General features: G+C 39.0%; 3 protein-coding genes and 2 long non-coding RNA genes across 11 annotated transcripts; 2 read left to right on the forward strand and 3 right to left on the reverse strand.

Moving 5' to 3' along the window:
• Window positions 1-48,043: 48,043 nt before the first annotated feature.
• Window positions 48,044-135,769, forward strand: HMGCLL1 (3-hydroxy-3-methylglutaryl-CoA lyase like 1). 4 transcript variants are annotated; one of them, XM_064447890.1, is made up of 9 exons: window positions 48,044-48,139; window positions 72,852-72,929; window positions 73,900-74,007; window positions 79,032-79,127; window positions 81,115-81,263; window positions 93,470-93,533; window positions 97,987-98,175; window positions 126,067-126,192; window positions 130,421-135,769. In XM_064447890.1, exons 4-9 carry the CDS (start codon window positions 79,032-79,034, stop codon window positions 130,532-130,534), a joined length of 738 nt encoding a protein of 245 aa, XP_064303960.1. In that variant the 5' UTR covers window positions 48,044-48,139; window positions 72,852-72,929; window positions 73,900-74,007; the 3' UTR covers window positions 130,535-135,769. The 4 variants fall into 4 exon arrangements, with proteins under 4 accessions (XP_064303960.1, XP_064303959.1, XP_064303957.1 ...); XM_064447889.1 differs by lacking the exon at window positions 48,044-48,139 and adding an exon at window positions 48,323-48,570; XM_064447887.1 differs by lacking the exon at window positions 48,044-48,139 and adding an exon at window positions 48,366-48,574.
• On the reverse strand, window positions 85,588-89,959 carry LOC135312657 (uncharacterized). 2 transcript variants are annotated; one of them, XR_010372315.1, is made up of 3 exons: window positions 89,353-89,938; window positions 88,710-88,829; window positions 85,588-87,966 (listed from the first exon to the last, which is right to left on the reverse strand). It is a non-coding gene; the product is annotated as an uncharacterized LOC135312657 (long non-coding RNA). The 2 variants fall into 2 exon arrangements; XR_010372314.1 differs by lacking the exon at window positions 85,588-87,966 and having other exon boundaries at window positions 88,707-88,829; window positions 89,353-89,959.
• Window positions 135,770-137,084: 1,315 nt separating the features above from the next.
• On the reverse strand, window positions 137,085-168,901 carry GFRAL (GDNF family receptor alpha like). Its single transcript, XM_064447886.1, has 10 exons — window positions 168,761-168,901; window positions 165,334-165,468; window positions 158,407-158,565; window positions 156,460-156,903; window positions 155,268-155,324; window positions 154,225-154,552; window positions 150,881-151,140; window positions 147,674-147,769; window positions 140,299-140,380; window positions 137,085-139,321 (listed from the first exon to the last, which is right to left on the reverse strand). The coding sequence occupies exons 1-10, from the start codon at window positions 168,780-168,782 to the stop codon at window positions 139,234-139,236; spliced, it is 1,671 nt and encodes a 556-aa protein (XP_064303956.1). The 5' UTR covers window positions 168,783-168,901; the 3' UTR covers window positions 137,085-139,233.
• A 284-nt stretch (window positions 168,902-169,185) lies between these two features.
• On the forward strand, window positions 169,186-196,259 carry LOC135312658 (uncharacterized). Of its 3 annotated transcripts, none has more exons than XR_010372317.1 (7): window positions 169,186-169,259; window positions 174,331-174,623; window positions 174,966-175,136; window positions 186,107-186,305; window positions 190,142-190,350; window positions 192,345-192,440; window positions 195,111-196,259. It is a non-coding gene; the product is annotated as an uncharacterized LOC135312658 (long non-coding RNA). The 3 variants fall into 3 exon arrangements; XR_010372318.1 differs by having other exon boundaries at window positions 192,367-192,440; XR_010372316.1 differs by having other exon boundaries at window positions 190,142-192,440.
• On the reverse strand, window positions 171,013-208,067 carry HCRTR2 (hypocretin receptor 2). Its single transcript, XM_064447891.1, has 8 exons — window positions 207,697-208,067; window positions 193,390-193,568; window positions 191,666-191,909; window positions 184,255-184,370; window positions 178,657-178,877; window positions 177,159-177,280; window positions 175,856-176,056; window positions 171,013-174,027 (listed from the first exon to the last, which is right to left on the reverse strand). Exons 1-8 carry the CDS (start codon window positions 207,923-207,925, stop codon window positions 173,834-173,836), a joined length of 1,506 nt encoding a protein of 501 aa, XP_064303961.1. The 5' UTR covers window positions 207,926-208,067; the 3' UTR covers window positions 171,013-173,833.
• Window positions 208,068-288,358: the final 80,291 nt, after the last annotated feature.

Raw genomic sequence — 288,358 nt, forward strand, 5'->3', positions numbered from 1 at the left:
GAGGGAAATGTAGTCTTAATATTGTCTGCCAGGATTATTCTTCTTCCAGTAGCATACTTAAATCTTTGTGTAGGAGAGAAAATATGCTTACAATTATGAGGGTCATTACCTTAATGGCTGAAGAACTCACGTGGGAGATGTGGGCTGTAATCCCCTCAAGCTGCTCTGAACCCCAAGTTACCACATCTTGGTCTCTAACACTCAGCTTTTTAGGTAAAAGGGAAGACTGACATGGTTATCTTTTGTCACCGATACCACATTTTGTGCCTAAGACTGCAGAAACATTAGTTCACAAAGAAATTTGTGGCACGAATTCTAGCTACATGGGGCCTTCTTCTCTGGCAGATCTTCCAAAATTGCTTTGGCAGTATCTGCTTATTAGCTTAGTCAGTTCTCCATTCAGCTTCTGGACCTCAGAGACAGCAACTTCACTCTTGCTGAGCACCCTTGGGGATGGTGAGATATGTAAACTATTGGGGTTGTGGTGCTCAGCTTTTTGATGACCAGGATCCTGGCTGGAAAGGAGACATACACCTTTAAGTCCCTTAGAAGCTTTTGAAAGTATCATTGCATGCTGTATTAGCAGAAAAATATTTTCTACATAATGTGATACTCCCCTGTTGCTTCAGGATATGTAATCTGGACTCTGAACCCTGTGGTCACTGTGAAGCCTCCCATTCACAGACATGTTAAAGAGATGTAGACCAAGAAATCTTACTGCATTTCTCTGGTGAATGTAATGTGAGACCCTCATATAGTAGCTGATCTAATTTTCATCAGGCTCAGCTCACTATTTTGGGGGATCTCACCACAGAAAAAAAAGGAATTGCTGTATTTCAGCAAACAGCTTAAAAGTACAGTAGCTTTTTCTCCTTGTCTTGCGTTCTTAGCTCTAGTTCTGTTCTGCAATTGCCAGTTAAAATCATATTTTTCATGTGACTGAAGGAATTTTTTTCTGACTGTAGTGCTTGAGAATTGTCTCTAACTATAAATGCACAACAGATATGCAAATGCTCACAAAAACTGTCCATTTACTTCATCTATACATTTGAAATACATCTCATGAAGCAGGATGGCAACTTTAGTCACTCTAACTGTCTCGGCTCTAACTTAAACAAGGAGAGGGCATGGGTTTGTCTTATTTCTGTGTCCATCCTGTTGCCCATCTCCAAACAGCTGGTTAATAATATTCTCTCTGGACATAGTTTTGGCTCATGTTAGTTAGCACTCTCTCATATCTAGGCTCAGTTCAGGGACGGTATGAGCTCGGGGACTGTTCCCAACAGGCAGTATGGATGAGGTCACCTTGCACAGGGGGGCTGGAGCGGACTGTGGAGTGCTCTATGGACATGCACCATGCCAAACCATTTGTCCTTTGAGCCACAGGGTGAGCCCCGGGTCATATTATTCATTAGCATGGATGTAGTTTCTACTGACAGAAGGAGATAGACCCACCTCCAGGACTAAAAAGAGTATTCAGCAAGGATGAGATCTTTGTTTCAACCAAAGAAGATTGGTCTGTCTGGAGTTATCAAGCAGCAGAGTATATTTGACACAGCCCATTTAATTTTTTTCCCTCCAGATTGTTCTCCTGCTTGATTTCACTCTGACGTTTTAAATTAAGAGAGCTGGCAGAGGTGCCACTGTCAGGTGAAAAGGGTTGTTGTGGTGAACAAAGGAGCCATGACCCAGGACTGTCCATGCTTCCTGCAGAGACCAGGGAAGGCTGATGGCAAAGTAAATAGCTGTAAAGGAGAGGAAAAAAATCAACGTAATTAGGCAATTTTCCCCTCATTTATAGAGATGATCGACTTTTTCTGATTGAATCCTACTGATTTCTGAATTAAAAGAAAAATATATTTAAAAGATTAATTCTTCAGACTGCTTAACATCATCTTTTTCATTTTGAGTTGCACATGTCATATTGGATCAAATTCATATGATGATTGATCTCAGAGGGTTTTTTAAAATGTTCTTTAATGAGTTGTCTCATTAAATTGGCTTTGAAGGATTTTATATTCCTCCTAGGATATACATCTTTGTTTATTAACCTTAACTCTAGTAAACTGTTTATCAATAGCCATATAAATGATTGTGATAAGCTTGTGACATTGACTTTCAGAAGTTAATGTTTAAAATATTTCTTTAATCTATCTTTTTTATTTTTGTTCTCCTTTAGATTCTTTATTGTATCATTAAAAAGTATTTTAAATACACCATTTCCTTTAATCATATTGCTTAGTTAATATTCTTTTTTCTAGTGTAGCAGAAATGATACAATCTTTGATATGATTAAGAAACAAAAACGCCAATGTTTGAAAGAGACATGAAGGTAAAATTACGGAAAATCAGAATCAAACACTGAGACATATGCTTGACAGAACAATCTTCTTTAACTGAAAAAAGGAAAGCTATTAGAGGTCCTTTGTTCCACAACACAGTTAGAAAATACCAGGTTTCTGAAAAAAAAATAAAAAAATTGCATGATTCCTCTGACTAGAATGCCATAGCCTGGATGTCTTTGTACATGCTAAAGGAAGATTTTAAACATTTTTTCATTGGTCTGGCCCCAGGTTTGAAAACTGATAATACATTCCCTGAATCAACTTTTGCTGAATATGGCAATAATGTAACTTTTGAGGTGCATTTTCTGCTAATACAGCTACTTAAGTTTGCACAGCTGGGAGACTTCTATTTTTTCCTGCAGCCTTTTCTCCCCCCTCTCCCATTCTGATTTGTTATTGTTTGAAATTCTGAGAATGTTTTACACACATTTCCAGTGTACAACATTTGGACACTGATAAACGAATGACAAGTATGATATAAAGCCTCGTGAAAGACCCTGTAGGGTCTACCCAGGGAGAAGAACACATCTGTCTCCAGCTGTGCAGCTTTTTAGGAGTGAAACGACTTGTCCTGGGTTGGGCAGAGATGGTAATTATTTTTGTTGTTGATGTGAAGATCAAAGGTTATTCTGAGGAAGTAAGGACAAGGACTGTGGTATTTAGCAAGAAAGATTTATACAGGACATAATTTAGTACATGGTTTGCACATTAACCTGGTGCTAATGCATGTAGATGACAGAGAAAATGTAAACAGTCCTGATGTAAGATAAATTATAATTGGTGAAAAGCAAATTAATCTACTGGTCATGAATCTCCCACAAGTTAGCAGAATCTTGAGCAGCTGTTACATTCCACAATCACACTTTGAAAAGAAGCTGCTTGATCTGAGGATTTCTTGCTACAGTGCAAATAACTTGTTCCTCCTGTTCCAGTGTGGCTTTTTTTCCTTTTAAATAATGAAAACCCTGCTTTTAACAGCAGCATCCAGCCCTAGACTAACATAACTCAGATTTTTTCCTGTAAGAGTGAATCCTTTGGGTTTATGATTTTCAAGGTGCAAACTAAGACTACCCCCATGAAACTACATAGGTAGTAGTTTATAAATGACTTTTCATAACCGAATGTACCATGACCTCATGGTCAGTAGATGAGATGTAATGTTTGCTTCTCCACAGTTTCCTGATACCAGGCCAGAAATCCATGAAATAGCTTTCTCATGTTTCTCCTTCCTAAATGTGACTTATATATGCAAATAGTTTTTCTCTGTTAAAAGTTACTCGGTATAAAACACAAATATACAAATTGTGTGAACAAAGAGAAAAAGAGCTGAAGAAATTACTTGGATGGAAACATTGGGATCCCTTAGAGAAAACCAAGATTTAACTAAGATTTATGCACTAAGTTTTGTGACATGAAACAGCTTTCAATAATATTGAGATGTGCATAAAAGCTTTTCTGTTCAAAGCCTATGAATTTCACTGTCCATAGGACCTTACTTCCCTTTACTAAGTCAGATTCTGCTCAGATTTGTACTGTTTTAAATAAGGAAAAATGCCATGAGCTAAAATGAGCTATAATGATGTGAAAGCAAATAAATGAGCTTTGAATAAGTGTAAAATGCTCATCGCTGATTCCTATGACAAAAAAATAGCCTGTCTGGAGGAGGTTTGGCCAAAAAAGCAGAGGCAGCAAAACCATTTCATAATTGTAACTCATTCACAAATATTCACAGAAACATGTTTTGTCAAGTATATTGAAATTCAAGCATTTATTTCTTGAATAATTGCTAGCTATTGATAAAAAATGAAGAGAATGAAGCTCTTGACTTTCTCCCTTCTTTGTCTGTCTTTGTTTCCATTTCCATATGTGCAAGAAAGCACATTCAAGGGATCAAAATATATGTCCTTCTCAGATGGCTTTGCTATGATCGAGGCATCAGATGTCTGAGGAAAGCAGGTAGTGGTGGACTGCACAGAGAATTCCTAAGCAGGCTTTGACATGGTAGAGAAGCTTTCGCCACAAGCAGATTTGGTTTTCTAATTCTGTGCAGGCCCCAGTAAATCTCTCTGCATAGAATAATCTGCTATTACAGCAAGTGCAGCCAAAACCCAGAAATTCTCCAGCTAATTCCGGCTGCAAGCCAAACCTCACTCTTTCCCCACTGTACCGCCCTCCCACAGAACAAAATTTTACTGTATGCCCTTAAAATAGCAAATGAACTTTGTCTTCATTGATGGAAAATCAGCTCCAACCAATGAAAGACAGGCTACCGAGTCTTCCTATGGGTTAACCTATGGGTTACTCTTATATAATTATATACTCTATATAGAACGTTTATATAACATATATAACCTTTATATAACATATGTTTTAGCATCTTTCAAGAGCATAGATAAATGTAGTATTTCTGTGCAGTTAAACCAGTGGGGTGGTGCGGACCAATGGGTCCACAATGTAAAGTAAGCAGCAGTATGGCTTGGAAGAGGAGACTCTATCACTGCTCTTTTTCAGGTAGAGTAAGTAGAGACCAACAGGTACAGTAAGGCTCAAAGCGATGAGCTTACCAGTCATTACAGGACTGAGATAATTAAAAGCTGACCTGCCAGGAGCTTCAGCTACTGAAACTGTAGCTTCCTTATTTACCTCAGTGATATAGAGCTTCCACGTTGAAAGATTTGGGTGCCAGCAGTCCTTAGTGTCAAATTGCTAAGAAAGGAGCACAGTGAAATCAATAGCAGTTGTTCGTGGGCATGCAGAGATCGTTTCTATAGAAGAAAGCGAGGTCATGTCAGGTGGCGTAACTGCTGCAGTGTCACTAGGAGAGAAATGGTGATATGTGCTTTCTGGCTTTGCTGACAGCAGTTGTGCTACCATGCCAAAACTACTATAAAGCTAATAAACATTGGGGAAGGGTTATCTGTACTCCCGCTGATTAATAGATATAGAAAAAATGTTTGCCTACATAACTATCAATGATTAATTTAAAAAACCCCTCTAATATGTCTTGTATTGCCTGTAACTGTAAAACTTTTGTGTAGGAGGTTTAAAATCAAGCTCACATCTTTTTATGGCTCTTTTTGTTGTTGTTTTCACAATGTTTGAATTCATTTTTTAATGTATTTGCTCTGTTTTACAATTATTACTCAGGTAACACTGTTTTTAACATTTCCCCTGAGTAACAGTGAAGAAAAATTGTTTTGTATCAATGTCTATTCCACAGAGAACTATTTCTAAGGGAAAAAAAAAAGAAACCCCACACTTCCCTCCTTCAAATGTTCCATAAGTATAAAAAGACAAAACCTTCAAAAGATATTTGGAAAAAAATTACCTAATCTTTAGCTTTCAAAAGATCACAGAATGGACACTTTATGTACAAAATCATGCTAAATAAATATATGTACAATTAACCTCTCAAGTACAAGATGGACATTTGCCATGTTGTCATGTTTTCCAGCATGAATCTATTCTCTATGATTTTACCTACGTCTTGTGGTAGAAACTTGTAAAAGTCCACAAAATTGTTAGTCACTTTGTAAAGACTAATAGCATTAGTTGGCCAGAGCTGGGGAAAGCAACTGAAATGGTCCATGCTACTGACTAAGCCAGATTTCACAACAACTTTCAGCAAACCCGTACAATGTGAATAAACTCTTTAGAGGACAATTTGATCTTTAAAAAAAAAAAAGAAAAAAAAAACAGTGGCAATATACGCATCCAACAGATTTTGAAAAACTCTTTTTTTTTTTTGCAAACCTAGTAACTTCCTAGTGTCACAGACACATAGTTGTTTCATAGTGTCACTGGGGAGACGGTATTAAACACATAGTGTAAGTAAACAGAAAAATTTAGCAGCCATTGCATCATCACATTCAGTCCACCTCTCCCCTCCAAAAAAAAGGAGAAAAGAAAAACAGCCTGTGTTTCCTCCAAGCCATGCAGCTCTCACACATTTTTTTTCTTCGCAAAGACAATCACTGAAGAGTTGTTAATGAAGACTCCTATTATGTAGGAATGTTTCCAGTCATTAGCCTTCCGGCAAAGTTCATCAAAGGAATACAGACAATTACTTCAGAAATACCTGTGGCACTTAAAAAATACCTTAATGACACTTAACTCATCCACTTTTGAACTGTAAACTAGTTCTGCAGGTCACCACAGAATCTGACTGCAGAGAAAGCCATGGTGTGTGGTAGATCAGCCCTCCAAAACCATGGGTCTGCTTCTGCCTCTGTACAAAATTCCATGTAACGCTACATTCCTCACCATGTGAATCACAGCATGTTGCAGCTGCTAGATTTGGGTGGATCACCTTGTTCAGTAGAAAGATCAACTGGCTGGAAGAAAGGAGGAAAAACAGAGAGATTTCCTGGCAGCAGATGTAAAAGTGACGTATGGAAATATTTCTTCATACCAGTCATGGTTAGCTGGTGGAACTCATTGCTGCAAGAGCTCATTGAGACGGTATCCAAGGGAGGTTGGACCTCTACCAGTATATTTCTGACCCCCAAGAATTAGACTAGTAAAGCTTAAACATACAGATGAGAATGTTAGGAGACATAAAGCGTCACATATTTCAGGAAATAAGCCAGCATATTCTGATAGATGGCTTGCAGGAGAACCTTCTGACAAACTACGTATTTATTTCACCAGTAATTGTAATTGGCCGAAACACACTGACTGGACCAACCACGTTAGATGACTGACAGTGTGACAACTTGACAGCTGCTTACAATTTGGGGCATGTTTTGGACCTTACCAAAAACTTCTGCAGCAGTTTATATCGAAAGTGAGTTGGTATTGTCATGTACCTATCCCACCATTTTTGAATCCTAACTTTAGTTTTAATGCTGCGGTGTTCAGCTAGCATCTTAGCTTCCAGCTTCTGTGAACAATCAGAATTTTATTCCTTATTGTCAGAATAGACAGAGCACCTTTGATCCTGATGATAATCTGATTTTGTCTGTTCTGCCTGCCAGGAATAAGGCCACTGAATGTTAGAAATGATGGAATTAATTTTGTGAACTTATATCCTTGCTTCACACTTCATGACTTAGATCCACTTATAGTAACAACACACTATTGATGCTGCTTTCTGAAATCTACTGTTCCTTATAATGTTATTAGTTTATTGCATCCATAGCTGTTTGGTGTTGAAAGCAGATTAAGCAAATTTCTATTGCATCTAGCCTGTAGATATTTGACATGTATTACTGAACTATTACAATGAAGCAAGAGTTATATCATCAGTAGAAGTGAAATTTGAAATTAGAAAAAAGCTCAAGATTTAGCTTCAAGATACCATTCAGTCTTTGTGGCTATAACTATTCACTACACTAGAATATAACACTGGGAGTCCCCTCCTGTCCTGGTCTCGTAGTCTCATCTTTGGGAACTCTTCATAAAGGGAAAAGGCAAAAGAAGCAAGCTCTGCTCCAGAGCCGAGCCCTGCTCACCTGCATCCTTGAGCAGTGTGTGGCTTATACAGAAGCATGGTTAGAGTTCCTATGTTTCATCTTCTACTCCTTTTTTTTTCCCATATACAAAGGCCCTTTAATTTCTCATTTTTAAAGGATTCTGTCTCCACATTATCTGGGTCACAGATCTGGGTCCACAGTCTGGGTCACAGAGGTTTAAGTTAATTTTCCAAAGATTTAAGGAAAAAAAAAGTACTTTCAGCCCTACTCCAGTATAGTGCTTAAATCTTTCTTACAATATCTGAGCACGTAAGATGGGGGAAAACCTATACATAATTGAAAACACAGGATCTAGCACTAGCAAGATTTTTAGGCAGCCTTATATAAGTCAGCCTCTGCACAAGTTTATTTGCTGTAACCTCAGTGCCATTGCAGAGGTTTGTCTGGTGGTGCAGCCTTCCCCATCACATGAGTGGTACCAGCAGGGAGTTGTACAGTCTCCTTTCCTGCTGCAGTGTGTTTATCCTGACTAAGATGCTGAGCTGTGTTGTTAGGTACCATCTTTGAGTAGGCATAAATATTTATTTTCAATCTGATAATTTACTTTTTATGCTTCTTTATTTTTTGTACTTTCCCTTGAGAAACGAGACTACAGATAGTTGTTTTCACACGTTAGCTCAGTGATTGCTTGGCAAATATATCTTTGCTAGAAGGAAAGTAGAATAGCTATCCTGGGTTTACCATAAAAGTTTACACAAATGTTGCAGAACCTATGCATCTGGGCCAATCTTCAACTGGTGCTGTGCAGTGTAGTGGCATTATCTGGCCTAGCAAGAAACTGAGTGGTGGAAATTCTGTATTTCCCACTACCAGGGAGGCTGATTGTTGTATCCCAGTCTGAGAGCACATCATAAACGATATCACACAGTCTGAACTAGACAGCACAGTTCGGCTAAAACCATAGAAGAAGAAAAGAAAGCCTGACTGTTGTGCTAAGTACACAGAAAGGGAAATGAGGTGCAAAAAGTCCTTTGGAAATATTCCAAGAATAAAAGAAGCACTATAAAGCCCCTCAAATGTATCTGTTCTGTACCTAAGTGATGATGTGATTTGGTTTATATTGTATTGCAGCTCTTGCACTGCAAAAAAATGCTAGTACACAATGCTAAAAAAGTATTACTGTAGACTTAGTAAATACTCTAGAAAAAGGTTATCTGGAGAATAAGAGTTAAATATATGTATAATTCAGAGTGAAAATACACATTCACATTGGTGTAGCAGAAGAAATGGAACTTTTCAAGTCTAAAATACAGTTTCTTAAGTTGCCATTTTAGAATGATTTTCCATATATTACATGGATTCTGATTAATCTTAATTTTAAATTGGTTTGAAAGCCCTTCAGTATTAATCAACAGATTATTCCAAGTGATGCATATTTTTTCTACCTTCCTTTCTTTGAGTTCTTGAATTTAATAATGTTGGGATTTCCTCCTCCGAAGAATGATCTGCTAAATAAATTTGAATGAACTCAAACACTTAAAAAAAAAGAATGAAATCCATGAAAAACATAGTCTGATAATATGAGGAGTCTGAATCTATAATCCCTAAAACATGACAATTTGAAATTAAATCTGAATTGATGTGTTCTTCAACTGTTGTTCAGAAATGTTACCTCCTTTCTTTAAAAACAGTTTACCCAAGCCCATAACCTGAACATGAAGTTCATATAGGAAAATATTTGAGAATAAGGCTATTATTATACAAGCCCCATAACTCCCATGGAATTTCCCTTACGAAAGGGAACTCCAGACTGGCCAGTTGGCTTTCCCGTCATCTTTGCTGGTAGAGACATTCCGTGGGGTTATTATTGTGGGTAATGCCCCATATGCTTCCTGCATTAAGAAGGTGAGGGGAGATGAACACCTGCCATGATATAACTCATAATGAAATTCACTCTGCAAGGTAGAAAAGTCCTAAAAAATGAGTGGAAAGTCTCTATTTCTGAATTTGAGAGTGGAGTTGTAGTGGGCACTTCCAGCCAAAAACCAATCAGGTTTTGAAACGAATGATGGGGACAGCCTGTATCTTGCATTTGTAAGATCACAGAAAAGGTTGAAAAAGAAAAAGGAAAAGAAGAAGAAAAAGGAAAAGAAACAGGAAAAGGAAAAGGAACAGGAAAAGGAAAAGGGGTTGTCAGATTTTTAAAACAGGCTGGTGAGTTCTGGTTTGGACTGCAGCACCGACAGGCCTCGCCGTTTCCTTGGTGTTAAGCACCACGTAAAAACAAACGTTCAAGAGTAAAAGTATGTTCCTGCGTGCCCCACCACAGATGGTTTGTAGAAACAGCAGAATGAACTGACACTTAATAATATAACTGTACTTAGAAGCAGGCTTTATGATGCCAAGTACGGTATACATCTGCTAAAATGTAACTGAAAAATAAAAAGCACAAATTACAGATCTCAATTCATTTATATGACAAACATGTGGGACGATTCTATGGCAGTAGCTGGGAGGCATGGCAGGAGAGGGCAAGGGTATCCCTTTTCCCTAAGCATCTGCTGTAACTCCTGCTGCAGGCAGGTATGGAGCTGGATGGAGCTCTGGTCTGCCCTGGGCATGGCTTTTTGTATTTTCAAAAATGAGCAAACAAAAAGAACATGTGACTTGAGTACTCCTCCATTTTAATTTTAGTTGGTTTGTCCTGCATTTCAAACAGAGCTACATGAATGCTATTTTTGAAAAACAAACTATACTTTTACCTCTAAACATTTTCCAGGTTTGATCGGGTGTGTTTCACAGGGTGAAATTAAGCCAGTGTGAAAGTGCCCTAGGCGTGCAGAATGGAAAGGCTGACAGGCTTTCAGCTACAGATGTGCTAGCAACCGAACTCAAATGTATTGTCATTAATTAAGCAGATGAAACAGAAAACAGAGAAAAATTAGCTCAAGTTCAGTGGTTACTTGTTGCAAATTTGTAAATGGGCTCTCTACTGTAGAGATACGTAAAATAATGCTCCTGTTAAAAGTTATGTGGAAAATAAAGGTTCTCAGCGAGCTAACTCTACTCTGTTAACAAAGCATGGTTTCAAGCTATTCTTGTTAACCATCCACCCACTTTCTTTTCCTTCACCACCTCAGATTTGTAGATAGGAGGTACAATTACAGTCCTTTGTTTCCTCCTGAGATCTCTTTACAAAATAAAGTCTCCTTTTATCCTGCTGAAACCTATGTGCTTTCCTTCATTGTGTAAAGCTAAAGGAGCTGAGGTCTAACTAAAGTAATCCTTTGTGTTGCTTTTTTCCCCGTCCCCGCCTCTTTGTTGCATGTATAGCCTAACTGTGTGCCTTCAATTGAACTTTTCCCCTGCCAAATCACACACTTTTAGCAGGAAAAAAAGAGGCTGGGGTGAAATCCTGGCCCCACTATGCTTAATGGGCTTTAACAGGGTTAGGTTTCCACTCTAGTGGCCACTGCTCTTTGAGTTGCCGTTTTTAGACCTGCCGGGGATGCTTTTCCCCTCCTGGAATGGAAGTGCTCCGGTGCAAATTTCTCATGTAGACGATCTGCTGCAGAGAACGGAGTGCCACGGATTTGTGTGACTTAACTGGTTTTGACATTGGCACTTGACGCAGTCGTGGCGTCATGGGCTAAGGACTTAAGTAACCCAGTCTTAACATACATGCAGTTCCTAATATGAATCCAAAAGAATGAAGCTAAAGAAACCATGTATTTGTATTTATATTTGTATTTGCATTTCTTCTTCTCTGCTGGCCTTTTTTTATCTGCTAGAGCATGCCAGGCAGACTGATTTTTCCAGTGTACTTCATGGAGTGTTCTGGGTGTTTGTAGCAGAAGAGGATGCTGCAAAATATAAGCAAGGGTTGTAGAAATAAGGGAAGCCAGTCAAAAAAAAAAAAAAAAAAGAAAATTAAAAAAAGGCAAAAATTACCAAGGTAAGCCTGACAAGAGTGGCAGGGGATCTTGGCCATTGAGCTGGCCAGGGCAGAGGAAGGTGTTTGTCTGCAAGATCAATGTAGTGGCATTATAGGGACAGAAAAGTTGAGACATTAATGCTGGAGTGCTTCTCATGGTAGATTCTGCTTTTGCTTTCATGCCTGCGACACAGCTGGTCTCTGAAGGAGCCACAGGAGATGGGATTGATGGCAGGCTTTTCAAAAGAGTGTGTGCCTGAAGAGTAAACCCTTCCCCCTTCCTCTGCCAGTAGTTTCAGACTGTGCTGATTCCTGGCCATCTCCTTCATTTCCATTAAGTAATCCCACTGAGCCACACTGAGCCCTCAAGGCAGCACATGCTTTGTGTTGAATCGAATCCACAGGGAAGCAGAGATTGGAGTAGATACACTTGATCAAATAGAATGGGCAACTTCACATTTCTGTATTTTCCCCTTCCTTCCTCAGTGAGACCCAAGATGTGCACCATCACAATCCTGTGAGAAACTGCTAGTTCCTTACTCAGTATCAGCTCCTCTCTGCAACTCAGGCACTGTCTTTTGGAAATCAGCACTGTAAAAATGGTTAAACTTCTACAAGCCTTCATACATCTTCCAATAAGATATGCAGGGCAGTCTGAACTTATTCACAGAAAAGCAGCTTCATTGGCCACGGACATAGCCATAGTCTTCCTACCACCTATACTCATCTTCAGCTTAAAAGAAAAAGTAGTTCCACTGTGATCACAGTATCTTTTCTCCCTTTGTATATCTTCACATTTTTTCTTATTTTCTTATCCTTACACAATAAGGAGCTGAGTTTTTCCTTCCAAATCCATCCATGAGAGGGATACTAAGACATCTTAGACATCTCTGGTGTTTGCATTTTGCATAGGATGTTCAGAAATTGGAGAGGCTGCAACATGGTTTGAGAGCTGGAGAAAAAGTCTAAAACCCCTCAATCTGCTTAGGTTATCAAAAAGAAGACAAAGTGGTGACTTGATTATTGTGTTTAAGTACATCTGGTGAAATGCTTTGAAATTGTAAACTCATGCAGAACAAGAGTTTCATGAGGACTGAAACAACTAGCACACGTCAATGTATTCAGAGCATAGTTTCAGCCAAAAGTGGAAAATCTTTTTGTTTTGGCACTTTTAAGGCTAAAGCTTATTCCTGCATTTGAAAAGATTTTAATTTAAAAATTTAACTAAGTGAAATGAGGTTAAATAAAAGGACCTACCTAATCATTTTGTACTGACCCAACCCTTCTGTTTGTCCAGGCAAAGACTGGGCTGATTTATTATGTTGCTAATAACTGTTGTAGCAGTCATTGTGCTAATTATTCCAGCGCTAAAGAGACATCCCCTGTGGTGGGCTTTGTACTCTGAAGTTGATGTAATAAAAAAAAAAGCAACACTCTGGAACCATCTGAGCATTCTTGGATATACAAATAAGCACGGTCCTCTATCAATGGGAAAGTTAGAGAATGGTCTACCCACATTTTAGTCTGGTAGTTTGTCTCACATATGTTGAGGAGAGGGGAAATTTAACCAATTATTATTATCATAATTGTTTTTCAGCCTTAGTAAGGTTTCAAAGCTTCCTTATCAGAACCTTCTGATGTCAGCAGCGACCTTCAGATGGAGTACTCTCACACCCTCTAAATTTTATCTTTTTGATTTGAAGCTACTCAGCTTTTATTTGCTAAAATAATTATTCTGAATATCCCTGCAGAATAACCAAAATATTTTAGTTTATTTAATCTCTGACAGACAAAGTTGTAGGAAATGCAAGAAAAATAGATATCCAGGGTGAGATTGGTGAGGCCATCAGGGAAACGGACCTTTCAAGGACTAAACTTTTCTGAATGAGGAATCTCAAGCTAAGGATCTAAGTGAGAGAAGGAAAACTTGTGAAATGAAAGGACACATTTTCAAAATCCTTATGAAGCAAAGTCACTTTGTGCTTATGCAGCTCATGTACCTGCACTCTGCTTTTTGGAATAAGGGGTAGTAATTGTCTCTCACTTTACAGAATACCAAATTCAAAGCAATAAAGATTAACAATCTCCAGCAGCAGTATTTATGTCTGCTCCATAGGCCAGCCAGGAGCTCTGGACTCCTCCAAGCTGTTCTGAAAAAGAAAGCATTTGTCTAATTGGACAAAGGTGCTTGGTGGAGCTCTAAAATAATCACTACCATCCCTCATCTTTCCCAGCCCTAAATATACATTTGAACTCTATCTTTTAATCCTGTTTTTTTGGCAGAACATCTTTAATCTCCTGCCCTCCATACTAAGAAAAATTCATCTGCATGTGAGTTTAAGTAAAAGTTACTATTTATAGTAGTTTTAAGTGGTTTATATTGTCTAAATTTTTATTATACTGTCATGATAAATTTACAGGCTTTTTTTTTTTCCCAGTGTTTTGCTTTGAATAGAGACTCAGATGTGTGCTCTGCTTCCATTGTTTAACTACTGAAGTTGGATGATATTTTTTTTTCTTCCAGTAACAAATATCTTTACACCTTTCTATCCTTCTCTAAAATACAGTTTGAGGTTATTCAGAAACAGTTGCAAATTTGACTTGAATTTGCTTTAGTTGTTCCCACCAAGTGAAAAATGAAGAAAATTTTAGAACGGAGAAATTTCCAAATGCTTTAAATCCTAGGGTTCAGTTCACAGCAAGTTAAAGGTGCCCTTCATAACCCTGTTTTGTCACTGTCAGGGCAGCCATAGTTAGGACGTAATATGGTAGTTTGGATACTTGCTTAAAAGATGTCCTACTCAAGCCCTGTATGTACCTGCTTCTTTTTTTGAGTGTTTTCAGCCTTTTCCTGTAGAATATAGTGTGATTATTCTTTCTGCTACTCTATGTGAATTCCTGCTTAAACTCCTAAAATAGCTAAGAAATAATTAAATAATGTTACCTCGAATAGTGAGAGCAGAAATAAGAAGTGTATTGTATATTCTGGTTCTGTGGTCATAGAGAAAAAGCAATTATTTGTACAGCCCACTACACACATGCTAAATTTTTGTATGATGATTTCCTGGATCCATTATGTTGAGTTAATAAAGAAATTTGATGCTGTGTTTTGCATAGGGGAGGTCTAAAAATCTGGCTGGGTTAGCCACTACCCTAAGGACTGCTTACTTCTTAGTGACCATTCCATAAGATAACATGGTTTCTTAATTACTGTTTTATTTTGTTTCAATTCCATGGTTGTTGTGACAGAGTTAATTACCAGATATAGGAAAAAGCCAAAGCATCTGGGTTTGATTAATCATTAATATTCTCATGGTTTGCAGGGAGGTATGGCAGAATTGGGGAGAAGGCTCTAAGGCTGGACTGAACTCACAGTAAGGCAAGAAGTTTTCAGGAGTTTCTGAAGTATCAGGAAAGGACTATTCTAATGTGAGATTGACAGAGTGCAGGGCATGTGAAATAGTCCTTCCATTCTGATCGAGTCTTCCTGTGCCCAGTTTTGGGCATCACACTTCAGGAAAAAAATTTAGTTCAAATAAAAAAGGACAGCAGAGTGAGTAATCTGAGAACCTGAAGACATGGTTTATCTGGAAAGAATGAATGAATTGTGTTAGGCTTAAAGAAGTGTACCTGGTGGAAGGATTTGAAATAAACAAAGAGGAAGAAAAAGATCTGATTTCTTGGTCAGTGAAAGACCTGTCAAGACGTAACAGGCTGAAACCACAGAAGGTATCTACAGGAAAACTTTCCAGTGATAAGCAGCAAAGAACATGTTCCAGTATTCCTATCAGTGACGGGAGGGATATACCTCAAAACAAGCTAGGGTTGACCCTCAAGACCTATCCTATATTTCATCATATATGCTCAGGGAAGTTTAAGTTTTGATCATCTTCCTCCAGATGAATGCTTTAAACCTTAGACCAGTGGTTTCTAAATTGAAAGATAAGGTGTGAGCACAATGAAAATATGCTACCAAGCTCAAGCTAATAAGCTCTAGTCCTGCAGGATAGTATAAATACTGGTCTTGGGACTGGTCTAGGGAAGGCAGGAGGCTAAGGAGCCAGACCCAGGAAAGCAAGGGACAGGGCCAATTTACATTCATGATGCTCAGTAATATAAATACTGGGTCTAGTTAAGTTACTCCCCCAACAGGTAAATGCTTGTGTTTTGGTCCCTGATCTAGTAGGAATGCATTTACATAAAATAGTATAGCTTCAACAGACGAAGCTGAGTTTGCACTCTTGCTCCCAGAAGACTTTCTAGCTTTCAAGCCCTTATTTAAAGATGAGGGTTACAATCCTTTAACCCCGATAATTAATTAGCTACTATCTGGATTAGTACTTTAACCCCTGAGCTACTGGATAAAAAGCACAGAGGAAGGATCTTCACACCAGAAGTTTTGTGAAAAATTTAGCTTGAAGAAAACCAAATGAAACTATTGTACAAATTCAGCAGAATTTATGTATAGTTCTAGGGTGACTGAAACAGAGCTTTCTGGCAGCAGAAAAGACCTTCTTACCACTGTAAAGTGTTGCTAAGATTTTCTTCTAGTACTTTTGATTATATTAAAGTGTTAGATACATTTAGGCATACAAGGTGAAATTTATCGTTTGGACATGACCTCTGTGAATGTAACGCCTTCATTTTTTCTGGAAAGATATGACCTGACAACAGCTGTTACCCTTATGAGAACAATGTCCTAAGTATTGTTTAGATGTTTGCTGCTGTTTCAAATGGTTTCAGGAGACCTGTGGACAATGCTTCTCCATGGTTTCTTTTACAAGGAGACCAAAAAGTTAACTGTGTCATGATCCTAGAAGATAAAGAACAAAATAAAAAAAGACACCCTGTGCAAATACCTCTTTCTGACTCTGACCACTGATGTTAAAACGCAGTACCAGTTTTAACAGACCTAATTATTTATAACATGACAACCCTTTTCCTTTTTACCCATTTATCAAAGTGCCAGAGTACTAGAACAGTCTCCTGTAATATCTATGAATTATAAGAACAAGTTCAAAATAGTGTCTCCGCCCTATTTATTGCTCGGCTATTTGAAAGCAACTGTGTTCTAGTCAAATCTAAGTACTAGTAAATAGATCATTGGTTCCAGCATATAGAAACTATACATTCCTCAGACAGCTCAAACAAGTACTTATCCACTCCTTAATTTCCCACCACCCAAAGCAAAGAATGAGTGTTTTCTTAGCCATGGACTGACTATTGTCCAGATTTTTTTTTCTACTTTTTCCCTCCCATAGTAGACCTCCACTACGTAGCTACCAGTGATGATATTGAAAACCAGCATGGTGAGGAAGGTGAGCCCACCACTGTGAAAAGAAACACAATAAGCAATATAAGAGGAAACCAGAACAAAAAAAAAAAAAAAAAAAAAGTTGCAACATAGAAATAAAATAATATCTTTGGTATTTTCTCCTCCTACGTTAGCGTCTGCTGCTGTCACTCCTAATTTCAAGAAAGAAGTTTGCCCAGTTTAGCTTTCTTTTTTATATTAAAAGAAAACAAAACTGGCACTAGTAAAGAGATCTATATGCAATTTTAATGGGGAAAAAAGTTGTAAGAACCTCAAGAGCAGATGAAGGGCTGTTGAAGCCTATAGCTGTGACAATGCTTGTGGGAAAGTCTGGAACAGCAGGGAGTAAAGTGTCAGCCAAGAAACCTGAAAAATAGCCCAAACACTATCATAAAGTCCTTCTTTTAATAATGTGGTTTTAATTTTAATAATATATTACTGTTTGGTTTGTTTCTTAGGGACCTGTGTTTATTATAAAGCATTCCTTGAAGCTGTCACTCTCAGGGAGCTCCCCTAAACTCCCTCAACATGCAGCTTTAGCGGTTTTCCTCTGTTTTGAGAGGGTACATTAATAACCACAGACTAATATAGGCATTAAATAGGCCACCCAGCCTCCAAGAAGTACAGTCCACATTTCTATCCACTCTTTATGGCAGCTAGCCTAATGGGAACAATGTCAAGAGGTGCAATGAAACACTGTGCATCTCTTGACTTCTGTCTTAGAGAGGATCTTTTCATGTTTGACAGCTACTCATTCAGTCAAGGGACATTACAGAGGAGCTGATTTAGTGCTGATGAGAAAGGAAGGGTGCCACCCGCCCTACCGTTACCAGCACAACTGGTGTCCAGCCTGTGCTGTTGTTGCCCTTTGGTCATGCCTGCATACATATGACCCGTAAGCTGCTCTAATTACTCATAGCTCTCTAGTTTATCACTCACATAATCTGCATGACCACGACCTATGAGCAACGTCTGCAGCAATGGGAGCTCCATTTTCTGGCTGACTCCAGAGAGTTCATGCTTGCTCTCGTAAGTCTCTATTCCTCCTGTCTGTGTCTGGCCAGCCCTGCTGGGTCTGTCCAGGAGCAGACACATGGGCAAAAATGAGGTTTTTGAGGAAGTGCATGCCTGTGCATATGGGTATGTGCAATTTTTTATTACAAGCAGGGCTGGCAGCTCTGTTTATTTAAAGTTGCCTGACACTTTCCACTACAAAATCTTATTTTCAGTTGCTGAAATTTAACTATATGATCTGAAATGGTTCAAGTCAATAGCCCACCTTAGATGCAAAATATTGTAAGGGGCATGTGCGTATTTGAAGTTATCAGGCAAGCCTTTTCAGTGGTTTCCTGAGAGTTAAGGACACCAATACATTGCTTTACAAGCAGTACATTTCTTTTCCCACATTAAAAAACACAGTTCTCTGGTGAGAACTCATGCCTTCACAGTAGCAGGGATGACTGCCAGCTTGGCTGGCATATTGATGGCTGCTAGTCTAGAGGAATACTCCTTCAGTGATAATGTGTCCAAATCTGGCTGAGATTTAAACCAACACCTCAGAAATTGCAGCCTGCCCTGTAACTGCAACTTCGTTTGCTCTTGCTGCAGCCGCATGAAAGAACATGAACTGGTTGTAGGCTGCTCTCTAGTGTCTCTTGATTGACTGGGCTCCAGACTGTATTGCTGTCAAAACTCATGTGTCTGACACTTATCCTACAAGTCCTTGGAACATGCCTTACAAGGCATCGTGCATTCACCAGATATACCCAGTAGCTGCAGATTATGCTGGTGGCCACCTTTCAATGATCTAAAAGGGCCAGGGACCATCCTCTAGCTCTGAGACCAGGTGACTCGGCTGCATCCACACTACGTAACACTTGGCCTTGGGCCCCAAAATATGCACAATACATACGTGCACCTAATGTAAAAGGTTTTGTTTATGATATACCAATATTACTGTAATGAGCTGGCTTACTCTGATGTACTGAATTATCTTCCTGATCTGTGCACACATGGTAGCCATTTCTTTCATATTTCTCAGTGTTCAATAGCCCACTCAGAGCTACTTCTCTGACCAGAACAGCAGATGGATGGAGTATGCAAATACCTCCAGGACACAGATTCTGTGTGGAAGAAAAAAATAAGGGTATTTGTAGTGAAACTCAGATGTTTGGTAACAATATATTCAAATTGGTGAAGGGGCCAAAACCAAGGCACCTCAGAAGGACCAGAAGGGGTCTGTCACAGCAGGCAGAAAAGACCTTACTTACCAAAGGCTAGTCTTCCTCAGCCAGAACCCAACACTCATTCTTTCTATCATACCACTATCAGCAAACACTAATGCAACCTACTCCTTCTGGTGATAGTGAACAAAGAAGACCCCTCTAAGTGTGTTATCAAGTTACTTCATTTGTTCAAGTGGAAGAATTTTTGTCTGGTGTACTGGGCGATCAAAGGGCAGTTACATAAATTTTCTGTTCTCTTTTCGTTTCTGTTTTCTTTTCTTTTTAAACTTCTTCTAAAAGAAAAACCCAGACCTTCTTCACACACATAAAAGATTTGTAATCCAATAGCATATTCAGATTTTCAGAATTTAGGAAATTCTAGAATAAAAGGCATTTCCATCCTGTTAGTGTTTATATTTTAAAAGTGATTTTATAACACATAAATATAGAAAATACTCTATAGTATGCATCAGTATAAAACACAAACAGATTTTTTCTTACAGATGTCAATCACGATGTTCATTATTCTCTGTTTCATAGTATGTAATCTTTTATTACTGTGTTTGTTTACAAAATTTTCTTGAACTGGATTTTTAAAATTAGTTCTCTATTATTTGTCTAATATAATTTTCCAGTCAAGCGCTAAAAAAAAATTCCTCAGTTTGATCCTTCTTTCTAGAATTGCCATTCATGAATAATGAATGTAATCACTTTGGAATTTTCCTACTTTATCTGACATTTTCTTTATGTAACTATCCTGAATTTTAATCCAAGAAATCAAGAATTCCTTCAATAATAATTATATGAAATGCAATTGGACACAAGAAGAAAATTACGTAATACAAAGTAATACCAGACTGAAAAGCTAATCAATTGTTTCTAATAATTTTTAGTGTTGTGAAAGAAAAAAAAACCAACAGCGCATGACGTTTTCAAGCAGAGCAGCTTTTAGAGAGCTTTTATCAACAGCAGCTGTCACAGATGGGTTATGTTAGTTAAGAAGATTCCAAAACAGGAAAGAAAACCCCATGCTTCTATAAATGAGAAGAATATCAGCTTGATTATAATACCCTTTCACTAAGAGAATATATAATGTTGGGCTCATTTGTGTTTGCTTAGACATGAGTAAGAAAGTGTAGACCATGAAAATATAGTTCAGACCACTTTTCCCCATCTAAAAACCTTCCATCTATTCACATGCTCAATGATTAAACAGAACACAGTATATCATTCTGCATATTTTGAGGACTTTGTAGGGGCCTGGATGAGAGATGTGCTAAGAAGATCTTGACGCCAAACACTGAATTCTTTAGTCAAAGGATAACAGTTTATTGCCAGATTCATCTGTGAACACTATAGATATTTTTGTCTTAATATATTACAAATTGAAATAGTTATTAATTTTTATTTCAATCTTTACAGAACTTTAATTAAAGAAGACTGTTCTCCATATAATTAGTATAGACAGTCAAAAGCCAAAAGGTATTAATAATCTGAAAATGAATAGAATCTTGTCTGACATGGTCTCACATTTTCTGGTTTTAGTCACGTCAATAGAATTAACTGGAGTGTACTCAGTGATTCCTGTCTCTTCACAAAGTGAAAATGATGATCGCTGTATTTGTCAAGTTCACTGCATAGGCATGTGGAAGAACTAATTAGCTTCAGAACGCTGATTCAAGAAATATTTCTCTGGCCAAATCCATCAGAATAATCTAATAATAAACTATCCATCTCAGTCTTTGTGATCAAGATTATTTTCTTTATTTTGTCTATGTAGTATAAAGCATATAGATGGAAAACCGCAAGCGTGTTCTTTATCTTATGTACAAAGCACTCTCACAATCATAGAATGGTTTGGGTTGGAAGGAACCTTCAAAGACCATCTAGTCCAACCCCTCTGCCAAGGGCAGGGACATCTTTTACTAAATCAGGTTGCTCAAAGCCCCATCCAACCTGACCTTAAACACTACCAATGATGGGGCATCCACAACTTCTTTGGGCAACCTATTCCAGTGTCTCACCACCCTCATCGTAAGAACTAGAACTTCTTTAGGTTCCACCACTTGCATTCTTGACAGCCCAATGGTGCATCTTCAGCAGGACAGACAATAAATGGTTTTATCTTCTGGAAGAAGATAAGGATTCAAATCACCTGAGGTTAAGGTGGGACTGTGGCCACATACCCTAGACAGCAGAATGCTATGTGAGTGGTGGTACTACCATCACTCCTTATCTGAAGAACATTTGTATCCAAAGAGCAATAAGATGCTTCAGGTGGTGACAGTAGTTTCAGGATCTGAATCCATCTTACAAAGCAGGTGAAGTACATGCGATGGTCAGAAGTCTGAACACTCCCCTTTTGGCTGTGTCCCTCATTCTCATGTAGGCTGATGTTATCGTACCCTCCTAAGGAGGCTAACTTTCTCAATTAATTGTATACTGAATGCAACATCTTGACTCAATATTATGCATCCCATTTCCTAACACTGGCACCTGTAATTCAGGTGTAGTTAAGCCACATCAACGTGCCCTTCTCAGAATGTGTCCAATCAAGAGAACATCGCTCACACCAAGGACACAAAATGCTACACTGGAGTTTGAACTGTGCAAGTTGCTGGGTGCTTGACTCCCCTCTGCATGCACTTAGCCACAGCTACACTGCTTTCAAAACTAATTTTTTTTTCCTTATACCTGATATTTTGGTATCCTGAATATATTAGAAATGTTTCTTTAACTATCTGCCTGACATAACCATTGGGTTGCTTTGGGCAAGGAGGTGTTGGAGAAATAGCTGTTGACTGTAGTATGTAGAATAGAATGTGTAAACCCAAGGGATCTCAGTTTTGATAATTACCTTGTAAACTGGTGTTTCTAGAGCTGAAAATGTGGGGAAAAAAAAAAGAATGGGTTTAGATATGTCTCTGAACTACAATCCTTTAGAGAACATGGTTCCCTAAAATATGTCTTTTGGCTCTTCAAGGACTAAGAACTTAATCAGTTTCCCCGTTGCTGACATCCTCCTTTATTCAAATGGTCTGAGCAACATAATTAGTTCAGAAGAGTTGTAATCAGTCTGCGCTTAGCTTGAAGTTTTCTGCCCGCATTTCAGATCAGCCAAGTCCTGTGTTCCTAAAAATGTATCTGTTATTTCTAACACCATTGATCTAATAAATACATATAGTCCCCCTAAAACCCTTGCCCTGTGTTATTGAAAATCACAGCCTGAAGGAATCTGTAGGAGATCTATTTTTCTAAGCATGTCTGTAAGTTCTTTTTTGATATCCGCTAAGTATAGAGAGTTTTCTAAGCTCTTTTTAAGATAAGGCATGGGCAATCCTATGTGGGAACTGTCATATAACACATTGTAAAACTTTTAAAAGTTTAAAATGTTTCACTGTATCAAGAGGTCAGAAAGATAGGAGATCTGGGGAAAGGAATGTGTTAGTTTGCTTTTAATAAGGACAAAAGGAAGGGTCAGTAAGTAATGCATACTAAATCTACCAAGGGATTAAAAGGTGTGAAATCATAAATAAAATTATAATAACATTTAACAGTAATTACATCCTCAGTCCTAATGATTGTGTATATTTTATGTTCTTTACGTGCACAACAGAAATATATTTAATACTAAAAATAATGTGGTTTTGGTAAAAACTATTGCACAAAAATATAAGAATCATTCAATATTTAGAGATAATAAAAAAGATAAGTAGCAAGACAGTCTGTCCTAAATGGCTCATAAAACCAACATCTAAACAAAATAACTAACTTCAGTTCAGACTGATGGTAAAATTGGATTTGTTTGAATGTGAGGTCTTCAAGTAGCCCAATGAACCAGTAAAACTGAAACCAGCTATTGAATGTACATCAAGATGTAATCAGAAATATTTGCTAGAACTAAAAGTGGAAGAGACTCTCAGTGAATTCTGCTTAGGAGTGAATGATGTAAATAGCAAGAAATCCAAACAGAAATGTTATTTATCTTTCTTAATCAGCGTTAATCAAACATAGAGTAAGAATTTAAGATTGCTATTTCTCAAAATATATTCAGAATGAAACATTAAGGCAACCCATCCTTCTGCCTAACAATTTCTTTCTTTTTTTTTGTCTTTTTTGTTTGTACTGAGGGAGGATCTTAGCCTAGCTCTTACTAAATACTAGCCCAGACCACAATGCTCTTTTTCCTTTTTTTCTTAAGCTGCAATTCAGAAAGGTCTAACAGCAACATTTCCTGTCATGTAGCTGTAGTGGAGAAGCTAAGAAGAGCACATGCGAGAGGGAGCAAAGAGAGCAGCCTTCTTGTTCTCACTTCCATCAAGTAAATGCTGTTGTTTGGTAGGCCAGAGGCGGAAATTCAGACTGTATGTAAAATTTTCACCCAATCCCCTCTTCAAAAGCGTTAACTTAGTTAGCGGAGTTGAAGTCATTCTGCCAAAACACTGTATCTTTAGCATTCCCAGATAATCAGACACAGAATATATTCCTGTAGGTATAATTGAATTCTGAAGTAAGTACTTACTGTAGTATAAAATACACTTGGGCAGCATTTTCATTACAGCACTTAATCCAGCTGAAATCTGTATGATTGCCTCAGAATTCCCCCAAAGAGTATCGTGTTTGCAAAAATAGATTTGACAGATGTACAATAGGTCATGAAGTATTTAACAGAGATAACACCTCCAAAACATAATTACTTCCACAATGAAATGAATAAAAGAAAGGTGTAGAGGCTTCAATAAAATAAGTCTGAAATGCTACACATTTTATTGAAGTATGTAAGAGAGACCAATCTTTCCACGAAAAGAGCTGAACCTTATTACAAAGCAGAGGTACAATATCTGCACTCAGGCCGTGGCTTCCAAAATACCAATTATTTTAATGTGACTGTAGGACTTTTAAGACATAGATCGGTAGGAGAAGTATTTTAGTTGGATTTTAAAATGAATTCCTAAAGTCTATGAAAATCACTCTAATGATTTATTTTCAAAAACAGCGCACCTCATTGCAAGACATAACAGAAAAATTCTGGATAGGTTTTCAATTGCCAAATTGGTTTAAGAACTAAGATAACTCTGGAACTTTTGGAATGTCTGTCCTTCTGAGATTTCAAAATCTTGGTAAGCGGTATTTAAAGAAACATTTATTTCTATTTAATCCCTTCAGATGGTGTTTCTGTCTTCTTTGCAGAAGACATTGTAAACTATGTAAAGCACATTCAGGTACAAAAAAAATGTGCTAAAAAGGTGCCTGATAAGAGGTCTCATTAAATATATATATATAAAAATTCCTTTATGTCACAAAGAAACATTCAATAATATATGAAACAGATATTTTCAGCATGGATAAATATAGAGATTTTATACAATTACTAAAATTAAATGGTATAGTATCCATTTTCTATTTACACAATTTCAAAATGCTTCAGTGCTGGGTACCTGATCTGAACAATGACTTATAGCTGCTTCTTAACTATGCTGTTTATAAATCTGTTGGCTCCTATTGCCTAACAACAGCTGCCAGGTGGTCAGAATAGATTAATCTGCATGATTATTATATATTTCTTCAATAGCCATCAGCTGAGTAGGCAGGTTTCTACTCAGTGTGATGCCTCCTATCCTGAAGCTTTTAAGAAATGCTAAGACCCTTGCCAGTATTAAAGCTGTAATGTCTCTCCTCCTCCCATGCCTTCAACACAGGCAACCATCCCCAGTCCAAACCCACTGCGGAATTTACATAAAAGAGAAGGAAAATCTCTTTCCCCCTCAGGCCCAGCTCTGCAGCAAGTGGAGTAAATGGAAGTTTTGCCAGTGACCTCAGTAGGAGCAACACTTTCTAAACTTCCTTTCTTCTAGCAGGCCAATAAACATCTTATCTACACAACTGCCACATATTTGTACCACATATTTTTGCCTATAGTTAGACTAACTTAACACTGGGAAAAGTTACATAGCCATAAATTCTGGAAGTATTTAATAGTGCTTTTAGGCATATAAACCCTTGCAAATCAGCAGAAGTTATGCAGTTGAAACCTGATGTTCATTCTAGAAGTGCTATTGAGGTACCATTTTCTTGTACATGGTATGACTGTTAGTAGACATATGGGTTTTTATATCAGAATAATGAATGAAAAGTAGACATTGTTTATCTGTAATATATGCTATTGAGCATCTGAATTAATGAAATGGAATTTGTGGATGGATGGCATGTTCAGCGAAGTAGAAAAACATTACTGCTTATAATTGAACCTTTGATTTTTATATTTAGGAGTGGCTGAGGTGGAATTTTGACTTGTTGCTGTTTTTGTTGTCTCTTACATGTTTCAGTAATAATTTCATCTTTGGAGGATGGAGAGCAAATACCCATGTTATGTGTATAATTACAATGTAGACAAATTTAGGCAAAGCTGCTTGCCAAATACCAGCTTACCTCAGTGCAGAGAGGAAAGCGCATTGTAGACTGAGATTTCAGTTGGATGCAGTCTTTTCTGACTGGAGGAAGAAAAAAAGGAAACTGTGATGGAGTTCTGGGATGATCATATCTGCCCATTAGGGGCTGCACATCTATCTCTCTTCACACAGAGCTACCGAGCAGCCATCATTTACATTAAAACTCTCAGTCCATTACCAACAGCTGACCTTGTGACCTTAGTTTAAATGCTTTGCATCCCATTACTTCCCTCCCGCGTCATCTACTTTCCTAATATTTTACAAGAATGCACTTCAGCATTGTCACACGTTTCTGGCTGCAATTCTGGAAAATGTTTCCATTCAAGAAAACACTCCACTGTGTGCTTTATTTTACTTATCTCCTGAAATTAAAATGAAGCATGCCATTACCATTTGCTCTCCATAAAGATAGACTGAAAACACACTTATGTGCTTCTCTGTCCTGGGGTCTGAATGATGGCAGTTATTTTTTCCAGTCTGTTTCAAACAGAAGAACTAATGTAATCATAAATGCATTGAAATTAAATCCTAATAAAGGGTCTTCAGAAGAATGCATATATTCATGTTCCCACTTAAAAAAAGAAAGTTTATTATACTTGAAAAAGATATTTGAAGCATTCCAACTTTCTAAAGCATTGCCGTATACTTTTGCAATAGCTTGTTACCCATTACTGAATAGATTTAATTATACTTTCTCTGTAGTAGAATTACAGTTACAGATGTTTTTTTGCTACTGATTGGAATGTCAGTAATAATTTAATTAGATATTATGACAGTTTCCATGGCTTATACGTTAACACAGTTAAATTCTCTCTGTAAACTAATTTTGAGAACAAATGTTTCTGTTCAAAACCTTTTACAGTGGAAATGTTTCAAAGGTAGAAAAAGTTAATTATAAGGCTTTTTTCCCCTTCTAAATTCTCTGAAGGAGCAAGAACATTTTCCATGGAAATATGGTCAGTCACTGAAATGTCAAAGAGGCTCTAACTGTGGAACACTGAATGGTATATGGAAAGTATATGAAATTTAAACTACCTTACAATCTAAGTTAAGCGGTACTATTTATTTATATAACTATAGTGACCCTCAGTGTGCAGAAGATATGCTTTTTACTGTGTGGTTTTCTTGTGTGCGAGAACATTGAATGGCTGTATTATATTTAATTAAAAGCAATAGTGGGCCTACCCAGATGTTAAAAGGGCTTGATCTGAACAGTGTGTTGACATCAGATGAATAGGAGAGGCCACCTGCTAGCTCCACTTTTGGCTTTGTGGATGATTTGCATTCCTGTGGCCTGTTGCTCTGCATGATTGCTCTCAGCACTTCACAGCCCATGAACTGTTTAATATCATGGATACCTTCCAGCCATGCAGGCTATCTCATTTTGTAACATCAGTGCAAAAGAAAGAATGACCACTTGCATGATTCTGATGGGTAGAGCATGATGTTTTCACTTAGCATATACCACATCAAAGAGGAGGAAATGCTTTTCTATAAACTGGATTAAGATAAAAATTAATCCATTCTTGCCTAAGAGCGCTAACAGACCTTTTTTGTCTCTTTCTGAATGATAATGCTCATCATTTGAATCTGAGTACAATGCAGTTCAGACTGTAAGTGGTATCCTTGTCTCTTCACAAGAGCACAGAATGTTTCTAGTGTAAATATGTAAAATTTAAACATTTTATTAAATATGTACTGTCTGAATACTGAGAATCCCTTCAGTATCATAGCAGTATTCATGAACTCAAAAGCAACTATTAGACTGCCAGTGCAATCTTGATTTCTGTCATATTTCTAAAAAACTATAAATATTTTAAATTGAGAAGCAATAAAATGGAATCAAAAGGAAAAAGAAATAATTATAGCATTTTCCAGTAGGTAGTATTGAAAGACAAAAGAAAAATCAGATCCATATTTCCATATATTGTCCTCTCTTCAAATAATACTTGCCACATAAGACTCAGTGAAAGTTTCTTATATGCTTTCAACTTGAAGGTTATTGTATCATCACTCAAGGATGCCATTATCTAAAAATAGTAATAGTTATTTTCCATATTCCTTTGTATTTGAGATCTATATTAGTTTTTGCAGTGATGAGTTGACTTAATCCCAGCGAGCTCTCACTGACACTTCCTTGTAGTTTTATACTTCAGTATTAAATCATGTATTTAGCAGACATAAAAATACATCCTGTTATGGTCTGATAAAAGATACATTAATTTACTTAAGTTCTAGAAGAAAAAGCTAACAGCTACTTTAAGTTTTGATAGGTTGTTGAAAAATACGCTTGCTTTTGTGTTTGATGTATCTTTTTCATTATGCAATATGATGATTTAAGGTACAAGACAGAAAAATAAAATATTAATGCATAGCACATTTATATACAATGTGTGTGATAATGCAGTTCTAACCTGATGTTAAAAGATTTTTAAAACTTTGAACATTTTAAATCAGCTTTTTGCTACAACCAGACAATGACCTTATTGCCAACTATTTAGTTATTTAACAGCTGGGTTAACTGAGATTAAAGCAGAATTTACATACCTGAATGCCTCTTTAGAAGCCTAACTCTAAAGCACAGATTTTCTGACTCCTTACTCAGCTAATGGCAGTATATAAAAATCTTATGTATTTAAGCTTATGATTTCAAAGTTGCTCATGTATCACAAATTTTATTTCTCAGCATATCCACAGATGACTCACTCTTAATGGTTAGACAGAGCAGAGATTTAATTTTGAATTCTGGAAGTTAAAAGTGCAAATAGCACTGATGAGATACGTGGTTTCAGTTCCATCCTTTGGCTGAAATGGTCTGAACCTAACAGTGTTTCTAAACTACCAGTTTTCAGACATTTCAGGGAATAGGAGCTGTCAGTTTCTTCTTGTTAATTAAAGTTTTTCATTGCCTCATTAAATGTTTTCTAGTCAGTGGCCGTGATAAAGAAAGTCACTAACTCCATGGCCTGCTGACTGGTGTTACCACTGGAAAAATGGCAGTGATGGCTAGGGAACCTCTGCAGTTCTGCAGGACTCAGCTCTGCTCAGGCAGGATGTCGACCACTACCACTGGACTATTGGCTAAACAGAAGGTACTTGATTGTTTTGGTTTTCTTGAAAGAAAAATATTGCCCCCAGTTTTCAAGTTATGAAACACCATCAGATCTCTTTAATCTGACATTAAGCATCCAAAACTTTACAAGGGATGAAGCTCAAGATACACTCCCACTTACAGCATTTTAATCTGAGGTGCTTGGGGATGTCCAAGACGTCTGCAGCAGGTTTGACAGATGTCATAGGGCCTGCAGGAGACCTATACTCCTCTAGACTGGCAGGCAAGGGATGATGGCATCTCAAATGGCACCAGTCTTTTCTAAGCAGGCATGTTAACCTTAGGCAACTGAGCCCCAATAAGGGTGTTTAAGCTCCTGTGACAGCAGTTAATTAATCAGCACAGTCTAGAGAGTGATTTAATTCACTTTGTGCCTGGAGCTGGGGACAGCTAAGTCTTCACTGGCTGCCACTGGAGCTTATGCGTCTAGCACACATGGAGACAATTGCATGTAGACACATAAATTCAGGTGTCTTAATCATGCACTGAATCTTATAATTAATTGTGATAATTTCCTTTACTTTCACTGTAATCAGTAAATCTACAAGGATTTAGAGATCATATTGCTACAAATGCAAATGTTGAAACCACCTAATTGTAAGGTGACCATGGAAGCCATGCATTGTACACTTGCGTTTCAGCAAAAACTGCAATTATTTATGCACATCTTCTCCATAGCACCAGGGAAGTGCAGAGAGAAGAGAAGATACTGATATTATTCCCCCAGTGAGCTGGCTTGCAGCACTGGGTTTAACTAAGAGCTAATATAGATCATGTCCACCATGTTTCTTCTGCAGGGGCCCTGCAGTCCTAAAAAAGCTGAAGGGCTTGAGACTGGCAGCAAATTAAAGTTTAATATGTACTGCAATTTGTATCTTTTAGAATCCTACATCACTTCCCCATCATAACTGTGTGTTAACTGCCATTACATCCAAGTATATGAAGTAATAAATAGGTCCCAAGTGCCAAGTAAATGCTAAAAAAAATCTGAGGCATTTCTTCTCCATGTGGGAACCATCTCTAGTGAACTATACTTCTGTAAAAGGAAAGTTATTACTGTTGTTCTACAAGTGTTTTCCTTCACTAGAAAGCTGCTATGGAAAATGACAAAGAGTTTACTCTTTTGTTGAGTGTTCTGCTCTGTAAATGCTGTATGCCTTCTCCAGATACAGCTTTGCAGATGGAAATGTTTGAGGTGAGGCTGAATGCTTTACTGAATTGTGACCTGCTATAACACGAGTTTGCTTCTCAGCCTAATTCTGTCTGCTTTGCACCACTCAGGTGCTGCAAAACAGCTGTTAGACTTGCTGATCTGTGCAGATTTAAATTCTTCTGTGTGCATGAATCCCCATGTCATGGTGATGGAAAAGGACTGAAAAGCTGTGTACCAACTGACATTTAGCCATGAAAAAGAAGTGGCCTTTCCCTGAAGAGGTGATAGTCCAGAGCATTCCTGCACTCCACTGATCCCTGTATCTTTGGGTCTACTCAGATTTGTGTAATTTTGAGCAGAGCTAACTTCTACCACAGTCAAAATGGTTTCTGCTGAACCTCAAGAACACTAAAAGTGACATAAAGTCGTCTTTGCCCCCCATACATGACAGTGGCTTATGTTTAATCAGCACTAAGTAAGGAATTTAAGTAAAAGAGAACAAGATTATATAAATTTCACTTTTAAAACAAACTAGATTATCATCCCTTTGACCACATCAGGGAGACAGCTTTATGATAATATCACTAAATATATCCAAAACAAGATAAGGAATTGATAGTGGATGTTGTTGTTGTTGTTGTTATAGCAAATGGAGTGGTAAGGCATGATGATAACTACTGCGATGCATTGCTGTTGTGTATATAATGATGGGGTTGTGGGGCACCACACTCTTCAGGGCTTATCTTTGTCTATTTTTAAGCAAAGTGTTAAGTGAGTGCAAATGTGTCTGATTCTGTGATGTAAAGAACTGTTCTTTGTTGACAGTCCTTAGTCTCTTGATTGCTTGTTTGGCATTGGCCAGCTGTGGCCTTGAGTGATGAAATACCTTAAAATATGAACTGTGCTTTCTTCAAAGTATGTATTTTGCCTTCAGTATGGTGAAGCAATCAAACACTTAGACTTAGCTTACAGGAATAGAGCAACTTCGCTATAATAAGTATTGGGGGGCCTCAGTTCAAGGAAAGAGAGGATGCTGAGGAATGTTAAAAGCAGACGCTCTTATCATGTCCTTTAAGTACTGAGTTTACCTTCACCTATAGTTGCTTTGGATCCTTCCTCTCTAACCTTGAAGAAAGCGTTTCACAAGTATAGTGAGATAATTTAAGGAAGGCGTAGCACTGGAGGAGGACAGAAAAGGGAATATCCTCATCTTCTCTTTGCAGTATTTTTACAGGAAATATCTAGGTCACCTTCTGAATTACATGAACATTTTAAAAGATCTGCCTTCTTGGTAACAATTTTAAACACGACACACATCTTTCTGACTCGTGCTTTGCAGAGATTCACTGGTGTGGGCACAGTGCAAATCTCAACAGCTGGAAATTTATTTTTATGGGAGGCAGTTAAGTCTCTGAGCTGTGAAAGAAAGGCATTTTAAAAAGTTAGTAGATTATGCTTTTGAATAAAAAGTTGCTAGACAATTGCATTTTTATTTGCAGTGATCACATGAGTTGGTAAACTTTAAGTTGGATACTTTCAAGTTGAAGCCTTTCACACCCACAACACGCATTTATATGCATATATGAGGCTCTATCTTGCACCTGGTAAAATGGTATCAACAATAAAGTTAGAAAAAAAGTAGTATTTGACACTGTTTTTTTGCCTTTTTTTCAAATTTTCAGTTACATCACAAGATAGTTCAAGACATCGTTTAGGTAGTTCACTTGAGATCATCATAACAAGTTTGTTTCTGCTGTTGCTCTTGAGAACCAGTACAAAATACAATAGTTCAACAGTGGGGATAGCTTGGGTAGGCCATACACAAGTTTCTTGCAACTGGTGACTGCAAAAAGGGCAAAGAAGGAAAAGAGAAGGGGTTAGAAATGGAGCATGCTATTCCTTTTCCTTTCTAAATGAGCTCTGGATAAACAAGACTCTGTTCTCAAGACTGTGCTCTCAACCGACAGTAAAGAGCCTGGACTGCCAAAATGAGGATAATTTTCCATCTTTAATCATCCCATAATTTTTCAGTGAAACCAACACAGGAGAACACCCACTGAATAAAGCCACTAGTACTGAGTTTGAAAAATGAATTTAAAATTCTGTTATCAGAAAGAAATGTTATTCCTAAACCACTTTATTGTGGTTAATTACCCAGTAGAAATATGTTACCTTTGAGGATTTGATTTTTTTCTTCCCCTCTGCTACATATAGGCACATTAGCAGGTATCCTGAATCTGGAATATCTCTTCTTGAAGCATGATTATGGTTATCTGCAGTCCTGAAGCACTGCACTCTTCAGAGTTAAGAAGACAGAGCAAAGGTCAATGGAAGCTCAGCTTATGAGTTTTTACAATCCAGCTTTTTCTTCAGCACATAGTCTGAGGAAGTCCAAGCTGTGGTGTTTCACTCTCATGTCTTTTGGCTTTCACTTCAGCTTGTATTTAAAGCTGGATAACTGTTTTAAAGGGCACTTGAATTCGGTGTCCTTTGTAGCATTCCGTTCTGCATCTATTTAAGAGGTGTTCCATGTGCTTTTGGCAGATGATATTTCCAGCCATTCTGAAATGTTTAAAAAGGACAGTTTTCTGAACTGTCTACTGCTGTGTATGCTGTAATTTAAATTCAGTCTTTTGAAGTTACGGGTAAATTCAGTATTTTAGATTTTCTTTGTTGTGAAGATAATAATCAAAATAAAACACCCCTCCAAAACACAAATAGTGGAAGAAAAATATCAGAATATAGGTTTAATATTTTTATGGTTTCTCTTTTTATATTTGGAAGACTTTATATTTGGAAGACTGTATTTTTGACACTGCTGGGAGCCAACAAAATCAGTTCTTGCTGTAGCAATATGGGAGGCGTCAGGCCCAGAATATAGCATTGCAGAACAGCAACATCATTAATTGTTGGGTAAACAAAAACACTGGGGATGATTCTCAGAATGATGATTCTTTCATGAGTAAACAAGAACCCTGTGTGCAATTTAGGTATAGTAGATGTAGATACATCAATATTTTAAGACTGGTAGAATCATATGTGAATTCTGTGCAAGTTCATGTCTCAATATTAAGAATAAAAGATACATCTCAACGTGTGTGTGTGTGTGTGTGTGTGTGCGCGCGCGCGCGTGCATGCATGCACAGGCACAATTTTCTCCCTAGTTCTTGGAAATCCTAATCTAGTACATTTTGACATAGATAAAAAAGGAATTATTTCTTCCAACTTCACATGCATTATTGATATGCATTACTTACCATCCTTCAACTCATATGTTTATAAAATCCAGTTGGAATCAATAGGTATCCTTTCTATGTAGGAACTGCTACATTTATTTAGATTTCTAAATTTACATTAAACAAGTTACATAATGCTTTTTTAGTGTAACATAGCATTGTTCTATAGAACAAAATGGTAATAACACTGAATCTGCTCAGGCACTGGAGGTGTTGAGGGACCTACGGATTTGGGGCCTTTAAGTTTTGATAGCTTTCATATAAACTTGGCACAGAGAATATTGGGGTGTTCACTAAAGCACTGCTATTTTGGGTAATCAGACCTAATGACATAATGCAATGCCTTTCTTTTTGCCTTGTACAGCTTCTCATTTTAAAATATTACGTGTCTTAAGAGTGCTCAGCACCTCACAAAACAGAGTCCTTAAGCAGCACAGTCATACAGTTGCATTTCATTACGCTAACATTAAACATACACTTTTCAGACTTGGTATCAATTTTATATGTTCACGTGTTATGGTGGTTTGCTGTTTTCAGGTTTGTCGCTTTTGCTTCACAGTAAGAGGCCAGTTTACAATATTGCACAACCGGCTGCACCTTGGTAAAGAGAAATATATTGCAGACATGTGCTAAGCAACCATCCCGGTATTGCCTTCCCATTCCACTTTGTTTGTGATCTGCCACACCACGGTTATTACAAGCCTAAGCAAAGCCTGCCAAATGTGCTGAGCTCTGTCAAACCTGTGCGGCGAGTCTCTGAAGTACGCATGTGATGTGAGGGAGGTTTCATCCATACAGAGGCTTTCGCCTAAACAAAATGGATCAAATTGAAAGCAGTTGTAATTTGGAGCATAAATCATACAGAACTGCAGTTTGCCTGTCATTTTTCATGAGGAAAATATGCATAACTGGTATTTTGCTGAGAAATACATAAGTAGAGTTTAAATATAAAAGAGAATGCTTGCTTTAAAGGAAGACTGGTGTTTCATTTGAGAAAATATACTTTATCATTAAGATTAATATAGGTATCCAAGACAGTATGTGTCTGCAAAATTCCAGAATTATTTCAAATATATTCCATTTGGAGAGCAAGGCCCACCTCAGACTGGTTTCCACTCTAGAACTTGCGGATAAGGGTCTAAAAGGTTTACATCTTAGTGGGAAGTGTCCTTTATCTCCTCTCACAGCAGGTGAGTCTGTCAAAGGTGAAGAATGATACAAGAAGACTCCTTCCAGCCCACTTTATCTTTCAGTCTTGTTTTGCTTTATTAGATTTTTTAAATGGTTCATCAGGTTAGTCACCAAGCTTTATTCTCTCTTATTGCACTAATTTTAAAATGATACTATTTTGTCTGCAGGAATAATGAGAAAAAGTCATTGGGGATCAGCTGTGGACATATGGCCCCTCCTTTACTCATGCTCTCGTGGGGCGGATTAGTCCTGTGTTGGTTTAACACATCCCTACAGGCAATGTCTTATTGCTTAAGGTTCAGAAATATGAATAATAAAACTAGACCATAAGCTATTTAGCTTGCTAGAAATTAAATTTAACAGCTTCAGCTCATGAATCCAGCTGTAAAAGTACATACAAGGCATTAAGTTAACAGGAACACATGGAAATCTAAAGGATCATATTCCAGAGGAACCAAGTTTTGTGTCTGTCTTACCAGATAATCTGGTAAAACTAGACAAAACAGATTTTTTTTTTTCCTAACATTAAACTTTTCATTCCACTAACAAAATCCTTCTTTGAAGAAACCTTCCTGCTGCAGAACAATATTAATAACCCTGACTTGTCCTTCTTTCATAACAACACCAGATCTCTCAAATAGTCAACTTTCTTGTCCCTGTAGCAAAAAATTTATATACTCAGGAAGGATTAATGTGCCCAAGGGATTATCTGGGTTTTTTTCCCAAATATACTGACTAATCCCACTAAAGAGATTGCATCTGCCTACAAACTTTTTGTGCATATACTTAGACCATCACAGTCACAGCACTGCTTCTAGTGTTAGTATTTGAGAATATATGTATATAAACAAAAATTAATGACTAAAATCTTGCATCTCAAGAACAAACTCCAGTCCAAAAGGAGTTTATTTTTTTCCAAAGTAGAGACATTGTTGTTTTTACTAATTCTATATAGAAAGCATTCAAATGCTGCAGTAATAGGCAGCAATATAAAATCCCTGGGTATATATGGGATATCACCGTAAGACATATTTGAGCCTTCTGTGGCAGAAGTTTCATGTAGGAAATTCCTGTGTTAAATGCTATGACAGCTATTAAGACAGTGATAAGTGAGGAAGTATGGGTGACAGTGTAGCGGACTTCATAGAAAGGTGTGTTTGCACCTATTATAAATATATCAGGGAGGACTTATTGGGGTAGGCTAGGTTAAGATCAAAAGTGAACATCTGGCAACTTGTCTTCCTCCCGACTCTACACACAACACCTGCACAAAGGCCAAATACTTTGTCATTACACAGGATTTCAAGATTTCTTATTGTAGAGGAAAATAAAGTGCTTTTTCTCCCTTGGGGCAAATCCTAATTCTGCTTCTGAGGCCAAGATAACTCCTTCTGCACTGCAGTTGTGTTTTGGCAGCACGAGTCAGGACAACAGACTTTGATGGTTCATCTCTGCACAGACCAGTGCACCAGTAATGGCTAAGAATGGGAGCCAGGCCAATGACCAGCTGCCAGCCAGCTCTCTTCCTCTGCAGAGTACTGAGTGACACCAGGAATAGGATGTTCTGCTTACTTATCCCACAGCCCCTCCCAAAGGTTGAACTTCTGTCAAAGTCTTGGGTTGTATCTTGTATGAAGTCAGCTGTCCCTTGTTGCCCAGTTATTCTTTATATACTTACTGCTAGGCAGCCTTTTTAAGGAAAAGTTGGTTTCATCACAGCCACATATCCATCAGATTTTTTTTCTTCTGACATCATCCCTCATGCCCCTATACTGCTGTTGCTAGGTGACATGTTACCTACTGTGAAATCACAGCTGAGTAAGTGTTTTTCAAGTTATCACGGTTACTGTCTTTTCAATTATTGTATACTGCCTTATCTTTTGTAGTGGTAGAGTTGGAAGGGCTTAGTTATGACACTATAAAAGGGAACGATTAAGTCTTCCTCTAAAATTATTACCTGACTAGTATTCATATTGGTGCACATAATGTGTTTTGTTTACATCAGAAGTATGTATTAAAATGCCTCTTTATGTACATGTTAAGATACAACTACACCAGGCATAAGGTCTAGTTAGTAAGTAACCTGTCTCAGGATCTGCAATCCATGGTTATTTTAAGAAATCAGACAGTGGTGAGTAATGAAATCTGCTTCTAAATAAAGCTCTCGAATTCCACCTAGTATCAACTTGGTAAGTACTTGTTATATTTTATAACCTTTCTTTTATAGCTATGTTTTCATGCATATGGACACTAGTCTTTCTCAGAATCCTTCTAAGCTCTTGGCTTCCATTATCTTATGCAAAGATAATAATCCCTGCTAGTTCAGAATTGCCTAAATATTTACTGAAATAAGAATATTTTTATCAGTTTGAAATGTTCCGCCTGCCATGAAATTCATCCCTTTTTTTATGCTATAAAGGAAAAATGTGACATACTCAATTTTAACCTTGGTTAAAAAGTCATACTTTTCTGATTTGTCATGATGACATGTGTTAAGAATCAAAGGAATAATTTGCTTTCTTAATGGTATGGGAATATAATTTGCAGTTTGTTTTTAAAAGCTGAATCACTGTTTTTAGATATCATTCCTCAGGAAATATGTTTTCAATTATACACCCCTCCCCTTTTTCTCTCAGACTAGCTACACAATCTATTTAAGTATGATATATTAATTTTTTTTTCATAAAGGTATCTCTCAAATTCCTTCTTCTCCATTTTCATTGGAATTGCTTACATAACTTGTAGAATAATAGGCCACTTATTGTAATGATGCCCAGTTAATCCTGAATGTGCACCTCATTGCTTGTTGACTTCACTCACTCTCACTTTGATTTGTGCTTTGAAAAGCCCAAATCATTGGTGTTATTCATAAAGACTGTTAAGACCCATTGGCAGTAAAATTTCATATTACTCTAATGCTTTAATCAACTCTTGCATTCCATGTCTGTACATAGTACCAGCTGCACAACAATTCATGACAGTACATTCCATATAAACCACATTTTGAAAATAATACAATAATTGCCACCCTTAACAGACCATTTATGCTTCTAAAGAAGGATCCCAAATCTGCCTGGGCAGACTAGAGGATTAATAAGAATAAGGGTGGTGAATTATTCATCATGCAGTGAATCTGCTCCTTAATTTAGCTGATTACCTCACATTTTCCAGCACAAAATACACTTCAACTGTTTTTGCCTTTGCCTCTTCTGGGTGGAGCCTTCATCAGTGTTAAAATTTTATTCCTTCTGGTTAGAATTTTACCTCCATCTTTGGAGATCCCATCAATTCCTCTGCTCCTAGAGCCTGACTTTGATCTCCCTTCCATTGAAGAAAGGGTCATCTTATTCCCTTTGTACCATACCACTGTTCAAATGCCAAAGCAATGATTTGCTCAGATATGTAACCGTGACGAAGATTATTTCTTTGTTTTGTTAGAAGGTTTTCAGCAATGCATCCGCTTCTTCACAGTTAATATGTTCATTCACAAAGTCTAGTCACGACATAGGTAAGCAGAAAACAGCAAGAGATCCTACACTCTGCCTACAGCATTTTTCTAGTTGTTTCTGTCTAAAAGAAACAAGGCTGGCTATTTTGTATTATTTTTGTCAATAAAAGGCTTTTAAAAGCTGCTTATTTTCTGATTACCTTTCCCTTCTGATATTCCTGCTCCCTTTTATCATTTTGATAAATTAGGATAGGAACCATGTTTTATTCTATGTCTGGATATAGTCAAGCTCAAGACAAACATGCAAGTATCATTACATTTCTGTATGTTCATAATTAGCATCTTATATGCATTAGTTGAATGATGGCTTGCTGGAAATAATTGTTTTAGGAGAAACAAAATAGTCCACAGGTACAACTGAATTCCTTTAGAACTAGCATTCTGTGAATTAGCATTCTGCAAACTTTCTATCCATACTATAATAAACGTATGAATCAGATGTGTAATCTGAAGCGCAGCATCCTGTCTGTGATGGTAGCCAGGACCAGATGTTTTACACAAAGGTGCAAAAAACTCTTACAGTAGGCAGATGTTGGATTATTTCTCTATTAAGGAGGTCTCATCCTAAGCCCTAATACTCAGAGATTGTCTGAAGCTCTAAAGGATGAAGTTTTATTTTCATTCCAGAACTGTTCTTTAGTGTCTCACTAAGTTTAGCTCTTTGAGAGTGTTTGTTGTGGAGCAGTGGCAGGAACTGAGCTGTGTGGGCTCCAGATGTAAGTTCAGTGTTGTTTCGCATGCTGGAGCAACATGCAAGAGCAAAATCTGCTTGGAGCAACTGGAATACTAAACTGCTTAGCTGTTAGCCCCTGGCGAACATAAAGGAGCAAAACATGGCTACAAAATTAAATTTCTCAACATTTTAGAAATTAAATTGGTATTCACTAGGACAACAGAGGATATGTCCCTGACTCCAGGCTATAATGCTGCTAAACTCCAAATTCTTGCTCCAAGACATGGAGCTGTCTGTCCTTTTAGAAATAGTTGGACATACATTTGTCTTGGAAAAGCTTTGGCAACTTAAATGTAGTGGTTGCTGCTTCAGGCACAGATGTACCATGGGTAAACACCACTGTGTTTAAAATGGAAACACAAGTTCATTGTCTCACGGACATGTGTGGTGACAACACTACGGCAAGGAGCAGGAAATGGATGTTAATGAGGCTGAAGAGCCAAAGTCTCTCTGGGACCAATTGTAAAAGAAAGGTTAAGCTTCCCTTCCCGGCTGTCATGCACTGGAGCCATCCTACTGCCTTTGCGCCTAAAATGCCACCTCGCCTGTCCGTGTTGGGTCTTCTGGTGCCCCATGGTGACCTGTCCCCCTTCTCTCCTCTTCCCCAAAAGGCCCACTAAAAGAGGAGTATAATAACTCAAACTACCTCCATTAACACTACAGTACCCCACAACTTTGACAGATCTCTCCTTGAATTACAAATCTGATCTATAACAGTTGAAGCATTGGGTCAAGCTATGTTCTTTAACATGGTATGAAACACCTCAAAAATTTTAATAGAAGTTCTGTATGTGTGGAAGAGGAAAAAAGCTTTTTACAAAAATAATAAAGAATAGTTTTAAGTCCAAAAGCCTATTTACCTGTTGTCCTCAAGGGAAACTACAGATCTTCAAGGATCTCTCTGCACTGGGACCAGCAATACTTAAAGGTCAAAGTAAAGTCAGAACTGTAACACTAATGTATTACTATAGAACTTAAAGAAAAATTCTATGCATTGTTTTTAATTCCTTATTACTCAAATTCCTGGCTGTACAGTGATCCAGTGTCAACATTTGGTTTGGCATTTAGGATTCTCTCCTAGGAAATGGGAAGTGTGGGTTCAGTACTCTGAAGGCTTCTTAAACTCTGAGCCAGGAACTTCATGGCTATTTCTCTGTGCTTGATGTTTCCTCCCGGCCAGACTCCAGGGGCTACCTGTTCACCATGTGGGCACAATGCACTGCCTAGAAGAGACACCTAGCTTCCTTCATTGCAGTGGAGAAGAAAGCCTGCAGTTAAGCTGTCCCAAATAACCCCCTGAGGGTGATGTGGACACCTAGCTCTCCCCACTGACTCCGTAGAAAAATGCAGCTTAGGCAGTCTAAATCTCTCTAAAGGCCCATAAATGCTGCAATGCCTAATTTAAATGCCTAAAGTAGGAGGTTTGACTAATGCCGTCCATACCTATTTTAATTCTCTGCAGTCTCATGCAGACAGACTGTTACATCTGTTTGCTGTGGGTTAACCCTGGTAGGCAGCTCAGCCCCACCCAGCTGCTCACTCCCTCCCCTGCAGTGGGATGGGGGAGAGAATCACAAGGGTAAAAATGAGAAAACTCATGGGTTGAGATAAAGACAGTTTAATAGGTAAAGCCAAGCTGTGTGCACAAGCAAGGCAAAATAAGGAATTACCTCACTACTTCCCATTGGCAGGCAGATGTTTAGCCATTTGCAGGAAAGCAGGGCCTCGTCATGTAACCGTTGGGAAGACAAGGACCGTGACCTTGAATGTCCCCCCTTTCCTCCTTCTTCCCCCAGGTTTTACTGCTGAGCACAATGTCATATGGTGTGGGATATCCCTTTGGTCAGCTGGGGTCAGCTGTCCCCGCCATGTCCCCTCCCAGCTTCTTGCTCACCCCTAGCCTACTTGCTGGGATGACATGGTGAGAAACAGAGAAGGCCTTGATGCTGTTCAGCAATAGCTAAAGCATGGGTGTGTGTTATCAATACTGTTTTCATCACAAATCCAAAACACAGCACCATACCAGCTGCTATGAAAAAAATTAACCCCATCCCAGCCAAAATCAGTACCCTGTTGTACTAGGCCCACATTGTCACATTTCAAAGCCATTCTTTGCAATCAGGAAGATGAGAAAATTGCTAATTTTCTTAAGAAAATTGCTAAGTCTTGTGTTGTCCCATAATTCTATAAGCTCATACATAGACCTTAAAAACCTCAGATCTGCTATGTGAAACAAATCTCTTCTTGACCTGTGTTGTGGTTTAGCCGGCAGCTCAGCCCCACACAGCCGCTCGCTCACTCCACCACCGGTGGGACAGGGGAGAGAGTCAGAAGGGTAATGCTCATGGATTGAGATAAGAACAGTTTAATAATTAAAATAAAAAAAAGCCCAACATAAAAAATGCAATGGAAAGCAAAACACAAGAGGTGCGAAACCCGGGGGGGAGGGAAGATGAACCACCGAAACAAACCGCACATGATGCAGCCGCTCACCACCCACTGATGCTGCCCCTCCCCCGAGCCGCAACTGCTGCCATTAATATACTGGTCACGGTGTCACGTGGTACGGAATGAACCTGCCATTGGCCAGTCGGGGTCAGCCGCCCCCGCCATGGCCCCGCCCCCCCCCACCACGCGGCAGAGCGCGGGAAGCTGGAAAGGCAGCCGCCCCGCCACGGTGAGGAGAATTAACCCCCAATCGGCCAAAACCAGCCCATCCTGGTATACAAACACCTGCTCTGGAGGTGAATAGTGCTTTACATTGATGAAAGAAATCATTAATGGTGAAGTGGAATGGTTGATACTGCTGATTACATTCTTGTTATGAAAAAGAAGAATATTGTTCTCTTTCACAGAATTTTGCTTAGGCAACATTGTGGGTCCCTAAAAGTAACAACAATAACATGTGTTCTGCTTCACAATATGGCATCAGCATTTTAATTTAAAGGTATTACTGGGTTTCAGTCCCGCAGATGAAGCTTACAGATAGATTTTTGTTTGAGATGCTGTGGACTCAAGAAAGAGTTTATTATTGCAAGTGTAACATGAAGTAGCGCACATTAATTTTTATGTGGTTAATTCTTGTATTACTGATGAAGATAGAGAAAGTAGTTGTAAAAATCTTAGAGCTTTTCCAAGTGTTTTACTTTATCGTGGTATTGCTACCATTATGCTGAAAAGGGAATCTCTGAATGTCAATACCATTCCATTATTTCCTATGTCAGCCTTTCCTCTAGAGTTACAGTATTCATTCGCTTGGTTCACTCTTTGCTATTGAAGCCAAAAAACACAATCCTTTGTGCTAACTTATGCATGCTGCTAAAGAGGATTTTAGATCACAGGGCACAGCTGACAACTGCAATCTGACTCTGAAGTTAAATACAAACAGAAATGGAAGAAATAAACGTTGCACACATTTACTTGATGATCTCAGATTACTTTGTATTATGGTGCATGTGATATTTGTTTTTATTCCACATTACACACTATTTCAATTTAGTTTTCATTATTTAGTAGTATTTTGTCCAAAAGTTTTTGCTATGTTGATAATTTAACAACTGCATTCAGTTATTAGGGATATGCATTTTAATTATGCATTGCTTAGGCAAACTGGTATGAAGTTTACTGAAAAACATCAAAATGCCATATTAAACAAGAGCAGACTACCTTGGCAAGCACATCCTTTATGTGCAAATATAAACTTTGGTTGTCTGTTCAGTAATACCTCTGCCTTTTTTGGTGTTTGGTTGCCAAATTAGGCAAGTTTATACTGCACCAGAAGACTTCTTCTCCACTTATTTTTGGTCCTAAGCTGAGTAATGTTGGTGACAGAGGAAACAGAAAAATCATAGTGATAGGTTACTATGCTAGAAATTAAACTGTTACTGTTCCTCTGGAACAATTCAATGCCAGTGACATAGCAGTTGAGTACCCTAAGTAATTTTTAAAGGACAGCTACATTGCAAATGCTTACAAAAATTTTCAAACACTTATTCCTGGTATGCCCACAAAATACTTTTTCCACATTAACTTAGTAATTAGAAGAATAAACCAGAAAAGAATACAGAAATCTAACTTTTTGATTCATATCGCCTACGTATATTTGTGTTTTATTAGATAATGCTTAATTAATTTTCACTTGCTGGAAAAGTCTGAAATAGAGAAATTGCATATTAGATATTAGTATATTAGATATTACTATATTAGATCCTGGGTTTCTAATAAAATCACCAACAAGTAAGCTAGAAACTGATCAATCTCTATCTTGTGATTTCATTGACTAAATACACAGTTCCTTGGATTATCTGGGCTTCCTAGAAACACTCCAGCTCTACTCCATCTTTTTTCCTCCCCTTAATGCTGAAACTACATCCTCCTCTGCCGGGGGGACACACCTGCCTCAAAGCTATTACCATGTAACCTTTAACAGATACAAATCTTCTGCAGTATATAATGAGATTATATATTGATATTTGTAGATTGCATTTCATTTGTACCCTCCCTTTTGGTCCACTTCTAGATTCCTTGGTGATCCTTTCTCTGAAGCCAGCAACAAGTTTGCTGAGTATACTGGTTTAAGACTTCCCTTGTCTGCAGAAGTAGAAATCAGGTATTGAGTTGAATGAGGTCACGATGTAATGGGCTTAATAATACTAGCTGGAATGGGGCTTATTCGAGTAAATGTAGCTAATGCAGCTATCCACATTGGAGTAGGTATCCTAGGCTCTCTAGAGTTGGAGGGAAGACAAGGGCATACGTTAGAATATGGTTCATTTGATCCTAAAATACATGTTTAAAATAAATCAGAGGACTTGCTCCCTAAGAGAACGCAGAAAAGGTGCAGGTCTTTAACTCTTTTTGCCTGGTAGGAAAGTACTACCCCCAGAATGCAGTGCAGCTACACTTGCCAGGTGGTTATTTTGTGCTGTTTTGGCTACACTCTGATAAATGCTCTGTACTTAAGAAGAAATGGATAGAGCATAAAAGTTGTCCCAGCATCCTCTTATTCAGTAAATATTTCCTAAGAATGATTTATAGTTTCTCATTGTACTGAGTGATGTAAAGGGGTCGCTTGCTGGAAGAGCAAGAAAACTGGCCCCACTGACAACCAATACAGTTTTCTTGGTTCTTAAGGGAGGAAGAAAATCAGAGGTTACTGCATATTGCACCTTATAATCCACATAAGAAATCACATCAGTATTTATTGGCAGAAAAGACTGGGTGAAGAGGAGAAGAAGATGATAACTGCATTTATGTGAAAAACAGAGATGGCAATGTAGTCCGTGTAATGGTAGGCAAAATACTTGCTCTTAAAAGGAAATATTTTCTTAAATATTATAATAGCACCTTGAAAATCCATTCAGAATTGGCTCATTGTTTCTCCTGATAATGACGAGTGGTAGTTCAGGTCACTGAGACAAAAAACTTACAGTTTAAACGATGGAGTCAGACAAAGGACACATTTAGTTCATCAGCATTTCTGTCAGTTATGGAACTAACTCAAATGGAGAATGTTCACCATAAATAAGCACCTTCTGCTAGAACTCTTTGCTGTCTTTGATCTGCCTTGTAACAATTATATGTAGCTATACAGTGCTGGTACTTTGGAGATCACCCAAAGGGCTGCAGAGTACCATTCTCACCAGTATAAAAGGCAGTGCCCTTTATAAATATAAAATAACATAGCTTATGGTACATCCCTTTCTTTTATGGCTCTCTGTATAGGTGTGTAATTGCTGTGATTATGAAACTAGGTCTAAGCTCACAGAATTTCCTTCTTCTCCTATTTCCTACTGCCAAGTAGTATGAGAATAAAATTAAAATGTTTCAGGTTTTTATTTGTTTGTGTATTTTACATTGTGATCTAGTTGGCAAAAAACCCTGTCATCTGACTGAATTAGTGAAAGAATAGAAAAGAACAGGATCCAACATCTGGCAAGACGTAACTTGGACTTTCTTCTTGATTGTGTCTGTTTCAAATGCCAGGTGTCTATCACCTGGCGTGTAGTCTTACTTTGGCAAAATAAATCTATTACTAACTCTCTGAAGAATGCCATCTCTGAATGATGCCGCTGCTAATGGAACATTGATTTACTGCCACAACTGTAAAGAATATTTTTTAACATTGTGTTACACTTCCCATTTATTTAGATCAACCAGACCTGCCATATGTGAGAAGTTATCTGCACTTTTCTCCAATAAAACTGAAATGGTGAAAGCTTTGCTTTCCCTGAGGTATGATCCACTATTGGTAGCCCCACTGTTTTTTCTTTAGCCCTCATCTTCTTTGTCAGGGCTGGAGCATATTATTCCTGCAATGCTTGCCAGAATTCTATGGCTTATTTGTTGTTTGAGACTCACCATATGTGTCTTTGACCCCTGCCTAGTAGGCACCTTGGCTGCTTTCCAGTTTGGCACTTACAATTATCAGCAGTATGAATAACTCCCTTGCTTCTGATTCTGTCCTTCTCGCTGTCATCAAATCACTCCTTAAACAACTTTCTTATTTTCTTTCAGATGCTTGTAAACGATCAACCTATTTTTACCGTGCCTTTCTTGGCCAAAGTTTTGTGTCACACTGCAAGAAATCCAACATCTTGATGTTTCCACTCCTAATGATTTGACTGCCAACTACCTGTGTAATTGCATGGGAACAATAAAGAGTACAGAAACATCTCTCATGTTAATACTTGAAGTTTCTCTGCATATTACACAAATTTGCGGGTTCTCCCCCTCCGGTAGGCTTGGTGGCATCACTTTTATGAGAGATTATTTATTCTAGTGAAAAGCATTCCTTTTGATAAACGTTTAAAAACCTTTGACCAGAATACTGCGTGAGCCAATGACAATGATAGATTCAGAGCAGTATCAGAATGATAAACAGTTTTGAGACAGATGGAAAGCCAAAAGCCAGTCATGTGCAAATTGTGTTCGCTACCCTGATGTAGCGCTAAACACATCTGAGTCCTTCCATGTGTTCTAGTAAACTGAAGTTGTTCCAAAATGCCATTGTTGAACAAAAAATATGCAGAATCAAAATAAGGAACAGCACAGGGCATACAAAGGTCCAGGCCATGAGAGGCCCGTGTGCTGCTACAGAAAGATCTACAGAAGTCTCCATTATTCTTTATATGATTTTGCAAACATTTCAACCAGTAAATATGTTGGTACTACCCCTGAAAGTAGGCACAGTTAAGCAGCATATTGTACCGTATCTACCTTCATGTTAACAGAAAAAGTCGGGTGGAATAAGGTTTTTAGCCCCTGCAAGCAGAGAACAGTATCAGCATGATTGCGTCTGCTGACAAAGCGCTCTTCTTGGAGCTACTTCCACACTGTGCTGTCCCTCGTGACTCTTGTTTAGGAATAAGAGTTTGGTTTTGTTCTAAAGGTTTTAACGCACATGGGAGTTTCAGATGAACATGTTTTATTTATGTGTCTCTCGATTTTGAAGCAACTACTTACATAGAATTAGAAGCACCAGTTAAAAAATTTCACTGCTAAATTGCCAAGGGTGAAAAACAAATTCTGATTTCAGGAAGAATGAGAAGTAAAACAGAAAAAAAACAATGAGAACCCTGTTTATTTGGGATTACTTTATAATATATCACTCATGTTTTCCTTCTCTGCCCAACAACACTGGGATTTCAGGTAGAGATGCTCCTTTTCAGCGTATTTGGTGTCTTTTCAGCAGATTTGTGTCGGAAAATGTTCACAGTGGACTTAGACCTGAAGAGCACATTGATGCTTTAAGGACTACAAAAATGGCATTCAATTCTGGCATTATGTTTTTATGGTTATGTTTATAAGAACAGTGACAGACAAAGAAGCAATGCTATTAGAGGGGATTTAGTGTGGAGAAGATAGCAGTTTGATGGCTAAGGTACCTGCAGAGGGTTATAATAAACCTAATTTCAGAGGTGTTTGTAGGGAATGTGATTAACAGCAATATGAAGTTTGACTTCAGTATTGGAGTAACTTGAGAACAGGTCAGGTATGTAGGAGAGGTATACTTTATAGACAGATACACACTAACTTCCTTACGATTGCATTTTTCACCTTCTTTCCAACTCGCTATGAAATGTATAAAAAAGTGCAAATGGCAATTATTTACCTCAGTAAAGTGTTTTTCTCTTCACGTGTATCAAATCATAGATAAACCATCTCTCACTGGGAGACAAAAGAGAATGACTTGATTTTATGCCCAGTCTTTGTATATTTTATGCTTAGCTTTACAGGTAACAAGACCAAAGCAAGTATCCAGAGTCAGCATTGAACGGAAACTTAGTGGAATTTCAAACTGTGAAAATACGAGAATTCTGAATTCACAAATATTTTACTGGAAGAAGGCAGAAAAGATACTAATGCCTCAGATCAGTCAGCAGAGAAATCCCCTGGCACTTTTCTGTGGCCAGATTTGGAATTGCAGAGAGGGTCACTTACCAGTGCTATTTTAAAATAAATTTTAAAATCTTATTTTAAATATTTTATTTCTAAAAAGCTGTCATTGTCCTTGAAAAACAAAAATTTCTCAGCCAATCAGCCAGCACCCAGTTTTGGCTTACAATGGCAGTCAGAAACAGGGAGGGTTTTGGATGCCCAGAACAGCAAGCTTGAAATGCAAAAAAGCAAAAGACGGTGCTTCGAGAGCACCGTGATTATCTGTGAACGACTGAAACAGAGACTTGGCTGTGAACCTGATAATCTTTTGCAGCAGATGACTGAGGGAAAGGTTAGTGAATTTGACAAAAAATCCTCGATACCCCGGAAAAGGAACGATCCAGAAACAATTTCCAATGCATACGGTATTTCGCTTGAGAGTAGTTTGGAAAGTTGGCTGACACGCCGAATGCTGAAGGAGATGACAAAATATAACCTGCTGCTTCTAAGAGCGCTGCTAAAACCTGGAAAGTATTCCATTTGCTATGTTCTAAGTTTCTGCTACCCGAGTGAAAAGCTAAGTGCAAGCATGTGCATGAAGACACTTGTCAAACACCTGCTGCCACCTCAACGGCCGAGCGAGCAGGACAGGTTTTATTCCACACGGCTGGCACAGGCCCGTGATCCGGAACAGGGCAAGCAGTGTATCTTCACATAATACAGGTTAAAACAACGTTAAGACTCAGAGGTAACCTTTTTATTTTTCTATCCACACACAAGAAAGAGTTTTCACATGAATTGCCTTGACTATACTCCCTTGTCAAAGCAGCCCTGTTTCTTCTCCTTACTCCTCTTCCCTTTCAACCCTTGTGCCAAAAACATTTGACGCCCAGGCCGGGCGCCATGTCCCCGGGGCGTACGGAGTGAAAGGGGGATCCGGGGCAGGGTGCCTGGCTCTCCCCACGCTCGGCCTCTCCACCCCGCCCGAGCTCTGGGCCCGCCGGCTCGCCTCAGAGGTCTCTCCCCCACCCTCGCCCTCGCCCCCGCCCCGCAGTGGCAAAGCGCTGCGGCGCCGGCCAAGCCCGCACCAAGGGCACGCAGCCACCGCCGGGGCTCCGCTGTCAGGCGGCCTCAGCGCCCGGGAAGGTGAGGAGGGAGAGAAGAGGGAGAGGAGAGGGAGAGGAGACGTGGCGGCCCCGCGGCAGCCGCCGGCGAGCTGAGGCGGCGGTTGCCGCAGCAGCCGCGGCAGCCGCGGGAGGGGGCGCGGCGGGGTGCCGGCGCGGCGGGCTGCCGCGCTCCGCCAATCACAGGCGCCGCTCGGGGCCGGGCTGCAGCCGGCGCTTGCGGCGGGCCGGCGGTTGCGGCGGGCGGGCGCGGGGCCGGCGGGTCTCCCGCGGGCCGGGAGGCTGCGCCGACCTTGCGGCTGGCGGCAGCCGGCCAGCGCCCTGCCGCCGCCGCCGCGCCATGGGCACGGTGCCCTCGGCGCTGAAGCACTGCCTCAGCTACCAGCACCTCCTCAAGGAGCAGCTGTGGATCGGGGAGCCGGCCGCGCCGCCGACTGCGGCTCCGCACCCCGGGCAGGTATCACCAGGCAGGGGTGAAGGGGTGGGGACGGTGCCGGCCCTGCGAGGCGCGGCCGCCGCCAGGGGGAGGCCGGGGCCCGCCGGGCGCGGGGCGGCTCCGCCGCCCCTTCGCCTCCGCCGCCGCCCCTTCCCCTGCGCCGCCACCCCTTCTCCGCCGCCGCCTCGCCCCTCAGGCACGTCCCCTGCACCCCTGCTGCCCGCCCTCGGCCTTCGCCCCCCTCCCTGCCCGCGCCGCCGGCCGCCGCCGAGCGGAAGGGCGTGCGCCGGGGGTGGGGAGGGGGAGGGGAAGGGGTGGGAGGGAGGCCTCTAATCCTCACGCGCCGCAGACCCTTTCGTGGTCACTATTTCAGAACACGAGTGGTTTTAAACCATCTGAGTAGTAGTGCATCTCTAGTGGCGCTGGGGGCTGGCATGTGGCAGTGTTAAATCCACTCATCTGTGGTTCCCCCCCGCCTGTTACAATCCACTCTGTGAAAAGTCGTAAAATTCTAGGGTGGCACATATTTTGGCAAGGCCGCCGTATCGCCCTTGCTCCGGGGTGTTTGTGTTTCTCATGCGAGTGTGGTGGGCCCATCTGCTGCCGGGTGGGGAGTCGCTACAGGCGTAAGGGTCCGGAGGGTGCAGAGGCAGAACTGTCAACTCCTCTGGACCAGCTGTACCCTCCTTGTGGCCTGGGGTGCCTTGAGGTGCTGGGGTGCTCTGAGGACCGATGGGATTGTCATGGAGGGATGAGTGGATGTGGTTCCTTTCCCTCCTGTCTGTCCGCCATGAAGAAGTGTGGAGAGTGGCTGGAGGTAGTGGGGAGTGGGAGAGGAAGCTAGATGAGGAGGCACATGGCAGGTGGCCAAATGAAGACCATAGGCCATGACTGTCCTAATCATAGAATCGTAGAAACATTAAGGTTGGAAAAGACCTCTAAGATTGTCAAGTCCAACCATCAACGAAGGAAAGGAAAAGCTACCAGTGGCTTTAGGGAGAGGCTGCGTAAATCTGGAAGAACACTGGAGGAAATGTCAATATGAAGTACTCAAAGAAGGAAATAATTTTGAGCATGTCATTGCGTTCACTATAACAACACACATATTGTTGGGGCATATTGTGTCCGAACTGTCATTCATTCAGAGTCTAACTCCAGTAATCAGTCGGTGCTTCAAACAGTAAAAAACATAAGGCAAGCCTAGAATAAAATTGGTTTAAAAATCATGCCTTAAAAAAAATGCACTTCATGATCATTACATCTTTCTTCTGTTTTTTACACCTTTTGGATATACCGGGGGTACATCTTCCATTTTTGTCCACCACCTGGAAGTGAAATTTATTTATTTGGTAGCAATGTAACTTAAGAGTTGGGGAGAACATGAAAAATACAATGTTCTGGTTGCCATGAAAGCTAGCAGCTTTGTAGTTCTGTAATTTGTAATTTTACTTCAGATGATCTGGGCTTCATGTCTCAAAAGGTACATATATGGAATACCCAAAGCAATACTGTTGTGAGCACAGAGTTCTGCATAGCTAAGCTCCATACAGGTTCCAGCTATCACAATTCCCTGAGAATAGTGTCTATCCAGCATCAAATTTTGGGGAAAAAAAAAACCATAATTCCTTCTGTTGTTTCTGTAAAAGTGGAAAAACGTTTTCTTATTGTAGTAAGAAATGAATGAAAGGGCTTTTATTTATTAGACATGAAGCAAAGCACTATAATCCTCTTCATGTATCCTTGCTACATTTTGGTGCATCATCTTCTTTCAAAAGATGTGAACGTTTTTTAAAAATCCCTTTAAAAGACCTTGATACGCCATTTGATTGCGTCAGTCTCTGCCCTCTATCAGACAAAGCGTCTGAAAGCTGCAAGGGCTTTTGCAACAGAGGGGGTTTGAAGTCAAAGACAAGCAATAATATCTTCCCAGAAAATCACAGATAAAAAAGAAATTTCGTTATTGTAATGGATGCCTGTAACTTTTGCTTATTTTTTGCAGTGCTCTTTGATTTTCATCACCTTTTTTTACTCCAAGGATGCAGAAAGATATCTTCCTGAGTGAACAGCAAACATGAGAATTTGCTGCTTAACCTCCCTGTGCACGCTGATGTGATTGTAAGCGGCACAGTCTACTGAGCCCATTGACACTAATTGTCTGGAGTTGGTCACTGTTAATGTTTTAACATTTGCTTCTGCATTACCTCGCTGTGATTTTTATTAGATGATTTTAATAACTTTCTTTACATGAATCTGTTCAAATTTCCATTTTTCTCACGTGGATGCTTAAATAACCCAAAAAGATTTTCCTTATGCTTGAGTGCATTCTGTACCAGTCCTGTTCAAGAAAAAAACATATTCCTCTTTATGCGATCTAGAAACCATACTGGCTCAAGTGATGGTTGTAAAAAGTGTTTTTCTGTTTTGACAACTGTATGCAAGACAGTTACAGGGTCACCAGTGTAATCACATTTATGTGGGTACACCAAGAAATAAAATAGGGGAAGGGTTGTAAGGTGCAAGAACAGTTTCCGAGAAGTAATTTAGTACTTTCATGGCTGATGAAAATAAGGAGTTGATTTACTTGCTGAAATCTTTTCAGGAGTTTTTCAGGATTTTTCCTTAAATACAAAGTAAAATGTGGGTATTATTAGAGTGTTGCTACCAGGGCTCTTGTAAAGCTAAAATAATTCAATTTTGTCTAAAAAATCCTAAATATATAAAAATTTAGTTATATACTGTGCTGACTAATCTGTAAAGGTCCAGGTTTAACCACTTGGAGCTGTATCAGAGGCAAAATAATAGGTCCTAGAGTGAGTAGTGGGATGTCTTAGTCTTTGTTTTCTCTTAATTTTTCTGTTTCATTTAGCCAACAATTTTGTGATATTTTTACAACTATATTTGACTTTAAAACATAGGGTTGCTCAAGGAGCAAAGTTATTGAAAAGAAGAGGTGAAAAGCAAAAGGTAATTGGACTAATGGCTAGACAGAAAGTAAATATAATCTTCTACTATTAGTAGAATTTAGTAATGTCTATTTCACTCTTATTTAGACTAGTTTGTATTACATAAAAAAACATCAAACACCCGGCTAGTCAATGGGACACCACATTCCCGTTACAGTATCTTCATCTTATTCCATTTTCTCAATTTCTTAATCTTGTTTAGTTCAGAAATATTGTCTTATGTTTCATACAAGGGGATCCTAGGTCGGCTTCATCCTCTTTGCGTTACCCCAGTGTATACTGTTTTTATTAATAAGTCTGATTAATTTAATGATAAAGGTCCAATTAATTTTACTAAATAGGATCTGTAGCTACCAGAGAATTTGTTAAAGACGTGAATTTATGTCAGAACTGTAAAACGTGCTAGGATCTACCTAGAGAGGAGGTGGCAGTAGATGTTGCAGTATTAGGGAGATTTCCACAGTGATTGAGATTGCTACTGGTGGTGACTCGCAGCACTTGACGGAATTTGTAATGTACTTTGTGTTCTGTTCTTTAAAAAGCTCAGGCTGAGTGTCAGGAAAGCTGGCTGTTCATCCACTGCTGATGGTTGTCCTCTGGCTTAGCAGGAACCTTCTGGCTGGAAAGAGAGATGGTCTGAGAGCAACTGACATTGGTCTCATCCTACAGACTTAATGATATGTTTTCATGTAGGTTAAAATGAAATGTTAATGCATTAGGAATATGCTAAGGACACAGCAGGAAAGAGCTGGATGGCTAAAGAAGTGGTGTAGAAGACTGGGATGAAATTCAAGGGTATAGAGTGATTAGGTACTTCGAGACTAATAACCCAAACTAGAAACTGTGACATTATCAGTTAGAAACGATTGAAGAGGAGAAGAACCTTGGCATACTCACAAATCATAGGAGGACTGTAAGCTGCCAATACAGTACAGGTGTTTAAAAAAATCAAATTAAGTTCTTGGATGTATCAGATCAAGTATTTCCAGTCAAGCTGGGAAATGTTAGTGCCATTGCAAAAGACTGTATCTGAGGCCTGTTCAATTTTGGTTAGTCATGTTCAAGAAACTGAATTCCAGCAGGGACAAGTTAGGTCTTGCACCACTGGAATGGCCAGGAAAATGGAGATGAAATGTAAAATGACTTTGGTTTGTTTGATATCTAGTGTTAAGACCTGGAGGATGGGCAGGGAGGGAGGAAGAGCAGAGAGTTGCTTAAAACAAAGGAATATGTTGCTCCACGTGAACAAATGCTTGTAATCTGTCTATATATTAAATACAGAGTAGAGTTTTAAAAGCTAAGTATCAAGTGGTGACATTCATTAGTAGCTTTCTAATCAAAGTAATGAGGGTGAATAACCTGTATGATTTAAGTTTAGAAAAAGGATTATATGATGTGGTTTCCACGGTAGAGAAAATAATGGGATTCTTAAGAGGTTTTAAGGTTTTTATAATAAGGAATAGAGGGCTCTAGGTATTTAAATGATGTAAAACAGTGACAATTCTAAATCCAGTTTTTAATTACATTGCATGGCTTACAATCCTTTGGAAAAATTAGAATTAGTTGAGGTTAGAGTGTCAGCTTCAGTTTGAATATTCATCTTTTGCCACCTAAAGTTAGTGTATCCTACTGTACTAGGTAGAGGGTAGTGGCTAAACATAGGTAAGTAATAAGCATCTTTCTCTTAGATCCTTGTGTTTTAATGTACTAAGAAGTATAGTGTATTAGGATTATATTAGGAGTTACATGATTTGGTAAGAGCTGCTTACATCTACCACAAGCAAAGCAAAAATAAGTCAAAAATAAAACTCTAGTCTCTTGCTGTGCTGGATGTGGCCGTGACTCTAGCAGGTGTAAATCTATCTAAATAATGCTAATATGTGCTATGTTATCTTGTAGGATTTCTGTCACAGATTTAGGCTGTCATATGGGATATAATACCCAGAATTATTCACAGTTGTTTAGTATATTATCATTGGAAAGCACAGTGTACATTATTGTCAGTTTTATAAACTGGAGAGGTACATAAATTCTACATGCTAATTATGTATAATAATGAGCAAAAGCTTGGGTCCTCTAATTTAGACAGCTAACCTCTGTTTCAGTACCTAGGTTGCAGTGATTTATACACTACATGCCTAAATATCCTGACCTAAACCACACAGCCTAAGATTTGCTTATCTCCTCAGTGCATGACACTTGGATCAGGAGATGCACACAAGTGTCTTTTGCAGTTTTAGTTTGCTAGTTTAGATTTTCCAATATTCTGTCATGTTTTAAACATATGCTAGAAACCTCTCAAATGTATTTTTAAAGTAACTCAAGAATAACAATGAAAACCACAGTCCATATGACAATAATGTATATTTGTCTTAACCACTTCTTGTATTTGATAGCTGATTCTTGATTCAAATTACAGCATAAAAAATGAGGCATATGGTATTATGCTGTCTGGGGGGAGGCATGTCTATTTTATTTCAATCTTTTAGCTACACCTCAGAGCAACTGATTTGAGACACACTATATTTCATGTTCTTTTTATCTCCATGTAATTATATATTCCAGGAACAAATTCACATTTGCAGGCTCTCTTTAAATAACTGTTTAGGCTGTTTTCATTTTCTATTTAATTTATTTAGTTTAAGAAGTACTATAAAAATGTACTGTCAATGATATTTCAAATGTATTTATTATGACAATTACAATATGTAAGAAACAATAATTTACATTAATTTTTTATCTGCTAAAATTGCATATAAAATGTATTTTTAACAGAGAAAAAAGAAGCTAGATGTCTTAACTCTATACTGCAGAACTCTTGTTTCTTAACTTTTTAAAAGGGTGATGTTATTTAAAGATACCTAAAGAAATCGGTGTAGAAAAAGTATATTAATTGGACAGGGCAAAGATCTTGTATCCTTCCCTTTTCTCTCCTTTACCCACCATTCTTACCTCATTCTGTGTTTTCATCCTGAACTTCCAATTTTTTTAGATTTTATGTTGTCTTTCATGTAATTTAAGACTAAATAACTGATCACTAATAGACTTTGAAATTCCTGATTTCCAGCCCTTCATATTCCTCTGCATGCAGAAGCCTTGTCAATACAGAACTCAGTAGATGGATCTTTTTCTTGACAAATACATCACAAGAACGGGGCTTCTTTTGTTTTGTTGCAGATTCCCAAGCAACACTTACTTTCTTAATCTTCATAAGATGTAAAGCATATGAAGTTATTAAAAAAATAAATGGAATAATAAAGTCAAAACGATTACTTTAACCATAAATTAGAATTAAATTATAAAGTATTAAGTTTGTATCACATGCTGTATCTTTTCTTGATGACTTTGGATATGATAAATGACATTTGATACATGCTGACAGTGAAGGTAGTAAATAAAATTCACCCCACTGAATTTAACTAGAGTAGAGAGAGTTCAATGCTGAGCTTCGTCCAAAATTTTCTTTGAAGTCAAGAGCAGTTTCCCCTTTAGAAGATCCAGTCAGTAGACTCATGCCAGTTTTTTCAGCCAGGTATTCTTTGTGCTGCAGAACAAAAGCTCCATGTTTATCCACGTTGGTGGATAAAATGTTGAAGAGAGAAAGTCTGAAAAGGCTTAGTAGTTGGTTTGCTAAAGGTGCCAAACAGGATGTTAGAAGATAAGAGGCTCACAATAGTAATAATAATAATGATAATGATGTTAATACTACGACTATGACTAATATTAGGCTGATAATAATGGATTTGATGGATGGACCACTCGGTGGGTAAGGAATTGGCTGGATGGACATACTCAAAGAGTTGCAGTCAATGACTCATTTTCCAAAGTGGAGACCGGTGACTAGTGGCGTTCCTCAGGGGTCGGAATTGGGACTAGCGCTGTTTAACATCTTTGTCAGCAACATGGACAGTGGGACTGAGTGCACCCTCAGTGAGTTTGCCGACAGCATCAAGCTGTCTGGTGCGGTCAACACGCTGGAGGGAAGGGATGCCATCCAGAAGGACCTTGACAGGCTTGAGAGGTGGGCCCATGCAAAACTCATGAAATTCAGCAAGGCCAGGTGCAAGGTCCTGCACCTGGGTTGGGGCAATCCCAAGCACAAATACAGGCTGGTTGGAGAATGGATTAAGAGGAACCCTGAGGACAAGGACTTGGGGGTGTTGGTTAATGAGAAGCTCAGCGTGACGCAGCAATGTGTACTTGTAGCTCAGAAGGCCAACAATATCCTGGGCTGCATCAAAAGAAGCGTGGCCAGCAGGTCAAGGGAGGCGATTCTTCCCCTCTACTCCACTCTGGTGAGAACCCAGGTGGAGTACTGCGTCCAGCTCTGGGACCCACAACATAAGAAAGACATGGACGTGTTGGCACCAGTCCAGAGAAGGGCCACAAAGACAATCAGAGGGCTGGAGAACCACGCTTATGAAGACAGGCTGAGTGAGCTGGGGTTGTTCAGCCTGGAGAAGAGAAGGCTGTGGGGAGACCTTGTAGCAGCCTTCCAGTACCTGGAGGGGGCCTAGGAGAGAGCTGGCGAGGGACTTTTTACAAAGGCATGTAGCGATAGGACAAGGGGCAATGGCTTCAAACTGAAAGAGAGTAGATTTAGATTAGATATGAGGAAGGAATTCTTCACTATGAGGGTGGTGAGGCACTGGAGCAGGTTGCCCAGAGCAGCTGTGGATGCGCCATCCCTGGAAGTGTTCAAGGCCAGGTTGGATGGGGATTTGAGCTACCTGGTCTAGTGGAAGGTGTCCCTGCTCATGGCAGGGGTTTGGAACTAGATGACCTTTAGGTCCCTTCCAACCCCAACCATTTTATGATTCTATGATTCTATAATTAAGTGTAAGTTTGACCTAAATGGCTTTTAGTTCTTTTGTGCCATTGGATTCTAAATAGTGGAAAGATATCAGGAGCTTTTTAGTTGATATAGATTTATGCTATATTGAGATTATTATGTGGGTTTAGACCTTTATAATACAGCTGGAAATGTTGTAAAGGATTTTACAGATCTTGCTCTGCAAATTTGGGAATTAAAAAATGCACAGGAAATTTCAACTCAGACCCAACATCTGTTTTTTGGTGAGATCCTGTTTTTGACTTGTCCCACCTCCACCTCCTTCAAAGACTACATATGGGCACAGTGATGTTCATTTCCTGTCTTGCCAGGTAAAGGAAAAAGATTCATTTCAGACACCCCATGTGTCAAATCATCGTTTTAAAATTAATACATCTTGAGATCATTCTTCTTAATTCATTTTCACATTGCCTTGGCTGAGAGTGAAGATAAGTGACTTGCCTAAGATCAGCTAGATCCAAATTTAATTCCTACTGAAATAAATGGAAGTATTATCTTTGTCTCAGGTTTTCATAGGAATTTTATTTAAAATTTGTGGATCTTCTAGCTTCTAGTTTGGGTAAGGAAATCTCACAAGTGCCTTGTAAGACTACTGTAGTACTTACCAGTTGGTCAGACATAGAAGTTTTCATGAAGCAAAATATTTACTGCTCCTAATTAATGAAGTTTTTTATCTTTGAACTGTCTGATGAGGTGACTAGTAAGTAGAAGTAACTACTTGTCACTATAGTGGCTTTGATCACAAGTTAGGTTTTTTTCCCAGTTAGACTTGGCTGGGTACGGAGAATGAGGTTATACTTTTTTTCTCTCAGTTTTAATGATAGAACTTTTTGCGGTGTTTCAGAGGAAAAAGGTAGCTCCAATTCTGGCAGTATCCAGGTTGGAAGAGTCACTTGTTTATGGAAGTGTGTGTTTGAATTTCAGTTTCTGTGTGAATACCACACAATGAGAAACTGGTGCAGTGTAGGTACAGTCCAGAGATAAAGCTGAAATGAGTTCTGGTCGCCCTCTGCTCTTTCACAACATAAATATTTGAGGCGTTTAACCAAGGTGATGATTCTTAGAAATTTTAGGAATTGAAGGTTATTGAGATCCTTTGTTGTGTCAAATGTGGAAGGAGTTATGTTTAAAGAAACTGTGGGGGACTTCAGGAAAGTTTAGTACTTCAGGCTGTGTTGAATTCTCTTCTATTATTTAGCTCTCATTCATTTAACAAAGGTGAAATATTTTCTTCAGCATTCTTCTTTTTCCCCAAATGTATATTTAAAAAGACAGATGAAGTATGAAAGGGAAATGTGTATTAAAGATGGTGCGTGGTATTGTGAACTTGCTGGGGAATATGTACCACCTTACAGTGTGTGCCAATGCACATCATAATGCATATGTGGACCTTGACATACAGTGTAATGAAGTACTATGCACTCAGTAAGGCTCATCAATTAACTGAACCTCAGAAAATACTGGAACAGGAAAATAGTAATTTTAAGAATGGGAATAAAAAGCTATCAGGCAAAAATTTATAGGAAAAGGTTCTCTTTGGCTATCTAATCCATCTATCTTCTGTCACATAGAAAAACTCATCAGGATATTGAAACTGTGAGAAAAGCTGCTTTATTGAGTGATCCGGAATTTCTGAGATAAGAGATTGTAATATGAGGCATGTAGCTCCATGATCAAAATCAGGCTTTCATACTGTGCTAAATACCAGTAAAGCTAATTCAGCATTTTTGCTTTTCAGCAAAAGGGAAATATTTTATTACTACTGTATTAATGTACACTAGTATAGCCCTTTTGGGGCAGAAATTGCAAAATGGTGGGCACATTTTAAAACTAAGTAGTCCAAGTGGAGAGAAAAGTTTTTTTGATTTTGTAATATGTTGACAGTGATGTAAGTTGTAATGAATAATAGAGAGTTTATTAAATATGAGATTATGAATCAGATAAACACTTTATTTTTCTCTCTGGTCTTTTAATCAGTCTCTCACTCCAAAGGAATCAGAAAACTGATAAAGGCATGATTTACATTTCAGGAAAATACTTTCAGGGATTAGTTGTGAGGGTTGTTTTTCAATCTTAAGGTAGTAGTTGGAAGTAATCAGCTCATGACTTTCAGACTTTTATTAGGTTAGACATAGTAATAGATGGCGAAAACTTCAATCATAGTTTGGGATGAAATTCTAATGTTGCAAAAGATGAAAAAGATGCTGCAGGTGATAAGAATGAAATTATACTTACTGTCAGACCATTGTAGCTGATACTATTTTTAGATAATTCCCTTGTTAAACAGAGATTTATTTTATGGTTTGGTGTAAATGAGTGAAAGTTACTCCAATTGTTATATTACATTTGAATTTGTTAGTTGGATTAAATATACTTATGAGAGTGATTCTCAACAGCTTTTGTGACAAAAACCCAGATTTATTACATGCAAAAACTGCTAAAAGGTGCATTGCTAAAAAACTGCGCTGGGTAGACATTTCTTCTTTGTTTGGCTGTTTTTTTGTCCACAGATGTTAGCTGTTTTGTGTGGGAATAAAGGTGTTAGTTTATGAGTTTCTTGGAAAAAAAAGTTTAAAGGCTTTGAATGCATGAGATGTGTGGACTGAAGCGCCAGAGGATATTGGTGGAATGTTAGGTGAAACCCATAGGGAAATAATTCAACAGCAGCATCTGGAAAGGAACTGTATGTGGCTTTAGGGTTTACTTTTAATGCAAGTAGTTAAGATGAGATTAAATATAGGTGTTAGTATGTGAGAAATGGGGGAGCAAGGTAAGTGATGAAGGTATATCATGTGGAATACTGGGATTAGGAAAAAGATTTAACAGAATCCACAGCTGATCACAGCTGAATTTTTAAAAGCCTGGAAACATAATTTGAATTGAACTATATTTTGGCTTCATAGAAAGCAAAACAGCTAACACGAAGAATTTATTGGGAAGGAGAAGAGGGAGGATAGGCAAGTTTCTTGGCCCTGCTGTGTCTCACTTTTGCCTGAACGGTATGAAGAAGATGGAAAGTTAAGCTACTATGCCAGCAAGCTGTTGGCTATACAGAGAGGAATCGACTGGTGACTGGGAATTTTAGCTTGTCTCCCTGCTGTTTTTTGATATTTAAGACTTGATTCAGGTGTCTAAGCGCAGTTGTCTGGTGCCATGTGGGATGCCCTAAGATAGCTCAGATGGCTCGTAGGGTTGGCAGATATCAAACGGGGTTTATGGGAGACCTGTGCCCTCTGGTGTAATAGCTGGAAGTCAGGTGGGATGCATCTCAAATGCACTAGGTGCCTGTAATTAGCTATCTGACTTGGGCCCTTACTAGTTGGCTGAGTTGTTTCATAAGTTTTTGGCCGTTGCTGACAGTGCTGAGAAGTGGCTTGATTTGGCCAGCCATGCTTCATTGCTGATGCCATTTAAGATGCCCTACAATATTCTACTTTACCTCCAGCTGCCAAAAAAGGCATAGGTCCTGCATCCTGTGTTTAGGGAACCCTGAGACATTATATGTGAATATGTAAGTTGACTGTACTGGGATACTTAGCACACCTATAGACATAAATGCGTGGATATCTAAGTTCAGCTGTCTTAAAGTTCAGTTGAATCCTGTTATTAAGAATGTTTCAGGCCATTTTGACCTTAGTGAGTGGTATGGCTGGATTGCCATTTAGTCCCTAAATATTATTATCTGTCATCAGAGTTTAGAACAATCCTTTGGTCAAGATTACGTGTCACAGTAAAATGAAAATACTGCTAATGGTAATACTATTAGAGGTTTGTTTTTCTTCTTATTGTGTGCTTAGTTAACACTGATCCACTGGTCTTATTACCAGTTTTACAACAACACACATTTCTTTCTCATCTATTGTACAACTTATTATCCAGAATATGGAGGCTGAAAAAAATACCCCTAAATATTAGAAGTGGAAGTAATTAAAAAATTATGAAATCTCATGATTAATTTTGCCATGACAATGCTTAATCCTCTCAAATAGTCTGAAGTGATATGAGCCCATTTTAGTTTTGTTTTTGTCATAGTTTCTCCAGTCCATTTTCTTCTGCTTGTTCCACTCCACTCTTTTCAGGTTTGCATGATTAGAACATGTTAAAATCTTACTACATAACTAATGTAATAAATTGGAAATTTAACCAGTTCAGCAGAAGCTGTGACATATCAGTATAATATAAGTACTTTTTAATAAGCTCAAAAAAACCTGATAATTTTTTATATGTTTATTTTAAAAGTAAAGCGTTGTATCTGTCTTTTTTGTAAATTTAATGAGGAAAATTTTCAATAGCTTTAATTATTATCAGTTACATGGGCAGAAAATTATATTCTTTAAATATGCTGCCATTTGACTGATTCCATTGTGAAAATGGAACATTTTTATAACATCAAGAATGGCGTAGCATTCAAGATACCATAATTTCCTTCCTACTATTGGGAAATTATTATGGTAACACTTTGCAGATGTTATTTTTTTGAAAAAGCTTTATAAATTTTAAATTCTCCTGAAGGATGAGTTGCCAACAGTGGCTAAATAAATAACCATTAAACTACTGTCATTTTTATCAGTGTCTTTTGGGAAGAGAGCTATGGAAAACATAGTGGTGGGCCAGCTGTACTTGAATTAAAGATTTCCTTGATCTTTTAGGCACTGCCTTTGGACACAGAAGGTGATTTTGATGGCAATAATAATTGAGAACAGTTGATTTACTTCCAACTTTTTACTTGAGTTCTTAAAGATCTATGCATAACTCACTTTTATTGACAGTGAGGTATTTAAGGAGACTTATCTGATAGGGTGGATGGGCTGGCTTGTCAATGTATTCATTTCCCCCCCCCACCCCGCCCCATTGATATCCCAAAGCATTATAAAGGGCAAATTACTTTCACATGTTGGTCTTGTAAGGATGATCATACCTCTGCTGTTTCAATGTGTGTGGAAAAAACACCACTCTCTCTGCCTTCTAGAATTCTGTCTTCAGTCTTGCCTGTAAAACACCATACACACCATAATACTATTACCATAAATAATAGCAAAGGAAAAGTGTGGGAGGTTTTGGCTTCAGTGTCATCAGTATGCTGTTGATCTCAGTTCTCTGTATCCTTTTCATCCAGCCCAGATGGCAGAGTATAATTGCTTTTCCAGGCTTTGACCAAGATAGGGATATGGATGAAAGTGACTTGGCTGCAAATCAACTTGGTTAATGGAGAAATGCTGCTTTCTAGCCAAGGGAAGCATTTAGGGAAATAGGAAAAGGTAATGTATACACCATGTCCTGAAAATACATTTTTAATTTTTGCTAAAGTGACTGACTGTGTTGGCCTCTTACTAACAACAGAGACCTCTAGTACCATTTATTATTAATGATTCCATTGTAACACAAGTCTAACTGTGCTTGTCTATGTCTCTGCTACCACCTGACTCTAGTAATGCATTCTCTTCATCATTATTTTGCAAGTTATCTAAAATGAAGTGGGACTACAGAACATCTGTCTGCTTTTAGATTGCATAAACCATTAGCTGTAGTTGACACTTGTATTCAAACCTCTGTGATTCCACATGCTCTACATTTGTTGAAAATGGGAACAAATGCTTTTTAGAAGATGGCAAGTCATCAGTGATAATTCAGGAAGTTCAGACTCATCCAGGAGACTGTTATTTGACAGATCTGGTCTCTTTTTTTTGTTCTCTCAGTTTATGAATGATTTTATGTAAAATACAGACATGAGTATTAAAGAGGGGTTTTCTTTGTTTTCAAAAATTATGAACAGTCTTTGGTTGGGCTTGATTTTATCCTTCTGACTATTTGTCCTGTAATGCTGCTACATTGTTTCAGAGAGTCCAAATTCATGGCAGAGAATTGGACATGGTTTGCAGTCGCTCTTAGAACTGGCTGCTTAATAAGTTGTCCTTGGCAGTATACTTAGAATGTAGCATGGATTGTCATGATTTTGATGATCACAATTTAAAATGAGTAACTTTATGCAATTCAGGTGTTCACATTTCTTACCTTTGCTTACTGAAGGGTGTCTGGAACTATCTTCACATCATAATAATTTTTATACATATTTTCCAGTATAGTTTCACTGGCTTTGTTTTAATTGAGATCTCAAAATACGCGAAGCACAACAAGATTCAAAAACAACAAAATATGTAAATGAATAAATCTAGAATGTTGATATTTATATGCCAGTATTTTCCCTAAATATTTATTTCTAATATTTGAAATAATACTAGTAATTGCATTTTATGTAATAATGATATTATATACGTTTCTTCATGAATGTTTATATTTTGAATAGGTGGTCTTCGTAGATTGTGCTCTTTACCATTTTGTAAGGTGGGAAATACAGCTTTTATTCATCTTCTGTCCAGCACAGCCATTACTGTGTACCTGAGATATAACCACCGGTTAAGTTGTGTTCTATCATTTCACTGTATCTGTGCTTTGCACAGTTTTGGGGATTGAAAGGAATATATGAAAAGTTGCAAAGCAAGGACTTAATCAGAGCTGAAGCTAAAGAATATAGCCTAGCAGTTCAGGGTTTTATATGCTGCTACTGGGAAAAACTTGTGCCCAGTGTAGTAGTTCAGTGTAGCTCTTCAATCTTGGAAGAAATACTGTTACATTTTGTGTTCCTTTCAAATAATGGAGAGATCAAGAAGAAAATCTAGTTTTTGAAGAAACTGAGAAGGTCATAAAGAAACACAGGATAATATTGTTACAAGATCAGGATGGTAACCCATGTAATTTGTTTGACTAAGAGTAGTAGTTTCAGAATGCATTCCAAAGCCACGACAAAATAAAAAACCGATGAGGAATCTTTAAGCCTGTTTATTGCTTCTGAATGCAGATACTTCCTCATGAAAGGGGAAAATGAGAAATATTCTAAGAATGAAAGTCAGTTTAGTCTTTGATGTGATATGAAAGTACAACAGAAAACAACTTGCATCCTCTCATGTATTTAAAAATCTGTTAGGAAATTATTAGAGCTTATTTTTATGCTTTTAAAATAAAAGTGAAACTAGGCACCTCCAAACAGTATTCAAATATATGACTACCCTTTCAAATAAGCAAAATGGAAAGAGCCAGGGTGTCAGTGTATGTGTAGTCATAGTTCAAGCCGAGCTCACCTGAATTGGTTATATGAGGCAAATTATATGTTGGAGGCAGCTGCAGGTTTTGTTTGCGTCTCTGAGTGGCTAAGCACATCCACTGTAAGCTGAAGGGTAAACTGCAAACCATAGAAAACAATATTCAGCAGGTGGTTCACACAAAGTATGTGAGAGTTGACCTCTTCCTGTCTAGTATAAAAGAAGATAGTCTGAGAAGTGAGGAATTCCTTCTCTCTTACTCCTTCTGTTAGACTTCTGCAGACAGAGATTATAGTGATTTATTAACTCTGTAGCTCTTTTGGAAAATGTGCTATTTTATGTTTGGCCTGAAAGAAATGTCCTTTCGTATAGAAAGGAGTTGTTTGTTTGATTTGCTACATCTTGATACATTTTGCTAAGACCTGGGAGATACTGTGCTGCGAAATGGATCTGTACTCTTTGTACCCCTCAGGCAATTCTCTGCACAATAAGTGATTTAGCACAATTGTGTATCGTGTCTCGGTTTTCTCTTTTGTAAGCGGAGTTGTATTTGTGAATCAGACATAACTCTTTTACTGTTAGTTGGATTTTGGTGTATTATTTTGTTGCTTGAACAAGACATTATCCTTTGGGTTTACTCTCACAGCATCTGATAGCTGTAGCCTCCACTGGGTAAGGAGATGGTGCAGCAGGATCAGAGAGAGTTAATGTACAAAGCACTAAATTTCCGATGTTGCTTATGACTGCTGCTGCTCTAATCTGGAGCATGTGATATTACTGGCCTCCATCAGCAAAGCTTCTACTTACAGTGCTAGCCATTAACAGCTACTGCACTTTCTTTTTACGTACAACTGACAGAAAGGGTCAAAGAGAGGGAGAAATAGGCTGCATTCTACTCCCAGCATGTATGACTTGGGATAAAGAAATGCTGAATGGGATGTCAGGGAGCAAGGGTCAGATATTGCAATGAACTCTAGAATAAGAAATTTCTCAGTTCAATTGTCAGGGAGCAGCGAGGCCCAACAGCTCCCTAAGGGAGGGGAGCTGAGGGTGGTAACAGGACTGGCAGGTTACCAGCCAAGGTCCCATCCCACAGCAGCTAAGTGAGGTGGGCAGGGTAGGCCTAGGGGTGGTAGCCAGGTTCAAGCAAGAGTCTAGGCCATTGGGCTGGTTTGTGGTGATAAGGGAGGTCTAAGGTTAGACCTGGGAATGCAGGTCAGTGAGTCGGGGTCAGGATGCAATTCAGCCATGGTAATCAGGATTGCCCATAGAGTCACACGCAGCCCAGTGATCATTAGGCAGGTCCATAGTGGTGAGAGAGGTCCAAGGTCAAACTGGAAAGTCAGTCCATGCGTCAAAGTCTGGATCAAAATGAATGCTCTGTTTACAGAGGAGTTAAGGGAAAACAAGGAGGCAAGAATTCAGTTGTTCTAATTGTTTCTAATGTGTAGCTTGGGCAGAAGAATAGAAATCATGCCAGTTGCTGCAAAGAGATGCTCTGAAACAGGAATTAGAATCCTCTTCATGGTACTGATGCTGCTTAAATATCCACGTGCTACATGTTCCTTTTGAGATACCTGAAAATTGTTGATGTGTAAGGTATCAGTTGCTGAGGGTCTATTTTGGATTGAAATGATCTGCTATAAGGGGTAATGTTACTTCCTCTCTTCTATGTATTTATCTGTATTCCATTTTTCAGTGAGGAAGGGCTTAGAGGCAAAAATGAAATGTGGCAGCAGGAAGGATTGGGAATTGGGTCAGCAAAGAAGCGTAAAAACTTAATTTAGAATGATGAAAGGAATACATCACCTACCAAGCTCTTGGAGGAACTAAAAGAAGTTCCAGTGATTTCTCTTGATAACTCATTGGATGATCTATAGTTCATTTGAGGCAGATGTCTGCTTGGGATTAAGAGATCTGAATTAAGATGTAAGTAGATATCTACAGCAGTTGAAGTTCCTGTGGCAGCCAGTGCAGACCTTGGACAGGACTCAGTTGCCTAAATATAGGTGCCGAGTGCCATTTGAAACACCTAGGGTATATGAGACATCCTTATGGGGTAGGCATATCCTGTACACTGTAAAATGCACAAGAAACCTACTTCCTTCTGGAGTGGTGTTCAGTCCTCAAGCAGTTATACAAACCTGGTGATTGAGATCATGGGCCACTAGGTGTGGACCTTAGGGTGACCTGAATTACTCTTTATCTCCATCAGCCATATTAAATAAAGCTCCTTCAGCTGCAATGGGAATTTAAACATCTGGCATGCCTTTAGACACCTGCATGGGGGGAACCATAAATGGTTCGGTTCAGTTCAGTTGCCTAACAGATGAGTCTACAGCCATTTAAAATGCTGTGCGATGTATAAATACTTGGTAGATTTGAACTCGATAGATTTGAAATGAGATCTACAGTAAATGGACAAAGTGGGATCCGTGACCTTCCTGAGCAGCACTTGGAGGCCAGAACTCTTAAGCCATCCAGAATGATGCCAGGTACACATGATTAGACAGCAGGAATGAGCTGAGGTTTCTCAACCTTGACCTGAATACCACTCTGAAACCCCACCTTCTGTACCTTCGGAAGACTTATTCTGTAATATATAAATGGTATGTTTCTTTTTTAAATTTATCACTGTTTGTCCATGAGTAGTGTAGTTAAGAGTGTGACTTGAATTTTCTGGTTTTGAATAACATTATTTTTCATAACACAGCAACATTTTACAATCTCTGGAGCATTTTCTATTAATGTCATTTGTTACCTTTTGAACTGTCAGTTCATCAGAATTCTGCTCATTTGATAGAACTCTTTTTACGAAATACTATTTCTAATTCCTAAATAAAGTAATTGTTTTTCCTTATTATTTGTTAGTTAATGTTATTTGCACTTTATGATCTTTGTCGGTACCATTAAAGTCCTCTTTGTAAACAGGCTTAGATAAAACAACTGGCCACTCCAGCAGCATAAGCAATTGAATACCCCTGTGTTTAAAATAATATTTTTTCTGTTTTCATATGATTCACTTATATTTTATTGTAAAGAGCCCTGCAACAATTTAATAACTATACTAGCAGATTATATTAAAATTTAATAATTAATGGAAACAACAGTAGAAATGTTAGAGCTATTACTTTACAATAGAAATCCATACACTGAAATCTCAGTTCAGATAATCTGATATATGTAAATCACTACGCTTTCATGAGCTCACACAAGCCCTCTGATAAAAGCTGTAAGCACACTGAAATTAAATTTGAAGAGGTTGACTAAAGTAATACCTGTAGGTTTAATCCTCAGTATGAGAGAGGTGTAGACATACTGGATCAGATCCGGCAAAGGGCTGTGAAGGTGATTAATGGATTGGAGCATCTGTCACATGATGAGAGGCTGAGAGAGCTGAGAGTGTTTAGCCTGGAGAAAAAAAAGGCTCGGGGATCTTATCAATATGTACAAATACCTAGTGGCATGAATAAAGAAGACAAAGTCACTGACAGGACGAGAGGCAATGGACATAAACTTCAGTACAATAAATTCAATTTAAAGATCAGAAAAGTCTTTTTTACTGTGAGGGTGGTCAACAGTGGAACAGGTTGCCCAGGACTCTCCATCTTTGGAGATACTTAAGACCCAACTGAACATGGTTCTGGGCAGCCTGCTTAAGTTGACCCTGTTCCGAGCAGGGGTGGTTGAACAAGATGATCTCCAGAGGTCCCTTCTGACCTCAACGATTATTTGGTTCATTCCAGATTAAGTTAAGTTTGCATTTAAATAATTTAATTTTTTAATTATTTACTTGCATTTTATATTTTGCCCTCCTGTGGATGATTTCCAGTTGATTGAATTCTTTCTTGTAGCAGGAAGTCCAAAACTGGACACAGTATTGCTACTCATTAAGTGGCAGGCTACTGTTTCATCTGTGACGTCCCTGTTTATAGTCTAGGATTAGATTTGCCATTTCATCTTTTTTTTTTTTTCTTGAGAGCATGATGTTATTGACGCATATTCAGTTTGTTATTCTTTTTAATATTCCAGTCCTTCTCTATAGAACTGTTTAGACACGCACTCTATCTTCTATTTTACAAAAACCCTTTTTTGTAGGGTCAGAATTATTAAAATGGAGAAATAAGCATGACTGAATTTTTAGAGAACAACATGCAAAGATTATCTCAATTAGTCAGATTCAGTTACAATAAGGATAGTCCTAAGTGGTGTGTTATGTATTACTTTTATTGAAATGCATCTTTTTTATTTCTCTGGTATGTCAACAGAACTTTGAATTCCAGTCCTGTTGTCTAAAGCACTTGCAACGGCTTTGTTTGTGGTGTTTCTGTGTTATCATTCAGGTCATGAATATGCAATGATATAATAAGAAAAAATTTACTTAATGAAAGCTTCTCAAGGGCTGATTAGTTTTTTTGCTAATCATGGCCTGTTTCTGGCTACTGTTATCCCAGTGGTCATGTCAACAGCATACAGCAGAAGTTCTAGGACAAATACTCAGTTATCTTTACTGGGGCATATTCACCAGGTGTGGCCCACCATTTTCTGAATATCTGTATGTATTATTTATATCTCACAGGTGAATCTTCTCCATTTTCCCCCTGATTAACTTGGGAATAAACATGTTTCATATTGGCCTTCCAGTGGTGTGAACTATATAAACAAGTGTCTGCAATACCACTTTAGTCTTTGTTTGGTTATGTACTAAGTTTTTAATTTCTTTCTGTTTATTTCCTCTATGTCTTCTAAAGGTTAGAGACATCTCTGTGTTCAGAAGGTTGACCACTGTTTTCTTTGTTCTCCTTCCAGCAATTGTATTATTTATCTCAGAGACTTCTCCCAGTGTTTGGGCATTTGTCCATGTCACTGGACATGTACATATGGAGTTATGATGCCACCTCCCTGCTGATCCTTGTTTAAAACTGCTCTCCTGAATAATTCTTCCTTGTACAAGATGGACCCACCGTTGTTCAGTTGTCCTCTGTGCCAGAACACCACCTTGTGGAAAAGGAAAGCAGAGCTTCATCTTTGCTTAGAGAGATTGAAAAGACCTGAACCTCCAGATTCTTCTCCCTTACTTTTGAGTCCTTTCGGTTGTTTTTGAGCAGCTCTGGGTAATATTTGCCAGTTCTATTAGTGCTCATATGAATGAACTGCATGGACTAAAAATTAGAAGGCTGAATGAACCTCAGCACCTTTATTAGAAGTTCTGAAGCAGTGGCAGGGCTTAAAAAATGTGTTCAATTTGATTACATTTATGGTTATATTAAGAAGATTATAGTGTGCTAATTAAGGGTTACTAGGATTTTCTATAATAAACTTGAATTTTCAGCTATTTATAACTCAGGGAAAATCTTTCCATACAAAAATTTGGCATTCAGTGTCTCAGGCTGAATGGTATGGTTTTCCTTTTTCTATTTAAAAAAAAAAAAGAGATTCTTTGGCTGCATTCTGTTGTGAGGGAGGCAGTTTTTTTTGTGGTTTTATATGCTTTTTGTTCTCCCTTGGCAAGGTTTGATACATGGAAAAAACAAATTTTCCAGGCTCTTAGTCTTTTATGTCAACTATTTCCTTTTTGATATTTCAAACATTGTACTTTGGTAGTCATTACTTTTTAACAGAGCCACTATATAATTCAATAAGCAGTCACGTCTAAATATCTACCATAATTACTTTTTATATTTCATTACCTGAAAATACTTCACACAGTACAATTTAGTAAATATTTTTTCTGAAGCACAACTATTTACCTGACATGTTTAGTGTTTAATGTAAGTACTTATGTATTTACATAAGGGTCACCTTTTTTTGGATTCTCTTATAAAACTTATTTTTAGTTTTTCTATTTATTTATATTTTCTCTTTATTATCTGTAGGCTATTTAAGGCCATACTTGAAGGTGTTGAAATTCTCTAAGTTTGTCTTATTGTTGGTTCTGAAAAATCCTTCCTTTTACTCAAGGGGATGGTTGCACGTTTGGAATCCTCCAATTAGAGTTTGGGGGCCTTGATCCCTCAATTCAGGAAGCCCGAGTCCTGGTCAAGGTCCAACGCCATCCAATAGTAAACAAAGAAGTGTTTAAACTCTGCGTAAGTTCTTAAAGACTTCAGTCTGTTTTGTGGATTTGAAGCTTGCCTAGTGAATGCCTATGGTATTGAGCCCAGCGGAGAATGTGACAGGTGGCTCAGGTGACTTCTTCAGCTGTGTTTCAAGTGATGTCCAAATATTGTGCAACCGTGACACTGTGGTCAGAAGACTTCCCAAGAATGCAGGGAGTCTCTTTATTTTTCCGCAAACATTGTAAAGTATGTATCTCCAACGTCTTGGAAGAATGGCCTAACAGCTAGTTACTGAGTATTCATTCATGACACAGGTGAGATTAAGGTGAGGAGGTACTTCTTCGCTCCTCTGATTCGTCTTGTGCCACAGAATGGAAAAATGCTGGAGTCATCTTAGCAGAAGATGGTACAAGTACTCATATAGTCTGTGACTTGTTCCTGATTATGCGCTGTAAAATGAATAAATAGTACACAGGGGCCTGAACCTAAGTATTCGGCCTCCCTTTTAGTTGCTTGTTCGGCCTCCCTTTTAGTTGCTTGTTCGGCCTCCCTTTTAGTTGCTTGTTATCTAAGCTTCAGCAATGCAGTTCGAGAGAAATTATTAGTGAAAATGGGGAGAAGGATGATCAGAACAGGATTTGTGAGTTGAATAAGAAGCTGGCTGAGGAGGAAATAAGAGATAATGTTGAAAGCAGATTTATTAGACCAAAGAGACATTGCTGGTGGAGTTCCTCAGGTCCTTTTTTAAGACACGTTTCTTCTATAGCACTAACCCAAATCTTCTGAGATAGTATATATTTGTGGTAAAATAAGGTAATCATGTTAGTCCAGATGTTTTCACTAGGAGATATCAAGGTGGTAATACCTGCTGATGACAGAAAGACAGGAGACTTTATCAGTACCACACTGGATACCACACAGGAGGAACTGAGTGATCTTGAAGACAGGAGCAATCAATGTACTATAGGTGAAACTAGATGAAATTCAATGCAGAGCAAGACTCTTCTGGACTAAGAACCAAGATGTTTATTCAAAGATGTTAGTTCAGTTGTCTGTAGTACTGCCTTGAATTTCCACCATGTGGCCCTTGTGAGAGTCATCCTGTTCACGGTTCTCAGTGTTGTATTCAAGTACAGTGAATTGGAGTTGAGACTGACGAGTGGACAGGAAGGCTATAGAGAAAATCAAGGGAAGGGAGATCTGGACTATGACTCAAAGAGATAATATGCCTGTAATATCACAGATGGAGAATAAAAATCAATACTTGAATGCTTTTGCAATGTCCATTCCAAACTGCTGTCCCCTACAAAATCCAAGGGCTGCAGACATCCCCTGAACGGCTATGTGAATGGCTACTGCACGTGCTGTAGCTGTGTGAACTGTTCTGTAAAGACAGGTATAGCTCTTTGATGTCAGCAGAAGTTTTACCACAGTAGGAACTGAATAGGATTTGCAGGCTTTGGACTAGAAATTGAACATTTTTGCCACTGAAGTTTTACGGACAGTTTTCTTGCTCTAAATTAAGCTTTGGTTCACATAATCTATTTTAGCTCTTTGTTTTTTTTTTTTTTTTTCTTTTTCCAGTCACAGATTTACTCATAGCGCAGCTGTGGCATTTGTCTTGTAACATGAAGGATCTGATAATCATGAAATAATGCAGATTTATGCCCGTAGTGCTGAAGTGGTGCCATATTTGTGAAAATAACTTAAAAAAAGTGAAACAATGTGCAGCAGATGTGAAGGTTTTACCTTCACATTTAAGTAGGTTTATACTGTCAGCGAGTGTGGGCTTAGCACAGCCTGACAGAGTTTTAGCTTGCCAGATGTTCCACGTGATCAAATAGATACTATACAGCTGTTTCCCATTCTTTTTACTGGGCTCAGATAAATACACAGTAAATGCTCTGGAATATGTTTATTGTATTTTGGCTGGTGTTGCGGCTGTTGCTGCAGAGAACTTACTTTTATCCACAGGCACCAAGAATGTGGGGAGAAACCAAAGGTGCTGTAGGAATGCTCATTTTCCATAACCACGAGGAGAAATTCACTGCTGTTTGGTTGAAACAACCCTGATGATACTAGCCAGGGAGGGATGAAAAATGGGTTTTTCATCTGGTTGTGGGTGATGTGAGATTAGTGGCTGTATTTTTGCACTGCAGAAGTGATTTCTCGTCTCTGGGTGAGCTGTGACTCCCGCAGGCAGGAGCCATCCCCTTGGGCTGCCAGTCGTCCTTCCCATGGAGTTTAACTCTCAGGGGAGGTGATGGTTGCAGTGGGAGCAGCTGTCCCACAGGTAGTTAGCATTAATCCCAGTGCAGGCTTTCAACACTGGAATGGAGACACAGGGTTGGATGCTGTATTCAGTGCAATACAGAAAACAGGACATCTCCAGAGCTCCTGGTGGGGCTGCCTGCATCCCTCCTCTCTGCTCACCCAGGTGCTGGCAGCATGCCCCAAGTTGGCCATTTGATTTGTTTTTTAGATACACAGCTTTTTGGGGGTTAGTCTGAGCAACTGCTCTGAACTGTTTCAGAACTTAAAGGCCCAGGTTATGTTAACTGCCACACCTGTCAACTTGATTCAATAACAGAGCAGCTAAATAATAAAAAAGGAAATTTCATTTCCCTTCACCTGCTTTTCTGCTCTTGTTTCTTCTTCCTCCCTGTGCAACTCCCTGTGCTCTCCTTAGCCCTTTGACCTACTGCTGCCTTCCATCCCTCCTTTCACTGTCAGCCTCCTGCCTTTCCAGATCTTCCCTTACACCTGGAAAATTCTTCTTCTTGTCTATCAGGGGCCTTCCTTGTTCTCCTTTAAATCCTTCTTTAAAACCTGCATATTCAGGAAAGAGGAATTACTTTCATCTTTCATTAATAATCTCTTCAACATTTCTTGACTGCTCTGTTCTTTTCAGATTTATAGCCCGGTCTTGCAAACATCTACAGAAAAGTAACCATTCAGTTAAATTGAGAACATTCACTTAGAAGTTTGGAGGACTGGATCATTCATTGGGAAGCTTTTTGAAATAGGAATATTTCTCACTCTGTAAAACACAATGTTCATTTATGGTTTTATGTACATTTTTATAATAAACATTTGTGGCCTCAGAGGAGCAATGGAACATGCATACAGATAACTTCTGCTTTTAACTTTTATTCCCGAACTCAAGGTGTGGAACATGTTCTCACAGATTTTTAAAGGCAGTGAGCAAAGTTACTGTTGACAATATGACTTTATACTCAGAGTCATATGAGGGGACAAGTACAAGGTGTACCTTCGGTCTTAAGTGACCGTCATTGTTTTGTGTTTTAGTATTGATTTGTATTTCAGGAATCTCAAGCATCTGGACTGCCTGAGTACATAAAGATTGTAGAAGTTGGGCCAAGAGATGGATTACAAAATGAAAAGGTAATTTTTATCTTTTTTGGGGATGTGTTTTGACACGGATAGCAGCATTATTTACATTGTGTAAAATACATTCATCCTGCTAATTCTGTTTCTTGTATTTTGTAGTATGTGGTTATTAACTTATGTGCTAATAACTGTCTTATATATTAGAATTAAGGAATATTACTTAAGCAGATGTTAAATCATATAATTTCTTGCTATACTTGGTTAACTACCCTTTCTGTTACTCTACTGCCATTTTTCTCTCTGGTATTTGTCTTGTCAGTGAATCACATTTTGTCACTACATAACTGGTCAATGCCGTGAAACATTGGCTATCTTCATAATATGTGTTTGGGCTACACGTGCTGCTATAGTGGGAATAGTACAATAGGTTTTGTCACACTTTCTGCTGAACAGGCATGGAAAGAAAAAGAAATTACTCTTGAAAATATTTGCCTGCAAAGTTGGTAGGGAAGCATGAAAGAAGATGAAAAGAGATTGTGTAAAATAGGGTATGTGTATGAAAACAATAATCTCTTTCCACAAACGGGAGGATAAGCTTACATATACCATTGTTACTGATACCAAATGTGTTAATTCTCCTATTCTGTTTATACTATTTCAATTTGCTGTGGTTGGACTATTCTGTGTTACTATTTCCTTTGTCGCTTCTTTGCTAGGTTGGTGTTTGATTACTAACAATTAGTGAGGCTAGATCTACAACAAATTACATGGAAGTGCTTCCTCATTCTTTCATGGTGGATAAAAAATGGAGCAGGATCGTGTATACTGCCTAGTCCTTTCCTTGTGCAGTATCTTCCTACTGTTATGAAACAGTATAGTTACGGTATAATGTATGAGTATAGTTCATTATTTTTAAAAAAAAGTATTGATTATGTGCTAAGAACATCTCACAAAACCAAATATACTTTACTTATTTTTGTATATTATAAATATACTTTACTATAGCATATCTTCTCATCCATAGGTGATAGTCCCAACTGATATCAAAATTGAGTTAATCAACCGGCTTTCCAGAACAGGCCTGCCTGCAATAGAGGTGACCAGTTTTGTTTCATCCAAATGGGTGCCTCAGGTATGTAAAATCATCACCATTCTGAATGGTTTCAATTTAAATACCATTCCATGCAGTGGATTTTTCCAGTAGTATAGTATAATTATACAAGAAAATGGACCAGAAATAATGCGTTGTTTAATTGTAAAATCACATGCCGTTGTCAGACACCATTTACACAGTTTTCAAGTTTTATGCTTTTACTCATGTCAGGTGAAGTTGGGCTAGTTATTAAAAAGTAGTTAAAATTGAAGACAAGCCAGCAAGCTGTGCAGAAAGCTCCAGAACAGAATGGGAACTGGGAGCCAAGCACGATAGCAAGGGGAGCAGAGGTTGTAGCCTTGCTGACCAAAGGGCAGTCCAACAGTCCGTGAGAGCAGAGCAAGTCTGGTGAGGGCCACCAGGGCAGCCAAGAGTGCACATATGCAGGTGAGTCTGCAGCAGGTGATGCAGCAGGTCTAGGGTCAAGCCAGGAAGTCAGCTCTGCAAGACAGTCATGATCCAATCAGTAAGGTACATGTCCAAGCATGGGCTTGGCTGCTGCTGTGCAGCTGCTCTGTTTCTCAGGTAGGGAAGAAGCATGAGAGTGTCTCAGCTTAAAAATTTCTTCTGAGTGAAAAAGGAGGTTAGGCCCCATTAAGACTTCTTAACAGAGCTGTTTGGGGGAGCCTCTGCTGATCTGCTTTCCAGCTTTCATTGGTGAGCTCCAAAGCTGATTGAGGCTTCTCAAGTTGCTGTCTTCTTATCAGTGAGCTGGCCTTGAGTGCAGGCAGCTAAACTGTGAGAAGGGGAGCGCTCTGGACCCTGATCAACAGAAATTCTAAGAGTACAGTTTGCCATGGTTACTGCATGAGAAATCTTAAATATTGTCATCACTCTCCAAATATAAATAAATTAGCAGATGATTCCCTATTTCCCCTTGCAGCACGGGGGTAGGAATCTGCATGAGCATGTATGTGCAAGGGACAGCAGTAAACGGGGTGAGACAATTGTGTCACAGGATGCTGAGTGGGGATAAGACATGTGGGGACGATGTATCAGCCCTCTGAATGAAGGGCAGCTGGCATATAGGATGCTGAATGTAGACATAGTGATAATGATTTGAGAATATGAAGCTGTTGGGATGCAGAGTACTGAATCTGAGTATCCAGATGAACAGGGGTGGGGCTGATCTCTGGGGAACAGGCATGGTAGAGGGGCTTCCTATAGAAGCAACATCAGTTCAGAGACCTAGAATCAGAGAAGTAAACCCTAGGTGTGCAGGGCTTGTGCAAACTGGGGAAACTTCTGTAGAGAGTTCCCTAGCACCAAATGAGGGTTATAAAATCTCCAGGCCTAGGGGGCTCTGTGGACTGTCATGGAAACTTGACTCTTCCCTGAAGCCAAACACCATTTTTTATCTGCTGCACTTGGTACACTTCCATGATCCCTATCCACTATGCAGTCCGCCTCTTCTAAACACTAATGTCATAAACACACACGCACATACAAACACACATACACTTACATGTTAAGGATTCTGGTTAAGGAGAGATGTTGCAGATTCTATCCTAATTTTGAATTTGGTCACAAAGGGGCAATGACTTTCTGCAGTTAATAATATAGAGAAAATTCTTTACAACCAATGTTAACGTTGTACTGTGGAATGGAGACAAAGTACTTGTACATTTTATTTTGCTCTTTCTTTATGTAAATATTAAGTTGTAACTACAAAATTGGGATGGTGACACATTATTAGTATAATCTAATGTCATTTCTACCTCTTTTCTACTCTTCTGAGAACTAATAGTCATTGATGTAAAAAAGAAAGGTAGCATACCTTTTTTTCTCTTCCTCTAAATGATATTTTCTTTTCCACATTTGGAAGTGTGTTTGGAATATCTGAATTGGGGACTTTTGTGTATTAGTAGTAGTTAGGCACGTTACTTATTTTGCAGATCTAGCACTCTTATCAGCAGCCATACTGAATTTTGATGAGTCGTAATAATTTGCTTACTATTTTTCCAACATTAATTTTTACATTTGGTGCAATTCAGCAGAAATCCCAGCCTTTCTGAGATCAGCAGCAAAAATACATTGGCATTAGGAGTGCCAGGTTTTCATTTGAGATTTAACGCTGCAAATTCAGGCATAGTCCTGAAGTACACTATGTAGCTCCCATTTGTGGAAACTTAATCATTCCTTGCAAGTAAGGAAATAAGTCAATACTTCCCTGGATCATTTAAACTCATTTGCAAGAAATTATGCACTTGTTTGCACAGAAGCATTTGAGTACTTATATGTTTAGGAAGGAGTACACAAGTTATTTACAAAGTAAAACATGAAAAGAATTGATTTGAGAAAATACTTCAATTTTTAACATTATTGCACATCTTCTGTCAAAATGTATATAAAGTTTGTCCTTTTCAAACCAAGAATACATCCTGGGCCTGGACTGGATTCCAGGCTTTCCTCTGAGAAAAACATGGTATGATCATACTTATTAATGAGTTAGCAGAGCAAACTGGCTGTACAGCACTCTGTAAGGGACTCATTTGATTTATTTCAGTGTTCCTGAGATCATCAGGGAAGGGCCTAAAGGAAGGGTAATAGGAAAGGGGAAGAGAACAGGGACAATACAGAATTTCTTTGGTGTCAATGCAGGGGCAATGAGTTTTCAGATTGTGGCTGTTAAAAGCGGCTAGGCTAAATTTTTCCAAGTGCCATAAAACAGCAACAGAGAATAATGTAGGGGTTTTTAAACATTAGAAGGAAAAGTCTGAAGCTAAAGTGGATTTCTTCCTTTCTTGTTCAATTATTTCTTTTTCCTGTGAGCCATTAGGAGTACCAAATTAGCATGGGTTTGTCAGTTCTGGAAAAAATGAACAAGCCCTTCTTATCTTAAATTCATGTGTGAATAATTTATTTTAATGGCTTAATTTGTGTTTAAAATGTTTCTTATTTAAAAGATAAGATTGTGTTGCTTTGATAGGGAGTGCAGTCTTGACTTTGTCTTTTCTCTGCTCCTTTCTTTTTTCTTTTCACAGGTCATGGGAATAGAATTCACGGTTATGTTTAGATCACTCATTCACTTATTTCTTTTTTTAGTATTTTAAAGCTCTTTTATGGTTTCCCATCCACTGTTTTTTTTGGCAGACATTTTTCTACTGAAAAAAGCTAAAAGAAAAAGTTCCACAGTAGCGAGGTGCCATATAAAACAGGATCCCACACCTATAACTTAAATGGCCAAAAATTATAAATACCTACCATTAGAAAGCTTATTTTTAAAGAAATTTGGAAAAGAAATATTTTATTACAATTTAAAATCTTACAACATACAATATGTGTTAAAATGGGACTTCACTTACAGGAAAAATAGTAATGGGACAAATGTAATGCATATAATATTATTTGGACCTGGCAGCTTTATACTGGTTGAAAAAGTGTCATTTTGGTTTTCTAGTATATTTTAAGTCAGGCTATAATTCTGAAGTGTAGAATTAGTTCCAGCATTTGCCATATAATCAATCATTTGGTTTCAAACATTCTTCCTTGCCCTGAGAAATGTAGATACTATTTGTATTAAATTAAGGAATGAAAAATTGTTCTTAAAAAACTAAGGCATTACCAAATGGTTTTTTGTGAGGTTATCAGGTACATTAGGTTGTCACACTGGTTTAGCTGATGTAGAAGCAATTACAGAAAGTTGCGTTGTGCCATCACTTGTTTCCTGATGAGAAATGAATTGTGTCTGGCTATAAGACACTTTTCATACCATATACCCACTTCCTTATAGATCTGTGTTGGGCTTGCACTTGCATTTTTCTGATATTATTAGTCCATTCATTTTCTTAGTAGGAAACCAGTGAGAGGAAGATTCTAGGTTACCAGTAGTATCAGTACTTAATAATCTGGTATAATCTAATATCACATATTTAGAACTGTGGTACTGCAAAGCTATCAAAAAGGTATCTGCTGAAAATAAAGAGTAACGAAAGCTTTGTAGTTCATATATCTTTTCATGCAGTACACCTCAAATCACTTTTCATCAATGTGGAAAGGATCAGAAATCCAATTTAATATTGTTTGCTTGGAAGATTTGCTTTTATGAGAGCTGATTTAAAAAGCAATTCAAATACACTATTCATTTTTTAGAACTCAGAATCTGTAAGCCAAGAAAATGTGAGTGATATGTTTTATTAATTGTATTGTTTTCAGGCATGCACACCATTAAAAAATAAACTCACTTTTCCTCCATTTCTTTCAAGAAAATGTGCTTGTCTTAATAGTCTACAGTTTATTACTTGAATAAGTCTTTGATTCATCTTCTTGATTAGTACATGGAGTATATTTAATGTTGATTGAGAGAAGTGTAAGAATAACTTAAAAAGGCAGAGTTTCTTTTGTGAGAGGAGACTAAGGAAAACAAATGCTTGAATAAAGTGATGGTCTTTGACCTTTGCTATAATAAAGAAGTATTTTCTTCTTTTGAAAGAAAATTCTAAGTATATTAAAATGTTACGTTATGCAGAGAACTGGAGTTTGCTATATTTTTAAGGATAGCCTTATGATTAATCTTTTCAAATATATTGATTACAGTGTTAAGTAATTAAGGTTCACTTATGCTTAAGATTGTAAAGTCACATTTGCTGAAGTTTTCAAGGTTTGGACGGTTTTAAAATGTCATTCTGTTAATTCCACCTATTGAGTCCATTGAGGTAAGTTTAAAGTTGCAGTAACAGTTTATGATCAACATGATCACAATTCTATCAATTTATGATGCAAATTATGTTTTTCCAGATATACACAAAAAGAAACACTGTAAAAATCCTAGCCCCAGTTCTGTATTCATATAGAACTGGAAAGCTTGTAACTCAAATACTCAGAAGTTAAAAAACCCAGAAAAAGAGTGCTTGTACAACATCAATTTAACCCCTTTGTTGTTACAGTTTTTGTATGAACTGTATACCTAATGAAGGCAAAACCACAGTCTAAGCCAATTTCTGCTTAGCTATATAAAATCAGAAAATAACTGCTGATCAATACAAATTATTTATATATTTTAGATGGCAGATCACAAAGAAGTAATGAGGGGCATTGAGCGGCATCCTGGAGTCCAATATCCTGTTCTCACGCCTAATCTTCAAGGTTTTCATTCTGCTGTAAGTGCCTTCATAGAAGATGTCCACAATTACCTCTTTCATGTTTCAGACACTTTCAGTTCAGTAACATAAACCATCTATTTAATGTCATATAACCTGTCCTGTTAGAATTAAGCTATAGTTTTTTTTAATCACACAGAATCCCAGGTTGGAAGGGACCTCAGGGATCATCTAGTCCAACCTTTCTAGGAAGAGCACAGTCTAGACAAGATGGCCCAGCACCCTGTCCAGATGACTCCTGAAGGTGTCCAACGTGGCCGAGTCAACCCCTTCCCTGGGGAGATTATTCCTGTGGGTGACTGTCCTCACTGTGAAAAATTTCCCTCTTGTGTCCAATCGGAATCTCCCCAAGAGCAATTCCATTAAAAGTCTCAGTTTTCATTGTGAAAAACAGGCAAATTCACAGAGTGATGTTAAGCTCTATATATTTGTCTTTTAATGGAAGTATTGATCAGTCTTTGCAAGCTCCTATAAATGATGCTTGTGTGTAAAAAGAAAGACAGTTCCTTCTCCTTCTTTGACTTGTTGGCCCTAGAAAAGTTTCTGAAGAGTGCCTTCATATTGGTAAGTAGTGAAGAAGAATGAGGAAAGAGTCAATTAAATGAAAGTGCTTTATAGCAATGTATTAGATTTCTTAAATTCTGCATTTCATTTTGGTAGGGTTTGAAAGTTTAAATTGTTTCAGTTCATACAAAATAAATATTCCAAATTTTAGACTCGAAGGGTTTGGAATGGTGAAAATGGAGCAGTTCAATCTTCTTGAAACGTACACACTGATAATCAAATCTTCACACTTTGTTTTCTGAAAATTTTTCAGGCTTCTGTGCTTTTGTCTTGATAGAGGACAATCTGTATTTGGAAAGCGTACTGCTTGATGGACCTTTGTGGTGTAGTCTATCGTTCAGTTTCTATACTGCATATAAAATCTCTGTTAGAATCCTGCACGTAGGCGAGTTAACTATCAATAGTCAGATTTATAGTGCCACAACTTTTTCTGCAGTGGTAGCTTGTATGAGTTGAATTAAATCTGCTATATCCCTATAGCATATTTAGTGATATGATGAAAAGAAAACAATGCAAAAATAGTTGTTTCTTCCCTCTATTTGAAAGGATATTTGTTCCTGTAACGGTTGCTGAAGCTTAGACAGTAACCTGTAGAAGCAGAGAAAAGGGAGAAGCTCCATTCTTTTTCATAGAACAAGTATTAATCGCACTGGAGAGTGAGAATTAATTAATTACCTATTCTCCTAAGCTTAAATGTTTTCTTCTCCTATCATTTGGCATTCAGCATTCTAGTTTCCCTCATGTTAGTTGATTTACTGAGTACTGAGGTACTGAGTACAAGCTCAGGCTAACTGCCCCTTCAAGTGAAGTCACCATATGTACACATTTTCTAGACTGGTATTTGCTCTGAGACTTTTTCTCAGCAGACTCTCACACATTTTCCATATTATCCATATTGACTATGACACCAAGACCAATGGAACCCTTGATCATAGAGTTGGCTCTAAGAAGGAAATCCCTGTTGGTTATTGTTGCTTCTCTAGGCACTGCAGGCACAGAGCTTTCCTAAGCACGAGAGTGACTTCCAGGCATTCATGAGGAACAGGCTTTGTACAGAGGATGGATTTCAGAGCTGTTATATGATCTTTACTGAAAAATGAATATAAGTATCAATCATTGTTGTTTTCATAGTGGGTTCATATAACTTCCTAGATCTTAATACCTTTATCATTTATCACTTTAAAAATATCTTTACCTAATTGCTAAGAAGAGGAAGGAAATATGCCATAGTGAAGGAACTCAAAGTTTCATTCGATATGGTTTTATCCTATAAATTAAAAAAAAATTGGAATGAAACTTATATTTAAGTATGGATGATATACTTACAATGTATTTTAAAATTCTAGAATGTTTTACAGAATTAAATGCTTAATAAAATCTTCTAAAATAGTATCATTCTGTTTTATTGAAATGTATTTTTCAGATTGCAGCAGGGGCTACAGAAGTCTCAGTATTTGGTGCAGCATCTGAATCTTTCAGCAAAATGAATATTAATTGTTCAATTGAAGAAAGCATAGAAAAATTTGAAGAAGTTGCTAAATCTGCAAGGAATATGAATATTCCAGTGCGTGGGTAAATATAAAGATTCTTAAGTAATACAGAGTTATTGGGGTTGTGGTTACAGGGGGTTTTTTGTACCAGTATAAAAGTATATGACCAAATTTTTACATTTTATATGAGTTGAAATAATAGTCTGTATTGTTTTTTTTTTTTAAGACTGAATATATTTAGTGATTTTGCTGTATGTTTTGTAACTGCTAATGGTGACTAGTGTCCTCTGGAAACTGAAAAAAAAGTAAGCTGTGTGGATAAAGATACCCATTTTATTATACAAATTAATTTTGCTATTTTGTGCTGCTGAGAACTCATAAGAGTGTTGCACCTTAAAAAAAAATCTGCATACTTTTATTATGGTATTAATAATATATCACTTCATACACTGTAGAATCAAGCTATAAAAGTCATCTCTTATAAGAGGTCCCTTTGTTTAAAAGGTCTCTACCACCGTTTGCCACATTTTTCTGGAACTAAATTCTAAGCTGAGAACATAACTAGCAATTTGCGTTCTCCAGGAGGATTAAGCTCAGGGATGCCTGAATTTTAGGGATGAGGGAATAGGCAGTCAATTCAGAAGAGACAGCACGTATATGGCAACAAACCTTCAGCACTGGTGAACATTTTTACACTAAACTTTTTGTTTTCTGGTTTTCTCAGATGTCTAGGCATGCCAAGCAATGTTTTCTGTTTCATATTTCTGTATTTCACCAACAAAATTCAACCAAATGGCACAATAGAGGCAACCAATGATCAAGGGGATCCTCAAAAGTTTATGCATTGTATATGTTTTTGGGTAGCTATGGGTGTCAACAAATGGACTTTGCAACTGGTCCAGAAGGTGTAAACTGCAGGTGATGAAGAAGCCCCTGTGGTGTACTCTAGATTGCTCTTGGAGTTTAAAATGTTAACTTATGTTCTGTGCACTAGTTTTCACATGTTTAAGAAAGTGGCAACCTGCTGCTTTTTTTTTTTCACAGATAGTATGTCTGAGGCATTTGTAATACGCCCGTGGCAGTTATTCTGGCACTGATACAGTGATGTGATGGAAATAACTGTTCCCTTGATAGGATTCTATAACATTCCCATACATTTATTGTCTACTACCTGATGAACTGTGTGTGGCAGGATTTTTCTGCACACAGCAGAAAAAAATGAGAAAGCAGCAGGATGGGAAGGCACGTACAGAGAGGAGGAAGTAAGAGGCAGAAAGTGGTCAAGCAGAAGCAGAGCACAAAAAAAAAATTAAGAATAAAAAGAAGGAAAACAAGTGAAGGAGGTACAAAGAGAGGGATATGAAGAACTAGGTAATGAAGCGAACAGGAAAAACAGCAGTACAGAGATGAAGAGAAAAGAGATAACTGAACCCAGAGAAAATATGATGAGATCATGTTTTGAAAGTGCTTACTTTATGCATCCAGTACAAAGATGTGTAATTTCATTTCAGTATGCAAACCTAGGCAAATTTCACGCAGCAAATGCAGGACAATTTTGTTGAGTGTGTTGTAACATATTGCATCTGGCACACAACGCTGCAACGGTGGACTGCTCAATATCAGATATGTTACAAAGTGAACAGATTTGAAGTTGTGAATGGAAATTATGTACGTTCACTCCAGCTTTTCCTTAGGCTTTCTTCCTTAGGCTTACAGCTCTAAGAAAAGTGAATCATTTGGAAGTAGGAAGCCATTGACAGAATCATTCAATTTGTGGGATTATAACTGAGTAAAGAATCCAGTTAGAGAGGATAAGTATACTGAAGAGAAACTACATTTATGTTTATGTTACAGCTATCTTCATCACAGGATGTTAGCTTGGGAACTAATTTATCCAGTGCAAATTAGAGGTTGAGGCATCAGGAGATAAGATGTTGGACTAATGTTACACTTCAACAAATCAAAACTTTCAGAAGAGGACTCTCTGGTATTTGTCCAGGGGGATCTAATATAACTCAAGCATAAAGTAGCTAAACTACTAAAAATCTGCTGAGAATCTAAATTGCAGAATGTGGAGCCTAATTTTGTAACAAAGAAAGTTAACTGAGGTAATAATTCTGAGTATCTAAACCATCCATTGAACTTGGATTTCAGTATATGAAAATACTGAAAGCTTTGAGCATGCTAATAAGTTAGAAGGTAAAAGAGAACTGGTTAATGCATTCCACTTGGACTTTGAGTGCACTTTTAAAAAAATCCCTCCAAGGAAGATTTTGAGGAGGCAAAATGGTAATTAATGAGAATTAAACTATTGCTATTGATCAGAGCCTAGCCAAATATGTTTTCAAGACAATAATTGCCAAGTATTGTGATACATTGAGTCTTGTCCCTGCACGTTCATATTTGTTCAGATGCACTCCGCATGGGTTGCAGAGTTACAGGAACCTGTAGGAAGCATTGAGACGGAATGATTGCTCAGAAATGATAAAAAAAAAAAATAGGGATTGCTTAGTGTCCATCTACCTCAGTACTTTCTTTTAAGCAGTGTACTGGCTTTTATTCTGAATGCTGAAGGCCAGAAAAATCATAGCAGGAGCATGAATGTAGAAATGCAGAATTCAGAAGGACTTTATTTTTAATGGTAGATCTCTCAGCAGTTGAACAAAGCTCTAGGAGATGGACTTAAAATTTAATTAGTTAAAAAATGAAAAAATACCCATAAAGAAGAAGCACCAGTTTTCAATGCCAAATCCAGGAAGTGAATTGATCTATTTACATTTCAGCTGCTTGTGAGGAAGCAGATTATGGAAGCAGACCATCATTTCCACTTAATTCTGGAAGACTAAACCATAATTTTCGCTGGTACTATCACGTAGCACAAGCCTACACCACTACAGAGGACTTGTTAGGACATGAGTAGTAGTACTTCATTAGTTCCCAGATATTGCAGTACATTTAAGAGCTTTGTGGAATTTTACAGTTTATTTAATGATATAAACCACAGGGCTTCTTTTCCTCAATGAAATCATCTGTGGTAAAGATAATCAGAAAGTAAAACTTAAACAGATACTTCATAGAAATACTCAGTGCAATCAAGGTGACTTTTTCCTGGAGGTAAAACAATCAAAAAAGAATTAGCTATCAAAGCCTGCAGTTTATGATCTTGATTGATGATCCCATATTTAGCTGCTACTAAAGAGGCTGGTTTTAGTGACAGATAAAATAAATGGCATTTTTGTATTGCAATTCCATGCAAAATTCTCTAAATACTGAGGCAGTCAAGGCTTTGTGGCAAGTTGTTCTTTATGCCATGTTCTATATGCTTTATATCTGATCTGTAAGTATTACATAGACAAATCAAGCAGGGGCAGAAACTGACAGATTCAGAAATCGAAATTGTTTCTGTTGAATGAGCTCAAACTCAGCATTTTGGAAACAAAAGATGGGATGTTACATAATTCATCAGTTGACATTCAGTATTTAGAATTGGTGCTCATAGTTTGACTGGTGGTTATTTAATTTCAAGGACAAGATTAATTTCAGGTTTTAGTTTTGTTGTGTGGCTTCTATTTACTGAAAATAATTCTATATTGTTTACAACTGTTGTTGTAACATGAGGCAACAAGTCTGAGCTTGTCGTCCTAAATCTGCTTATAGCTACTAGGGGGAAATAAGCAGCCTTCAGGTTATGATTTATCGTATGTGCTTTTTAAAGTACCTGCTGTAGGATAAGATGAACAACTCTGGCTGATCCATCCTTTTGGCTACAAAGGAGCTTGGGTCCTATCCTGTGCTAGTCCTCCTATAGATGGCCTATCTAAGGCATAGGCTGTAGATTATTATCTTTGATATCACAAATTAGAACAGATTAATCCCTTCCTACCTGTGCATAGGCTAAGGATTAACACCTTAACCGAAGCTGTGGACTATATGGACAAAGATTTGTACCCCGTGCACTGAGAACATTTTATTTTTAAGCACCCTTTTAGAGATTGGCTACTTTTAAAGAGCCATGGCCAAAACCTGCAGCCTTTGCTCAAGCAAGCTCCCACGACTACACGATTTTGGCTTCTAATATAAATTTTGTAAATATTTTGCTTGAATTACTTAGGTAATAAAAATATTAATATGCATAAATTGTATTTATATTAATTTCAATACAGAGATTGTTTCCTTTCTAAAGCACTATTATTGTTTAAAGTGTTATTTATTTGCAGGAAATGGATAATTTAGTGTCTTGCCCTAACTCCTTATTTGTGCAGTTGAAAAATACTTCCAAAAATAATTTTAAGGGGTTCAAATTTTATTTCCTATTTTTACTGGCAATTTAGAATTTATGTAGTGAGCATAAATCATTGGCAATCCTTGAATCTTATGAAAAATGCACTCAGAGGGTTGAAACTAAACTTCAAGCTTTTGCATGTCTTACTGTTGCTACAGCTGCACTAACATTGACTCGATCATCATCCAGAAAATTTATGTTGTCGGCTGTCACATTTAAAGTCTGTAGCACAGTACACAGTTTTCTAAATGTTTACTAAATTTGTTCAAATATTTATGAAGAATTGAAATCTTGTGTATGGTCTTAGAAGTCAGACTATTTGTTAGCGTCATGAAGGGGTTTTTATTTTTATTTTTTTGTACATGCATAAAAACTTTACAATAACATCTGGGACATGTTCTGGAAGACACTAAGCCAAATCAGTTATGAACTCAGTGGTCAGCTAATTACTACTATTCATATTTTGCATGTGAAATGACACAAAATACTCCTGGTTTTAGAATTGCATCTTTTAATGCATAATTCAGGTACCATTAAAAATATCACATCTTTTTCAGTGATTAAAAATGAAGCGTAATGGCTAGGATGGATAGAAAAACTGTGGCAAATGGTAATGGCAAGTAGTCACTTAGATTCTGTTTTAGTTTAAATGTATTTTTAATGTACATATGAAGAAAGTGTTAGGTAAATTCTGATTAAGCTAGATTCTTTCAAGTTAATGTACTCCCAGATTTAAAAAGAGACAGAAGTAAATTGCACTTAGTACAATAGAACAGTAAGGAAATAAGGATTTCATTTCCCCCTTCTCCACAAATGGTACTTCACTACTTACTTCGTGTTCTGTGACAGTGAAATAAAGTCAGACTACCTCCCTCTGAAACATTCAGTTCTGTATAGGACTGTCTTAGTCCTAATAAACCTTAACTGGGAATATAAGAGCTGAAAGGTGGTAATTTTTTCTTCTCTACTAAAAAACACTTCTCCATGGCCAGCAATTAAAAGCTGTATTTATGTCTTAGCCCTGAAAAATTTTCATGTGAAAAGCCCTTTTGAGGCCACTTGGACTATATACATGTACAAATGTGAATGTGTATGCAAATGTTTAGAGGTTCAGTGTAAGGAAAACAGATGTAAATGTTTGCTGTAAAATAACTCTAGAAGCATTTCCTTACAAAGCTGCTGCTTCATAAATTAAAGCGTATGTAATCATACGTTAATTCTAAACTGGTGTGTGTAACTCCTGTGTTTATAGTCCTATGCCTTTTAAGAATGAGCAGTATGGTGAAGTTCACAATACATAAAAGCATATTGATATGTATCAATATCTGGCTTACATCTGTGTTTGTATAGCATCCAAATACTGGTTGATACACTTGAAATATAGCAATATTTTTTGCTATGACAAATAGATACCAAACAAACAATTGCATGCAATATTACTATTACCTTTTATAGTATGTTAAAATAAAGGTTACAGGGTGCAACATATATAATTCCTTGTTCATTATAGGAAATAGTTTTACTTTGATGTTAATACACAAGGTAAGACACAAAATAATGGAAACTTAAAGAGAAAGAATTGATTTTAGTTATTTTTATCTTGTGCTAGTGATATTTGGAAAAAAAATGTGGAAGCACACATCAGTTTTGTTTAATATACTTTATAACAAGTAATTCTGGAAACTAAAAATGAAGTATGTTTTATTTATAAAGAAATATCCCAATTATCTGAAACTTCTGATTATCAAGACAATCTGATCTTTATAGTTCAGTTCATTTATATAGTTCATATATATAGTCTTTTTTTCTTTTATTACAGTTCATCATAAATACCTCAATGCAAGATATTTGGATGGCCTTTCAGTACTGTGTTTTATACACCTAATTAGAAGTACCATGAGATAAACTCCAACAATTCAGTTTGCATAAATCAATACAGCTTAAAGCTGTGTATGTTTTACAAATACAGACAGAAACTTTGAAATCATATCTTCTGTTATTCTGGAATACTTAGGGCTGGAGTACACATTTTTTTCACATTGCTTTACACCCCCATTTTTAGGCTACACTGTGTAGTTTAGCATAGTCACAGTTATATTGATAATAGGGTAATTTGTACCATTATCACTTCTTTAGATAGTAAAACCAATTTAACACCTTCATGTCACTATAAGTGAGCCTATTTTTTTTGATTATGGGAACTAGAAAATGTAGATGAACATTTAATAGACTTGGAAGCAACACATTTTAGTATGTGAATGTTGAACAAATGTACAGGGTTGCACAGTTTTAAGCCAGCTGGTCACAGTCCCCTGGAGAAGTCTGAGAAGCCGGAGACTGCTGGGATGTGGGGACTTGATACATTTCTCTCTACTGGGGACAGGTTAAGAAAAGGATGTTGGAGCTGTTGTGCTAACTCTGTCATACTGGATGATTGCACTATGTAAGAGGAGACATTTTCCTTAGGAATAACTTTATAGCAAATTTTACCCATTTTTTGTACCTGCAGATAGAAAATATTATTAGTAGGCCAGAAGAGCTGGTTGTTTTTTTTTTTTTAATTAAAAAAAAAAACAAACAACAAACCCAGAGGGATACCTCTGGGAAGTAAAAATGATCCCTGTTTATTCTTAACGGGTTGTGTAAAATCAGACTTGAAATGTTGGCATGAAATTATAAGGTTTTCTAGTATGTTACTGATTGCTCCATGGATAATTCGATATAGTTATTAAAAGTTAAGTGGTTAAGTGGCCCTTCATTATAGTAACAATTTGGTTCTGATTTTAGAGAAGTTTTATTTTCTAGAATGTAGTTCACAACTTAGCAGTGCTTTCTGGGCATTCTAAAAACAATAAATATTATTACTACAGGATGCCCTTTCAATAGCAGATATATTACTTGCAACTGATCAATAAATACATGGAGAGGTTGTTTTTTGGTGTTTGGTGTTTCTTTTTTTTTTAATCACATGTGGAAAAAAAATCCTGGCCTTATTTACACATTTTGGGCTTGGCTTGGAGATTCTATTTCTGGAAGAATCTCCTTTCCCTCTTCTCTTTTTCATATTTCTCCTCTCCTCACAGTAAAGATTGCCTGTTTTTAACAAATGGTTTCCTTTTCAGAGACAGAATATATCAACCTTAATATTATGAATTCACCAAATGATAGGCATATACATTTTAGCACGAACATCCAATAAAAACAAATACATCTGCAGTGAACATGGTAAATTATATGCGAACTTACACTATAATAATAAACAGGAAACAGCAGCATCTGAGTCTGCAACTGGCTTCTCAGGAGGCTCCGTGCTTCCAGCTGTGGTAGCAGCTGTGGATCTGGCTCTGGAACTCTTGCTGAAACAAGCTGACAAAGGGCTGATTACAAGATGGAGTTCAGTTTCTGCTTGGATTCATTTTCCTTTTAACACACTTTGGTTATGAAAAGTTTGCTCATTTACCCTGTTTGTGGTTTTATATCCTGCACTTCACAGTCATTGGGCTGGTGTGGTGATTATCACCATTCCTAGTGACCTTGATCGTGGAGACCTTATACTGTCTGTACCATTTGTGGAACACTGCGATTTGGTTTTGGCTTACTGGAAGAAATTGAAAACTCTCTTCCTCTTCCTTCTCCCTCCCCATCCCGAGAGGCTGTTCAGCATTTTTGTCCAAAATATTACACAGTAAAGTTGTTGGGGTTTATTTTTTAATTGTTTTTATATGCATAGAAGACAGTTTAGGAGAAGATGAAATGATACTCTCATGCAGTAAAATCTGACTGGGTAAACTCTGCCAGGTGAAACAAGTAGAGAACTTCTTTTTAGCACTATTTAATAAAGGGAGGAATTCTGATTTCACAGAACTTGAGTAAGCAGAAGAGCATTTACCTGTGTGTTCCTAAAGCAGCTGTATAGATACCTTCACTTATTGCAGGTCCTTCTTTCCACCTCTGGTTGCATGGGCTCCGTTCTTTGACTGCATGCTAAAGATGTAGTTAAGCTACTAAAATGTCTGGCCTTGATTCAGCAAAGATTTAAGCACATACTTAGAATTAAACACTTCCATTGCAGAGCCTGCTTTGTGAACTCCCAGATATTTGCTTCTGCTCTCATACTGTGGAGTATCTCTGGTGAATATCCTGAGACCAAGACAGTCTTTTTCATTACAAAGCCTTTTTTACTTTCAGTCCTGCCATCTTTTTAGAAAACAGCTGTATTCTCCAACTTAATTGAATCCCCAGATTAAATCCCAGTTGCCCCTGTAAATCATTGCTCAAACTCTTCCCTCTTTTTCCCTCTGCTGCTTTTCTTCACATAGGATCTTGCTTTTTCTCCTAAGGAAAAATAGATACAGTATGCTCTTCTGTCACTCTCTTTTCCCTTCCCTAATCTTTTCTCTTTCTCACTCCACTGTCAGAGCAGCAGGAGTTTCTTGTCTACTTGCCGTGTGTACCCCTTCCACTTGCCCCAGTGACCCCATGTTCTGTTCTTCCTCTTATTTCTTCCCTCCCTTATTCTCTTTCTTAACCTCTCACTGTCCTCTGGCTCTTTTCCACTGCAATATAAGCAAGCATTTGCCTCTTAAAAATTGCACCTTTGACCCTACTTGGTTCTTCATATCATATCTCATCACCTATCTCTTCATTCCTAAGCTCATTGAAGGCGCTGTTTATAATTACTGTCTGGAGACCCTCTTCTGTGATTCCCTCCTATAACTCCTACACTTTGGCTTCTGTTCCTTGCTTGCAACTGCAACAGCTCTCACCAAACTCCCTGGTGACAAGATCTCAGAAACAGTAGTCTATCCTCATTCTTCTTGACTTGTCAGTAGTTTGCTGCGGTTGACCAGACTCTTCTTTAAACTTGTGTCTTTTCTTGCTTTCTGTGGCTCCGTCTTGTTAATTTTCTTCTTTTTAAGCAGTTTTCAGCATGTTCTTCGAAGTTGTCTCCCATTTTGGAAGAGTGCGGGTGGAGGTCTTGCAGCTCTGCTTTGGTTGGATTCTCTTGTGCTTTTAATGCCTTATGGGTTATTTCATACACAAAAAAGAAAATGTAACAGCCAAACATACCTGTAGATACAGACCTTCCTTTCTCTTGGAACCTTTTTCCTTTCACTTAAGCTTATTCATTTGGAACCAGGCAAATGCAATTACAAAGCATCTCACTCAGCCTTAAGTCTAGATGTCTTGGTAAATGCACAGACCAGACACATGATTATCTTCCCTCTTTTACATAGACATGCATATTTTCTCCTTTCATATGCTAGGCTGTCTGTACCACTGCCAACTGTACGCAGCCCTTGCCCGCAACCGTTCCAGCTTGCATTACTTTTTCTACAGATGACTTAAATTGTGTCTCTTATTTTGAATAAGAATATAGCAAGACCTTGTCAGATGGAATTCTAACTTTATGTTGTCTAATAAAAATGCTTATCCTGGTATATGTTTGGACTGCTTTTTATTCTTTTACAGCCTCATTTTAAGACTTTCACTTTCTTTGTCATTGCCATCAACTGAGTCCCATTTCTATTGCTCCTGTCCTTTCTCCATGGCATCCCAGTGCTTTTTTTTTTTTGCATTGACAGTACCAAGAAATTCAATGTTGTCACCACATCTTTAGTCTTTATGCCAATTAATTAAATGAAAATATTAGATAAAATTCTGCCAAACTCATCCTTGATGAACTCTACTGTAAAATAGTTATTTCATTCTCCACACGACTTTGTTCTCTCTCTGGTAGGAAGTTCTTTACCTGTCAAATTCTTTCAGTAATCCCTATTTTCTCCAGTTTAATACTGAATATCAGATGACCAGATAGATTATATCAATTATATTTTCCTTGTTTAAAATGTCAGCCTAGTCACAATGGTGTAAGCATGCATCAAGTTCATAATCTCAAACAGATTTGTACATTGTAGTAGGCAGATTCCTCAGGTGACCACATACTTTCATACCCCAGCAGGCCAGCTGAATTTTGTGAGCTCAGGCGAGTTTCTGCTCGCTGGTGTGAACCACAGGGAGTATTCCCTTGTTCTCTAGATACCTTTTGGCCTGCTTTTACTTTTGCTTGCCCTACTGCATTCCAGATGTCATTCATGCCACATTATCACTACCAAAGGTACGTCTTCTTGATCTAACATATGTAGCCGTTGGTTACATGTAAAGATACATGTAATTAAAGGGAACATGTGCACATATGTACTATATGGTTTGCATTTACTTTGTATTTAGTACTGTTCTTGCTCACTTCATAATAAATGCTGTGGCTGATGTTGCAAAATAATTTCAGTAGAAGTCTGTGTGTTCACTAGCTTTAGGCACTGTAGTATTATGTAAAAAGCAATCGTTCGGGCCTGAATTTGTCATGCTTGGTTTCATTTAAAAAACTGTGTATGCGTAAAAAAAACGAAGGAAATTATCCTGAATTGTTTTTTGAATTATGTATCACTGAAAAAGCAGGGCAGTGTTTAACTGTTCACAGTAGCTACTTTTTTTTATCTTTAATTTCGATAAGAAAATTTAGAATTTTGAAACTTAAACAGTGACATCTAAATTGGGGGTGATATTTAATGAAGCCTATGGCCAAGTTTCAAAAACCTGTTTTTCATAATGACATACAGATAATTGAAATCATGCCTAGTAGGCATCTGGACTAAAATTATGAGCAGGATGTAATGGACCCAAGCACTTTTGTGGAAACAAAATCCATTTCCATTTCTTTGTCAGGGCTAATCAAGTTCTTTTTAGGCTCAAGGTTTGCTTCTTTCTTACTGCTAGTTCCAGGGTGCCAACAGCATACCTTCATATAAGGGATGGAGTGTGCTCTACATGTTAAAATGTTGACCTTTTTTTCACAATTTGCTTTTGCCTGTTACCCATCCTAATTTCACATTCTATCAGTTTCTCCTTCAGCTGCAAAGAAACAATACATCCTTTACCCTATGGACCTTGACTACCTACAAACTGGCATCTGTTCAATCCCATTTGCATTATACAGTGTATAATTTTACATTATATCCTTCAGTGTTGAGGGAAAGGGAAAGATGGGGGATCAGTGAAGGCTCTTGTCCTTCTATTAAGCAGTTGAGCAGTCTCCCACTGGGACTAGGGCTCTGCCTGCCTCTGAATCTCTTGTAAATCCCTCTACAGCCACACTTATTTCAATTTTTAATGGCTGTTTCTTGTTAGTTTAATCCTGTTCCTAATCAATTTAAGATAAACAATTAGAAGTTTAATTGGAATTTCATGGGTCTTAATTGTCATTAAAGAAAGAAATTTAAACAAAATTCTATGCTAACACAACATTAAGACTGAGCAGTGGAAGCTTGGTTGTAGCTTTCAGTTTTTGTTCTTTGTGGGGCCAATAGCTGCTGAGAGGCACAGTCTGGTTTCTTCATTTTCTTCTTTTCCCAAGGCCTACCTAAACTACAGCTTGCAATGGAGCTATAATTCTTCCTGGGCGCTGGGACAGAAACACTAACAGAGAGACAGAGGGTGAAAGCTACCCCATTGACCACAATTCTAATGACTTAGGAGATGGTGGGTTGTTATAAGAAGTCACTTGTGTGCATGCTACCCTGATCTCTATGATCCGGGTAGCTGGCACAAGGAAGAAAATTATGTCTTCCTTTGAATACCTTGTGTGGGTCAAGCAAGGCGAAACTTGAGCTGGTTCTTACAACTTCTTCAGAAGGATACACCAAGAGAAATGAAAGACTCGTGCAGCAGTGTTAGCTTCACTGCATTGCCAGCCCTTTAGAACTTGCGACATGCACTGAGCATAAATAAAGCTATAAATCTCTGTTCTGTGATTTCAAAATGAAATTAATAAACCTGGCTATTTTCATCTGATGTAATGTTAACTTTTCATTCAAATATTTATTCTCCATTGACTGGCTTAAATATTCAAAATAATATTTAACCTTTTTTTTTTAATGTAACATGGATGGATACAGATATGCATATATATAAAACAGAAGTGTCTTTGTGTGTTCTTTTTATTGTAGGTATGTGTCCTGTGCATTGGGATGCCCATATGAAGGAAACATCATACCAGCTAAAGTGGCAGAAGTAAGAGTGAACTTCTGGCTTGCCTTATTAATGCATCAGAAATACATTTTAAAATATCTATAAGCAAGGTTCTCTAGTTAAATCCTTAAAAGGTCTTTAATGGATAAAATTTAAGGAAAACAAAACCAAAACATAGCTAATACTAAAACTGGGCGCATAACCTCACTCAACCATCTGCGGTCAAATCTAAGGAAAATAGTATGTTTTGATTGTTATCAGTCATGAGGAAAGTTATGAGTATGTGCTATTTCCTCCAACAAGAAGGTAAGGAAATGCTTAAGGAAATAGAATCAAGCACATATGTCAGTGGACCATGTTATATGAGATGATTTCCAGCACAACCTCTTGCAAAGAGTTTCTGCTTTTAAATCCATTTTATGCTGGCATAAGCATACTGCAATCTCAGCCGCTAGAACCACTGCTACAACACTGTGCTGCTGGACAATATCATGTGATTGACACATGAACCAAAACTCATCCCCAACATGATTTCCTACTACTTGCTCTACTGCTGTGGTGGAATAAGCTGCACCTTCCCTCCCTGACCCCTTTTCCATTTAGATAAAGGAGAAGGAAGATGATGTCTTAGCCCAGCTTTTTTTTTCTAGCAGAGAAAAAGATGAGGGAAACACAAGTGTTAAATTTTGCAGGAAGGCAAAGAGGACATGAAAGCTGAAATGGACAGTAGAGAAGAAGGTGGAGAGAATTCAAGAGGCACAAGGCAGAACATGCCAGCCTTCCTCCTGGAGAAAGACTTGTCTTCTCTGTTACACTTAATCACCTACTTTTGGTGATTTAGCAGAATCTGCAAAGCACTTTTTTTTTTCCTTTGTAGTACTAGCAGCTAGTCAACATTTGTCTGATAGATTGTGTTCTCTGTGTGTGGCTTTCAGGTCCTGTTCTCCTGCGTCTTCTTCTAGTATACATTCCAGATGGAACTTGTGATAACATGTCTCCCACAGCAGCCACATATACTCGCACTCTTTGAAAAAATAGCTAAATTGGGAGGTACTCAGTATCTCGAGATTAATTGGGTTTAATATGAAGTGAAAGTTAGAAGTGACACAGCTTTAGTTAGAGCGGTGATGACAGATTCAGCTGTGCTGTTGGTAAATTGCTTACTGCAATATCATGTTCCCCAACAGGCTTCTTTCCATGTGTTGCCTTTTTTTAAACTACTTTCCTTGCACAGAAGAGCTCCTTTTCAGTTTGCCAGTGGGAGTGCTACTTAATGTTCCAAACATGCAAACTTTTACTCACACAGACATTTTATTTTCCATCTTCATCCTGATAAGTGTCTTGTGTACCTCTACACCATTGTGTATGGGTTTAAGAATAAAAGCTGCTTCATTAAAGTGGTAGAGGCCCTGATTCAGTGAGCACCGATGTTTGTATAGAAGCATCTGATTAGCTCTTAATGGATTTTACATAAACACATGCACTCATCCTTTGCTGAATCAGAATTAACAAAATTTCTGGCCGTGTTGCTAAACCCTTTCAGAGAGCTGCCTCTCTGCTCGTCCTCTTTCTCAGGATGGGAGTGTGTGCCTCCCTTGACTGTGCATTGCAATCAGCAGCTATGATTGAAAGGTTTAGACTGTCTGCAATGACAATGACCGATTTTTTTTTTAAGCAAAAGATATTTTAACTGAAGCAAAACCAATTAGGAGAGGTGGCTCGTTAACCAGAGCACGTGTATTTCTGGCTTACTAGGTACGTAACTGTTTTACGCAGTTATCTAGTGAGTGCAAACTTCAGATGCCTTCAGATTTCTAGAATCCATCTGGTACATCCCTATGGTTCTTTATTTTTTTTAAAAAATCTGTTAAAAGAAACGGCATAGTCCTTTTTTATCACTCTGCTTTTTCATGAAATGGAGTCACTGTTTAACCATTTACCATGCTGTGGTTTGTGAATTTCACCCTTAGGCAAATAAGGCTTGAAAATTGTTGGAAGCACCGTGTAATAACCTTGAAGCTAGTTGTGTTATCCATTGTCTTCCAGCCATATACTTGGCTGTTTTTATCTTTCTGCCTGCTTCTTTCTCTCCTTAGCTTCCTCTTAACCTAGAGCAGTGAATTCACAGAAGTATCATCCAGGATACAGGCTGATCGGGCTACAGAAAATGTGCCTATTCTTATTTGAATGTTGTTGGATTATTACAAAGTTTCCTTTACAACACAAAGACTGCAGTGTGTTTTTATGTTATTTGCTTAAAATCAGCTGTTGCTCAATTATGACCTTCTATATTCAGTTTAATAGTATAGTTTTAAATATTATTTCCAGCAGTAGGATTGTTCACATACCTAAGGGGTTGCAGTGTTGGGTCACCAACTCGCATTTTGATCAATGCTTGGTGTCAGGGCAGTGCTCCCAAGGGGAGTAGCACAAGACTCATGCATAGTAAAACTGCTCAGTGGTGCAGAACAGAACCCTGTTCAATCAACAAAGCTGCAAGCTCATAATCACATTCTGATTACATTGGCAAAACAGTGTGTTCTCCTCTCCCCCACCCTCCTCCCAAAAATCCACATTGAAAACTTACAAAACGATAACTAATGGGCTGCCTCCTACTATGGTAGGATGGAAAATCCAATATGAAAAACTCCCCGTTCAGCTTCTAAGCATGCACATTCTTCTTGAAATTAAATATAGGTCTCTTCTTAAGGGTCACTTTAAGGTTAGGTCGTGACAAATTGGTGATGATGCTTAGCTTGTTAGCAGAGTTTCCCCCTCTCTTCTTTTGTCTTTCAGAACTTGATTTTCAGAAGCTGAAAGACCTAAGGACTGAGCATGGGAAAAAACTGAATGTAGCATGATTTCTAGCAGTTTACGTAGTCTTTTTGTCATCATTAAAATGCTCATCTAGCAAAACTTTGAATCATGAATGAAAAGGAACATGAGACAAAAATGCAGTCTGCTTCTTTTACCCCGATGTTAAACAAAAGTAGAAGTTTGGGGATTAACTAGGAGTAATCTACCACTAACTGCAGACAGTCTTTTTTTTTCTTACAACAGTAGTCCAGTGAAAACACCTGCCCTGTGTTGATGATATAAAAATGTGCTGCAAGATAGAATCTTTTTTGCAAGCTGGTGAATGTCCCTTTTGTAGAGTGTATATTGAATTTATGTTGATACGAACCAGGGCTCTTTTACTTTAAAGCACAAAGATTTTAATACCTTTGCAATAGTCATAGCACTTCCAAGCTTTAAGCAGAACAATTCAGACTACTTGAAGTTCTTTTTCAGCTGTTCTTTGAATTAAGTGAATAACAATATTAATCCAGCACTTCCGAGACTGCTGGTGCAGCACTTTGTCAGCTTCCTCAGACATATTCACAGCAATCCCACTGATGAAGTCCTGGAATTGCTTTAACAGCAGAGTGCAGTGCAGCTGAAGATGTCTTGGAAAAGGGTCATATTTTTAAATTTCTAAACAGTTAATTTCCAGATTGGGATTCTGTTCCGGTGGAATGGCCTTTCACGATTCCTTATACACAGTGGGCTAAAGGGGGCAAACATACTCAGCAACTGAAAATAAGGTGAAACTCTTTCCAAATAAATTGAACAAAACTAAGATGGAAAGATCCTATGTTAAATTTCTAAAGCAATATTTTTGGTGCAAACATAACTGTACTTCTGAGTGTATGTCTCTCTCCATACAAACATTACGAAGCCAGACCTCAAATCTCTTGCTCCTACAAAGAACTCCTCAAAGACGTAATTCCAGAAACATTTAGGGCTCTACTTACATAAGTAAGAACTATTTGTATAGGGTTTTGTTTTGTATTAAGAAAAGTTTTAAATCTTAAGGATTAGAATATTAAGTAAGTTACAGTTTTGCTTTGTTAGTCTTTTAATGTTTGATTTCGTGAAAAGCAAGCAAAATTAATATTAACTACAACATGTTAAAACTTCAGTTTTCATTGATGTTTTCAGTGCCAAGAGAAAGCAAAATCAGGCTCCTTGTTAATTATTTATTGTCTTAGTTCAGCCATGTGCTTGGCTCCGTGTAATAAGCAAACAAAAGGGCAGGTCTTTACCCTGTACAACTTGTAAGCTGGAAAGTACACGGAGAAAACCAAACAGCTGGGAAATCCCCAGAGACAGGAAAATGTTGGGAAAGAGCTTGACAGAAACTTAATTCACAGTGTAAAATCTTGCTTATTTGGATTCGGTGGGAGAGTCAAAAAGCAAGTTTTTGACAGATTTGGTTTTGTTGGTTATTCCATGTACAGAAGCAGAACTATATATTTAAAATAAGAGGATCTATGGGATGTTATGCTTGGGTGACAATTTTCAAGAATGAATAGAGGGATTCTGATATTTATGTCAATCTTGGTGGGTCAAAACCTGAAACCTATATAGAAGTGTGTCCTTTTAAATGTCTGTTCTTGACCCTATTTTATGTTCTTTCATCTTGACCTTTTCATGTTTCTCTGTTTTTAATCAGGTATCTAAGCGGCTGTACAGTATGGGGTGTTATGAAATCTCTCTGGGGGACACAATTGGTGTGGGGACCCCTGGAAGCATGAAAAGAATGTTGGAAGCTGTTATGAAAGAAATTCCTCTGAGTGCTCTTGCTGTTCACTGTCATGACACGTATGGCCAGGCGTTAGCCAATATCCTCACAGCCATTCAGGTAACTCAGGTTCTCATTTTATAGATATGATAGTAATATTCGTAGTTTAATTAAAATGCACAATTTTAATAAATTCCAGCCTTAAAGAAATTACTAAAAGAAGAAAGAGGAGCTCCCTAACCTTCAGAAAGTATTGTTCACATCGAATTGCTTACAGGTATTACTACTGTTGCTTTTGCAAGAAAATTTCAATTCTTACCTACTTACTACCTTCAGTTCCATACAAAATCACTAAGAAACAGTGGTCATTATCATATTCCATTGGTTTTGGGTGAACAAGGGAGATAAAATATATTTTCTTCTGATGTCTCAGATTCCACTTTTCTTAGGAACATCTGTATGTTCATTGTTTGTTAAACTAAATTTTCTGTTTTACGCAGGTGTCTAAATATAAAATAGAATAATGCATAATTACATCTTGATTTGAGGTGGATACATGTAAATTATTGGCAACTATGCACACAGAGTGGTCTAGATAATTTTATCACTGTTAACGTGCTTTCAGTATGCTTTTTTGTTTATCAGTTATACTTTCCAAGTAAGATTAGCAACAACTTTATATCCTATTTAATCTTCTTTCCAATCTGTGGCTAAATAATCAGAAATAATTGATTTCCATAAGATGTATTTTTCCCTTTGTGTTTATATATTTTTAAGAATAGGATGCAATACAAGAAACAAACTACAAGTTCTAACGTAGTTTTCATAAAGATATAATCTTGAAAACTATCTTAATGTGTACATACATTCCTAAGGAGACCTATTTTTACTAAATGTTACAGAATCAAAAGCTCGTTATAAACTGGAGGACTTTATTGTTCTGTTTTATACTTAATGGCATCTTTTCCTTCTGTGCAATTCAGGCAGCCATTTTTAAGGTCAACTTTCCTTTGTCCTGACTTGTTATTTTGGCAGAGCACAGGTTATGTTGTTTAGAAATAACAGCAGTGTGTTAATGGTATTAGTGATATAAACAAGAAGGAACAAGAAGGAAGTGTTTCAGTATGGGAATCTCTGCAGGTATTTGATTAAACACTGAATGACAAAATCTGGTAAAAAAGGTGCTAACTTTTACAGTGCTCGCTGTTGACCCCTACTCGCTTTTACTGTTGCAAGTGTGTGTGTGTGTGTACCGTGGGATAAATAAATCGCTAATTTCACAGTTAGCTTCACTTGCAGATGTAATAGCTAGAAGCATGAAAACCACTGAGCATGGGAGTTCGCCATAAAAATACTTGACGCATTGTTTTTCAAATTCTTCCTTAAAATGATTGCTGTCATGGTGCCTACTAAACTCTGAATGATGGCTATGCCTTGTTAACCCCAGTATTAGTTGTAAGCAATTCTTGTTTCAGGTTTACCTCCTGCTCCTATCTTTTTATTTATTTCTTAAATCAACTGTGTAAGAGTTAAAGGGGGAAAAAGCTCTTAGGTACCTAATGTGCAGTTCAGGCTAATTAACATGTAAATTCAAGAGAGCAGTAGACCCAAACATAAAATCCCTGTGCAGTCTTTTCAGATTTCTGGGAAACCAGGGGTCCCTGACACCCACCAGAAAACTTCCCTATGTAACTCAAGTTCTGCTACACTGCATGTCTAAAGATGCAGTGTTTTTGGCTGAGCTGAACTTGTCATAGATTTTGCCAAAAGTCCTTGATGAAGCAGGCATTACACAGTCTCTCTGACTGGCTTTGTGCAAGCAGCAACTTGGCTTGCTCTAAAGGTAGGTCCCCAGGCTCTTGGATCCTCAAATGGGGCCAGTACGTCACAACATCCTCTCCTGTCTCTGGTCAAAGAAATGAGGCAGCTAGCAGTGCGTTATAACTAAGCAATACTATTTCTAAAACAAGGCAGCTTTTACAGGTCAGCCGGATGGTAAAATGCCAAAGCCAGTGGATCAGAGTGCCTGGGTCACTTACAGCCCCTGCTGTCAGGCTTGCCTGTGTGTTCTTCTCTGCCAAAGAAACATGAATGGCAGCGCTAGAGTAAAACCCCTTGTCTTCAGCTCAGCAGTTTGTTTCATAGACCAGACGCTCCACAGACGCAATTCCCTACCCTTCCTTCTTTAGGCGTCTGTGCGAGCGACACTGTTTCTTCAGGAGATGATGATTGAGGGGTTATAGAAATAATGGGCTACAGTTATTGTTAGAAAACAATTTTCAAGAACATTCAGCAGGCAAATTACACTCTTCCTAAGGTGTTGTAGGCTACAACCTCAGGCTGAGTACTATTGTACTGTATATTGTATTTCCTAAGAATTAATGAATGACAGCTGGAAAGCCACAAATCACTCTACACTAATTCAGGCATTGCTTCGATCAGAGATCTCCTAGGAGTGGAAAGAGGTGCTGGTGATTCAGTAAGTGATTTTTTTATACAGATCGCATTGTTCCAGACAGGATTATACTACCCAGAATATTTTCTTTTGTTTGGGGCTGATCCAAAGTCATCTAGAACTGACAGGCTGTATCTGTATAAGAAATTAGCAGGGAAATAGTCTTGTAATTTTAGTATTCAGTTTTATGTGTGTTGTTTTAGCAAAAGGATAGGTAGTGAAAGATGGGGGAGAGATTAGCCAACTTTTAAAGGATAAGTAATTTTTTAACTTGTTGAAGTGAATAATATAGATAGAAAGCATTGCCTAGCAAAAGGAAAGTCACTTTCTTTTATGAAGAGGGTCTCTGTAAAAATGTGAGCAACATGAAGTGATGCTTCAGAATAAAACAGTAAACATTTAAAGTAGAAACATGACTGGCTCTTGGTTAAATGATTTAATATTGAAGTATCATCATATATAATTTACAAAAGAGACAAGTTCAGAAGATGGGAAGTGATGTGGCGGTTTAGTTAGAGGTTGTGGTATTTTGAGTAAAATTACATATGTGGGTTAGCTAATGTGACAAACACAAAAGTAGCTAAAAGAAGTAGTAAAACATTTATAGGAAATTGTTACAGACCTCCAAGGAAGGGTAAAAAGATGGATCAGGAAACTTCTGTGCTGGAGAGGCCCCAATAAGGGAGACCATTGATCTGGGGAGATTTGAATTACCTTGACAATTGACTCCCATAGCGTGTACAAATGGGTAAGAAGGGGGAAGTTTTTTAATCAAAGTGATAGAGAACTCTTTTCTTGCATACCTTGTGTAGTTGCCAGAAATAGCCTCGTCTGTTTTCATAGCACATATTTGAACATGAGAAATAATATGTGAAGAGGAGTTTTGGCCAGCAGTGATACCTCAATGAATGAAACAATCAAATAGTAATCCTATAGAACTTTATCAAATTCAAATCGCTCTTGTAATTCATTAATATAAAATGATCCCTACACTACTGGGATCAAATCCTAACTTCAAGAAAATAAAATAAAACTCCTGTGACTTAGAAGGAGCAAAGATTTTTGCCACCTTGTGTAATCATTTCCACCTTATTGGGCACAATGAGATGAATGAGATTGATGTTTTGCCAAATGAAATTACTATTTATTAGTGCTTTGTTTTTCCAGAAAACAGGATTTTTGAAATAAAATCCATGCTTTGATACCAGAAATAGATTTTAGCAAGCCTCTATTTAAACTCTTAAGGTTCAGACTGCAAAATCAAAATTTGTGAATACAGGTTTTCATTACAAGCATTATAATATAACCCCTTACAGAGAGTTCAAAATATTTAATAAAATCTCATTAATGTCTTTAAGATCCTTGAATTCCAAAGATTAAATAGATTTTCTTTTTTTTTTTTTTTTTCCAAAAATCCAAATAGAAATGTCTGGCTGCTGAACTCTTCCCTTCATCACTTAAATAAATAGATTCGAGCCCCTTTGGTGCATGCTGGACAGACTAACTTACTTGCATATTTTTGTGGCTCCAGTTTAATTATGTAGTAAGGACTGCATTCACACAAAGGCAGTCAGTGTTGATATGGCTAAGTTTTAAGTGCCAGAACCAGGAGAGGAATCTGAACATAGATGCGGAAGTTCATGGTTGATTAGTTCACAAGGATCATTGTGTTACAGGAGTAGAGTTCACAACAGCCAGCAAGCTGAAATGGGACAGCCTACGTTAAGCAACTGAGAAAAGTTTGTGTTTAAAATTCCCCTTTTCCATGATTCTTATGAGCTTACATGTGAAACCTTAGGCAAGATGAATTTTCCACACAAAACCGTCTCCTAGATATAAGTACCTAGCTTGTCCTTTTTTTTCAAACATGGGGTTTGATATTTGTGGCTGTTGAGCTTGCTTGCAGTTGAGGGCTGTAAGACCCCTTTCAGCTGGTGGTTAGAGGCCAGCTAAGACCTCTTGTCCAGGAGCTGCTTGCTGCTAAGGAGCCTCAGTGGGGGCTCCCCCTTCTTCGCTTGGGGATGGCTTTAAACCTGAAACTCTTGTCCTTGGCCCCTGCCTGAACTACCTTGCAGCAGCATTGCAATTACGCTTGCTCCTAGTCTTGTACCGCCCTGATTCTCACTGTCATCCTCACCCACTGGCTTACTGACTTACTAGCTTAACCTCAGATCTGGCTCATCACTAGGGACCTGCTGGATAATCACTGGATGGTGACTGATCTTGTTACTGTCTCTAGACCTGATCCTGACTTTGAATTGCTGGCTTGGCTTCCTGGCTCCTTTTTGGTGAGGTTGCTGCTGCTGCCTGCCTAGCTGTGACTCTTGGCTCCTCGCTTGTCTTCCTTTAATAGAGCAGTCTGCCTGAGACAGTCAGGTACTTAGCGGAGGGACTAGTAACCAATATTGTGAGCTTTAAGGATGGCTGTGAATGGCAGGTAGTGGAGTTGGTGCTGAGCTGGGAGATACAGCAGTTGTGAGTTAGCAGGTCTCATGTACTTTGACCTTGGAGCTGAGCAGGAGGCTTTGTCTTGCAGAGAGGCAAGATATTGCCACTCAGTTAAAATCAGAAAGCATTTACTGGTGTCTGGGTATACATAAAGCCCTAAAGGTTCTATACTGGCAACTCTGCTGGGGAAAAAAAAAAAAAAAGAGTCCAAAAAGTCAGCCTGAAAAATTGTTGCCTGTGTCTGAGCGGTGTCATGAACTGCAACACTTATTTTAGGTGCCAGACTACTTTCTTTACCAATCTTCTCCTGAGTTTTTAGGCCTGTATTTCTGTGACTAACCAATCTAAAAGAATATATCCATAATGATGGATTTCCAAATAAATACAGAATCTGTAAGAATATTTATGTACTAGAAAATTCACTTAGCATTTTTATCCTGCAGCCAATTATTTCACCTTTGTTTTGTCCAACTTCAGTAGATGTCTACAGGGCTCATGCTAGCTTATCCCAGAGAATGACTAGTATGTACAGCTAGAAGCTATGCGAGTTAGAGTAGCTGAATAGAATAGAACAGTGATAAAAAGGAATAATGGTAAAATGGCATGACAGTATGGATAGAAATGGTGGGAGGTCAAACTGGAAGAAAGCAAATACATGTGTATACTAGTTACATATATATTGTTCTAGGGTTTCTGGTGGTGATTTGTTACCTTTTTACCGAGTTATGCATATAAGCATGCATATAATCACAGTTTAATCTCTTGATTTAAAACAAAGCAACAGGATAATTTTTGAAATACAATTTTATGAAACTTAAAGCTGTAAAAACTCATAAGCACATTTCACTTTTGTTTAGTTTTCATGAGCTTTATGTCCTGTTTTCTTCTTTAGATTTCATTTCCAAAGAGATACAAAATTAAAACCAGCAGGTTTTCCTAGATTTGTGTTGAAATTCTCCCTTTTTCATAACTTTAATGCAAAGCCATAGCTGGACTGTGATCTTTTGGATGGTTGCTTGGACAGGGTCACAAAATTAAGAGATTTTAAAGCTAGATGAGCTTTGTTGCAAAATGCTGTATTAGAGAGAGCAATGAGGACATAAGTAAAAATTAAACAATAAAACTAAAAACTCTTGGTACCCTGATTTTCTAAGTATGAAATAGCAATCAAAAAAATCCACAGCATGCTGGGTAACAAAACAAAGACTTTAAAAGATAACAAAGAAAGCAGGATTAAATTAAAGCATCATTAATTCAGGCATGCACATTTATTTATGTGCTGCTTTAAATGGTCCATTTTGGAGGGTCAAAATTCAGGACTGCTTTTTATCTGCCTACGGTCTAGGTTTAACTGACATCTGAATTCCTTCACTTTCTCCCTGTAAAACAGAGAACAAAGGGTATGCACCAGCCTTGAATCAAGATTTAAAATCTTCTGTCCTGTCTCCCAGCTTTGTCTACCATTGACTCCTATGCCTTATGTTCATCACTGGTAGTTCGGCTTCCTCCTAATGACCATGGGCTACACTAGTGGTAGGACTGTAAAATTGTTTATACATCTACGTCTCTCAACTCCTGCCTAACTCATTAGCAACCTAAAATTGGACACTAAAGATGCTATTGAGAAAGAAGGGGGGGGAAAATACATCTAATAATTCTTTATTTGTAAGAAATGCTTTATTTTTAATTCCCTGCAAAGCACAATCATTCAGAGCTGTAGTGTAGTAGAATAAATTGACATTTCTGTTATAGGGTAGGGAAGACAGATAAGCAACCATGAAAAAGTGTGAAGCTTTGCATATAGTCATTGTGCTAGACTTGAGCTAGGAATTTCTCACAGAAGAGTGAATATGAACTTCCTAGCTGAGGAAGGCAGTCTAGCCACATTTGTCTGTTGCTAGAGATAAAAAATACTGGGTTTGGAGAGTTATGTAGTAATTGAGGAAATGAACTTGAATGTAGTGGGCTGCCAAAGTTCTTGCTTGAATAATGCATTAAATACCACTAGGACTTAGTTTTATTATCTGCAGTGTGCTGAGGTACCCACTGCCTGGCAACGAAATTATTTACATCTAAACTAATTTTTAACAGAACAAAACCAGTTATGACACGTTAGTTAAAATTCCAACACTGTACTATAGACAGTTTTTTTGAGGCCAATAGAGAGGTATTGTATGGAGTTAATGAAGTACAGGAGGCAGGAACCATAATATCTTGGGTTGTCTTTTCCTGATTCAACATGTCATTGTGCACATCACTTTGATTCAATTTTTTATTTGTAAAACAGGAATAAGGCTCATCTCTTAGTTTGTGAAGTGCTAAAAGAATGTACAGAGGAAGAGCATTGGACAAGTACAAATTATTTTCATGAAGTCTAGATTTAACATTTATTTTTAAAATTGAAGTTTAGAAAATAATAGATTTTAAGTTTGGTATAATTTTGACATTAAAAAACCTAAGGTATACGAGTGGGCAACTGATCAACATACATACAAACCTAATCAAATTATCTGAGTTCCGTAACAATTTTTTTCTTTTCCCTGCACAGCCTGGCACTCTGAAGAATTTATGTAGCAGAATGTGAGGGTAGGAAAGACTTGCTCTATGAAATATGGGCATATTTTGGGATCTTGAAAAAATTTTAATATTTTTACAGTCCTATTTTGAGAAATGCGTAGAAATTGAAAGGTTTCAGCAGACCTCACAAGTTTACTTTCCTGCTGTTTACAAAGATATGCTAGGAAACTGCAGAAGACTTAACAGAGATCTCCAGAAACTAATTTCAAGGTTCAGATAGGGAAACATTAGAAAACACAGCTTGACTGAGAATAGCTGTACGGGTTTCAGGAAGGGCTGGTCATGCTTCAGTATTTCGCTGGAATTCTTTGAGGCAGCCACTGCCAAAGAAGACAAAGGATATACAGTGGCCATCATGTGCTTTGATTTTTCAGAAAATAATTTACAGTGTTCTACAGTGGAAGTTAATATTAAGGCGTGGAGGCATGTAATAAGTGGAAAGTTGGCTAAATGGCAGGAAACAAATGCAGTTATGAAATGGAATTTCTTCAAGCTGGAAAGCACCCATCAGCAGGATTGTGGAAGTATTGGCCTGTGGGTCCCAGGTTTTCCTGCTTAGATGAATAATTTGCAATACCATAATGCTCATGTTAAGGGCAATTGTTCAAAATTGTAGAAATTAAACTTTTCAAATTTTAGATTTCTATTGTGAGAAACAGGATATCTAGCACAATTTGTAAGTGTAAATCTGTGTAATATTATAAAACATGCAAAAGAAAAAGTTTGGGATCAAAAGAGTATAGGAATACACATAATTTTAGGCAAAGCAAAATGCCTGTCCTTTTAAATAAGGGTCTTCCTGGAGTTTTTAACTTTTGGATTTCTCTAGGAACTACTTTATCCTAGCCACTTACCAGGTATTTTCTGTGTTTGAAAGTGTAAACAATACTGTTGAATTATTTGTCAGCAAACTAAAAGACCTGTTAGCAATAACAAAAAATTATTCAGAAAACATCAGTTTACTTTTTAATTTCTCTTTTTATTCCATTTTCCTCATAGAAACAACATAGCACTTAGGTAAAGCTAGCAATTAAAAAAAAAACAGTTGTTTGAGCTGAAGGAGGACATGATATTACGAAAGAAAGGAATGAGTAGAATTGGTTAAGGCTGAAAGTTAACGAGACAGAGGTGAATAAGTCTGTGTATTTGAAAGCAGATAAGTTAGGGGGAAAATGGCAGGTGAATTGTGAAAAGGTACCAGACTGCAAGGTTTCTGTGAAGAAAACTTAAAAAGAGGGTGTTTCGTTTAGGAAAGTAGAAAACCACTTGCATTTTGTCAAATAATATTGCTACTATGAGCAGTCAGCTAGTTAGTTTTGCAAGTGAAAAAACATACCGCACAAATGAATAAATCAGACCTACATATGGGAAGAAAATGAAAACATTGACATTCATACTGGAAAGCTGAGAGGTGTTTTTCAGTGTTTTCTGTGTTGTTTGTTTGTTTGTTTTGGCCTTTCTATAGGTACTGGTTTTACATTGTTGCCTGTAATTTCATCAAAATAAGAAAATAAGTGAATACACAGGCTGTACCACTCCTCCTCTTTTCTCAGATCAGTACAAAAGAAGTAGCAACCCTATTTTGTTTGCTTTCTTCTGCATTTTGCAGGATGTGCATAGTATGCGGTTTCTGAGCAGCTGAGTTTTTGACCTTTCTCCCTATGCTTCAGAAAAACTTGATAGCCTGATAGTTCACAAATAAATTCCTCATTGCTATTATTACAACTGTTTCACTATTACTAGAAAAAAAAGTTTAAACATTAGACTTTGTTTCAAGGTTTTTACTTTTTTAACTTTTTAGGATATGAATGGTAATTTATTTGTTATTGTATACTGAAATAGCAGCCAGAGTTCCTGAGGCAAAGATGTATTTGCATGCATATAACAATACGTAGCCTGTATGTTTCTGTGTTTTTTGGTTTTTATTCTAAATTAAACTTAGTATATTGTAAATGATTAACAAATAATAGAAATATACATTGTTCTAGCTGCCTCTAATATGATGATTGAATTTCAGAAGCGTTCAACCCTAGTTACTGAACCAACAAACCTCAAGTCTAAGTCTGTTTAAGGATACTAATCAGACCAAGAGATCCTTCATCAGTTATAGATTATCCTCATCTCCAAATTCCCTCACTAGAGCTGACTTGGAGCATTAGACACAACTTCCCTTTGGCTTAAAATCAAACCTCAACTGTCTTTTAAAACATTTTAAAACCTTGAATTTCTCATGCAAATCTATGCATATCTCTGTATCTCTGCAAGTTCATATAGACTTATCACTCCAGGTCTAAATGGAATATGAATGGAGAAACCACTGCAACAGCTAGAGAAATAAACTCTAAAGTGGTTTTAGTTTTCTATCTTAAAGCCAAAGATAATTTCTGTACTAATAGCATTGAAGCTGTGGATTCATAGAAGGAATGAATTTGGCCCAAATATTCTATGCTCTTTTCTCTTTTTCTGTGCTTGCATCCTCCTTGTCTACTACTTTTTTCTTGGAATGATGTTTTCTTGTAGCTTCCTAATCACATCTTAAAGGCTTTAGTTCCTGAGTACCCTAACCCGCTAAGTGATGTTCATTTGCACATTTCATTCTTCAGTGTCAGTGGCACGTTCCAACTTTGGCTTCACTGATCATTTTCTGATTCATTAAATCTAGAAGCATTAAGGCCAAACTGGTTGACCAGTACCTAGAAGGCATTCTGATATTGCTTCTGTTACTGTGCAGCTTTCTCCTCTTGTGAATGAACTTCTTCCCATGCAGAAATGAACAGATTCAGATAATTTACTTGGAATGATTCTTAGGTCTTAATCAGATTCTGTTCTGGTGCCTCATTCTTTAGTTGTCATATCTGGAACTGTAGTTTGTAAAAGGAAAGAATTAGTATTAATAGAATACGAGAAGACAATTTTGTCTTATTTCACCTTTTGCCAGCTAGTAAGAGGCTTGCAAAGTTGTGCAAGGCTCACACAAAATAGCATAGACTATAATTTAGATACAAAACCAGCAGATTATAGGCCCATTTGAGAATAATACTCTGTACAGACTCTTAGTGTCTACTTCTCCTCTCCTTTGTTCTGCTTCCTAATGCCTTTTTTGCCATTTTTTGCCTCCATCAATGCTTAAGCACAGTAAATATGCTGCTGGCAGCTTGCTAGCAAGAAGGAAGGATGATATGAACAGATACCATGCTCTTACATTCACCTAATCCTAATATTTTCCCTGGCACTTATGTTATTTTTTTCATCTCTCTCACTGTTTTCCCAGTCATTGTTAGACAGTTGTAAGTCCACATGGCCAGAGCAATAGTCTTTTTACAGACCTCCTTTTATCATCCCAACTGTGTCTTGTTTAACTTGACTATTTAAATGGCTAAGAGTCAGCATCATCCAGTTCTGAAGTGGACTGGGCAGTAATCCAGCTCTTTCTGTTAGAGACAGACATTCATTTTTTTGGACTAGAAACAAATTACTTCCAAATGCTGGAAATGTAAGAAGGCTGTTCAAAAAAGGTTTTCAGGTGTTTATAGAACAAATTAGTATAAAATAGTTTTCAAAATGCTAAGCCCAATTTAAAATAAATATTTGGTACTTGTAGGAGTTGTGAAAATATAGCACTAGAAAACTGAAGTCACTGATCTGTAGCATGCATAAAAATATGGTGAGGGCACACTGGTGTCAAATTCCCCGTGCATTTTTCTATTGTGCCTCAACTGGATTGCATGCATAAAAAAAGCAATATTTTGGTGGTTTATTTTACATGAGACTACATGGTTGGCTGTAGGTTTGATGAGATGACTGCCTGTAACAATTAGAAATTGAACTGATACCTGTTGTTTTACACCAGTTTTTGATTCAGTTCCTGAAAATCAGAGTCTAGATTATCAGGGTGACTGGAAAATGAAGAGTTTTTGTTGGTCTGAAGGTTGTTTTTTGAGCCTTACTCAGTATCAGATAAACACTCTTTTGTTCACAGAAAGACAAGCTAGTTCTCCACAGCTTTTACCTGTCCCTTTTGGTTTTATAGTGTCACGCTTGTCTCTCACACACCTTCCAACTTCCACAACAAATGAAATGGGATTTCCACAGATAAGCATCTTACACAACTGGCTCATCTCAGGACTGCTCCATCCTTGCAAGCCTGTCCCATTCTCCCTGCTCAGCACCCCTCCCACAGCATGCATTTCTTCATCAGTTTCTATCTCATCCGCTGTCACATTAATTTTAGATACAAGACTGCATGTCTGAATAGACTTTGCACTCCTACAGTTGCTACATCATTCCTTGATATGAAAAGCTTGCATCCATTAAATCAAATACTTACCTTCCAAAAGAAGGTCAGCACTTCCAGACTGCCAGCTATGAATGATCCCTAAATGGTTCTAGTTCCTAGATGTGCCAGAAATTGGCACTACCTGGCCAAGGCCAAAGCTCTGCTGGGGACTGTGCGAAGCTACACACGGTGGACAACTGAATTCCTGTCCTGACACCATTTAGTTTGCTGGTCATTTATTTATATATCCTGTATATTAACAGCACAAAAGAGATTTTTGCTGTCATTCCTAGTGGCTGTTCAAGGATGTCTGAGAGCTGAGATTTCAGAGGTTCTGCTCAGCTCTGAGTGTGCTCCAAGCTGCTGGCGTCCCTGGGGATTTCACTGCAGAGCTGTTACAGGTCTTCCTTAAAGATCTACACACTACATCCAACTCTACAGCTAAGGTGGGACACCCCACATTGCATGTCTTTGATTCAAGGCATGCATAAGAACTTGAGGAATCTATCAATATTTACTAGTGTGACACATTTAGGTACGCATGTAAGTTGTTCTGAAAAGCTGAACTGTTTCGGCTAAGTTTTTCCAGAGCAGTGTAGTTCAGGGCAGATATCCGCCCCACAGGATATCAGCTTGATTAGTAAAAGATTGGCAAAGCCCTAAGCAGCTTATTGTACGATCTGAACATGGAAAATGTTGGCCAGTCGTTGTAACTGACATGGCTAACATGCCAATTTAAATTAAATTTCTAATTTAAATACACCACAAAAATCAATGTCTATATTTAAAAATAGTAATCTGAAACGTGTTCTAGATTAGTACTAGGTTTATGTTCATTAGACCACCTATTCATTCCTGTGATTAAGATGCACTTATGATGATGATTCTAGGATATACAGTTCTACATACTTTCTAGTCTAGAACATACAAGCATGCCAGTAGTTGTGTATCTAGCTTTCTGTTTTCAGCTAGTCTCCTTCTTGATTGACTGTGGTAGTCTTACTCCTTTTGCTTTTTCTTTGTTTTGAGCTTACATGCTGCACACTGAAAAGGTATGTGGGGCAGTGACAGAAATAACATACAGTATTTCAACATATATTTAAAACCAATTGGGAAAGAAAAAATTCAAAAGTCTGGTGAGGATACAATTATTTTAAGTACCTTTAAAAGCAGGTTTTTATTCAGGATTTAATTTGCCATTCAATTTTCACGGTATTTTGAAAAGAGTGGTATTTCTGTAAGAGTTGCTTGACTTGTTTTTAGAAATTCTCCCTATAATCATATTGCACTTTAATCAGGCTGTGACTCTGTGTACATCAGCTAGAAGAAGATAAATGACTTTTACACATGTGTATTCTTCTACTCGGTGGAAACGGGTCCCCCTCCCTTTTTACCTTGAAGTATTTTTTTCTTAAATTTTAACATCAAGTGTAAAATAAAGACAGAATCACTACAGTGCTTCCCACTTGGAAATGATTGTTTCTTTTCTTTACTTTTCATTATTTGTGTGTTTATTCTAGTTTTTGCCTGAAAAAGAGAGTATTGCATGAACCCTGACTTTCGGGCCCAAGCAAGGGTCAGAGGAGTTTGCCATGGCAGGAACAGTTCTGGGAAATCACAAATCCCAGTGTCTCCAGTAGGGAAGTGCAGTGTTTACAGGATGATGCTTCCTTCCTTTTTGGGCAGCTCTACAGACAGCTGTGCTGAGGGGGTGGAACTAAACCTCTGGCCATTCTTGCATGTTTACGGCTCCTCAGAACCAGTTTTGTTATCATCCAGCAGGCAATGAAGGAGGGAGAGTTACTTCCTATCGCTGAGATACATCAGGTGCCTTTAAACAAGCTCTTAAGATGTTTCCTAAGGTAAATTAAACTGCAGAAATCCAGAGATGTTATGATCAGACAGACTGAAGTTCCTGAGCTCACTCTAAATGGGTGTGTTGGGTGGATCTTTGTAGGCATATGAGAACAAGTGATCATTTGCACAAGTGGAATAAGTAGAAGATGACTCTTCAGTTAAGATGGAAACCAAAGCCGATGCAGTACTTAAAGTATGGCAGTCATCTTTCTGTGCTGTGCAGAAGCAACACTGAACCAGTCTCCTGAGTCAATTCATTTGTATTTATCTCTTTTTTTTTCCTTTTGAAATATTACAGCACAAATTGAAAAAGCCAGGCTTTCAGAAATTAAAAAAATTTAATCATTTTTAAAGATAAATGAATGATAGTTTTACACACTCCTTAATTTTTGCCAGCTTGTATATTTTCCTGTTTATTTCATTTTTTTCTCCTTTGTTTGTTGCTTAGCTCAAGTGCTATATGGTGACAGATTGTCAGAGGCAAACGATGTGATTTGCTTAACACAGAGTCCTTTCAAATGCATGAAGTAAGCAGTTACAGAAAGAAAGATTTTTCTCTGATCTATATTCATAACAGTAAGATTTTGCTTTCACTAAGGGTTGGGACAGTAGGTAAGAATTTTTAATTTGATGTAGTGTCTTTAAAGAATAAACTGAGCAAACAGAGTAAAAGTAGATTTAGCAAGGTGATATAATGTGCACCTATAGCAAAAGATAAGATGCTAAGTTGAATGCCTTTTTAAACAAAAGGCATATCCTGGCTTTCCTGTTGGCAGATATACTGCATGAGCAATTTGCAACTGTCTTTTTTAAAAAAGGAACTTTATTCAGTATAAGGGAAAAGAAATTTGCAAGATATATTTTGTGTCTCCCCACCTTAATGCAACCACTTAATTAGTCAATGGATTGGAAGGGAAGATTCTTTTGGAGGTGCTGTAAAGTGATAAGGTATTGCAATGTGATGAATATTACAAAATTGATCCAGTTATAATGGAATAGTAGAAGCTGAGAAACTGTCACACTTCTTTTTAATGCTTCCTGTGTTATGATGAAAATCATGGTGGAAACTTTATTTGAAATAGAGATTCACTCTGCCGATGGTGTCCAAAAAGATGCCCTATTTGATTGCATCTTCTTTGGTCACGTTACTCTAACTATTAAGTGTTTAATCTCATCCTGGAATTCTACTCAGGACATAATATTTTAGCACAAAATGGAAAGTTCTACTTCCTTGAAATTATACAGATGAATGACTAAAACACATATTCCAGAGCTCTTAAAGGGAGGTTGCTCCTTGGTTCTGAATCTTTTCAGTAGATGCTATATTTTCCAACAAGACCTTAGTGGTCCCATTTGTTAAATACATTTGTCTGATTCTTGAATCAAATTAAGCATGTGCTTCACTGTTTGCAAATTCAGGGGCTATTTAGTGAGAATGAATTTTAAGAAAAAAAAATACTGATAGAAATAAGATACTTTTTTTTTTGTTACAAAAGATATAAAAGAGAATAATCAATTTGGAAGAAAACAGAAATATCTAATACTTCATTGTACCATGATCTCTGCTGCAATATTGCCATAACTAATTGGGAACCTAGTCTTTAGTTCCTCTAGAGAATGAGGTGTGCAAGAATGAACACATTTGTTTTTGTTGTTGGGTTTTGTTTTATGGTTTTTACAGTTGTATTTTTCTCCCTTGCAATGATTTTCAGAACACAGATACCAGTGAAGAAAAAAAAGAAGCAGTGTAACTACTGTAAATATTTTATAAAATGTCCATCTGAAGCTCCTCAGCCTCTGGTAATTAGAGGCCATACTGTGGAGATTGACAGGGTAAATTACCAGTTAATGTTTACACAACAAAACATATGCCCAGTACAATATCCTACACTGATGTTACTGAAACCAGAGTCCGGAAATGTACAGTGGAAACAAGACGTGGTACTTTTCTTGGGCCAACACAAACAGCAATTACAGCACAGTGTGAGAGAAGTCATAAGAAATACTACTGCGTATCAGTAGTTCAACAAAGTCAGCACTTTTGTGTAATTGCGGGGGAAAAGGGCTGAAAAACATTACAGATCTCAGCAAGAAATGGCCCTTTATACTTTTAAACTGATCCTTGATAAAACAATGCCGGGGTCATGAGAAGGCTACTCTGCCAATTTTGCTTCTCTGTGGGATCCATTGACATCTGGCTGAGCTGCGGAAGCTGGAAAACTTCTTTAATATTCTCTTGACAGTAAAATGGACATGTGGAAAACATTCTAATCTGTTAATCTTTGGTGCTCCTGAAGAAAAAGGACATTTGGCTTTATACTTTGCGATGATAAATATTAAGTCTCCAGATCTAGCTGTAAATAAGTTAAAAGCATTTGAATGGAGAATGCAGTTCTTATTTTCCAAATATGGGAGAAGATGGACATGCACCTGTGTAACCCAGATGAGGTAATAAATGCCAGGAGGCTTTTTCTAAGGGTAGTTTACCATACATCTTGGCAATCCACTTTTCTTTATCCCGAGTATGTTTTGTCAATGAGTATTAGGGAGCAGAACTTCTGAACTTTCTTACATCCTATGTACTAAAATAGAATAAAGTATTGTTTCACTCAGGGGATTATGAAAATAGAATTAAGAGAGATTCAAAATAGTAGCTATGCCTGAATAAAAAGTGCAGGTTTTATTTAACAGCAGTAACTGTACAAATTGTTTTTGGCCTAGACTTTAAATCTAATATGGAGTGATAATGAATGATGGGGCTATAAATCTATTCAGCTTGGGACAGTATGCACAATTCTTCATTTCTGTTGAGATGTATCTCCAGAAATGAGAAGAAGAATCTCTCACGTAAGAAAATAACTGCTATGAGCACATACCATGTATTGTAAGTATGAAGCATATATTGTGTACAGTAACATAAAATGCAAAAAATACCGTGGATTATAGGAAGAATAAACTGTAATTCAAAATTCTGCACATCCTTGCACATTTTGAATTAATCTGAACAACTAAAACAATGCATAAATAACATTTTTATACACTCAATGAAAGTTAAAGTGATTTCCCAGTTCTAAGTAGCAAATTATATCTTTATAGCACATGCACCCTGTTGGAAACATGTGGCTTCTTTTAGAAAACTGCAGGTATCTTCTTTTGCAAAATCAGTAGCCTCAGGAATTAACAGAGCTGTTGCTTCCTCCCCCCCCCCCAAAGATGAAAACTTTAACATCAGTTAAAAAGATTAAACCAGACTTTTGTTCTCTGATAGTCAGGTCCTTTTCTTTCTTTCTGATATTTCATTGATATTGACATCTGCAAGAGGAGTCATCTATGAACTCCAACTGCAGGTCAGAACTACCACTACTACTAGTACTACTACAGTATTGAAATTATTAATTATACAGTCTTGAAGTCCATGCCCTTGCTGAAGCAAGCTCTCAGTGAATAATTATTTCAGTAAAGTATTAGTCCAATCCACTTTTATACAGCTGAGGAGTTTCAGGAGATCTAGGTTTATATAAAATATCAGACTTTTCTAAGAAGTTGAACTTTCCTGCTAGAGCTTTAATTTTTGCTGTTGCATAAGAAGATTGAAAATGCAACACAATCTGATTGAAAAGTGGAGGGGCAAGATGAAGTTAGGGAGCGGCTAGGTTTCTCAGGGACATGCACAGAACCCACCGCCATCCTGGTATTTCTGGAGTAGCTGAAAACTTAAGCTTCAGCAGGATCTTCCTTTTAGATGTTGCCATGTGTTTGTAAAGCACAGGGCAGTTTAGTTCTCAAATGAAAAAAAGCCATAGGCAGGAGTTTTGTGGATCACTGCCTGGGTGTCCCACATTACCCAATAGTAAGGACATTGATTTAGAAGGAAAGTGAAGAAACAAACCTGAGCCCCAGGTAGGGGAGTATCACTGCTAGACTATTGGATGTATTTGTGTTTGGATGTGTGGGGGGGTATTTTTAGCTCCACTGCTGAATCTGCTCCATTTCTAAGTCAGCTAAACCTTTCTGGGATGGTTATTGGGGCGGGTCTGGGGGAGGAGCTTGTCTCTAGCCTAGCTTGGTTCCTATTAAATAGGTGAAATGGGAAGGAAGGTGTTATAATAGTTACAAGTAACCTCAGCAGCTTTCTGGAAAGCATAGGTACTGAAATTAGGGGGAAAACCTTAGAAGCATGGGATAGGAGTAGTCACCTACTTTAAATTGTAATGTGCAACAGATCATTTAATATGTCATTACTGCCATCATGTTTGGGATAGCAGCCAAAACCTTCAGCAGATGTTCTGGAATATGGCAGAGACAAGGGAGACTTGGGCTGAAGGATATTTACCAACTGCTCCCTCTCTTTGTACATCACCACATCCAGGAGAAACAAATGTAGGACTAGTTGTCGAGGTGTGAGTGGAAACAACAGTAAAAGGCATTAATATCTGAAAAGGTTTTTTCACTCTAAATGTGAAAGCTCGTTATCCAGTTGAGGTGGGAAGCACTGGGTGAACCTGAATTAGTTGTGGAAGAAAATGTCCTTGTACTAGAATTATCAGGCATCTTAGCCGCACGGAGGAAGACAGAAGAGGCTGACCTTAGCATACATTCTCAGACATCTGAAGAACCCAATTGAATTTCTGATGGCATGTTGGGGTCCCCTCCACCAATATGGGTCCATTGAGCTTCCCCAGCTTCTATACCAAGAAGCCAGTGGTGTTTTTCAGGCAGTGAGGGCCACACACGTTGCATGGGTGATCAGCCCCAGACAAGGAGCTGATACTTCTGTAGGACTTCACAGCACATCTGAAGATGAGCCATAGGGACACGCAGGAGGTCCCCATTTTTGCTGACTGGGTGGCAGGTGGGTGTGATTTCAGAGATAGTATGAGAAATGGAAGTCAAAACAAAGTGGTTTTCGTGGGTGGGTGATGTTCCTGGCTGTAGGGGAGTCAGGTGCTGCTGTGTGAGGGCTTTGGCTGAATTGAAGTCAGATGGGATTTTAAATGCTGTTGCCATTTCGTTCCTTTAGATATCCTGATGCTGACATACCATAATACGAGCATGGAATGAAATAGTTCTGCTCTGCTTTCCCAGCTTTCTTGTAGATGCTGTCATTGCTACAGATTTATTTTATAAAAATAGATATTTTCTGCCACCCACCTATTTTATTTGCTCACATTGGTACAAGTTAGTGTCTTCTGCCACTTGGTGCATCATGCTGAGAGTGCTCTGTTTATGCAAAGAGAGGGAAATTAGACCTCCGGGAACAGTTTTGGCCACCCAGCTTAAGCTGCAGGGTGAATCAACAGAAATTTGTTTTCCGGTAACTAGAAGGGTTGGGAGTTGGCAGAAGCTAACCAGGACGAAACAACAAGATGAAAATAATTTGTAGTTTCTTGATAAGGTATAGATACCTGTAAAAGGGGTACCTAAGATAGATGAACTAGGTCATATGTTCCCTGAATGTCAGAAAAATTAGCCTTTCAGACACTGTGATGCTCGGGTCAGATTTACCATTTTCATTGGTGGTTTCACACATTCTGCATGTGCCTTGTGCAATTCAAATACTAGATCAGTGCCTTTCCCTGGTTCTCCGTAGTAGCACTCTGTCCTTTTCCAGTATTGTAGCTCACAGTGAAGTGCACTCCCTGCAGACTGCATTTCAAATATTGATTTTCACGTGTGGTTCCATCCTTCATTCAACCCATTTTCAGCTGATGTCCCATAATTCAGCCTTTATGATACTGCAGCCATTTTATTTTAGTGGATATGCCTCTACTCCCCTTCTCCTCTGTGAGCCATCACTTGCAAAGTGAATGGGTTTTGTTTCTTCCTCGGACCTCTAGTGTCAGCAGTGCCAAACATGACTCTATCAGTGCCGGCAAAATTCTCCTCTCCCAGAGCAACCCTTAGTAACTTTACCATTATTAAGTAATCTGTTTGTCTTCCTTGTCCGTTCAAAGCCCTCAGTTTATTTTCAGGTTTATTTTTATTAATTTACAATGGCATGTAGCACATGAGAAAAACCTGGTTGTCACCTGGCTGCATGTAGGGCACAGACAACCTGTCGCAGTTGTTGCGTCTCTGGACTAGACGGTTCCCTCCCTGCCTACCCCAAAGATACCCTTTGCCTTTCCTCTCTGGTTCCCCCTTTCCCTCCAGATCCCAAGATTATCTTCTCTGTTCTACCTGTTTAACTGGTCTTCTTACTGTGTCCAGACTTAAATCTATAAAATAAATATCCTGCATTTTTAGATGAGATTATTTCACAACACGTAGCAAGCAGGCAAACTTAAACCACCAGAGGTTTACTTGAGAGCAGTAACTTCTGCTGAAGAGCACCTGGGGCAATAAGTACTTACTTCAGATCAGCAGCAGCTGAACTGGGAAATCTGGCAATGCACTGGGTTGCTTGGGGAGGGAAGGAAGGGAGACTGGAAAGTCACTCAGTGCTCTGATGATCGTCTCGTCTTCATGGGTTTCGACAAGACCTTGAAATGTGTCTCCTGCTCCCCCTGCAGGTTTTGTGATCCTTAGCAAGGGAGCAGCTCGAATTGTGTACAACCCCAAATTAGCAAACCCCTATTGTCTTGTAAATAAAAATAAGTGCACGTATTCAAAAAGAGAGCAAAATATGCCTGCAGAGGCAATAATGAAAGTGATTTGTGAACATTTGTTTCCCAGTATTAATTTTTTTATGGTGTAGGGTTTTGACTAGGACTTCCTAAGCTTTTAAAAAATCTCAAAACCAGTCTCTCATGTTTAATGGCATTGATTCCCCCTAAACATCCGTGAATGTTCTCTGAAGAGCTGGATCCACAAGACAGATCTCAGCTGCTCGAGCCTGCTGGTGAGAGGTTTTTTGTGCACTGTCAGCCAGAGACACAGACTTTCTAACTCAGTTTTGGAGAAATTTCTTCACAGTTCTTTGTTGATGTTGAGGAAAAGAGCATGGTCAGCTGCTTCTCTCTTGACCCTCGAGCATTTTCGCTACCAGACCGACCGGTTGCTGACAACGAGGTGGAACTTTCTGAAGCTTGTAACTACATCCAGACCGTGTGTATCCTCCTGTGCCAAATTTGAAAGTGCAAAGCTACAAGAATATCTCCAAGGAACTCATGTTAGAATTATTGAACATTAGCATAACAAAGCGCTTTTCTTCCCCAAAACTTGTTCTCGGAAGTGGCCAACCCCATTTTTCACTAAAACTTTCCAAAACAATCCAGCCAGAGGGAGAGACGAGCCATGGAAAATATAAGCTCCAGCAGTTAAAGGCTGACAAAGTAATAAACAACTGAAAGTAGGGCCTTATGATGGAAAGTGTTAGGGAACTTTAACTCTAGATGTCATTGCCAGCTTTGCTTATAATAAATGTGTCAGTAGCAATATGAAAAGATGTGTGCAATAAGTTAAAGGAATGCTGTATTAACCTATTCTATGCAGCACGTCTGGCCACAAATTGCTTGCATCTCAATATGTTTCAGGAGAAAAGGATTTTTTTTTTATTTTGGAATGTATTAATTTTCTAACTAAATGAACTGGGAAATTATTGATTTTAATGTAACAGTGACACCCTGTGGTCAGTAGTGATGGAGTTTACTGGGAAAAGTAGTGTTTTCTTTTTTGATGTATTAATCTTTAGCAAGACCAGAGAGAAAAAGAAACAAGACGGAAATGTAGTTAACTTTCAGGGTTTTTCACAGACAGATGTTGTCCCTTTTTATTGCCTTATGTGTTGAAATAAAGGGGAGCGGTAAGCCTTGATTTTAGAAAACTTGAAAATATAACTTACAGAAGGGTCTCTATGGGCACAGCCACTTCACAAAGCATTGCTGGCATAGTTATTTATATTTCTATGGTTATCCATGTCTCTACAGGAGGAGTTTTCCCTGACGGCAGATCAAGTAGCAGGCTGGTGCCAGAGAGACACAGTAATAGGACAGTACCACACCGTGCCAAGAGTGCCAGGAAGGCACTGGCAGGGCTGCAGGATTAAACAGTTGGAAGTAGTAGTCTTGTGCTGCTTTCTGTGTGGACAGTCTTTGATCTAACACCTGTAGGTCCTGTTTTTACTTCTTCCCCCCTTCCTTCCTCCTTCCTTGAACAAATGCTGAACTAATATACTGATCTTTTGTCATATCTGTGTGCACCTATCTTTAAGGCACTGTGATACTGAACTTTACAATGCTGTGGCCCCTAGACTTTCTGTTTGAACTGTTCTGACAACAAATCTTTTCCTATTTAATACCTATTTTATGCATACTTGGAATCCTCGATATTATGGTTTCAAAATCTCATAGTTTAGAAAAATCCCAATTCATGAGGGACCTGGTTTATAGTTTCTGTTTTATACCTCATGCATCCCTGGAGTTACTGATGCTGATCTTGCCATTTTTAAAAGAGGGACAAAATTAATTTTCTGTCAGATGAACGCAGGTTTAAAGATCAGTAAGGAAGGAGTCTGACTGTCCCAACAAGAAGTTATGGGGAGGTAGTAAAGCAAACTGAGAAACATGAAGCATTTACTATTTACTGGCAATAATGGTTTCCTGTTAAAACTGGCTATCTGACAAAGGTGATGAATTTAATTCCCTTGTCTCTCATTGGGGAATTAGGAAGTTAGCATGGGACAGGAGCAAAAAGTCTCTGCTTCCTCTAGAGAGAAAGCTAAAGCTAGCCAAAGCTAAAGCTTGGAAGGTATTCAGGAACCACTGTCAGGAATTCAGTGATTATCAAAACTCTGCAAGTGTCAAAAAAGACTGGAGCACTGAAGTTGTCCTGAAAGCCAAGCCATTGTTCACCCACACTCACATGCATATGTAATCAGCTGAGTGAGTGCTCATCTAGGACATATAGAATCGTAGAATGGTTGGAAGGGACCTAAAGGTCATCTAGTTCCAAACCCCTGCCATGAGCAGGGACACCTTCCACTAGAACAGGTAGCTCAAATCCCCATCCAACCTGGCCTTGATCACTTCCAGGGATGGCGCATCCACAGCTGCTCTGGGCAACCTGCTCCAGTGCCTCACCACCCTCATAGTGAAGAATTCCTTCCTCATATCTAATCTAAATCTACTCTCTTTCAGTTTGAAGCCATTGCCCCTTGTGCTATCGCTACATGCCTTTGTAAAAAGTCCCTTGCCAGCTCTCTCCTAGGCCCCCTCCAGGTACTGGAAGGCTGCTACAAGGTCTCCCCACAGCCTTCTCTTCTCCAGGCTGAACAACCCCAGCTCACTCAGCCTGTCTTCATAAGCGTGGTTCTCCAGCCCTCTGATTGTCTTTGTGGCCCTTCTCTGGACTGGTGCCAACACGTCCATGTCTTTCTTATGTTGTGGGTCCCAGAGCTGGACGCAGTACTCCACCTGGGTTCTCACCAGAGTGGAGTAGAGGGGAAGAATCGCCTCCCTTGACCTGCTGGCCACGCTTCTTTTGATGCAGCCCAGGATATTGTTGGCCTTCTGAGCTACAAGCACACATTGCTGCGTCACGCTGAGCTTCTCATTAACCAACACCCCCAAGTCCTTGTCCTCAGGGTTCCTCTTAATCCATTCTCCAACCAGCCTGTATTTGTGCTTGGGATTGTCCCAACCCAGGTGCAGGACCTTGCACCTGGCCTTGCTGAATTTCATGAGTTTTGCATGGGCCCACCTCTCAAGCCTGTCAAGGTCCTTCTGGATGGCATCCCTTCCCTCCAGCGTGTTGACCGCACCAGACAGCTTGATGCTGTCGGCAAACTCACTGAGGGTGCACTCAATCCCACTGTCCATGTCGCCAACAAAGATGTTAAACAGCGCTGGTCCCAATACCAGCCCCTGAGGAACGCCACTCATCACTGGTCTCCACTTGGACATCGAGTCATTGACCGCAACTTATCCTGTGAAATAGCTGCAGTGCAAATTCTCATGAATCTCAGCACAATTCAGTGCCTGTCAGGAAGTGACAACGAGACTGTGGGCTTTTTAAAGATCTCATATTGACAGTGAATGTTTTGCAGGCTCAGATTGTTGAAAGGCTTGAAACTCATTATCTCCTTTAAAAGCCTGACAAATATTGAACATGTGATTAAGGAAGAGGCCTTGTTTTACATATTACATCAATTTTTAGATTTTCTTTTAGAGCCCCTTATGCTTTTAATGGCTGCAAAAGCAAAACAGCTTCATAGCTTCTCAAACCTGCAGAGAAGTTATTTATTAGGTGCTATTTCAGACTCTGTGCTTGGACAGGCTGGGCTGTAATATTAACCTCCAAATTAGTTAGTAGTGCTGCTGAAGGATGTTTTCCAACATCTGTTTTTAGCACTGTTAGAATAGAGCTTGGAGTATGGATTTTTTAAGGACTTTTTGAATGGGGCCACACTGGAGATGAACTGCACATGAATCAGAAAACATATTATATTTGCCTGTACCACATGCGAGAGCAGAGAGACACAGCTGAGCCTGCTGCTGAAATAGCAGTATGTTGCAGTAGACATCTTATCAGAACTGTTGTGAAGAGACTTTAAAGGACAGTATCTTAAAGGCAGAGACATCCGCTCATTGCGTATTAAGAGCACTGATTTGAAGATGTGAGATTTGGAGGTCAGTCAGAGCTGTGGTATTATATACACCATATCAAGACCTTGTCTACAACTGGCTGAATGTTAAAATGGCAAATCCATCCTGGTGCAGATACCATTATAGAGACATAAACACGTTTATACACTGTTTCTGGGAAGTAATGGTTTAAGTGTCCTGTACTAGGATGAAAGTCGCCATACCAAGGATGTTACCAGTGTAACTAGTCTATTCTAACTAGAATTTATCCTTTTTTCTGTTTACCCAGAATAGTTGATGGTTTAAAAGAAAGAGCAATTATCACTGTTTGTCATCTGGAGGTTACTGCTTTCACTGCTTACCCAGCACAAGACATCAATTTTTTATGCTCTTGCATGTATGATAGGCTAAAATGACTGAGTTTGCTCCAGCTTCCAGTGGAGGTAGTTTGAATTAACTCAGATGAGGCTGCCTGAGAACACTAGGATGTGCTTAGACAAAGATGTGCATTTCATGTTACCTTTATGTTGCTGTGATATCCCATAGCCCTCCATGTATTCACAATCACTTTCAACAAACAATAATAAGCAACATGTACCCCACTGTTACCAGACTCGCACTGCAAATGCAGAATTACAGTGGCATCACAAGTATTTGTACAAGCATATCAAGAAATTAGTATGTATATATATCCAATGCCTTTAGAAGACATGCACTTTTAATGCTGGCAGTATATGGTTTGTTGTTTTTTTCTCACAGTGAAAGCCCTGTGAAGGACTGGAGCAGGCTAATCATAGTAATACAGGTGACACCCCACAGGAAGAGGTTTTCCCCAGATCCAAACTGGCAAACTTTTCTGGCTGTTTTCAGATGCCACTTGAATTTTCACCAATAAAAATGAGTGGATACTTTTCCCATTTTTGCTCAAGGACAAACATTTAATGAGATAATTCACTGGGGTTAGAAAGTTACTGCTTATATGTTGCTAAAGCTGTTTCTGAGCCTGTTGATCTTCTCTGGGAGCTTAACAGCTGTGATGTACTTCAACACATTATTTGCCTATAGCTTTTATCCCCATATAAAAGTTACTGAAAATAAGTACATCAAGAAGAATACTCTAGCAGTTATGACATGACCTGATAGCTGGGGGAAACTCCATGAAGGACACTTTCTTCTACCTTTTGATCCCCAAAACAGTAATTTCTGATGGAAATCTTAAAATCAGCCTGAAAGAGCAGGCACAGTAGTGGGATGCATGCTTGTTGTATCATACCAGCACTTCTACATCTTAGTCTCCCTTTTCTCTTCCCCAGACCTTCACCATACCCTAAGTCTTTCCATTAAGACACCTTAGGTGCATTTCTGCAGGGACACTTGCAAGCCTGACAGCTGCCACCGTGGAGCTTGAAGCAGTGACTTCCAGAGTAAATGTATGCATCTTAGCAGCTAGTGCAAAAAGAGACAGAATTTCCAGTTGAAAGCTATCATAAATGCATATCCTCTGTGTATTGGACACAGATGTGTTGCATAACACATTTTCTGACCAGTGGGTTACACAAACAAAGTGTGTGACAAGTGACTGAAATGTGAAACATATACTTTGGTGATTCACTCCATAATTCACAGATTAGTGTACTTTAAAGTACAATATGCTTTCTTAAGAGAGTCTCATTGTGCGAGCAATATTAAACAGTACTGTCTTGCCTGTAACAGCTATGCACCTCAGCTCTTTTAAGGTCTTTATTACAGGCTTTGAGCAGCTACCTAGCTCAAGATAATGTTCCCTGCCTGAGAATAGGACTCGGGACAAAGCTTCAGTGGATTACTCTTATTACTGTCCTCCAGAAATGTTGGAACTTCAAAGAGCCTGTAGGGCCAATGATAAAACCATGGAAAGCACTGTTAAAACTAGAAGCAAATACAACAACACATTAGGGAAGTTTATTCCAGAACTAAGAAAAACCACTGATCGGTATATTCAGAAAGGGCACTTAGCAACTGCAACATGCAGGACATGCCATCTTTTGCCTACCCTGCCAGCTACTTGTATGCATGGCCGTGAAGCTCCCAACTTAGCCTGAGGTCACAGGTAGGTCCCTCAGGAGGAGAGCAACAGAATTCAGCATGCTGTGCAGTCAGGCCTCTAAGCTGATCTTACAGACTTGCAAATGTGAGTAACAGGCATGGTTTAACCTCTAAATTTCTCCAGACCTAAAGTCAAAGTTAAAGTATTGAAAGTTTATCTCTGCACAGGAACTCCTGTCCTGAATTTGAGCTGTGATTGCACCCTGGCTCAGTCTGCCTGACTTCTAAACTTTTGGTGTATGTCTGCCTAAATTAGCCCTAGGGGGAGGGGAACCCTCTAGTGTGCTTAAGGTAGAGAGAAGCTGGTGTCTTTGAAGATCTGTTGACCTCTCTGCCTAATATCATTGCCTGCCTCTGATTATCTCTAGAGCCTGAATGCCTCCAAAGGCATCTAATCTTCTTCAAGGGGAAGTCTGAAGAGCTTTTGCTAACAAGGGAGACCCAGTGTCTTGGATCACGTACCTAACATGTTAAAACAGAAAAAACTGTTTCCCAGCTTCAGCTTTATGTTAAGATCTAATCACAGAAAGAAGAGGGTGGAAGAGCTCACTAAACAAGTCAGTGAAAATGATGGGCTGAGTTCCTTTTTGTGCCTGACCAATCTCCCAGGGAAGACTTTATCCCATAGGAAATTTGATATCTGTTGGGCAGATTTGGTAACTGGTTTACTATTCTTTATCATGAATATGCTGAGAGAGGATCAGGAGAGAGAAAGAGCTTGGATGTAGTAGGAAAAAAATAAAAACGAGAGAATTATGGATTTATGACAGCTGGCTGTTTTTTCATGTCTTAATTTAATGAGAAAACTTAACACTGTGCATCAGTACTGCCTTAAAAAATATTCAAAGATTGGAACCTATATCTATGGAGAACTTCCGTGATATCCAAGCTATTCAATTATTCCAAGGACTTTAAAAACTAGGCTTTTGAATGCTGCTGCAGGACTGTGCTAGGTTGTGAAATTTGCTATTTTTGGGGTTGTGTTTTCTTCTAGACTAGTGAATACAATAAACAATGGGTCAGACTCGCCAGGATAAAGTTCTTTAAACTTTTATTTCCAGTTGATTTAAACTCATGAGATCTTTAAGAGATCTGACAAAATTTAATTCTTCCTTATATGTGATGTTCAGTGTGGGTGAAAATACCTTGTAGTCTTCCTCTAAAACAAGAACAAAAAGGCTATTTACATGGTGGTTTCATGATCTTTAATAAAGAGGAAAGAAAAGAAAAGAAAATGAGAAGTGAGAAAATGCTAGGAGGGAAGTTCTTTGTGGAAGAATAGCCATTAACATAAAACACATTTTAGAGGGTATGTGTCCCGAAGTTCTTTGGATGACATGTAAATCAGATGCTACTGTTAAGACTTCCAACTTGCAAAGTGCTTATACATATGCTTAAAATTACACATTTGAATAAACACACTGATTGTATTTGGTTGCATCTAAGCCTTTGCAGGGATAGATGCAGGCTACTTAAAAACAACATGTAGGGAGATAAAGAGAGAAAAGGCATAAAACTCTGTTTGGCTCTAAAACAGCAATCATCTTATCTGCCAAAATCACATGTAATGGACTGTTAGTTCTCTGTTCCACATCCTGTGTTTGAAGAGTATTACCTTATAAAGATGTCAGAACTAACACCGTTATAAGGAATTTCCTCTGAGAAACACATCCGTTTGTGGAGAAATGTGTATTTTATCCATGGTAAGTAATACGTACAGCCTGCTATTTATGAATAATTACAAATGATACTCTGTGCTGATGATGCATTTTTCTGTTGTTATCTTCCAGATGGGAGTTGCTGTAGTGGATTCATCAGTTGCAGGACTGGGTGGTTGTCCCTATGCAAAAGGTGCTACTGGAAATGTAGCCACAGAGGATGTGATATACATGCTTAATGGTCTGGGAATCAATACAGTAAGATATTTTTACTTTCTACTTAAGACTTTGAGGAAAACAAAGATATTTTTCTATAAAACGTATGATATATACCTGACAATTACTAGTGCTGTACAATAAAATATTGGGATCAAAGAGTAGTTTTTGTAAACTCAGTGCTTTAACATGGCTTGACACATAATGTGAATGTTTTTGCTAGCAATTTAGACTAGAACTGGTTTGTGTATTTGGCAGGAATTTGAGTAACCCACCCTCTCCCTAACTGGAGCTATAAGGAGCTTAGCAGCAACTGCTTTGAGTCATTGCTCTGCCTCTGTAACCACAAAAAAATCACTACTGTAGACATTGCCCCAGAAGGCTGATCACCTCCACAGTGGAAAGACTGAGCAGACCTTACCTTTTTTCAGAGCTTTGGGTTTGGTTCATAATGCTTATCAACTTGTTGCCATTTTTTCTGGCTTCAAAGTAGAAAGAAATTGTGGTGTTTGGAGCCCAAGCACAGGACATTGCTATTTCTCAGGTACCCACTTAATATATTTCAGAATTGTACAAAATTGGTTACTGGCTAGCAGGCTTCACAGTCATTTTTATTTCCAGACCTATTCTTGGAGGAGAGGGCAAAGCAGCTTATCTGCACTGAGTTGCACTTTAATGAACCTTACCAGTGAGCATCCACACTTGAAGAGCACGCATTTAGTATCCCAGGCTTTGCTAACATGTTAATTTTTCTGTATTCCTGGGAACGAAGTAATGCTGCCTTCTTCAACGATTGTGCTTTTTGGTCTTCCTGTTGGTCATCATTGTTCTGGAAATGTGGCATAATGAGTTTGTTCTAACTCAAGCAATACAATGACTTTACCTTTAACTTAGACATAGACTTTGAGAGTCAAGCTCAAAGGAGAACACACAGAGCTGCCAAAACTGCAGTGTGTGTGGTTTGTATTTAAACTACTGCAGAAAAAAAATCGAAAAGCCTGATGTCTGAAATACAGTGACCTGAGGTATTGGGGAGCTTATTACTTGTCTGTCGGTTTCAGTTCAGTGTGGCATGCATGTCGACAGAGTTCCTTGGCATAAAAGGATCATGGAACTTGTTTCTGAACTGTACATCCCCCGAGCACTGTTACATCTTATTCAACACCTTGCAGAGTTCACTGTAATGTTAATCTGCTTTCTTATGCTTCTTAGGGAGTTTGGGGTAGATAGCAGATACCTCTTCAGAAAAGGTTTAATCACAAGTGTCTGTTGTACAAGGGGACTCTGTTTTGAACTGTTCATGCATGCTTTGGGGTAGCTTTTTTTATGAAGAAGGTGTTGGTTTTTTTACTTTGAAACAACACAGTTCTTTGGAATACGGGAGAGGAGTCATGCATCTCACTTCACGTTGTTGTGCACCTTAGACTTAAGCTTTCGGTGCAGTCCTCCCTTGGGCAAAATACCCACTGACTTTTCCAACTGACTTGTAGCAAAAGAAAACAATTATATAAAAATAGCCTGATTAGGTGAAATATACCTTGTTCCAGGCTTCTTGATAAGATTTATAAATCTGTTAATGATCTGGTGTCCAAGCAGGAATCTAGCTTGTCCTAAAGGTTGATACCAAATTCCATGGAGATAAGAATCTCACCATCAAACATTTAGTTCTCTCTTTTTAAAAAAAAGTTTAGATTATGCAATAGCAATACACAAGGCTTTGCTCCCTGACCCTTTTCTGGCCCATTAAGGAAAGAGTGGTTTACTGGATGAGAGACATGGAGCCTCAAAATTATGACCTTAATATATGAGTTGTAGTCTTTGCAGTGCTGGTTGGTTTTGGTACCATGGTCAATTTTGTGAAATCATTGCAAAAATAATTTTGTGCAATGGCTCAGAATTAATTTGTAATTACTAATGCTGTCCATTCTCAAGGAGTGCTTTCTCATGTTCCTCTGAGCTGTGCATTAAAGCTTTCATTTTGTTGACTGAAGTCACTTAAAGTGTCAGCCAAAGGATGGCCAGTATTTAAGCATACATTATTGAGTTCAGATTGACTAGAGGCATCATTTTAATAATTGGTGTTTGTTTCATACTGTTCTTCAGAACACATAACCAAGAAGTGACTCGTGAAATGAATCTCTAGCAGGCTAAATGTGAAATAATTTCGTAGCAGAGCCCATCTCCAAAGAGATTTATTGGTTGTACCATGGTAATGGATAGATAATTATGTCATAGATCATTAATGCTTATGAAACTTTGTAGGGAGGCATGTACTTTCTGTAAAAACAGTTTCTATATGGCTCCTCTGTAATTACAGTAATAGTACTCTGCTTATGACGCCTTCCAAGTGCTTGGCAAACAAGAAGCCTTTCTAAGAAGCAGCTAAGTACTGTTAGCCTTACATTACTGACACTGAAACCCAAGTTCGGAGAGATAATAGACTTGGTATTTATGAATGCTGAATGAGAACTGATTAATTGAAGTCAATGGGAGTTAAAGGACTCTGCCTTCTGGTGGAAGCTTTTCTGACTTAAGGCACCTACCCAAGTTCATAGGTAATATTGTGTTTCATGGTTTCATTCCTTGGTGCCAAGGAATAATTCTGGATATATGGAGTGGTTACCAGGTACACTTAAGTACATTTCTGAGTTACCTTACAAACAAAAGTCATTACTCTTTTCCCATTCCCACCTGTGAGTCATGCTTGTGAATGCTGAGTTTTTCATGGTAATCCTCTTTGGTTCACAACACTTAGATAAGAAAGACAATGTAAAAGATACAGAGATGCTTGCATTCCATTTAATGAATGTGAACTGTGAACATATGTTTCTTATCAACCCATATCACATTATGCAGTGTTACAGTGCTGAAAATGTTAATTTTGTTTCGTTTGGAGGTTTATTTTGCCATCTTCCATAATCTAACTACCAAGTGTGTCTATGGTGGTATGTTTCTCATTTCTTCCTAGTAAAAAAGCACAGATGGTCTAAGAATTTTTTAGGTTTCTTTATGTGCAACAGCACTCTACAAACTAAGCCTAAGTAATGACCAATAAAGGATAAACAGAATGATCTGAAATCACCCGTATTATAATTGTATTAAAATGGGACAGTTATAAAAAGGTGTCTTTGAACAATATGTTTTAGATGGTGCTATATACTAGAGCTGATTGGAAACTTTGAAGCATTTTTTTTTTCAAATTCAAAATGCTTTTGATTACATTTCCATGAAGTAACTTCTATTCTCATTAACAATTTTAGGCAATTCCAAGAACGAAAAAGGCGAATTTTACTGTAGAACATGGAAATAAGTGCTAGATCCAATTAAAGGATTAAGCATCTAAACCAGGTCTTGGTCTGAACTTAAGTGCATAAATCCCTAAGTGTCATGAAAGTGTATTTCTGGTGCAATACACCTTGTACTCATGTTCAGTGACGCACTTCTCCCAGTTTTATGTGACTGCTCAATGTATTGGCAATTCAAAGTCCCTTTTTGCATTCCTTCTACAGGACCTTTACTGTCTTCCAAATTCCAGTCTTTGGAGAAAATACTTACATGACTTACATGATCTAAAACTTTTATTATACATGAGTAATCCAGGAGACTAATAATGCGTTATTTTTTCCCGTTTGATTTTCTCTGGTTCCGTTTTAGCAATCAAGCAGTCCTGATATGTTAGTTAAAAAAACAGTTGATTGCTCGAGGAACGTTTTTTTAGCACAGGCAGATCAAGCAGCTGCAATTGTTTGCTCAGTTGTGCCAGCAATGTAAATTGTAATTTTGCATTGAAAGGAACTTCTTCAAGAAGGAGATTATATTTATTCAAAAGAATGCAGGATCCCATTTCTGACTGAACTCAGTTCCCAATACAAGTGTTTCCTCCGTTTTCCTGAGCTGCAAAGGGGATACTTGAGTGATAAGTACGTACAGCACATACGTAGACACTGTATTTTTCTTGCAACTTCTTCAAGTTGTTCTACCAGTTCGTTACCCCAGATTCTTTTGAGTTTGAAAGATATTACTAGAGCATTTGGTCCACTGCTGTTAGGATAAGGAATCACCCTCAAAGTGGCAGAACCTTCCAAGCAACTGGAAGCTATGACTATTGTGTATGTCACTATAACTCTACTGATCTCCATTACCGACCTATGACATGAATCAGGTCCTTTGTTTGTGAAAATTAGACCCTGGAGCAAAAAAAACCTTGGAGTTTGAGCATTTTCAAGACGTGCATTTATTGTTCTTAATATTTTTCACCTCTTTTTTCTAGGGAGTAAATCTTTATAGAGTGATGGAAGCTGGAAACTTCATCTGTACAGCTTTGAACAAGAAAACAAACTCAAAGGTTGCACAAGCTTCCTTCAATACTGGAACTATCAATTAAATGGATTTTTTTGCAGCTTAATTACATTTGTCATCTACCTTGACCAAGGACATTTATATCAAGAAATCAAATATTAGAAAACCATTTCAGTGAAGAACCAAAATAGAACCCATATATAAGTTTTTATTATGGGAAGAGTTACTGTACTGTACTGGCTTGTCATGAATTGTCTGATTTGTAAGTAAAAAATAAATGACTGTGGTACAGAACCCTGTGCTTGGTACTTCTACCGATGAGAAAAAATGTATAAACACCAAGACATTTTACCTTGTTTTAAAATGAATTTTAGTTCTTTTCAGGAAAACTGAGTAGAAGCAGTGAATACATAGTTAATTTTCAATCAGGATGACTTTTAGAATAGTACAAACATTTGCAGTAGTTTATGAGATCCCACACTGTGTGTGGTCATTCTATTATGTGTTTTATTTATCTGAATCTTTACTTTTCATTTGTCAAGTCAGTTGTGTTATGAACATGGAGCCAAATCTGAATTCACCATAAGAATTTTTTAGCAATAGTACATTTTTTTTGTTTTGTTTAACATCTGTTAAGTATATGGATGACTTTATCTTGTTCCAAGACTTTGTGGTGAATGGCAGTCTGCCAGATCCTCCAAATCTAATGCAAATTTCCTTATTTGTTACATATGTTAAATTTGTTGTAGTTGCTTTTTTTTTGTCAACTGTATTAAAACCTAATTATGTGAAGCAATTAAAAATTGGCAAGGTTTTCAACCATCCTTCAGGGTTGTAGTAGTGTAGAAGGGGCTAAATTTGTGTCCAAAGTCTCACAGAACAATTTGATTTTTTATTCTACAGTCTATGAAATTACATTCTCACTTACAAGTCACAAGTTTTTGAGGATAATAATATTCTGCTGGACTAGCTTACATGAAGGGAACCACTTACTATTTTCTTTGTGCTATACTGATAGTGATACTCTACTTTTCAATGTCTTAATTCAGCAAGATGCCAGTGAACTGCATTGTCATTTTTAGATCAGTAATGGACAAATTCAAAGAAGAGCCTTATCCTACCTATAAGCTGTTCAAATGCGCCATGAAAGCATTGTCATTTTTTCAGTCTGAAACATCAGTACTGTTACTGGTTGTTTGTGTAGGATCTTTCTGTAATTCTCTGTGTACTTAACCTTGACTTTTTCTGAAAATAGCATGTTACCATGAAAATTCAAAACCCTGGACTATGATCTTTTTCCATATTCTCTATTTTCCTCCAAAATATGAAAGGCTGGAAAAAGGTAAGCTGAAAGAAAGTGAAAGATAACACATAAAGAAGGAAAAGGCTGAATGATTTTTGTCTGGAACTCAACTCTGCCAAGTTACAGCTGAGTCTCAGCTTGCCTTTGAAATTCCAGAGTGAACCATTTCTGAGATCTTTTTAGCCAGTACTGTAGTTTAGAATTAGCACAGCTTAAGAAAGTCAAACGTAGCATGCCATGTAACTCAAAGGTAGAAATTTGACATAAAACCTCTATCCTCTTTATGCTGTAATGACAGTTAAAACCAATATTAACTAAATTTTTTCACTCTTCTTATGGTAAGAGTCAAAGAATAAGCAGTGCGTTTAGGTGAGGCAGGACGTGTCTTGCCTGTCAACCCAAAATACTAAATTGCACCCCTTCCCAAGAAGCCCTGCTCTGGATGGAGAGATGGATGACCACAGAAAACACTCGGTCCTCATTTTCCCATGTTTTAGGTGGGGCTTTGTTATTTAGCAGCCACTACAGCTCGCATATCAAAACACGAACTTTAATAAAACCAGGTCTTGAACCATTCACAGATTTTAAAAATTCTGTAATGGATTAGATCCAATGAAGAAGTGAGGAATCTGCAGCAGTACTTAGGTTGTACTTAGTCTAATAATCAGTGGTTAAGCCTGAATGAGGTCCCAGAACTGACATCCTAAAGACTCCCTCATTTAGATGCCATTTAACCCTGGAGGGGAGTGACCATACGCTAATACTTTCCTGTTTTACAATAAAATTTCTTCTATAGTTCGCTTCCGTGCAGGCACAGAATTAGCTCATTTTCAGCTGAAGTGTGCAGTTCTCATGTAGGGCTTGATGAGTGTTCTTTCATCCAAGATCCTGTGAGCATCTTTAACTGACAGGAGCAAGACTGAACTTCTCACACAATGAAAGTGAAGCCACCCCTTAAAAAAAAAAAAAGGTAGTTGTGATGCAAACCAGCTTTTAAATACTAGCCTGAACGCTGGGGTGAACAACTGATCTGAGATTAGCTTGTTACTCGGCCTGAGGAGATTCAAATACAATTTTTTTTTGTTCTAATCAATGGATCTAACCACCAGGGTATAAACAGAACTCAAAAAGAACACACTTCCTAGTAAATCTGGATGAAATTGTGCCACTGAGTAAGATGGAATTCAAAATTCCTGAGACCAGAAAGATCACAACAAAACAAATGTCACTGCAACAGATAATAGGTTTTTTCCTTGAAGATGGTGTTGAGGGCTTCAACTTCAAATACAGGCCAAGTTAGGAACTGAATTGATACTGACCACTTTTTTAGTAAGTATACTAAATACAACATCTTAGATAAAAGTGAGTGGCTTCACTGCTGCCACAGCTTTCACTTTAAATAAAATACCTATGTAGAACATAGACTATAGAATAAAAGAACTAGCGCTGCTCAGTTCTTTGAGAGTTCTAGATGTCTGCATTCCTAATTACCATGAAGGATTGCTAATTTTGGCACTAGGAGACCCCTACACTCTGAAGGAGTTTTCATAGGCATATCGCCTCTGTGCATAGTGCATCCTAGGCTTCTCAGCATCTGGGCTGTCCGCTTTGCAGTTCTGAGGCTCTTAACAGTCCCTATGCACTGAAACAGGGTACCTCTTAAATCATGGGGATGAACGACCTAAAATGCCTCGGTTCTTTATTGGGTCTGTTTTAGAAACTACTTGGGAGCTTGTGGAGAGCCTTAAATGCAGGTCTGTTATTCTGTAATGATGTGAGCATTGGAAAAGATGAGCAGTCACATCTGGAGCCTGTGCTTTACCCACACGTTCAGCTTCAACCACATAGTGAGTTATAGTAATCCAGGGTGGAGGTCACAGACAAATGGATTGTTTGTCAGGATCGTTACAAGGGAGGAAGAAACATAGAGCCAGATTTAAAAAAACCCACCATTTATGTGCCAAAAGTGTCACCTGGGATGAATTTAGGCTTGTGGGTCCAGGTGAGCAATCCCCAAAAAATCTTTCTTTACTTGTAGTGTGACTGAGAATCCTGAGACATCTCATGTTCTCGCTGCTAAAATTTGTTAGGCATGTAAAGTGCTGCTGCTCTGTTTTCCTGGGCTGGCATCGTTTTGAATGTGTGGAGCATTTTAACGCCTAATCTTTGGCTTCACAAAATAGGCATATATTGCCCTTAAGATCAAGGGCTAATCCAGTAGCTAATGCCATGAGTGTGCATCACCCACATGAGCAGCTTTGAGTTCAGCACATAATAAAGCAGTTGAGACTACATCCCTTCAAAAACATGGCAAGAGCTGTAAGGCATGGGATGGTGTTACTGCTTTCCAGTGCTTCTGACTTTCTAAAACTTTATGCTTATATTCAGAGTGACCTGTTGCTAATGGTGCCTCCTCTTTTAGACCCTATCAGTGTCCCCTGCTGAGTACATTGCTGTCACTTCACCCTGAAGTAACCCTCTGGCTGCAGAAGGCTTGCATCCAGGTGTTTGGCTTCCATTAGCAGGTGTTCTTATTACTATGTCGTTATAAAAATTATAGATATATATATATTTGTTGAAAGGTATCCAGAAAAAGCAACAGAGTGCCGAATATGATCACACTGTTGGAATGTAGGGACGTGCTGTCTCCCAGTCTGTTTTGCCGATGGTCCTCTGTAAATGCCGAAAAGGGGATAATGTAAACTCTGAGAGCATGCAGGAGAGGAGAAGTAGTTATTGACTGCCCTCTCGGAGTCTTATCAGAGACAAAGTAGATGTACCAAGATATCTACTTGTGTGCTTTGGAGACTTTCTTCTGTAGTTCACTGTATCAAAGTCACTGCAGAGATCTCACAGAGCACTATGGAGATCATCTTACCTCTGTCAGGGCCATGGAGTTAGTAAACTGGAGTTCCCAGGGCAGTCTTTGGTCTGTGTTCTGTGTCTGAACTTGTGACGGTTCAACAGCTGACCAATGTCATGTTGCTGGAATTTTCTTTAATACTTTCATAGTAGTTTTTCCCATGTTGTTGGCAATAGAAACTCAAATACCAGCTTCTTTGGCTGCTCCAGATACTACATTGTTCTAAAAGCATGGCTGGTGTGCCTTTTTGGAGAAGTTGATCAGTTCCATTAGTTATAGGCATAATTGTTCTTCAGTGCCTTTCACAAGACAGCAGTGACATGGATCCCGTACATGGATAGTGCTAATGTCTTCCAGAAGCAGCTTGCTTTGTAGTTCGAACTTTCATGTTTTAGGGCAACTTGGCTCTGGACCAGAACTTTAATGTTTCATTTTAATGTATAACCAGAATTTATGGAAATAAGAAGTGAATATTCTGGTCTTGTGAATAAGTCCAGAGAGGCTTTGGCTAATTTTCCTTTCTTAATAGCATCATTTCAGTTCATAAAACTTTTATTATTGTAATAAGGAGTCACAAAATGAAGACTGCAAGTCTGTGAGGTAAAATTCCTGTGTTTGGGATCAGTGCTGTTGCAATGAAATAATACTTTTCCAAAGAGTTAGTGTGAATGTGTAAGATCTGCCTATTTTTTCACAGAGATATTTTTAAGAGGTAGGAACACTGTTTAGTTACTGATACCTGAAAATGTTGATTCTCTGCCACTGAATTTTCATATGTTTTCTCAGGCTGCCTTAAGTTCTCTTTATTGATTGTGAAATGTCTAGAGAACTGACTAAACAGGAGAATCTCTGAAGAACTGAAAGATGCTTGCTTTCCAGTTCCTGACTTGCTGATCAATGCTTTTCTTTTGTTATACCTTTGAATATTATTTTTCTCTACAGTCCTGCTGTAATGCAGTGTTGATCTTCATTGCTGCAATAACACAGCAGGCTGAGGACTACAGCCAAAGTCAACTTAGTCCTTTGAAACCGATGTCAAAGAGATTATATGTTTGTTAAGGAATTGTCATGTACCCTCTTGGTTAAATGCATTTGTGATTTTGCAATATGTGGTGTTAAAGCTGAAATAAAATCTATCTCAGTGTTTATTCAAACTGATATGCTCATGTATTACGCCAGATTCAGCAACTCTGACTAACCAGCTCACACATGCGGCATTAGTAAATACAAGCTGTCACTCTGACATGTACTCCTGTGTTGACTTTGTTACCTTGTAATCCATTTGGAGTGCATTTTCTTAGGATTACCTTTTTATCAGTTTTCCTGTGTGCTTTTGTAGCTGACAAATCTCTTCTAAGTTACTAGGGAAACATTTCTTCCCTCCATTAACTAAATATTAAAAGCTACAGCCAGGAATGGAGCTAGGAGTTGAAAAATTCAATGAGGCGTTATCTAACTTCAGATGTTCCACTGCAGAGCAGAGATCTGTGCCTTCTAAGTGATGTCTGAGACCCCCTACACACTTCATGGGAGACTGAATGACTTCAGCATGTGGTCTGAAACTTCAGCATGTCAGTCAGGGAACTTTCTTGGAAAAGGTAACAGTAAAATTCCCTACCCCATGCTACCATTAAAGTGCCTCAACATGAGGTGCAGACAGTTATCTTCACCAGCTTGAATCCAAGTATTTTCCCTGGTGGAAAGACACCCACAGAATTTTTTTGAAAGGACTGAATGGTGTTCACTCTTAAGGGATGGTGTTGGTGCTGCTTCCCTCCATCTTCTGGGTTACTAGTGTGAGCTGACATCTAGCTCAGAGTAAAAGGATGCGATTCCCACAACAGCCTGAAAAGGCTGAGTCCACACCTGCCTCTCCAAGCAGCCCATTCTGTTACCTCGCAAAGAAGTGAGATGGCTGAGGAAAATCTTTTGGAGAACTCAGGACTCACTGTGGCAAGACAAGTGGAGAATTGGACTTTACAGCTTTGTAGCTTCAATACTGCATAAGGAACAGCTAATCCTGCGTACTTGTCTCAGAAACTGTTTACACATTTAACTTGAAACAATATTTAGACAAACTGCATAAAGAATCTTGAAAGAAAAAACTGGAACACAGTACACCCCCTTTCAGATGAGAGTGTTATAAGGCTAAAAGTTTTGCTTTCTCCCCCTAGCCCAATCAGTCTTCATTTCTTCACTCTGCGATGACCTAGCTCCAATGGAAGGGGATGAGCACTGTGTCCTTACCCAAAATGACCTATGTCCTTGGAATCCCAAGTCCCAGGATCCGTAAGTCTCATCAGTGAGACTTAATTTTCCTCGGCTGGGAATTAGGTGCGGATGTTTCACGTCAGAAGGGAAGATTTTAACAGTGAGGCTGTTAGAAAGATAATACTTCACTTTCCATCACAAAACTGTTCATGAAGCAGTTAATGCCTAATCATAACCACCTGAATGCAGATAATCCCAGCAGAAATGCCTTTATTTAATAATTAATGCCTAGATACAATTGACAAAATCCAGCGTCACTAGGAAATATAAATCAGAAGAATACATTTTACATGTGTAATGGAGGAAATGTACTTTTTCATTAGGCATTAAAGTCAGCCCTAATGAAGAGCCTGTGAAATTACAGAAGCGACACAATAGCCACTAATACGTTGCTGTCTTTCAGAGTAACTCACATACTTACCTTCAAATACATTTTACATACTTGTGTGTGTGTGTCTAAGCACATATATGAGGAAAGTTTCTAGCATCTAAATGTTAGAAAACAAAGAGTTCAGAAGAAAAAGTTACAAGAGATGTTTTTATGATTGAGGTTTAGTTAAATATGAATATAAATGGATTTCCTCAAATTTTGTGACACAGAGGGTTTAGCAGCATTGCATCATTTTTTTTTTAAGTCAGACTGAAAATGAACACAGGGTTCACTTCGTATGTATATTTCCTATATAAAGAAATGTTTTTATCCAATACTGATGAGAACATACTCTCAGTGGCATTTTCAGTTTGAACTTTTTACTCTTTATGGTTTTAAGATGAAGAATATTAATGTACTCCTTTCAAAATACCTACGTGATGGAAGGTAACCTAAATGCTGCAAATTGCTGGACTGATAAAAAGAGGTTGCTTTGATTAACAAACTAACCAACTTTCCACTTTTCTGTGGTATTTTTGTCCAAAGGCTGATTGAGTAATGAGATAGTATTTGATTGCAAAACAAAAATTAGTTTTATGCAGATCCTAGATAAAGAGGAAGTGCATGTTGTCGTTATTGTTGAAAAGTTCTAATCTCTCTCCAACTGAATTGTACCCCTAAGATTTTGCTCACACACAGAACCATTTCACAGGCACCAAAGCCACAAGCAATAGTCACACTGAAGAGAAGAGATTCCTGCTCTTCTGATCACACCAAAAATTTCTAGCACTAGATCTGAATCAGTCGTGGTCAAAACTGGAACTGAATTCAGTGGAACCAGTATTTCATTCCTGATGCTGTTTTTGTGTGAGTTACATTTAGTGGTAATTCAGACAAAATTCAAATTAAATTAAAAATAAAAATTTATCGGATGCTATCATAACAAGACAATACATATGCTACTTATGGTAACAGTTGTATAAGAAATACCAGTCCATTATCCTGTGCTGACCAGAACCAGTTTGTTACAAAGATATGACAAAGACAACCGATTGCTAGTAAATAGAAGCTTAAATCTAGCAAAACAACTCAGCTACGGGGAGAAATCCAGAGCTCATAGCCAGAAAGTGGGATCCAGTGTGTTAGGGACCGTGACTCCCAGTACATTGCATGGGGAGAATTAGGCACTTCGGGTATTGCCTAGAGACAACGAATAGGAAACACAGATGATGAGATGGGTCGTAACTTCTCTCTCAAGAAGAAGGCACTTCACTTCAGCCCCAAGCAAGTGGCTGTCTCCACAGGGCATTCAGACCATAAAAGGCTTTCTAAAATTACTGTATTTGAATTGGAAAGGCTCGCTCATTTCTTCTTGAAGGAGGAGAAAGAATAACCAGTTTCAGCAAAAACTTACTGGAGTCAAAACATTAGCTCAGATCATGAGTTTAATTCCTTTCATACTGAAAATGGTTGTAATCCTGGTCTCCTCCTGCCCCACCAAGTGCTTCACTATCAAACTACAGGCGGCCTACCTGTGAGTGCTGCCTTACGAACATGGCACTGGGTACTTGGTAACCTAGTATACAAAACTACCACATATGTACTTTTTAACGGCTCCTTAAAATGTTTCTGAGTGGATTTTTTTCCTTTCTGCCAGATGAGTTCAGACCAGAAGGGTGGGCGCCACTGCTAGGCAGATTCATGCTGATACAGCATTGTCGTTTGCATCTAAAGATGTAGGAAATGTGCATCTCGGGACAGATCTCTGAATCTACGCAAATGAGAGAGAGTACAGTTCTACTATTTTTTAGCTTGTGAAAGGTTTAATATGTGTTAATAAATATAAAAATCTTTTGTATGCTCAACTACAAAATTCCATAATTTATAGTAGTTTTTCTAATATATATTTTATTATCACATATGTACAACAGGCTGGCTTTCAAGAATAGCCTTAAAAAGCATAAGCAACAGAGTAGTTCATCTGTGACTTTTATAATGGACCATAAATGTTTCAGAAGAATGGTCTGGCGAGGGACTTCTTGACTCATGTTTTGTTCTGCAGGCTCTGAAAACAAAGAATGTGCATGTATTTAACAATAAACTATACAGCTTTGGGTTTGAACTTTGGCTTAATTGAAATCAGTGGCAAAATTCCCCTCTTTTTATGATGAACGCTGTGGTATAAAATAATTCCCTTCACCATTATTAATGTACTGTTCTTTCTTCCATCCCCTGTATTCTTTAAATCTGAGTTTTATTTATATGCTGATATTCCTGTAACTGCAAACCTAAAGAGAAAGCCTCTGTTCCCATATATCCTTGACTTGCCTTTTGCATTTTTCTGCATGATTCCTCTTTGATCTGCCTCTGAATTTAATAATGAAATTTGACTCAATATCCCTCCCACTATATATAGCTCCTGCTACATCATGTTCTGTTACCTATCATCTGACAGTGTAATTCTTGAAATCTGGCCATTTAATTTGGTCCAAGAAAATGTATCGTTTAAGGAAAGGCCATGTTCATTTGACTAAGTGAATGCACATTTTTGTTTTCTTACCAAGCATTGGTGTTTGGGCAGTTTCTCATACTGTGTGTGGGGGAATGTTTACAGAATCCTATCAGCGAAAATGGCATTTGGCAAGAATATTAACTACAATAGCAGCATTCACGGTTCGGTTTCTAAATATGTTATAATGCTGAATATTCTCATTTCCTTTCTGCATTACCTCTGCCTGCTACAGGGCTAGGACGGTAGCCTTGCAGATTTTTTGAATTCAGATTTCACCTTCCCCTGCCATGGGACAGGAAATGAAACCTCCTGAAGCCCGGGATCCCTGCGTGAATGGAGGGCATTGTAGATACGCATCGTATTTCACTCCTCCCTGCTGACACCCGCAATGTCAGTTCCTTCCCTCACTGGGGCATGCTGGGCTGTTTTTAGAGACAATCGCATTGCCAACCTCTTCACTAAGTCAAAACGTTTTATTTTCTGCTTTTCCAGTTTCCTAGAATCAGTGATTAATATCCCTATCAAATTACCTGATCTTTAGGAGAGTCAACAGGACTATTCCTAGGATGAGAGCTATGCAGGAGGAATAGGCAATAATGTAGACTGTTTCACCTATAAGTAAAAAACAGAAAGCAGACATGAAATATTTACTTCTTCAGTAAAAAGAATCAGATTTGAGATCTGAATTGGAATGCATACATATATAAGCTAAATTAGCTATCAGTTCTCACATAAGTAATTAAAAGGAGGAAAAAGACCTAGGTGGTATGCCAATGGTAGGAATAACTTCCTTCACCAGTTGGTGCAAAATAATTTTCAGACTCCTTTTAGTAAATACCAGCTCCAGTAGCACTTCATATGTGTAGCACTCCGTTTTACTCTACTCCAGGGGAACAGCTTGTTACTGTGGTATGTGTTTTGGAGTATTCTCCCCACTGATTTTAAGGTGCTAACTTTATTCTCTGTATCAGAGGAGACCTGGCTTTTACTTACCTGCTAGGCCTCTTTTCCTTTTTTTGCATATTACCATAATTGCAGTGTGCGGCAATAGTTGATCTAGAATCAAATTAATATAAAATGCAATCAACACTGTGTTTCTGGGCTCTGTGCCCATGGAGTTTTCTCTTTCTTTTAGGCACCTCACCAAAAAGTCACTTAGGTGGCTTAACGTGTGAAAAATTCCAACTGTTGAAAAACTGGGAGCTGTTTCAACTTTTGTTTTCCAAATGAGGAGAAACTTATTTTTCCTGGAGGAATGAATCCATCAGTTTTGATCAAATATTCTGAAGGAAAACTTTCAGTTGAGAATGTAATGTAATCCCTGAACTTGGGAGGGAGAGGTGCGGAGGTTAGATGACTTGACAAGAGGACTCAAATCCAGAGCCGCAAGCATTAAACATGAGACCGTTCTGTTACTTTCCTGTTGCACTGATTCTGTTGTGTTTATACAATTAAATAAGTTTTGTTTATATGGGAACTCAAATGCAGAGGGCTTTAGATATTCCCAAGCTGCTCTGTCTTACACAGCCAGTGAAACATTCCCCAAGGAAGAGATGGAGTCCTGGCCCCATCACTGGCCCACTTATCTGGGCTGTGAGAAGGCCAAATTCTGGCCTCTGAATCAGTTATCAGTTATTATATGTTCTGTGTGTTTGTGCACATGCACACACAGAGTTAAATGAGATGTTTCTGTATACACTACGTACATGCAATGGATGTAACATATAGTGTAACACAACCACAGGCAGTATGGATACTGGAGCAGCTCCAGGAAGAGAGAGTGAATACATGTTCTACAATGAGGCAAGCAATGGGCAAGAGCTCTGCAGGGGGTTGGACCTGCCTGGTTTTTATTGCAGGATGACACTCGCTTTTTCTCAAAACACTATCCAAAAGTCAAGTTTTCAAATAAAAGGAAACTGAAAGCAATGATTGAACCATCACAAGTTGCATAGAACGAACATATCAATGCAGCAAGCTACTGAAAGATATTTCATATGGTGAATTTTTGAGGGAAGAGGGCAAGGTCTGTCTTAGTCTCAGTGCAGGTCTGCTAATATCATACACTAAAAAATAGATCAGCAGTTGGCCCTCCTCTCAAGTTACAACATTTCTTTAAGATGATGAGTTTTAGGAAAATAATAATTTTTAGACTTTCTTTTTAGCTTTTGAATCTTATTTGTACACTCAAGTCATTTTTTAAAACTTTCCACAACTGCAAGAGCAGTAGTGGGGGCAAAAGTTCTCTACTTTTTTTAAGTAGAAAGTGAAGTTCACAGAATCACAGAATGGTAGGGGTTGGGAGGGACCTCTGGAGATCGTCTCGTCCAACCCCCCTGCTTGAGCAGGCACACCTAGAGCAGGGGGCACAGGAACGCATCCAGGCGGGTTTTGAATGTCTCCAGGGAAGGAGACTCCACAACCTCCCTGGGCAGCCTGTTCCACTGCTCTGTCACCCTCACAGGAAAGAAGTTTTTTCTCATATTGAGGTAGAACTCACTGTGTTCCAACTTGTGCCCATTGCCCCTTGTCCTGTTGTTGGGCACTACTGAAAAGAGTCTAGTCCCATCATCCTGACTCCCACCCTTTAGATATTTATAGGTATTGATGAAATCCGCCCTCAGTCTTCTCTTCTCCAGGCTGAACAAACCCAAGTCTCTCAGCCTTTCCTCATAAGGGAGATGCTCCAGTGCCCTGATCATCTTGGTAGCTCTCTGCTGGACTTGCTCAAGCAGTTCCACATCCTTGTTAAACTGGAGACCTCAAAACCGGACACAGAACTCCAAATGTGGTCTCACTAGGGCAGAGCAGAGGGGGAGGATAACCTCTCTCGATCTGCTGGCCACACTCCTTTTAATGCAGCCCAGGATACTGTTGGCCTTCTTGGCCACAAGGGCACATTGCTGGCTCATGGTCACCTTGCTGTCCACCAGCACTCCCAGGTCCTTCTCAGCAGAGCCACTTTCCAGTAGTTCAGCCCCCAGCCTGTACCGGTGCCTGAGGTTGTTTCTCCCCAGGTGCAGGACCCTGCACTTGCTCTTGTTGAATTTCAAGGGGCTCCTCTTGGCCCAGCTCTCCAGCCTGTCCAGGTCTTGCTGAATGGCAGCACAGCCTTCTGGCGTATCAGCCACTCCTCCCAGCTTGGTATCATCTGCAAACTTGCTGAGGTTACACTGTATCCCATCATCCAGGTCACTGATGAATATACTTCACACTTACTTAAGGCAAATAGAATTTTTTAAAGTACATCACTTACTACACTTAAGGCTAGAAAAATTACTGGGAGCAATAGTCATGGATGGTTAAAATGAGCTAATATAATTTCACCAAAATATTGTGATATTCTTTAAAAAGTTGGAGAAAGTGCTTCATTTTGATAAAACAAAACACTCTGAAATGATAAAATGAAATCAAAATGTTCTGTTTTTTGTCAAAATCTTATAAAATGATATGTTCTTGGTGAAGTAATTGCTGGTAAAAGATGTTGATTATAACATTTTCAGTTCTCTGGGGAACATAAGACAGACATTAGTTATGAGATCATGCTAGAAGCCATATATTTTCTCCTATCTTCTGAGAACTGAGAAAATGTGTAAGGCTAGGAGAGGGCACAATTTTGTGGCTGAAGAGCTAATTCTTCATTTTTTTATATATTATCTGTGGTTCTTCAGTTACTTGAATTTGCTTACTCATCTTCCTTTAAAGATGTTGTTGGGATGTGTGTTTCTTGATAGGCACTCTGCTCTTTAAAAATCCAAAGGATATTTTATAGAAGTTTTCACTATTGACCTATATCCAATCAGTTCTTGAAATGTGAAAGAGTGCTTGAGAAGTTAAGAAATATGGATACGATATTTTGGCTCTGTTCATCCCAAATCTTGCCCATGAAAACTACCAGAATCCACATATCAATTCCTGTATGACATAACAGGCTGTATTACCCCATTTTGATCTCTATGTACATGGTATTGATCATCTGAACGTGATCTAACTAACAAGGAGTTAAGGCTTAAGAAACAGTGCCCTAAACAAACGATAAAAACACTGATGATTGTGGTTATTGATCAGTAAACAACCTTAGCTCTCATGCCTTCTGCCATTCACAGTCCACCGGAATCATAGAATCATTTAGGTTGGAAAAAACCTTTAAGATTATTGAGCCCAACTGTACAACCTGCTCTGGAAAGCAGACAGATCCATCACAAGCATTAAAAACATGATTACAAGTTAGAATAATTTCCTATTCTTAGCAGACATGGTAAAAAATGTAGTGTGTATAACATGCCTATGTCATTACTCATCTAAGAAACAGCTTTCCCTTTTTCAGTACTTGTCTTTAACTGACTGAGGTGCAGAAGAGCAAACCTGGTTTGGGTTCTCTGACTAGGTGGAGAAAGGGATACAAATACCTGCATGTACCATGGAGAAAGAAAGGCACCCGCGGTGTCTAAAGACTTATGCTAGGAGGTGGCTAAAATATGAGGTGGTTCCAGCGTGGTTCTTCGGTGTGAATCAACACAAGTGGAGAGCAGTCATTTCCATTTCAAAGGGAAAGCCTGCGAGATGCTGGGTGGCCTGTAGTCATCAGAAGCTTGTGGACCTTCTCACCTCAGAGCTGGTCTATAGCAGGGCCTCTGTGGCTACATGATACATGTCTTGCCCTTCCTAGGATGGTTGCAAACCTCAGGGACACCACAAATGGGGCTGCAGGTACCACTGAAGCACTAGCTGGAGCTGTCTACATAGACATATGGACATTTCCAGTTATGAAGTTTGGTAAAGGGTAGCTGTGGGCTCAGCAACTGGAAAAATTAGTGGGATTACACTCTTGTGTAAATCTACCTGCTTATGTATACTTAGTGAAATGGCTGTGAATATTCACTGGACAGATTAATTCTGGCTGGTGCCCAGAGGTTTCTTGGCTACCTGCAGCTTGTCACAGGCTTTTTTATTAAGTTTATAAAACAATCAGATTGACAGTGTTTCATACCTTACAAATTAAAGTCGCTGGAGCTGAACTAATCTCAGTTCCCACAGCAGCTGGTATAATTATAGATAAACCCTCCCAATTACTTGTTTATCTAGATTATCAGCAAGGCAAAACTCCTCAGTAGGAAATACATGATAACTCTACAATTTAAGATGAAATGAGAATAACTTCAACAGTTTTGGGTCAAGCCCAATTTTGTTGTATCTCACAAGAACAGGACAGGACTTCTGTATTTCTAGCTCACTCTTCCAGCCAAAAAATACTTTAGCTCCAAAGCTCTATGCTGACAAAAGTAAATGCTTATCTTCACACATGAATAACTTTTCAAATTAAAGTGTGGGAAGCAATCTTTTAAAATATGTGGATCTGTAAAATCACGAAGATAATTTGCATAGAATAAAGCCAAAACCAGGCTGAAAGTACATAACTAGGCAGGCAATAACAACATTTTTGCAGTTTGGACAATTTTTGTTATTTACCACTTTTTGATGTTGCTTCCAAAATGACATAAAATTCTGAACCCATCTAAGCTTCCAGCAAAAGTCTTATGAACTTTTACATGGTTAGGACTCTGCCCACATCACATGTTATTAACAGGGTTGTATCAGCCCAGAGCTAACTGGGTTGGTCTGTACCCTCCTGGGTATGTGAATGGGTGTAAATCCCATAAAGATTTTTCCACAGTCCTGTTACATGGTTACACCAAAAGCTGGAATAATATTCTTCCAACTGAACAGGGTTATATTTATTTGCAAATATATATGAATATATGTATATATGTTTAGATTTATTATTTATTATGAATGACTCCTTTTATTAAAACCCATCTTATCTGATGGCAAGATTTGTAATGCCACTGAATAGGATGATGAAATCTTTCTGGTTTTTGAACAGTGGGTTTTTTTTAATTATAAAATTAGGAAATAGTTGAAGAAATACTGAGTTTCTTCTGAGCATGTTCATCTGTAGACAGTCATTAGTCTGAATTGGCGAAAGACATCCTTGTATCTTTCAATGACAAGCTAACTTTTCTGAGATTTTGACATAGGGACGAGGCATCAGCAAATTGTATCTCCTGCTTTCCAAGCAGAGAATAGCCAAGAAGCAAATACCTTCAAATACCTTCACACATGCAAAAGGCCACACTTGACAACTTAACCGTTCTGCCTCTGCACCCTGGGATCCTTCTTGGGATTTGATTTCAGTAAAGATAAATATTTTCTAAAGATGATAACTCCCTTTGCAGTCTGAGTAATGCACATTTACTAGCATATGAATCTAGGATACCAGGTTAGATTTTTGGCAGTGGGATTTGTGAAACAATTTGCAATATGTTTTTTATCATCAGGTAGATATCCTGAATCAGATTCTTGTCCTTGACCAGGCTTCCTATGAGACATTTATAGCTTAGAGAGTTCCCATCTAATGTACATGACAGGTCCAATAGAAGGAATATTTTATTGTATGGTTTAGGCTGGTCAGCATTCTTTTTATTTTTCTAAGGCCATCCAAAATTCTGTTAAGAGTTCAAGGACAGGTTTTTGGAAAGTATTCAGACTTCAGTGGGAGCAGAATTAACTGGGTGCAGTCTGCTTTTTGCAAACATTTATCTGAATCTCTGAGGGAAATGCATAATACATTTTACCCACTGAAACAGTCTGCAGTTAGAAATAGTCACAGAGGTGAAATATCTCACATTTTACATTTTCTCACTTAGAGCAGGATTTCTTGCATTATAACTTGCATTACTAAACCACTATAGTCTTGTTCCAGCTAAAGATTCAGGCTCCCTCTGCAGTTGGCAAAGAGAAGCCAACACTTCCAGCAAAGACAGTCTGAAAAGGGGGGGATTAATCTTCCTCTGAGGGTCCTTGACTTTTTTTTCCTGGCTACACAGAGCACTTGGATGACATGCATGATTCCTAAGTAATTTTAATGCTAAAATTACAGCTAAATGCTTAATTATTCACATATGGGTCTCAGGAATCCCATTCCCATGAATCTATTTTTATACTTCCCAGGTTGCTCACTTCAGCAATGTTAAAGGATGAAGATGACATAAGTCCCTTTATTTTGTACCACATGCAGAGCTTGAATTATTTTTTCACCATTAAAGAAGTTCTGGAAACTAATTTTTCTGGAGTATTGTAATCTGCCCCACACAAGGTAGAATAGGTCATTCTTCTTAGAGTCGATATTTGTGCATTAAGCTCTTTAGTGTTCTCACTCTGCAATTGGGCCCTTCAAAAGGAGATATAAAATTAATATTATTTCAACCATTAGAAATTTTGTATATGAATTCAATATCCTTTAACTTTATGTCACTTAATTGCTTGCTGTAAATGCATGGAAATAAAACCAGATGCAGCTCTTCAGCACATGGGGTATCATGATCCGTAATTGCGTGCCCTTCTGTTGCATGAGAAGGTAAAGTCTGATGGAGTGTAACACAAGCCCCTTCTCAGAGCACTTACTGTGGCTTCCTAATGCTGTTGTTGTAACTACTATGGCACAAAAAGTCAAGAGAGATAAGAGAGAAGTAGGTGTGTAATCAAAGCTAATAATATGTATTACACATTGTGACTACTACTCTCTAATGACTGCACGGAGATTCAGGCTCTGGTGGGCTTAATAGCTTAATTTTCCCCAATTATAATATAGTGATTGTGAGACATCTATTTCAAAACCACTTATCAGAGAAATTGGTTCAGTCTCATTATCTTTATTTTGTGGTTACATAAGCTAAGCCAAACAGGTAGACATTTTTCCACATAATGTTCAATGGGGGAGCAACAGGTAGAGCTCACTTTCCTGAACCCACCCAAGGGATCCCACCTCTAGTCTTCCCTGTCATACATGAGGGAAATTTCAAGAGTACTTCTATTAAAATAATAGAGTGGTTTGCCCAAACTCACCATTAATTGAAGAAGAATGGAGCTGTGCTCTGGAAAGCTTTTCTCCTGGCATTTCTGTATTTACCCAATGAAAAGCCTTCTTAATGGAAATTTGACCTGAATATTGGAAAGAAAATATCCATTCAAAATATTACTTTAAAATAATAATTTAAGTGAATATTGCTATCTGGTGTTTTGTAAAGAGTCACAGAATTTATAAAGGCAGCTATTTAAAAATATTGTTTATTGATACTCAGTGAACACAGTGAATGAGTGAATGACAATTCTTCATTTGACATCTCAGTTAAACCTCCTTGTAGCTTTTTCTTAGGGGGGACAAGCGTGCTTTAAAAATATTCTGTGACTCAAAACAGCTTAAATTCTATTTTCACATAAACTATTTTAGAAATAGGCCCACCAAAAGAATCGGCCTCGCCAAACCAATATAGAAGTGATGAGAAATGGGTAGTAGTTTGAAGCAGTTTCCAAAAGCCAGAGCTTATTCTCCAAATGAATCACTAGACTCTTAAACAAAGGCCTGTCCTTTTAGTGGGCATAATTTCATGATGGCATTTGAAAACAGATATTTTCTGCTGAAATGAAAAATGAAATATTTACCTAAGTAGAATAGTTTACAAAGCAGGAGGCAAAACCATACAAGACTCTGCATGGTCACTCACATGAACTGTAAGCTGAAAAATTTTTATTCCCTAGAGGAATGAAAACAATATGACAAAGGCTCATTTTTGCAGCCTGGAACATTGTCTAAGTAGCAATGGACTAAACCTCCTTGCAATGCATTTTTTCTGTGACATCCAAAAGTACAACTCAGAGTTAAAATATGTTGGGAACTTAACTTTTTACTTTCTGTCACTGGCATTTTTGCTTATTCCTGTTGTGACACTGATCCTACATTGGCACTGATCTGATTGGCACTGTGCTTCTGTCTCGTATAGCAGCAAGAACTCACAGTTCTTGCCTTTTACTGAGTCTGCAGCAAGCTTTAATCCTGAAGCACAGCCCCAAGAGCAAACACTTGTAGCAAGGCAGTGCCATACAAGAGTAGGAAGATGTGATGGGTAAACACTGCTTGGGGGTCTGTTTACACCAGTTCTAGAGGCAAAGATCCCTTTTGCTAGCCCTGGGTATTTGCCTGTTCAGAAAGACTTCAATGTTAAAAATCATGACTACTCCAAGTGTGATAGTTATCCAAAGTTCACACCCAGGCCAGACGAATGAGTTAGCAGAAGGGGTTGGATGAGGTCTGCAACAGAGCACTCACTCCCCCTCTCTGAACTGCCATGCAGATAATGGCATTTAACACTGTGCCTTACAATCAAACCCATAATAATTTCTCTCATCATCGTAGCTGCATTACACCTAGTTATCTAGAAAAAAACAAAAACAAGATTCACAGGACACTGCAAATGGTCTGTAGAGTAGATGCTAATCCTTTACTCAGCCAAAGGCCCTGGATCCCCAAACTGTTTCTGTGTAACTAGCAGGAATTCCGTGCACCACAAGAGAAAGCAAGCTCTTCAATCCCAATTAGGTTAGGGAAGTTTCCATCACAAAAAAAAAACAACAGCAGCAACAACAAGAAAAGCCCCAACCCACCATTTTATCCAGAGACTGCTTCAGGGAATGGCAAAAACTTATGAACAATCATTTGATTATGAAGACGTGAAGGTCATCTTTTTGCTTTGAAGGTAAAGAATAACTAACACAATAATGTGATCACTCTTTTGGACCGCTAAATGCAGCCATAAAGCAAGCAAACGAATAAATAACATTCATCAGCAAAATCACTGCCAGCAGTCTCAAATCTAAGTGTGTTATGGCATCACTTTTCCAGGGTAGTTGTTATGTGATTTTTTAATCTTTCCTCAGAGTCTGCATTTTGGTAGCAATTAACTAAGCTTAAGGACAGTGTTTCAGCAACTTGATTTTAATTTCTGGGTAGACTTTGAGTGATAAGAAAAAAATTACACCTTTATCAGTAGTAACATTTTGGCTGCTAAAACTAAAAAATTAGCTAATTCATTCAGTGAAATGCATGCATGCAATTAATACATGTTTTTAAAAGACAGTCCATCAGATGGAACTATGAAACAGTCATTGCATTTAATTGAAATCTTTAGATATAGTTAAGTCTCCCAAGCTAGGTTGAGAATATATATAATTACATATAGAAAATGACTGCTATAGCGTATGATGCACTTAGCGAGTAGTATATCCTAAGAGGATTTACATAGCAAAAAACTGGTGTCATAGATCAGAGATTTGAGGAGTAGAGGGTACTTTGGTCTTTAATCTGGTCTGTGGACCAGATGCCTGGATGTAGCTGGAGCATTGCAGAGGCAGCAGACGAACCTTCAAGTTCAGTTTCAGGCTGCAGGAGTGCAGGAACCACCCTGCGATGTGGAACTACCCTGTGATGTGACCCAGAGCATGATAAGAGGGGACAAACAGGGGATTTGCTTTGAACACACACTCCTGATTCAGGCTACAACATTAATATTTGCTCCCATATTTCCGTTCATTGCACTAACAATTCTCTCTTAAACAAAGACTAGGGCCAAGAGTCCAAAAGGAAGGACTTTTATATTTAAGAAAAATAACTAGCTGATTTAGCGCATGAAAGGCCTTATTGGTTCTGAGAAAGTACATATATTTCGTTTGAGTTAACCCCGGTGTTTTTACTGAAGGCCAGATCCTGAAGCCTCCATTCACAGCAGCTTTTCCCTTGAGAGGGTCTATTTAAATCATTGAAGTTATTTTCTGTGGAATAAAGTCTGTTTCTAAATCTGTGTAAGCTATGCTAATATTTAGACTCCAAGAAGAAAAGAAAGAAAAAACAACATAATATGTCATATTATTTGTAAAAACAGTGTACCGAAGTACGAGATTAAGTCAACGACAGGAAGGCTTTGGACTTTTCTAATCTGCCTAATAGTACAGACCCCAGATATTATTCTTTCGTTGTTACTCCAGCAAATTCATGTAATGAGACGTAGTCAATTTTATTGATTTACTACTAATATAAAAATTTCCCAAAACAGAAAAAAACACTATATTTGCAATTTGTATTTTTATTTAGATTAAAAAAACCAGATACAAATCTTGCTGAAATCAGTGGTAGCAAAGATATAGTAAAGATTTGGTGTAAGTCAGCATTCTAATAATCTTTAAAAGTAGTTATTCTTTAAAGTTTTATGTGTTACTCACGTAACTCGTTGAAGCAGGATTTGCTGTGAAGCATGTGATGGAAGAGCTTGCACAAAGACTGCTCCACAGGAGGCAAATTCTGACAGGTACACTCCACGCGCAGCACTGTGCCCCAGTTGCTAATGTAGGCTGCTTTGCAATCAGCGTTTGCAGAACAGGGCATGTCATCCTTGATTAAAGTTTCAAGACAAGCTTTATCATTATAGCATTTTTTTGTCACGTGTCTCCAACACTTTGCCCAAAAAGTTGTGTATTTTTTCCTGGTAGAAAAAAAAAAGAATTATACAATGACAGTTTAGAAACCTTGTGATTTCACATAAAGACATTTAAAGATCATCATAAAAAGAAAGTGTATTCCCAAGGTACTTTTAAGCCTTAAAAATCATGATATTCAGTGATAGCTGGCCTAAATTCTGCTCTAATTGGTTTCTTTCTGCACTCATTGGTTGAGTGAAATCTGCAAAATTGTAATTTGAGGAAAAAATTGGTTTTATTGAAAAGGGTTTTTTGAGAAAAAGCAACTGCATTTCTAATCAGCATCTGTGGAGATTTTCCCAGGTTTCAGCAAAAATCAGTGTCCATACCAAGTCTCAGATACTCAGAGAAAAAATCAGATAGAGGAATTAGACCAGTCATCACAGTGAAACCACAGCAGGTGGTTCTAGCTGTTCTAGTGGATCACTTCGTTGAGCAATGTGAAGGAAGAATGAATATTCAACTTATTTCACATAAAATAATCTACACCCAAAGCCAACTCCTCCTCCCCCTGAATGCTAACAAAATACAAAATATGCAAGGCTCAGGAGAAATTAGAAGTAATTCAGTTGACCGTAAAGATAAATTGAAAGTGGAGATAAGCTACGAGAATCATAGAATCATAGAATCGTTAAGGTTGGAAAAGACCCTTAAGATCATCAAGTCCAACCGCTAACCTATCACTGCCAAGTCCACCACTAAACCATATCCTCAAACACCTCGTCTACCCTTCTTTTAAATACCTCCAGGGATGGACACTCAACCACTTCCTCAGGCAGCCTGTTCCAACGCTTGACAACCCTTTCAGTGAAGAAGTTTTTCCTAATATCCAAACTAAACCTCTGCTGGCGCAACCTGAGGCCATTTCCTCTTGTCCTATCGCTTGTTACTTGGGAGAAGAGACCAACACCCACCTCGCTACAGCCTCCTTTCAGGTAGTTGTAGAGAGCAATAAGGTCTCCCCTCAGCCTCCTCTTCTCCAGGCTAAACAACCCCAGCTCCCTCAGCTGCTCCTCGTAACACTTGTTCTCCAGACCCTTCACCAGCTTTGTTGCCCTTCTCTGGACACGCTCCAGCACCTCGATGTCCTTCTTGTAGTGAGGGGCCCAAAACTGAACACAGTACTCGAGGTACAGCCTCACCAGTGCCAAGTACAGGGGCCCGATCACCTCCCTACTCATGCTGGCCACACCATTCCTGATACAAGCCAGGATGCTGTTGGCCTTCTTGGCCACCTGGGCACACTGCCGGCTCATGTTCTGCCGGCTGTCAGCCAACACCCCCAGGTCCTTTTCCTCCGGGCAGGTCTCCAGCCACTCTTCCCCAAGCCTGTAGTGTTGCATGGGGTTGTTTTGACCAAAGTGCAGGACCCGGCACTTAATCACAGAATCACAGAATCACAGGTTGGAAGGGACCTCAGGGATCATCTATTCCAACTTATCCTTGTTGAATCTCATACCGTTGGCTCCTACCCAATGATCCAGCCTGTCCAGGTCCCTCTGTAGGGCCTTCCTGCCCTCCAGCAGATCGACACTTCCACCCAGCTTGGTGTCATCTGCAAACTTACTCAGGGTGCACTCAATCCCCTCATCCAGATCATCAATGAAGATATTGAACAGGACCGGCCCTGTTCAAGAATTAACTTGTTTCCTAGCTCAATAATCTCAAATAATTTCAGTTTATTTGCTCTTAGGATAGAATGAAATTGGCCTTTAATGCACTACATATGACAATAGAAAACACCTATTTAAAGATAACTAAGAAACCTTTAGATATTAACTAGAAACCAATTTATCACTTACATTAAATATTAGGGGATGGTAAACTGCTGCATCTTGTCCATTAATATATTAAAACATTTTTTCCTTAATCATAAAATCAGGCTACTAATTTACTGTTGATATTGTGTAGCTGTTACAAACAAGTCACATGGAAAAGCATGGACTGTTACAATACTGGCTAGGACATTATTGTAAATGTTTTCATCACATAAGCAAAGGTTTCAAAGCAGGTGCCACCTCTGTGCTAATGGAATTATTTTTATGCACCTCCTGATTTATAGATATGGGTAGCCATAATTTGCAGACTAATTTTGCTATTTATATCCACTTATTGTCAGTGCCAGGAAACATTAATGTTCCCAAAATAATAGGTAATTCAGCAAGTCTCCATTATGATATTACATGTCTGTGCACATGCACGGACATACATTTGTAGCCCAGTTCTTCTTGACATAAAAAGGGGCAATTCCCACTGACGTCAATCTGAATACGCTGCACAGAACTGAAAGCATCTCTTAGCCTCCTGGTTTGTTAATTTGAACACAACTTTGAGGTAAAATTCAGGTCTAATCCACAAGAGAACTGGTGACTACACTGAAAACCAATGTGGCCCAACTGACCATCCACAAATGGTGGCAATTAAGTAAAACTATAAATATGAGCTAATCCTGTTGGTTTTGGTTTTTTTTTTTTTTTCAAAAAATAAAATTAAATCTGAAAACTGTGTTATTCTTCATGAGTTTGGTGGTCTGTGTGAGTCTCAGGGCAGCTTTTTTCAAGTATCAGTACGCTTGAGATTAAAAGAATAAGACAAAAGTTTTCTGAATGGGCCAAGTTGGTGGTTTGGCCGTTGGGTACAAAGGGTCAGTTTCTGCAGTGGAAGAGGTAATTACTTTAACCAAGCAAACTTTGTCCCGTCTGCTGCACAATCTGTGCAAACTGCTAGAGGGCAAAGGTGCAGGCTGGCAGGCGTTATCTGAAGAAAGTGGTAATGAAAATATGCAATGGCACAGTTTGTCCAGCAGAAATAGAGTTGAATCATGAAAGAGATGGAAGCAAAACCCACACTAGATTCCAGACCTTTCTGAAAATTAATCTTTTCAGTTTACTTGTGGAATTACTTGCAGAATGTCCACAGCTGATGCAGACATCTGTGAAGATGTCAAACACAGGTGACAATATACCTTAGATATGGTGCAGAAAAAAATTTGGCTATAGATGAGATATGTGGCATATATATAAAAATTATTTGATCAAATCCTTATTCACAGACACATTACTAGGCCAAACCTTTCTGCTACTATTTACCTGCACAATTCATTCTCTTCACACATGTGGATTACATTCAGGCACGACGGGGTTGGAACTGCAGTAACTGCACAGGGCTCGCCATGGAGAAGTTCTTTGGCCCTATGGCAGGATTCATCAGGCTGGATACAATCACAAAATGTCATCATTTGTGCAACTTGAAAAGGCATGTTTTGATAAAAGAACCTTATGGCTGCTTGACATTCTTCCATGTTGCACTTCTTATTTACTGAGCAAACCTTAAGGTACAGGGACAGCTGTTTGTTACATACTTCATCTTCAACACACTCCTTGTTCACATCCAAACAGGTTCTGTTTGCTGTGTATGCTAAAAAGAATAACAGTTTTTAAAATGAAATAATAAGAAAACCTTTCTCAAGTGATGACTGGAAGTCATCCTGCCTGCAACGTTCTCGTAAGAAACAAATTTGACTCCACAAAACTCTGATCCAGCTCTTCCAGCACTGCCTCTTCTAAGCCCATTATGTGATCTTCATACTTCTCCCTTCCACTGCTTGGCCCTCATAAGCAACCCTCCTGCAAGTTTCTGCCCCTGACAGATAAATAAGCGAAAAGAAAGTGAAAACTGGCAAGATGGAATTTTCTTCATGGTATGTAAGAGTTTCTGGAAGTTAGTGGCTAGTGGATACCTGAAACTGCTGAAATCACCAGCATGGAGTCCTATGCTAGGCTACGTAATAAATAATGGAGAATATAAACGGCATTTCTGTGCTTTTAAAGCTGGTTTAAGTATTTCTAGCTTATGCTATAAACCTTCCAAAAATATCTAAATAATAATGACTTTAAAATGTTTATGGGATAAGATTTGCCTCTGTAAATGTAACAGGATGAGGATTGTTACTTGACATTTTTTGATTCTTATCTACCCAGTACCTTAACTGAAAATATGGTGGTTCTATTGACTCCCTGCTCTTCAGTAATTTGAATGAAAAGTATTCATTTTAATCTTGAGATGCATTGTACACTATCTGAAAATAGAGCTAAAACCAGTTATTAGGATTCATAAGTAAATTCAGACTTACCTTGTTTGGAGAGAGCAGATAAAGTCCATTGTAATTTTGTTTCTGTACTAATACTGTCTAGAGCAAAAAGATATGGATACAGGCATAAGTGATAAATTATATCTTAGCCTAGTTTTTTAACTTTAAAGTATTGGCTGTATTGCTGGCATAGTGCCAGTAGTAAAAATAAACAAGAATGAAACAAATTAGCTTGATCAAATAGGACCTGTCAGCTTTGTAACAAACTCTAAAATCACTGTTACATATATTCATAATTTTTTGGGGTGAAAGCACAGTTTACTTGGGGGGTAGTGGTTTACAGTTGGCTGAACATGAGGCAGCAGTGTGCCCAGGTGGCCAAGAAGGCCAACAGCATCCTGGCTTGTATCAAGAATAGTGTGGCCAGCAGGAGCAGGGAGGTGATCGGGCCCCTGTACTCGGCACTGGTGAGGCCGCACCTCGAGTACTGTGTTCAGTTTTGGGCCCCTCACTACAAGAAGGACATTGAGGTGCTGGAGCGTGTCCAGAGAAGGGCAACAAAGCTGGTGAAGGGTCTAGAAATCAAGTGTTATGAGGAGCGGCTGAGGGAGCTGGGGTTGTTTAGCCTGGAGAAGAGGAGGCTGAGGGGAGACCTTATTGCTCTCTACAACTACCTGAAGGGAGGTTGTAGTGGGGCTGGGGTCAGTCTCTTCTCCCAAGTAACAAGCGATAGGACAAGAGGAAATGGCCTCAGGTTGCGCCAGCAGAGGTTTAGTTTGGATATTAGGAAAAACTTCTTCACTGAAAGGGTTGTCAAGCGTTGGAACAGGCTGCCTGAGGAAGTGGTTGAGTGTTCATCCCTGGAAGTATTTAAAAGCCGAGTAGACGAGGTGATTAGGGACATGGTTTAGTGGTGGACTTGGCAGTGATAGGTTAGCGGTTGGTCTTGATGATCTTAAGGGTCTTTTCCAACCTATATGGTTCTATGATAATATTGTTTCTAGTTACAGTGTAATACTAAAAGGGACTGATTTGGATTAGGTGGTATCAAATTAACACATCTGCACTCAGGCTATCATTTTTCTATCAGATTATTCATTTGCTTATAAATAAGCCTGTTAAAACTACCCTGTTTCCAATGCTAAACTTCAAATGATTAAGAAACCCTTTTTCACAGACTTGCGCACACTACTGTTATGTATGAAAGCATTCAGACTGCTGGAACACCACTAACCTGTGTCGGTGTCCTGATTTTTCTCATCATCAACATCATCATCATTGTCGTCATCATGATCATCATCATTTTCACTACCTGCTGAAGCTTGGCTCTCTTGAGAGTATTGTAAGCAAGGGTTGTTAAATATTCCTTTCCATATTTTAATGCATTTCATCTGAAGTGGTTCTGAGCACTTGCACTCTCCCAGAACTGTTTTCCTCAGTTCTTTCCATGCTGACAAACACTCCTGGTTGACCGGTGGGAGCCTGCATTTTGCTGCATCCACCTGGCATGCTCGCTGGAAGCTCTTATACACAAAAAAGCAGTAAGGGTCCTCTCGACAGCGTTGTTTTGCAATACTGCAGTCATTCTCTAATTCTTCTGGATGTCTTTGGTCTTTGGGGTTTCTGTGTTGCCTAAAACTCAGTTCAATGTCTGATCTTGAGGTAGTTTCTAGATATTCTGTACAAATAGGTACAAACAGAGAGAGAAATCAAATGGACGATGGAGCACAATCACTGGTCAGCTCAAAACAAACTCAGGAAAAGTATAATTGTCTTATAACAAAATGAACGAAACAGCCCTAGTTTCATTCTGAGCTGTATGTAAGTACATAATAAATTCAGTCTTGCAGACTAATTAATCTTCATGCGTACTGTGTCCTGGTAGCTGTATAATACAGTCTACTTGAACAATTCAGCTGCCAGCTGTAACACAAGAAACCCTCATTAAAATTACTGTATAAAGGGATTCATCCATAATTTTAACCACCTACAGATTAGACATATCATGGTTTATCATCTTAATTCAATGCATAATTTGTAAAGAGAGAATGGCAATTCCAGAAGTTGGTTCATTCATTACCTAAAATAGTCATTTAAGAAAGACAAGGAGAATTACTCCTGAAAGTATCTACCAACAACATAAGCTATCATCTGTAGGTAAAACCAATACCAGAGTAACCGCATCCAAACTTTTTGCTATACTGGTGAGATATGTCATCTCCACCAGCAAAAAATATAAAATTACTTCCTTTTGCTAGGAGCAAAAGCAACTGTTCCAATGACGTCAACATCAGATTTTAGATGCCTACTGTTCTTGTTTGGGGCAAGGAGTAACAGATCAGGATGCTATTACTTCCACTGAAATAAAGCTATATATTCTGCTACTATATGATGCATGCTGATGGATGCCAGCAGGGAGTGATGGATCAAGGCTGGGAATCAGCCTTGGGGCTCACTTTCCAGACTCTCATTCACTTGCTGATTTTACCTCTCTTATGCCATCTTTGCTAATCATTACTCCAGGAGACATTGGATCAGAAACTGCAAGCCTTTCATGCACCAAGTAATTGTCAATTATAGAAATAGGTTTTCTGAAGGGAAAAGAGTTCTGAGGATAATAAAAAATCTAAAGGAGCTGGGCCCATGGATTACAATGGGATTTTTAAAAGTACTTTATATGCTAAGTACAGCTTTATGAAGGCAGTAACTGTTTCCTAAATCCAGTAACCTCTCCCAGACGTAGTGAAGATGCTCCTGTAACACAATGTGACACATCTGCACAGCCGTGCACCCCCATTCACCAACTCTCCCATTCACAAGGTGGCTGGATGTGGCTCTATATGTAACATAGATCCAGTGGCACTCAAGCCTCCTTGGGCAACAAGTGGACCTCACACGTAGTATTTTCACTCTCACTTTCCATTGGACTGAGCAAGAGCTTTAAGAACCATTTGAATGTCTCACATGCCTTTTATGGGTTTTGTTTATTTTAAAGCCAATACGGCATTGCTTTCATATGCACATTGGTGTGTGAATATCATAGAAAAGACAAAACTAATTTTTTGGGGGTAATTATCAGATTTGAGAAATATGCAAAGAGGCTTGAGTCCAGTTAAAATGAAGGTTACAAAATTATACATTTCTTTTTGCTCTTCCTAATTCAATCTCTAGATTTAATTACCTTTATCAATGCTGCATTGTTTCCCAAGCAAAGTCGTGATGCTACAGAGATCATCTGTTGTGCAGACACAGTTTTTAAATTCTGGGTATTCGTCAGCCAGGACCTGGATGATTCTATTACATCCAATAGCATCTTCTGCCTTGCATCTATTACCTAGAACTTACCATTAAAATTATAATGTTGTTAATGTTTATGAACGCTTAAGGGATATGGTTACATAAAACAATTCAATTGAAGCACAAAAATAATATGTTTTGCCAAGAGAAGATGGTTTGAACTTAGTTTTGTTTGAAAACCTGTCATAATTTACAAATTTTAAATAATATTCAGAGTGATATAATAAAGTTATGGGTATGATATTGCCTTCTTTTATTCAATCTGCCCCATTGCCAGAACATCTGTTTCTGTTCTCATTTCCAAAGTACATAAAACCTTAAACTCATACTTTATATTCTAGGTGGATGAGGTACAGAGACCAGTCTAAAAATGTGCACAGGAGTCAAGGGGCACATCCTGAACTGACAACTGAAACACCCAACTTGGTCCTGTATAGAAATGACGTGCCTGGTACAGGGGTGGGAATTCTCAGTGCAGGCCAAGGCACTGCCGTGTAACGGAGTAAGAGAGGGGACGTGGGAGGGCAGGTGCAGTCCTCTGATAATGACGATGCTAACCCCCTGCTGATGGATGTCATCTCTGGTTCAGATTGCTTACTCACATGAGGATGGTATGAGCCTACAGATGCCTGGCCCTTTGGATATGCCCTTGGACTGCTCCCCTATAGAACTACTTCACTGCCTACGTTTGGCAATGACAAAAAATTTATAGTAGTCCAAGAATATTGATTTTTAATTTTTTATAATAAAAATAAGAGAGAGGTTAACACAAAAAAAATGCAGAAACCTTAGCTTGCCAATCCAGTTGCCAGCTTGTGTGTGCTCATGGACTCAATGACAAAGACACTCACAAAGGCTGTCAGATCATATTTTCCTTGTATGTGGAGCAAAAATAAGGAGCATGTACTATTTTGTGGTACAAAGATAAATCAGTCAACCCTCTACTTTATAGACTAAGGGTTTTTATATTATTTCATTACTTATCATTGCTTAAGGAGGATACAAGTTACTTAAGAATGTTACGTAAGAAGCAGTTTAAAACCATTTAAGAAAGTTTTATTTTGTGAAAGCCATGGTCTGCCTTGTCCAAACAGGTACACAGGACCTCAAACCAGCACATTTCCTCTCTTTGCTTCATGGATATTAAGTGTCTCACAATATGTAGCATAAGGAGTATGTGGTTCACAAGATCCAGGCTGGTCATGGGGCAACAGGAGGATCGGTTATTATCTACTAAGCACCCATGCTATTGTCTCTGCCCTGTCAACGGTGATGTCTGGCTTCCTGCCTCACTGCTTCCCTGGTGACTAGCGTGGAGCAGCAGAGCTCTAGTAAAACTGCAAAGCTAGCAGCCATGTGTCACCACCGCCATGGACAAGTTATAATGTGATTAGAGCTTTAATGTCGTTTATATGTTGTTGACACAAATAGCAGCAGAAGGCGGTCTAGGCAAAGGCCTGAAAGAGGAAACAGTGCATTTTGCCTGTGCCTGAAGGAATGAGTATCAGCTATTCCAGAGTGCATGTCCTCATCTTGCTAACCCAAAATCCTTTTTCAAACAGTGTCTGCATTGCCCTTTCTCTGGTTGCTGTTGCTGACTAAGAAAGGTTTGGGGATGTGTTAAAATGTGCACTGCTACAGGGGGATGTTGCAGTCCAGCAAGAGTTACAGTTCCCAGCCTCTGCTCCCACTTCATCTCTTGTATCCGAAAAGGGGGATTGTCTGTATCTCCCCAACCCCATCTCCAACTTGCCTTCTACATTTTTAGAAGTAGAGCATGACCTTGACCCTTAGCCTTCATATTTCTTCATATTTCTTTCTTTTCCCAGTAGCCAAAGAGCTCAGGAGATCTACAACTGAAGGTTGTAGACAGAGGACACTCCCTGACCATAAAGATAGGGTGAAAAGTATGTGGTGACATGGGAACTATGGAGGCCCACGGAGATGGGTAAGTGGATATTCTACACTGTATTTTTACAAGTGAAGTATAATAAAAGAATTTCAGGACACAAGTTCAGGAGGACAAACTCCAGGGGTAGAAAAAGAGCAACAGAGATCAGGAGGGGCTTGTGTAAAAATTAGCTAATTTACAAAATTTATGACTGTTGTCTTCAAGGTCCTCAGGACATTTCAAGCATGGAGGTGAATAGAGGTAGGAGAATAAGAAACACAAATCCCAGTATATTTTATGCAGCACCTCAACCTCACTTAGCTCATCTGTCTTCATGACACTAACAAGTTGTGTTTAGGAGTCAGGTGGAGGGGCTGTGTTCAGAGCGGCCTTACACGCAGTGAACACACTGCACTGAATCACAGCAGCTATCAACCATGGGGTGAGAGGCGGGTTCTGGGGCTGTGAACATACAAAGGGCGTAGACAGAATCAGGAAGCACATCAGATTTATGGGGTTCCCTTGCCTGGCCTCTTGAAAGCTGTGTAGAAATAACCTATTATCAGTATTGGTCTGTTTATACACTATGTTGATTCAGCTGTGATGAACAGCAGAAAATATTTTATTGCTGGTTTTCAATTATTGTTGCTTTACCATTGATTAGTTCTAGGCAATATATTTTACCTTATACATGTGATTCCAAGGCATTTACAAAAAAATGCTCTCTGACCTAATGCTTGGCAGCCGTTATGCATAATTTGATTTCTTTATATGTACATAATTTATGTAAATGGGACCACAGACAGAAGCATGGCAGAGTAGAAGCTGACACTTCCAGGGTGATAAGCTCTGTTCTTGCACAGTCACGTCAGTGGGAATTGCATCTGAACGCTGCGGAGGAAAGTACCAGGTACTGGGTGGTGTGGGCAGTGCTGGGCTCCTGAGGACAAGACAGACATGGGCATACTGGGGTGGCTTCTGCGAAGTGCCACAGATGTGATTAATGGACTGGCGTGTCTGTCCTATGAGGAGAGGGGATGAGAGCTGGGATTGCTTAGCCTGGAGGAGAGAAGGCACAAGGGCGTACCAATACACATATCCATGTGTATAAATACCTGGTGGGAGAGGAGTGAATAAGGCAAGGACAGACTCCTCAGTGGCATGCAGTGACAAGACAACAGGTACAAATTGAAGTAAAGAAATTCCATTCAAAAGTCAGAAATAACCTTTTTAATTTGAGGGTGATCTAAAAGTGGAAGAGGTTGCCCAGAGGGGTTTTGTTACCTCCATCATTGGAGATATTAAAAATCCAACTAGACACAGTTCTGGAAGACACCCTGTAGTTGACCCTGACTGAGCAGGGGGGTTGGACTAGATCTCCAGGGATCCCTTCCAACCTCAGTCATCCTGTTTCTCTAAGAAAAATAAAATCTGACTTCCAAATCTAATCCAAAATGTAATTCCTTAATATTTGAGCAATCTAAGATTATTTTTCTTTTGAACCCAGGTGTTTCCAGTCTGAGAAATTAAGAAAATATATACTAATGGTTAAATCAGAGGTCAGAAACTTCAAATCTTTTTTATCAGTGAACTGTAAGAAGAAAACACAGTAAAACCTTCATTCTGCAGTGATGAAACATTTCTGACATTTTCAAAGTGAAAAGTTTTGATTCCATCAAAATTAAATATTTCAGTATTTTCCATCCTGATCTGGAAAGTGACTCCAACATTTTCACACACAAACACACACATACACCCGCCCCTTATTTTTTTTTGTCAGTGTAACTTGGCACAGAAAAGGAAGTGAAAGACGGAGTGGACTCAGAGGACTATGAACTGAGTTGCTGAAAGTGCTGCTGTAGTAGTAGGGGAGCAGTGATAGACAGTTTGTCAGAGAAAGGAGTAACTTAGGCAGCCATCTGGAGACTACCCCCAGACCTGCTCTGAAGAACAAAAGATGGAGATCCTGATAATGCACACATTTAACTTGGAGGGTACAGCCTGAGGGACTGAGTTTTTGAACTCATGCAGCACAGTAGGAGCATAATTATCATTGTAATTAGGTTTTTCATAAAGAAACTAGCAAAAGAAATATTTGCCCCGTTGCCTGTTCCCTCCAACTAACATGCTACTTCTCAGCACTGAAGGGCCTTTTCCAGTCGTACAGCTTATCCATTAAATTTTCAGTCTTTCATATGTGGAGTACTTTTGACAGATAGTATAATGTTATTCTTATTAATAATGCTGCTGGTAGATTTTCTGTCGCTGTTTCTGTGGGCTCTCAGAGAGGTACCATCAGCTGTCTGACTGTGGTTTTACACCCTCTGGGGTCATGGCACCTAATAACCACATTTAGAATAATTTGTCCTAGACCCAATGTAATATCTGAGTGCCCTACAATGCTGAAGAGTCCTTGCCAAAGGCTATTATCCTAAGGAAATATACAGATGCAAAAACAAACAAGCAATCACAAGAAGAGTGTATTTGCAGAAGGTTTTTCTGGCCCAGTTACAAATACCATTAATGTCAGCGAATAAGCACGTAGGACAATAAGTGAGGGAAATGGCATATTATGGAACAACTAACAAATCCAAAGGGGAGACCACAGAAGTCATCGTGCTGGCCCGCTTCATCTGGTTGCAGGGTATAATGAAGAATAGGCTACAGTACAAACCGTGATCTTTATGGCAAGTTATCTTGGTGCTAAGGCCTTCGTGAATGATGTGAGAGAAGCAAATTCAACAACTTCTGATTTGGGGAAAAGATTTGGTTCCGGAGATCTCATCTTTAGGTCACTGTCCTAAGCGTGAAAGTACTGCATATCTCAATACTTTTTTTTCAAAGAGACACCATATCTTTTGAAACTGTTCCACTTCACATAAAATATTTAAAAACTCAGTAGAACATGAGCTGAAACCCAGTTCCTTTAGGGGCTGTTGTAACCATTAGGTTATCATGTATTTTTCATTTACTCTGTCTGTTCTTAAAAGTACTCAGCCATTCCATGCAAAGTAGGTACGTATCTGGAATAGGACGCACTAAGAAGGACCCCCAGAGAATTTTCTGCTCTAATTATTTTAAATACTGCCCTGTGACTTGGGACACTTGGGTTCAAATCCCTACAATGAATCAGACAGAGGCATTCAGGTAGCTTACAAGGTGAATGTTCTAGCAATGAGCTATTGACTATGAAGTCAGATAGCATCTTCTGCTGCCTGGCATCCCACACAGACCAAATGTGAGACCAGGTCCTGACATCAGGACAGACAGAGGGACATTCATTTTATCAACTCTGCTGCAGCTGAGGCTCAGAACAGATTATGGCATCAGGACATGGTGGGTTTTGTTCAAATAACATCAATATAAGGAGAAGGGAGGTTTCCATAGAGATATAGATACCTCTGATTCCCAGTGATGGAGAACCTGCCTTATGGAATTAAGTTGCTAGAAATGGCAGTTTGTACCTAAATACCTTGGCTGCATTTATGAACAAGGCAGGGCTTGCCCATTTAGGACCAAGGCATGAGCTAGGCTAATGACAAGTGGCTGTGTTTATACTGCTGCGCTTTTGCATTGTACCCTGTCTGGACTGAGGCAGCTGGACTGCGAACATAGTGTGGGGCTGGAGTCACTCCCAAAAGGCAGTTTTGTGCAGCCAGCATGGGCATAAGACAGTTTAGTTGTATGGATACATGCTGCCCCATGACAGTTGAACACAGGGCCAGAAACTCAGGGCCCATTTTATTTGCCAATATTGATGTAGCCTTGGCAGATCAAGGCCCTTGACATTTATAAGTCAACAAAGGTGTAATTACTAGCTTGATCAAATGACACTACCACACTGTACTGACACTTTTCTTCTCCCTTCGATATTCACAGCATGCGGCAAGTGAACACTAAACTTTAACAGCAAGGTCTTGGAGGGATTTAAAGAGAGAGAGATATGGTGACTGATACCCAAGAGTTGTTCAGGAAGATAATAGGCCTTTGGAGAAAGGAACATTTTCATCTCAACGACAAGAGAGATCAGGATGAGTTTCCGGACAAACTTGCAATACCTGGTCTTCCCCCACCTAAAACATACTTTACTTGGAAATGATGCACCAAGCATTGGAAGTGCAATAGAGACAGAGATTGATCTTCTACTTTCATTTATGCGAGAAGCTATTTAACAGTTCAAGAAGGCTTAGTCACATTGTAACCTGCACTTTATCGTACTATCACTCTTTGCAAGTGAATCACTCTGATGTGTAGGTACTATTCACCAAAAAAATAGTGTGCCTCCCTACAACAGAACTTCCTTTGAGGCGTGCTTTATTTGTTTTGTTTCTTATTCTGCTACAATATTTGAAAATTGCTCTAACTACCTTATTGTTTTGGGTATTGCGTGAGATCATAGATCACAGAATCATAAAATGGTTTGGGTTGGAAGGGACTTTAAACATCATCTAGTTCCAAAGTTCCAAACCCCTGCCATGAGTAGGAACACCTTCCACTAGATCGGGTTGCTTAAAGCCTCATCCAACCTGACCTTGAACACTTCCAGGGTGGGGGCAGATCAACTCCTCCAAATTATGGAAAGCAAAGTTGGAACTTTTTTCCAGCTGCATGCTGGCTTTGCTTAACAGGATCCCACAGAGCAGTGGGTTGAATGCTGAACTGAGACTTCGTGAGTTGGTTCAGACTCTGACTTTCGTCATAGTCCAGAAATTTCATTTATCACCTTACTGAAGTGAAAGTACGGCTCTTACTGAAAATAGTATTGGCTGCTGCCAAGGATTTCAGAACTTGACTGTCTTCTGCCATCATTTTCGCTTTGAAATCTGACTTCATTCAGTTACCACAGCAATATTGTGATAAAATATGGATATGCAACCATTCAGCAATTCAAAAAAAAGCTGTGTACACCATAAAGAGTACCTGAAATATTGCAGACATCTTCAACAATAGTCCAGACACTCTCACATCCATTTGCAGCATTTATACATTGCTCCCTCAAGTGCAGACAGTCAGTAGTCTGGGCAGTAGATATATTTGTGAAGTACATGAACAACACTGTAAAAACAGAATATAATGAGTATTTAATACAACAGATATTGTATTGAGGTTTTTTCATTTACACTTAGATTATAACAATATAATTTACTGTAGTTTATCTCTAGATTAAAAATGTCTACCAAGTTACTTTTTACTAGAATAAAATTTTTCTGTTTCACAACTGGAAAAATAAAATTAAATTTTAAATTTTCAAAGTTGCAGTGGGGCATATTTTGTATTGTTTTTACCCCAGTATTGTAACATCAACCATAGCTATATATGACATCAGTTCATAGATATATAGAAATGAGTGCAGTTCTGAGAACTATATTAAATTGTAGAAAGGAAGACAGGATAAAATTCAGAGGAAACAGCATTTTATTTGGATGGCAATTTCATTGAGCTAAAGACTACACAGAAATTCCTATGAATAGACCATGTGAAAAAGATTTGACAGCTACACAACTGTTAGATAATAAATGAGATTTTATTTCATAGTACAGTACTTGTCATCATCTTTGTTTTATTTCACTGATGCATCATTCTTGAAAGCAACCCCAACATTTGTGCTTTTACCTGCTTCCCTGAGTGCACTGAACCTAAAGGCCATGTTAATTGTGTAAAAAAGTTCTGAAACCGAAGACTGATATGGAAGTTTCAAGGTAAAGAATTTTAAATCAGCACCACCTCCCGCTTACTAGCAGAAAATTAAATTGCTTTGCTAAGAAAAGGCAAATTAGTTGGGGTTTAGCTCTTTCATCAACATTCCCATGGTAACACAACCTTTAATTTGCAACCATGTGTCTTAATTAAGTTTCAGACACTGATTTTAGGCCTTATCAAACTAGCTGCTGAACACCTGGTGGGAATGTTTTCCTTAGGTATTGAAGGTCACAGCATCTCCCAGACCAAGTCTCCTTTTTTCCCTTATGTTCAGGCAAGTTCCTATGGAATTTGAGGAATTTCCAGCACTGTTTAAATCCTTAAAAATCACCTCTAAGAGGCATGAAATATTCCCTCAGGACTTTCCCAGACCCTGTTCAGAGAAATGAAGTGTTTCCAAGGCTATATTTGAGAAATAAGAAATGAAATATTCGATATCGCTCTTAAAAATCTTCAAGAGCCACTGCTGTGTAGAGGTGATGCCAACCCTTCTGGAGATAATATGTACCTGTGATATAATACCGCTGCCGAAGGGGATACTTTCCGGACACATGTTGATAAAGTTGAAGCAACATCTAATACTTTATAACTGACAGGTGCAATAGCATCTAATGCGCCTCAGAGACATAGAAGAGGCCACATGTGCTTACCACAAGAAGATGAAGGAAGCCGGTGCTAATCCTTTCCCATTTGTGCATATTCCTGCCAGTTCTCAGGTCTATGCAGGTCTGATAGTGAGATCAATGATTTCCAGCCTGAAACATTCTTTTAGGCTGCTTCTGTCAGTCAGCCTGGGAGACTGAGCGATAGAAATGGCTTCTGTCCCTTGACATTGAGGAATGTGCAGCTGGCCCATCCAAAGGGACAATTTTGGCTCATTTTGACAACATTTTAGTCCTGGGAGTGTCTCCAAAAGTTCTCTTGAATTGTGAAATTAATCAGTATTTATTCAGATGACAGAGAAAAAAAGGTTGTCATATATATTACAGGTGAAAATGACTGTGTATATAAGACAACGCAAAATTACAACCCAGCAACTTTTAAAGAAAGTGTATTTTGCTGGATGACCATTTACGTATTTTGTACGTCCTAACATGACAGAAGATTTATGCATCTGATTAGGATCCACAGCACAAAGACTCTGTGCTGTCTCCCTCCTGTTAAGACAGCTTTTCAGAACCAGTGGCTGAAAATGAAAAGTCAGAGTAAGACTGATTAAACAGCCAATTAGCAGCTCCTTCTCCTTTGTAAGGATTATTTCAGGGTGTGTTTAATTCAAACCCACCTGGAAACTGTGCCCACAGAAAGAGGGAGATGCTTTTGCAAAATAAAGAGGTGAGCGGCATAATCTATGATTGAAGCTAATTCAATCTAAGAAAGGGCTTCTCCAGATCTCATGACATACTATGGATGGGTCTTTTTTTTTCCTCAGCGGTACACAGGGGCATACTGTGGCAGGCCTACATGAAACAAGCTGGCCTATATAATTTTAGAATCCAGTGCACTGTAGCTTATACAGCTGCTTAAATTGGTAGCTGCTACTTTAATAATTCACTTTAGTTATTGACTCTAGTGTTTGGAGTACTCAGTGACTGTTTTCTACTCAGAAGAGTTCAGGTCATCTAAGAGTTAGTTTGCAGCTTAAACTTTTAGAGGGATCCATTTTGATATGCAGATACATAAATTTAGTTTTCTACAGGTGTCTGTGTTTTGGTACAGGTGTCTATTGATTCACTGGGTAGGTGGAAAATTCCCTGTTCTGAAGAATTTGGTGTCTAAAGTGAAAAGGGGGGGAAAGAAGAGGAAATTTTAGCACCTTCATTTTGCAGATTGGGAACTGAGGAACAGAGGAATTACATTGTCTCTCCCAAGATTGCAGAATCGTTATCTGGCAGATAATAATGAATAATGGGAAACCAAGCTGTGGTTTCTATGCAACTGCAAGAGCAGCAAGATAGCTGGCTCCAAAGGAGAATTGCAAACTATAGTTGAATATAGTTTGAATATAGTTGAAAGGTGGTAAAGGACAAGTTCATTCTAACAACACATGGGACAGAACTACCTGCAGAATGTTTTTACAGTGGAATATGAGTTAGAGTAGTGGGATGTTAAAGAGAAAAGCAGCATGTATACAATATGTAGAGAGGGGAAAAGGAGAGTAAAAGAAGTTAAAATATACTTGTTGCAATATATTCTCTTCTGTACCAGTTCTGTTGATTTTCCCTTTTTCTACGTTCAGACGCAAAGGGAAATGTCAATAGCCCTCTCTGCGTAGCACTGCCAGCGCTGAACGCTTTCCACTTAGCAAACAAGCGGCTGTTTATTTAGACAAGGCGTCCCGCTTGTGGGGCTCCTCGTTGGTTCAACTCCTTACCGGTGCTGGAGCTGCCACCCTGCCTTACCTCCCGCTTCGGAGACGCTACCCGGAGCCGGGCCGACGTCGTCTGCGACAAGCCGCAGGGCCTGGACCTCGCAGGCTGGTGCGAACCCCCGGCAGGTACCTGCTCGCCCCCGCCTTGGGGGTCCACGGGAGAAGGAGCAAGGGGAGGGAGCTGTAAGGGGAACCAGCCGAGAGGGGAGGCCGGGTCCTGCGAGGGTCCTGGCGAGGCTGGGGGCTGCCTCCCTCCCCGCCTCCCGCCGCACTTACCGAGGCAGAGGAGCGCGGCCATGGCCGGCCGCTGGCGGCTGCAGCTCCGCGCCGAGCGGGTCGCGCCGGGCGGCAGGTGCCGGTGCGGGGCCGCCCCTTCAGCACCCGCCGCGGGGACAGCGCCCCGCCCGCCCCGGCCCCGCCCCCTGCTCCGCCCCGCCCCGCCCCTCCCGCCCCGGCCCCGGCCCCGCCCCGGGAAAGCGCGGGAGGGGCCGGTCCGTCACCCTCCGCTGGAAACACCGTCCCTCGCCGCCCGCCGCTGCGGGTCAGGGGCCGCCGCTGGAGCTCCCCCCGCGCCCCCGCCCCGCCCGCTCCCGCCGCTCGCTTCCCGCCTTTTGCCACGCCCGTCGCGCTGGACTGCGCCTGGGGGAGGCGTGGGTCCGGGGCGTGCTCCGCGGCACCTGGCACCCCCCCTGCCTTCAGTTCCCACTCAGCAAGGCTTTGGGTGCTGCCTATAACCTCTCTGGAAAACGCCTGTTGCTGTGTCTGATCATCTTCTGTAAGCACTTTTCGATGCATTTGAGAAGGGAATTTCTTTCTTTTCATCGCAGGTGTGGAATAGGCTCGTGGTCTGTTAAGGAGAGACAGGAGCTATGGGGTGTGTTGGAGAGCAGAGCAGACGAATACGTAACTAGTCTGTAGCCTAGACACGTACTGGACTGTGGGTCTAATTTCAGGAGTTTCACTAAAATACATCAAAAACCAGTTTGCCACACAAAGCCAGCAGCTGACTTGGGTACTTAATAAAAAATAAATAAACTATAAATCATACAAGCACACACCTGCTGGCTTCACTGGATGCCCTTTGCTCTTGCTCTGGAAGCAGGAGTAAACAACAGATCCCTATTGATTTGTCCATGCTACTCATGAGTCTTGTTTTCGCAAGTTGGGTACCCCATACAGAACATTTTTAATTGGATTCGGTCCGTGAATGCTTAAAACAAAAAGACACCATAAAATTCAACCTTGCATATACTTTCTTATTTGTTTTACTCAGATTTTAACTTAGTTTTTTACATTCTTTATTTAAACTCTTAATGCCAACATTGCTAAATACTTAGGGTTTGGGTTTTTTTAAAGTGTATTCAATAAAATAAAATATTGTTTCATCCAATATATCCAACAGCCAGAAAAAAAACCCTTATTGTCAGGAAAAAGAAATAGCCTGAGATTAATATAACTTTAGCTGTGAGACAAGTTTTGGGTTGGAAGGCTACCTTTGCCTTGGCCTTAATCCACTGTAGCATGCAGCAGTAGGCTGTGATGCATCTTACAGTGAGGGCTGAGTTAAGCTAACGTTTAGTGTATTCTCCTTCCCATAATGCACTCTCCAGGTTAATCACAGGCATCAGTGTTGCTAACAGCAGAGAATGAGCTGGGGCCCTCCATGCAGTCCAGAAGAAAAGGGAAAAAAAGTCTTTTTGGCGTTTGAGTCGGGGAGAAAGTATCTTGCAGTCACTGTGACTGCAGGGCACAGGCTTAACACTACAGTGACAAGAGGAAAGGAATAGGAGGTCAGGATATCAGATCTCCAGGTCTGTGAAATATGTTGAGAGGCAAAGTACGAGACTGATAGTGGCACAACAGTTCATGTGTGCAGGAACAAATTTGTTGTGATCTAAACTCTGCGACTAATGACGCTGTGACCAAGCAGAAACAATGGCATGAGAACCTCATTTCTATGCTCCTGAGTTGCTAGTGGAAATATTAGGATACCTAGGCAGCTAGAGGGAGCAAAGCACAATTAAACTCAGCTTTCAGATGATTTTCAATATTTACAGACTCGATAAGAAATGCTCGTTCCTCACCTGGCCTTTTCTGATGGATAAGAAGCCCAGAAGCTTCTTTTAGATGCTTTAATTTCTGTCACATGCAAAAGGCATTAAATTCCATATTGCTTTTAAAATCTTACCCTGTCTTCTCACAGCCATTTCTATCTCCATTAATATCTACTGCTTACTATTGAGCTTATCTTTACTGAGAACTTACAGTGATTATTTTAATACAAACATAAACCCAGCTTGATAATATTTTGAATGTATCCAAATATTTGGATCATTCTGGAGTAAAAGGTCCTAGAACTGGCAAAAAACCCTTCACTACTTTACACAGGTAGACAACAGATTTTTAAATGTATATGAAGTTTTCTGACGAAACGGTGCCTGAAAACATATCTGAGCTAAAGAAGGAAATATCTCGGTATTTCTCAAATTTTGTAAAACTAAAGAAATAAATACATATGAATATTTTCATCAAAAAGATTTATTTCAAAAACCAGAACTTTTTTAATGAAAACTCTTTTCATCAAAATAACCAAATCCTTAGCTTGATAACCATATTTAACCGATCTTTAGCTTGATGACCATATTCTCTGGCAAGAATTAGTTAACACTTTCTACCTATCCTTAGAATATAAAATCTTAGACATTAACTCTGAATGTATCACTTGTGTTTCAAAGATATGCTACTTACTCAACAAAGATCTGGCCAGAGAAAAACCCAGAATCATGCGTCAACAAATGTCTCATCTTTTAGTTATATTCTCCACACAAAAAGTACTGTTAAAGTTATGGCTAAAAGAAATTCCTAGGAGTGCTGGAATACTTTAATTGTGGGGATCTAAATGAAAATAAGAAGAGAGAACAAAGAGAACAAACAAGAAATTTTGCTCTTACAAAAGAGAAAATTAAGGCCAGAACTTCAATTTCTGACATGGCACAGGAGACCTGCAGGAGCCAAAAGCTGCCAATGACCTTTAGTGGTGTTCTTACCTCAGATTAACTAACACAATTTATCCCCCTGGCATTAAGGTAGCAGCAAAAAGAAGACAATTTGTGTTGGCAAGTGGTATTCAACCCCCCTATAGAAAGATGCTACTTACACAGAGATCTTGCTCTCTCTTCAATGAAAAGCTAAAAATACATTTTCTGAAATGAAAGTAAAGTTTTGCAAAATTTTGTCATGATTGACATTTTTCAGCAGTGGGTTGAGGCAATATTTTATGGCGCTATTAAATGATTATGGATTATTGGATATGGATAATTATTTTGCTGCTAGATTATACTGGTTTTTAACTTTCTGACTTTTTATTTACTTATATCAAAACAAAAGAAAAAGTTAAGACTTTTCAAATTCCGTTCTCCCATTTCTGTAATGGAGCAGCTGTTTGTCCAATCATTTCAAGTTATATAAAAAAAATTATATCTTGTTTCTACACAGTTTAAGAATACTACATTTTCTGTGGCTGAAAAGCAAAAATACTCCTCTAATGGCAAAGAAATCACAACAGCTATGAAATCAAATCCTGCTGTACTTTCCACAGTTATTTGGGTTTTCTTTTCTTAGGGGAGACTAAGAAAAATAATTTCTTGAAATAACAATGACATAATACCTATACTCAGAAATTAAGCTTACACATAGGAATATAGGAATTCCTATGATTTTATTTGATGTTTAAACATTCTTTCCATTTAGGCATTTCTCCTTATTCTTTTTTAATAGAAAAAGAATCTTCTCCTTTTACATTTTTAATAGAAAAAGGAAATTTCCATCTACAAGCAAATGCAAAATTTCTTCTCTCACTTTACACCAGTGTAAACTAGGAGTAATTGCAACAATGTCAAGTAAAACAGCTGTTGGGGAAGGCTAACGCATAAAGTGATTAAGCACTTCATAAAACTATAGCTGTCATGACAGACAGTACATCGCATGACATTCAGTCAAAGTAAAACCTAGGAAAAATATTTACATAAGTTAATCAAATAACACCTTGCCTATGAACAGTTGGCTTTTCAGAAACATGAACGTGTGAGAATGTCCGCTTTCTACGTCAAGCCCTTTTTACTGAAAAAGAAATCCTCCCTCCTGTCTTACCCTTCCTTTTGAAAAATCTTAACTGAAATGCAAGAATAGTGCCACAGGGAGATTGTAGCTGAGGTTCATATAGATTAGCCTCTTTCTAACCAATAGGCCACGTTCTCTAGTAGACTAAGTCTCCGGTGACACGCCACCTTCGTTCTTTCAGAAGAAAAATTACAATGCATGGTAGGAAGCCCCAGGCCAGGGATCTTATGCCATAAATGGGAAACGGATAAATGAGTTCTTGACCTACTGGTCCAAAGAGATACCTCCTCTATAATTTCCAGAGAGAAACATCTTTTTTTATTTGTTGAAAAGTCAACATTTTCTTGGCATAGAAATCTGTTGTTTCTGTAGTGTTAAATGGCAGCTGAGAGGGAAATCGTGAAAGCAAGCAAGATAACCAATGTTTTCTATTTTAAAGATCCTCAGAGGTCTTCTGGAGCAACACTTGCAGACATTACAGACTGAAATGAGCTACCAAAGTTAAAATGTCCTGTCCTTCAGGGGTGCTGAGACTTGTTATTCCTATTGGCCTGAGTAGGAATTAATTTTGAGCTTATAGCACCTTTGAGTATCACATAAGTTTTATTTAAGAAGTTACTCTTTAGGCACTCGAGTCTGAAGAAAAAAAATAATTGGCTATTTAATCTTATGAAAGAATCTTATGAAAACATGTGTGACTTGCAGCACTTTGGGTTCACATCTTAGAGGCATGCCTGTGCTTAGAAAAGTAGCCTGGAATCTCCCCGAATCATTCTGAAGTGAAAGTTCCACAATGAACATAGATTTTACTACAAGTGAATTATCAGAAAAAGAAGTACAAAGTAATTCCAGAATATCACTAGTGCATAAGTAAGCATTCCTTGTAAATAGGTCACTCATTTATAGAAACAGGATATAAATAAATGATGTTTGAGACTTCTTTCAAATACTTAAAGATCTTTATATGATACATCTGAGATCATTCCACAGCATCTAAAATATATAAAAATAAATATCTACAGTATTTACAAAGTATGATACAATCCAATCTTTAAAAAGTCTTGTAAAGACATGTTCTTTAGCTCATACTGAGGTAAGTAGGTTTCTGTAAGACTGAGAGGAAATAGGAGAGGCAGTCGTTTTGAAGGAATCCCTTTGTCCAGTTGTAGTCTGTAACCCAGCTAAAAGCATGTGCCATTCTCTGGTGGTCTTACATGTACTGAGCCAAAGTCATCCTTGCTGTAACTCCATCGAGGTAAGTTTAGTTATGCTAGGGACAAACTTGTCCCACTCTACACTCTCTGTGTTGCCAGTGTCTTCTGCAGAACCCCTCACAGCTGCATCTAAATTTGAAGTCATGCTCATCCCTGGTATGTGGAGATGCAGTTCTACTGATTTCAATGGGCTGAGTGTAGCTGGGATACCTGTAAGATAAAATAAGGATTTTAAGATGATTTTGCTGTTTGTATGAGGTAGCTGACTGGCTCACATTGTGATGGTCACTCTCTGAACACTATGGAGGGAGGTGATGATCTATTAACAAAACAGTCTGCCAGAAAATGTTCCAAATTGCTCTTGCAAATTTTAAGCAAAGACTTCTTGACTGAAGTCTGAGGGGATTTCTGACGCATAAACCTTGATTTTCTTACTTTTAAACATTTTTAATGTGTTCCACTACTTATTTAATACACATTATTTGGTAAATTGCCCTGTGGTTTCTTATCCAGATGCTACGGTGACCAGCAGAGCACTACAGCTTCCTGTGTACAAGTCAATCGTCGAATCATAGAATGGTTTGGGTTGGAAGAGACCTGTAAGGATCGTCTAGTCCAACCCCCCCTGCCATGAGCACAGGACAGGCAGGGAGAAGTGAGTGATGACAAACAATCAGTATAGAGTAAAACATCATCCACAGCCACACTGTCATCTGGGTTTCATGGCTGTAACCTTGCTTGTGCCTTACCTATAGGAATGGCAACACTACTGGAGAAGTAAATGAAAAGAACAGACTTCTTCAGAGGTAATTTATTTACTTCTTTTTAGATATGTATTTTAGTAACAGATTAGCTGTCCTTGGAGATACCAGTTTGTTACCAATATATGGCTTATATAACCCTAGCTTCTAGTTTCTGAGGTAACTTTAGACAACTAATGTTCACACCCCTAGAAGAGGGGTGATGAATCCTGTATTTGCAGTCCCTTGCAACGTCCTGCTGGGATATAACATATAATGTTATGAGAAATACCAAATAATAAGTTATATGCCATTTTCCATCTATTCACAAACCTAGGGAATTGCACAATCATTTTAGAGTTTACCCAGAATTGGGAAAGCTTAAACAACTTCTGCCTTTCATTTCAGACTGTGGTCATTTGTTCATCAACCTGCATTGGAGAAAAATCAAGAGTGGCTTCCCAGCTGTTCCTGAATACACACAATAACCCACTCAAGAGGAAGAAGATCAGAAAACATGAGAAAATAAATTAATGTGAATTTCTTATTTGATCAGCCCACCTCACACCAGAATGCATGGTAAGCAGATCAATTGAAATAGTCAAGGACATTCAGATGGTTCAATCTGTACACCCAATTTGGGTTATAATATTTGTTATAAAGTAGACCACAGCTTCAGAGAATTAGCTCTGAGTAGAATATAGCTGTTTATAAACACAGTACAACTCCAGGGAAAATTATTTTCATACTTTCAGGTACCTGTTCTTTATTCACTTAGGAGTCTAAAGAAAGTAGGGATCCAAAGAAAATATTTATATAAAATATGATTACCTTACCTTCCCCCCAGTTGCAATTCAACTTTTGAAATAAATGAGGTGGAATTTTGCTTCATCAGTATATAACCAAAGTTGTACCACATTCTATAAAATATTTCCTGTAAGTTACTTTTCTTACATTTTGCTTAGCCATTGCTTTTACAGTAGAAGGTGTTCCAGGAATACAATCACTTTTTGGATTACAACTCCCTCAGTGTTTCAAGGAAAAAGCACTAAGCATGTAACACATACCGTAAAGCAGGCACTTGAAACCAAGCATTTAAGAGCTCTCACTTGTTATTTGCATAACAAATGCAAACAAATGCAAAATGCATAACATTTGCAGTTCTTAATTGGAAACACCCTTCTCTCATTGCACTGTGTTCGGATTCAAATATTGTTTTATGCACAATTAAATTTTACTTCCACAGCATCAAAAGACATAGGGACAAGTATACTACCACTGGGTAATATGTGCAGTACCATTTGCTGGAAGGGTGTTTATGTTGGTCAACACAACGTGCTCTGAAAGTTTTGAAACATTATCAAAATTGCTGATCTGGGTGGTCAAGGATTTCCGACTCTCTGTACTGGCACGACCTCTGGTGAGCCGTTCATCATGATGACTGCAAATGCCAAAGATGCAACAAGAAAATGCTGCTTTAAATTCTTCTCTAAATTTCCCTGTCAACCACAAAAAAGACTAATGAAAAATTGTACTATAAACTGTTTCAACAAAATTCATATGTTAGAAAAAAGCAGCTATGTAGAGCAAAATTAACTCAAAACACCCAGATGCTCTTCTAATGCTGAAGTAGGAAATCACAATTTCAATATCTTGGAGAAAGACAGAAAAAATAAAACGTCTGTAAGAATATATGTGAGGTATGGTATGAAACCTAAACTATTCTTGGCTAGACAGAATGGACAAATTAGAATGATTTATGAAATCCTGTCATGGGTAGTCTGGTGATTAATAACATATCTAACAAAAACAAAAAATTGAGCAACCTTAGGCTTAAATGACTGAATTATTACTTGACATGTGAAATGAGAGGGCATGGCTAATTTCTATTTCATCTTGAATACATTTTAAAAGAAGATTCAAAGTGGTCGACAGTCTGCTTTTGGGGCTCAGAATAACTTTTTCAAATCATCCTCATGCTACACACCACAAAAAAAAGCTACAGTGGGGAAATACGTAGTGAGGATCAACAGACTTTTTTCTCCCCATATTTAGCTGTAATACCACCAGTTTAGGTCCTGATTCTGCTGTCTACAGCCAAATAAGACAAATACGAACTAAGTCAAATCTATACTAGTAAATAAATGGCATCCTGGCTGTTTCTTTGGCCTTGAACCTAGTTGGCACAGACTGGTCATGCAATTACTATTAAAGACTCACACCCTCCAGAACCCAACACCTGCTTATAAAATGGCAACTGAGGACAGCCCCTGGCCTGTGCTACCTCCCAGACAGTATCGAGGGAGTGTTTAGGGGATGGTAGTCGTTTCAGACCGAAGTCATGCCAAGGACTTCTCTAACAAATTAATGGCATGGACAGTCAAATTCAAGCACTTGGACTCAGGCCCTGGCACTGTTTAGTTTAGTTATAGGTAGATAGGCTGAAGGTAATGGGATACTTCATGCAATTTGTTCCAAGAAGAGGATCTAGCTCCCACCGGAGGTGCTGGGCTGATGTTACACAGTCATTAATCTTATTTGCTATGGCTCATTACATTCAAACTATACATTAAACTTGAATTCTATGTAACTGTAACTTACCACTGAGGAAGTTATAAATAATAGGATTGGCTGCACTGTTTGCGTATACAAGCCAGTGTGAGAACGTGAACCAAGCATATACAGTTTCTCTGTCATCAGCATGATTAAACATCCCAAAAACCCTATAGAAAAAGAAAAGCAAACCTGAAAGATGGCAAAATTAGAAAAGGATTTGGCAATTTCTAGACTAATTTTATCTCTGATGACCTATTTGCAGTGTCACAGAAAAGCTGATATAACAGTGCTCGCTTTCTTGAGCAAACAGAGTCCTCTCCCCATCCCTCAGCCTCCTGTCTTGGTGGTTTAGCACAACAGAGGCCATCAATACCTTACTTTGCAATGGTGCAGGTGTGTGACTTTTCTGCTAAGTAACCGGTCAGCTGGTGTCAGATAAGTCAAGAAATGAAGGGAAAAGATGCTTTTGACCTATTCACGTCATTGAGGTTCCTGACTTTAGGACCACTTTCAAATAAACAGGGGCACTAGAATTGGAAAAGTGCTGGAATGGCCCCAAAACTGAGGCCACAGTAGCAGCTTCTCTCATCCAGAGAAACCTGCTTTGCCCAGATTCCTTACACCTAACTTCTGCCATTTAAGTGAAAATCTAAATATGGGCCTACTCTGCTATTGCAGTTGATGCAGCCTCTGTAGTTCCTCTGTGGTTCAGATAGGCCTGAACTGCCTTCTTGAAACACTTCTTTCTCTCCACATTGCCTACCAAGGGAACTGAGGATGAAAAGTAATTGAATTAGTCCTCAGGAAAATGCCAGAATTGAGTGGGATGTGTTTAAGCCTTCTTAACCAATTCAAAACTATTCATTAAAAACTGAAATGTTCATCACACACCAATAAAAGGCTGGTTATTTTTTAGGATATTCAAATCTTCTGCTATATGTCATTATTCATCGGTATTCCAGAGGTCTCAAGAGATATAATTATATAAAAGCCTTAGCCTGTCAGGCACTCTACAAAAAACAGAGTGTAAACAATTGTGTCTCAAATGAACAGGAGAGAAAAGTGTAGATAAGTAAAGCAAAGCTTCATAGGCTAACTAAAGGATTAGCCTGAGGTCTCAAAATTATATGTGACGGGGCTTGGGTTTGAACCCAGCGTTTCACAATCTCTAGGCCCAAGCCACAACAGGACACTTTCCTGCAAACCTTCTGCTTTAGGTAAATGCACTTCCATGGGTGCATTTACAGCAAACAAGCTGTAATCCCATGTGAATGACAGATTTTAATGAGGAGATAGGCTAGATGATTTTCATGAGGAAGAGCTTTCTAATAAGTGTTCCACAGTCTGGCCTTTAGTTTAAACACTACAGATAGGTTAGATATGTTTTTTCTTGCAAGTGTATGATTATTTTCAATTTCTTTATCATTAAATAAGCAAGCTTCTCCTTCAAAAGTATCTGCCAGAATAAGAGGAATTTAGTAACAGAGGATTGGTTTTGGACAGGAAGCTTTATCAAGCGTTTATATTTTGGGATAAACTTTACCTTTTCAAGACATTGAGGATGCTAATTGGTAGATAGCAAAGTGCAAAAACCAGGAGGACGACCATTAGCATACGTGCTGTTTTCCTTCTTGCACGAATCTGTTTTATTTCAGCTGCCACAGCGCTAATCTTTGACTTTGTTGATTGTCCAAGCCCTCGGGGCTGTGCTGAGGACTGCAGAGACTTCCATTTTTTCTGAACAACAGAAGAAGTTCCTGGGATCTAAGAAAGACAAAATAAGGGGCACTTTCTAGCACTGCAGGTAGCTGTAACAAGAAAAATAGACGTGTTGACATACACAGTGTAAGCGAAGTATTCTTTTTTGTTAAATTAATTTGATTAATTGTAGCCAGAAGGAAAAAAATGGATTTCAGACACACTTGAACGTCTGCATAAAAATTTGTGGTTTATCCGAATATATCAACTGATACATTAAAATTGCCTTTACTTCCCAAATCACTTGCCTTGCTTGTCTCTTCAGACTATCACACTTACCAACCTTACTACTGCAATTATGTCGCTATAAAGTTCTACATTAAATGTTTTCTTGTATGCAGAGTAGTTTATCCCATTAATATGCTTCTAAGTTGAGATACTAAGCAGCTTTTCAGTGTTGGAAAACAAGGATGTAAAGCCTATGGTTTGAAGCACCAAAAAACTTCCAAATATGCAATCTAGATGACAATGAAGCAGCTGAAGAAACCACAGCTGAAGTTTGGATCTCCCTGCAAAGCGCTTTAACGCTGAATGTATATAAAGTGATGAACAGAGGGGAATCATGGAAGAGTGCCAAGACATAGGAAGAGTTAGGTTAACAAAAGACACCTTGCAATATGTGGGTAGATCTGGCACGATGCTATTAAAAAATTTCTTGGGTTTTGTTTTGTGTGCCTTCACATAAGCCAAGCCAAATAAAGCAATTTTGCTTCAGTTCTTCAAAATTATTTCCTGCCTGCAGCAAAATGTGAAAGACTACAGATGGCAAGGACTTTCTCAGAGAACTCTATTGCAATGACATTTATAATGTTTTCAGTGTTATACATTGTGAAAACCTTTGGGTAGAAATATAGCTTTATTCACGCATAGTGCAATTTTCTGCAGGGTGACTAGTCTCATGAGTGTAAAATAATGCATGTTTAAAAGTATCTGCACAACTCAAGTTGTCTATTGTAACATTTTAAAAACTAGGGCTTATCCACATACACTGACCAGAAGAGAATGAAATTTTGGATATTTATTTCAGAAAAAAAGTAAGCTAAAATGGGAACACTTGTCCTAAAATAAAAGCATGCACATTCAAAATTGTTCTGAAAGAGCTGTTATGCTGGGTTTGGGGTGGGTTTTTTTTGTGAATTGTTTCCTTGCACAGACAAGCCCTTAATTTAGCATTTATGTACATTATCAAATCTGATTTACAGCTTTTGGAATGTTTTGGCAAAGTTGTGTTGTAATGAACACAAAATCAATGAAGCAGAATGGGGGATACATTGTAACATTTATTTTTTACTAATGTCTCTACAGACATAAAGCAAAAAAACCTCCTTGCACTTACTTGTACTGCGGGTTCCCAATCATTCAGCTGAAATCAGCAGTATCATTTTCAAACCTGGACATGTCTGTCCTACTGCTAGGGATTTACCCTACTTAGCTGTGGGGTGTAGGACTGCAATGTGTCTTTGCCATGCACTACTGAGATAATACGCTGCCTAAGATACTGATTCTGGCTTATCAGGGGTGCTTTGATATTCTGTTCTTCTAACATCGAAGCAGAAGCTTTTCTTTCCTTTTCAGTCATACTGAGTTACCATATTGTAGCAAGAACTGGAGATGGAAGCAGAGAAATTCAGCCAAATCTCTCCCTCCTGATTATGCCAAAAATTCACTTGAAGAAATCAGTGACCAGCTTCCATGGTAGCTAGATGCAATTTAGATGAAGAGAAACATTATCTTGGCTCAAAACTGTGAATGGCTATTTCTGCAGAAGTGTTAGACATGACTGTGTACGTGGTTTGTACCTGTGTGTGCAGGTAAAGGGTCTTTGCTGGTATTTAAGCAGTCTTCAACATCAAGAGGTGACCAAAGGTAGGACTGTACAGTCTTACAGTACTATATCTTAAATTGCTAAATCTTCAGGAGTTTGTGCTGAGAACCTTTTTAAAAAGCCCTATTTTCCTCTGTCTTTACTAGGCATACATCTGGGCTTTGCTACTGTTACACCAATAGGCAATAATGCAGCAAGAATTTTATCAGGAAAAAAAGAGAAGAGCTATATACCCACAGATGCATAGCTGAACCAGTACCATCTAAGGAGCATAACACTTCAGGAAAGTGTGTGTGTGTATACAGAAACATTTACAAAGATGCACTTACGTAAACACACTTGCATGTATTACAAGTAATAGGGTGAGAGGAAGTGGACTCAAGTTATGCCTGGGGAGGTTTAGATTAGATATTAATTAAAATGTCTTCACCAGAAGGGTTGTTGAGGTTTGGAACAGGCTCCCCAGGGAAGTGGGTATGCCACCATCCATGGGGGTATTTAAAAGATGTGTATATGTGGTGCTTAGGGACATGGTTTAGTGGTGGACTTGGCAGTGTTAGGTTTATGGTTGGATTCAATGATCTTAAGGGTCTTTTCCAACCTAAATGATTCTGTGATTACATATGTACAAGTATACCCATGCCAGCGTAACGCATATATTTGCTCTTCAGTAACAAGTCAGTCATAGTTATAAATGTGGACAACTGGTGTAATTCCAATGATTCACTAAAAGCCCACTAGCTACGTCCCAACAGGTACTAAAAGCTGCAGTTATTTTCTTATGCACCTTTTCTCCATCCCCTCAAATTATTATCAAGAGGTTTATAACCAAAGGAAAATTCTCCAAATGTAATAACGAATCACAAAGTTTGGAAGGGTATATTTCAGCTGCCAAAATGAAAATGCATTCCTAATTATTAATATGAGGAAGTTTTAGTGTCAATGCATTTGGACAGCAGTAAATCAAAGTATACATTATGGAATTTGATAATACAAATTATGTATCAACACTTTGATCATAAGTCCATTCAGCCCTATTTATTTGTTCAGAAATTACTTTTAGTCTACTTAAAATCCACAAGAGAACGTAGCCTTCTAAGTCACTGCTTCCTTCCTAATAATTAAAACAAATTATTCAAAATCCCTGGTATTTGTAGCATGATTGTTCTTGTCTTTACAAAGATGAATCATTAATTCAAGGATTGTAAAGGTTATATTCAAGGATCTTGAAAGACACAATCAGTAATTTTAAGAGCTGTTGCACAAAGCACAATAAGGGTAGCTTGTAAATCTATCTTACCTTTAGTCATCTGAAAATCTGCATGCACAACACACTCCATTTTAAAAAAGAACCTTAGAAAAAGTGTAAGGCATAGAAAGGATCTACTGTTTGCTGTGTTTTCTCTGTCACGTATGTCTGGAAGGCTCATGGTACCTTGCAACAGGGTCACTATATTTAACTGAAGTTCTGGTAAGCAGCATGATTTCTTAATTGAAACTATTATCAAATAATACATTTAGAGCACTGCATTCATTTGCTCTACATGGCTGATTATGGCACACCTGCTGCCCTTAGAAAAATGCCTGATGTCTGCAGCCAAGACACAGTTGACAATAGATGTGCACTGGCTTTAATTTCACTTACTGCAGCCTCTTATACGTATACACGCTATCATCTACGCTAGCAAAAGAGACATCTGTAATTTCACATCATTGATAGCACTAAGCCTGTAGGGGTATTTGTCTTTCTGCTGCTGAAAAAAAGGATCATCCTGACCTTGTCAGCATGCCAGATGTATAGGGAGAAGTAATACTGTGAAGAAGAAATAGGGCAGCTAATACGATTGGGGGAAAAAAAGCCCCAACAAAACAGATTGGTTTCCAGAAATTCAACTTCTGCTCGGAATCTGAACTAGCATTTTCAAGCTATGTGCAGGTTAAAAACAATTGCTTTGCATTCATTTAATCAATGGACAGTTTAAGAGAATAGATAGATTTTAAAGAGAGTACGGAAGTGAAGGTTAAGAAGGAATATGGTGACAAGGTAATTGGGTGCTACCGGACAGATAACTATTCAGAAATGCAAAGCATCTTAGAGCTGTGTTAGACTGACTTAATTTCAAAACTAACCAAGCAAAGCCTTTTTTCTGGTGAAGAGTCCCCTCCAATTGTAAAGATTAAATTTTACCTTCAAACTGTCCTGTTATTTAATCTTATAAATGTAAGAAATTAGAAGTAAAAATAATAATTTAAAGATAAACAGCAACTCTGGTTTAACCTAATCTGATTAGAAGTGAGAATAATTGTTATTATGCTGTATGGATGATAACTAATTGCCTTAAAGCAGATTTGGTTTGTCCTATATTTTAGTTATTTGCAAGAGATATGTTTTGTCAGTATAAGATTTGATTTTTACTTTTAACAAACATATTTTTAGAAGTCTAAAGTCTACTTGTGAATTCTCTGATGGATCAATTTGAACTGAATGAAAAACACTCCTGACGTGGCAGATATTATGCCCTGGCCAGGACAACCTCGAATTTGAATGGTGTCAGACATAACGGTGACAGAGAAATGATTCATGCCCATATCTTGATGTCAACCATTCTTAGAGCCATTTGAGAGGACATGCCTTCAACGGGATGTGTTTATTGTGCTTTACAGAATGACAGGGCAGAGGGTGGCGGAGGACTACAGCCATAGATAAGTCCTGGACAAAGCAGAAGACATCAGAAAGAACCGTAGACTGATGTACGGCACATTACAGTTCACACCCAGAAAATGACCCTCAAGCTGACACCACTTTGAATTGTTGGAGGGGCAAAAATGTTCCTGAGAAAATTCACATAATTTTTGCCACTTCAGTTCAAATATTCTTTGTGTGTGTTTGCTTGCTTGGGGTTTTTTGTTTAGTATTTCTGTTTTCTCTCCTGTATTTTTAATTTGAAGCCTGAAAAAACAGATGTTCACATCAGAAATCATTTGTCAGTAATTCACATCAAACAGCCAGCTTCACATCAGGCAATTCCAGTCTCACAGTTCTAAAAGCTGGACTTTCTAGACTAACTTTTGTGCAGATTGGACCTGCTATGAGCCTGTGACTGCAGAATGAAAAATAAAAATAAAAAATCGTACAGACTGCTAACAAAATGAGAAAGTCAATCCTAACTTTTGACTGCTACAGGAGATTTTAGCGGAATAAACAAGGTCACCTAAGGTATTTTTGGTAAGCATTTCGGATACAATGGGAGAGATCTTTCTTCTGCCTATACTCAGTCTTTCTGTTGCCTTTTTCTCCCCTTCTTTCCCTCTAAGCCCTTCATAGACATGAGCAAGAAGGGGGATACATTCAGCCTGACTGTCTTCATTTTTTAATGCGTCTTAGTGCTTATCCAAGGAAACTGTAAGCCAGCAGTGTCACTGAACCTAGTTACAGTGATGGGTGTAAAAATCCAAGTCCTAAGTGACAACAGGGAGTATATAGAGAAGAAGGTTGTACATAGGAATCTACACATAGTAACAACAGCAAGCAAATAGGGCTAGTGTTAGGTGACTTACCTGGCGACACCACAGCTTTCGAAATATTTGCAAATAGGCCAACACCATAAGACACAGTGGTGCCATGTATGTCACCAGAAAAAAGCATGTGTGATACATTTTGGGGTAAACCTCAGCTGGAAAGATAATTCAAATAGGAAAAGTGCATTTAATTATACATATATTTCAAAATCACTTTAAGCAAAATTATTTATATAGATATACATGTGTTTTTCAAACATAATCGGTTATAATGGAAGATGTATCCAATAATATTACGGTCAGGACTGATTTTTTAATCACTTCTACATACATACTGTTTCTATTATAAACGTGCTTTTATCTCAAGCATCTCTCATATCACATTATTGCTTTCATATCATATTATCACTTTAGGTATGAAGTCTTCAGAAGTTTTGCTTTTTATTAAATCGGTGAAAGAAAATGTCATTATCTAACAATAACTAATTATCCAACCTACCTCATCTTTGACGTATCTAACAGGTTGTGTAACTGTCTTTAGTTTTAATTCTCCAAAGGCTACTATGTATCCCTGAATAAATTGCACAGTGTCTCATCTATAGACCGAGAATGTAGACTACAGCACAGAGGATGCTGATGGGAGGAGGGACAGACATTTCTTAAATCACTTTTTGGTGGCAGAATAAACATGATAAAAACTCTGTGACTTATTATTATGGTTACATTTTAAAAAATAGAATTAATTCAGTCAATTACTCTAAACTTAGGAAATTTCCAAGATTATTTTTGACTCAGCTTTAATGATAATGAGTTTGCTACCATTGTGTTCTAGTTTCCTGTGTATCTCTTTTCAAAAGACAATTTAGCAATGTTATTTGCTTAGAGATAAACATCTTGTGTTTTAAGAACGTTGCATCATAAGCTTCATTGTTAGATTATAGCAAAATGTGCAGTGTGTGCCTGAAAAACTTGCTTTCGCTTTTGTAACATCAAATGTAGTTTGGCATTACCAAATGTTGATATTAATTACAACCTAATGTTCATGGATGGGCCCAGAAAAGGAACTAACATTATGGAGAGTGACAATAAGTAGCAGAAGAGAAACTGTGCCCTTCATGAGCAGTTAGATTGCATGGTAATCCTAAGCATTGCATTTTTTCTACAGTAAAGAAGGAATGTTTACGTGAATTTCCAGAATTTCCAAATGTTTCAGGATGAGAAGATCTGCAACTGAAAGTCTGTATTGATTGTAGTGTTAATTAAAAAAAAAAAAAAAAGAAAGAAAAAGGGAGTTGCATGAGATCAAAACATTGGTGAGTCAAACTTATTTTCTGCCTCTCAAAGTGACTGAGATTGTGGACCCTATCAACAGGTCCTTTTGCAAGCCAGAAGAATCCCTGAGTGTTTGATTAGACAAGGAGATACAAAGACTTGGCCCATAAATCTCACAGCAGGGAGGAGTACACCATCATGTTAATTCTGGGCTTACCCCCAAACCCAGACTTGAGTAATATCACACTCAGTGTTGGGCCTGAAAGCACCAGCTGGTTTACCAGTCAGAAAAACCTCAGTATCAGGGAAACAGAAACTTGCCATAGCAAAATTGAGCCCATGTTCACTGCTAGTAAAGGTAATAAAGACGTTGCCACTGACATTTGACAGCTTTGATGGATCAGGTTTAAAAAAAAATCAGATGAGCAGCATTTGGCTCCTTACTTGCTCTAAGACCCTGTAGCAAAACAACTTACCAACTCTTAACTAGCAGCTGCAGCTACTAGCTCTTGTTAGCATCCCTGGGGGAGGCAGACCATTTGGGGCAGGGTTTTTATAACTGGTGATAAACTGGGTTTGTATATTGACTGATGATCTCAAACTTGTTTTTGCATTCCAGAAAATGTAGCCTCACAGCAGTCCTGACAGCCAGGGAAATACCAACGTGCATGCTTCACAGGTGGGGAGATTAAGGAGAAACTGGAGGCACGTGACTTACTGGGATCACAGAAGGTCAGACCTGAAAGTACATTCTTTCTGCTCAGAAGGAGGTGCCACCTGCCTCATCAGTGCTCTGCAGGCTGCCAGGCCCCTTTCAGGTAGAAGGACGGTACATATATAAAAGGCCATCTGGAGTTTATGGCTTCCAATTTAGCATTCCAAGTAAAGTAAAACATTAAATTAGAGCCTAGCTATCTACAAAGAGCTGACGGACCAGGTTGGAGGAAGATCCTCACACTTGCCTTTGAAGTTTAGCCACCTGGAAAGTGCCAGCTGCTAAACATCAAAGGAAACCTGTCCCTCCTCCACCCAGGGCAAAGTCCTTTGTAGAACTTTTCCCTAAGAAGCATGACTCTGTTTATCTTCTCAAGCCAAAGGAAAGCTTTAAAGCGCTTTGACAATCACAGCAGCAAGAGGGAGGAAGGGCTGGTTTGGGATACTGTTCATTTATCAAGTGAGTGAGTTCCAGGCTCCTTGAATGAGAACATCAATCAGTCTGGTCCTGGTCAGCTGCCTGACTGGGATTGCTGAACCTCTTACTGCTAAGCAGAAGAGGAGAAAAGTGTCTTTGCCTTCCATGGTCACTTAATGGGCTTCAAGACAGGGGGAGATCATTCTTAGCTGGAATAACCATCTCTTTACGAAGAAATTAATGTTCTCACATCACTGGCCACTATTCTACTGAAAAGAGTGAAGGGGACAAAAAGCACACATGTGGTCGCGGGGATTGGACTGGGGTGAGATTGGCATTCCTATTCAGCACTGGTCATACAGTATAATTACGCCACCTGATAAAGAATCAGTGTACTAAACCAAGCCTTCTTCTGTCTGCTGCAGGGGTTATTAAAATAATTTTAAACTTTTCTAAAACTTCCTTCTTGGCACTGTGTTCCAGTCCTGGACTGTTGTTCAATGAAATGAGGTAGAAGACTGAAACTACAGCTTCTGTATTTTTGCCAGAATTTTACTGTTTTTGTGTAAATACGTATAAACATACATGTATACATATACATATGTATACAAACTGAACAACCCAGACTCAATAGGTTTTGATTTGTCTAACAAATGAAATATTCCCTTAAGCCAGAGGTGCATAATGAAATTTGTACTCTTGACAGCTAAGAATAGAGAAAAACAACACGACTATCAAGTTTGTTGGGCACCAGTAGAGAGTTCCCAGGTCTCCTAGTCTCAGGAAGATACCTGTGGCGTTTTGGAGTTACCAATATGAAGAAGCAATGCAGCTAAAAGAGTATACTTTTAGAATAAAGCTTAATAAATAGGGTTGTTAGGAAATGGGTGCCCATAGTAGAGAAAATTCGACTCCACAACACAGTCCTTTCCAAACTATGTTCCTATGTCAGAGTACCTACAGCTAGCTAATACTAAAATTACATCTTCAAACCTGATATTTTATGCTCGAGTTATCAATTCACAGTAACACCAAGCATAACTTGAAAATTAGCAATATTCTGACTTCTTTCTGCGTTAAAATGTCCCCAAGTTTTTCCTTAAATTCTGAACACTTCGATAAACAGGATGTATAAACCTTTGTGTAATAATGCAGTTTCCAGCTATTTGTTTCCCAGAATTAAGACAATATGGTTTTGTACTATTTTATGAGTAGTCTAAGAGGAAATGGAACCTAAAGTCTTCCCTTTGTTTCCATTCAACCATGTAGTTTTGGGAAAGGATTATCTCCATATTCTTTCTATCATTTGCAAAAGGGTTGGCTAATGCACTTTGGCTAACACTCTTCACGAACAGCTCTATGAGAATGTATTTAGCTGACTTGGACACATGGTGAACTCATTTTAATATACGTTTCTTTTATTTTGGCACTTTATCATCAAATTCAGCACATAGCAATTACAGACTTTTACAGAAGTGTGGCCAACACTGGCTCCTTAAGTGAGCCTGCATAGGTCACATGTTGGATCCTTCTGCATTCCCAAATAAAATATTGTTATTAGACAGTACTCGGAATGAAAAACCCTGAGCCTAGAATTGGCAATGAATTTTATATTCAGGAATGCCAGAAGCAATTAAAAAGAAATTGAGCCCTGTTTTAGGCTGAACTACTGCTCCATTTGCAGTCACTGGCAGCTCTCCAACAGCATGCTTGAAATCTTGTTAGTCAGGGTGGCCACTGTTTGTTCATCACTAAGGAGCCCAAGTGTCACAGTGCTGATCAGCCCTTCCTTCCAGACACTCACCACACTTGTATGGATTTCAGCAGCTGGACCTAAGACTGGGTAGGGTACAGTGCTGTCTCCTGCTTTGGCATCTCTGACATTTTCCTGGACATGGCTTCCCGTTAGTCCTCCATAACACCTCATGTTTCAGTGGCCCTGAGTTCCCAGAATTAGAACAGACTTCCAAAACCCTTTGGAAAGCGTTATTAAGCACCCCCTTTTTGCAGTCTCAACCTTGTCAATTCACAGTTTAACATCGTTGGGACATACTGTGTACGTGAGGCTCTGCAAAGATTTTATCAGACGTACCCTTATTTTAGACAGCATAAATTCTATGCAGTTCTAAACAAAGCAGTGAACACCCAAATATAATCTCTTTCCTCTAAATTGACTCCCCTGTAGGATTTGCTGAGGATCTCTTGAATGTTTGCAGTATCTGCATCTCCACTTTCTCTTTGCAAATATAGCTTATTTATAGCAACGTGGATTTCTTACTCCTTCAACGTCCTCCTAGTTAGCTTTCTTTGACCCTCGATATTCCCATAGTCAAAACAGGTAAAACAAAATCCAACAAAAATGCAACTATTTTCTTTGAAAATATTAGCTCTTTATTCCTTCTTCTGGCCTCAAGGCTCACCAGTCTTTTCAAACTGCTGCTCAGTTATCCATGTTCATTTGTTCTGCTGTTCGGGGGCCTTTGTGATTTCAAACCCTGGTTTTCAGTAGAAAAACTGCATCTTCTATGCTTTGGCCCAACTCAGTGTCCTTAGACGTTTTCAGTTGAATGGAAATTATTTGTAGCTAATGACACTCTATTCTCCATAGTCTGAAAGGGATGTTAAGGTGGGTGTGTGTATATATATATAAAAAATATATGCATTTTATTTTATCCTCATTGACAATATACAATTAACTCTACATTTACTCAGTAATTCCATGATTTGAGCAACCTACTTGTAACTTAACACATAGAAAGGTTTTTCTCTCAAGTTGTTATGGCATGTTATTAACAGAAAGTGGAGAGGATTATTTTTTATGGATAGCTGAAATGCACCAACAGGATAACTAGGAATGACATTGCATTGTCATTAGAAGAATAATTCCTTAAAAAGGCAACAGGATAAAAATAAGATTGTAATCTTTCAGTGGAATGAAAACCTAATTTCAGAAAACTTCTAACATATTTTTAATGTAAAATTATGTTCATTTCATGCTCAATATAAATGGAAAGAAAAGAAAACACCCAAACCAGAATCATTTTGGAGTGTTTGCACTTCATTTCTGAAGCCACACCCAAAAAGAACTTAATTCTATGCACCAGTACTTGCCTTTGTATTTGGTACTTTGCCCCTTTCTACCTCTCCAAACATCCAAGTGAAGGCTCACAGCATAACCTGAAGATCGATAGATTTCATTTGGGACAAAAACACTCCATAGGCATAAAGTCTTGCAGAGGTTTTTTTTTCTTTTATATAATGGGTGCTTCAACTCAGGCATATCTGCGGGCTGCAAGTACTTCAGTGCAGCACTGAACGAGGCGCACTCTTTAAAATAGTTCCAAGGCTCCTATGGACTCTGTAGTTCAAAAGCAACACTTTCCTGTTGGCAATCAAAAAGTGGCCAATGCAGATCTGGAAATTTTGAGAGTGCATTCCCTGATGAAATCTTCTCCTGGCTTCCTAATTAATTAACTACATCATTTTAACTTCCCAGGTTGATTAAAAGTTTCTTTGCTGCAGATCTAACCTTGAAGTGATGAAGGCATGGATAATTAGTTCTGCAGCCAAAATGAGTGGACACAAAGTGTACTTGGAGCAAATGCTGTGAAAGAAAATATTCACATAAATACTGCAGCATCCAGCAGCAGACTGGGATACAAAATTGCTCACAGATGAAGAAAGAATACTAGCAGTAAAGAGCAGATGTGTCCTCTCCAAAGAAACAGCAAGTATAATACTCACAACTTATCAGAGACTTTCCTAACCTACAGACTTTCAGCACATCTTTGCCTGCAATGAATGCCAGCTAGGCAATGGCCATCTCTGCCCCTTTTCCCTGTCCTAGAGGACTAACTGGGGTGAAGGAGATAAAGCACAAGGAATGTGATAGCCACTGTCGTCTTATTAATCCCCCAGTGGCCCTGCAGAGGCTGTTAGCAGGGGAGGAACTTCCAAAACAGCACATAGAAAAGTCCTCAGCAGTTCAAGCTGCTTAAGCTAATTTATCATCATAATTAAGTACAGGTGATCCAGTTGTATTTTATCTTAATTGTTCACAGGACTGGAATCTTCTTCTGCAGAGACAGCTCTGGGAGAGAATCTGTGTTTTAGTCTGACTCTAGGCTATTAAACAGGCACCTTTTAGTTATATGTTTTGGCAAACTTGGCTGTATTTTCCTTTGTGTGAATAATGGTATTACTGATGGTCATTATATCCAGTGTCAGAGTCACAGCATGTAACTCATACACACTATTAGCACTGGAGTTATGCCAAGGCCCACCAGAGTTGAGTCTTAACCGTTCAGGTGGGTGGCTAACATCACTTGCTGTGAACGGAGACAAAATAGAAGTAGTTACTCCCTGGCAACACTTAAGGCTTCTTAAAGCTGAATTAAAATACAGAACAAGTCAGATTCAAAGTTAATCTGGAAAGGCAGAATTACACTTCTTGGACAGAATAATTTGTAACTGATTACATTTACAGAGTTATTTAAATGATCTTGTCCATGACAAATTTCAAATTGTAGACTAACTCGCTACCACGTATCGATGACACCTCTGTAAATTCTGTAATGACATGCAATTTGCATTGAAGTCCCAGGAGATACCTATAAAGACTAGTCAAATATCAGCAATTAGCAGAGCAATATATCAGGTAAAGAGAAATTCTGTTCTCGTGTAGCTATTTCTTAAGGCTAAATACTGAAGTCTTTGTAAACCTGCAATGTCCATCGATCACAGAATTATATAAGCATAAGCATTTAAGGGTGGGAACATTTCTGCCCTCTGGGAAACATTAACACGGTCAAGACACAAGCCAGCCTCATTCATTTAAACTTGGTTTCAAATGTACTTCAAGCCTTAGCAATACAAAAGAAAATAGGATTTCGCAGTATTTGAAAAACGGTAGTTCTAGGAAAGCTTATATAATTAAGAACATTTTGTGATATGTTTATACAACTTGACTGCGTATTAATAAGTCCTGATATTTTTATTACTTAACAGCAGTACGAATTCAGTCTTTATGGTCAATGACACACTCACCTCCCCAGTGCTCGTCACACACTGTGAACAAGGTGGTTTTATTGGCTAATCCTGGGAACACACTGCTGCACTCCATAACAATAGCCTGAGGAATCATTATGATGCAGGACACAATCCAGATAATTATAATGCTGTTCCTTGCTCGCTTGGCTGTGCTTTTAAACATCAAAGGGTGACAAATTGCATACCATCGATCCAAAGCAATGCAGCTGAGTGTCAGTACAGACACAGAGACTGAAACTGTCTAAAGAAAAGGAAATATTATGTAAGTGTAAATTTAATTTTTTCAGAACTTTAAAAATTATTTATTGCTATTTTTCCCAGTTTTAAAAATTATTTTTAAACATACTTAGCTCTTTATCTGCAATTATTAAATAGACATTATTCCCAGAAAAAGACTCCTTTTAAAATCACTTCTTACAGAATTACAACAGCTATCTTCATCTGCTCTAGTCCCACTAGAATCAACAGGACAATTCACAGATTAGGATGCTACCCAAACTGAGTAGGTGTAGCAAGGTCACGTTCTGAAAGAGCAAATTTTTGCAACAGAATTTGTAAAACTTTATTTGAAAAACTACTTTTAAAACATTAGACAACTAGACTTTAGACAACTAATCTTTTTTTCTTTGTGTAACAATTTTCTTTGTCTGTTTTCTATGTTATATTTGGATACTAGTACCATCATTTTGCCTTTCCAGTGTTCACAGGAACAATGGAAATTCAGGGTCTCATGAAAAAGAAACCCAGCAACAATCAGCTTAAGGCAGACTAAGTTATTTTGCCTTTTATTCACTGTAGGCAATAACCTATCGCTTTGGTTTTACTCTTTCACTCTGTACACTAGGTGATCATTTAATGTTCTCTTCAGATCTTCTTCCGCTGGAATGGAGGCCTTGAGAAAAAAAATGCATGATTTTGATTGTATTGAGTAGAGGACATAACTATTGGAGAATTGTTGCCCTTGACAATGTGGCTCTTCAGCCATACAGGTCTCTGCTGAAAATATAAATTGTGCGGGAGGCACAGTTCTGATCACCTGCATACATTCAGAGTTCCGCTTAATTCTTTTGATTTATAGTGTCTGAAAGGCCAAGCACTTGTCATTCTAGTATGGCCAGTCAGTTCATCTATCCAGCTATTCTTAGAAAAGGTATTTGTCAATCATTTTGATGCAAATGATCTCATAGCTAATAAGTCCACTGGCAAATTAGTGCTGGCAATTATTGCTTAAGGCAGGAAATCTGATCAGCTCCCAGTGAACCTGGAAACTTTGACTATTTCTAAAGAATGCAAAGTAAGTCACTAAACACATAGAAAAGCCCAGACTCCCTTCAGAAGTTCGGATTCTCTGTCCTGGACACTTGTGTAGCTGTTTAGGTCCACAGACACTGAGTATAAATGACTGTAATTCTATTTATAGACATTTTTATTGCTTTATATCCTTTCTGAACTATTAAAAAAGATCACAAAAAGTGAAGAGCATCAGACAAATGTTCCAGAAAGTGTATTGCCCAAGAGCAACAATCAGACAGACCAACATTTATTAGCCATAAACACATTCACAAGCAGAACAGTCCATTAATCCCCAGCAAGTGCCCTGAGATACCTACCTCAGTAGCAGGGATAGACTTCCATCAGATTATCAGTATTAGGAAGATGCAATTGTTCTTTGTCTTTTTCATAACATGGGTAATGTGTACACAAACACAGTAAAATAATACCTGTAAGTAGGGAATCACTTTGCAGAGGGACTGCCCAAAGAACCACGTTTCTGTGATGTCCACTACTAAAGTTGCTGGAAGACAAGTAATTGTGACCAGAATGTCAGCCAGAGAAAGATTCACTATGAAATAGTTGGTAACTGTCCGCATGTGATGGTTCTTCCACACTGCAATGCAAACTGAATTTGGAAAGACATGTTAGTGAGGTGGAAATGGCTTAGGGAATGCTTCAACAGGAAAACACTTGGCTTTGCTGAATTAAGGAAATGTTTGTGTCCGCTGTTTAACACAGAATATCTGAATATGTAGCTCAATGCATGAACCACATGTTTTCTTTTAGAGTGGCAACAAGAGGGTACATGTAGAGAGAATCTTAGTACACAAAGAATAGCTTTCCATAGACCACAGCATGGGAAATAATCTGATATATAAAGCAGCTTATTTTCCTGCTAGTTTATCTTCACTAACTATTCACACAACTATCTTTGTGACTGTTTTAATCCACGGGCTTTAGTCTACAGCAATTCATATCTACATTTGTAAGAGTTTATATTTTTCTTACGATAGCATGACGCTTAATTCAGATTTCTACCTCCCACAATCTTGTAAACTGTAAACAATCATTTTATAAAAAGTCTTTCTGGGCATAATATATCTGTTGTATCTGCAGACAATCCGTAACAGTTGTCTGGGTAACTGTGATTTGAGGTGAGTAAATAAAGCTAGTTTTTGCAGTATTAAGTGCTACCCATTTAAAATGTGGTATAGTTTTGATGACGATTGCTGTGATCAAAAGCATCATCTAGCAGGCACTTTACAAGACGTGCCTTTAAAGCTCATTTTATACCTTTTCTTTTCTCTCTTCAATTTGAAAGGCTTTTAGAAATGAGGCAAATCAGTCCTTTAATGTAGTTGCACTGAAGTCATAAGCTAGTACATTAAAAATGTCAAAACTGAGTCTGAGAAACTAGTCTAAAACCCTGAGAAATTACATCAATCAACAGCTGTTGAATGTTTTAGATTCAGTCACCAAAAACTTTTTAAAAACTGATGCACGAAATATTCCATAAACACCACAACACTTCTTGTAAGAAAACAATTCATTGCACATCAAAGGTTCTTCTCCTGTAAACAATAATTCATCCATCATGCAAATCCAGATGAAGATTCAAAGTCTCCTTAATCTGTCAGGATATAGCACTGTGCTTAATTTAGATATATTAAACAGACCACAGAATGCTAAATAATAGAATTAGAAGGGTCCTCAAGAGGTTGTCCAAATCTAAAATGGAATCAGCAAGAGTTAAGCCATTCTCTTACTAAACCAGCTAAAACAGCTGGAAAAAAATACACAGACTTTAAGGCACATAAGCTTTTGAGATCAGATGCTTCTCTAGATCCTAAGAAGGATGGTGTGCCTGTAAGCTTGCGTCCATCTTCCAGCTGCATCAGTTGATCTAATAAAATATATTACTTCATTCCACAACTGTTGTCTTGCTTAAGTCTCTAGACCAGCACAACCACAGCAAGACTACCACTAAGCCATTGCTGCCAAGTTTGTATTTTGAAGTTTGTTACATTTGAAGAGAACATGCCTCTCTCAAATGTGTTGCAGTGTTTAACTATCTTCCCTATTTTAAAAAAAACAACAAACTTCTAATGCCTAACCTACCATTCTTTTGCTGCTATTTATATCACTTTTTTTCCCTGACAACAGGCAGAAGGAAGAAGAGTTTTTCCCTGCAGTAATGTTTCACCTATGTAAAGATCATTATTACACCTTTCCTCAGTTTTGTTTTTGGACTGTGCACCTCCAGAAGTCTTTATCTTTTACTGCTGGTCATTTCTAGAACTTCTACAACTATCCTTGTTGCTGTTATCTGGACACTCTTCAGATGGGATTGCACCTTTGTTGTCAGAGTGGCATACTCCTTCAAGACCTCACTAGAGCTTTAAAAGGAGCTGAGATTGGAGCACTTCTTCTGGAGGGCTATGTTTAGACATTTAGAGGTAATTTAGGACAAAGAGAGAGGGAGAGGCCAGGTGGCCTTCGTTTCTCTAAGAAGAGGTGATTTTATCAACTACCTTTTTAGGATGTAGGCTTCCAAATTTAATATAAAACCTCTGTTGTGCCACAATAGATGTCCTTCATATCTTTTAATGGGTTGCAGACATGACTCCAAATTCTAAAGCTTGTATGAATTTAATCTTCGATATATACCTATCACATGCAATTCAAAACCCCTCCACAAAGCTTTTCATTGTTCTTGGACTGTTTTTGGAGAGAATCTCCCACCTTATCCATTTCTTCTATTGTTTTCTCCCTGGATATAGAATTTCAGGTTCTCTTAACTGTGGCCTCAGATATCTGAAAGGCAAGGCTTATAAATCAAAACCTTACAAGAAACATATTTATCATATTTACTCCCCATTTGGGTGATTGAAGTTACCTACTGAAGTTATTATTTCTGTAGCCCTGCATGATAATTACAACATAACTATCCAGAGCGTTAGCATTGTCACTTGGTACATGGCATTACTACAGTTATAACTTACATTGTGGCAATGCAGAGGCAGCACCTAACAGGGAAGATAATACATTGCTGCCCCTCTGGAATGTTGCTTGTAGTTGGAAATGCAATGCTGAGGAAAAAAAAAACCTGCAAAAGCCATTTCACTTTCAATTTTAACACTTTGGGCTTTTATTTATGGCTTCTTCTTTGTCCTGAATGCAATTCATACTGGAAGTATGGTCCTGTCTTGTACTCAGGCAAAAGTTAATATTAAGTGGCAATGATTTCTGTACTTTTTATTTCTTTTATTATTAGGAAAAAGTTAAATAAAATGTTTTAAATGTCAGCAGTCAGCTACTTTGTTCTCATGCTATGGTTTCTACAGTCCTACATTCTACCTGATTCAGACAAGTGCATTGTTTTCAGCAAAGGACGTCAGTGCCAGAAGGTGCCAGATACAAGCAGTTATGTATGCTCTTTGACAAGACCTATTCTCATTCCTGTGCTGACCTGTTTGGAGAAAGCACCTGAACATAAAACTTCATTTCTGGTAAAACAAATCCAATAAGTTAACAAATATGAGGTCAATCTCATTGGCAGCAAACTGCATCAGAAATCAATTCATAGCATTTTGCATGTTGTGTTCAAAGCTTTCAATCAGTATGAGCAAATGAAGCCTCATGATACCCCAGGGAGCTAAGAAAGTATTATCAGTTTCATCACTGATGCAAGGAAAGTGAAGTGCAGAACAGAAGTTGCTAAAGGCCGTACAATAAATCAAACACAGAATAAGAAACTTGGACTCCTAATTCCCAGCTCTGTACTAAGCCTTCCAGATCACACTGGCTTAACACAGATGGAATTTAGATGAACTCCAGCACCTGCTATTCCTCAGAGAAATACAAAAGACTATGCCCCTTGCTACTCAGGGAGTAGCAGTATGCAGGAAAGCCAATGTACAGAAAGTAGCTCTGAATTCCTTTGAATTCTAATCTATGAGGGCAAGAGGCACCTGAAAGGTGGAAGAATCATAATTTGAAGCATAGAAATGCAGTATAATTTGTTACTTTAGATTTCTCTGTTTATGCTTGTGTTTCCCCTTTTGCCCTCATCCATTCTTTGCAGCATAGACCATCTTCCGTTCTTTGCACAGCATATTGCACGAAAGCTTCTTAACTAGCATGTTTACATACTACCATAACAGTTAAGTATCCCAGAAACTTATTCCATGAATATATACAAAAAACGAGTTTGTGTAAAAAAGCCTCTGAAGAGAACGTATTGTGAAAACACGCCAGCTTTCCCCCCCCCTCGTTGCCCTCTGCTGGTTGCAGTATTTCTTTCAGACTGCACAAGCATTGGCAATGCTTTGTTTCAGTGCAAGCCTAGACTGAGCTGTAAGGATTTACTATGAGTTATTTGAATAGGACAGAATGGTAAAAATGACAGAAATTTAGTTCAATATATACTTTCCAGACTCGATGTCTTTCTGAGTCTACTACAGTACAAGGTTATTCGCTAGTCTTGGACAACAGCTCCATTGATATCCCAGTGATCTAGCAGATCATGGGAAGGGACCCTCTAGCCTGTGTTAAAAAACTATTATTTTATAGACGTGCAAAATAGTTTGACTATGCCACTACATATATTATAACTAGCTAAGTATTAGAACAAAAGAATTTTGTGTATTTTCATCTCAGTGGTTCTACAGAGAAGTGGAGGCACTCAGCTCCCATATAAACCCTAAAGAAACATGCTAGCAAGGAAGCTCTGTGGAGTGGGAAATGCCGTCTGCCTACCCAGACTGAAACAGCAGAGAGCTGCGGCTTTCCACTCAGCTTGGAGAAGAGGAGCAAGGATGAGAAAGGTAGTAAAGAGTCTCAGCTGGGAGTGTATTTTAACAAAAAGTACTCCAAAATCATAAAATAGAGATGAGGCCAGCACCAGCCTTCCTAAAAAACTTGGGAGACACCACAGAGTTAACAGGACGCCTGTTTAGCTAGGGCACAATGCTCTGGCCCAAACTGAGCTCTTCAGACCTCCACTGAAAAATCTGTGAAATATTAAAAATAGCTCTGAATAAAGCCTTGATTTAACATTATATGCAAATCTTTAATGCAACCTTTGATGTTCCCAGCTATAAATGGGAGAGAGGAAGAAAGTGGGAAAAAGGTATTAACACAGGCATTTGGAAAAGAAGATCAAATTTAAAAAAAAAAAAAAAAAGAGGCAGGAGAGAAATGTGAGAAATGTAACTCAGAAACGTGCTCCTACTGTGCACAGTTTCCCCAACTGCTAGAACTCTACTGGAACCTAATTACCTGCCCAGTGTATTTTATTATTTTCTGTATTTTTGCTTTGATTTTATAAAAACACTCAAAGTTACAGTTAATAACAGCAAATTAAAACATGCAGGCTAGCTTTCACAAAGAGCTGTTATTTTTCTAATGGTTATTAAGTAATCCGACTCTCGCAATTCCTTCGCTTCACTGCTGTTTTCATTTCCTGCTGCCAGAATCAAGAGCTTTAAGCAAAACGCTTGCTGTTCCTACGTCTGCCACGCAGTGTCAGTGAAGGCTCGGCAACTAGCTTGAGTTTGGAAAAATCGGTGGCGGCTTTCCCCGAGCCAGGACAGCTCTGCGCTAACGACGCTTGTTTCAGAACCCACCCTCCAAACACTCACAGTCTCCCACCCCCAAAAAAGTCTCTCAGGCAAGTCCCAGGAAGGACTAAACATCACAAATTCAAATCAAAGTTAAAAATTTGAGACAGGTGCTATTAGAAGTCCATCAAGAAATCTTCATATACCTTATTATATTCCTGAAGAAAAAATACCCTCTCAAATATGGCAGTACAGCAAGATTGGTATTTTTCATGTACAGATTTAATCCCCCTTGGTTTAGTGTCCTGGAGCATTTTAATTAGAGGGTGCAATGCCATCTATTCAATTAGCATAGCTCATTGTATCTTAAGCTGAATATGAAAACAATACAAAGGCTCCAGCTGGTATAAAATGCAGCTGCTTGCCTCCTGGAAGATTTACGCTGTCTTGAGCATATTAAATGTTGTGCTGTAGTCCTTCCGCTGGTGGACTGCTGGTTCAGTTGTCAATTTGTTTTTTTACGTGTCAACCCTAAATAATTTCCTTAACACTCCAGCAGTCTTGTCAACCTATTATTCGGTGGGTCATCTTCCAGTGTGACTTCCTGGCCAAAACAGAAACATAATTTCCATAACCAGCAATACCTGACATTTCCTTCTATAAATTGACACTACCTCTTCTCTCATTTTTGGTGAGTAATAAATCCCAGATGGATGTAAGGAAAGAATTATTGTTTTCTTTCCCATTATACTAAGCTTCAATGATTTTATTTTACTTCGGTAATTCAGTATCACAATTGTTTGATTAAAATATCATAATATGGCCATCAGCAGTCATTTGGCAGCAATGCTGTGATTATAAGCACTGGTCATCAACATCTCCAGAAGAGCTTTACTCCTTCACAACACAGTGTTAATCACAAACAGTGATTAAAAACATGTTAAATAGATCTGAGTAACACATTATCTATTCTCTACCTCCTACCCCGCACAAAAATTGTTTCCATCTGGCAGTGAATTGGTTCTTCATGCGGCCTTCTCCCCCTTGGCCTTTTCTGGTGATGCCACTATCTACTGTGAATCAAGGTCTGGGTGGTGGGATGTAGAGCAACACAATCATGTTGAAAGGAAGGCTGAGTAGATGGGCTACTCAATGGGATTCGGGAGACCTAGAGCCCTTGTGAAAACACTGAATCAATGCATACTGTTGGAAGGAAATATGCTGTCATTGAAACTACTTTCATTATGAACAATTCCTGATTAAGAATTCTTCTGCTTTAACTTAAGAGTCTAAAAATTAGGTGTCTAAGACTAAGCTTATTTTATTTGTTTTAGGAAGGCTTTCCATGAGTCTTTCAATAACTTTTATTGATGATCTTGATTAAGGGGTGAGAAGTACTTTAACTAAATTGCAGAGTATATTTAATTAGGGGTTTTTGAAATCAGCAGTGAGAACAAAAGATCTAAAACAAAGCGACCTCTTCTGTGAATAAGAAGATGATATCTACTTCCTAGGCTGTCCATCTCTTACCCACTATTAAGCTCACACATTACTTCATTTCTTATGTAACTACTCTTAACCGAAAAAAGGAATCCAAAATAAGACCAGGTTTATGTTGTAAAGTAATATAAAGAATGACACAAAGAAAATACATTTTATATACAATATTTATTAAAAAGGAAATATTGAAAAAAATCCTACAGCTGGTAACAATGCCCAGAAGATAAGAACTGTCCTTCAATATGTGATGTGACAGCTGAAAAGATGGACAATATTCTGGGCTGCACCCACAAAGGAATTACATAGCCTGCCAATGAGGTCATAGCTCCTCATCAACCCGACACACCAGATCTGTCAACTAATTTGAACAAAATCATGGAAGCATGACACAAGGAGTAGGTGGTTAGCTCACGCTCCCTATGTATCACACATAAACAAGTACGTACGTGTAGGTTCAATCACTTTTTCCTAGTAAAACTCTAGGAACAATACTGAAACTGTAAGAAATATGCCTGCGTAACATTGAACATATGAAATCTTGAAGTATTTTGTTGGGTATCAGCTTCACTGAAATGTACTAATGGGGAGCTGTCTCCCACAAAAGACAGTGAGAGTCTACGTAAATAAAACAGATATACAGCAACTAGTTTGCCTGCGGCACTGTATTTTCTGCGATGTTTTCCAGCAACCAAGTACTCTGTTGTACTCGGGCTTTTAAAGGGACTTAGGAGTTGGGGGTTGTGGCTTACTCATGTTCTCCAATCCACTCCTACATTTTTGGTACTGCCTCATTATTATGGCGCTAGAGAAGAATACAAGAACTAAATTTTGCTTGCGGGAAGCTTATCTCTACAGATTACAATTGGGAGTACTAGCACAACCATCTAATTGGCACACGTTTCACTTTTTAACTCAGTCATATTTAATGATCTTAGACAATTAACTATCTGAAGGAAATGGGAGTTATTGCCAGAAGATCAGCTACACTATAAAAACAGACTTCCAAAAATGCCAGGTTTGGTCACCTCTGGAGAAAATGAAAGGTACTATCACACAGTTTCCTGAGCTAACTGTACTGATTAACACAGACAGTTTGGTTTTAAATTGTCCCGCCACATGCACACACACAAATCATTACAAAATTATCTGACAACCCTGGTCATCTCTGCAGAGCTGGCTATACTGAATGATCAGTTATTTCATAATCACGTTTGATATTCTTATTTTTCTATCCATAGTAACAATAAAAAGCCTACAAATTCCTTGCACAAACTTCATGGTAGAGTTGGAAGGACAATAAATATAGCTGTCATACTGCACATGACACTACAATAACAAGATTTCACACTTCAGTATGATTCAATTTAAACCTGCATGACTCATTAAAATCAAGGTATGCTCCAGAGCTGAAATGCTGTGCAACTCTGAAACCATATGCTTCAAAATGCATCTGTCAGTCAGTGTAAAATAGAGTTGCACTGGGAAAAACCCTTCCATGTCCATGTCTGTTTCTAAGTAAAAATGTAAGAATGCGTTTTCTTCAGACTACACAAAGAAAATACAATTTGCTGTGCTAGTGAACTCCCACAGCAAATATCTTGCATAGTGTACAGCTTCTGAATCTATATCATGAATCCACGTTGCCAATATAGTATTCCCCAAACTGGGCTAAAATCCTTGCAGTCTTACCGCGCTGCAGCCAGAAGACAGAGCACAGTTCTGCCAGGGCTGAGTGCACCCGCAGGCTCTGCAACCTCTGCCCCTGTCCATGGGTTGGCTGCCTGTGCTGGAGGCTAGCGCTGGTACGGGGCAACATGTAAACTGGGATGAGGCTGCTGGGAACAGAGTTTTGGGAGAAAGATGTGAGACAACTCTTTTGGGGGTCACATCTTTGCCTGGGAGCTGCATTTAAGCTCAGGTCCTCACGCTTAGGCAATGACCACGTTGCAAGTATGCCTGTGCCTTGCTGATTTTGATTGTAATCCTCACCCACTGGCTTGACTTTCTGGCTTAACCTCAGTCCTGCTTCATGACTATGGATCTGTCTGATGATTGCTGGGAGGTCACTGAAGCCTGGTAAACATCACCAGATCTACCATGCGCACAGACACTGTGAGACTGTGTTGGTGAGTACACTGCCCTGTCAATCTTGCTGCTGCCCTCAGCTCCTGCCTCTCCTTCCCCGAGGGAACAGTCTATTCTAGCTCTTCTTTGAAAAATTCCACTTGTGTGATGTACAGTAAGTAAATCAGCTACTAATGTCCCCCCCCCCAAAAAAAAAAAAAAAGAAAAAAGACAAAAGGTTTCACCTGACATGCACCACAGAAAGTAAACAACACTTTAGAAACAAAGAAGCATTCCAAAACCTTCCATGTTTTTGAAAGATGGTGAGTTAAAGCAGGAAGTGACAACAGCTTTCATTTTATTTGGTAATGCCCCTAAGCCACTTCTGTCTGAAGAGTACTTCACTGACCTAAGGGGAAGATGTGTTAGTCTCTGTTCACCTCCTGGGAGACAGGGCTCTACTATTTTTAGCAGTCTCAGAGTTGTGCAGTTGCTGAATAGCTCTGCTGAGTTACTTTCCTTCTTCCATAGATAGATGATTCTTCCCAAACACTGCTCACAATATGAAATTAATACTAGGCAGCTTATCCTGCCTAGGTTGCACTTAGGCAGGTGCATCCTAACAGGTTGTACCTGTTTTGGGTCTAAATAGCAGAGCTGGTCTTCAGAACTATCACTCTAACAGCTTTGAGAATGTATGACATTAAATGGGATAAGTTCTTTAAAAGTTTCACACATTTATCAGGAGTACATCAAAAAGACATCCTCTGGTAAAAGAAACCAGAGCTGCCCCCAGCCTCCCCACTCTGGTCTTTCTGGTCAGAAAGCATACAGAGTGGAACTAGTTACGCCATCTGGAGATAAGAATCTAGAAAGGAAATGGCATAATTTCCAATCAGCTTAATCTTTTAATGCTTTTCTGCTTTTTGTGTATCTCACAAGGATGTGCATGACTCTTTCTTGCCAGTACTCCCCGTATTATGCAAACACCAAAGTACTTCAGTTGATACTGGAACTCATACATAAATTGAGCTCATACATTCTATATTTTACGTAGATGACATGGATAAATATTGTATCATTTCTGATGTGGTATCTTTTTAAAAATGATAAAGTGACTGTTGTTTTTATTCATCCGACAGATAAAGATGATTCTCATGCCTATTTCGGTGCCAGATTCCCCAAGTCATCTGGACAAAATTAAGCGTAAAATTGTGATTAAGTGAAATATGGCTTATCTACAGCAATCAAATAGAAGTCATGAAGATCATGGCACCATTTAAGAGAATACATGACTCATCCAATTCTACCAACACTTGGCATGTATGCATAGACCTCAGTATTCACCAGATACCTTTAAAATGATAACAGAGCAGCATTTGAGACAGTTGCCTTTGATGGGCATTGGCTAGGACTCTGGTGTTAGAACTATACACAAACCTTTTCTTCTCCAGCCCTAAAAAAAATCAAACTACAATGAGTAAAAATCAAATGAATGCTGTTATGCTCTATGAGTCATACTACGAACTCTTTGAGGAAAGGACCACAGTTGGGCTCTGTACAGATCTCAGCATAACTAGCAGTTACTGTAAAATAGATAATAAATAACAGAGCTATCCAGAGAAGAGTAATTCTCTGTCAATTAAATTTGCTTTCATTCTGAGTTGGAAGAAAAACAAGTATCACTAAATTGTGTGAGTAAAGAAAGTTTCTGAAAACCCTCACTGATGTCTTGCATGGTCTCTTAGCCTTGGAAGCCAACACTGCAGAGGACTTTCAAGCTGGGTTCTGGCAGGTTGTGTGTGCTCAGTATCTCAGCTCCTGCCAGCTCTGGGGAGGGCTGCCAAGAGGCCCAGCAGCCCAGCTGGTGGGACACCAGAAGGCTGCTTGTTCTGTGTTGAGTCTTTGATCAAACCAAGTGACCTCTGCTGTACATCTTGATTTTGATGAATGCATGTTCCCTGAGGGAAGCCATTTCATTAGAAAAGTTCTGACCCATGCGAATGAACAGCTTAAAGGAGAATCATTCCCATTCTTTACCTGTATAAATGGAGTTAAGTGTATGGAGTTGTACATTACTTACCAATCCCTTGGGGTTTTATTCCAGTTATTAACTGCTGCAACTGGTTAGTGTGGAATGATCACATCAGTAACCAGAGACCTCCGTGCATCCTAAAAATATCTTTCTTTATCTAGTTTTCTATTTTTAAGCAATGTTTTTAATACAATGTTTTCAAATAAAGAAAGGTATTTGCTTTACAGTCAACACACAGTCTCTATTAAGAAGTCCCGTGTTTTGCACTAGCTGTGCCAAGAAGCGGTAGAGTTTCACTGCTGTGCAGTGGTAAAGAAATCTTTTGGTCTTGTTTGCAAAACAGAAGCCCTTATCCTCAACACCTACCTTTTCTGCTTCTAGCGATAAATAGTGACTGAGTGAAGAAGAAAACAGGACAGAGCATACTGATGTTATCATCCCAATTTCAGGTTCTCTGAATGTTCATATAAATATGTCCTAAAAACATCTTCTGTTTCTTCTCAGTGACTTGCACTGAAATCTCTTGTGAGCAGCCAATGTGGACACACATGAGAATCATTGACATGAAGCACTCAAATGCAATAATGAAATTTGCATTCAAACGTAGAGACTTGCTAACGGTTTTCACTTTAGCTGGTTTGTGCAGCAGCTTGGACAGTGTATGTCAATTCTCCTAATTAAATTGAAAGCTAAATAGCGATGCACACCTTGTTATATGCTACTATAAGTAGAATTCCTGCAGTGCAGCTCATTCAAGAGCCCAGTAGATGTCAATCAAAGTTCAAGCTTCTGATTCTACCCTTGGTTGCTAATTAACTGTCAGAATGCTTCTATCTAGTTTATTACTAATATCTGAGGGATGTGTTGTGCCTTCCACTTGCACAGATGTTATTGCTGGGACACAGTGACTCTCTTCATCCCATGTGAATGCACAAGTCAAAATAAGAGGCAGAAATATAATTTTTCAGTACCACATAGGGAAGGGAAGGATCTTTGCTGGTTGCTTAAGTGCTATCTGATTGGGACATGGACAAAATAGAATCAAAGCACAGACTTCACATGCAACACTAGTCCAGCAGTACTGCCCAACCATAAGCAGAGGAACACACTGCATCATTAAGGATGATACCATAAAATACCATTAGCCACTAAAACCCTCTTTAGAACCACTTCTGCTCTGCTTCAAGAAGGTCCATGACTAAATCCCAGATTAACCTTGAATATGGATTTTTCAAGCAGGAAAACTAGCTTCTCAGAGACTTCAAAATGTGCACTGTTCTGTATTAGATTTTCAGTGGCTGCCAAATAAAAGTTTCACAAAAACATCTTTGGAAAGAGCATTAGATCGCATCCATTTCTCTCCTCAAGATCATGTGAGCCTGCAATCAGTGCAGCACGAGCTTTCTTGCATGAAGATGAGACAGTGTGCTGCTAACGAGCACCTGCACCTGCAGATCCCACAAACAACTCGCCCATAAACAGCAGCAGCAGTTTGGGGCGGTACAAGGTCTGTGTAATGCACGAAGGCAGTTTAAGCAGCAAACGGCTCGGGCAGCAGCAGCCCACTAAAAGGAAAGGTGGGTGGGCAGCCAAATGCCAGCTTCCATCCCAAGCAAAAAGATGACGTACACAATGTCAGGGAGCAGCGGCTCTACATCACCACCGATATCATCTCTGTCTGCAAGTGCACAGAGAGGAAAGCTTTTCTCCTCATGGCTTCAGGGGAGAAAGGTGTAAACGGGGCGAGAGCCCCTAGAGCTGAAGATTTGACCTTGAATCTTTAAAGGGGAGAGGACAGCCTGTTTACAGGACGGGTGGCGGCAAACAGTAAACACGGTAGTTCTAAAACCGTCTTTGCTCAAGATCAGAACGAAGGACACTTTTCTTCCTAGCTTAAAGTACAGCCTCTTTGCGAGGGCTGTTATCTTTACCCTGCCTGTCAGGCTGGCTCTCGAGCGATGGACCGAGCAAACATGTTCAGGCTTCTGAACAGCTCTAACCTAACCTCTTTGGCTGAAAACTCCCTGGTTCCGCCAACGTGCACACTGGATGTTTACAGGCAGTTAGCTCACCATTCTAGAGAAAAAAACAACCCGAATTAAAACAGCATCATCAGTCCGCGGAAAGGAAAAAGAAAAAAAAAAAGCCTTGCAAAATGTTGCCTTTGGCTGCAGGGTTATTTGCATCTTGCCTCGGGAAGCCGAGAGAGCTTTGCAGATGACAGCCCTGACATGCATAAATGTTTCTCAGAAACATGAATGGAAGACCCGTATGGCAGGGCTGGGCGCTAGTGCGCCACTCCGTTCATGAAAATGTCACTCATGTAAATAAAGAAATGCAAACGGCCGTGACTCGCGCTACGTGGGTTCTCCCGCCGTAAGCGCGAGACCGGCGGCCACACCGCATCCTCGCTCATTCACAAACGCACGAACGCTGCAGACCAGCGTCTTCGCCGCTCGCCCGGCCATCAGCACACTAAAAGGGCACGGCGGCGGGAAGGAGCAGCGGTCGGCGCGGACGCGGACACGCGTGTCCGCCCGCCCCCCCGCAGCCCGCGGCCGGGCGGGGCCGAGCGCTCCCCCCGCACGGGCACAAGCGCCTTTTCCGACAGCCCGCGGCGAGAATTCGCGGCGAGGGGCCGGCCCGGCCGCCCCCGGCCCCGCTCGGCTGGCGGCAGCGGCAGCCCGGGGGAGCGGGGAGGGGAGAGAGCGGGAGCGGCGGGCGGGCTCCCAACGGCAGGACCCCGCTCGCCGCTCCCCCGCACCGCCCCCGCATGTTCCCGTACACCATCCCGCTTCCCGCCGCCGCCGCCCACCCGTGCCCTCGGCTCCCCGCCGCACCGCCGAGCGCTCGCCCCCCCGCCCGCTGCCTCCTCCTTCACGGATGAATGGGAGCGGGGCGGAGGCGGGCTCCCAGGCGCCGCCCTGCCGCGCTTCCCTCAATGAGAGCCCGCGCGGGCGCCGCCCCGCCCTCGCCGCACCTCCGCGAGCGCGGCCGTTGCGCCGCCGAGGCGCGGCTGCTGAGGGGAGCATCCGCCGCTCCCCCGCACGGGGCGGGCGCCGTCCCGCGGCCGTTATCCCGCGCCCCCCGCACCCGCGCCCCCCGTCACCGTCCTTCAGAAAACACCCCGCGTTTGGCGCTCTCAGCGCGGCGCCGGGCTTGGCCGAGCGGGCCGGGCTGTGAGGGGGAGCGGCGGCAGCCCCCCGGGCGGGCGGAGAGGCGGAGCCGCCGGCCGGGGCGGGCAGGGCGCGGAGGGGGGGGGGGGGGGAAGGTTCAGCACCTCGGCCCTGCGGACAGGGACGGGAGGCGGCCGGCAGCCCCCGCTCTCCCCCACCGGGTCCCTCCGGTGCGCTCCGCCGGTCCCTCTCCACCCGCCCAGGCCCGGCAGCCCCTCGCAAGCCCATGGGGGAAGCGGTTTTCACGGCGCCCCGCAGCAAAGACACCCTCCGTGCAGCCGTAACTTTCTCCCCCGCGGCTGGAAACACCCGCGTTTCCAGCGGGGGAAGCGAAACCCACCCCCGGTTTCCAACCACCATCCGTGCAAACCCCACCTCGGCAAGCGGGAACGGGAACTCCGGGGGAGCGCGACTCACCCAGGACGTTCCCGACGAGAGCCACGATGAAGACGACGATGTAGCCCGCGATCAGCGCCCATTCGTACTCCTTGGGATGCAAATATTCCTTCCAGAGGTATCGCAGGAACTCCTCGTCGTCGTAGTCGGAGGAAGGGGTTAAAAGAGCCTCCCGCGTTTCGTTTAGCTCCGACCCGGTCGTCCAGTTCCTGCAGGGAGGGGAACCATCCTCGGGTTGAATCCCGGACATCCCTGGTGGTTGGTCCGGGGGCTGGGGGAAAAAAAAACCCCAAAACCCCAAAAAACAACCCCTCAAAAAACCACCAGACCCTCTCAGAGCATCAGTGCTTTCTCCCGCCCGTCCATCGAGGCTTGTGGTTGCCAGTGAGAAAAGCGGGGTGTGGGGAGAAAAATGACGCGGGAACTTACGGGAGCCAATGCGGGAACAGGCTGGGGATCCGCGTCGGTCCCCAACCCGCCCTGGCCAGCCTTTATCCCGGCCGGGCAGGGGGCGCAGCCTCCGCATCCGCTGCGCCCCCTGCCCGGCCGGGGTAAAGGCTGGCCAGGGCGGGTTGCATGCTTCTGGGGTCGGACTGCACCTTCCCCCGCTGGAAAAGTCACGTCCGTTTCGGACGACGCCGATTTTCCTTCCTCAAAACATGCACATGCACCCCCCCGCCCCACTCTCTCCCCCGCCTTAGAAACCCCCCTCCGCATCTCTGCACGTCCCCACATCCCCACCCCCGCATCTGTTCCCCCCGACCCTCCTCCCGGCTCGTCCACCCTTCTTCTGAGTCCGGTTCCCCTCCGTTTCGCACCCTTTCTTGCACAGGCACTTTAGACCTTTCTACATTAAATGCCATATATATTCAAGATATTTGTAGATCAAAGGCAGTGGAAGGCTGCTGTGGAAGGAACCACGCGGTGAAAGGAGCCATTAAGCACAAGTGGCTAATAAGCCTGTCTCCTTTCATTGTCTCTCTTAAAGTTTGGTCGGGTATGGAGCTAAAACAGAGGAATTAACCCCGATGGGAAATCCTTAAAAGCACTGATCAGACAAGTGCAGGGTTTAATCGGATTTGAAGATCACTGAGAGCTCCCTGTAAGCTTGAGCCTAGCATGCAGACTCCCCACGCTGAGGGTGTTTCAAACGTCCAGCCTGGGATCTCGAGACAGCACCTGCCCCTTAGCTATTCTGAATTGAGTTGAGCTAGCAGAAAGCAATTCAAGACAGCCCAGAAGTGCTAGTTAAACAGTGTGATAGGATTCCTGGCTTCTGGTCATTGCTTCCTGAGCTGTTTTCGTGCTTTGCCCAGTGTATAGTTCCCAAAAGAGAAGGGATAGGTCTGGACTTGTCCTTCCCTGACTGAAAAAAACCCCTCTCATTCAGATAATCTGTTCAACCCCTAGCTGAATAATGAGTCCGATCTAAGCACCACTTCTGTTGCAAAATGACACCCCGTGCTCAGTTAAGCATTTCAGTGCAGAGTCCGCACCTCCATAGGAATGGAGCTATGATGGTGGGGCTTCACTTCCAGTACGTAAGTGTAATAGAGAGGCAGATACTCATAAACACTGTAGTGCTTAGTTCTAGACAGTACTTTAGCTTCCTGAATTGTTCTTTATAGGTATGCAGCCTTCTCTATTGCCTGCAAAGTCCAATACAGCATACCTACACCTGGTGTTGTCTTTGGGAATGTGTTCCTATAGACCTGCTCTCTTTGCTTTAGTTGTCTCTAAAATAAAGAAAAAATCCCTTTGCTTTACACAGGGAAGTTAGGTGGACTTTTTAGGCTAAATACATTAGAGCCTGAGATATACTCGGGTATATAAAGGTAGGATCAGCACCAATCTTACATAAATTAGAAGGGTGGACTTTGTAAGCATCATAAATAAAGATTAGACATTGTAACTAATGAAAGCATCTAAGGTTATATTAGTTAAGGTATGAGTTTTGGGACATGATTTAAACTCTCTTGACAATGTGGGAATGCAGGTCTACTTGGTACACAAAAAGACATGGATTTAAGGAGCTTGTCATGGTCTTTACTAGTGGTGAAAAGACTTAGAGCATGACCATTTGGTGACGGACAACCACACTCGTGCTTCAGCTTGTTTCATACGTTAAAAAGTTGGTCCATAATTCCAATATTTTCTTCCAAGTTGCCATAAAGTCTGAAATAGGCAGTGCCTTTTTTGACAGAGTACTTTTTTCTTCCGCCCTCACCAATAGTAAGGAAATTACTTAAGAAGGTATAAATATTAATACACAACAGGATTTTATGCAATATACATCCTAGGGCTCATCATTTTTAAAATAAGATTGCAAGTTTGATTGATAAAGACATAAATAATTGATTATGCAGATTGATAAACTGCATAAAATTGGTATTCATAGAGTGCTGTAAGACATTTCCTTTGATTGATACAGCACGTTCTGATTAGCAAGGCAGGATAGTAAAAAATCAATATGGCACACATTATAAAGATTAAAAACGGCTAACTAACAGATCCCAGAATGAAATGGTAGACAAAGCGTCACCACTGAGCCTGTGCATTTCTACTGTCAGTCCTTGGTTCTGTTACACTCATCGTTCAATGACCTTGAAGAGGCTGGCAGATGATCCAAAGGTCAGGGGTAATCAGCTAAACACACACTCCTAGCATGAATCTGTAGCCAGAAAGCTTCATGTGATCCTTGGTGGTATAAATAAGTATACCTGTGAAAACAGATTAAGGTATATAGAAGTATGAGTGAAACTTGGCTATGCGAAAGTATTCACCATGTACAAAACTCTGCTACTGAGGGAATACCTTTCAAATTGCGTCATTTCGGCTGTACATTTAAAAAACAAGATCAAATGCCTTTCTAAAAGAGAAGTGCTAGCTGAAATGGGAATTAATTCAGAAAAGTCCCATGACCTGTAGTATGCAAGAGGTCAGACTAGATGATTACGGTAGTCCCCTCTGGCTTTCTAATTTGTGTAAGTGCGTTAGCAAAATAGATTCACCCAATGAATTTTAGTGCTGATTTATTGCTTCTTTTAATGATAATCTTTGCATCAAGACTAGCGCAACGGTTTAAATCTGTTCCTTTCATACGCAAGTGAACAGCAAATGCTCACAAGTATGTAATTCTTCTTGTGTTGACTGTTTTTTTCAGTTCAAAACCTGTTTAGCATGTGGTTTTACAAAGTTCTATAAACAAAGAATATGCCAGCTACCCAGCACTTAAACGAAGCATAAATTCAAGGTTATATCTATTAACCTTCTTATCTCACGAGAGTACTGCCTGGTACTTTATTTAGCTAAAAGGTTTACATACATTGATATCTCTTCTAATCCATAACTTTCTATCACTAATCCAAAAATACTGAAATGAAATTACCAGCCCTAGAAGATATGCCTTGTGGCTTTCAATGCCACTTATTATATGATATTAGACCATGTGAATACAAATCAAACACAATTTTATGCTTTATTGCATCTGATAGCTCACAGGAACTGACATTCATAGAGAACAAACCAACCCTACTTCAACATCCAAGTTTATTGCTTTGTCAAACACATCTTCCCCCTCCATAATAATATTTCTATTGCAGACTTACATTTTTATTAATCACACAAATAGGCAGCATTTTTTCATTTCTTAGAGGCTAGCCCTTTCATTTTAAAATCTATTTGATTCAGAGGATTAGCTCCATACTAGTCTAATAGCATATTAAATTAGGAACCTTTTATCAAAGCAGAATGAATTTTGAAGTTTTTGCAAACTTGAGTTAAGAGGCAGCTGAGCCGGAGGGTTTCTGTTCAGCCTTTGCTGAACATTTTGAGAGGCACTTTCATTCGTGGGAAGCAAACCACATAAGCACGGCTGCTGAAGAGAAATTGACTGCTGTATTGGCAGTAGAGACAAACTGTGTGAATATGTCCTTCCTTCCCATCCTCTTTCACAGTTCTCATTTAACAGCTTTTCTCTGTCCCCTTTCTGTCTCTTAAGGAATATGCCACAAGTCAGTTTGATAGAAAACCACCAGCTTTACCACTTATTTGCTTGAGCAATCCCGCTCAGTCATGTTTCAGATTTCATCTGTGAAGCCCCTCTGGTATCTTTCCTCCTATAATGGTATTTCAAGGTGGAAGTGCTGCTTCCCCGGCAGCAGCACTAAGTAGTTCCTGAGAAGCAGATGGGCTATCATCAGCTAAATAGTGAAGAAGGGAAAACGGTAAATGAGCAAGTAGAGAGAAGCTAAGAGCAAGAGAGGAAGACTGGTAGAAAAAGCCAGGTTTGGAAACCTATACCGCCATAAAATTCAGTAGGGTAATAGGGTAGTAACTACCAGGCAGTAGGGTGTAAAGAGCCACAAAAGAAAAACGAATACTGTATTTTTAAATGAAAATAATTAATCAGTGAATCTTATAAAGGTACGTAATGATGCTCCGTCACACAATACATTTGCAGCACCACATTTCCTTTAGGCCCCTTCTTGTCTTAGCATGAATTCAGTACTGGATTGTAGGTTAAAGAGGCAAAACTAGTTTTAACATGAGATATATTATTCAAAACTGGTTTTGAATTTTTGGAACCACTGCTGACATAAGAAGCATCCAGCAATTAACTAATTTAGCCAACCTCAGCATTTTTCTCTTTGTGTGTAAAAAGTAGGATCCTGTTCAGCAGGATCCCATTTTAAACAATCCAAAACCTTGCTAAGATACCGTTACCCAAATATAGCAAGAATATCAGCTATGCTTCATTGATTTATTAGCTCACTAGCACCATTAAAATGAGGCAAAGCTAACAGAACTTGTTCTATTTCTAGCAGTGATCAGATAAGAAAGATCAGCTGTTGGTTAGATCATGCCATTTTCATGATTAATATCCACCAATGCAGAACATATTTGACGTGAAAAAGTCTGATTCTTGTCTCATTCATACTACAGTAGATTAGAAGAAACTTCGTTCATGTCAGTAGAGTTATGCAGCTGTAATATGAATTAAAATAATACACTGCATAGTTGTTCAAATTCAGATGAACTGAAAGCAATACGGGAATCTGAGTCTTGGTGAAAAATCTGGTGTGCAATCTGCAACAGAATTGCCTAGCATCATTCCTGTATGTTTCAGGCATAATTTCCGAGGTGGTACAATTCATATAAAAAAATAAAGGTACACCGCTCCTCCATGCTTTTCTTGGGCCACTTGCTTATTAACAGCCAAGTACTAAAAGGAGTTCAGAAAAAAAACCCTGGTTTTGATATATGAAAATGAATGTGTCCCATCCGCAGCATTCACTCCTTCACCAAGTCTACAAATATTTAAAAGCAAACACATTTAATGATCAGGGCACAGATTCAACCTCGATAGACCAAATTACAATACACCTTTCCTGAAGAGGTCTTTGAACTGTATATGGAAGCTGAAAGAGGGATGCTTGTTTACTCTTGGTTTTCTTTAATAGGCATGGCATGCCCAATGATAATTTCATCAGTGAGTTTAAATAAGTAAAAAAGAAAAAGCTCTTCTTCATGTTTATGTGAATACTGGAATGCGTTGTTGCAGAAGCCAAGGCAAATTTATTACAATTCCGTCAAAGCTGTTAAATGGAGCAGCTTGGATGTAGCATTGCACCCAAGAGCTTGAAGCCAGAGAAAATGTAACTCCAAATATAAACTGTTTCTTAAAATGAGTTTCCCAAGCATCTGCTCCTGACCCATTTGGAAACAGCACAGGACCTTTGGTTTGAGCTGAGACAAGATGGACTCTTTCATATTAAGTATTTTGAGGAATGAGAAAGAAGAGGCACAATGCTTTTTTATTATAAAGAATTTGGTTAATGGCCTTTCAAATGAAGCACATCCAGTGCTCTAGGAAACATCGTATCGCTTATAGTAAAGGTTTCATGACGATTAGAGCTCTGGATCTACCCTTTACAACATGCAGCAAAGAACAATCTGTTCTGCACACTGTACATTTTAAATAGAGAAGATAGATTAAGAGTGGGAAGCAAAACAGTGACAAAGATGGTTTTAAGTGGTGTATCAGTTTTGGTATATGAAAACTAAATGACACCGATCTATATTACAGGCTATGACCTGTATTTCCTATATTCAGGTTCACTGACCTACTGACATAAGACCAAAAGTACTATATTGTCCTATTGCTTTCATCAGACCATTTCTTACTTTGTTCTCTAATCCCTCAGAAAAGCAGGTCGTATTGCATAAGGTCAAAGATGCCTCTAATCAGTGGTACACCTTTGCCAGTGGCCAGGAATAGATGGGTAGAGGAGAACATAAGGCTAAGGCAAGTTTGCAATGATAATTTCCATCACTGCAACTTCCCATGTGCAAGGAACCTGCAAGCTAGCAGCTTCCTGAGGCAAACAATTATGTCTAGTTAATAAATAGGTCTTTAAGTTAATAAATAGGTTTTTATCACAGAATCCCAGGTTGGAAGGGACCTCAGGGATCATCTAGTCCAACCTTTCTGGGAAGAGCACAGTCTAGACAAGATGGCCCAGCACCCTGTCCAGACGACTCCTGAAGGTGTCCAACGTGGCCGAGTCAACCCCTTCCCCGGGGAGATTATTCCAATGGGTGACTGTCCTCACTGTGAAAAATTTCCCTCTGGTGTCCAATCGGAATCTCCCCAAAAGCAACTTGTGTCCATTCCCCTTTGTCCTCTCCATGGGACTCCTTGTAAAAAGGGAGTCTCCATATTCTTTGTAGCTGCCCCTTAAGTACTGGCACAGGGTGATGAGATCCCCTCTGAGCCTCCTTTTCTCAAGGCTGAACAAACCCTGTTCTCCCAGCCTAGCCTCATATGGCAGCTTCCCAGTCCTTTGATCATGTTTATTTCCCAACAATTTTGCTTGTTTTCTGAACCCATCTAAACCTCTGGCTTCCACTGTAAGTAGAAGCAATGATTTCCACGTTTTGTTACAGTGTTCTTCCTTTGCTACCTTTAAAACTGTTGCTGGATAATTTTATTTGGCTTGTTGTCCATATAATGTAAAAATTAGAATATTTCCCTTTTCACTTTTCCCGTACCACTTGTGATGCTCTTTTCCTTAGTCAAGTCCTTGAAAGGGTCTCCATTTCAGCAACCATTTTAGTTACTCAACTTAGCATCATCAGAAAACCTGGTTACCTTTTATGTTCACGCCCTTTCCAAAATCATCCACAAATGTGGTGACTATCACAAGCCCAGTGTAGGTCCCTGGATCTAGTAATAGAATTCTACTGGCAACTTTTTCCTCTCCCCTTGAGGTTCTCCCCTTGAACCTGTTATTAACCACAAGAGGACCTATAAGATAATAATCTAGCTTCATAAAGAGTATTTCAAAGACACTGAAAGTAGAAAACATTTTGAAAACACAAGTGTACTTCATCAAATTTAAGGGAAATATAATAGATACATAATGTGTACCTCCTCTCTTTAAAAAACATGGTGATTCTTTTCTGTCATGTGTAATCACATGTCTACTATCTTTATGATGTCAAATTGCAAAGTGTGCAAAATGGACTTACCAGTCCAGTGTTTCAAAACTGTCTGTAGGCCCTATAAAAGTCCGGCTACGTATTTGACTCCTTTCATGTCTCTTGTACTGTTTTCATCTGGAGGTAACATATTTTAGTTAAATTTAAAATTTAACTAAATTAAGCTAAAAATTTAGTGTTTCAATTCCTTTAGTACATGTTGTGAGTATCGGCAGGTCTTGGAAGACTTTTGTGACTCCTTTCTCTAAATGGCAAATACTGGTATACTCATTCCTGTATAATTTGTACTTAGGAACTACTTGATACAAGACAAGCTAGGTATGTCCTGGTTTATGACCCTGGTTTTAACCCTTTTCCTTCCTTTTTCCAGAATATTGTGGTCACATGCTGGCTGCTAAAGTGATCTCCAGCTTTTGCAAGCCCATGAACTCTTCCAGGGAACTGTCTGAAAGAGAGATGGAGCCTGTGCCAGTGTCCATTATAACACAGGCATAACTTCTACATCCTACTGAGTACCTTCCTTCCTCTTGAAAGCCTGCTTGCCAACAACATCATTTAAAACAACCATTCCAGGTAATAGATCATCTACTTCAGGTATGAAGCCTTTGCACAGAAGTATTCACACATATGATCTTGTTTTGGTGGGTTTTTTTGCTGACCTGCTTAAATGACACCCTATTTATTCAGTCATTTTTTGCTGTCACTTGCTTGAATTTTGTTTGGTTTGCCCTGTATACTATACTTCATTTGACTACAGCGTTCTGTAACTTCACTACTAGATGAATCATCTCAAATGGTGTACTTTTCAGCACACTGGCTTTCAGATCATTAGTTTAAAAACTTCCCCCCAAATATTTTAAGTTTCATCAATCAATTTCATTTTCCTTGGCTGGACTGCCTCTCTTGTGCAAGTTCCATTTTTTTGGAACTTTTTGCCCATTCCTAATCAACTGACTCTTCTCTTCTTTATGCCACTTCTCAGATGCATATTGACACTCTGCACCCTCGCTAGCCCTGTGTATGGTACTGAGAACATTTCTCAGTTCATCTTTTCTCAGAGATTTTGTACCATCTGTTGCTACTGTTCTATAATACAACCTCCTGAGATTTCCATTTTTATGTTAAGTCATCAGAAAACAAGACAGAAGTATTTTGCCATGAGAATAGTTCACAAAACATCAAAATAATTTGTATCCATGTCTTTGTCCACTCTTTGCTATTTTGTTTCTTAGGGTATGATTTCACGTTCTGTTTAGACACTTATATTTTCATGTGGCATTTTAAAACTTTACTGCTGCCTAGATAGCTTATTCCACACCTCCTTTATATCTTTTCTAGCTTAATAAAATATTTCAGTTCGATAACAGGTAAAATCTTACTTTTCTCCTGTTTTTAATGAACTGCTGCATGAATATTTATCTTAATCATTCAACGAAATGCTAACAAGAGCTTTTAAGTGACTATACACTACTTTGCACTCCCCCATACAGAACTTCATAGCAATTTCCCTAATTGTTCTAAGGTTTCTTGTGATAAAAACCCCCCATGTTTTCTGCATCAGAAATTGAAGATATAATGGCATACAATTTCTGAAGAAAATAGAATTTTTTGCACATTTTTATCTAACCCCTCTTGGACAGGATTCTAATCTTTCAGTCTATGGGTGAAAGTGCACTGTTGTACCAGCATGAACTGCTCTGATTCTGCAGTTTGCTACTGCATCTATTAAATGTATATTTACTAAAGAGTTTGTTAGCAAGAAGTCTGAAACTGAGCACCAAATCAACGAATAGCTTGATTGTTCAGGCTCTAAGATGATGCTGGGCCAAAAATAGATAAATAACAGAAATAGTCTCTTCTACAGAATCCCTAAAGCTGGAACCTTTAGTGGTCTTCTTGAGCTCCTCAAGTATTGAATATTGTGCTCTGTGTTTATCTCTTACTGTCAGCTGTATATTTCAGTAAGTCTTACCTTGCCTGGCTGTGCATCAGAGAATACTGTCAATACTATTCATTATCCAATGTCCTATTATACAGTGACTGGCTCAGATATTTACTCTGTTAAACACTGTAAACCAATAATTCAACTTGCAAAGAGAAGAAAAGATAATAAAACGAGAAAAACTCACGCCAAAAATGCCAAACCCTCCCCAAAAGCAAAGGAAATGTTAAAAATCCTAGATACAGATCAACCTTGTACTGCAGAAATTAGCCTAGCCTGAATATCTGATGAGTCTTTTAGCAAATTAAACCCATATTTTTGTATCTCTGTCAAGTCACCTTGCGTTTTATGGAACAAATCTAGCTTCAGTTCTCATGCCTGTGAATACCAGTCCTTATGATTAAGGACAGATTTTTCTCTCCCCTTTGCCACTTGACAGCTTTTGAGCCTCAGATAATTATATTTCTGCCTGCTATTAAAATCTTCTTGTATCTGTGATTTAAAATGAAGATGTGTGTGTACTTTGTAGGATGAACCCATTATCCATGGAGGGGAGGAGGAGGAAGTAATTTAAGGACTGTCTCTGCTACTGGTAAAGACAATTGTAACAGGACCAGTCCTGTGACCAGGCATATGCAAACTTACCCACCTACTGTGCAGCACCGCTGTGGGTTTGGCAGGACGCTGAATGAGGTCAGACATGTGCCAGTGCAGACATTACTGTTGATTTGGACCAACAGACTGGAAACCCATCAGCACAGGAACTGTCCTTGCCTTTTCCTGTGTCTATAAGCAAGCTGCAAGCTGTCAGAGTCATATATGTAAACAAATTATTATAATCTCTTACATTACTGTTACATTTTGGGGCACCAGCACTGAAAAGGTCAAACACTTATTTTTCTGAGAAGTTGATTGTGTGAGGCAGCGCTTAATATGCATTGAATGATGAGTATGAACCTGGAGACCATAGCAGACCTGCAACCTTAGGGGTCCTTCAGTAACACTTTTGGGGGGGGTGTCTGAGTTTGTGCAGTTCTTCCAGTGATTTGTGAAGATAAATAATCCATATTTTTCAGGATCTGAAGTTATAAACCAGTCTTTCACTCTGTGATACTGTTAATTCTTTCCTCTTCTAAAATGTAATTATATTGGCTGCACATTTTTCATTTACTGTTATAGAACAGCTTGCAAACAAGGCAGCCTTGTCTCAGTTTAAGTCCAGCTGGATCATGGTTAGCCGAGATCTTCAGCCAGAGATCTGGAGATGTCATGGTAAAGCATGAATGGAGCTTGGGAAAGTTTTATTTGAAAATATTGTTTGAAAAAGCATTATTCACTTTTTTTCCTTCCAAGTCTTCTGCCTCTTTAAATGCTTAAGCCTCCTCAGATGTTCCTCACTGTTTCTTCAGTGGCTTTTTCTTCTGTATTTCAATATTCTCTGTGTAAAAGCCATTTCTTGAGAAGCACAGTTGAGCTCTTAGCATTTTCACTGCAAGCAGGATTATGTCTAATGAACTTCATGAGGGTTCTCTATTTTTATACACATCATAGTAAGTTGCTTGCAACCACTTATAGAAAACTCTGTCATCACGTAAACCCAGCTTCAGTTAATCATCTGCAAACTGAGTTCACAGAACTTCCTTACTATGAATGTCTGTAAAAACATGCTATAAGCGAAGGAGGTGCAGGATGATGGCAAAGTGAGCACCCAAATTTATATGAGTTGAATAAATCCTGGCACTGGTGCACTGACTGAAGTCCAGACTAAGTCCACTAATTCCAAACTCAGTGTCAGAACTTGAAAATTCTGTCCCTTCCTTTAGCTGTTTTGTCTCCTTTTTGTAAATTTGCTTAAACATTCATTTTGTATAAAAATAACCAGAAAAGATTCTGGTTTCAGAATATCTACTCACATCTACAAATCCTTAAACAGAGTTGGTTTATAACCTGTGTAAACATATATGCATTTTGTTATAAGACTTATAAATTGCTTATTCGTTTCCCATTCTCCTTACTAGAAAATAAGAGTAAGATGGACCATGAGATGCAGAATCTACACTGAATAAAAAGCTGTTATAACTGCACCCCAAATTATTAGTTACATTGCTGTTAAAGTTGATTGAAGGTCTCTAATTAATATGTATGCCAGGGAGAAAGGGCAGTTTGGAGATTTAGACAAGAATATAGTAGCGTTAAATAGATCAGTGGTGGTGTCTCATCAGTAATACTTTTGGATGTGCTAGAGAATCTGTTATTCAAAGAGCACATGGCAGGTTTTGAAGATCTTTGTAAAAGGGTGGTGAGAGTGATAAAGACAGTGAGAACATCTTTGAAAAGAAGTTGAAAAAAGAGGATGTTTTACCACAGGAAATAAATCAGGAAGGATATCAGTAAAAGTGTGCCAAAAAATGAACAGCAAGAGGAAAGCAAACTACGTATTTCTGTTCTCTCTATCTCATGGCACAAGAAGGAGTGAAATTAATAGCGGGAAGTACAAAATAGAACCAACAGCTTTTCTTCCAACAAGGTGAACGTAGACTGTTGAACTCATTAAGGTAAAAAATTTACCTATTAGAAGGTGTCATCCTTCATACAGATAACAAGGATATCCAGGCTTGTCACTGTTAATTATAACAAAAGGTTTGGCTTATCTTTCCTGTGTTGAAATTAGGTGAGATTTCTGAAGTTTCCCATGGAAAATTTAACTACCTGGTGTCCTATTGCTCATAGGTTAACACACTATGAAATCTCTTCAATAGATATAATAAGCTACACCTTAAAATGAGCTAAACTTCTTTTCTCCACAAATCCAGCTTACTGTAAGTAAACAAATTGTCCCCAGATAAAATATACATCCACTGTTGTTACAAAATAACAGCAAAGGTAGATGATTACAGTTGAGCAGAATATTCTCCAGGTTACATTTTTGTTTGCAAATTAAAAAAAATTTAAAAGAAAACAATTTAAGAAAAGTATATTCCTTCCTGAATATAATGTTGTAACCTCCTCTGTGGATAAAGACAAGTTTCACCTTCTGTTGAAGCATCAGTGCAAAAGCTGCATAAATGTACACCTCAGAACGTAGAAACTCCAACTCGGATATGCAGATTAAGCCCCCCCAGATTGTGCCTTTATGGTGTATGCAGGCAAGATAACCTCACAGACTTTAGTAACACATACATTCTTGAAATCTGTACCTGGGTCTTACTCAACTCTCCTTCTACAGAGAATATGACAGGCTAGCATAAGTAACCTGGAAACTGTCCTAAATTAATCTTCCTATTCCCAGAGCTATTAACAGGGCTTAATATTGTAGGTTGAGAACACACTGGATAGCAAGCAAAGCTCCAGAGAAGAGGACTGACACTGCCTCTTGTGCATCAATCCATCTCCTAGGAAACTAGTATTTAATTCATTATACAAAAACTATTCCCTCACTTTACTAGAGTCAGGTTAGTCAGATCATATTTTGCCACTCTGTGAGGAGGAATAGAGTTAAGAGGAAATACACTTTACCTAGCAGCCAAATGCCTCCTTTTGCTGTTAATACCATGGCAAGCAGCATTACCGTGTAGTGTTGATAATACCCTGGACTGTGTTGTACTGTGTTGCTGTAATACTGTACTGTATTGTGACTTTCAACACTTTTTCCTTCAGCCTGAAGTACAAGATGTGCATTTCCTACATAAATGGTGTGTTGATCATTTATTTTCTTCAAATATTGCCATTGCCCATGCCCAAAGAAACACAGCTTCTTTGCTGTTCTATAAGCTGTAGCATTTAATGTTATTATATGCTAAATTATTACTCTAAGACTCTACTAGTCACCAGTTTTTCAACCTAGATCTTAGATTTGCTCTGCAAATATTGTTTTGCTTGACATTCATCGTAGGCAGTTTTTTTTAAAAAAGAATGATGAAATCATTCCCATTTAAGCAAGAATACTGAACTTGAATGCTGAGGAAGTTTCACTTTGTACCAGAATTTATATTAGTTTTGGAAACTTACAATTACCTCTATTGAATTCTGTGTGTATTTTTATTGTAAGACAAAAAATTATTAAGTAACAGTACTAAATAAAACAAATAAACAGATCAAGCCAGTTATTAAAGATAACAAAATAGTCAAAACTGCAGTACTCAAATGAAGTAATGTAATTTTTAGAATAAATTGCTGTCTGAACAGGCTTCTGGAAAGTATGTCACACATACAGCGACGTACTGCAGAGCACCCAGCTCCGTGTGTTCTGCTAAATAGTCTTTGACCAGTTTCAGAAAAGTTCTGCTGTTTAGAGTGGGAGTTGACTTCAGATGAGCGAAGCATTTACCATCTGTTTGTCTACGTGTTTGTCCCCAGAGTGCCTATGCATATGTTTAACTAATAAGTGAAGTAATTAATACATCTGTAATTTTAATTAAACAGGGCCAGGGCCTGTTTAACAGGCTAGCTACACGAACACTACTTTGCACTCGCCTTGGGGTCTCCTTGACTACACCTCTACTGGTACTGGCTATATTGTTTACAGTAAGTAAATAAAATCTAGGCAATGCCTGAGTAATAATTTGGAGGTTAAAATAGTTCAGGAACCATTTCCAACACACAGTTTTCAGGATACCACCCATTTTCCAAGAAAACAGTTTGTTTGTGCTGACATGAGCAATGCCATATCAACTGGTGTCTTCAGAGGAAGGTTCCTGTTTTGTTTGTTTGTCCCTGGATGCTCCTTCTTGCCCTTCTTGAACATGGATGTGACATTTTCAGCTTTGCAGTCAGCAGAAATCTTCCCTGATTGTCGTGACTTTTTAAAGATGACAATAAAATTAGCCAGTTCCTTCGGCATCACTGGATTCTTCCCATTTGCTTAAGCTGAATTTGCTTAAGAGTTCCTTGATAACTGTATTTCCTTCAGCTATAAGTAGTGTACATTCTCACACCCTCTGCTACTAGACCCAAGAGGCCTGAGAGCACACCTTACCAGTAGACTAAGAGAAAAATGCTTTTGAATACTTTTGCCTTTCCTACTTCCTTTGCCTCTATGTGAGCACAGGGCAGTAAGTTCACATTTTCCTTAGTTTTCGTTCTGCTGCTGTTGTACATTAAGAAACTCATTTTCGTTCATGGGCAGGCCTAGACAATATCTCTATATTCCCCCAGGAGCCCATCCCCACTTCCACCTTCTCTGTACTTCCTTCTCATTTGGCTCAGCACAATGGCAGATCTGCTTTCAGGACTGGACAAGATAAGAATGATCATAGTCACCTGATGTGAAAGGTTTAACCAGTATGAACACTGCTAGTACAAATGTGTTCGTAACTTTTTGAAGAGTTTTTGAGCTAAGTCTGGAATGATGATGGAGTGACTATATCAGTGGACAACGGAAAAGCTGTGGATGTCGTTTATCTGGACTTCTGTAAGGCCTTTGACACAGTTCCCCACAACATCCTTCTCTCCAAAGTGGAGAGATATGGATTTGATGGGTGGACTGTTTAGTGGACAAGGCACTGGCTGGATGGTTGCATCCATGGTCAATGGCTCTGTCCAGATGGAGAGTGGTGATGAGTGGTGTCCTGCAGGGGTCCGTACAGGGACCAGTACTGTTTAGTGTCTTCATCAATGACATAGACAGTGGGATGAAGTGCACCCGCAGCAAGTTTGCAGATGACACCAAGCTGAGCAGTGCAGTTGACACACCTGAGAGACAGGATACCATCCAGAGGGACCTGGACAAGCTGGAGAGGTGGGCCTGTGAGAACCTCATGAGGTTCAACAAGGCCAAGTGCAAGGTCCTGCACCTGGGTTGGGGCAACCCACAGATCAATACAGGCTGGGGGATGAAGGGATCGAGAGCAGCCCCGCGGAGAAGGACTTGAGGGTACTGGTGGGTGAAAAGCTGGACATGAGCCAACACTGTGTGCTCGCAGTCCAGAAGGTCAACCATGTCCTGGGCTGCATCAAAAGCAGCATGGCCAGCAGGTTTAGGGAGGTGATTCTGCCCCTCTACTCCACCCGGGTGAGACCCCACCTAGAGTGCTGCATCCAGCTCTGGAGCGCTCAGTACAAGCAGGACATGGACCTGTTGGAGTGTGTCCAGAGGAAGGTCACAAAAATGATCAGAGGGATGGAATACTTCTCCTGTGAGGACAGGCTGAGAGAGTTGGGGTTGTTCAGCCTGGAGAAGAGAAGGCAGCAGGGAGACGTTATTGTGGCCTTTCAGTACTTAAAGCAAGTTTATAAGAAAGATGGAGACAGACATTTAGCAGGGCCTCTTGCAATAGGCAAGGGGTAATGGTTTTAAACTAAAGGAGGGTAGGCTTAGACTAGATATAAGGGAGAATTTTTTTACAGTGAGGCTGGTGAAACACTGGCACAGGTTGCCCAGAGAGGTGATAGATGCCCCATCCCTGGAAATATTAAAGGTCGGGTTTGACGGGGCCCTGAGCAACCTGATCTAGTTGAAGATGTCCCTGCTCACTGCAGGGGGGTTGGACTAGATGACCTGTAAAGGTCCCTTCCAATCGAAGCTAGTCTATGATTCTGTGATTCTATGAATCATCAATTCTTCACAGCTAGCATAAAGCCCTAATAAATAAGCCATTATATGTTCTCTTTGAATCATCAGAACTACATTCATATCCATATTTTTCATGTGGGTGCAGCTGGTACTGTTAGGTGACCCAGTAGCAGCCAGATCTTGGGTTGATGATGGTTGAACTGTGGCCTACATCTTTGTGATGGAGCTGAAAAGTAAACAGGGAGCTGTTGGTTACCTCTCCTGTGGATTCCAGCTGCAGGTCCTGCAGCCCATACCACAGTGTTCAATATTTATTTCCTGTTGGAACACACTTTGTTTACTTTGTTAGGATGGATTTTCCTAGGAAGAGGAGAAGCTGCTTTGATGTTTTCTGTGACAAGTGCTATACACATTATGTTTGGAGTGAGTTTTTAGTTAAATGAAATCAGGCAGTGCAGGTAATAAATCATAGCAGTTATAAATCAATAAAAGCCCATGAAAGTTAGAACAAACTGCCTTGTTCTCATTCCAAAATGTGGAGTTTGAAAGAAAACCACAGTAACCTAGAAAACATAAAGAAACAGAGTTAAAAAAACTGTCATCTTTGAAGAGCTTATTGCGGGAACAGACAAGAAAGAAAAACGTGGGAGGGCAAACAGGAAAATAGAGAGATGCAGACCTTTCAAATGACCCAAAGAATATTATTCACTCTGCTGGAAATCAAACTCATGTCTCCTGATTCCAGACCTTGTATCTTACACACCAGACCTTTGCACATCAGAACTACAGCACTGTGACCGGAGTAGCAATGTGGCCTTTTTAAAAAAGAGGCATCCCAAACACTGGGGACCATGCCCAAGCATTTTAGTATATTCTTTACATCTGAAATTATATTCTTCCCTTGGAGCAGTGGATAACAGCAGAGCTATGACTCTGTAGCCTGTTATTTCAGCTGTTAATCAAAGCCTCCATGCTCTGTACTGGATACCTATTGAGGGTTACACACAAAAGAGGCTGCTGGAAAGGCTTGAACAGATGCTAATCTTAATCAGCACCTATGAAAGCTTCTCCCAAGCTCAGTTTGGCTCCCTGAAACATGGGGGAGTCATTTAGCTATGCCCAGGTCAGGTGTTTGCAGGGCTGATATTTAAATGTAACACATCATAAGTGCTGGTACAGAAAACCACTGTGCTTCAAGGCAGGCAGCCAACCACCATTGCCAACAGCTCACAGCCCCCCTTGGCAGCGTCCACCTGAGTAAATAAGTGATATTTATCATGAAAGTGAGGCTATGCCCATACCAAAAAAATTAGAATTTCAGACACGTTCTCTAGCAATTGCATCAACATTACTTAAATCTTTTACTCTTCAAATCAGGGCACCCATGTCCAAGCTGTATTTCGATTCACTTATATAAGCCTTGGCGTTGTCTGAATGCGTACAACTCCTGTCAGTTAGTGGTCCCTGGAGGTTTGATGTCATTCTCAATGAAACCCAAAGAATTATTTGTGTTTGAAGAAAGGCATGTGGCGCAGCTTCACATGAATATTTCCTTGGATACATGAGCATGAGTAGACAGATGAACTACTGTAACTCCAGGATTTCAGTTATTGAGTAGTCCAGTGGTGTTCTGAGAGCAAAAGACAGCTTAGGGCCATTCTAAATTATTCCACTTGCTCACAGCCTCAAGGCCTATTCAAAGCTAGAAACTAGAATTGCAGAAATGTGCCAGTGGGATTAGTTAAGTACAAGGAATTGCCTTTTCTCCTAGCAGTGTCCATAAAAAGCTTCTTAAAAAATAAGGAAACCTTCTAAATATCTTGACTTAAAGGCTCTTTTTGGATCCTATCCAAGCACTCCAGAAATTTTTCTTAGGTGACACAAGAGATGGCATGAAGTTTCTAGGGAGCCACTTGAGAAAAATTAGTTTGGCAGTAGTTTCTACTAAAAGAAAGGAGTACTATAATCTATGTTATAACCCACATATTTCTTGCATTTAAATTGCTCCCAGGAAATGAAGGACTGTTATCAAATTAGTTGAAGGATTCTAGTTTACCTCTTACAATAAATAAACCAGCCATGGGAGGTCTCATCTTATCGAGCACTGGTACAATTGGAGATGGTGCTGATTCCAGTCACGTACTTACTTCTGGGCTATAAAACCTTAGGTGATAAAATTGCTAGGGAATATCTTAAAGAAGAAAAACAGGGGGGAAAAAAAGAAAGCATCATCCAAGAAAAAAAAAAGCTCAATTTTAGCTTTTTTTTAAGCCATTAAAAATGATCCCCCCTCCCCAATTCTTCATTTCCAGAAAGACATCAGCATTCTGTTAAGTCACATCTTCAACATAAAACACATGACTCCATGCACTAGAATGGTATACATAGTACATTTAGCACATTGAGATTTACTCCCCCTCATTTCACCTTCCCTAAAGCAACAGCCTACAGAGCCTGAAAAATGAGCATGCTTGCATAGGTGCAAAAGTGACAGGCTTACATTATGTGGAATGAATAGAAAATAAACCCTCTATTTTTCTTTCTATTTTATAAATGATTATTTATAAAAGATACATCAGAAATTAAAAAAAAAAAAAGAGGTAAGGAACCCAAAGTGATTACATTTTAGGGTGACAGCAAAAAGTCACAACCCACAGTGTTTCTGTGTTAGGCAATAACATATCTCCCTGGATTACAGATGCTTAGATAGAGTACAGATGGGGATTTCAGAAAGAACCATCAACTCACGGGAAGCTTATAAAGTGTTTCTATTTGAGAAGAGTTTGAAAGGTTTCCAACATGTTGATGGCAGGCACATTTCAGACACAACACTACGCCATTTCATTTGAAAATAAAAGCTATTCTATTCTATTCATTAGGATACAGGCTCAAAACAGCAAACTATTGGTTAAAAATCAAAGAACGATCTCACCTAAAGTGCCCACTACAAAACATATTCAAACTGTCATCACTGCCAGTGCATGAGTCCACGTGCTGTAACCTGAGTACCCACAATACAAAGTTGTGAAAATTGTTCTTGACCTGGTTTTCAACCGTACTGAATAATTCCTCTGCCAAACAGTTCCTGGAAATAGTTCAGGAGGTAGCATAGACAAAGGGATGTTCCCAACAGAGTCTATAAATAATGAAAACTCCTGTCTTGGAGACAGTTTAGTAATACAGACATAGCCAAACAGTGCCAGTTCTCCTCAGGACTGGAAAATGAACCTGGACATTGTTACTTTGCTAACTCAGATGTAGCGTGACAACATTTAGAGCATATCACCAATGTAGATTGAAGTATTCTGTCTGGAAACTGGCCTTCCATTTGCACTGACATACAGAAAAATTAGCTTTCAGAACCCTGTGAATATGTAAGCAGCATCTGAGAATAGTACTTAAGCTAACTGATAGTTAAGATGCTGGTGTTGGAGGAAAAAAGATCTGATCTCAGAGGATCTAAATTCATCATTAAACTAATGCCATTTAAGTATGATAAAAACCAGCCCTTCTAATTCTCCCACCTGCAGCAGAATTTTATTTCAAACAGAAGAATCAAGCAGCAGCACGTATGCTAGTATGTGCTAAATAATGTGATTTCTCCACTGACTGGCAATCAGATATTTTTACAGAACTGATTTCCTAGACAGTTTAGTGAGAGTTCTGCGATTTCCATTATTCATTACTTTTTAGGCTGTTAGTCAGTAGACAGGAACTCCCATGACTCTCTCCATTTTGAGAAGAAATGAATTATAAAAATGAGATCCTTTTTAATCCTACACAAAAAGCCTGTTTTCCCTGAGAGCAAGAGGAACAGGACCTTGATACGGTCCCCCACAACATCCTTCTCTCCAAAGTGGAGAGATATGGATTTGATGGGTGGACTGTTCGGTGGACAAGGAACTGGATGGAGAAATTTTTTTACAATGAGGATGGTGAAACACTGGCACAGGTTGCCCAGAGAGGTGGTAGATGCCTCATCCCTAGGGCCATTCAAGGACAGGTTTGACGGGGCTCTGAGCAACCTGATCTAGTTGAAGATGTCCCTGCTCACTGCAGGGGGGTTGGACTAGATGACCTTTAAAGGTGCCTTCCAACCTAAGCCATTCTATGATTCAATGATTCTTGTTTTAAGTTTCCTCCACTCATCTTCTCAGTCAGTTTTGCACCCACAGAGCTCCCTTCTTTGAACCAGGTGGATGACTGTTTTTCATCTTGTCTTTTTCTCCTCATGAGTATACATTTTTCCAAACAGTCTGCACATTTCTTCAGTTGGAAACAGTCAAAGGGAAAACTCAAAAAGTGTACATCATCTCTGCACTGGCTCTGATATTTGGCTAAGTTCTTTAGGAGGTATCTTCTTAATTTTTATAGCTGTGAATCTGTGAAAGAATTTTAGCTGCATGTATTTAAGATAGAAGAAGGCTGAACTAGACACTGGGTTTTTTTAAACTGAGTTTGTTATTATCTGTTGATCAAAGACCCGTTCACGGCAACCAAGAAAACCTTGTTCAAGAAATACCTATGTGCCTCTTATTATTTCCTATGATTAGTCATGATTGAAGAAAGCCATTGCAAATGTGGTGATAGTTAAATTCAATCAATTTTTCACTGTCTGATCATTAGAAATTCTTCTGAGGAGTGATTTATTTTCTGGTGGATCAGCAACTAGCACTTTCAAAGGACCTGATGATGACCCAGCTGTAGACAGCTTGAATTATACCCTCAGTAATTCAACAAGAGTTGAACCCACAAGTGACATAAACTAAAAAATCATCTGCTAAATTGGACTTCTCCCTGGGAGCCTAAGCCATGAGGAATAGGTCTAACTGTTGCATTCATGTGATAGCCACATTAGCTATGAAACAGCTTCACAAGCTGTCTGCAGACAAGCCCTGGGAAACCTGTCTGACCCTGAAGGCCATGTAAGCACCTGCCAGTGGGAGAGTAAGAATAAGAACAATGTCTGGAGCAGGCATGGGGACTAGGAAGAGTTCACTATCATGAAACTCTCCTGAGTTAATAATCCTAGCATTTCCAGTAATCAGAAATTGGATGCAATACAATATGGGCTCATTGCTTACACGGTCCCAACTTTGTAAGGATTAGCAAGAGATCCTGTGGGCAAGTCCGCAAGTCCTTTGGCTCCACACCAACTGCAGGAAACCTGCAGAATGATGCTGGATGTGTGACAGAATTATTTACCATATATATCTCTAAAGACAGAACACAGATGCCACCTCCTCTTTAATAGATGGTCTCCTCTTGGCATATGATCTATTATATATGGCATAATAGTGACATGTATCCAAAATGATTAAGATGCTGAACTGAGACATTCAAGTCAGGATTGTCATCCTCCTAGGGTCAGAGTGGAGAGAGAAAGCAAGGCAGAAATGTCTCCAGAGAACCGAAATCTTAGACAAGCTTGTCTGGAAGACTTCCCTGACCACAGAAGGAACTTGAAGAACCTGTGTTTTGAACTTAAATGTCTTTTTTAATTGCTTAAAGATAGGCAGAAAGGTTTTACCCTAGCAGGAGGCTTGAATGGGTGCCTAATAAACATGAAGAGTTTTGGTGTGCCCGGTATATTGAACTTCACGAACTGTGATCACTAGATCCCAGCATGGACTAGACACACATAACTCAAAATACTTCTCAAAAATAAAGGTGGAACTTTTTAGTGTCACCAAACCAATTCTTTGTTAGGGGAAGTTTACTAATATATTAGATTTCCTATTACAGTATAGAAGATAATGTACCTGTGAATCCACTTTGGAAATTTCTGCTTTTCCATCCTGTGCATGAGCGCTGTATTCTCTTCAGTTTAATCCACAGATACCAATGTAAGATTTACATTTTAATTCTGTTAACTCTTTATACCTATGTTTAAAAGATTTACCTGGTATGTAAGTCTTGTTTTGCATCTTGTGACAGTTGGATCTTCGAGTTAAAGGGCTACAAGCTGCACCTTAGATGTAATTGAACACAAATTTCACCTTTGAAATTAGGCCTAATTTTGCTTATTCTATTTTTAAACTAAGATTCTAAACTACTACAGGCAAATATCTTTTTCTCCTAAGTTTTTCACTCTACTACTACTCACATTTTGAAATTGGCCGGTTACAACAATTTAGCATTAGACCTACTTGTTTATTGTAAGCATGTTCTGTTTTTTAAATGTGGGTGAAGTCTACTACTTAAGACAATTTTAATTAGTATACAAGACAAAATACTACAGAAGATAAATGTATGTCTTATCATTAATAAACTTACTTGATAGACTGTGATTTTATATATATTATTTCTTTAAATCGTAAAATCATTTATACAGCATATGCCTAGCTAGTAACTTGTTCCTTGACTTTATGTTGCTAAGACATAAAGGTTAAAAATTGTTTTGATAGATGATATGATTATAACATGTTCTTACTTCCTGATTAGTTTATTGCTATTTTTAATATTGAGACAAGAATTTGCAATCTGTTCTTCTCAATATTTTGTCTAGGTTTTATTTAGCAAATACCGCCCACAACAAACGTAATTGCTAGAAAAGAAATGGCAGCTGAGCAAAACTAAGCTCAGAATTACTCAGAACTAATACATAAGAGAACAGAAGTGGTTATCTGCATGTCTGAGAGGTTTCTATTGTTCCTTTTCTTGGCTGTAGTGAACTTGTACTACTCCTGAATCATGAAATCTTTTTTTATCGTAAGCAGGTGGAGAAAATGGTCAATAATCTGAATGCTTTGCACAGCGTAAACATATCCATGGCTGATAATGCATCTGAAAGTATCTGTGACCTCCTAGTTCCCTGAAGGTAAAGCACTACCTACAATGACAAACTTTTTTTAAAAAAAAGTGTAAGGAAGAAAGACTACAATAGATGCAAAATGAACAGTTGGGAAAATATTAGAAATATGACCAATATGCCTGCAAACCTTTGATTACTTTTATTCTTTAGATTCCTGCTTGGCTTATCAGCAGAGGCAATACTTTGTGCTTAGCCATGCAAATTTTCATATCAAGAAACAGCTGCTGCTCAGATGAAATACTGGAGAAAAAATAGTCCATTCTGTGCCAACTGCAATTTCTCTTTCAGATTGTACTTCCCAAAAATGTATCATTAGCACAGTGACTTAAAGGTGACACCAAGAGGTAAATGACAGGGAATTACGCCCATAATGTGGGGAAGAAAAATAAAAAAGCAATATCAACAATATATACATGTTTACCACCTCTGATGTTTTCAGAAGCATGGTATATAATATATAGTAAATACCTGACCTTTACAGAGAACTAACCAATATTTTCTGATGTGTGTTATTATATCATTTAAATTGGTTAAATGGCTAAGTGTAGGTTTAATGACATGAAAAGAGAAAGGTTATAATTGTCTTTCTTCCCATTTCCTGGCCTTTTTTGTATTTAAAATGTATTTTTATACAAAAGCTTCTATTTTATTATTCTGTAGCTTGGCAAGTCTTGTCCATGCTAGTAATACATCAGCCCTCCTTATGGTAAAATCTATTTCTGTGGTTTGAAATATCTCTCTAGTGTGTGGAACTTGGAACTTGTGCTTTTCTTTTATGGTACAATATCTTAAAGAGCACAGATATGGAACGTGACTCACAAAATGAAAGCAAGAATCAAATTCTGCCTTCGTTTACATGCAGATATCCCATGAAAGTCAACAGAATGAATTACACAAGTGAAGCAAATTTATCAGTAGCAAATTGTTTAGGATGGCATTCTGACCTTCCTGGATTACAGCTGATCCCTCCTCAGATAGAGCTAACACTGATGGATCATCTAACTTGGTCAACAGAAGCTCATGTATTTGTGAAGTTCTGGAGCTGGTCCCTGCAGCTAGCATACTACTGGCTTGCCTGTAATCGAGTGGGAAGACAAGAATGGCAGTAACTGGTACTATACAAGTTACAGCTCATTACCATAGCAAGATACACACACCCCAGTCTCTAGGAAGGAGGTTCTGCTCTAGCTGTACATGACTACATGTATGTGCAACATACCACAGGCTTTCTTGTACAACTTGAACATAACCACCAACAAGCATCGCTATGTGTCCACTCTCACAGGAGCACAGCTGTATGTATGGCTACCATTAGCAAGCATTCTTGCTTTGGACACTGATTTCAACACCACATACCATTACATTAGGTACATGTGGCTAAATGCCACACCTAGGGTCTATACAGTACAGTGGAAGCAAAACTTTAATTTGCTGAGGCAAACTAAAGGTCCATCAGATATGGTATTCTTCCTCTGTTGGTGGCAGCAGATGCCCAGGAGATGGCTGGACACCTGCCTGCTGATGGGAAGTGGTGAATGACTTCTTTGTTTTGTTTTGCCTGTGTGCATGGGTTTTGCTTTACTTATTAAACTGTCTTTATCTCAACCCATGAGTTTTCTCACTTTAACTCTTCCGATTCTCTCCCCCGTCCCATTGGGGGGGAGTGAGCGAGTGGCTGCGTGGGGCTTAGTTGCTGGCTGGTTTTAAACAATGACAGATGTCCATGTGTGTACAGAGAAGAGCAGAGAAGCAGTGTCTATGAAAGTCCCTGTCAGTATTTCTTTATAAAAGGCTGTCAGTATTTCCTTATAGAAGAAATACAGTATGGCTGCCAAAGACGACAGAATCTCTGTCAGTAATAACTATTACTAAAGGATGACATTGGATAAACATTGAAAATATGTGGAAAAGTATTATCTGGATATTTTCAACTAATTTCTTCAATACTTGTCTCTTGTCTTCCTAATGGAATAAATTACTGGAGTTAACATCATAAAAACAGGAATAAGAAACAGCAAAGAAATAGTCCAACATTGACCTGCAATATATGAAAATAGGTTGTTTGTAAATAGTGCATTTTCTTAAAGAAATTGAAAAGTTGCCATTTCTGGCATTGAGTATACTAGCCTTTAGTTTTATAAAAACTGTCTTATTTTAGAAAATAAAGGAATGGAAGATCAGCATAACTGGCATATGCAGGAGATAAAAACGGGCATTTGCCTAGCAAATAATTTCACCTAACAACTCTTAACTTTGTTTAAACTAGACCACTTTGTAGCAGGCTTTCCCCTTTCATTAACAAGAAAGCACGGCTAGAGAGCAAGAGCAGTTAGGGGTTCATTGAACCTTGACTGTTCAACGCTGGCACAATATTAGACACAAATATTTAGTTTAGCACATCCTTATTATTGTTAGGGATCTGCCTTGAATTATGCTGGAAAACAGATAATATGGTCAGCTATCATTAGATAAAAAGAAATTGATGTAGTAACTGCTTCAAAGTCCCTTTCAGACATCTAAGGGTTGCCAAACTAGGATGAAATGAGTGGTCTGAGGGATTATAGGAGTTCCTGGGGAGTTTAAATTTTGAACAAAGAGACAGAAATGTATTCATTGTCTGAAAACATTGATATTATTTTGCTTATCTCAATATATTTGCTAGTTCTGAGTTTTTTGCTACCTATCCTGGTCAGCTCACACTGAGCATTTGATGCTTGCTATTTTAAAATCAAACACTATGTTTAACACTACAAATGACATTTTATATCCTTGCTGTCTAACTTTAGTGTAGAATGTAGAAGTTCATATCCAAAAAAGCAACCTAGAAATCTCACAGTTCAGAGCTTCCCAGCTCCGAGTCACTAGACATGTTCCCAGTCAGTTTTCTACAGGATCCAAATCAGGCACTGTGTGTGCTCAGAAGAACAGTGGTATGGAGAGCTAGTTACTCACCTCATCTTTAACCTCTTCTGTGACCTAGTTGAAAAGCATTCAGAAAAAAGCTTAACAGGTCTAGGAACATCGCATAAACTCTAAAATATTAAAAAATTAACCAACAGGCATAAACAAAAACCTCAGCATATTTTAGAGGCTGGTTTATGACCTCAAATAAATACCAGATAATAGGCTCTAAACTGTTGTCCCAGAGGACACTAATCATAGCCAACACACTTTTAAGCTTTGAAATATTGTTTAGCTGTACACATTTATAAGATTTTTTTTTTTAACCTCTCTGTTCCTAAGATTGCTTTTACCTTCACTCTGGTCACACTCTCTCTACTGAGTAGTTTCTGGTTTGTGAGCATTTTATGCTTATTGATTTATTGCTTCATACTACGAAATTAGCCACATAGGCCTTGCTTGCCCCCTTCCTTCTTAAACGCTTTCTGAGATCAATTTAAATCATATGTGCTTGTGACATAGAATTCTGATCAGGATTTTGATTAGGCAAAATTTAGACTGTTCGTGTTCAGGCTTCTGGTTTAGGGACTTGCTTAGCTCTAATCATATCCACTGAAGCCTGTCTTTCCCTTAAATCTTGTTCTAAGAACTTAACATTAGATGAAGGGGCATTGTACTATGGTCATGCAGCATAAATCCCAGATTGAGTGATTTGCTAAAAATCATAACTATTAGGGTACTAATTTCACTTGCTACTTCATTCAGGGTTGAGAGATTACAGAATGCAATGCTCTTGTGTTTGTTCCTTAAATGCAGTATTTCTATTTCTGTAGCCTTATTCCCAGTAACAGTCCAATACTTCAAAAAAAGGGATGCTGATAACCAAGACAGAATATTCCTTTGTCTGGGCATCATACATAGATTTTCTTCCTCAGTCTTGGCGTAGGACTAGTTCTACTTCTTTCATGTGTCATTTGTTGTTTTATGGCTTTTGAAAGATCGTTTTGTTGTTTATTGTAGTTCGCAGGATGTAGCTCAGCTTTCTTCCTTACACTGTTTTCTCCTTAGTTCTTTTAGTCTTTTATTTATTTCTAATACTGTGTATGAAATGGCTTTTCATTTGTGGAGACATGGAGCCTCAATGTCTTTCCTCTTGATGTGACCTGCAAGCATCATGAAATCTTATATTCAGCTTAAAAGAAACTCCATATGTCGTATTACAGCTAAGCCTCTGAGCAACCTGACCCCAGCTGACTTCAGTGAGTCTTCTAACAACAAGAAAATGGAATTTTTTTCTTAATAGTGTTATTTTACAGATCCAGTTCAGAGCAAAGTAAATTACCAGCTTAAAAGGCACAAGTAACAGTATCTCCAACTTCTATGAAGAGGTGAAGAGGCAAGGGATAGGAATCTGTAACTGATGGTAGGCAAAGGAAGGATGGAACTTAAACCACTTCGTCAGTTCTTAAAGGTTCATGACATGGACTCAAACCCATAGCAATAGATTCCTTCTTGGAAAAAAAAACTTTAGCTTTAGCATTCTGCTTCTTTATTTTCCATTGAATTGAATCAGCTTGTGATTACTCAATTTAAGTTTAGTGGCCATCATCAAATCTTCACTGAAGGTCTCACTAATTTCTAGAACTCATCCTGAAAGAGGATCCATTCTCATGAGTACTAGGTCATATCATTAATATCTGATGTTCTCCATATTCTTCAAAGCAGAAAACCCATAAAGACTATAAATACTACAGGTATTCTCTCTTTTACAAGATTGTAGAGGTTTTTATTTTCTCTTGAAACTTGTCATGTAGTAGACTCTAAGCATTTCCTTGTAAAATGTGCTTTTTTTTTTCCAGACTGATTTTGATTAAAAGGGATTCTGCTTTTCTACATTTCATTATTTTTATTTCTTTTTCATATTACTTTGTCACAGTTTATCACATTACTAATGGAGAGTTTTACACTATCTTGTTTGCTTTTATATCTGCTTTTCCCAAACAGTACTTAGCAACACATTTCATCAAAACATGCATATGGTGACATGAGACCTTACTCTGTAGTGTTGGATTGCTTCAGGGTAATCTTAACATGTATTTATAGTCCTTGCTAGCATTTTAATCCCTCCAGCATTTCCCTGTGACAAACTGCAAAGAGAAAAGGAGGTTTTCAGCTGGTTAGGAGTTTGGCTTCCCTTATCCCAACTTTGATCCATCTTTGATTTATGGGAAAGGTGATAGCAAAGGCTGCAGGAAAAAATGAAGCAAGGCTAAGGCTGGACTAAGGCTGAGGTTTTGAGGGCTAACATTCAAGGACAAAGTGTGACTTTCAGTGTTCCCAGGGCAGTTTTGGGGCCAGTCTTGTTTAATACCTTTATCAATAATCTGGACAAGGGGATTGAGTGTACCCTCAGTAAGTTTGCAAACACCAAGCTGGGTGGGAGTGTTGATCTGCTTGAGGATAGGAAGGCTCTGCAGAGGGACCTGGACAGGCTGGACCGATGGGCCAAGGCCAATTGTATGAGATTGAACAAGGCCAAGTGCCAGGTCCTGCACTTGGGTCACAACAACCCCATGCAACGCTACAGGCCTGGGGAAGAGTGGCTGGAAAACTGTGTGACAGTGAAGGACCTGGGGGTGTTGGCTGACATCTGGCTGAACATGAGCCAGCAGTTTGCCCAGGTGGCCAAGAAGGCCAACAGCATAGAATCATAAAGGTTTAAAAAGACCTCTAGGATCATCAAATCCAACCATCAACCCAACAACACCATGTCTCCTAAACCATGCCCTGAAGTGCCATGTCTACATGTATTTTAAATACCTCCAGGGATGCTGACTTGTGGCCTCACCAGCAAGGTGTCCTGGATTGTATCAGGAATATTGTGGCCAGCAGGAGTAGGGAAGTGATCGTGCCCCTGTACTCAGCACTGGTGAGGCCGCACCTTGAATATTGTGTTCAGTTTTGGGCCCCTCAGTACCAGAAGGAAATTAAGGTGCTGGAGCGTGTCCAGAGGAGGGCAATGAAGCTAGTGAAGGGTCTGGAGAGCAGGTCAAATGAGGAGCAGCTGAGGGAACTGGGGTTGTTTAACCTGGAGAGGAGGAGTCTGAGGGAGACCTTATCACTCTGTACAACTACCTGAAAGGAGGCTGTAGCGAGGTGGGTGTTGGCCTCTTCTCCCAGGTTACCAGTGATAGGACGAGAGGAAATGACCTCAAGCTGCATCAGGGGAGGTTTAGATTGGATAGCAGGAAAAATTTCTTCACTGAAAAAGTGCTCAGGCATTGGAAGAGGCTGCCCAGAGAGGTGGTAGAGTCGCCATCCCTGGAGATATTTAAAAGACGTGTAGACGAGGCACTTCAGGACATGGTTTAGGAGACAACTTAGTGTAATGTTGATAGTTGGACTTGATGATCCTAGAGGTCTTTTTCAACCTTAATGATTCTATGATTTCAGCATTATGTAAGCTTGTTCCTATTCAGACATCTCGGTGGTCCATACTGCTTTACTTCTGCTGAGTCACTTCACCAATTTAAAGGTTTTAAGCTACTTTTTATTTGAAAGAGAATGATATATAGCTGAATTTTGTTTGATGATGATGTACAATGAATTGATGCATGTGCAGATCCACAAGGCACATATGCAGCTTTACCCTTCCTTAACGCCTGAGGTGGTATGCTCAGGACAGGTTCACAGACCTACAGCTTCTGTACATTGCATATGAAGTGCCATGAAGTTATGTGTCTAACAGTCAGATTCACAAAAGAACACAAACTGAGCAGAGGTAATGCATAAACTACACAATAAAAAATGTTGAGTTGTGCTTCTGAATTTTGTTTACCCTTGGGTTTATTACCTCGCTGGAGATATGTGTTTAAGTGAAACAGAAATTTACAGATCAAATCCTCCTGATTCCAGGTGCCTTTAAATAAAGAAAAACTCATTAACTCATTCTTTGAAAAAGAGGTGAGAGTAGAGTCACCCTTATTAAATAATGATCTCAACTGTTATTTAATGGGAAACTTGCACTATAGGCCTCCCTCTGTCTGAAGAGGTTTCCGTCAGTATTTCTTAATTCCCAGGAAAGAGACATGATCAGCAAGCTAAAAGCTTGACAGATTTGGAGAGGATCCCTGTTGACGCTGCCATCCCATGGAGCTAAAGGGAGAAAGCAAGATTCTTCAGATGGAGGAAGCAAGGGGCAAACCTCTCATTCCAGTTCTTGCTGGCAGGATTGTTTCTGCATTCTATATTGAAGGATCTCTTGAAAAATTACTGTGAATGGACTAGACTGCAGATTCCTACATACCTCCCAGCCAGGTTACATGGGCAGGTTCCTTCTTTTGGTACCCATTCTAGTGGAAATGCTCTTGGCTGCTTGTTAACCCAACTTTAATATGGTGTAGCAGCAGGTTATTTGGGAAGTCCCTGGGAGTGGATTGTGTTCAAATATGTGGATTCGAACTTCCTTGGGACACACAGAAACTGGAAGCAAGTTTCTCACTTCAGAAACCAAACTTAATTCGTTCTAATTTTAGACACCAAATTTAATTGGATCAGTGGGATCTATCTCTACTCTTCTGCTACCTTACAAAAGTGAGCACTGCACAGTGGGCAATTACCTCCAGCTAGTTAGTCCTCTGGTCCTCATTTATCTCTTTCCATTGCCTTTATGGAGATCTAAAATGTTAATTTTAGAAGCTCTGAATCATCCTGCTGGGGAATCTGGAAAAGATATTCTGAACATGGTCATAAGCCCTTTATTTGCACTGTGCTGTTCTAAGAGCTACAACACATTAAATGTGTTTTGCATACTTTAAATGGATTTAAAAGGATAAAGCATCAGCTATTGTATGAAGAACACTGGGAAAACAGTTTTGCATCAAACAAAAATGTAGTCTTTTGAAAAGACTTATTTATTGATTTAGTCAATCATCCTTGGTTTTCCTAGGTAATAGTTCATTGATAATATCAAGAATGCAGACTTGCATTCCTTTTTTAAAACAAACAAATGAACAAACAAACAAAAAACAAACCTAGAAACAAACAAATCTGTAAAAGAATAATTAGGTAAAATTTAGTTTAACAGTTACTGATTATCATTTATGACCAATAGATACACAGAATTGGCACATTTGCCTCCAGTGGAGAACTTGCTTCTTGTTTAAGCATTTTACACACTCTGAACAATAACTATACTGTCCCAAATATTCACATTTCACATCCAGGTGCAATCTGTTTTTCAGACTGTGGACTACATAATCACTGAACTAATCCCAGCTCTAGGATCCCAGCTCTGAAGGAGTAGCAGGGATGGACAGAAAATAATTAATATCAAATGTCATGAAAACATTCATACTTATTCTCACATGTGTATTCCTCAAAGAGCTTATGTGTCAGAGCAAGTGTTTGTTGTTGCAGCAAGTTCTCATGTACAATGTTTAGTCATGTGTCTGCCAGGCTACTATCTCGCCTTCAAGCCATGATTTTAGATTCCAGCAGCACATGAAATTGCTCATCCCACAATCTGTTTTACAGCTGGTTGAACCCTCATTGCCACTGCTGTCAACTGTCATCAGGGCTGGATAAATACTTCAAATTTATGTCTGCTTATAAAACCCCCTTTTCCAACATAAATAGCCCAAATATACAGAACAAGTGTAATGGAACCTCTTACATATCTACGTGAGATATGATTTTAAAAATCTGAAAGTTTATTATATGCTTTGAAAGTTTGGCATATATCATTACTGATTGCCTTCAGAAAACAACATTTTTGTGATCTGTGGCTAGTTCATATGCACAGCAGAACTCATGGTCACATAGGTGAATTGTAAAACCTTCCATCTGAACACAACTGAAAAATCTACAAATATTAATGCTTTTTTTATTGTATATTTAGTCTTAATATTATAGCTATTCTGCAGGATAGTTACCACTACTGATTTTTGAACCTATTAAATTTATAGGCTTACTATCAATTCTTGGAACAGAAAGGTTTTCTAAATTTATAGTTTGATAAATAAGGTCTACTTGTTTGCTGATTTCAATGTCTACTAGTTAAAATGCTACATTAGGCTGTTTCGTGTGATGCAACTATAAACCATGTTTATTCTAACAGTTTTCAGTCAATTGGTGAACTTCCAAAACTTTCCCAGGGAGATGGAGATTGTCCAGCATAGACAATTTTAGCCTGTAATTGGTGCTCCTGTGGATTTTTTGGGAGTAAACTGTGAGGTCCTACAAACCTGTGGAAGTCAGTGTTGTAGGTCATGTCAAGCTGGAATAGATTCAGTTGCTTTGGTGATGAGAATCAAAATTCAAAATAATCTCAATAAAATAAAGAAATGATCCAAAATAAACAGGATGCAATTCAGTGAAACAAAATTACTTAGAAAGGAATAATAAACAGCACACTTAGAAAGGAATAAAAAACCAGGACTCAGTTCTTCAAAAAAGGGCCTAGAATTTACGAGCAAAAAACCACATAAAAGAATGTCCCATCTTTACTGTGAGAAAAGGCATAATTTTAGCCTAGTTTTACAAACACAAGCAACAAGCAAAATAATCCACCTCTTCCACTCTATTGGCTAGATGCCAGCTGGAGACGTGCACTAGTCTTTGACCATCACTGTTTAAGAAACCGTGGATCAGTTTGGGAAGTGTCAGCGAAGAACCACAAAACACTTAAAAGGTCTAGAAAAAGTGGCCTTTCAGAAAACTGAATAAGTGGTTTTGGCTGAAAAAAAGCAGATTAGAGGGGACTTTATAACAGCATTCAAGTACACAAAAAGCTACTGCAAAGAAGAGAAATATCTATTCTTCATACTCTTTCCTACTCAGTATAAAACAAGAAATAATGGCTTTAGGCTATAGCAAGGAAAATTTAGATATCAGGGAAAATGTTCTTACAGTAAGGCTAGAGTAGCATTGGAATATATTTTTCCTGGGATATGAAATCTCCATCTCTGAATGTTTATAAAAACAGATTAAATTAATAATTTTATCTGAGCAGGGTGAAGGGATAACTGATCTTGTGTAGTATTGGACTAGTAAACTCTCGCGATTCCTTACAGCCCTATTTTATGTTCTTTTCTGTACACAAAATTTTATCAGTTAGAGGTATTTAATTAAAACCTGAACAATAAAGCATCCCATCTGATAACAAAACTTATTAAGTGGAGGAACACTTGCATAGCATTTGCTTGTGCTCCTGCTTATATACTGCAACTCTAAATCCACAGCAAATCAAGTCACACTTGGGATCATGGTCCGTGTAAATGTAATTCTGGGAGACCTTCTTTAATTTGGCTGAACAAAAATCAGTCCCTCTCATTCAGTGACATAATAAAAAATATGAGGGAATGACAAAGAAAATAAGTGCAATGTGGTATTTTCACTATTTTTTTTGCTGAGCAACAATAAGATATGCATTTCCATTGCACAAAATTAAGTTCAAAAATCCAGTGTAACGTAACTGAAAAAAACTGCAGAGAAAGTGCACAACTTTCTTCCATGTACCTTTCTCTTTCCTTCATCTTGTGACAAGGTTATCTTCTTTTTAAGAACAGGTTTAGATCTGATATTTCAACAAAGGCATGTTCATATTTACATTTTCTAGGTACTGTACTTATTCAAGACTTGCCTAGAATAGTAAAGACCCGTATTATTCCTTGACATGATAACCATATTTTCTCTTGGTAGGTAAGCAGACAGTTTGATAAACTAATGTGAAAATACACTGAAGAAAATTTATATTGTGGAGGAGTAAACATGCATCCTTGTGATAGAGTGGAAGAGTAAATGTACATCCTTGTGATAGACACCCTGAACATTGGCAGCATTGCCTATTACTCTAGAGTAGAAGCAGACTGTTTTTGGATGTTGTATTTGGGAAGCCTTTGGGTTCCTTATTAGCTTTCAGAATGTCTCCACCTCCTACCCCCCACTCCTCAAGCTCATCAAGGAACGACTACGATAGAGGTGGTGGTCATTGGAAAAGGTTGTCAAAAAGTCAAATGCACTTGGAAAGGAATAATCCCATGGGTCAGTACAGGCTTGCAGCTGACCAGATGGAAAGCAGTTTGCCCTGTGGTTCCTGGCAGACAGCAAAGTGACCATGAGGCAGCTGACCCCATGAGGCTTTCTTGCGGCAAAAAAAAAGCCAATGGCATCCTGAGCTACATTAGGAAAAGTGTTGCCATTAGGACTGGGGAGATGATCCTTCCCCTCTGCTCAGGTCTGGTGGGACACATCTAGAGTGCTGTGTCCAGTCCTGGGCTCCCCAGTACAGAGGAGACCAGGTATACTGCTGTGGGTCCAGTGAGAGCCACAGAGATGAGTAAGGGACTGGAACACCTGTTATCCAAGGGAAGACTGAGAGGGCTGGGATTGTTAAGCCTGGGGAAGATTTATACACATATACCAATGTGTAGGTCAGGGGTAATAAAGAAGATGGACCCAGATACGTCTCAGTGGTATCAAGGGCAAGAACAAGAGGCAATGGGCATAAATTAAAATAACGGAAATTCCACTTAAACATAGAAAAAACCCTTTTTTACTATAAGAGTCATCAAACACTGAATCAGGTTGCTCAGAGAGGTTTTGGAGTCTGCATCCTTGGAGTTTGTCCTGACTGGACATGGTCCTGGGTGACCTGTTCTAGCTGACCCTGCTTTGAGCAAAGGGTGGGACTAGAGGCACTCCTGAGGTGTTCCAACCTCAGCAACAGTGTGATCCTGTGCTCCTGTGAATTGCACTTCCTGCCCCGAGGGTAATGGCTGCATCTTGTATTCATTGTCCGGTATTGTCTTTGTAGTTATGCCAATGTGGCAGGCTGCCAGTATGAGTTTTCCTCTATTTCTTTGGCTATACAATTTAAAATGTGGTGATTCTTCAGTGAAAAAACAGTGGTTTGGGTTGAGAACAGAGTCGAGGCTTGTTTTCACATGGAGCTTAATATCTGTGAAAGATTACTTCAATTTGCATGACTGCAAGACATCAGAGGCTGATCTTCTTGCCCTGTATTCATGGGGCAAGACTTCCATCCAAGACATTCTGACTTTTTATGTGTTTTGTCTGAGTATGGGTTGCTATTAAACTGGGAGAATCTAACCCTTCACATTTTCCTTTGTGCAGTATTTTCTTTTATTTTTAGCTCTTATCCTTGAGCAGGAGGTAAAATAAACAAGTAGCTGAGTTGACATAATTTAATTCTGGCCTAGAGGAATAACTTTTACGGTCTGTCCTTGCCAAAAGCAAATTACAGGAGGCACTATTATTGATGATATTCTAAATACTGCAGGCAGGGAGTTGGTTTCATTGTCTTATGTAACTTAGTGATTTTCTGAGCCTCTGTCCACGTGGTTCCTAGATTTCAGTAAATTCATTGGGAACAGGTTTCTTAGCAGACCTGGAAAAGGTACTTAACTGTAGAAACTTACAGGCAATATCAGATTGTATAGTTTATATTTCGCTCATACCTTTCAACTAGTGTCATCAAGTAGATTTTATCAGACCTTTAAAATGTTTCTCATTTCAAACTTTAGTTTAACCCTTCCTTCTTTAATAATTTTACCTTTTCATACACCACTTCAACTAGCTTAATAGTATGATGTTTTTTAAATTTATGTTCTAAGGAACATACATTGGTTTGGTGTTTGAATAGTTTTCCTCCATTGCTGTGGGCTAATACTCTGGGTCTTTTTCTTTCATCATCGAAATCATAGCTATTTTTGAAGTTACAATTATGGGCTAGTAATTTAGAGAGTAGCTGTTGCATACTAATGAATAGGCAATATGCAGTTTAGTTTCAAAAAATAGTTGTTGCTGCTTTTGTAAAAGTTGTAGGAGAGTTGTAGTAATTTGTGGAAATTCCATCAGCAACATAGAGTGCTTTTCCTATTTTGTACCTACATTAGAGAACAGTGTCTGTTCAGATTTTAATGCTGGGTAATCAAAGAACACATTTGTAATTTAAAATATTAGATTATTCAGATTGTTCAGATTACCAGATAGATTAATGAATTCAGAGACTGAAAACCAGATCTCAGTTTAATACATGTGGATGTGCACAGATACGAATGACAGCATAATTTTGCGTAGTAGAAAAAACCTACTACATTGTTACATGTTAACAAACTTAGCAACTGCATAACTCTGAACAATATGATTTAATATAAAAATAAATGAAAAATATAGAGTACTCTTTATATAAATAGTATTAGATTTACTTCTGCAATATATATAAGGATAAATGAAAAAATCAATATTAACCATTACAAATCTCAGGAAAACTTTAAAAAGTGTTTGTATTTTTAATAGTTTAAATAATCTAAAGTCAGAAAAATTGAGTAATACAGACTTGAGGCATTTTTAGCCAAAGAAACTTTGAAAGAGTGAGTTTCTAAGGGCTAAGGATCCACCTACTATTTGCAACATCAGGAAGAATGGTCTGATAGTTATTAGTGGCTTAAAGGAGGCTGCAGAACTCAGAAATATTCACTGCTAAATTCTGCAAACCTCCTTGCAGCCCAATCTGGCTCCTGTTTGAGCAGGAAAAAGACATACCATTACAGCTACCAAACCTTGGAAATTTTTGGTTAAATCTGACATTTTAGATATTCATTTTACAAAAGTGTGTATCCAGCATAATTCCAAAGTTCTACATGCATTAAGAAGACTACAGTCTACGTGAGATTGGACTCTGTGTCTGTTCTGGTAAAATGGCATTACATTTTAGATGCTCGATGAAAGAATAAACTATTGCACAGCAAGTGTAGGTGACACACCATAAACAGATTTGTTTTATATACATCTATACACACATGCACACACACACATATAGATATAAGCATAGGCATAGGCATAGACAGATATAGCTGGGGGAGATCTCCTTGTGATGGAAATTTATAATTAAAATAGAGAAGGAACACATGCAAAGAAAGAAATAATTTACTTCCATGAAAAAATATTCTTTAGGGGACAATTGTTATTTTATTAAAGTTTATTAATCCAATGTGCTAGCAGATAGGAGAGGAAAGCGGTCATTTCAACCGCGTGCCTTACAGATCAGATTTATGTAACAAAAAGAGAATATAACCACATTGTTTAAAAGGTAACTTATACATTTTTACTCAAAATTGACCCATTACTAATGAATTGAAATTGACATTAAAAGTGTGTGTGCTTTTGCTGTAAATATTTAATCAATTTAAATAGAAATCTATGCTAAATTATGAATATTTCGGAATTAGGCTTACTGAAATCATCCTGCATTAACAGAATGGGATTGAGAAAACTAAAGAAATGGGTATTTTGGTCATAGCTTTTGGTTTAATATCAAAATAAATACAAGGGAGAAGCAACACCTCTGATAGCATATACGAACAAGAAAGCAACAAGCCAGCAGATGGATGAATCATTCCAGAGGCTCTGATAAAAATACACTGACCTCACTCTGACATTCAATCAAAACCAGAATCTTTTGTTGTTTGTATGAACTTGTCTTCAAAATGTGGTAACTAAAAAAAACCAAAACCAACCACAAAACCAACAAAAAACAACAAAGTAACAGATGAAATTTTATGTGGGGTTGTTAATATATCTGGTCAACTGATTTGTTGTCATACCTATTAGCATATTAACTCACAGATTACAATTTACAGAAGTTTTTCGTATGTATGCATCATATTTAGAAAGTATTTAGAAGAACATTTAAGTGAGTCCTCCAGTGCTACTGAGTTCAACTGGAAAAACAATTAGAAATCCATACCTATTTAGAAAATAGAGAAATACATTCTAAGGAATTAGGAACTGAGGTCTTGGACCTATTATTTGTCCAAGACTTCCTTGTCAACTTAAGCTCTTACAAGTTAAGCCCATCACATGAAACCTAAAATTCAACACCCTATCTCTTGTACCCCGATATGGGTGCCTCAGGATAGCTGATAAAAAACTACACTCAAATTGAGAAGGTGCCTGAAGCTACCTGAGAAGACACGCATGGAAACAAAAGGGTCTTAAAACCTAACCCTTTTGGAATTTTGACAATCAAGCTAGAAATTATTTTGGATCTGTCTACACTAGCAAGTAGAGAAGTCAGCTGAGACCCAAATTCATCAAGGAAAATGGTTGGTGCTGAGGATCTGACATCCATGCCATAAATGTGTCAGAGGCATTTTCATAAGGGTAGGATGGCTTGGTCCTTGTGACTGAATGGCTCACTAGTGCCTGGAGCATATCAGGAGCACACCTTCCAGTTCAGTTCCACCCAAAATAAATTCAGTTTGTGTGTACATGATGTGAATGAGGAAGCTTCAGAGATTTTCTTGCAAAGTACGCTCTCAGTATGAGTGAAAACACCAATGTAGATTCATCCTTCGTCTACTGAGGAGCCACAGATTCTAGACTCTTCTCTTCAGATGAGTTGTCTATATTCATTCTTAAAAAGAGCTACACAGATGGTGGTGATGGCACCTGCTATCAAAGGCCACGTTTCCATTTCTTAGATGTAGCAGTAGGCTACATCACCATGCTCCTCCGCTCATCTCATCTGCTCATTTGCTCTCTGATGCACTCAGATATGAGTTGTTTTGCATCAGTGGCCCAGCTTTACTGGAGGAGAGCAAAATCCTCATCTAAGACAATATCCTGGCTCAGAGTTAAAAACTTTCATGCTAAAGAGGGCAAGGTCTCCCTGTTTTTTGATAAGTAAAACCACTCACTGACTGAGGTGCCAACTTAAGAGAAAATGTCAGGAAATTTATTATTTGAGGAGCTGGATCCTGCGGATGAATGTTAAGGAGCGTTCTTTAGTTGCCTTTCATACAGGATAGCTCACGGTATATAAGCTTTCATCCACTGTTTCCCTGGATGGTTTCTCATGGAAAGATGGTATTGAGTGTCTAATATTGAAAAAACTTAGAGCATGCCCCCAACCAAACAAACCAGACACTGAAAAATTCACAGCCAAAGTCACAGAGGCTTCCAGTAAGTTCAGGCATTAGTAGGTTTGGGTACTCCAAGCAATGTTTTGGACTGTAGACACAGGTATTTCAATGCTGCTTCTGAAAAAGGTGTGTAGTTTAAACATATAACAGTTATCCCTTGTGAGGATGAATGGCTAGTATGAAAAATGAAGTATTAATTTATAACAAGCAATTTTCTTCGCTTGATATTAGAACTTTTATTGCCAAATATAGCAGGGAGGTACAATTGATTTTTTCACTAAGATTTCTTAACAGCAACAGATGCAGTCAAGCAAAACTTCTGTAGCCCAACCGGCAGTTCACCTTAACCTGTGGTTTAATCCAAGGAATATCATGAGAGTTGTGAATGACTGCAAGACCCCAGGAATGACTGTGAGCAAATACTGCAGAATCATAAGTGTGTTGAATATGAAAACAAAATCACAACACACCACCTGCTTCAAAAACTGTCTAATAGAAAATGCATTTTTAATTAGGCAATGAAGGACAACTTTCATGCTATCTGACCGTAGTTTAGGGAACTAGATTAGATTATTCACATTAATATCCTACCTAGTGAAAAGGGAGTTTCCTTCTGAGATTGAGTCAGGGTATGTGTAAATAGGGAAGGCTGAGATTACTTTCAAGTTGTATCTCTGCTGATCAGAAAAGAAGCATGCACCAGCATGTTCCAGTCCTGCCTCCCTTAGGAGAGGAACCAGGCCATGGAGACTGACAGACATGGAAGTATCTGCTGGTGAAGGCTCTAGATAGAGCTATGTGATGATGCATATTGCAAGATCAGTCTACACAGGCCCTTCCACCACCCACATTAGATCCTGGTACTGTTTAGTTCTGGTTTCTGATACTTTTAATACTGGGCATAGTGTGTCTCACTTCTTTTTAACTTCCTTTCTCTTCTCACAGTTTTCTTCTTTCTCACCTTCTTAGTGGTGCATTGTTTGTCCCTTCATGCACCTGCAGCCCTCCACTCAGGGTATGGCATGGGAAATGTGGGATGGCAAATGGAGAGCGTGGAGGAGGAATAAACAGAGCATTTCTTGTCAAAGTTGACTGACACTGGCCTGGGAGTGTTGACAATGTCTCTTACAAGGTTAATCTTACCAGGCTCCTTCTGCAGTAAGAAAAAGAATTTCCTCTAGGGGAGTCAAGAGTAAGTCTGAATAGCCTTCTGGAGGCACTTCTTTATTCACTGTAGATAGAATGTCTCCAGAAAGATTAGCCCGACTTCAATGAAGTGAACGTTTTTTCTATTACATTCTATTTAAATATGGTAAGCTCTCCAAGTCAGGGGCTTCCTTTCATGTCTGTAAGCACCAAAAATACTTGGCAGTAGTAGATTGAATAAATTTTTAGCTTTTATAATTAATATCATATCTCATAGCAGAGTTAAGCTCTGACTCAGTGTTTTGGAGTCTTTACTTTTGAAGCCGACAGGGAATAAACATGTGGTCTGGCCAACCTATGAAATAAACTCCAAGGGTGTGTAGAAGGAGGGTGCATCGGCTTCTTTAGAGGTATATAGTCAAGGACCTTTTCAATACAAAAAGGGGATAATTGGAAAAGAAGTAAACCATAAACAAGAACATACAGAGACACAAACCTGAGAGATAAACGTACTGGAGACAAAGACAAGAAACAGACCTGGTCATTATAGTAGTTAGTGGGCTATCAAGAAGCTGCAAGCCAACCCAGACTTTGCAAACCTGAGGGTGGAGGATGGTGGAGGGGAGTGGGTGGAGCTATGCACACTGATGAGGGAATGTGCAGGGGGAAGGAGAGCTGGGAGGATCTAAGCCAGGAACTGACAGAAAGGGGTATGAAAGGGGCTGGTGCAATGTAAAATGGGGCCGGTCAATACGGTTGTCTGATGGAGCCCTGCACCTGATCACTGCAGTCTGTCCTGTCTTCTTCTTACATCCTCTCTTAACTAGCTCTCTGCATGATCTCGCCCTCTGTCCCATGTGGGTGAGTGCTGCAAGGGCTGAGTGCCAGCTACTGGGGGGCTGGTGTGAGTGAGGTGAGTGAGGGGTTCAGCGCTGGCAGCTGGAGCAGGACCATGGTTCACAGCCTGTGTGCCTGGTGTCAGCTGGGGGGCAAGTGTCTCTTTCACCCTCAACCTGGTGTGTGTGGGATGTGCATCTGCCATCCAACAGCAAACTCCAGGCTGGCCTCACCAGCACACAGGAGATCCCATGTTGGAGCAAGAATATCGGGTGGGTAGATGGTCTGTGGGAATGGGTGGGTGTGGGGTCCCTGTGTCACCGAAATCAGGAATAAACCTCGTAACAACAATGTAGAGTTAAAAGGCAGGCATTTTTTATTCACAACACCAGATGCACGGGGGGATCGCTCCACCTAACGTGCATACCTTACACACCCTTCCCATGTGATCTATATAGACCAAAAAGATACATATTCATTTTATCCATACATATCCAATATTGTTCTCTTTGGTGATTGGAAAAAACTTGCTCGCTTCACATGTAAATTATTGCCCAGACTCAGTTGTCCTTTCCCATGGTTCTTTTTTGAAGAGGTGGTCTTACTTGAGTAGGTGGCCCATGAGTCGGTGGTCGCGATCTCCCCCCTGCCGGAATTACCTTTTACCTACTTGGCTCTTAATCTTGGCAGTCCTGGCCAGTTTTCTCAGTCCACTACATGAAACCACATTTTGTCATCCTCTTCTGACAGAAGCACATTGTCTATTGTTTTGTTCACATTAATGATTACCTAGGGACTAAAATACAGCTCAAAGAATACACTGATTGGCATACTCCATGTGCCTAGACTTAATGCCCAGTTGGATAGGGCTGTACAAGGAGTATAGCAACATCCATGGCTGGTTAATTCCATCACCCTGGTTACACCTATGCAATAAGCACATGAGTGCATATGTCTCTTTGCAGCAAGCACTGAGCTAGACCAGCTGGCAAATCAGGGACCCGATTTGTAAGAGGGGCTGGAGTTCTGGCAGGGGTGTCAAATCAACAGAGGGGCCATGCTGGTACTCGGGGGATCTGTGACTGTGCATGTGCTTGTGAGTCTCGAGGGTAAGGTGTGTGTGCCTGCACCAGTGACCTTCAGTCTCTGCCAGCCCAAGGGGAGGAGGGGGTCGGGCTTTCTGTGCTCATCTCTGATGTAAGTGCTATATACAGGTGCTGTTGAAGGCAGCGCCTTTGCTGTGTAGCCGGCCGTGTGTCCTGTGCACCTGGGACATGTGCTTATCTTCCCTACTGGATGAACCTGCAAAAGGGAAATGGGCAGCGACATCGCTCAGCCCGGGCAGAGACCACAGGTCTCTGGGGCACTGGGCTGGACTCCAGCGGTTGGGCAGGAGGAAGTCCTGGGCCAGGGCTGCTGGAGGGGCTGGCCACTGCTAACAACCCTTAATGATAGATGCAGTCAATTTTGTAAGACAAAATGTTGATCACTAAATCTTCTGTTACTCTATGAGAAATAATTACCCTCGCTTTTGGAAGTAGTTTGAGAAATAGGTATCAATATTAAGCTACTCTATGTGTATTCAAAATTACTTTTGGAATAAAGTCCTTAACCTTTCCAACAAACATTACTCCACATAATTTTTATATTTAGAAATAATTATACAGTTTCATATATGTAAGTAAAAAGAAAAAGCAATTATTTCTACAATAGATCTAATTACAAAAACGTTTTATGGAAAATGGAAATGTCAACCTTTAAGTAAGATCATGTTGGACTCAAATTCCAAAATGTCTGTTTAATGAAAAATAAATACTCCCTCAATACAGTGTATACTGAGGAGCTATAGAAAGAAATTTTCACCAAAATAGGACAGGAAAAGGAAAGTTCCTACATTTTATAAGATTAATTCACTGTTGTTTCTGGTTTTATTAATATTTTCCTGCAAGAAATCATTACGTAGATAAAATGATCACATAGAAGCGTACTTTTTCTCTTCTATTTTACTTCCAGAGAACTATTATCCAGTTGTCCAGACACAACACACCAGAAAAAAAAATCCAGGTGTCAGGATGGTTACCTTTCTTAATGTCCTGGGCCACCTAATGCTATAGTACTTAAAAAATGGAAGAGAATGTCTCATGTTCATCCTACCAAACACTGAGTATCTCATTTAGGAGCACATTCTAGATTTTATCTATGGCTATTTAATCCTCAATTAAAATCCAAGTGAGAGGAGATGTACAGCATACAGCAATGACCTCCAACCTGTATTCTTTTGTGAATGCAACCTACTGGTGTAGGATGAACTGGTAGACCAAGCCTTCAAGGGTTGATCTTAGAATAAATATACTCATTTTGTCTGCTTCTTTGTTACTTGTCTCTTTATAAAATTCTGTCATTTATCGGTAATTACAGATGCACAGGTGCAGAGTACACCTTTTTGATATGCAAGGACTGTTACATGAAAAATAAAGCAGGATTGTGGGTTTGTAAAGATGTTCTCTGACGGTTGGTGTTGATCAGCACAACACTTCAGGATGGGGTGCAAAGCACCAGGGTCCTGGAAGTATATGAGACATTGTTTAATTGAAAACAGTAGGCAGGAATATTAACACTTTTAGGAAGGATCATGGAATTTTAGATGCCAACCTGTAGAGTGAGAAAACAGATAAGTATCCAAACTTTAGTTTAAAACTTCTGGAGCTGTCAGTTCTTAGTACTTTAGAATATCAGGCTGGAGGCATATGAAACTGTCTGTCTGAATCTGAACTGTACTACTGAATGTATCAACCTCTATTAGTAAGATCAGCCTTCAAGAACTCCAGAGAATCCCAGTCCCTTAAGACTGGTGGGGAAATCTGGAGCAAGGAAAACTTACCCTTGAGGAAGAGGACCAGGTTAGGGAATATTTAGATAAACTGGACATATACAAGTCTATGGGGCCTGATGTGATGTACCCATGAGTGCTTGGAAGCTGGCCAATAGTATTACAAAACCACTCTCAATTTCCTTTGAAAGGTCAATCAGGAGAAGATCCTGAGGACTGGAAGGGAACAGATGTCACTCCTATCTTCAAGAAGGACAAGAAGAAAAATCTGGGGAACTACAGGCTGGGCAGCCTCACCTCAATTCCTTGGGAAGGTGACAGAGCAGACATCTTCAAACATATGAAGGACAAGAAGTTGGTTAAGTTTAGTCAGTATGGATTTACAAAGGATACATCACACCTGACAAACCTGATAGCTTTTTACTGTGACTAGCTCAGTAGCTGAGGGGAGAGCAGTGGATGTTGTTTATCTTGTTTTTAAGATTTTCAGCACTGCTTCCCATAACATCTTCCTCAGCAAACTGGTGAAGTTTGGGCTACATAAGTGAACTGTTGGGCTCAAGGGGTTTGTGATCAGCAGCATCATGTCCAGCTGGAGGCCAGTCACCGGTGGTGTACACCAGGAGTCAATACTGGGCCAGTATTGTTCAATGCTGTTATTAAAGACCTGGATGATGGGACAGAGAGCTCCTTCCTCAAGTTTGCAAATGACACAAAACTGGGAGGAGTAGCTGATACAGTGGAGTCATGCTGCCATTCAAAAGGACCTGGTCAGGGTGGATTATTGGGCTGACAGGAACCTCATGAAGTTCAAAAAGGGGAAATGCTGAGTCCTGCCCTTGGGGAGTGTACTGAACGTAACTGGCAGGGGCTTGGCATGGGGGCAGGGGCTTCAGGGGTGACCTGTGTAGGAGGAGGTCAAGGACTGCCCTGTGCTGGTCAGCTGGTTCCAGCCAGCTCAGTAACAGAAAAAGCAGACCCACCATGTGCCAAAACTAGAACTAATCAGAGAGGTTTATGGTGTCTCTGCAAAAACATATTTAAGAAAGGGCAGTGACCCCCTGGAGACACAAGAGAAATGCCAGGGCAGGAGGAATGCCAGGGCAGGAGGGATGCCAAAGGAAAACAGAAGACACAGGAGCAGAGGCAGGACAGACCTGTGAGCTGGAGAAACGCCAGGGCGAGTCCAACTGTCTGGAAAGCAGCTTTGCAGACAACGCCCTGGAAGCCCTGGGGGCCGACAAATTGATCACAAGCAGACAATGTGCCCTTGTGGCAAAGAAGGCAAATGGCATTCCAGGCTGCACTGGGAAAAGCATCGCCAGCAGGTTGAGGGAGGGCATCCTTCCCCTCTACTCAGATCTGGTGAGGCCACATCTGAAGTACTGTGTCCAGTCCTGGGCACTCCAATGCCCAGTGGAACAGGTCCAGTTCAGGACCATGAAGATGATTAAGGGACAGGAACATTTGACATGTGAGGAGAGGCTGAGAGAGTTGGGATTGTTTAGCCTGGAGAAGTCTGGGGGAGAAGGGGAATCTCATCAATGTGATGGGATATATAAAAACCAGATAGGAGGGTGTAAAGAAGAGGGAGTCAGGCTCTTTTCAGCGGTAATCAGTGAAAGGACAAGAAGAAATGAGCACAAATTGACAGAAAGAAAATTCCACTTAAACACAGAAAAAACCTTTTCTTACTGTGAGGGTGGTGAAACACAGGAACAGGTTGCCCCGAGAGGTAACTCAAAACCTGACTGGACAGGGTCCTGATGACCTGCTCTAGGTGACCCTGCTTTGAGCTGGACTAGATGATCTCCAGAGGCTTCTCCCCAGCTCAGTGATTCTGTAATTCTGTGATTCTACAGTTAAAGTTATTAAAAAGGCTGTTTCAGACTTTCTGAAAGCATTTACAAATTTGAGTAAAATGTGCTGTATGTGGTTCTTGTTTCTAGACATAGAAAACAAAATCATGAGAGGATGAGGTAGTAAGGTCTTCTTTAATGCAGCAGCTCAGTGTTTGGAATACTTTTCCATGAGAGGGAAGAATCTGTTCAGTTTCCTCCTCTGCTTAAGTACGTTTGAACCTACTATAACCTACCTCCCAAGGAATGCCTGTGGAAGTGCCGTCAAGCTTGATTCCGGCACGCATCACCGTCACTCTCTTTTGCTGGAAGACTTTCATTTTCAGGCTGTGCTGAATCACTAAGCATTATTGAAAAGACTTTTTCAGGCAGTCATTAGGATAGGCATAAGAAAGGAGTTCCATATATGAGTTTCAGTTCACCTTCTGAAGAGGGTTTTTTCCCACAGATAAGTGGCCATAAAAGAACACTGGGGACAACCCACTTGATAGTCATTGTGGTAGAATATTCTGCTGGGAGCTCAGAATGTGAGTTTAGTTCACCCTCAATGAGAAGGCTTAAAATCCAGATGCCACACATATTGGACATGTTCTCTAACCACTAGGTGGTTGTTCAAGGGGAGACTGGTTATATTATCACCATCACTGTGGAAGTCATTTGTTTTTTTGGAAAATGCCTGCAGGGGAGCGGGCCACTGAAAGCAGGTCAGGGATGGGACTGCTTTTATTGTCCTTGGCATGGAGGAAGGCATTGTTTTGGCAAGAAAGGATGAAAACAAGTTTGATGAACTTATTTTAGACTTATTTTTATATACTTCAGTGTTGTGTCAAAGTGTTAGCTGTGAAGGTAACTATAACCTGAAGCTCTTACTTTGTAAATTGGGCTGAATTCACAGAGAATGGCAAAATGATTAAAAAATCAAAACCAAACCATATAATTTTTTTTTCTACTGAAGGTTTGTGGAGTGCTGTGGTCAACTGAAATGCTATTTTCCTTTATGAACAACATTACAACATATGACTGCCATAGCACTTAAAATTATGTCGGCTTTGTGTGGAAACACTGATGGCAATTCCACTTCCATTGACTAGAAATTAATCGGCACAGAAATTGCTGTTCTTTTTTTCTTTACCAAACTAATTTGGAGAGATATGAACAACAAAACGTTATGTCTTTTTTTTTGCCATTCCTTTTCTTTTCCCATCTGATGGCATTTGCTCACAAACACAGAGAAAATTATTTTCTATTAGCTCTTGCTAATACATCAGCTATGAAATACACTAAGATAGCCATGAAATTCTTAAAGTGAGTGCAAAGATAGAAAATGTACAACAGAATATGTTTTTAATTGCATATGGGCCTTCAGTGATAAAGAAAAGAAACATCATGGCTGGAGTTACAAGTTACAAGTAGGTCACACAGGTGGAATGATAAAAGCACTGGTTATAACCATAGAAAAAAATAGATTATTTGGTGGAGGAGATTGTGTTTGATATCACAGACACCACTGCTACATTCAGAAGGATATTGGAAATCTAGTGTTAATTTTTCTTTTTCTTTTACCATGCCAAAAAAAAAGCATCAGCATTTAATCACATTCCTCTCAGGTTACTAGATCTTTCCCTGAATGCCCAGCTTCTTGATAGCTTGCTTTGGAGAAGGGGCATGTAATCTCCTGCACTGATTGCTTCCTTGGGTGTCTGCACCAATTCCAGAAGGGCCAAAGAAATTGGTTTTCACAAATTCGGTCTTGCTGGAAAAGAGCACTTTATCGTCCCCTACAGCTGCTGAAGGCACAAAAAATATGCATAATTTGGAGGCTATTGGAGATAGTGGCATCTAGTCTGTCACACAGGTCCCAACGTTCTTCACTGAGACGACCCAACACATATTTATCTTTCACCCTCCATTACTAAGAATACAGACTGGACTTAGCTGCAGAGGGAATATAAAAAGTGAAAACAAGGACAGGCATCAAAGGAGGGCCATAAAAGCATAATTCAGACATTTAGGGACAAAAGCAGGAAGGTCAAACTTCATCTGCGGATAAGCTAGCTAGATACACAAAACGTAAGAAAGGACTCCACAAGTGTCCTAGTAATGAGAGGGAATTCAGGGAAAATGTGGCACCTTTTTGGATGGGGAAGAAGATCTAGTAATGGATGATACAGAAAAGGCTAAAGTACTCAATACTTTTTTTTTGTCTTAGTCTTCACAGTCAAAATTGTCTTACAGCCCTTCTTATGTGCAGCTTGATCATAGAATCATAGAATCAAATAATCATAGAATAGTATGGGTTGGAAGGGTCCTTTAAAGGTCATCTAGTCCAACCCCCCTGCAGTGAGCAGGGACATCTTCAACTAGATCAGGTTGCTCAGGGCCCCGTCAAACCCGACCTTTAATATTTCCAGGGATGGGGTATCTACCACCTCTCTGGGCAACCTGTGCCAGTGTTTCACCAGCCTCACTGTAAAAAATGTCTTCCTTATATCCATTCTAAATCTGCCCTCTTCTAGTCTAAAACCATTACCCCTTGCCTGTTGCAAGAGGCCCTGCTAAAAGTCTGTCTCCATCTTTCTTATAAACTTGCTTTAAGTACTGAAAGGCCACAATAACGTCTCCCTGCTGCCTTCTCTTCTCCAGGCTGAACAGCCCCAACTCTCTCAGCCTGTCCTCGCAGGAGAAGTGATCATTTTTGTGGCCTTCCTCTGGACACACTCCAACAGGTCCATGTCCTGCTTGTACTGAGCGCTCCAGAGCTGGATGCAGCACTCTAGGTGGGGTCTTACCCGGGTGGAGTAGAGGGGCAGAATCACCTGCCATGACCTGCTGGCCACGCTGCTTTTGATGCAGCCCAGGACATGGTTGGTTTTCTGGCCTGTAAGCACACATTGTTGGCTCATGTCCAGCTTTTCACCCACCAGTACCGCCAAGTCCTTCTCCGCAGGGCTGCTCTCAATCCATTCATCTCCCATCCTGTGTTGACACCAGGGGTTGCCCTGACTCAAGTGCAGGACCTTACACTTGGCCTTGTTGAACCTCACAAGTTTCACATGGACCCACTTCTTGAGCTTGTCCAGGTCCCTCTGGATGGTATCCTGTCCTTTAGGCATATCAGCTGCACTTACTCAGCTTGGTGTCACCTGCAAACTTGCTTAGATAGAGAGGGACAACTAGCAGTGGGGGAGCAACAGACTGGGGGCTTCTTAGAGAAGTTGGTAGTAGTGAGATCCATGGGGCAAAATGAGATTCATTCAAAGGTGTTGAAATAGCATGCTATTGTGAGGAGGATGACTAGCATCTGCAGAAAATAGATTACAACTGGAGGAATTCCCTGCCAGCTGGAAAAAGTCTAATGTTATGCTTATCTTCATGAAAAGTAGGAAGCACCTTGGGAACAGTAGGCTCATCAGCCTCACATCAGTCCTTAGAAAGGTCTTGGAATGTCTTCTGGCAATCCATTTCCAGTTACTTGAAAGACAAGAAGGTAATAAGGAACAGGCAGCCTGAATCTACCAGCTGCAAACCCTATTTGATCAACATGATTCTGAGTAGGTTAGCAGGTAATGATCAATCATGGAACTTGTGTGGAGGGCTGAACCATAGGGTTTTGATCCAGTGGGAAGTTGAGAAGCTTGAGGACTGAGCTAAGAAAAACCTCACAAAGTTCAGCAAAAAGAAGTGCAAAGATCTGCTCCTTGGGCAGAATAGCCCCATAATAATAACAACAGGTTTGGAAGGAGATGGAAGTATAGCAGCCTGCTGAAAAGGACCTGAAGGTTACAGTGGATGCAGGATTTTAAGTAAGTGTTACAGTCATACTACATATATACTAAGATTAAAATTAGTCTTTCATCTCTCTTCATGAAGTATAGAAGAGAACTGATCATGGCTTTGGTGATCTCAATGTGAAAGACGCTTGATATCTTATATTTTTTCATTTCCTGTGAACTTTTCATGTCATTGGGCCAGTCAGTAAGATTTGCATTAACTTGAACAAGTTAAGTTCTTACCAAAATAGTCATCACTTCTAACTTTGCATTTAATATCCACATTAAAAAGAAAAGGAAATTATATTAATTAACATATTGAAACATACCTCTAAACGAGTAAACAAAACAGTTTTGAGATTCAAAGGCCAACACATGTATGCTATTTATTAGAAGTTTTAGACCTCTGAAGAGCAGGTCTGGACTCAGCTAAATCCCAAATTGTGTTCAGGAAGTGCCTGGGTAAGCATTGGCTGGTCAAGGCTGCCAGGTACTGTTATAACAATCAAATAGCTTAGACAGCTGTGCTGTCATGCTTGTTCCTTTTACCATGCTACTTAATTTACTAGTATAGAAACAGCAAAAGGGGCTGAGAAAGCCCAATAATGAAAACAAATCCCAGTAGGAAACATGGCAAAAGGAAGATTTTAAAAAATAGGAAAAAGAAAGTCTGTAGCCCCGTGCTACATCTGAAGTATAAAAAGCTTCATATTTATTTGTAGAAAAGAAATATTTATTTATGTTTCATGAACAGCAAAAGTGAGCTGGCAGGAAGAAACAGTTTCAGGTCATGACATCATGTGACCCAGACGAATTATACCTAATGGTCTTAAAGAAAGTAGCCAGAAAGCTCTGTGAACATCATATAGTTTAATGAATGATATATTAGGAAATAATCTTTGAAAATGGCAAAAAAATCTGGAAGATGACTACTCACGTATTTCTATTTAGATACAGTGAAAAGGGTGAAACAAAATATCTCTTCTAAGCAACATAATAGCTAATTCAGGCCAGCAACAAAGACTTAGCACATATGTAACCAGCACAGAGTGACTGACTATATACTCACACTTCAACCCCTGCAAGAGGTTCAAAGGACAGTCTTAAAAGAGGGCAGATTCAGGGAAAAAAGGGAGACCTGTAATGTAAAGCTTGAAAAGCACACTTTCTTCAGCTAGTCAGAGAGAAGCTATGGAGGTCATTTGTCCATAACGAGTAATGGGTACTTACCTAGTGTGGGAAATAGAGAAGTTTTTCAGTCCTACAGCCAAGAGCATGAGATAGCACAGCTGCTAGAAGTTGAAGCCAGGCCACTTCCCTGAGGATGAAAATTAAACATTGGAACAGTTCATCAGAAGAGGTGGGGGAATATTAAGCTCTCGCAGAGATATTGAATTTCATTTTAAAAGCCAGCCATTGATCCGTCTCCTGGGAGCAATCCTGTAGTCAGTGCTCAGAAAGAGCCTGCACAGATCACCAAGTAGTCCCATGGCAACACCTGAGTTTGTCTGTCCTGAGCTGCCCCAGTATAATGGCATGATACATCAGACTGTGCCAGAGTCCTCAGCGTGTGTCCAGTCATGCCCTATGGCCAGATCTTGTCCAGGAGCCCAATAAGAGCCAGTATTTCTGGAGCTACCAGAGCAAGACAAGTCCCATCTTGGAGCCTTGGGTTCCAAGCCTAACACTCTTGGGTTTGGGGTATTATAGGCTTGTTTTCAGTTGCCTCCTATCACTGTCATTTGCATTAGTCTTTGGACAAAAGGACTTCTCAGCTTGAGAAGCTCCCACTTATCTCCCACTGCATACATGTCCAAAAGGTAACTGCTCAGGTTGTATGTTAAAAACAAGCAACCCCTTCTCCCCAACACCAAACAAATGCTTTTGCAGAGTTTTTCAGGACTAACTGTTGGTGGGCAACTGAAAATACCCCTACTGTGGCTGTGAAAAGGAGAGTTAGAATTAACACTTTAATGATTGCTAAGAAGAGCTGACAACAATAAAAGGGGATAATTAACAATAATTTAAAGAACAGACTGTTGTTACAAACGGTAATTCCCAAATCCAGTTCTCTCTGCTGAACTAATAAATGTTTTCTGGTTGCCCAGGCCTAAGCCTCCCGCCAGTGCCCCCAAGCCATTGTGGCTGTGCTAGGACATTATTAACACCATTATAAATCTGTTAGTCAGGGTTCCTAGTGAAAGGGTTTTGGCAAATCTGGAGGTTTTGCTTGTCATAGTGGATAACATGGTTTGGCTGATGTTGCATAAACTGAAGGCCAGCTGACACACATAGTTCAGTTCTCATCTCCACAAAACCAGGAGGTGGACACAACTGAGCTACACTGGGAGTGATCTACAGCATATGCTAACTCCTGAGCTGGGCCTGGGACACTGCTATGATGGCCAGCCATGCCAGGGCCAACGCTAAGGTATTAATGGTGAGGAAAATAGTGCCCGGATGCTTGGAGCTGTGCACTACCCCATTTAAAGAACTACATGTGCATAAAGAGGTAGGCAGGGTATCTCAGCAGCACAACACTAACAGCGTCAACTCAGGTCTACTAAATTACAGTGCTGCAACAAATTCCAGTGTGGCTTTGGACTTACCTTCTCTGGTTGAAAGCAGAGGGCCCAAACTTAAAATGTTATTCTGGACAGTAAGCTTACTAGGAGGAAAGTACGTGGTGTGAACATAATTTTAGTCTGTCCCTTTTGCCTTAGTCTTCCATTCTGTGAGTGCTTGTGTACCAAGAACATCATAAAATATAAGAGAAATAACTTAAGAGCCTAATTGGTAAAAGGGTATGACAACACACCAATTTTTGATAGTAGGTGAAGCCCAGAAAGAAGAAAAAGAAGCAGAAGGCTGAGAAATGACTTCATAGAATAGAATCCGTGCTGTCATATCAAAACCAAGAAGTGAAATATGATTTCAGTTCAGTTGCTTTATAAATAAAATAATTGCTGGGGTACTGGAGACCTAGGATCTCCAAGTAATTGCATGCCTAAGTGAGCAGAGAAAGAATAAAGGGTACAGCCAAAATAATACATATGCAGGGTCTGTACAAGGAGATGTAGGAGTCTTGCCACCAGCTAGTCAGTTCTGAAGGAGAAGTGCTGCCTTTCACAGATCGTGTATGCAAGGAGTTGTCTGGAAAATGTGAGCAAAATATGCCTGCCCAGAAATCAGAATCCCTTGGGCGTTTGGATGCATGGCCAGTAACAAAGTTAGACAAGCATCTTACTCCAGAGTTTATCAAAAAGAAGTGATGGTTACATTATTTCTGCTTATTATTTGACAACTCACCATGACAAAATGAAATAAATTACCAAAGAAATAAAATTCAAATGTATATTGCTTCAGGACTGTTTTTCATTTGTGCAAACCCCCTCCTTCCAAACAAATAGCTTTCTTAAATGCAGAAGATGCAATAGAAGGGATTTGACAGCTGTAACTAGCTTAAGCTCTCACTAGAGGAAAAGTGGTCCTCATTGTTTGACTCCAGACCACTGCTGAAGTGCAGAAATTTCCTGTTAAGTTTGCAAGACAACAAAAAGGAATTAAAATGTACATCAATGTAAACATATTTTCCTAGAATCCCCCAACTTCCCAGCTTTTAAATTCCCTTTTAGTCCTTCTAAACTCATTACAGAAAAAAAAATTTCCCATGGATCAGAAATCACAAAATAAAACCAGAACATATTAACATGTCTCTGCAGTTATTACTGCCTACCTTCCCCAAAGACTAATCAGCCTATGATTTCTACAGATGTTCATCCGAAGCAAAGGTATGCTTCATCAGCTATGATGAAGATGAAATTCAGTTTGAGATGAAGTTGTCTATGGAGGGATTCAGTCTGAGATGAAGACATCTAAATTAATAGGTGTCTATAGGCACATCAAATATCTCATTTCTCATTACAGTCAATGGAAGTATTGTCATTGTCCCAGGGAAAGCAATTCAGCTCATCCTTCAGCAGAGACCTACAATGAAATTTAGCTGCCTAGACATTGATGTCAGGTATAATTTCAGGTGGCGTGCATATATTCTGTGTCCCTCAGTAAGTATCTTGCATATCCCAGTGTGTCTGAACTGGCATTTAGGGACTGCATAGAGACAGCTGAATCCTGCCCATAATGCTTGGTCAACTAACTCACTCCACTGGCTGTAATGATAACTTCGCACACCTAGATACCTAAATGGGAATCTTGTACTGAATCCTGCCTCCAAAAGCTGTTACGGAAACTCTGCAGGTGATAAGAAGCACATACTGTACACCACACTATTTTCTATTAGCTGACATGGGAAGATGAAGTATACAGTTACATGATTTCAGCAGAAAAATTAAGACTAAGTGAGATGCAATTGTATAAATAAATACGTCTTATTTGGGATATAACCCATTTTTCATTTTAGGTGTTAGAGGGCTTCAGAAGCTTATAGAATGAATAGAATTGATGGAGTAGAACAAAGAATAACTCAGGTTGGAGATATCTCACGAATCTATAGTCCCATCTCCTGCAGGGCTGGCTATGAGGTCTGGCCAGGTTTCTTAAGGCCTTATTCTAGTCAGGTCTAGAAAACCTCCAGGGACGGAGACTCCATGACCTCCTTGGGCAATCTGTTCCAAATGAAATAGCACTCCAAACAGAACTCACATACTTTGTGTGCACCTTTGAGAATGTTACTTAGAGCTTAATTTTCAGAACCATGTAGGCATTGCATGCAATCCTGAAGAGGCTGAATAGGAGGAAGGAAAGGATTTAATCAGATATGCACAAACAATGGCAAATTGCAAGGAGTTTTGTGATAAGTGTAATTAATAAGATACTATGGATACTATGTTCCTGTTTAAGGATGAGATGAGAACAACCTCACAACATATCAAGTTATGTACATCAAGCAGTACATGAGGCCTGACTCCATCTTTGCCCCACAGTTAAGACTGCACTGTGCCCCATTCAGCCGCTTTCAAGAAATTAGATGGCAAATACAGAAAAGTAATGTGGGATTAGAAGAGTCAGAAAAAGAGGAAACTAAAAACAAAGCAAAAGCTGTTATCAACAATATTTAAAACAAACTGAGTCTTGGACTCTCTCTAGAGCCAACTAAAGCAATTCATTTAGCAAAGAAGGAACTATACCATAACAGGGCAACATATGTGGGCTCACAGTGATGTCCTCAATAATCACAGAATCATAGAATAGTTTGGGTTGGAAGGAACCTTTAGAGGTCAGCTAGTCCAACCCCCCTGCAGTGAGCAGGGACATGTTCAACTAGATCAGGCTGCTCAGAGCCCCGTCCAACCCGACCTTTAATATTTCCAGGGATGGGGCATCTACCACCTCTCTGGGCAACCTGTGCCAGTGTTTCACCAGCCTCATTGTAAAAAAATTCTCCCTTATATCTAGTCTAAGCCTACCCTCCTTTAGTTTAAAACCATTACCCCTTGTCCTGTCACAACAGGCCTTGCTAAAAAGGTTGTCCCATCTTTCCTAGTCCCCCTTTAAGTACTGGAAGGCTGCAATAAGGTCTCCCCACAGCCGCCTTTTCTCCAGGCTGAACAACCCCAACTCTCTCAGCCTGTCCTCGCAGGAGAGGTGCTCCAGCCCTCGGATCATTTTTGCGGCCCTCCTCTGGACCCGCTCCAACAGGTCCTTGTCCTTCCTGTGCTAAAGGACACAAGGGAATATTTATTCTGGCATTACTATATAATATAGCCATTCCTATTCTTATTCAAGGAAAGGAACCTGTAATTTTAGAAAGAAAAACTACTGAGGAGACCAGAACTCCAGATTTATATCTTTTATTTGTCTACCAGTACATTCATGAAGAATATTTAGTCACCTGCAGGTGTATTAGATCTTTTCTATTCACAGTAGGTTTTATTAGAGAATTTTGAGATGTGTTTTCAACAAGGACAGTGACACTTAACCACTACCAAAATGCTTTCTGATAGAGGAACAGGTAGTTCCTTTCTCACCATATACATGTCATGTTTAAATTTGCTCATTTACAAGGTCAGAGAATCATATGGAAAAAAACCCCTAGTACCAAGAAATTATAGTCAGATACATCAGAGAAAAAAGTATATCCAGATAATGAATTGTGGAGATGGGTTCATGACCAAATATCAAGGAACTTTAGAAGTAATTCAGTCAGTTTGAGAGACAAATTGGGTTTGGCACTTTACACCATTATGTAATGGAAAAATTAATTAAAAATTAAGAAACTTGTCCAACCTTTGTATTTCCTGGCCCTAATTTTGCTAGGTCTGTTATAAAACTTTTTTTTTTTTTTTTGTTTAATGAGGGCAAATGGCAAATTACATTCTGTCTGTTAACCATGGAAACTTTTCAGACCACTTCACCTGTGGTCACTGTCACCTCAGCTTCACTAATGGCTATGTACCAAAGGAACATGGAAAACATAAAAAACTCTAGGTTACATTCTTTTCTCCTCTGCTACACCACCTTTAAAAATAAAGGGAATTTTTTATTTTAAAAGATGAGGAATCTTTTGCATGGAGTATGGAAAATGTCAACGTTCATAAATACATTTCTTCTTAGACCCTTAAAATCATTCACAATATTTTCAATTCATTAAATCTGGTGTTACCACTTGCAAAGTAAGCTACATATGTTCAGATCAGTGGAATCAGCAGCTATTAATTCTTAGAGTAGTAATTAACTTTCATACTAGAATTCCCACCAGGAAGAATATTGTTGCTGTTTACCATTTGGGATCACAGAATTTTAAGTTAATTTTCACATGAAGTGATACAGTACTTTGCTGCAGGCAATACTGATTCAGTACACTGGATTTCCTCTAAAACTGTCAATTTTCAGAGCACAGAAAACATACAACTAATTGAGATACAAGAAGCATTAATTTTGGAGATTAGTTCTTGACTTCATAACTTGCTAGCTGAAGTAAATGAGGAAGAGTAAAGAGAGAAAAGGGGGATAAAAGCTAGGGATAATAATGATAAAACTAATAACATCTTTTACACTTAAGTTGACCTTTATTATATAAAAACAGCAGCTGGCAAATACAATCAGCCCCCAACACAAACTGAGTGTGGAATGGGAAACTGTTCCTCCAAAAGGCGCAGCATCTGTTTTCTTACCATCCATCCTCAGCTATCAGCTGGTGCAGAGAGGTGTTGCAGCTTTCTTCCTATCCCTTTAACTCTTCTGGCATTATAAAGGTTTGTGTACTCCTACAACTCCAGCAATGAGTACCTCCTTATCATTGCTGCACTTGCTTTTGTCTCCTCCAGGTTGCTTTTTAGTTCACTCAGAGCAGGCCTTAGGAGCCAACAGACAGCTGGGAGGAAAGGGGATTAGATGGAAGAACCTGACTCAAATCAGAGATTAAAAAAAAATAAGTCACCATACCTTCTAACAAAAGAATACAGGCTATTGAATAAAACTAGAGGGTGGTTGGCTCAAAAAAAAAAATGAAGGTAGCTCTTATCAGCGCAGGTGTAAGCTGTAAAAGTGCCTGTGTGAAAGTCATGAAAAGATGCAAATGCTAAATTTCATATAGCTCAAAAAAAGTTATTAGATATGGCCAAGGAAGAAAGATTCAGTGAAGCTTTATTAAATACAAATCTGCCTCTTGATAAAGAAATCCTGAGCTGCAGAGTGCTGAAAATTCAAAGAGCATCCAGATGCCCTTGTACCCTGGGCATCTCCTGGTGGCCATTGTGAATGACATGATGCAGAGCCAGATGGGCTGGTGCAGTCACCCTTTCTGTTCTCCCTGTCTGTATTCCCCTTACGTTAAAAATTGCCAACAGGCTTCAGTCTCCCTCTTTCATGCTCAGATAGCTGATCCCTAATAAGCAGCAGAAGATGAAGAGCAAATATACCTCCTGCATCTAATTTTCCGCTGTAGATGATGCAAAGGAGACAGCATATGGCCCGGCATTTCTCCAGTAAGAATACGGAAATGAATATTTTGACCAGATATGTTGCCCTGAAGGCAGCCCACTTCAATGCTTACATGAATACTAACAAACACTGAACTGAATTTCAGCTGCCTTTTCCTGTGGAAAGTATCCTGGGGTCTTGTACAGGAATGAAAAAAAAGAGATCATGGAAGTCATGAAACTAAGTGAAAAACATTAAATTTTGGGAAAGATTAATAGGTATTTAAACATCTGCATGACACCCTCAATATCTCTTTGCATGAAATCTGTTTCTTCAAATATTTTGCTGAATATGTACAGTAAAGATTTGAGTCATGTGATGCAGACAGCTAAACCTTAGCACGCACTGTAACAAACAATGATAGGAATGTACCTTGTAAAGCCATTCAAGTCTAACAAATGCAAAAAATCCTAGATGGAAAAATATACATTTATGCAAATGTTTCCAAATAAAACAATTTCGCATAAATATAACAGATATAACTAAGGTCCTAAACTTATTGTAGCCTCCTGAAGAAATCTTTATACTTTGTAATTCTGTTCCAGTAAACTGGATCATTTGAGCATATAGATAGTTAGATGTGAGATGCTACTGCATGAATTTAAGGGTCATGGCATCATTAGAAAAGTGATTTCCCAGCAATGTGTCCTGTGCCCTGACTTTATTATGATTTGTCCATTCTTAATGTCTCTCTTAGTTTGGTATCCTTGCTGGCTACATCATGCATTTTTAGAGCAAATGTTACAAATCAAAGGATGATTCTTTGGAAATGGAAATCTGAAAGTTTGAAAGATATCCTGCCTAAGAAAAAAAAAAATCACTAAAATAAAAAATTATCTGGACTTTATTATTTAGTTGTGTCTGCATATATTTAACTGTAGGATGAATCTAGCTAGAATATTTCATTTGGCCTCAACTAATTTTCTATAACTCTCTCCTTTGTAGAAAAGTATAAGAGCTGTATTAATTTAGATAGTTCTAATCTCCTGAACAAACAAGTAAAATGGGAATTTTAAGGGAGAAAAAAGTGGGTATTTACTCAAAATATAAAAGCATCTTAGTCTTTTGTTTACCTGTATTTTTAAGGATACTGATATTAAAAGTGCATAATGTAACTTGTAAAAATATCAACCTCTGTAGCATATAAATAAAAAAAAAGAACCACAAAAACTTATGATATTTGTACTGGTCTTGGAAAAAAAAAAATGAGGGAAGGCAACAAAGTTATACAGTCACATTCTTAATAGCAAGTAATTTTTATTCTCCAGATACTGGAGGGCTTAAAATTTTGAAGCAAGGTCCCTACATACTTTTTTTTAGTGAAGAAATAAAATATTTGCCATGTAAACCAAGAGTGCTGGTTAAATCCCTCCTACTCCTTTTCTAATTGCATGTTTTATAATAAACAGTGTACCAGAGCAGTACTTCCAATTTTTGTTATAAAATTCTGTGAAATTTTATTGTGCAAACACTGATATAAACTTTAACAGTTACAGTGAGAAGACATTTATTTATGTTGTTATATGGTGCTTTCGGCATCTTTGTGATTGAAAACAAAGCTTAACCATGGATTTTAGCTGGGTGCTTTCATTTGGCAAAGATTTAGGTTTTTTGTTAAAAAATAGTGATAGTAAAATGCCTCCATGTATGTTTTATAAAGAAGAATTTAACCTGCAGACAGCAAATACGTTGAATAAGTTGCACGCAGCGAGTTTAGAACAGAGGTTTGATCTAAACCCTACAGGATTGTTCAACTTTCATACTCCAAATAAATGCAGTGATTAGAGTCCTCTGAAATGTTTCTAAGTGCATGCACTTTGGCTGCTGCAAAGAACAACGCTGAGGCTGGAGGAATCCATGTGCATTGTATTTAGGCAGAGTATAGGCACTAATAGCCATGTCCTACATACACTGTATTCAAAGCAACCACAGTCTCTATATTATAAACTTCTATATTTACAGTCATTGTTCCCTAGATGCATACTGTTTAATCTTATTTTATCTTCTGAAGTTTATGTAAAAGAAGGATATTAAAGGTCCATTATCCAATGTACTTTTGCTCCCCCAGTGGTATTTTTGCTTGTACTGTCATCTCAGCTGTGTCACTGTAAAATTTGGAAAAGCTTCAAGGAAATGAGTGCAATTACTCAAGATTAATGTTATCACTTATATCTAAATGTTGCTTTTAGTCATGTAAGACATTTAACTTTCTTGAATGTTCTCTTTTTCTGTGATGAAAGGAAGCCATTGTCAAAATAAAGTAATGCTGCGGAGCCTTGGAATGGTCATGAGACAGAGAAGAGATCAGAAATTTAGAGATAATTCTGGTGACATTGACATCTTTGCTAGTCCTAAGTAGCTCCATCAAATTCAGTGAAGTAATTGGTAGCAGAGTAAAGCTATCGAGTGAGAGTACTCAGGGGTAGTAGCAGTACTCTGTGGTTGCATGACCTAACAAACCAAAGTTCAGCAGAGTTTCTTCAGAGCTTTTAAGACATTGAGGCTCCAGGCTGACAGAGTACTTAGAGTATAACTGTAAGTGTAAGAGGAGGAAAAGCAAGAAGACCATACCAGTTCTTTAATTAGACAGGACCATTTTAATTTGGGAATTACATTTTGACTTCATGTGTGTATACAGAAGGAAGGAAATAAAGATAATAAATTAGGTAGGTTTAACTGAACTGCTATGCAAAATGCACTAGGCAGCAGGCGGTAACATCCCTATTTCTGCTTCCATCTGAGTTTAATGTCAGAAGTCATGTATTATATTTTATTAAGACATCAGAAAACTGCAGACACACTTCCAGGCTTGCAGGAAAACATTCTGTAGTTTGGATTAGCTCACCAATATAAGAAAGGAACTGGAGAGTCTCTGTAGTATTTTTTAAAGCTCAGAAAAAAGGTGCAAAATGAAGACTTTGCAAAGCAGAAAAAAAAAAGGATGAAAGATGAACAATCAGTTAGTTGTATAAGGAGCAGTATTTGTAAGTAGAAACTGCATATGAAGAAGTTAGCAGGAAGACTACCATAGAAGTGGGAGATCAACAACCATGACTTCATGATACAGTGACTAGATCGATAAATTGTCTTGCAAAGTAAGAAAACAGGATGTTGATGGCCAGAAGACATCTATGATCCAACATAACTACTACAACAAGCAGGTAAAAACCTACCATTCCTTTGTACCACAGCAGTTCAGCGTCAGTCTAGTAGAAATGTCAGAATAGAAGTGTGATGAGCTCGTGTGTGTGTGTGTGCGCGCGCGTGTTCATTGGGATTCCGACACTACAGAGCTAAAATAAACTTAATAAAAATGGAAAATATAATCTTTTTGTATTTGCTCTAGGTTTCTTTTCATCCCGGCCTTCAGCATGACAGACTCTTATTAACTGGGAAGGAGGGGATTTCCTGCTGGGTGGGAGAAGTGTTTCAGGGCCTGACTCCATCTCTATACCTGACTTGCTGTGTGACCTTGAATGGGGCATATTTACTGCTTGTGCTTTACTCACAGTTTCCATTAAAATGGGTCTTTCCCCTTCCATAATGCAATTAGAATTAATTTCCCCCTTCTCAGGGATGAATTAATTTTGTCTAAATAATGTTTTATTTTCTATTAGCTCCATTCATCTTAACTGAGCTATTTACAGTGTAAACTTAGCCACTGCCACACTGGGCAACATTGGGCTCTCTGCATTGCAGAATGTAATCCACAAAAATAATGGTAGAAATGGCAATCTGACTCAGGGAGATACAGCAAGACTAATTCATTAGAGCCTTTAAAATGCAGTTTATAAATGGGAAAAAGCTCTGTGGAATCTGGCCTTAGGTACGTGCAGTAATAGTCTTTTTGCCTCCTAGATGGAGCTAAAGCACTTGTCTGCTGTACCTTGGCTTGTGGGATGGAGGAAAGCAAGTAACATGACAAACATCATCGCCTTCTCTTGCATTTCATTATTAGCATTACCTGCAGTTTTATACATTCTTAAGAACACATTTTACAGAATAGTAATTTAAAAAGTTTGGTCTCCATTCTACAAGGACAATCTGTTGTGAGTGTAAATCAGTCTAAAATTTACGGAGACTTTTTTAACTTGTCTGCAGCCAGGCAGTGCTGCTCACTAGATATATGTTTCCGCAAGCACTGGCAGGTATCCAGTTCAGCTTCCTGGAAGATTAATGTCCAGTCTTCTTCCCCCTACTCCTCATAAAGGATAGATAAAGGACTTCTGGCCCCAGGATAGAGACTGAACATATGGTCTAGATGAGACCTTTTGACTGTTAATAAAGGAAGAGATGGCACAATGTTGAAAGCAAGGAATTTGAAAATGGAACCAACAAAACAAGAGACCATACTGAGCTAAGCGTAGACACAAAAGCAAAGCAAACCTTGCAGCTTTATTTTCTTGCAAACAAACACAACCTAACAAAAGCTAGCAAAAACCCCACGGGAACAAATGCAACAGTGGCATTCAACATACGTATTCTGTTTCTGGGAAGGTCATACAATGTTAGGAAAACTGTATTCCTCTTTCAGAGCTCTGGTGACTTCAATTAAGCCATATGCACACATGTAAGTCTGTATCTGTCTATGCAGGTCAGTACCAATCAGTATACTAATTCATTTAATTTTCACAACTTGCTTGTGGTGAGCATCAGTATTCAGTGCACTCCACATGCTCACAGTTTGGGGTGAATTGACTGAACAAACAAATGGAGGAGGCCTATCAAACAGAAACACAGGGTGAAAGAGGAAAGGGAAGGGCCAAAAGCTCTTCATGTGGCACAGAAAGACAAAAGATTTAAAACAGATGTGACCAGAGTCTAAGAACATTTAAAAAATAACAACACCATACCTAAAGAAAAATTTTTCACAGTCTAAGAAGAGAAAGAGGATCAAGAGGTGGCTGGTGGCTACTGCTCCAGCTGCAGTGTCAACTAACATCTGGAAACAAGATCCTGGATACCTGGAAGGTAAAGTAGTACGTGAAACTGCTATAGCAAGCTGGCAAAAAAGAGTCACTGCAGGAGAGGTCAGATCCTTTCCTCTGGGTTACTGGGCTTCTGTCTATGCTTTTGGAATCACAGAACAAACAGATCTGAACTGCAGCCAAATAGGTGCTGCTGGATCTTTATGTCTGGCATCTGGCCTGTCTGCATTGCTTGTGATTTTAATGGCATTAATTTATTGCAATATCTTACCATGGTTTTTAATTATTTAATTTGCTGCTTAAGTGATTTTTAATTATTTAATTCATGTTTGTTCCCTTATGTTGCTGCATATAATAATCTATGACACTGATCCTACAATGACTTCCTTATTGGTGTGACTCTTTTCCACTGTGGATTATAATAAAGGGTCTATGCATGTCATGTGGACTTCCCTCACTTCTTTGAATTAAGCAATAATTATGTCTAAAAATTATGCACTGGAATATATTTTAATTCAAGTCTACAGGGATTTTTAACTCTCTGATAGGAATAACCTGCAATACACTTGAACTAATCTATGTGGATCAGTTTAATGCAGCAGAACAGAGTGGAAATTTATTAATGTGAATGTGCAGATGTGGTATATTCGCTTGGTAGTGAGTAGACCATGTAGGACAAGTCACATATAAATTGATAAGTAGCCAAATCTGTGTAGCCAGAAGTTCTACCTCCTTGAGGGACTGCAAAACAATCTTCATTTTTTTAACTATCTTTAAAGCCAAGAGTCTTTGTTACCCCTAACCTTCTTCCCCCCTGAGGTTTTTCCTTCTTATCTATAACAGAATCCATATACCTTAGAAAACTAAGACTTTTAAATTACTACTTGATAAAGAAAAATCAGGTATTTATATTGTGATGCCAATCATACGTTATGGAAACTGAAGTATTTAGAAATCAAGCTCCAGCTTTAAAATCGGACCTCCTTGAGGACATTGTTACAACATACAGGCTTATATCAAGTTCTCACAAGACAAGATCTTCTGAATGGATTTGAAATTCTAAAATTATGGACTGCCATCTATTTTTATTCTGTATCATACTCTGAATCTGGAAACCAAAGAAAAATGGTTATTTTAATGGTTTTTGAGCCCTGTCATTAGAGTCTGGTCCATACCGTCATATAGGTATTAAAATGAGATTTTTAGCCGAGGGCATTATCCCTCCTTGAATTTCCTTGTGTGAAGTTGGAGTGACTGTGTGGCACTTTGTTTTGATATGGTACAGCTTGTTCTACAGGCCTGCTAAAAACCATTGTTCTACAGAGCAATGTACTCTGGACGGTATGTTTCATGAGTTAATATATATGTTTGAAACCCAGATCATGTCGCTATCTGGAATCTAAGGCCACAAACCATAGAATTTCCCTGTAAGAGTCATACCTCAACTCCAGACCTTCTAATTGAGTGATATTGTGCCACAAAACAGGATCACATGAAATTCAGGCTCCCTCTCACCATTTCAATGTACTTCCTCCTCCAGGCATGCCTGAGTATGGCAAATACACAATCCTGATGAAGAGCCAAATTCCATAACAACTCTCCTGTTTATACACTGTGGACTCCTCTGAAAAATTACTCACCAAAGGTGGAAATATCCTATGCCCTATAAAACATGTTAGTGTTTTCTAACTGTTACAAACAAACAGTAACAGAACTGTATATTTTGGCATGGGGCACAGTATAAAGCAGACTAAAATAAGAAATATCACATAAGACTTTAAAGAATATCTACATAGGCCATAACTTGTCATCCTCCTCTGGAAAAATCACTACTGAAGTCTTGGCCAGATTCTCAAACACAGCAAATGAGTTCACACCATCTGGTAGACCTCATGTTTATATCACTTGTCCTTCAAAAATCTATGCTTATGTATGCCCAGATGTTTTCTTTGTTATTTAAATTTAAATTTAATTTAAATATGCTCTCAGAAAAACATGTGCCTCAAAGGATTAGAATCACATTAGTGCATTGCATTCACTGGAATTCAAACAATTTGCATAAAGAAAGGATTTGTCCCTGTGCTTTGACAGAGCCGCCATGGAAGCAGCTTGCACTTGGGAGTGTCAAGGTGGGTTGAAGGCTTAGGTAGGAAACCAAGCTCATAGTCTGATCCATAGCTGAGCACAGCTGAAAATGGATGTTAATTAAACTGCAATTACTTTATGACAAGATTTGCACGTCAGTTGATGATAGAAGGAAACAAACACAGAACTGATGTGTGGGATCACTGGACTATCCAGCTATAATGGCCCGTGCATATAGAGCCAAGCAGCTTTGGGACTGTCAGGGTTTTGGCTGGAATAGAGTTAATTTTCTTCACTCAAGCCGCTAGGTATAGTGTTGTATTTTGGACTTAGTATGAGAATAATGTTGATAACACACTGCTGTTTTAGTTGTTGCTAAGTAGTGCTTACACTAGTTACTGCAGCGTCTGTGAACTTGAATGCCAGAGCAATTCCTCATGGAGGAAAACTAAGAGGAAGGTATTCAGAGGCTTTTCTTCATGACTGACTTGAACTGAAGCTGTAACAAATTGACATTTAAATAGAACACCTGTTTTCATAGGAAAAGGGATTCCTCCTGTGCTATCGACTAGCTGTTAGGCACCACTCAGTTTAGCAAGACCTGCAAAGAAGAAAGAAAGTGTGAGCCATGGGGAAGCCAGACAGGTATGAGAAGCAGAGCAAAGAGACAGCATGCAGGGACTAAGACAACTGGGAGTGCTGGTGCTGCAGATTAAAGTGCTGCACAGTTTTATGAGCTAGAAATTGCTTCAGAGCACAGACACACCCGTGGAGAATAGAGATCAGAAAATTAAGTTTTAAAAAAGTAAACAATAGCTTTACAATCTTAAGAATGATGCTCAGAACACTGTAAGAGTGCTAAATATGTTTGATGAGAGAAACTGCAGAGACATAATTGGGTGGCTGGTTTGCCTTATCTTTTTAAAACTGAGAATGAGGAGAGACAGTAGATATGCTGCAGAGTTGGGCATTCTGGTATCCACATAAAAAGTCAAGGATAAAAACTTGGTAATAAGGGGTTTGATTATTTGTGAGGTATATTAGTCCAGCTTCTAGGAGAGGCTGTGGAAAGGAAGTGAGCCTTGCCTCCAAGCATTGATGCGAATTGACAGGGAAAGATCAAAACAATGGTCAAAACTATGATGCTGCTAAATTAATAAGATCAAAAGTGATAAAAATCCTGGACTAGGAGACAACAAAACTATATTGTATCGAATACAAAAAAAGTTTTAGGTCAACCTGAAAATATTTTCTGATTTTTTTGGCTCCCCAGGTTTTTTTTGTGGTTTTTGTTTGTTTGTTTGTTTGTTTGTTTGTTTGTTTGTTTGGTGTTTTTTGTTTTTTAATTAAAGAGGGATTGTCTAACTGTGACAGGCACAGAGTAGAGTTATTCTCTGACAGAAGTGCTCATGACTACACTTTTTGGAATAGGACAGTTCCAGCAGTTCACAAGGAAGACAGGCAACTTCATCACAAACTGCTAGAGGAGAAATGAAGAAATCTTAAATAATCTTTTCTGAATACAAGGAATTGAATATAATTCCGACATCAGTACACTATGGGACACTGTGAAAGGCATTATATTTTCATCTCTGATGGGCAGTTCCGGGCAAACCAACAAAGATGGGCTACTTACGTCAAACAGTAACAGTTCAAACTCCTCTGTCAGCCAGCACCTAAGATATAGTATCACATAAGCTACTTTCTTCTACCAGCAAAGAGGCTCACTGTGGGTGGAAGAGTGCACCTTTAAGAGGATCCAGACAGTAATACAAGCAGATTTAAGAGCTGAGAAGATTTAATGGATGCATATTTCGTGCCTAGAGACAACATCAGTGAAAGGAAACACCCATCTTGTATTTTGACATGAACACCTATATAGGAAGAAGTGCAAGGTGTGTGAAGAATACTTTGGTCACCCATAGAAGAAACTTTTCAGACTTGACAAATCACAGCCTATTTTCTAGAAAAGGTTGGGACAGACATCTACAGTGGTAAGATCAAGAACTACACGGTCAGAACTACCAGCCTCTGAGAGCTACATCTCGCCCAGCAAGAACTGTGATAAGGTATTGATGACAGATTTTACTAAGTGTAGCATGCTGAAGTTCAGCATATGAACTAATGGGTTACAGTACATGTTAGTATGTCCAAATGGATTTAGCACCAAACAGGAATCACAAAACAACATGACTCCCCTGGGTCCCTGACAGCATCAGTAGTGCAAGCCATGCCATAGATGAGTATACTGAAAGGTATATGAAGCTCATCAGCTTCCTTCAGGTTCTCATTATGACTAATTCCGGTTAGGTTTGACCCCAGGAAATAAGAAAATAATACAGACTGCAATCAAATAAAGGAAGGGAAGGATGTAGAAAGACTGGATTCTGGAGGGAGGTACACAGATTGCAGGAAGGAAGAGGCTGGAAGTGCCACCGTGACACCAATTTTTTGTACACAGTGCTGATGGAAACCTACTTGCAGTTACACAACCTTACTTAATTTAGTTTTACAAGCATTGATTCTCTGGTGTTATTATTCCCTATGCTGCACACAAAACAGGAACCACGTTGCCCACATACAGACAGAGGAAAACCACAGGGACGTCCAAAGAGGTTACAAAGACCTGAGACCTGATCCTCATATAGGAAAAGAACTGGATGTGGACAACTCTCATCTTCTTCATTGTGATAGAAGACAATGGTTTCAGAGGTACAGATATGAGATAAGCCAATGGCTGCAAAATAAATAAGGTGGGGATTCAGCTCAAATGCTAATATTTTCATAAGTGCCTAAGTGAATATAAATACATAAAAAATCCCAGATTAGCCCTGTTTGCTCTACCAATACTATGCATGTAGGGCAGCAAGGATGTACCAATTAAGTCTCAGAACTACTATAGCTGCATTTGCTCCACACTGCACCCAAGCTAGTAAATATTTTTTTCAGTAAGGCAAGTGCATATTGCCTTCATGCAAATCCAGTCCTGGAGCTGGCTCAGTCATTGCTAGTTTGAACACTCCAGTGTACTGCACAAGCAGACATCTAACTTGCTTTCAGGACAGAATTTGCATTTTCAAAATGGTTGCATTTTTCTTCAAGAATTACCGGGACAGACTTTCTCATATCTGTGTCACATAGGAAACTGCAAAAAAATGTGTTTGAGCGAATTAGTAAATGTACCTATTTTTTCACAAGAAAATTATATTCTTTTATCATGAAAGATACGTCATTCTTCCGTGTTGATACATTATTAAGAAAGAACCTTATTCCTACATGTTGCCCAATGTAGCCATTAGATTTTGGAACATCTTTAATGGAAAACATAATAGTAGACTGCAATGATCACAATGATTACAGTCTTAGAAAAGGATTTGCAAGCTACCTCCAATCTCTATGCCACAAAACACCAACCTAACATGAGACTAATAGAGCAAAACCTTCAGGAGTGAACAACAACCTCAAAACCCCTTCATTTCTAGGTAATTTGTAGGACAGGGCAGTGTTACACCATAGAAATAATAACTATATGCACATTCCAACAAATGGCATATGACGTAACCAAACACTGATTCTCAGGTAAGATACCATAAAATAGATAACAAGAAGTAGTCACATGCTAGATGGATTGAACACTTTGATACTTTTAAAGAGATAGTATTTTTCATTCTGTCCTACTATTTTCCTCTGGTATAGTAGAGGAATTAAAATAATTTTTCATGAATTTTACTGATGTGTATTGACTTAAAGGGCCTTTCTCATTACTGCATTGGTGATGAGAGAAAATAGGTGAGCAATTTAAGTAAGAGCCACTCACCATATTGGAACGTGTGTCTTTTCCGCATCAGTGAGTGGAGTGACTTTGCAAAATGTGGATCTTCAGACTCTACAGTCTTTGTGGAAACTGCCACATGAATTCAAATTACTAGTTTGAAGAGAATTCACACATCTTTTCTTTCATGGCAATGAAGTCGGTGTAGGGAAGGCATGAAATGCCACCCATCAGGTAACTGTTAGATAATTCTGCATTTGTTCTGATTGTTTATGCCCACTCTACACATACAAGAATAGATATACTTATAGATGTATACATATATGCATTTGCTTTAACTTTGGAAAACAGATGTTTACAATAAAAACACCTATAGGTCACCTCAGTTAATTTATTTTCACTACCTGAGAAAGCCAAATATTATAATCTACAACACTGTCTAAAATTATCATAAGGCAGGAGCTTTTCCTTAATTATGGCAACAGTCAAACGACAATAATTAAAATAAAGTCATTAGTACTTCATATTTGAAAAGTTTTAATTGATTTTTTTTTCTCTCATTTACTGTATGATTAATTGTGACTTTTAATGACTGTTTTTAGGTTAAAAGAATAATAGTTTAGGAACTGTTAATGCTGTTGCTGTGAGCAAAGATCTGGTTCTTGAGGATATTGGTCTGGGAATCTAAACACTGACTTGAGATCCAGGATTATGAACTATACAGTATGTATAAATGCTACAATCTCTAGATGCTTGTTAAGCTGTACTTTTTTATTTTTCCTAAAATGTTCTTCAGGAGGAGGAAGAGGGAATTATTTCTGATGTGTCTGAAAATACTGCTTGTGCGAAGACATGGGCTTAAGGGTACTGAAGGACACAAGTCCAGATAAAGGCAAGTGTTTGATACATGTTATCTGCTCAGGGGTTTGAGCAACCTGATGTAGTGAAAGATGTCCCTGCCTGTGGCAGAGAGGTTGAACTAGATGAAGTTTAAAAGGTCGCTTCCAACCCAAGCCATTTTATGGTTCTATGATTCAATGTCTTGTGAGAAAAGATCTTTCCAATGCCACAGGAGTTCATGTCCCAAATTTACCTTGGCCTCTGAATCAACGTTAAGCCTGATTTTGCACTCGGTTCCCTCAGTTGTTGTATTTTAGGATAAGGACAATCTTTTTCACAGTAGTCTCTGCAGTGTACCATTTTGCTTATGATATGCTATGCAAAAAGGTGCACTCACTCTTCATTACGTACCCTAAGCTAAGGATTAGCTTCTTTCTCAAAGTATACCTTCTAGGACTAGCAACTCCTTTATTCTATCTACAAAATTCTAAACAATCTAACACAAACAGCTATTAAAAGCATCTCTTGCTTTTACCTAGAACTTTCCTAAAGCTGATGGCATGCTATTTGAATGTATCGGTTAGCATATGATATTATAGAAACACTTTGTTTGAAGTGGTAATCAAGTTAAACTGTAGCTGTTTTCTACTGAAAGGGCATTTTGATTCATCTTCTAGCTATCTTTCTGGAGGAAAGGAAGTATTTAAGAATGGGCAAAGAAGGGACAAGTATAACAAAACAACTAAAGGAGTTTAGGACTTTAGTCTGCTGTAAAAGACTTAGTTATCTCTTATTTAAGAGATTTTTATTTATTGTTTTAAGTTATATATTAAAAGAAGCTATCTCTTTTGACAGTGGTAGTATCTGGAGAGTCAAACAGAGTCAGACTGTAGATAAAGAGAGATACACAGAGATAAGGGATATGTCTAAATACCCAGATAAGCCAGGATTCAACCATTTTCCATCAATATCTACTGACCTCCCACAGATTTTGCACACAAATTAATAGGTAGGTACAAAGATTGACTCAAATCCAGAGGTCTCCGGAAAGTGAGAAGCTGAGAACACTTGGCACCCCGTCACATATGTAATACTCCCCTTTGTAAATAGATGGATCGAGCACAGGCAAGGTCAGCAGCATTTCTGCCAGCAGCTACTCAAATCAGCTCTTCACAGGTGTAATGCTAGTTCTCTAGCACAAGAAACACAGGGCCAATGTTCGCATTCAAAGACTTGAGATGGGTAAAGAGGGGAAGATATATGAAGCTGAAAACACAGGATCAAATATGAGTGGCAGAACTATTACTACATGATGCACAACTCTTCCCACCCCTTCCTTGTTGACCCTCAAAACTTCTGTATCTGGACAAAGTGAATTTTCTTACAGGAGAGTAATATATTAAGATTTTTTTCATGTTAGCTTGCTCCTTGTTTAAATTATCTGACAAATGGCTTATGAACAAGCTGTGTAATGGTAAGTAGCCTTCATTATCCTACAGTATTCACCATTTCAGAGGTTTTACTTTGAAAGTCTCATTTGATTCTGTTATCAGTAAGATAAGAATTGTCATGGCTGCTCTCTATGTGTTATCCTCATGATACACCTTGGCTTGAGTTCTATGGGCTTATGGCAATAAGCAAAAATTAAGAACTGTTTAGTGTCTATCTGCATTGTTTCAGAAGTCTTGTTGTATGCTATCTTTCCTTTCTATTGTCAGAGCTGGAAGGAGCTATCATACCAGATCGGACAGACTTGTCTCAGATTTTATTTACTACTTAGAGTACAACTTGTGTGAATAATACAGTTTGGGAACTATTTAATTATAGTTAAGGATGATATTTACACATTCCTTTCTGAGTTACAACTCAGGATGAACCCTCTCAAGAAAACAGCATCTGCTAAGTTCAAGAAGACCTTTAGTAGGAGCTAAAACTTTTAATATTCATGAAGGAATATTTGTTTTCCTGGTGATGTCTGAAAATAAACTCCCTTCTTTAGGAGAACAAGCCTGCAGGTAGGGGGAGATACATGTATTCTGATGACTTGCTCTTCTTTCATCTGCACTAGTAAACACGCCTGAGAAGTATTGCAAAGAGGTAACTTAGGTCAGATTTCATGCCTCATGACTTAATTGAAGGCCTGTTCTTCATTCTACCCTAATCTTACATCTATTTCCATGGAGATGCAGGTTTTGAAAGCATTCATCCCTGAATGGCTCCACTACTTTGTTATTAGGCAGGTGTGCAGCATTCAAGACAACCACCTAAGAGAAATTCTGCATGTTCACATTGCTCCAATGAATATGAGCCTTTCTAGATATTTTGTAAGCTGCACTTTCAGCTGAGTCATCAGGGAGTATCCTTGAATGGATAGCCATGCCCATAAACAAGAGACTTGACTTACAGACTTCATAGTCCATATGGAGTGTGCCAACTCTGAGGACAGTCTAAGGAAGTTCAGAGCAGGTGAATAAAAAATGTAATTCTAGTGACAACCCTTTTTAACGATTGTTTTTTACTGTTGTGCAGGCAAGTCTTCCCTGCAACTGTGTCAGTGTCATGACTATGGACTTGTTCTTTATTTTTCCCCTCCTTAGATCTAAGTATTTTGCACTGAGGGGAACCCCAGGTCCCACTTTCTGACATGAAAATAGAAATCCCCTAGGTCATTTCGGGGTAGATTCAGAGAAAGAATCTTAGAGAAGAATTGATCAATTCCATTTGATACAGTTCATGATCCCTTAACAGTTTATCTTGCAGATTAGTTATTTAATAGACTGTACTGACATTTGTAGCTGAGATCTGAACCAGGTGTTTTTAAGAGTAATACTGTGATTCAATATAAATCATTGCAGCACTTTATAAAAAAGATCCAAGCTGAAAATTTAACAGCATGTACTGAATCTGCATTCAGAAACATGAAGATGCACATGAAATTTCCCAAAGAGAAGTGAAAAAATGAAGACTCCCAGCACACAATGAGTCATATTTTCTCTAGGGTTGAGATATTCACAACTGAGAAGAAAGCAAGAGGGTAACTAGATTAGCTGTAATTCAAAGTGGAACATATCAACTAAAAGCTACATCAGTGGAGCTCTGGTCTCTACTCTCTCTCCAGACATCCATCCTGGAAGGTGACCAAATTTAAACAGAAGTGGCTATGGCTGCAAGTGGAAAGAATGATGAGGGAATCTTTGTTTGGCCATTTGTAGCCAATTACCTTTGACAAAACAGATTTCTAAGGCCTAAAATCTGCCCATTGGCCCCATGGATTCCTCTGAGGTATTGGCAGACTCACCGGCTGATAGATAAGGCTTCTCAGCTTTAGTCCTATAAAACTATCTTACTACTACACATTTGACAGCTGTATCTAGAAAATGCTGAGTAGGATTTTAATGATGGATATGAAATGATTACATGTCTGACTTCACACAAAATAACAACATTAACAGCAATAAAAGAATATTTATGTAGTATGTCTGTGAGCAATGACTTCAGTGCGGGTGATTCTGACTTACACAATGATATGGGCAAATCTTGTAAGGGACACACATTGGACTTCTGTCCAATCTCGTATCACTGAAATGCAGGAATATCACTGTGAAGGCCAGTGGATTTGTTCAGATATAAAGCTAGTGAGAGAAGAAGCAGTTTCCTCCAGATACGGTGATAATAATTAATTAATTTCTTAAACACTGTATGACTAGAAAACTTTGTACAATAGCTGCACGTTTAAGTAAAATAAATACTTTGTGTTCACTACTTCTTTTCTGCATGCTCTTTGTGAGGGGTTATGAATGGTTAACCACACAGTTAGGAGGCAAGGAGAAGCCGGCTGTTGAATGAAGCATCAAGACAGGAGAAGGACCATTACTTGAGGCAGTTTCCCTGCCTAAAACAACAGGAAGCATCATCTTCTGGATGTTAGTTTTTAACAGTAGACCTTTGAAGTGACTTCAAAGACATCACGTGATTAAAACAGATAGAGGAACCAAAGGGAGAGGCTGACCCTGGGCCACCTGAGAGGCTGGGACACAGAAAGGGGTGGGCTGGGGGTTGCAGACGGGAGCCTGGCCAGCCAACGCGCTCTCCAGCTAACACCATGGGCTAACACAACAGCCTTCCTCAAGGACTGTGCTATCTACTGCTTTCAGGCAATCAGTACATGCTGGTTTGTTGCATAGAGAAAATGTTCTTAACTGCTGATGGTCTCTACCCTGTGAAAGCAGCACCCCCTGACTTGCTCTGCTCTGAGGCCGTGGTGTGAAGGAAGGATCCTGAGGCTCTCAGGAGTAGTAGCAGAGTGAAACAGGCTTAGGAGAGGTTGCTCATCTACAGGAATGGTAGCTAGGGCTAAATGTGAGTTTTCCATAAATGTATATTGACAAAACTCTAGCCGAGAGCAAAAATATTCTTTGGGGTAAGTGCACAGCATATCCCTCACATTCCCTAAAACTTATTCTAAGACATCTTTCCACAGAATGTTCTTAACACTGAGTGGAAAGCGAGCAATCATTTCCTTCTATTTCAGAAAACAAAATTTAATGTAGCTGCAGTATAGTAGTTGGCAATTACAGAAACATTAGAGATACAATTAAAGGAATTTTCTGAAGGTTTTATCCATTATCTCACAAGCCCGTGAAAAATCTTGTAATTAGCATAATTGGCATTAGCAAGCTACACTTTTGAGAAAAGCAATGCTTAGAAATTTTAACTGCCCAAATTGATATTCTGTTGTGGCTGGAATATCAATAAGGTGCAAAAAGCCTTTCAGAGCATCTAAAACTAAATCTAAATTAATTTCATTTAACTGATGTGTCAACTAACTTATTTAATTAAAGGACCATCTACTATTTGGAGAGAAAAAGAAAGCACTATCTCATGCAGTTTGAGCACAATGCTATTCATTTCCAACCCAGAACAACAGTGTAGACTTTAAGTACTCATTTATTATTTGATCTCCCTCATTTTGCTTCATTTTGTGTTTGACTGCATAAGAGAGTTTGGGGATTTTTTTTTTTTGGGGGGGGGGGGGCATGCCTGCAATAATTTTGTGGAACATCTTTGATGTTCTGTGGAGCAACAGCAGTTCACAGATCACAGGCTGAATAATGCTAAACTAAATCAGGAAACATTAAATCTGTCAAAATAAGACCCCAGAGCAAACTTTGTACCCACAGAGATGGCTTACATAGACATATTCTGCAGGAGATAAAACAAAGTTATAAAATGCACAGTGCAGCTTGCACATTAAACCCTAAGGTTACCATAAATAAATACTGTGCATCCCTTGAGGATACTCTCTCAAGGAAGACAGATTGCCACATGAGAAGAATAGCAACAGCTCCATGTGTAGCAGCAGAAGCTTCGGGCAGGAAGGGGAGAACTGAGGTTTCCCTCTCTCCCCCTGCATGATGCCTTTCTGCCTCCTGTATCACATGCTGGGGACATGCCCAAAGCTGGGGGTTGCAGGCAGGAGTGGGAATGGGACACACCACACTGGGCTGCTGCACAAAATTGCAACTCCTCAAGCTTCAGCAGAGCCACAAGGATGCCACAAGATGCAAACAGCCAGCTGTTTGCAAGGGCCCGAAATCACAATGCAATAGAAGACAGATGGGATGACAGGAGACAGGCCTAAGTGCTGGTAGGCAGGTGGAAAGGCAGCTCCTTTAGCCTTCCTGGTAAACTAGGATCATAGGTTAATTCAGGCTGGAAGGACCTTTTGCCCAAAGCAGGACCAGTTGTGGTGTCAGACCAGCTTGTTAAGGGCTTTATCCAGTTAGGTCTTGAAAACCCCCAAGGATGTAGATGGCACATCCTCTCTGGGCAACCTGCTCTGCAGCTGGACTGTCCTCTTGGGGAAAAAGTTTCTCCTTAGGTCTGGTCCGAACCTCTCTTGTTTCAGCTTATAGCCTTTGTCCCTTTTCCTCCTTAGTTCACACAGGTTGCTGTGTATCTACTAACCAGCAGTAACAATGTTCTTTGGAAAGAAAATGAGGAAGGTTTGAGAGTAACTCAGGCTAAATCTTCCTTCATTAATCTGCATGGTTAAAAACTACTTTGTGTCTTTAACCTGTTCCACACAGCAATGATACCAGAGCTGGGAATGAAACCTGTTTTCCACCTCTGACTATTTTTTGAGATTTAGAGAGTAGATTCCAGTTCAAAATGAAAGGCAAAAAGTGAAATCTTTCTAATAAAATAAGTTTCAAAATGATATTTGAGAAGTCATTCCAGTCAATCATGTTTGGCTGTTGTTTATGTTTACACTTTTGTACATGCACTCTTATTTGAAAGCCAGCGTTCATTTTGAACTGGATGGGCTGGAATTTCCACTTCCAGAATGACTGAACACAGTGGTCAAGCTGCTTTGGAAAAGTCTTCTAAATCTTTTCAAGTTGAAAAGTTCATAGAAATAGCTCACCCTGGAGGGGCAAAATGAAAATGAGAAATGAAATGAAAAAGCTTTCGTCTGAGGGCATTTGTATCTCCTTCCAAAAAATTTTCAGCTAAAAATCCCTGACTAGCTATAGTCTGTTCATATTCATTTCAGTTATGATTTTTTTTCCTTAATGTATGATTAGATTATTATTTTTTAATTATCAAGGTGCAAGTGAAGAAGATTCACTTATGCAATGATAAAGATATAGGTGTATGGAAGTAGTTTAATGGCATGATAAACAACAAAAACATACAAATAGTAAAACTGATAGATAAAAGCCAAAATCAGTTTGATTTTGAGTATTTATATATATAGCTATTCAGTTCAAAGTGCTTTGAAGAGTGTTACAATTAGAGAAGTACTTAGTACTTCATAAAAATCTCCCTCTTCCAAAGGGTTTCTTACTGGGTGTCTTAAAATGCATCCTTGGACTTCCGCTGTTTCAGTGAACCCTGGGTACAATAGGCAGATCTCCAACCAAAAGAAATTTGTTACAAAGAAGGAAAAAGAAAGCAAAGAAATAAGCTCTGGACTAATGGTTGCTTTTATCAGTACTAGCCCAGCTCTTCCAAGGGCGTGTAGCACATCATTGTGTAGTCAAGCTTAGCCTCTGGCTTACAGCAGGTATTTCAATTGCTTGTTCAATTAGTGCAGCCACTCCCTCAGCACAGCTCAACAAAAACCTCCTTAAAACCTTGGGAGCTACTGGCAGAGGCTTGCTGATAAATTTTACATCTTTTGTGCAAATGTCAGTGAGGAGACAAGCTATGGCTTCCAGGGGCTGGAGATACGAAGTCCCTCAGGAGGGTTACTACCCCTAGCCCCCATGCCATGGCTCCCAGAGAGATGTTTGCATCTGGGTTTGACTCAACCCACCATTCAGGTCTCTCCACCAGTTGTTAAAAAGGGTACCTTGAATTTGGTCCACCTGGGAGCCAGTCCACAGAGGAATCTGCCTCTGTCTGTGGCCAGCAAAACACGTGGCTGATGAAGGAGTACAGTGAAACCCTTCCTGACTCTGCAGATGTGTATGTCTTCCACCATCCTTTCTGGGTGGTTTGTCCAGAAACCCCTGTCATCCTGCTCACTTCCATGGGAAGCACCAGCAGCCTGCTTCCTCCCTACTGCGCTGCATTTGCTCTGCGCTCAGTGCAAAAGAGGAGAAGCAGCCACGTGGACCCCTGGCATTTGTCAGCCCATTTTCCCATCTTGGCAGAAAACTGTGAGGAAAATAAAATCAAATAACAGAGGGGAATTAACCCCACAAATGTTAAACACTGTTTCTCAAAAAAGAAACAAACAATTACCCTTTTATTGCCACAGTATATTTCTTAAAGCAAAACAAACCAGTCAAATTTAAGAGCACCATTGAAACTAACACAATGATTGCCAAACAATTCATGTACAAACCTTCTTAGTTAAAATTTCAAAAAGCCAACAATATTTATTCAGAGCTGCACTGCTGCAAGTGCTGTAAATTACAATGACTAATGTTAAAAGAGATTTACACAGCACAGTTGTTCCCATCTTTTTCACAAGCCTATAAAGTTAGACCCAGCCTATTCAAATAAACCTTGTTGTAACTTATAGAAGTAGTTCAGCCAAATGATGAAGCAGGAGAAACTTATTCAGCACTCTGTCCTGAAGGTTATAATGCATGTAACTGAGAAAATAAAAAATTTATACATTAAGAGGCAATTTAGGATCTCTTACGAGCTAGACCAAAAGGAAATGAGACTGCAGCAGCCAGCTGTACAGTGGGGGCAGCAGCAGCAGAAGTACTGTGACTTGTCCCTGGCAAGATGCAGACTGACAAACAAGTGGTTTTTTTCCTGTTCTTTTTGCAGTGGGGTTACTATGTACTGGGAAGAGCAAAAATGGACCAGACACCAAATCGGCAAAAGTACCACCTGCACAACACCCATTTTATTCACACTGATCCAAGTTTCTAAGCCTCAAAAAGCAGCCTGGTTTTGTAACAAGAGCAATGGAATTAACCAGCCATGGATGTTGCTATACTCCTTGTACAGCCCTATCCAACTGGGCATTAAGTCTAGGCACATGGAGTATGCCAATCAGTGTATTCTTTGAGCTGTATTTTAGTCCCTGGGTAATCATTAATGTGAACAAAACAATAGACAATGTGCTTCTGTCAGAAGAGGATGACAAAATGTGGTTTCATGTAGTGGACTAAGAAAACTGGCCAGGACTGCCAAGATTAAGAGCCAAGTAGGTAAAAGGTAATTCTGGCAGGGGGGAGATCACGACCACTGACTCATGGGCCACCTACTCAAGTAATACCACCTACTCAAAAGAGAACCATGGGAAAGGACAACTGAGTCTGGGCAATAATTTACATGTGAAGCGAGAAAGTTTTTTCCAATCACCAAAGAGAACAATATTGGATATGTATGGATAAAATGAATATGTATCTTTTTGGTCTATATAAATCACATGGGAAGGGTGTGTAAGGTATGTACGTTAGGAGGAGTGATCCCCCGTGCATCTGGCGCCGTGAATAAAGAATGCCTGCCTTTTAACACTGCATTGGTGTTATGAGGTTTATTCCTGATTTCAGTGACAGTGTGTCTCACCAGAAAGTCACTGGAGCCCAGTCAGCTGTCACTGTTACAGTTTTCTGATCACTTTTGGTCACCCCCAAGGGCCTGGATCTTGCTGGCAGAGAGAGAATCATCATCTCTGTTGCATCAAGGCCTGGCTGATGCAGAAGGTTCACACAAAACTGAGGAGAAACCAGTAGCTCCTCAAAATTACCCCTGTAGGAGCATCACTGTTGAAGCTGAGCTATCAGCTAGCAAAACAGATAAGACACAAAAGAGGTGCCTGTTGACTGAGGCATTTATTCAGGGGGAGAAGGAATCCTGCCTTTTGGTCATTGCATCCAGTTCTGCTTCTTTATTTTAGCTTAGAGGGCAAATGGAACATACAAAAATGTGGCTGCGTGGATTGTTTAGAAGTCAGGTCTTAGCTGGCTACATAAGAAACCTGTGGAAGAACTGCTGAATCTTAATCTCCCAAGTGCTAGTCCAGTCCTTCATTTTAAAATATTGCCGATCCTGAAAATCAGGATTTGGAACTGCCCTTTCTTGGGTGTAAATCAGCATGGGAATTGCCTCAGTGTTATTTAGATGTGGCAGCTGTAGGCTCTAGTATTAGCTGGAAGTAATGAATACATTATTAACTGTGTTTTACAGCAAGCAGAACCCATTCATTCAAACAACTTTTATTTTATGATTCAGCTATAGTTTTTCATCTATACAGGGAATATACATCATGTACGTTAAAAAAAGAATCCTGGAAAGATATTTGAAAAAGTCTGTCATCAGGTTCCTCTTTTCTGTACCCTTTCTTCTGATGATCATCCTTTTATGCCTGCATCATCATCATACTGAAAGCAAATTAATTGTGTGTTTCCTAAGTATCATTTCGTATAACTGATTAGAAGCTAAAGTAAACATCAGAGAATGCTCCGTTCTTAATTTTGGAGGTCAGTAAGGAACCATCTGCAAAACAAGGGCTGTTTATTAATCTGCCCTTTATTCTGAGGCATTTTAGTACCTTGTCAGGTCTAACACATAAATATTAATTTTTTAAAAAATGTAATACCATTAATAGTATCTATATACACAAATATCATGCGATATAATCAGTTATCATATGAAGACTGCTAACAAACCAATACATCGGTACTGAACCTCAGAAACTGTGGATGGCTTAAATGCCAGCTTTGTCATCTCTTCCATGGTTGTGTCTATACTTTTGCCAACACAAAAGGACGGAGATATCTGAGCACTTCAGATACATTAGCAATCTCATTGTAACTGCAAAATTGGCTCTTGCTTGAACATTTCTCTGGTGTATCATTGTGCAGTGATGCTGTTGCTATGCTGTACCCATAAATGCATGGGTAGCAGTGTGGGGAGGAAAGGAATTTCTTTCGGGAAATGAGGGAAAAACTGAAGTCCAGGTCTTTCATCCCCATTGCGTGCGTGAAATTTTCATCTGACAAGGAACACCTTGGACCAGACTTGCTTGAGACTTCTCAGAAGTGCTTACAGGGGTAGAGCTATTAACTCACTCTACTGATAAGGGCAGATTCCTCTTTCTAATGGTTTTATGTCATTTTATATTTTCCACTGGAGAAGTGACAAATAACACCCCTGGTCCCTTCTCATGCCTCCTCGGTGCTCCTCCCTGTCACTACACTCTGCTCCCACCTGAAAAAAGACTTCAGAAAAATCGGTTGGGGAGACTTTTTTGCTTTTTCCATTTCTGTGAAACTCAGGAAGATGTTTTTTGTCCCGCAAACTGTCCACCTGCCAGTAAGAGAAATCTCAATGAGCCCTGGTGTGGTCATTCATCAACATCAAGAGAAAAGATTTGGGACTGGATTTTCTAACTATTTAATCTGACAGTGCATGAGCCAGAACAGGATGAAGGTCTTCTACCTCTAGATTTGGCCTCCACACTTGAAATAAATAAATAGAAACAATAATGGGGGGGATAGGGGATACCTATAGAATGTTTGGCCAGGAGTTCATCCAGTTGCTGGGAAGCATTAAAAACACCAGGTGAGGTTCCCCCTCTGCCTCACACTGAACACACTGAGCACCCTGCCAGCACAGCCGCTGCCTCACCTCAGTGGTGCTCAGCGGGGGCAAACTCAGCTCTCTGCGCTCATGTAAATAACACAGGGTTGTAGCTTTTGTAATTTTCGGATATTCATGTTTAAAGACTAAAGACTCAGGTAAGCATGGTGCTCTGTGTGAAATGCCAGCCTTATTAGTTGTCGCCTTATTTTGTTTGCGCCTCCGAAGCACTGCAGATTTGGCTTGCTGCTGGCAGGGCATTAAAATATGACAATGTATGTTTTGGCTGCCCCAGGAAGATGGAGGGACTAATATCTCTTTTCTCTTCTCTGATTCTTTTTCCAATTTAATTAAGAGATTTATAGGCATGTATTCAAGTATTATGATATAAATGCTTTGACCCACATCTCCTCTTACATTAAAACAATTTCTAAAGATTTCAAGGGCATAATGGTTCTTGCTTCTCAGGTAAGAGGAAAAATATATTCAGTTACTCATGAAAGAACACACTAAAATATGCTTCATGGTATACTTCTTGAAACTTGAGATAGCTAAAGTTTGCAAGGTCATGTCTTGTGCGTTTCCTATAATTTTGGAACCCAAGGCAGTTATGATAATGGAGTTATTTAAAATTAAAAATGGAAAGGATTTATTAATTAATAAAAGGTGTTTGATCTTGGGGAAGGAAAAATTAAGATTTATTAGGAAAATAGAAACCAATATATTATTCCTGCTCTAACATATATATTTATTTTTTATTTATTTTATTTATTATTCAGACTTTATATAACTTGCCATCTAAAGATTCCTATACATTCCTGGTGTTCTTCTGAAAATAAGCAATCCTAGTTGCCCATGTGACCAAAATTCAGTATGTTATTCCCTAGAAAGGTGTCCCCTCTGAAGTGCAGAACCCTGGGGACTCTCATTAAGTGACTGAAGGCATCCCTGCCAAAATCACACAAGTAATTTGCAGACTTTACAGATTTGAAAAGTATTTAT

This window comes from Phalacrocorax carbo, chromosome 3, assembly GCF_963921805.1.
Source record: "Phalacrocorax carbo chromosome 3, bPhaCar2.1, whole genome shotgun sequence".
Classification (NCBI taxonomy): domain Eukaryota; kingdom Metazoa; phylum Chordata; class Aves; order Suliformes; family Phalacrocoracidae; genus Phalacrocorax; species Phalacrocorax carbo.

Coding starts and splice junctions, on each gene's coding strand:
- HMGCLL1 (XM_064447887.1), top strand. CDS start 48,458: ATGGGCACGGTGCCCTCGGCGCTGAAGCACTGCCTCAGCTACCAGCAC. Junction 48,575..72,851: donor CGGCTCCGCACCCCGGGCAG/GTATCACCAGGC, acceptor TTTGTATTTCAG/GAATCTCAAGCATCTGGACT. Junction 93,534..97,986: donor TACCAGCTAAAGTGGCAGAA/GTAAGAGTGAAC, acceptor GTTTTTAATCAG/GTATCTAAGCGGCTGTACAG.
- GFRAL (XM_064447886.1), bottom strand. CDS start 168,782: ATGGCCGCGCTCCTCTGCCTCG. Junction 165,469..168,760: donor GGCCGCGCTCCTCTGCCTCG/GTAAGTGCGGCG, acceptor CTGTTTTTACAG/TGTTGTTCATGTACTTCACA. Junction 139,322..140,298: donor TTGACTCTCCTAAAGATCAG/GTAATTTGATAG, acceptor CTTTGTTTTCAG/AGCCTGCAGAACAAAACATG.
- HCRTR2 (XM_064447891.1), bottom strand. CDS start 207,925: ATGTCCGGGATTCAACCCGAGGATGGTTCCCCTCCCTGCAGGAACTGG. Junction 193,569..207,696: donor TCTCGTCGGGAACGTCCTGG/GTGAGTCGCGCT, acceptor TTCCAAATTCAG/TTTGCATTGCAGTGTGGAAG. Junction 191,910..193,389: donor AAGTGATTCCCTACTTACAG/GTATTATTTTAC, acceptor CCTTTTCTTTAG/ACAGTTTCAGTCTCTGTGTC.